The sequence below is a fragment of the Saimiri boliviensis genome, chromosome 13 (genome assembly GCF_048565385.1).
Source record: "Saimiri boliviensis isolate mSaiBol1 chromosome 13, mSaiBol1.pri, whole genome shotgun sequence".
Lineage (NCBI taxonomy): Eukaryota > Metazoa > Chordata > Mammalia > Primates > Cebidae > Saimiri > Saimiri boliviensis.
Window position 1 is genome coordinate 54,477,548 of NC_133461.1, and position 288,358 is coordinate 54,765,905.

The 288,358-nt window shown below is 39.3% G+C and overlaps 2 protein-coding genes, 1 non-coding gene and 2 pseudogenes across 13 annotated transcripts; 4 read left to right on the top strand and 1 right to left on the bottom strand.

Annotated features, from left to right (window-relative positions):
* Nucleotides 1–3,518: 3,518 nt before the first annotated feature.
* Nucleotides 3,519–4,840, top strand: LOC141580940 (large ribosomal subunit protein uL23-like; annotated as a pseudogene).
* Nucleotides 4,841–37,269: 32,429 nt separating this feature from the next.
* On the top strand, nt 37,270–37,578 carry LOC120361673 (small ribosomal subunit protein eS27-like). Its single transcript, XM_039463841.2, has one exon. The coding sequence runs from the start codon at nt 37,292–37,294 to the stop codon at nt 37,544–37,546; it is 255 nt and encodes an 84-aa protein (XP_039319775.1). The 5' UTR covers nt 37,270–37,291; the 3' UTR covers nt 37,547–37,578.
* Nucleotides 37,579–64,454: 26,876 nt separating this feature from the next.
* On the bottom strand, nt 64,455–173,899 carry RBBP8 (RB binding protein 8, endonuclease). 11 transcript variants are annotated; one of them, XM_039463839.2, is made up of 19 exons: nt 173,698–173,899; nt 147,254–147,460; nt 137,698–137,740; nt 132,553–132,648; nt 122,711–122,823; nt 116,043–116,109; nt 109,038–109,213; nt 106,450–106,554; nt 101,791–101,888; nt 100,021–100,133; nt 97,451–98,345; nt 97,243–97,369; nt 94,614–94,702; nt 93,014–93,128; nt 88,849–88,989; nt 84,563–84,632; nt 74,210–74,306; nt 68,730–68,871; nt 64,455–64,802 (listed from the first exon to the last, which is right to left on the bottom strand). In XM_039463839.2, exons 2-19 carry the CDS (start codon nt 147,360–147,362, stop codon nt 64,705–64,707), a joined length of 2,694 nt encoding a protein of 897 aa, XP_039319773.2. In that variant the 5' UTR covers nt 147,363–147,460; nt 173,698–173,899; the 3' UTR covers nt 64,455–64,704. The 11 variants fall into 11 exon arrangements, with proteins under 11 accessions (XP_039319773.2, XP_039319772.2, XP_039319774.2 ...); XM_039463838.2 differs by lacking the exon at nt 173,698–173,899 and adding an exon at nt 150,985–151,221; XM_039463840.2 differs by lacking the exon at nt 173,698–173,899 and adding an exon at nt 150,287–150,861.
* LOC141580812 (ubiquitin-conjugating enzyme E2 C-like) lies at nt 152,096–187,817 on the top strand (annotated as a pseudogene).
* Nucleotides 185,882–185,984, top strand: LOC120361748 (small nucleolar RNA U13). The gene has a single exon (XR_005577879.1). It is a non-coding gene; the product is annotated as a small nucleolar RNA U13 (small nucleolar RNA).
* Nucleotides 187,818–288,358: the final 100,541 nt, after the last annotated feature.

Genomic DNA, 288,358 nt, shown 5'->3' on the forward strand with positions numbered 1-288,358 from the left:
ATGCCGTGAAGCTTCAAATAATGCTACTGCTCTTGAGTAGACGCCTTCTGGGAACAAATTTAATAAAATCCGAACAAAGGGGGACATCTCCCATTGCCATGCTAACCACGATTGGGTAGCAGAGCGCATGTAATTTTTTAAAAACCACTCTGGGATAATTACTAGCTGCCTTTTAAATTTTAAAATTCTTAACTCTGTATTTATTAAGTCAGGACCATAATTTGTGAAATAAAAGAATTATCAGCTGCGTTAGTTTTGTTACCAATAGGGAGTCCAAATGATAGGAGCAGACAGAGAATTGTTAGCAGCTGTTTTCTATAAAGAAAGAAGGCTACTGAGCTCACTGGTGGTTTCTCCCAGCTACTGAAGAAGCTTGAGGGGGAGCCTTACTGGGAAGCTTAGTGGGGAGGCTTGCTTGAAGCCAAGAGTTCAAGGTTATAGTGGGCTATAATTACACCTGTGAATAGCCCCTGCTCTCCAGCCTGGGCAACAAAGGGAGACCCCATCTCTGAAAAAAAAAAAAAAAAAAAAGAGAGCGAGAACAAGCTAGAAGGAAAACAAGATGTGTTTCGTACTGTATAGACAAAACAGTTTTGTTCCATAAATCATGCACACTTCAAATTATTAATGAACAGGAATGAGCAATTCATTCAGCCTGAAATAAATCATCTTCCTTTTTTGCTTTGAGACAGAGTCTCACTCTGTCACCCAGGCTGGGGTATAGAGGTGTTATCTCGGCTCACTACTTCCTTCATCTCTCAGGTTCAAGAAATTCTCCTGGCTAGGGGGAGAAAAAAAAAAAAAGAAATTCTCCCACCTCAGCCTCCCCAGTAGCTGAGACTACAGGCACCTACCACCACGCCTGGCTAATTTTTTTTTTTTTTTTTGAGATGGAGTCTCACTCTGTTGCCCAGGCTGGAGTGCAGTGGTGCGATCTCAGATCACTGCAACCTCTGCTCCCTGAGTTCAATCAATTCTCCTGCCTCAGCCTCCCAAGTAGCTGGAATTACAGGTGCCTGACACTGTACTTGGCTCATTTTTGTGTTTTTAGTAGAGATGGGGTTTCACCATCTTGGCCAGGCTGGTCTTGAACTCCTGGCCTTGTGATCCACCCACCTTGGCCTCTAAAGTGCTGGGATTACAGGTGTGAGCCATGGCTCTCGGCCAATTTTTATATTTTTAATAGAGACAGGGTTTCACTATTTTGGTCAGGCTGATCTTGAACTCCTGACCTCAGGTGATCCACCCAACTCAGCCTCCTGAAGTGCTGAGATTACAGATGTGAGCCACCATGCCTGGAGTAAATCATCTCTTTTAAGCTGGGCTTGGAAAGATGACAAGGCATTGTGTAGGCAAAACAGGATGGGATTTCAGAAAGACCCAAGAGCATACAGTGAAGACAGTGAGGAGCTGCCAGGTGAGGCTACAGCAGGCAGGAAAGGAGGCTGGCTTTGCAGGCCAGATTCAGCAGTTTTGACTTCATTTTTCATTTTGTGGGGGGATGGGACATCAGGAGTAAGTTCTGACTTTTTATCTTGCCCAAATGCCCAGACCTTAGGGGTCTAGGGAGTTATGCCGTACAAACCATAGATTCTCGTGTCATGGTTTTATTTGACTCTGTATATTGTAATTTGGCTTTTCAATCTGACTCTGGTATAACATTATGAGACAAGAAAGAAAATATTTAACCCCAAAAGATTATTTCCTTGCCATGCCTTGGAAATTGCCCTGCAAAGTCTCTTGCGGGAAAAAGTCCACCTTCTTGTTGTTGTTGTTGTTGAGACAGAATCTTGCTCTGTCGTCCAGGCTGGAGTGCAGTGGTGCAATCTCGGCTCACTGCAACCTCTGCCTCCCAGGTTCAAGCCATTCTCCTGTCCCAACCTCCTGAGTAGCTGGGATTACGGGTGCCTGCCACTATGCCCGGCTAATTTTTGTATTTTTAGTAGAGTCGGTGTTTTGCCATGTTAGCCAGGATGGTCTTGAACTCCTGACCTCATGATCCACCCATCTTGGCCTTCCAAAGTGCTGGGATTACAGGCGTGAGCCACCACACCCGGCCACCAAAATGTATTTGATTGATGTCTCATGCCTCCCTAAAATACAAAAAACCAAGGTGTACCTTGACCACCTTGGGTACATGTTCTCAGGACCTCCTGAGAGCTGTGTCATGGGCCATGGTCACTTATATTTGGCTCAAAATAAATCTCTTCAAATACATTTTTTTAATTAAAAAAACTTTTTTTCTCTCTTTTTGAGATGGAGTCTCACTCTGTCACCCAGGCTGGAGTGCAGTGGTACGATCTCAGCTCACTGCAACCTCCGTCTCCCAGGTTCAAGCGATTCTCCTGCCTCAGCCTCCTGAGTAGCTGGGATTACAGGCATAAGCCACCACACCCGGCTAATTTTTCATATTTTTAGTAGAGATAGGGTTTCACCATGTTGGCCAGGGTGGTCTTGAACTCCTAACCTCAGATGATCCGCCCGCCTTGGCCTCCCAAAGTGCTGGGATTACAGTCGTGAGCCACCATGCCTGGTCCTCTTCAAATATTTTGCAGAGTTTAATTCTTCTTGTCAACAGGCAGGAGGGAGGACCCAGAAGGCTTTTAAGCTGAGGAGGGACATAATCAGATCTGTGCTTTGCAAGTTCCTTGCATGAACAAGTTCCATAAATATTTGTCAAACTGAATTTTTAAAAGATGATAATGGAACAGCAGCTAAAAAATCCCTGAATATAATTATAGTGCTTTAGGTTGGGAGCACTTCGTGCTAGGTGTGGTTAAGACCAATTGTTGGTTTCCTAGCAACCATGCATCTTTTCCATGGAGAAATCTGAAGGGTCACTTGAACATCTCCAGTTGGGAATTATGTTAAGCACAGCAGGAGGCATGTATTTATTTGTTCCCTCAACTTCCAGAGACTGCATGTCACATTCAGAAGGGATTCTTGAGGTTTGGGTGGGGGGAGGTGCCGCTGCAGAGGGCTGGGCTACGCAGGAAGGGAGCCTCTGTGAAGCACTCACTTTCCTATCATGCACATTCCTGTCACGGTGAGGTCTTTATAGAAAACTTAAACACAGAGGAATTTGCAGAGAAAGGTTCAGATGGATATCTGAGGCAAGAGATTGGGTGAGACTTGGGTGAGGAAGGACAAAGATGAAAGAAGCTAAGGCTTATCAAGAAACATCAAGGCCAAGGGCGATGGCTCAAGACTAGTCCCAGCACTCTGGGAGGCTGAGGCGGGTGGATCACCTGAGGTCAGGAGTTTGAGACCAGCCTGACTAGCATGATGAAACCCCTTTCTACTAAAATAATACAAAAATTAGCCGGGCATGGTGGTGCATGCCTGTAATCCCAGCTATTCCAGAGGCTGAGGCAGGAGAATGGCTTCAACCCGGGAGGCGGAGGTTGCAGTGAGTAGAGATCGCGCCACTGTACTCCAGCCTGGGCAACAGGAGCAAAACTCCGTCTCAAAAAAAAAAAAAAAAAAAAAAAAAGGAACATCATCAAGAGACTGAGCATCTTTTTTAGTCATTATTACAAAGGGTAGCAGAATATGCCACCCAAAATATGCCCTTTTGGCATAAAGATGATTTCAAATTGAAGACAATTTTAAAGAGACACAGCCGGGCAAAGTGGCTCATGTCTGTAATCCCAGCACTTTGAAGACCAAGTCAGGTGATGGCCTGAGCCCACGAGTACACCACCAGCCTGGGAAGCATGGTGAAACCCCATCTCCACAAAAAGAAATACAAAAATTAGCGGAGTGTGGGGGTACATGCTTATGTCCCAGCTACCTAGGACATTGAGGTGGGAGGATCGACTGAGCCCCAGAGGCAGAGGTTGCATTGAGCTGAGATCACACCATTGTACTCCAGCCTGGGCAACAGAGTGAGACTCTGTCTCATTTTTAAAAAATAAAAAATTAAAAAATGCCCTTTTCACAAGATGGCGCCAAAAGTGAAGAAGGAAGCTCTTGCCCCTCCTAAAGCCAAAGCGAAGGTTTTGAAGGCCAGGAAGGCCAATGTTGAAAGGTGTCCACAGAAACAAAGAAAAGATCCACATAACACCCACCTTCTGGCGACTCCAGAGGCAGCCCAAATATCCTTGCAGAGCGCCCCCAGGAGAACAAGCTTGACCACTATGCTATCATCAAGTTTCTGCTGACCACCGAGTCCACCATGAATAAGATAGGAGACAACAACGCCCTATGTTCGTTGTGGGTTAAAGCCGACAAACACCAGATCAAACAGGCTGTGAAGAAGCTCTGTGATGTTCATGTGGCCAAGGTCAGCGCCCTGATTAGGCCTGATTGAGAGAAGAAGGTGTGTTCTTGGCTGGCTCCTGATTACAAGGCTTTGGATGTTGCCAACAAAACTGGGATCATCTAAACTGTGTCCACTGGCTAATTCTAAATATATATCTTTTCACCATAAAAAAAAAAAAAAAAGAAAGAAAGAAAAAGTAGACCCAAGAAAAGCTCTCTGACCTCCTTCTTTCTCTACCAGGAAAGGCAGAGTGATTCTTCATTCCCCAAGACACAGCACCAGAGGAATCTACACAACAAACTTTGCTGAAACTAGCCCTTATCTTCCATTCCTTTCCCCATATATTTACCTTTTCCCAATTTGTCACCCCTGGAAGCTCAAAGTCCTTTTTCCTTTGTCTTGTTGCTTCTCTAAAGGTTATTGTTCTCTTGCTATGATGCTGTATAAGCTGAGGTTCTAGCTACTCCTTGGAGTGACTCCTCGGGGATCTCCAAGTTTACGTGTGATGCATCTGTGAATAAACTTCAATTTGCTTTTCTCTTTTTCATCTGTCTTTTGTCAGTGTAGCTTGCAGGGTCCCAGCCAATGAACCTAAGATGGGAAGGAGACAAATGGAGGTTTTCCTTCTTTACACAAAGAATTATCTTTTTTTTTTTTTTTGAGACGGAGTTTTGCTCTTGTTACCCAGGCTGGAGTGCAATGGCGCGATCTCAGCTCACCGCAACCTCCGCCTCCTGGGTTCAGGCGATTCTCCTGCCTCAGCCTACTGAGTAGCTGGGATTACAGGCACGTGCAACCATGCCCAGCTAATTTTTTGCACTTTTAGTAGAGACGGGGTTTCACCATGTTGACCAGAATGGTCTCGATCTCTCGACCTCGTGATCCACCCGCCTCGGCCTCCCAAAGTGCTGGGATTACAGGCTTGAGCCACCGCGCCCGGCCTTTTTTTTTTTTTTTTTTAAATAGAGATGGGTTTTCACCATGTTGGTCAGGCTGGTCTAGAGCTCCTGTCCTTAAGCAATCCTCCTGTCTCACCCTCCCAAAGTGCAAAGTGCTGGGATTACAGGCATGAGCCAGTGCACCTGGCCTTAAGAAAGTTGTTATCATCCCAATTTATAGATGGGTAAAAAGACACTCACAGAAGTCAAGTGGCTTGACCAACCTCGCCAGACCAAGGCCTCATCCTTCTAAGGACGCAGGGCACAAGTGCAGAAGGGCCACAGAACTCCCCAGCTCACCCTGGCCTGAGGGGGGCTTGCAGAGTCAGTGCACACTCTTCGCTGATCCTCTGTGACCCCTCAAAATGCTGCACGCCTCCTGCCCCCACTTCCCGGCATGGCCTGCCTACCTCTCCAGCTGCTCTCTGCTGGCATCCTTGTCAGGTGGCTCTTCCTCCAGCCACCTGTTCTTTAAGAAGCATGGTGGCTCAAGGTTGTAATTCCAGCACTTTGGGAGGCCGAAGGAGGTGGATCAAGAAGTCAGAAGTTTGAGACCAGCCTGGCCAATATGGCGAAACACAGTCTCTACTAAAAATACAAAAAAATTAGCCAGGTGTGATGGCGCATGCCTGTAGTTCGAGCTACTCAGGAGGATGAGGCAGAAGAATTGCTTGAACCCAGGAAGTGGAGGTTGCAGTGAGCCAAGATTGTGCCACTGCACTCTAGCCTGGGAGACAGAGCAAGACTCTGTCTCAAAAATAAAATAAAATAAAATAAAATGGTGTTTATCCCGGCCAGGCATGGGTGTGGGCGAGGTCTATAATCCCATCACTGTGGGAGGCCAAGCCAGACAGATCATGATGTCAGGAGATTGAGACCATCCTGGCCAACATGGTGAAAACTTTTCTCTACTAAAGATACAAAAAAATTGGCTGGATGTGGTGGTGCATGCCTGTAGTCCCAGCTACTCGGGAGGCTGAGGCAGGACAATCACTGGACCCTGGGAGGTGGAGGTTGCAGTGAGCCGAGATGGCATTACTGCACTCCAGTCTGTACAACAGAGCGAGATCCTGTCTAAAAAAAAAAAAAAAAAAAAGTGATAATCCCAAGCTTCTCCTTGTCACACAACAAACCGTCTGTGGTGCCTCAGCTGCTGCCCTGGCTTCAACCAGCACTCACACACTGACGATGGTAAGTCCAGCCCTCCACTTCCAGCAGTTCCGCTGCCTGCCAGTCCCTCACTTCTCAGATTTGCTTACGTGAATCCAGTAGCCCCCCTTGCCTGCAGGGAATGCATTTCAGGATCCCCAGTAGATGCCTGAAGCTGTGGATAGTACCCAACCCTATGCATACTATGTTTTTCTATACATACTTACTCAAATGATAGTTAATTGATAAAATAGGCACGATAAGAGATGAACAATACTTAATAATAAAATAGAACCATGGTAACAATATACTGTGATAAAGCTATGTGAATGTGGTATTACTCTCTCTCTCTTTCAAAACAGCTTAATATTTTCAGACCTCGGTTGACTGCAAATAAAGAGGGACTAATCTATACGGACAAAGTGGAGCCTTTGGACCGCCAGCGTAAGCATCACCTGAGAGCTCATTAGGAGCGAAGAAGTCCATGTCCTACCAAGACCAAGACCCATTGCTTCAGAATCTGCATTTTAATAAGACCTCCCAGGCAATTTGTATGCATGTCAAAGTTTGAGGGGCACTGCTCTAGAACAGAGGTTCTCAAAGTATATTCCCCAGACTGGCAGCATCAGCATCACCTGGAAACTTATTGGAAATGCAAACTCTTAAGCCCAGAAGTCTGTGTGTCACGAGCTCTCCGGGTGACTCAGATACATGCTTAATTTTGGAAACCAGTGTCCTGGAGTGATAGCTTTTTGTTTTTGTTATTTGTTTTGTTTTGTTTGAGATGGAGTTTCACTCTTTTTGCCCAGGCTGGAGTGCAATGGCACCGTCTCGGCTCACTGCAACCTCTGCCTCCTGGGTCCAAGCAATTCTCCTGCCTCAGCCTCCCAAGTAGCTGGGATTATAGGCGCCTGCCACCATGTCTGGCTAATTTTGTATTTTTAGTAGAGACGGGCTTTTGACATTTTGGCCAAGCTGGTCTCGAACTCCTGATCTCAGGTGATCCACCCACCTTGACGTCCAAAGTGTTGGGATTATAGGCGTGAGCCATTGAGTCCCCCCACAGTGATAGTGCTTAAATGTGGCTGACCCTGGAATCATCTGGGCAGATTTTTTAAACTAATAAGGGCTCAGCCCATCTTTTATCAGTCTGAGGCTTGGCCTGAGCACTGGAATGTAAAAAAATATTTTAGGTGATTCTAATGTACAATAAAATTTAAGATTCCCTGACTCCTTCTCCTGTGACACTATAAATCCCTGCCTGGATTCAGCTCCTGCCCTGGTCTCAACCACCACGTGCTGATGACTCATAAACCTAGGCATCCAGATAGTTCATCTGCCTCCCAGCCCCATAACTTCCCAGATTTTTATGTGGCTATCCCATAATCATTTCCAATACCAAAGCAGAACCCATCATTCCTACCCTGAAGCATTTATCTAATTCAACATTCTCTTATGATTTCCTCATAAGGGGGCAATTAGTTTCAAAACCATGGCCACTGTATCTCTGGAGTGTTTTTTCTTTTTCTTTTCTTTGCTTTTTTTTTGAGGCTAAATTTTTGCTCTTGTCACCCAGGCTAAAATGCAATGGTGTAATCTCGGCTCACTGCAACCTCTGCCTCCTGGGTTCAAGTGATTCTCATGCCTCAGCCTCTCGAATAGCTGAGATTACAGGCATGTGCCACCACGCCCAGCTAATTTTTTTGTATTATTAGTAGAGATGATGTTTCACCATGTTGGCCAGGCTAGTCTTGAACTCCTGACCTCAGAGGATCCACACGCCTTAGCCTCCCAAGGTGCTGGAATTATAGGTGTGAGCCACCGCATCTACAATCCCAGCCAGGAGTTTTTTTCTATCTCAACAACCCAAGTCTATGATTGCAGAGTGTACCTTATATCACAGTCTGAACTTCACACCAGCATGTGCTCTCTAAAAAGGAAGGTGAATCTCAATCTGTGATGTGTGTTTTGAAAACTAATCGTAGACTGGGCGTGGTGGCTCATGCCTGTAATCCTAGCACTTTGGGAGGCCAAGACGGGTGGATCACAAGATCAAGACTTCAAGACCAGCCTGGCCAACATGGTGAAACCCTGTCTCTACCAAGAATACAAAAATTAGCTGGGCGTAGTAGCAGGCGCCTGTACTCCCAGCTCCTTGGGAGGCTGAGGCAGGAGAATCCCTTGAACCTGGGATTGCAGTGTTGCAGTGAGCCAAGATCATGCCACTGCCCTCCAGCCTGGGTGACAGAGCAAGACTCTTTCTCAGGAAAAAAAAAAAAAAAAAAAAAGAAGAAGAAGAAAACCGAGTCATAGTTTTGCCCCAGCTATGAGATTTGTTCGGTAAACAAATCCCCCTCCACTCCTACCTCCCACTATCCTGGGCGATCTTTTTCTTGGCTCTATCAGATGAGAAGAGGAGAGGAATAAGAATAGGAGAGAGGTAAAGGAGACTTTCTGAAACTGGGGTCAGCAACTACTAGAAATGAAATGGTTGCCTAGCAACAATGCCTTCTCACCTCCTCCCCGGATATCAATTTTTGATATTCCTCTCCTCCCTCCCTTTTTAAAGGGCTACCCTCAGCATTTATTTTAACTAAATTTTACCTATATTAGATTGGGAGGCAAAGATACATATATTATATTCTTATGCTAACATAGTTGAATATGGAATTTGCAGATCATAGAATAGTAGACAATTCTTCAAATGAAAATCCCTTTATTTGGCCATTATTTATTTAACAGATGTTTATTGAATGCAGTGTGCCTGACACTCTGCAAAGGACTGAGTTAGGAAATCTTCCACAAGGAGATTTAAAAACAGAAAGGAGGCCAGACGCAGTGGCTCACGCCTATAATCCCAACACTTTGAGAGTCCTATGCGAGAAGATCACTTGAGGTCAGGAGTTCAAGACTAGCCTGGCCAACATCGTGAAACCATGCTTCTACTAAAAATACAAAATTAGCCGGGTGTAGTGGTGCACACCTGTGGTCCCAGCTACTCAGAAGGCTGAGGCAGGAGAATAGCTCGAACCCGGGAGGCAGAGGTTACAGTGAGCCGAGATCAAGGCACTGTAGTCCAGCCTGGGTGATAAGTAGGAAACTCCATCTAAAAAAAAAGAAAGAAAGAAAGAAAGAAAAACCCAGAAAGGAGTCCCTGGTGTCCCCCCCGCAAAAGAAAGAAAGAAAGAAAGAAAGAAAGACCCAGAAAGGAGTCCCTGGTGTCCAAGAAGGAACTAAGAATTGGTAGAGGATTCACACATTAAAGATCTAACTTTAAGAACACATATGGGGCGGGTGTGGTGGCTCATGCCTGTAATCCCAACACTTTGAGAGGTTGAGATGGGCAGATGACAGGGTCAGGAGATCAAGACCAGCCTGGGCAACATGGTGAAACCCCATCTCTACTGAAAATACAAAAATTACCTAGGCATGGTGGCGGGCGCCTGTAATCCCAGCTACTCAGGAGGCTGAGGCAGGAGAATTGCTTGAACCTGGGAGGCAGAGGTTGCAGTGAGCAGAGATTGCGCCACTGCACTCCAGCCTAGGTGACAGAGTGAACTCTGTCTCAAAAAAAAAAAAAAAAAAAAAAAAGGAAAAGTAGACCCCTGGAACAGAATGGGGCCCCTTGAAACTGACTTATGCATAAAGGAGTCTTGACACATGAAAGAGGTAGAATTACCAATGAAGTGGGAAAGGCGGTAATAAATCATGCTGGGAAAAACCGGCCCTCTATGGGGAAAAAAATTAAATTTCATCCCCATTTCATACCATAAACAAACATCTATTCCACATAACATGAATAATAAAAGTAAAACCTTTTATGACTTTTTTGGAGACAAGAGTCTCATTCTATTGCCCAGGCTATGGTGCAGTGGTGCAAACACAGCTCACTACAGCTTCAATCTCCCCAGGCTCAAATGACCCTCCCGCTTGAGCCTCCCAAGTATAATAGCTGGGACCACAGATGCACGCCCCCACACCCAGCTAATAATTGTATTTTTTTGTAGAGATGGGGTTTTGCCATGTTGTCCAGGCTTGTCTTGAACTCCTGGACTCAAGTGATCCTCCTGCCTCGGCCCCTCAGAGTGTTGGGCTTACAGGCATGAGTCACCTCCCCTGGCTGAAAGTAAAATTTTAAAAGGCTTAGAAAAATAGATATTAAAGTATCTTCACAACCTTCGAGGAGGGAGACAATTTTTTTTTTTTTTTTTTTTTTTTTTGAGATGGAGTCTTGCTGTGTCCGCCAGGCTGTAGTGCAGTGGCATGATCTCAGCTCACTGCAACCTCCGTCTCCTGGGTTCAAGCAATTCTCCTACCTCAGCCTCCCCAGTAACTTCCCAAAAACACATCTGATTACAGGCACGTGCCACCATGCCTGGCTAATTTTTTTATTTTCAGTAGAGATGGGGTTTCACCGTGTTGTCCAGGCTGTTCTCAAACTTCTGAACTCCTGATCCGCCCACCTCCACCTCCCAAAGTGCTGGAATTACAGGCATGAGCCACTGTGCCCGGCAACCATTTAAGACTCAGAAACACGAATAATACAGTAAAAGATTGCTACCTTTGTTAAAGGAAGTTTTCTGAAATGGTAAAACCATGACTCTCACTTAGATATAAAATGAACACATGTATTTACCTCATATGAGGAGGGAACCAGACAGATATTACAATCATTTAAAGAAGAAAGCAAAGAACCACATACTTATATGGAATAAAGAAATGTTGAGGCCAGGTTCAGTGGCTCACTCCTGTAATCCCAGAACACTGGGAGGCCAAGGCGGGTGGATCACTTGAGGTCAGGAGTTTGAGACCAGCCTGGCCAACATGGTGAAACTCCATCTCTACTAAAAATACAAAAATTAGGTTGGGTCCAGGGGCTCACACCTGTAATCCCAGCACGTTGGGAGACCAAGGCAGCTCGAGACCAGCCTGCCCCAACATGGTGAAACCCTGTCTCTACTAAAAATACAAAAAATTACAGAGTATGGTGGCAGGCACTTGCAATCCCAGCTACTTGGGAAGCTGAGGCAGGAGAATTGCTTGAACCCAGGAGACCTAGAGGTTGCAGCTAGCCGAATCACCCCATTGCACTCCAGCCTGGATGACAAGAGCAAAACTCCATCTCTCTCTCTTTATATATATATATATAAATTTTTTTTTTTTTTGTAGTCCCAGCTACTTGGGAGGCTGAGGTGAGAGGATCTACCTGAGTCTGGGAGGTTGAGGCTGCAGTGAGCTGTGTTTGCACCACTGCACTGTAGCCTGAGTGACAGAGCAAGATTCTGTCTGAAAAAGAAATGTTAGGCCAGGTGCAGTGGCTCACGCCTATAATCTCAGCATTTTGGGAGGCTGAGGTGGGCGGATCACAAGGTTAGGAGATTGAGACCATTCTGGCCAACTTGGTGAAACCCTGTCATGCCTGTAATCCCAGCACTTTGGGAAGTCGAGGCGGGCAGATCACTTGAGGTCAGGAATTTGAGACCAGCCTGGCTAACATGGTGAAACTCTGTCTGTACTAAACATATTAAAATTAGCTGGGCATTATGGCAGGCGTCTGTGATCTCAGCTACTCAGGAGGCTGAGGTGGGAGGATTGCTTAAACCTAGGAGGCAGAGGTTGTAGTGAGCTGAGATTTCACCACTGTGCTCCAGCCTGGGCAACAGAGCCAAATCCTGTCTCAAAAGTAAAAAAAAAAAGAAACACCAGTAAAAACCAGTAAAATCATTCGTTACTCATTTATTCCAGTTCAGTTGCAAGGTTGCAAGGGTTGCTGGAGCCTGTCCCGGCAGGTCAGGGCTCAAAGTGGGAACGAGTCCTGGTGGACCGGTCACTCTGTCGCAGGGCTGCTCACACACACCCACACTCACTCACACTGGGACCAGGTACTCTCCATTTCACCTACTATGCACATCTTTGGGAAACCAGGGCACCTGGAGAAACCCACATGGACATGGGGAGAATGTGCACACTCCACACAGACAGGGGCTAAGTTGAGAATCAATTTTTTTTTCATCAACATTATAAAGAAAACAGTGTTGAATGAAATGATGTTATCGGAGGAACTGCTATACTCTGTATGAGCGTATAACGGTAGATACACGCCTTTATACAGTTATCAAGACCCATAGAATATACAACGTCAAGAATAAACCCCAGGCTGGGCACAGTGGCTCACACTTATAATCCTAGCACTTTGGGAGGCCGAGGTGGGCCAGTCACTTGAGGTCAAGAGTTCGAGACCAGCCTGGCCAACATGATGACACCCAATCTGTGCTAAAACTACCAAAAAAATTATCCGGGTTTGGTGACATGTGCCTGTAATCCCAGCTACTTGGGAGGCCAAGGCAAGAGAATCGCTTGAGCCTGGGAGGTGAAGGTTGTAGTGAAGCGAGATCACACCACTAATGCACTCCAACCTGGATAACAGAGTGAGACTCCGTCTTCATAAAAAAATTAAAAATAAGGCCGGGCGCGGTGGCTCATGCCTGTAATCCCACCACTTTGGGAGGCCGAGGCCGGTGGATCACGAGGTCAAGAGATCGAGACCATCCTGGTCAACATGGTGAAACCCTGTCTCTACTAAAAATACAAAAAGTAGCTGGGCATGGTGGTGCATGCCTGTAATCCCAGCTACTTGGGAGGTTGAGTCAGGAGAGTCTCTTGAACCCAGGAGGCAGAGGTCGCAGTGAGCCAAGATCTGCACTCCAGCCTGGGTGATGGAGTTAGACCCTGTCTCACAAAAAAAAAAAATTACCTGGAATGATAATCTGAAATACCAAGAAATTAATGACTTATATATATTTTTGAAGTTGTATGAATTATAAAATTATTTTCTCTTTTGCGAGATGACCAATAGGGGGCAAAAACTAAAATATAAACCAGGCCAGGTGCGGTGGCTCATGCCTGTAATCCCAGCACTTTGGGAGGCTGAGGCAGGGTTGCAGTGAGCCGAGATCACATGGCTGCACTCCAGCCTAGGGGACAGAGAGAGACTCCATCTCCAAAAAAAAAAAAAAAAAAAAACCCAAGAAAGAAAGGAAAAAAAAGAAAAAAGAAAAACGTACCACCTGCTCCTGCAGTTGCCTCCTCCTCCTCCCCATCCCTCATCTTCTTCTTCTGACTTCTTTATGTCCCACCCGACCTCCTCTGTCTCCTCAAGTCTATCAGTATTTGTATGAATACTCTGAGTTCTTTGGAAGAGAGAAACTGTAATGTTGCCAACAAAAATAAATAATTTCTCTGTTTTTCTTTAAGAAGGTGGACTGGGCAATATCACCATTCAAAATAACCCTGTCTTCTTTATAACATCCTTTATCACACTTCAACCAACAGCTTCCATTTTTATGGCCTCAAAGTTCATAGCCTCAGGTTATGTGTGGAGTGGGTTAGCCAGTTGGCTATTTTATTTATATATATATATATATATATATATATTTTTAGAGACTGGGTCTCGCCATGTTGCCCAGGCTGGATTTGAACTCCTGGGCTCGAATGATCCTCCTGCTACTGCCTCCCAAATGGCCAGAACCATAGATGCATTCAACCATATCTAGCTTAGTTGGCTGCTGTAAACAATGCATTCAAACTTCTAACAGCGGCTGTTTTCTATAAACTGTCATATCATTACCCAAATGCCAGGGGTTTGGTCGAGGCCTGCTGCTTGCTGATGAGTATTGCAAGGGAAGAAGGCTTTAATCACATGCTGCAGCCAAGGAGAATGGGAGAGAAAGTCTCAAATCCATCCCCCCAACCAACTAAAATGAGGGGGTCTATATAATGGGGAAGGTGGGAAAACAGGACTTAGGGAGGGGTAAGGAAGCAATCATGATGGATGACGGGCCTGGCGTCTCCTTGTTTGGATGGGGTCATCTGAAGAGTTTCAGAGCTTTCTGCTTCAGGATCACCTGGGTGTCAGTTTCCTAAGGAGGGAAGGCGGATGAGACAAATTTAAGTTTCAGGTTTTAAGACCCAGAGAGGGTCAATTTTTAGATTTATTCAAAAAACTGTGGACCAGGTGCAGTAGCTCATGCCTGTAATCCTAGCACTTTGGGAAGCTGAGGCGGGCGGATCACCTGAGGTCAGGAGTTCGAGACTAACCTGACCAACATGGAGAAACCTTGTCTCTACTAAAAATACAAAATTAGCTAGGTGTGGTGGCACATGCCTGTAATCCCAGCTACTTGGGAGACTGAGGCAGGAGAATCGCTTGAACCTGGGAGGTAGAGATTGCAGTGAGCCAATATCATGCCATTGCACTCCAGCCTGGGCAACAAGAGTGAACTCTGTCTCAAAAAAAAAAAAAAAAAAAAGAAAGAAAGAAAAACCCCTGAAGCTATTAGTTCTATGGGATGACAATTAAGCAGGTTTCAATATCAAATGTCCTCGTGTGTTCATTGAATTCTCTCACTATTGTCGTTTTATTGTTTTTTGCCAAGTAATCTAAGGAAATGTAAATGATAGAGGTTTATATATATATTTTTCTTTTTCTTTTTTTCTTTTTTTTGAGATGGTGTTTTGCTTTTGTTGCGCAGGCTGGAGTTCAGTGGCACAATCTCGGCTCACTGCAACATCTACCTCCCGGTTCAAGCGATTCTCCTGCCTCAGTTAGAATTCATCAAGCAATTCATCATACCTCAGTTCAAGCGATTCATCTACCTCCTGAGTAGCTGGAATTATGGGCGCTCGTCACCATGACAGGCTAATTTTTTGTATTTTTAGTAAAGATGGGGTTTCACCATGTTGGCCAGGCTGGTCTTGAACTCCTGACTTCATATGATCCACCGACTTTGGCCTCCCAAAGTGCTGGAATTGCAGGCATGAGGCATGGTGCCTGGCCTAATGGATGACTGTCAATGCAATACCTCACATATAACAACTCAGTAAGTACCAGATGAATAGGTAAACGATGAATGACAAAACAAAAATTTGAGCTGAAAAATTTCTTTTTTGTCTTCATTCATTCATTTATTATTCACCATTATTATTCATTATTCATCATTGTTCATTGGAACTTGCGGGAAGAACAAAATAAACAACAAAATAAACAGCATTGACAGCAAGGAATAAACCCAGAAGCAGCAAAAAGCTTGGGAATTGTGTATTGACACCAATTTGGTTTCCACGGATACATCTGGGTAAAAGTGAGTCCACTTTGGTTTGCTATGTGGAAGACGAACAGAATTCATTGCTCACCTCACTCTCCTCTGGAGTTGAGAAAAAATAACCATCCCACTTCTCCCTCTCTGTGGAGAAAGACTGAATCACTTGGTGGAGCTTAGCTCAGCTGTTTTAGTGAAGTTAGGACTTGCTTAAGGACAAGGGACTTCCTCTACAAAAGGGCTTTTTTTTTTAATGAAGGAAAACACTGAGGCTCTTCTAAGCTCCAGCTGGCCCCCAGCCTGGCTCTCTGCAGCCCCTGCCCTTCACCCTGTCTGACTTTGCCTCTGCAGGAGCTTTCTTCAACCTTCAAAACCATGAAACATTTTGCCCTGCCTCAGAGTAAAATCAAACACCGGTGAGAACCTCTTGAAGTGAGTTTCCATCGACTCTCAGATGGAAGCCTGGGAGTGTCACGGTGCCCCTAAGGAGACTTCAGCTTCCTAGAAGATGAGGACACTTTGATTTCCTAATGTGATTTTTGTCTCAGTGGAGCACACTTTGACTCTCACTTCCTGTTTTAATTCTGTTTGGAAATAAGAAAATCTGCTGAGATTTAGTTTCAAAAGAGCTTTTTGAGGAGGATTTCTCTGCCACTAGAAAAGGGAATAACCGCCGAGCACCGTGGCTCATGCCTGTAATCCCAACACTTTGGGAGACTGAGGCGGGTGGACCATCTGAGATCGGGAGTTCGAGACCAGCCTGACCAACATGGAGAAATCTCATCTCTACTAAAAATACAAAATTGTCCGGATGTGGTGGTGGGCGCCTGTAATTCCAGCTACTCAGGAGGCTGAGGCAGGAGAATCACTTGAACCTGTGAGGCGGAGGTTGTGGTGAGCCGAGATTGGGCCATTGCACTTCAGCCTGGGCAAGAAGAGCAAAACTCCATCTCAAAAAAAAAGAAGGAAAAGAAAAAGGAATAACACAATTGCAGTCAGTGTGCACTGACCGCCAGGAGCTGCCAGTTAGCATGGGGACCTTGCTTTGTTGAGATGGGACACATCCTACTGGAGAGAGCTATGAATGAGGTCTTGAGGGGTGAGCCATGGTTCCCTGGGTGGCGTGGATTGGAAAACAAGGCAGATAGAGCTGTGCCAGGAAAAGTGAAGAGAACAGGGAGGGAGCTGAGGGATGTGGGGTGCGTGGGGAGCGGTGGAATAGCAAAGGCTTCACTGGGAGTCAGGCTGTGAGGGGCCTTGTGCCAGGAACTTCACTCCAGAGGCCAGAGGCATTGGTGAAAGGTTTTTAGCCTGAGTCAGTTTGGTTTCAAAAGATCACTGTGTGAAAGAAGGAAGTGCTTCTTCTTTCTTAGCCACTCCTGGGTGGCTGCTGCTAACTCAGGGAAAGCATGCTAAGCGCAGGCGCTGAGATGGTGCCTTTAGTGACAGCAGGAGAGCTTCGAGAAGCAGAGGGCACGGAACGTAGGCCTCGGCCATTGCCCGCCCTGCCTCCTGGTCCAGCGATCTTTCTCCCACCCCACAGCACCATCAGCCCTTCCCTGAGAGCCCTCCTTGGCAGAGCAGAGTACACGGTCCCTGCAGAACTGGAGGCCCAGTTAGAAATGAAATACGGCATGCCAGGAAGTTCTTGGAAGTAGTGTATTTTGTCTGAAAAAAAATGCATGCAAACATTTGCATTCTGTTTCAGAAGATTAGTGCTCCAGGAAGCTGGGCCGTATTTTTATCCTGTGACCCTGGTGCCCTCTGCATCCCTCACTGACTCATATGCCAGACCGGGAAGGGTCCCTGCTCCTGGGCAGCCAGTTTGTGGATGTCACCTCCACACATCATAAGAACAAGGATGTCAGGCTCAGTTTTTGGATTAGGAAGCACGTTTGCACAAAGCACACCTTTCTGTGTCCTAGAAACACTGTCTTCCCCTTTCTTAAGTGGCAGGATTTACTGAATTGGATTTATGATATTTAAATGAATTTTATTGCCACTGCCTTCAGATTCCTTTTTCCTCCCCCACTCTGATATATACCCAGTTAATTAGCTTTACAGATCGAGTTAGCTAGTGGCAGGCAAGAGAATGCCAGAGTCTCTCAAGGGAGGCCTATGCTGAATGTCACTGCAGAGTATTTTGTGCTTTATATCTGACTTTTCTAAAATTGGCAGTAATAGTGAGCACTAACTGGGTACTTGCTGGGTGCTGGATATTAGGATACTTTTTTTTTTTTTTTTTTTTTTTTTTAATGAGACAATGTCTCATACTTTAGCCGGGGCTGGAGTGTAATGAATGGCGCGATCTCAGCTCACTGCAACTTCTGCCTCCTGGGTTCATGTGATTCTCCTGCCTCAGCTTCTCAAGTAGCTGGGATTACAGGCACACACCACCACACCCAGCTGATTTTTTGTATTTTTAGTAGAGACAGGGTTTCACTATGTTAGCCAGGCTGGTCTCGACTCCTGACCTCGTGATCTGCCCGCCTCAGCTTCCCAAAGTGCTGGAATTACAGGTGTGAGCCACTGCGCCCAGCTGGGTACATTATTTCATTTCTTTTTTACAGTAAGACTGAGGTAGATGTTATTATTATTCCCATTTTGTAAATGAGGAAACCAGGATTTGGAGATAGTTTAAATTTCTCAGAGTCCCACAGCCAGGAAATGGTACAGCCAGGATATGATTTCAGGTGATCAAATTTCAACACAAGAATTTTTAGCTTTGACACTATAGGAATGAAACGGAATCTCTGGTGAACGACTAGAACATAACACTTAAGATCCTTTGCAACCCCAACATTTGATGATTTTGTGAAATCTTGAAGAAACAGTTTCGGATGAAACTTGATGAAGGACTGTGGAATATCACTATAAAGTTCTGCTTTTGGCCAAGCACCGTGGCTCACACCTGTAATCTCAGCAATTTAGGGGGCCAAGGTGGAAAGATTGCTTGAGACCAGGAGTTTGAGACGCAGCCTGAGCAACGAACTGGAACCCCATCTCTAAAAAAATTGAAAAAAAGTAGCCAGGTATGGTGGTGGCACCTATGGTCCTAGCTACTTGGGGGACTGAGGTAGGCAGATTGCTTGAGCCCAAGAGGTTGAGGCTGCAGTGATCCTGTCTCTGTACTCCAGGCTGGGCCCCAGAGCGAGACTCTGTCTCAAAAAAAAAAAAAAAAAAAAAAAAAAAACCCTACTTTTTCTCCATTCTATCATCCTGAGACAAGAGTACTAGTAAGAATTAGAACTGTGTTTTTCTAATTTTCACTGGGAATATGTATAGAAGTTGCAAAGAAAATTTGACTTCATTTTTCATTTTTGTAAGATTCTGTCTCTAACACGTATGCATGCAAGGAACTCCCCAGCCTGGGGCTGCAGCCCAGAAACTAGCCCCATCGTGTGGGTGGGATGTGCAGAGAAGTTGGCTCCTCCAGGCTGTACATGTCATCTGCTTCACCAGCCTCCAGTTTGTCTGGAAGGCTCGGTGCCCATGCAAAATCCCTACCTAACACTACCTGGCTATATTTTTGTTCCTTTGTTGTTTGCAAAGCTGTCTCCCTTGCCCCAGGTTTAAAAATGCAACAGCTAGTCAGGTGTGTTAGAGTTTGCCTGTAGTCCCAGCTATGGAGGCCGAGGCAGGGGCATCACTTGAGCCTGGAGTTTGATGCTATAGTGTGCTACAACCATGACCCACCTCACTCCAGCCTGGGCAACAGAGAGAAATGCAACAGTCACTTGAAATTCTATCATTTATCATGAATTGTATATTCTTTCTCATGTGTTTTAGTGGAAATTACTGTTGTCCTTGTCATGCTGCTGAAACTGCACTTCATATGTACAGTACATACATACATACAGAATAGCAGCCAGATTCCCAGAGCATTTTATAGTTTTTAAACTGATCTCTTCTATATAACTTCCTCATTTGGTCCCTGGTGATCATCAAGATATTATTAGTTGTCCCATTTTACAGATGGGGAAATAAAAACTCAGAGGAGTTCACTGACCCATACAGAGGCACTTGGAAATCCTTCTACCCTCAAGTGCCTTTTGTCTACAATGTCTCATTTCTCTCCTCCTCCACCACCCTCTGTGAACCCGGATTTCTCAATGACATCTGTTGACTTTCATGAAGGCAGTCTTCCCTGAAATTAGGTTCTGGATTGTGATCATCTTGTGTCAGTTCAGAACAGAGTTCTGGAAGGTTCAGTGGAAGGCTTGTTTTTTCAGTGTTCCTTCGTGTGATGACTGCGTCTGGGTGTCCTGAGCTTCAGGGTCACTCTGCAGCTGCGACGCCACACCGCCTGGCTCACTCCCAGTCTTGTTTTGACTGTCCATCGACGTCGTCTCCTGAACTGTGCTGTGGTGGTTTTGGATGCAGAGTTGCACAGAAGGCATATCAGGCTGTAAATACTCCACCCCCATCCCGTCACAAAAAACAGTCCAAGGAAAACACCAAATGCTAACTGAAACTAAGACAACAGCACAAATATTTATGAGGGCAGAAATTAAACCACACTAGCAAAAACAAAGAACACGTTTCAGATTGGTATTAATTAAACAAAAAGAAACACTATGGTATCTAATGTAAACATTTTGTTATCAGATCTGATACCTTCAAATGATCATTACAACTAGGAGAATAAGATAATATAAATAATTTATTAAATGATAATAATAATTTTAGCCATTTGCCTTCATACTCGTCCATGCTGCCATGGAAAAGGCCTGGGATGGGAGTCAGAATAAATACCAGAAGTAGCTGTGTCATTCTGAGCATGTCACCTAACATTGCCCAGGGCAGCCTTCGGTGTCCTTAACTGAGAAGGAAAGAAGAGATAAGAGGAGACAAGAAAACAAAAAAAAAGGACAGGAAAAAGAGGCAGCTCTGCAAATGTATCGTCCAGAGGGGCTGAACTACGTGATCTCTGATGTACGGGTTTCTGTTGGTTCAGAGTGTGGACTCAAGCCAGGGTGCCCAGGTTCAAATCCCAGCTCCCTCACCTACTGGCCGTGTGTCCTTAGCATATTCCTTTGCTTCTCTGTGCCTCCATTTCCTAATTTGGGAAACCCCACCTCACTGAGTTGTGAGCATTAAATTAGTAAATATATAAATATATATATGAACTTCTAATAGTTCCTACCACATGGTAAGTACTTGGTAAGTGTTAGGTTTTAATTTTTTTTTTTTTTTTTTTTTTTTTTTTTCTGAGACAGAATTTTGCTCTGTTGCCCAGGCTGGAATGCAGTGGTAAGATCTCAGCTCACCGCAAACTTCACTTCCTGGGTTCAGGTGATCCTCCCACCTCAGCCCCAGCCCCACCTCTGCTCAGTAGCTGGGACTACAGGCATGTACCACCACACCCAGCTCAGTTTTCCGTTTTTGTAGAGGTGAGGTTTCGCCATGTTGCCCAGGCTGGTCTCAAACACCTGAGTTCAAGACATCCTCCTGCCTCTGCCTCCCAAAGTGCTGGGATTACAGGAGTGAGCCACTGCATCTGGCCACATCTTAGTATTATTATTAGATAATCTTATTTAGAGGATAAAATAATGCACACTGGAGGAAAGAAAAAGTGTAGAGGGTCGGGGGCAATGGCTCACGCTTGTAATCACAGCACTTTGGGAAGCTGAGGCGCACGGATAACCTGAGTTTGGGAATTCGAGACCAGCCTGACCAACATGGAGAAACTTTGTCTCTACTAAAAATAAAAAAATTAGCTGGGAGTGGTGGCACATTCCTGTAGTCCCAGCTACTCAGGAGACTGAGGCAGGAGAATTGCCTGAACCCAGGAGGTAGAGGTTGCGGTGAGCTGAGATGGTATCATTGCACTCCAGCCTGGGCAACAAGAGTGAAACTCCATTTCAAAAAGAAAAAAAAAGGAAAGAAAAGGTATAGGGGATTTCTCTAATGATTCTGTGCTTTTGCCCAGAGAATAAATAGCAGAAAGGAAGGAAAGCAATATTTATTAAGTACCTATTTTACATATGTGTGTGTATAGTATTTTCTTTTCTTTTCTTTTTTTTTTTTGAGACAAGATTCTGTCTCAAAAAAATCCTGTCTCAACTTCAGTCTGTTGCCCAGGCTGAAGTACAGTGGTCTGATCATAGTTCACTGCAGGATCGAACCCCTGGGCTCAAATGATCCTCCTGCCTTGGCCTCCTGAGTAGCTAGGACTACAGGCATGTGCCATTATGCCTGTCTAATTATTAATTTTTAAAAATTTCCATAGTGACAGAGTCTTGCCATGTTGCCCAAGCTGGTCTCAAACTCCTGGCCTCAAGCAATCCTCCTGCCTTGGCCTCCCCAAAGTACCTATTATATTTGAAGCTACCGTATTCCCATTGGCAGATGAGAGATGGTGCTAATGAGGGCTGAAGAAAATATTTGCTTCAGGAATGAATCCTGTGAAATAAGTATTTTTCTTTCCTTTTCAGGAGAGGAGTCTGAAGATCAGAAAGGCTAAGTAACTTGCTTGAGGTCACACAGATAGCAATGGTTTAGCTGGGACTTGAACCCCAGTCTCCATGGGCTCTGAAACCCATGCTCCTTCCCTTATAAGATGATAGCCCCAGGAGTTGTTGGCCTGGAAGGGCATATTCATAGGTCCTGCCCAGACTGAGATGGGGCTTTGGCTTGGTGATGGTTGCTTCAGCAGAGCACAGCCAGGGAGTAGTGAGTGGTGATTTCACCACATGCTGCCTTCATCTTAGCCACCGTCCTTCCCCCACTGCCAGCTGCTACTGCCATCCAACTACCCACTCTCCCTTCAGCAAACACGGCCAGTGTCAGGCCAGTCTGGGTTTCATATGAGGTTATGTTTCATATGCAAAGTAGTGGACAGATAGCTGATCCTCCGCTGGTAAAAAGAGGGTCTTCAATATGTTTGCTTTCCCTTTCTAGCCAAGAAGACACATCGTTTCTCCTCCCTCTGTGCTCCTGTCCCGTCGCTTTTGCTCCTTTAACCTCTGTATCAGCGATGCCTGCTTTAGGCCAAAACACCCAGGTGACTTGGACATGCATATTCAAGGCACCTTTTTTTGCTAGTCACTGTATTAATTGTTAAGATACACAGGTAGGCTGGGTGTGGTGGCTCACACTTGTAATCCCAACAGTTTGAGAGGCCGAGGTGGGCAGAGCACCTGAGGTTGGGAGTTCAAGACCAGCCTGGCCAACATGGTGAAACCCTTTCTCTACTAAAAATACAAAATTAGCTGTGATGCCAGCTACTCAGGAGGCTGAGGTAGGAGAATCACTTAGACCCAGGAGGTGGAGGTTGCAGTAAGCTGAGATCGCGCCACTGCACTCCAGTCTCGGAGACACAGCAAGACTCCATCTCAAAAAGAAAAAAAAGAAAGAAACTCACTCTGGCAGTACATATGTTTCAAGAATGTTGTGGTGTGGGGATAGATTTATGGAGGGGACAACTGAAGTGCAATGGTTGAGGTGACATCATCAGGATTTGGTGGCTGGTGGGATGTGGAAACTCAGGGAGGGGAAGCATCAGGGGTAACACCTTGAGGAGACTGAGCTGTGGGAACCATTGGATGGAGGCAGGAAAACGGAGTGTCGCCGTTGCTGACCATAAGTTCTAGGGCTCCCACGCAACAGAATTTGACACAGGCCAAGCAAGTTCCCCAGACAAGACTTTATTCCGGATTTGTGCTCGAACACAAGGGACACAGCGCTGGAGGGATAGTTCTTCAGCTGGCTCCCTGGGCTATGTCTGGTGTTTCAAGGAAGGGTGACATGCATCTACATGAGGAATGTGTGTCATGACATTCGGAGGGTGGAGCACAGGGTGCACAGGCCCAGTGAGAAAGCAGGTTAGTACCCACATCACAGGATCAAAAAGTGGCAGAAAAGTCCCTTCCTGGGTAGAGATTTTAGTATGATGAGGCAAGACTCCGTCTCAAAAAAAAAAAAGAAAAGAAAGACAATTGGGAATTAGGTGAATAATGTGGGGAGTTGCTGAGCTGGGAGATGAGGCTTTTCCCAGCAAGGCCTGACAGGCCCAAAGTAGGCAGGCGGTTCAGAAGGAAAAGGCAAACGGGGGAGACGTATCATTACTGTGCCCACTGCTGGGGCCAGCAGCACAGGCCTTTCAGTCTAGAACATACCACAGTTTGTCACCTTGACACTCCCCACCAACCCCTGCTCCCAGCTGCAAAGGCTGAGATGCACAACCTGTGTGCAGCAGGCAGGGCGGGGTCTCAGGCCGAGAGCACGGGGGTGGGGGGCAGGCAGAGGCAGTCCCCCTATATAAAGGAAGGACAGCTCTTAGGGTATTAAGTGTAGCAGACGCTTAACTGAGGACTCTGCAGGAAAGCACCTCATTCATTCATTTGTTCATTCATTCATTGAATGGCTGCTGCAAGCTGGTATGGAGCTATATATGAGGGAAACAGAGGTAAAAGAGCCAGTCCCTGTCCTTCAGAGACTCACAGACTAGCTGTTGTGGAAAAAATAAAATAAAATCTCGGAACCCCAAACTGACTATGCCAAAGGGAAGCTTTAAGCGTTAAACTTGGGGTCGAAGTCATGCAAAAACTGCCTTCCTTTTGTTTGCAAACAGCTAGCTGTAATTTATTTTATTTTATTTTATTTTATTTTATTTTTTTGAGACGGAGTCTCGCTCTGTTGCCCAGGCTGCAGTGCAGTGGCACCGACTCAGCTCACTGCAACCTCCGCCTCCTGGGTTCAAGCAATTCTCCTGCCTCAGCCTCCCAAGTAGTTGGGATTACAGCTGCCCACCACCATGCCCAGCTAATTTTTGTATTTTTAGTAGAATCGGTGTTTCACCATGTTGGCCAGGCTGGTCTCCAACTCCTGACCTCAGGTGATCCACCTGCCTCAGCCTCCCAAAGTCCTGGGATTATAGGCGTGAGCCTCTGTGCCTGGCTGCTAGCTATAATTTCACATGCTTACTTTAACTTATGTAAAATGTAGAGCTACTGAGAAAGAGAGGAATGCATATTTGACATTTACCCCCAGCTCTTCACGTGTAAAATGTAGATTCACTGAGAGCTACGTAGAGCCTCACAAGAATGTGACCACTTGCCTCATTGCCTACCCTCTTTTTCACCCCTCTCCTCCTTTTTAACCCTCTTTTACCCCACTCTTCCTTTCCCTCCTGCTTGCTCTTTCCCCTTTAAATAACGAAATCCTCAAAACCCTCTTTGGAAAAAGCATGGGGCACAGATCATTCTGAGACTTGTGTTTCTTTTTCCCGGGCATGTTATTTTCCTTGGCAAAATAACCTCAAAATTGATTGAGATTCGTCTGTCACTATTTGGGTTATGCTGTGAAGGAAGAGAAGAACATAGCGAAGCATGTTAGACATGATAAACACCATGGTTAAAGGAAGACAGGGCGTGGCATCGGGGCGCAACCCTGGGTTCTCCTGCCCACGGCAGACAAAACCAATTCACTGAGACCACTGCAATAAAGAAAGAGTTAGTTGACATGAGGCCAGCCACACCATGTGTGTTATTCAAATCAATCTTCCCTGAAGATGTCGAGGCCAAGGTTTTTCCCGGGTAGTTTGCTGGGCCAGGGAATCTGATTCTAGGTGGAACCACAGGACCCATTGGCAGGTCTGGGTGGAGCCACTGGACCTGAAAGACATTTCAAAATTTTAAGTTTTGGAAGAGTGATGTTATCTGCAGGAGTGATCGGGGAAGTTGAAAATTTTGTGACCGGCAGAATAATGGCTGGCAATTGTTTATGTCTACACCTTAGCAGGATTCAGGGTCCTCTCCTCCTACTAACCTGGTGGCCTCCCATTAGCTTTACAAAGGTGGTTCAGTGTGGGGGAAAGGCTGTTATCATTTAACTATAAACTAAACGTCTCCCAAAGTTAGTTTGGTGCAAGCCCAGGGATGATTAAGGGCAGTGTGGAGGGTAAAGGCAAGATGGGGGTTGGTTAGAGCCCATCTCTTTCACTGTTATGATTTTCTCACTGTTGTAATTTTTGCAAAGGCGGTTTCAAGGGTAGACTTCCTGGGGAAGTGGTACCTGACTTGGATCTGGAGAGATTTATAGAAGTTGGCCAAAGCATAGGACCTGAGGTTTCCAGCAGAGGAAACAGCCTGATTAAAAGTGTGGGGGTGGGGCTGGGCACAGTGGCTCATGCCCGTAATCCCAGCACTTTGGGAGGCTGAGGTAGGTGGATTGCTTGAGTCCATGATTTCCAGACCAGCTGGGGCAACATGGTAAGACTCAATCTAGACTAAAAAAAAAAAATTTTTTTTAGCCAGGTGTGGTGGTGCACACCTGTGGTCCCAGCTACTGGGAGGTGAGGCAGGCCGATTGCTTGAGCTCAGGCATGGCAAAACCCCATCTCTACAAAAAATAAAAAAAGTAGCCAGGCATGGTGGTATTCACCCGTAGTTCCAGCTACTCAGGAGGCTGAGGTGGGAGGGTACCTTGAGCCCAGGAGGCAGAGGTTGCAATGGACCAAGATCGCACCACTGTACTGCAGCCTGGGTGACAGAGCGAGACTTTGTCTCAAAAAAAAAAAAAAAAAAAGAAAAGAAAAGAAAAGAAATGAGCAGTTTTTTTTTTTTTTTTTAAACAGTGTTAAATTTAGTCTGAAGCTGTTTCCTTGTAAGTCTAGCTTAAAAGTTTCTCCATGCCTACTGAGCTGTAACCTAACTGGATGAGTAGACAGGCTGTAATATTCTCTTGTATCAACCATGGAGTTTCAGCCAATCACAGGCAGCCAACTGTTCAAACGAGGCAAACTCCAAGCTGTAACCAATCCAGCTCTTTCTACACCTCACTTCCATTTTCTGTATGTCACTTTCCTTTTCCTGTTCATAAATTCTTTCCCACCATGCAGCAACATCAAAGTCTCTCTGAACCTATTCTGATCTGGGGGATTACACAATGTACCAGCTGTTCATTGCTCAAATAAACTCTGTTATATTGCATTTATCTGAAGTTTTTTTCTTTTCTTTTCTTTCTTTCTTTTTTTTTTTTTTTTTTGAGATGGTGTCTCACTCTGTTGCCCAGCCTGGAGTGCAGTGGGGCTTTCTTGGCTCACTGCAACCTCAGCCTCCCGGGTTTAAGCAATTCTCCTGCCTCAGCTTCTGAAGTAGCACCCACCATCATGCCAGCTAATTTTTGTATTTTTAGTAGAGATGGGGTTTTGTCATGTTGGCCATGCTGATCTTGAACTCCTGACCTCAGGTGATCCGCCTGCTTCGTCCTCTTAAAGTGCTGGAATTATAGGCATGAGCCACCAAGCCTGGCATGTTTGTTAGGAAAAGAAATGAAGCAATTTCCCAGGTATAGTATTAGCAGAGCCAAGAATATTGTTGAGTTTGAAAATGCCTCCAAATCCAATGAGGTGAGTTTTGGACAAATTTCAGACTGAATTTAAATCCTCTTATGCTTTTGGTAAAGATCAAATCCGGTGTTTGAAGGTTTTTTGCTATTTTTAGAATGCATCAGCTATCTCCCAACCCAATTTTGGGAACTAAAATAAATGTTTGGGGCTTTTTGTGAACTTCCTGTTTCTAAGGAAGAACCTAAGAAAGTCTCATGTGAAGTGTTCCAGAAGCTCTTGGGACATCAAAGAATTCCAAAGAAACAAGGGAATTAGTTCATTGCGGAGGAATCTAAAAGACACCAGATAATTTTATTTAATAAACACACAGAAAACTCTTTCTCAAAGACAATTCAAGGGATTTAATCAATTCGGGCTTCAATGACCCCAAAGTCGTGTCCATGTCAAACATGAAAACAAACTGTGAGAAGACAGGATGCTTACGGAAAGATGAGAAATTCTCGTGTGAACTTGGACAGTTTGGCCTGATAGTCTCATTGCTATTTTTAATTAATTTTAACAATTGGGAGATGGGGAAAAAAAAAGGCTATTTTCAAAGGAGAAGAAGGTAGAAAGGGAATGATGTCTGTGATTTGACTTCTGTGTGCCAGGCCAGCGTTCCCAGGTGGCAGCAAGCAGCCCCTAGGTTGCTTTTGTTCAAAGAATAGTCATGTTTCAAGTTAGAGTAAGCCCCGTTTAGGTTTTCAAAGAGTCACTAACAGGAAGGGTTGCCTGGTCAAAGTGGCTCATTCCTGAACCATTCTTCCATGAAAAGTTGCTTCCTAAACCCAGATGCTTAGGGTTCCAGGGTGTCCCCCCTTCTTCTTGTAGTAGCAGGTTCTCTCAGAAAACACCAATCATTATTTACATTTTAGTGTGAATGAGTTTAAGGCATTGGAAATTTACATTTAGCCAAATATAACTGTGCAATAACAAGTGTTGTTCTTGAGTTCTGGTTCTGGGGAGCAGATGGGAAGAATGTTTCTGGGCAGAAGTCTCCTACGGGATATTGAACATTCGCTTTTATACAGGCTACTAATTCTGCCCAAGACGAAGGTTGATCTAGGAGTGTAAACATTGTTGGCTTTGGAAATGTGGAAGAGAGATTCTTGGAACGACGGGCAGACACCAGAACACTTTACAATATTTTATGATTGTGGAAGATTCATTTAATTCCATCTCTTAGGTGAAAAAGTCATTCATACCAGAAGTGGGAGGAGGGTTATTAGTGATTCATTTTTTTTCTTTTTCTTTCTTTCTTTTTTTTTTTTTGAGATGGAGTCTTGCTCTTATGGTCCATGCTGGAGGGCAATGGTGCAATCTCAGCTCACTGCAAACTCTGCCTCCTGGGTTCCAGCCATTCTCCTGCCTCAGCCTCCTAAGTAGCTGGGATTACAGGCACCTGACACCATGCCTGGCTAAATTTTTTTGTATTTTTAGTAGAGATGGGGTTTCACCATGTTGGCCAGACTGGTCTCGAACTCCTGACCTCATGATCTGCCTGCCTTGGCCTCCCAAAGTGCTGGGATTACAGGTTTGAACCACTGCACCCGGCCGCGATTCATTTTTTTCTATTACGCTTTGCTATATTTTCTGCAATGAGCTGTATTTCTTTAAAAATCAATTAAAAATCAGCCGGGCACGGTGGCTCACGCCTGTAATCCCAGCACTTTGGGAGACCGAGGTGGGTGGATCACGAGGTCAAGAGATCAAGACCATCCCGGTCAACATGGTGAAACCCCGTCTCTACTAAAAATACAAAAATTAGCTGGGCATGGTGGTGCATGCCCGTAGTCCCAGCTACTAGGGAGGCTGAGGCAGAAGAATTGCTTGAACCCAGGAGGCGGAGGTTGCGGTGAGCTGAGATCGCGCCATTGCACTCCAGCCTGGGTAACCAAGAGCGAAACTCTGTCTCAAAAAAAAAAAAAAAAAAAAAAATCAAATAAAAATCTAAAGAATGTAAAATATTTTTTAAAACTCATATTTTTGCCTACAAATTACTTTCACTGGTACATCCAAATTTCCATTCAATTTATCATTGCAACTCTTCTGAAACTGCTGCTTACAATAATCACAAAAATTACAAGAATGACTCTGGATGCAGCTTTTAGTCAGGCTAATCAGTGTTCTCTGTCCACACAACCGTAGAGAGCTCGAAGGATTAGATGTTCCAATCACACTGGGGTGCAGAGGGATCGTTGCGCTTGGTTAGATTGAAAGAGACAGTTGGAATTGTTCTTGGAACTGTGCTGTTCCTGTGTGGAGACACAGTCTTGGAAATAGTTGCCTTTTTGTACCACTCCACACATCTTTCAGCTAAAACACCACAAATACTATCCTGACTGTGTGCAATCTTATCTTTTTCATTTAATTTTGGAGGGATAGGGAAAAGGGGAATTTGTCCTCCTAGGACCATGCTAGTGGTGAATGGATGAATGGATGGGGACCTCAGGATCTTGTATCCACCTAAACTTCAAGAAGACATGGATAAGAAAGAAAAGGATAATTTAAAATATATTTTGGCTGGGCTCAGTGACTCATGGCTGTAATCTCAGCACTTTGGGAGGCTGAGGTGAGGGGATCACTTGAGGAGGGGAGTTCAAGACCAGCCTGACCAACATGGAGAAACTCTGTCTCTACTAAAAATACAAAATTAGCTGGGTGTAGTGGTGCATACCTGTAATCCCAGCCACTCTGGAGGCTGAGGCAGGAGAATTGCTTGAACCCCGGAGGTGGAGGTTGTGGTGAGTTGAGATTGCACCATTTCATTCCAGCCTGGGCAACAAGAGTGAAACGCCATCTCAAAAAAAAAACAACATATACACACACACACACACACACACACACACACACACACACACATGCATATATACATTTTTTGAATATATATACATTTTTGAATGTTTATATACACATTTTTAAAACATATGTATTAAATGACTATAAGTATTCAAAAATATATTTAAACATTCCTTTCCCTTCTTATCCATGCCTCATCGAAGTCTGTGTTCATGCAGCATCCTGGGGTTTCCATTCCTTCATCCATACGTACACATTTGGGTGAATGAATAGAAAGGCTGCCTCACTGTCTTTCAGATCAATATATGAGCAGTTTTGCAAGTTTTCTATGATCTTCAGTACCCATATTTTCTATTTTTCTTACTATAAACTTATACCTCTTATGTCAGTACTGGTGTCTAGAAGAGGGTAGAAATACTTTGCTATCAAAGACACTTGGTGGGCCTGGCTTTACTTCTGTGAGCTATATCATAAAGGGTCCAGTTACTAAACCAGAGCCACTTAGCCTGCACTTTCATCTGGGTGCAGTAACTCCTGCCAGTCCTTTCCTGCCCCTGCTGTTTTGGATTATGTGAGGGCAGAGGAGGGCTGTTTCAGAAGACACAGGGCATGCAGTTGTCTCGGAGTCACTGGCTCAGACTGAGATTAAGCTGAAAGCTGCACAGTGTCAGAATGATTGTGATTCTCTCTTTGTAGATATTTACACTTTATGGGAAAGCTCTTATTATGTCAATGGCTGGAGTTTCAAATCTTCATCAAGATGCCTTTTTTGGGAGGGAAGTTTCCTGTTCTTTCTTGGGCAGCTAGAATCCTTGCCAGTGCATTCCCCACCCCATACCTGCTTTGTCTCCCTACAGGCTGTCTGAGACATGTCACCTGGCTTTGGTGGAATGCATGTTTGTTTCCATATACAGGTTCTTGAAAGTAAAGCTTGTATGATGGAAACCGTTGGAGTTTGCACAGAGACCGGCCCATGTCTCTGTTTGGTTCTGGGTTTTGCATATTTGGAGTCTCGCATCTTGCAATAAATACACGACTTTGATAAGCTGCTTGGGTCACTCAAGGGCTAGAACAGATGATCTCTTGTAATCAAGATGGTTTAAGTGAGTCCAGCCATCTGTTTCAGCTTGGCACTCTCAGGGTAGCTATGTTGGCCGTGTCACCAAATTCCAAACCCTTAGCTTTGCAAGGTCAGCTACTCAGTATCATCATATTCCAGAGCAAATCAGGCTTTGGGGGTCTGAGTCTCAATAATCGAACTCACAAGAGGCTGAGGGATAAATGTGTCTCATAGTGTCCTTGTGAGGATTAAATGAGTAAGTAGATGTAAAACTTAGCTCTGGCCAGGCACACATGGTAAGTGTATTGTAAATGTTGACTTTTCTTTATGCTGGGACCTATCAAATGTGGTAGATGCAGCACAGGATAAACACCAACAAATATTTACTCTCGGTGGCTTCCTCCCCTAGGTTCCAGAATCCACACACAGCACCATCCTTGTATCAGCCAGTCAGTCACAATGTGATAAATAGGTGTTCCTATTTATTCACCATGTGATAAAAAAACGTGTTCCAGTCCTAAGGATGCAACTGGCCCACACTCTTGTGGCAGCTCTCTGGGATCTTTTTTTTTTTTTTTTTTTTTCCAGCAACGGGGTCTTGCTTTGTTGCCCAGGCTGGAGTGCGGTGGCTATTCACAGGCACCATCCCACTACTGATCAGCATGGGAGTTTTGACCTGCTCCGTTTCCGACCCAGGCTGGTTCACCCCTCCTTAGGCAACCTGGTGGTCCCCCACTCCCAGGAGGTCACCATATTGATTCCAAACTTAGTGCGGACACCCAATCAGCATAGCACACTGCAGCCCAGAACTCCTGGGCTCAAGCGATCCTCCCACCTCAGCCTCCCAAGTAGCTGGGACTACAGGCACACACCACTGCAACCGGCCTCTCTGGGCTCTTGATCAGTGCAAGAGGCCCTCTTGTTTGCTGATTTTATTTGGCAGAGAGGCTGGACCATGTTAACAACTATGTTCAAAGTGCTTAGCTTCTGCAGATGGCTGGTCCTAGCCATTTTATGTTGATTTCTTGTTAATGTCAACTGTGATTGATATTGATCATAGAATGTGAGTTTCCCCATGAGCTACATCAGTCAGCTGCCATGGCACAATGCCTACCAATGAACGCTCACCGCCTGGACTGCAGGAAGAGTCATGGTGCTGGGCTTGTCATGTGGGTCCAAAGAATTTGGTGGAATTTGCTCTAGTGCTAATACTTAGCACAAAGCTGTGCCTGTGGCCTGGAGGAATGCTCCACTCCCAATTTTTGTTGTGCATTGAATGGCACCACCCCCTCCCATCCCTGCCTGTTGAGATAACTAACCAAACTCTTGGGAGACAGGGAACAGAGCCCTAATAATCTGAGATATTAGGCTGGTTGCATTTCAGCAAGAATAGGGAGTGAGGAAAAGGTCTGGAACACAAAATGATCAGTCTTCAAGGAGTAGAGGGAGTCTATCCTCCTCTCCTGGGCTGCATGGCAGTCTCATCTAGTGGTCTGCAGCAACATGATAGAGGGATGGGCCATTACTCTCCAATATGATCTCAGGAAACACAGGCCAGGACTGGTGGCTCATGCCTGGAATCCCAGAACTTTGGGAGGCCAAGGTGGGTGGATCACAAGGTCAAGAGATTGAGACCATCCTGGCTAACATGGTGAAACCCCGTCTCTACTAAAAATACAAAAAGTAGCAGGGCATTGTGGCACGTGCCCATAGTGCCAGCTACTCAGGAGGCTGAGGTAGGAGAACTACTTGAACCCAGGAGGCGGAGGTTACAGTGAGCTGAGATCACGCTACTGTACTCCAGCTTGGCAACAGAGTGAGACTCTGTCTCAACAAAAAAGGAAAAATCTTTTCAGATTTGAGCCAGAAAGTCAATCAACTGTACAAACAGGTAAGTCTTCTCTCAGTCTCGGTATAATCAATGTATCTGAGGAGGGGGTTGGGAGGGATGTAAGAAATCTCCAAAGGTGCTCTATTTTTCCTTGTCATAAGATCCACAGAGGCTAACTGGGTGCTTGTCCCAGGGAGCAAGGTCAAATCATCAGTCGGAACGTGCCAGAGCAGGCCAGGGCACTCCTATAATCCCAGAACTTTGGGAGGCTGAGACAGGTGGATCACCTGAGGTCAGGAGTTCGAAACCAGCCTGGCCAACATGGCGAAACCCCATCTTTACTAAAATTACAAAAATTAGCCGGGCATGGTCGTGTGTGTCTGTAATCCCAGCTACTCAGGAGACTGAGGCAGGGGAATCGCTTGAACCTTGGAGGCAGAAGTTACAGAGAGGCAAGATCGCACTGCTACACTCCAGCCTGGGTAACAAAGAGAGACTTGGTCTCAAACAAAACAAAATAGAACAACAACAACAACAACAACAACAAAAACCACATAAAAATTATCCAGGTGTGATATCATGCGCCTGTAGTCCTACCTATTCAGGAGGCTGAGGTGGGATGATCCCTTGAGCCTGGGGAGCAGAGGTTTCAGTGAGCTGAGTCAGGCCACTGCACTCCAGTCTGGATGACAGAGGAAGACACTGTCTCAAATGTGCCAGCGCAGCTGCTCCTGCCTCCTGTAGCTGTAAGACTTCGGGGCGTCTGTGGCCACTCTCATTTTTCCTAGTCCAAGGGGACCCTCTCTGCATCTTCTCTCCAGCATCTGAGTTGTGTCGCTGGAGCCAAGGCCAGTCTGCTCCTCTGCTTGCCCCTACACTGGCTGGGGAATAACATTACTCTCTGGCCATGTACATGGGACTTCCTGCTGGCCGCAGCAATAGAAGTGCCTGCCAGCAAGGACAACGAAGAAGCGCAAGGCTGCTTTTGGAAAGCAGGTAGGGTCGCATAGCAGGGTTCTAAGCACCAAGAACCGTGTGACCCACGTTGCCACACTCCCATGTCCTCCCTAAGGTAATGTAAAAAGGGAGTTCTTCAAAGTGCAGCCCTTAGCATCTGCATCCATAGGCAAACACCTCCTCTGCATTTATTAGATAGCAATGTGGCAGTTTTTAAGCTGTTGGCTCTCAGCAGAATCCCCCCCACTCTGTACTTCACCCTAATGTTGGGACAGGGGTCTGTGCCCTCTATTTCTCTGTCACCACCAGAAGCCCTGGTGGCTTTGCCTATAGAGGACACTAGAGGGACACTGATAGGCTGAAGCGGGGAAGGATTTGCCTTTTCTCATGTTTCTTGCCCTTGCTGTCATTGTCACCACAGCAACAGTACTTCACCTTGGCAGCAACCGGAAGCTGATTCCAGTAGACAGAAGTTCCGGTTTCCAGTTTCTCCCACGCTGGCCAACATCAGAGGCACCAGCCCCAGTCCAGCGACTCCTTCAGCTCCAGATCCTAATAACCCAGCCTCCTCTTCTGTTCCGCCAGTCCCAGCAGGGCGGGGTCGCCGCCTCCTGCAGTCACTCTCCTTTCTGCATGTTCTCGCCTCACCTTTTCAGTACTCCAGAACCTGTTTACCCGATGGCTATTGTATATGTATTTTATACGTATATTGTATATCTCTGTTAAAATTATGTAAAATAGCATGGCTTCTCTCTTTTTTTTGAGACAGAGTTTCACTCTTGTCGCCCACACCGGAGTGCAATGGCACAATCTCGCTCACTGCATCCTCCACTTCCTGGGTTCAAATGATTCTCCTGCCTCAGCCTCCCGAGTAGTTGGGATTACAGGCTCCCACCACTATAGACAGGGTTTCTCCAGGTTGGTCAGGCTGATCTTGAACTCCTGACCTCAGGTGATCCACTCGCCTCGGCCTCCCAAAGTACTGGGATTACAGGCATGAACCACAGTGCTCGGCCTAGTTTGGTTTTTAATAGTGACAAATATGGGAGAATATAAAGAGAGTAATACTTCCTTGTTTCACTCCCTAATGTTTTTGTAGTTGTCAAGAGTTGGTGGGGGGTGGGAAGAACAGAGATGTCATGATTTGCCATCTCCTCCCACCAATGAACAAGACAAGATTTATTTGTTTATTGATTAATCAGTTACTTTTTTCAACAAACCAACTATTTAACCCAATAGCAGTAATGTGCTTTTAAGAACATCATTCATCAAATTAAATTAATGTTCTTCATTAAAATGTTATTGCTTTTCGTGGTTTTGTTTACATTTTATAATTACGCGAAAGTTATAAAATATGGGCTTTATACCTAGTTTATGTTTGTACTGTCTTTTTTTCTTTTTTTTTTTTGAAACAGAGTTTTGCTCTTGTTGCCCAGGCTGGAGTGCAGTAGCGAGATCTTGGCTCATTGCAGCCTCTGCTTCCTGGGTTCAAGCAATTCTCCTGCCTCAGCCTCCCGAGTAACTGGGATTACAGGTGTCTGCCACCACGCCCAGCTATTTTTTTTGTATTTTTAGTAGAGACTGGGTTTCACCATGTTGGCCAGGCTGGTCTTGAACTCCTGACCTGAGGTGAACCACTTGCCAGGCATGGTGGCATGCATCTAGTAGCCCCAGCTACTCAGGAGGCTGAGGCAGGAGAATCACTTGAACCCGGGAGGCAGAGGTTGCAATGAGCAGAGATCGCACCATTGCACTCCAGCAGCCTGTGTGACAGAGTGAGACTCCATCTCTTAAAAACAAAAAAAGGTGGCAAAATACACTGAATATAAAATTTTACCATTTTAGCCTTTTTTTTTTTTTTTTTTGCTGTTGTTGAGATAGGTTCTCACTCTTTCACCCAGGTTGGAGTGCAGCGGCCCCATGTCGGCTCACTGCAACCTCGGCCTCCTGAGTAGCTGCCCACAGGCACACACCATCACACCTGGTTGATTTTTGTGTTTTTGGTAGAGGTGGGTTTTTACCATGTTGTCCAGGCCACTCTTGAACTTCTGAGCTCAGGCCACCCACCCCACTCGGCTTCCCAAAGTGCTGGGATTATAGGCATGAGCCACCGCACTCGACCCATTTTAAACATTCTTAGGTGTACAGTTTCCGTGGCATTAAGTGCCTTCACATCTTTGTGCAACCATCACCACCATCCACCTCCAAAACTTTTCCATCATCTCAGACTGAATCTCTGTACTCTTTAAGCAATAATTCCCTATTCCCCCCATATTAGTACGTTTTCATACTGCCATGAAGAAATTCCTGAGACTTGGTAATTTATAAAAAAAAAAAAAGAGGTTGAATGGACTCACAGTTGTACATGACTGGGGAGGCCTCACAAACATGATGGAAGGCAAAGGAAGAGGAAGAGCATGTCTTACACGGCGGCAGGTAAGAGCCTGTGCAGGAAAACTGCCCTTTAGGAAACCATCAGATCTCGTGAGACTTACTCACTATCACGAGATCAGCAGGGGAAAAATCCACCCCTGTGATTCACTTCCCTCCCACTTGGTCTCTCAGATGACACGTGGGGATTATGGGAGCTACAATTCAAGATGAGACTTGGGTGGGACATAGCCAAACCATATCACCCCATTTCCTTAGTCCCTGGTAACCTCTGTTCTACTTTCTGTCTCTATGAATTTGCCTATTCTAAGTGTCTCATAAAAGTGGAATCATATAACATTTGTCCCTTTGTGTCTGTCTTATTTCACTTAGCATGGTGTCTTCCTCAAGGTTTATCCATGTTGTAGAATGTGTTAGAATTTTCTTCCTTTTTAAAAAATTTTTTTTAGATGCAGTCTTGCTCTGTCGCCAGGCTGGAGTGCAGTGGCAGGATCTGAGCTCACTGCAACCTCCACCTCCTGGGGTGAAGTGATTCTCCTGCCTCAGCTTCTCGAGCAGCTGAGATTACAGGTGTGTACCACCACACCTGGCTAATTTTTGTATTTTTAGTAGAGACGGGGTTTCACCATGCTGGCCAGGCTGGTCTGGAACTCCTGACCTCATGATCCACTCACCTCTGCCTCCCAAAGACCTGGGATTACACGTGTGGTCCACTGCACCCGGCAGAATTTTCTTCCTTTTTAAGGCTGAATAATCTATTGTGTGGAGGCACCCACATTTTTTTTACTCATTCATCTATAGATGGACATTTGGGTTGTTTCTACCTTTTCGATGTTGTGAATAATGCTGCTATAAACATGCGTGTAAATAGGTTTTTTCTCTCTTTCCTTTTCATAAATCCCTTTAATTCTGGAACTCCTAACGGGCAGATGAGAGCTGGATGGATCAAAATGTGGTCCCAGAACTATCCCAAACCTTGCTTTCCCTAAATACTTGATGTCTCTTTCTGCTCCTATTCCTCAAATAAGAGTCTGTGTGTTCTGGGAACAGCACCCAGAGAAGCCAAGTTCAGCGACTGATGCATGTCACTGCCTGACACTTCTGCCAATGGCTGGAGTGAAGTAGAGTGTGAACTAGTGTCACAGCACGACCCACAGGAGCCCCCAGGAACTGGGTGACAGAAATTACAGCAGGTGTCTAGTGAGCAAAAAGTCTTTGATATTTTGAGACACCATGGCCTTAAGGGATGAGGGACGGGGTGAGGGCTTAGCCCTCTTCAGGATCAGAAAACGTGACTGACACTGAGCAGCTAGTGTGATTGGTTCTCAATAAGCTTTTTTAAAAATGCTGGAAATAATCCATCCTGATTTGTACCTAGTTGCTGAAAATGTGATCAGCCTTCCCCAGATGGAGCAAATTATTTGCTATTAAAAATTCATTTGATCCGGCGGTGACGACCTACCCACGAGAACATGCCTCTCGCAAAGGATCTCCTTCATCCCTCTCCAGAAGAGGAGAAGAGGAAACACAAGAAGAAACGCCTGGTGCAGAGCCCCAATTCCTACTTCATGGATGTGAAATGCCCAGGATGCTATAAAATCACCACAGTCTTCAGCCATGCACAAACGGTAGCTTTGTGTGTTGGCTGCTCCACTGTCCTCTGCCAGCCTACAGGAGGAAAAGCAAGGCTTACAGAAGGATGTTCTTTCAGGAGGAAGCAGCACTAAAAGCACTCTGAATCCAGATGAGTGGGAAACCATCTAAATAAACACATTTTGGATTTAAAAAAAATTCATTTGAAAATCACATGCTAATCATCATATCTTCATTATCAGCTTATCATCTACCCCAAAAAGTTGAGAATAAAATGAAACATGGGAAAAATTTTCTGTTTTTTGAAGAAGAAAACAGACCTTTTTGGTTTCTCTGAGTAAATGGTAGAGCTGTGTTCAGCAGGACAAGGTCAGTGTGATGAACATTTTTAGATGAGATCAAAAGATGCACAGACAGTGGAATCAAAGCTTGCGGTAAAGAGCACTTCCAAATGAAGTTTTAAATCTTTTGTCAGGCTTCAAAAGGGTTCCTGGGTTGTAGAGTGCTGGCCTTTGCTGACATTAAGAACCCTGATAAACTTGGAGTAGAGGAATGACATGTTATTTTGACTGCTAAGTCTCAATCATACACAGCAGTCACCTCCACACTGTCTGCCCTCTGTAGTTCCTACAGGCCAAGGTCCCTGTTTATAGGCATTTGCAATTCTGCTCCTTAACTCTTGCCCACATCTGCTGGTCAAGTGACCACTCTGGAAGATTCCAAAGCTGAGTATGTTCCGGGGACAGTTGCTAGCGATTAAGCCAGTAATCAACCCTGAGTAATCCTCTTAGTTTGTGACTAAGTGGTCCCCAAGACCAGCACTGTGAAATGGGGACAGATGCTTTGGACAGAAACAAACCATCTCAGTCCGTGTCTTCACCTGAGGCAGTCCCTACTGCTTGACACTGTAAATGAAATGAGCATGAATCAGCAGAGCTGGGGGTGAACACCAGCCCCAGAAGGAAGGGTAAAGGAAAAATGTTTCTCTACTCACAGCACTTCTAGTACCAAATGTGTGGGTTTTCCACACGACGCAATTTTCCAGGTCTTTTCGGACACCAACCGGGTGTCCTACAAATTTCATTCAATCCTGACATTAACTACTTGGAGTTAGAGCAGATCCCACAGGATAAGGGCTCAGTCCCACAGGACTGCTCAGATGCCAGTTGCGAGTATTGGGTGCCCAGGATACTCACACATCTGTCTGACTTGGCTAAAAATCAGGGGTTCCCATAATCACCTCCTCAAATTTGATGATTTGCTATAATTTCATGGAATTCAAGGGAACACTTTGCTTCCTATTGTTGACTTAAAACCTTTAAATTTGGAAAGGCCTTTATTTCTTGAGAAGGGTTGTTACCTGCAGGGAAGTGGAGCCTCTGGCTGAGACCAGAAACAGGCACTTCAAGGTAGGAAGGGAGGGACAGGAATTTTGTGTCAAATGAGTTGGATAAACATATATATTTGACAGGTCACGGGGGTGGGGGTATGAATATTCATTAAGGCAGTCATGCATTTTTGCAAGGACAAACATACATGTTACATATGTCCCATGTTCACTTTGGAATGGAGACTTAACATTAAAATGCAGTAAAATTAGGCTCTGTATGTCAAAAGATAAAACTTAGGATACAGAGGCACTTTGTGGGCAGCCGCTGTAAACTGGCCAGAACTGGCTGGTGGTCAGTGGTGTTTTTAACCAGGAAGGAGTGCTTTGTGAAAGTGGTCAGCTGTCATGTTGAAACCGCACAAAAAGAGGAGAGTCTAACCATGGCCTGAGGTGGTTGGTTGAAGTCAGTGAAGAAGTGCGTTTTCCATTATTTGTTTCTCCAGGGCTGGTTTCTGCGTAACTCAGGAAAAAAAGGCCTGGCAACAGTTAGTGAGGAGGAGGGTACTGAGGTGTGTCCCACCTCCCATCTCATCATGAAGGGGAAAATTAGTTTTTAAAATTTCTCTGGGCTCTCCTTGGTTAAGAGGAGTCCATTCGGTCAGTCAGGGGACTTAGAATTTTATTTCCATTTCACACTGTTACAAGTTTATTATAAAGGATACAAATGATCAGCTTATGAAGAGGTACCTAGGGCAAGGTCCAGAGGGTCCCTAGTGCCTAAGCTGCTGTCCCCATGGGCTACGGTGCTTGGATGCTTCGCCAGCCTGGAAGCGTTCTGAGCCCTGTTATTCAGGGTCTTTATGGAGGCTCCATTATGCAGGCATGATAGACTAGATCATTAGACATTGATGATTAGCTGAATTTCCAGCCCGTCTTTCCAGAATTGGAGGTGGCAGGGAGGGTTGGAACTTTCAGCCTGACCCTCTAATCCTGCCTTGGTCCTTCTGGTCACCAGTCTCCACCCTGAAGTGATCTAGGGTTCCAGCCACCAGTCATCTCTAACTAGAAAAAGACACTCTTATCACTCCAGAGATTCCAAGGGTCTTAGAAGTCTAGTGTCAGGAACTGGAGAGTAAAACCAAATATTATGACGAAAGATGCTTCTATCATTCCTATCATTTGGGAAATTACAAGGTTTTGGAACACGATCTATCTTATTATATGACAGGGGGATATCCTAAACATCCAGGGAATCAACTTGCTTTATTATTCTTATTTTTTTCTGACCCTGTCTTAAAAACTAGCTCTTACTAGATGGCCATAAACAACCCTTAGCACATCTGAAATTGCTATGGGGTAAAGCTAACTTTCATTTAAAATACAATTTGCAAGAATACAGATGGGCTTTCTATTGACAAAAGTGAGCAGATTTTCTCTCGAATATAATCCATTTTCAATAGTTAAAAAAGAACCCAAACAATCCAGTTAGAAAATGGGCAAAAGACAAGGAGAGACATCTCACTGAAGAAAATATAGAGAGAGCAAATAAACAGATGAGATGATTTCCAACATAATTACCACCAGGAAAATACAAATTAAAACCACAATGAGAAGGAGGGGTAGAGCAAGATGGAGAAATAGAAGCCTCCACTGATCATCTCCTGAGCAGGAACACCAAATGCAGCAACTATCTACCCCACAGAAAACCCACCTATATAAGAACCAAAAATCAGGCTAAGCAACCACAGTTCCTTGGTTTTGTTTGTTTCTTTGAGATGGAGTCTCACCAGGCTGGAGTGCAGTGGTGTGATCTTGGCTTACTGCAAACCCGCCTCGCAGGTTCAAGTGATTCTCGTCCCTCGGCCTGTCAAGTAGCTGGGATTACAGGCATGTACCACCACACCCAGCTAATTTTTGTATTTTTAATAGAGATGGGGTTTTGCCATGTTTGCCAGGCTGGTCTTGGTCTCCTGACCTCATGATCCACCCACCTCTGCCTCCTAAAATGCTGGGATTACAGGTGTGAGCTACCGCACTCAGCCATCAGTTGCTTGTTTTAACTTTATATTGCTGAAAGAGGCACTGAAGAGGGTAGGAAAGACAGTCTTGAATTTCCAGTGCCCCTGTCGACCACCTTCCAGCAGTGGCCACATGGCATAGGGAGAGAATCTGTGTGCTTGGGTGAGGGAGAATGCAGTGATTATGAGATTTTACATTGAACTCAGTGCTGCCCTGTCACAGTGAAAAGCAAAACCAGGCCGAACTCAGCTTATGCCCACCCACAGAGGGAGCATTTAGATGAGCCCAGAAGCTAGAATTTGAGTTCAGTCAAGCCTTGCCACTGCAGGTTAAAGTGGTTTGGGGCTCCAAATAAACTTGAAAGGGAGTCCAAGCTACAAGGACTGGAACCTCTAGGCAAGTCCCAGTGCTGTGCTTTAAGAACAAATAGTAGGTGACTGCAAGTAACAGAGTTTGTAGTCTTCACAGAAAATGCAGAAAGTCGCATTATGGTTAAATCAAGATGCTTAGGGCCTGGTGTGGTGGCTCACGCCTGTGATCCAGCACTTGGAGGCTGAGGCAGACAGATCATCTGAAATCAGGAGTTTGAGAATAGCCTGACCAACATGGCAAAACCCCATCTCTACTAAAAATACAAAAATTAGCTGGGCATGGTGGCACAAGCCTGTAATCCCAGCTACTCAGGAGGCTGATGCAGGAGAATAGCTTGAACCCAGGAGGTGGAGGTTGCAGTGAGCAGAGGTCATGCCACTGTATCTAGCCTGTACAATGAAGCAAGACTCTGTCTCAAAAAAAAAAAAAAAGAAGAAGAATAAGTATTAATTATTGATACATGCAACAGTTTGGATGCATCTCTAGGAATTATGCTGATTGGAAAAGGCCAACCTCAAAAGGTTACATATTGTATAGTTCAATCTATGTAACACTTTGAAAATGACAACATTTTAGCAATGGACAACAGATTGTTGGTTGCCAGGTGACTGTGGTGAATACCTAACATGTGATACAATTAAGTTCAACTAAATACATACAAATAAAATGAGATTTCTGAGTAAGATTGCATCAAGCTGATATCCTGATTGTGACTTTGTGCTATAGTTTTGGAAGATGTTTCCACTGGAGGAAATGGGCAAATGTTTCAAGTAATCTCTTTGTATTATTTCTCACAATTGTATGTGAATTAAAATTAACTCATTAAAATGTTCAGTTAAAAAAAAAAAATTAACCAGGGCCAAGTGTGGTGGCTTATACCTGTAATCCCAGCACTTTGGGAGGCCAAGGCAAACAGATCACTTGAGGTCAGGAGTTCGAGACCAGCCTTGCCAACATGGTGTGAGCCACTGTGCCCTGCCTCCTTTACTTTCTTAAAAAACTTGCTTTCAATTTACTCAGTGGACTCACCCCAAATTCTTTCTTGCACAAGGTTCAAGAACCGTTTCTTGGGGTTTGGGTAGGGGTTTGTTATCCTTTTCTGGTAACTGTGAGTATAGTTTCAGTACTCTCAAAGTTTTTAGTGCTGTTTACTCTTGAAATTTAAAGATTACTGAGGATCCTAAAGAGCTTTGGTTAGTGTGAATTATGTAAATTGGCATTTACCATATTAGATATTAAGGCCGAGCACAGTGGCTCATGCCTAATCCCAGTGCTTTGGGAGGCTGAGGAAGGACAATTGCCTGAGGCCAGGAGTTCGAGACCAGCCTAGGCAACATCGTGAGACTCCCATCTCTAAAAAAAAAAAAAATTGAAAAAAATTAGTTGGGCATGGTGGTATGCACCTGCAGTCCTAGCTACTCCGGAGGCTGTGGTGGGCAGATCACTGGAGCTTGGGCATTTGAGGCTGTGTGGGCTACAGTCGTGCTACTTCACCCCAGGCTGGGCAACAGAGCAAGACTCTGTCTCTAAAAAATTTTAAAAAATAAAAGAAATTAAAAGTGATAAATTTTAGAATATAAATTCATCTAAAAATAACACTAGATTTTAACATAAAATATACAATTTTTATGAAATTAAGTATATATAACCTAGAATAAAAAATATTAGTGAGAAAAGATGTTTGAATCTCTTTAAGGTTAGGCTTAATAGAAGACAGTTGGATTCTCAGGTCTGTGTCTGGGTTCAATCTGTTTTGATATGTTGGTTTTGTTGAAGTATATGAAGAAAATCAGGCCTCTTAAAACCTTTGAACAGATTTTTCAGATGACTTTGAATATTAATCTTTGATGCAGTATCAGTACTCAACAGTGACATTTCCTTAAAGGTTAGTCACAATGTAGAATCTGGAACAATGTCAGTGAATGTTTTTGTACATTTTGAATGTATTAAAAACCCATAGGTCCCTCTCGCGACATGGATCTTTTACCCATGCATGATTTGTAACATCTTGCATTGTTCATTTGGAGAATATTGGTTCATTGAGTTAAGCAAATCGCCAAGATATTGACACATTTCATTATATAAGAATCACATTTATTAATACCATTGCCAATTTCATCAGAAAAGTCTTTAAATATTGGGAAGCTATCAAGTTCACAGTAGCAGGTACAAATTTTATAAAATTCTGATTTTCATTTAAAAGCTCAACTTTATTTTTATTTTATTTTATTTTTTTGAGACAGAGTCTTACTCTGTTGCCCAGGCTAGAGTGCAGTGGTGTAATCTCGGCTCACTGCAACCTCTGCCTCCTGGGTTCAAGCAATTCTCCTGCCTCAGCCTCTGGGCTGAGGGCTACAGGTGCGTGCCACTATGCCCGGCTAATTTTTTGTACTTTAGTAGAGACAGAGTTTCACTGTGTTGCCCACACTGGTCACGAACTCCTGAGCTCAGGCAATCCACCCGCCTTGGCCTCCAAAAGTGCTGAAATTATAGGTGTGAGCCATCACACCCAGCCTATTTTTATTTTTCAGACAGGGTCTTGCTCTGGTCACCCAGGCTGGAGTACAGTGGCATGATCTCAGCTCACTGCAACCTCCGCCTCCCTGGTTCAAGCGATTCTCCTGCCTCAGCCTCCCAAGTAGCTGGGATTACAGGCACATGCCTCTATGCCCAGCTAATTTTTGTATTTTTTAGTAAAGATGGAGTTTTGCCATGTTGTCCAGGCTGGTTTCGAACTCTTGACCTTAGGTGATCTGCCCACCTTGGCCTCCCAAAGTGCTGGAATCACAGGTACGAGCCACTGCGCCTGACCGAAAGCTCAAATTTTATCACTGGCAACAAATACTACCAGTTGTTTTCTTTGAAGTAACAGTCATACATTTTTGAGAAAGTGTCTGCCAAATAAGACTAAATAATCATAACACATCTATTGGTCTTTTCAAAATGAGAAGTTTATCCAAAGTGTGGCTAGTTCAGCTTGAAATTGAATTGTTCAAGTGCTTTTCCTCAAGATGACCATTCCTACATAGAATATTAAAAAGATGCTGAAATTTAATAAAATCTGTTTATGTGTGTGTGAGAGAGAGAGAGAGAGAGAAAGAGAGAGAGAGAGAGAGAGAGAGAGAGAGAGAGAGACAGGGTCTTACTTTGTTGCCCAGGCTGGAGTACAGTGGCACAAACACGACTCATTGCAGCCTCAACCTTGTGGGCTCAAGGGATCCTCCCTCCTCAGTCCTGCAAGTAGCTGAGACTACAGGCATGTGCTGCTATGCTCGGCTAATTTTTGTATTTCTGTATTTATTTATTTATTTTTGTAGAGACGGGGTTTCATGGTATTTTCCAGGCTAGTCTGGAACTCCTGAACTCAAGTGATCCACCAGCCTTGGCCTCCCTAAGTGCTGGGATTGTACAGGTGTGAGCCACTGTACCTGGCCTAAAATCAATATATTTGTGTATGTTTTACTGCTTTGGCAAGAATATTCTTTTTTTTTTTTTTTTTGACATGGAGTCTTGCTCTGTCACCCAGGCTGGAATGCAGTGGCATGATCTTGGCTCACTGCAACCTCGGCCTCTCGGTTCAAGTGATTCTCCTGTCTCAGTCTCCCAAGAGCTAGGACTACAGGCATGTGCCACCACGCCCAGCTAATTTTTTGTATTTTTAATAGAGATGGGTTTTTGCCGTGTTAGCCAGAATGGTCTTTATCTCCTGACCTTGTGATCCGCTCTCCTCGACCTCCCAAAGTGCTGGGATTACAGGCATGAGCCACTGTACCTGGCCAAGGACATTCTTTTTTAAAGCTTTTAAATGTACAACCTTTTTATATTTACAGAAAAGTTACAGAAATAATACAGAGAATCCTCATTTGTTCCAGCTTCTTCTAATGTTAATGACCATAGTGCCTTTATCAAAACCAGGATCTTAACATTGTAAAGTACCATTAGCAAAACTTCAAATTGTAGTCAAATTACAGCAGTTTTCCACTAAGGTCTTTTTCTTGATCCAGGATCCACACCGGATCCCATGTTGCATTTAATTACTGTGTCTCCTTAGCTTTCTCTAAGCTATGAAAATTCTGCCAAGGCATTCTTAGGTAAAATTGGCCTTTTTTCCCTTGCCAGTGTATTGCATTAAAGAATACAATGACCACTGCCTTGAATCGTGTTAAGGCACAAAATTGACCTCTAACTGACTTTTCGTTGTTGTTGTTGTTGTTGTTGAGATGGAGTCTTGCTCTGTCAGTCAGGCTGGCTCAGTCTCGGCTCACTGCAACCTCCGCTTCCCGGACTCAAGAGATTCTCCTGCCTCAGCCTCCCGAGTAAAAGGGATTACAGGTGCCTGCCACAACGCCTGGTTAATTTTTGTATTTTTAGTAGAGATGGGGTTTCACTATGTTGCTCAGGCTGGTCTCAAACTCCTGACCTAAGGTGATCCTCCCGCCTTGGCCTCCCAAAGTGCTGGGGTTACAGGTGAGAGCCACGGTGCCCGGTCAATAATTGCTTTTATGAAATCAGTGAAAATGGACACAATGGAAAAGGCAAATAATGCTTTAGTATGATTATGAAAATGACCTCATGGATCTTCTGAAAGAGCCGAGGGACTCCCACGGGGCTATGACCATAATATACAAACTCCCCATAGAAGTAGAGCTGCTCAGATTCTGCTTTTCAGCATTAATCTGCTAGGCTTGATGCAGCAACTGTAACCTCTGGGGCACGTCTATTCAAAACTCCTTGGGGATGAGCACAAATTCCACCCAGATGAAGTGCCAGAGCCAGGAGCCCATGAGAGCAGCCGTGGCACCTTCCCAGGAACCTCCACTTCAGTACCAGTATCCCAGATGCCCCAGGCTTCCTGCTGCCCAAGGCCACACAAGGGGGACCCCTGATGTGCAGAGCAACTTTGCAGAATGGTGCGGAAGAGCAAACCTGCCTCCATCATTCCTGTGCTCACCACGGGTACAACTACAGGAACCCAAAGAACAAACCCCGGGGGTGCTCCCAGGCTGCTTTCCCCTGGGCAATGCCCTGCCTCCTGCTCTACAGTGAGTATCCTGCGTCTTGGACTTTTCTGTCTTTTCTTCAATATTTCACTTTCCAGAACACAGCAGCAGGTTATCCAAGAGAGGAATTGTGGACAGTGTGAGCATGACCATGAAAATGCTCAGTGTGGTAGGTAGGGGAATCATGGTTTCACAGGAGGCTCCCGGAGGTAGAACACCTTAAAAGCAAGAAATAGTTCTGTCATGGAGAGCATTTCAGGAGAGGGTCAGAGGCTAATGGGGTGAGTCTGGAGCTCCTAAAGTTGCATGAAGAGCCTACTTGGCCTAGACAAAGTCAGAGGAATGGAATGATGAAATAATTGCAGGAGGAAGACACAGTCCGTGCTGCAGTGGTTGATCCTTTGTGAGAAGAAGGCTATACGGTAGGGCTTTCTTTAGTTTCCCATGAATGAAAATATGAAACGTATGCACTGCTTACATTGTCAAGGACAAACACAACATGACATATGTCTCAGTTTACACAGCTGAATTCATAGACCATCACATTTCAAACCTTTCCATGTTGTTCCCTCCTGCAGACATTTGGACATTATTTAGGTAGGTCACGTTTTAATATTTTGAGGGGACCAGCCTTCTTCCTGTACCTCCCCACTAAACAGTCTTCCTGGTTTAGGAGGCTGTCATTTTTTTTTTTTTCTTTTTTGAGACAGAGTCTTGTTCTGTCACCCAGGCTGGAATGTAGCAGCCCAATCTCAGCTCACTGCAACCTCTGCCTCCCGGGTTCAAGCGATTCTCCTGCCTCAGCCTCCTGAGTAGCTGGGACTACAGGTGCCTGGCTAATTTTTTGTATTTTTAGTAGAGACAGGGTTTCCCCATGTTGGCCAGGCTGTTTGTCCCGTTTCTACAGAGAGAGAGGCTAGGGTGTGGCAAGGCACCTGTCTGGATAATTCAGCAGGGGCGTCAGGTTAACCTGACTGGAACAAATGGGGTGCACAGGAAGGTAAATTTGAGGGACAGGTAGTACTGCTGAGCAGATACCCTGTACCTGAAATGCACACCTACAAGCTGAGCTATCAGTGTTCTGTGTGCTACATCTGCAGAAGGTCTAACTGGCTCCTCTTTCAAGCCCTGAATTATGAAACAGGGTTGCACACGTTTTGGAAAATCCCTTTGTGGGTGTTTTTCTAAAAGTACAAATTTGGCCTTTTGGTTTCCATCTGGTCCTGGGAAGACTTTTCAACATTTACCTCTGGTCTCTGCTGACTTCATTATGAACAAATAAGAAGTGGTCAATTAATGCATATAGAATAAACTTCACTCTTCCAACATGACAGCATTTAAATGATTCTATGGCCTAAGGGTGACACCTTCTCTGTATTTCTCCTCCAGAGTTTGAACATTTGGAAAGTCGGGAGGATACAGGGCTAAGAAAGGGGGTTGGTTTGGCCGGGCACAGCGGCTTACACTTGTAATCTCAGCACTTTGGGAGGCCAAGGTGGGTGGATCACGAGGTCAGGAGTTCAAGATCAGCCTGGCCAAGATAGTGAAACCTCATCTCTCCTATATATATATATATATATATATATATATATATATATATATATACCAAAATTAGCAAAGTACGGTGGTAGACGCCTGTAATCCCAGCTGCTCAGGAGGCTGAGGCAGGAGAATTGCTTGAACCTGGGAGGTGGAGGTTACAGTGAGCCATTGCACCACTGTACTCCAGCCTGGGTGACAGAGACTCCATCTCAAAAAAAAAAAAAAAAAAAAAAAAAAATTAGTTGGGCATGGTGGTGCACACCTGTAATCCCAGCTACTTGGGGAGGCTGAGGCAGGAGAATCGCTTGAACCTAGGAGGAGGAGGTTGCAGTGAACTGAAATCATGCCACTGCACTCCAGCCTGGGCAACAAGACTATGTCTCAAAAAAAAAAGTAAAGAAAGGGGGTTGGTTTATGAAGCCCCCTTTGAGCAAATTACTTAGAGATCCCAACTTACCTATCCATGTGTTCCTTAACAGGTTGTGACTTCTACTAGACTCTCCTCTCTAGATTAATTGTCTTCTCCTTAAGTTCCCAACCGCAACCTGCAACACCCCTCCTGTTCTACTGCCTCCAGGCCTTTGCTCATATGACCCCTTTCCCTTATGAAATCTCCCTCTCCCACCTTGCTTCCCCAGCCCCACTAAATCTTGTCTAGTCTTCAAGGTCCACCTCAGGTTCTAACTTTTCTGAGACTTTCTTTGTAATTCATAATCATTATCTCTGCAATACTGACAATAATGATGTTAAATATCAATTATTGAATAGTTACTATGTGCCAGGGACTGTAGTAAACCCCAACATAATCTCATTTAATTATCTTAAGAGCCTTGTACTTGTGGGTGTGGAAAGCTAAGAGGATTTGGGCTCACTGACCATGCCAGACTTTCAGTGACAGAGTTGGAACTGCAGCCTTAGTTTGCCTGGCTCTGAAGACCATGCTATTTACTTATTTATTTATTTATTTATTTATTTATTGAGACAGAGTCTCGGTTGGAATGCAGTGGCACGATCTTGGCTCACTGCAACCTCTGCCTCCTGGGTTCCAGCGATTCTCCTGCTTCAGCCTCCCGAATAGCTGGTACTAGCTAAATTTTGTATTTTTTTAGTAGAGATGGGGTTTTACCATATTGGCCAGGCTGGTCTCGAACTCCTGAACTTGTGATCCACTCATCTCGACCTCCCAAAGTGCTAGGATTACAGGTGTGAGTCATTGCACCTGGCGAAGACCATGCTTTTAACTGCTTTTCAGTTTGCCCTCCTGAAAAGTGCTAGCTATCTAATTGTGAGAAGCTGATGAAACTAGATAGGCTGTCAAAGGTCATGCAGTCAGTGTTGATCTATCTCCACTGCTATTAGGAAGTACCTGAGGCTGGGCCAGGCGCGGTGGCTCACGCCTGTAATCCCAGCACTTTGGGAGGCCGAGGCGGGTGGATCACAAGGTTAAGAGATCGAGACCATCCTGGTCAACATGGCGAAACTTCGTCTCTACTAAAAATACAAAAAATTAGCTGGGCATGGTGGTGCGTGCCTGTAATCCCAGCTACTCAGGAGGCTGAGGCAGGAGAATTGCCTGAACCCAGGAGGCGGAGGTTGCGGTGAGCCGAGATTGCACCTCCAGCCTGGGTAACAAGAGCGAAACTCCGTCTCAAAAAATAAAAAAAAAAAAGAAGTACCTGAGGCTCTTGCCAGACGTAGATGATGGTGCCATGCTTCTTGTACAGCCTGTAGAACCATAAGCCAAATAAACCTCTTCTCTTTATAAATTACTCAGCCCAGCCTGGCATGGTGGCTCATACCTATAATCCCAGCACTTTGGGAAGCCAAGGCGGGTAAATCACCTGAGGTTGGGAGTTCGAGACCAGCCTGACCAATGTGGAGAAACTCCATCTTTACTAAAAATACAAAATTAGCTGGGCATGGTGGTACATGCTCACAGCTACTAGGGAGGCAGGGAGGCGGAGGTTGTGGTGAGCTGAAATCGTGTCACTGCACTCCAGCCTGGCCAACAAGAGTGAAACTCTGTTTCAAAAAATAAAAAAATAGTCTGAGGCATTGCTTTATAGCAATACAAACGAACTAACAGAAAATTGGTCCTAAGGAGTGGGACCTTGTTATAAAGATACTTGAAATTGTGGAAATGTGGACACAGCTTTGGAAATGGATAACAGGCAAAGCCTGGAAGAGTTTGGAGGGCTCAGAGGAAGACAGGAAGACAAGGGAAAGTTTGGAATTTCTTAGAGACTTGCTAAGTGGTTATGACCAAAATGCTGATGGAAATATGGACGTGAAGGTCAAGCTAATAAGAACCTATTGGAAACTGGAGGAAAGGTCACCCTTGTTATGGTAACAAAGAACTTGGCTACGTGGTGTCCATGTGCTAGGGATCTATGGAAGTCTGAAGTTAAGAGTGATGACCTAGGGTATCTGGCAGAAGAAATTTCTAAGCAGCAAAGAATTCAAGACGTGGTGTGGCTGCTTCTAACAGCCTACCATTAGATACAGGAACAAAGAAATGACCTAAATTTGGAACTTGGCATTAAAAGGGAAGTAGAGCCTTCAAAGTTGTTTCAGAAATCTTGGAGGTATCCTCTCCCATCACAGGAAAGAATGGTTTTGTGAGCCAGGCCTGGGGGGACCACTGCCCTGTGCCACTTTGGGAGGATGCTCTGGCTCCAGCCATGACTCAGAGGGCCACAGATACAGCTCAGGCAGCTGCTCCAGAGGGCATAAGCTATAAGCCGTGACAGTTTCCATGTGGTGTTAAGTCTGCCGGTGTGCAGAATGCAAGAGGGAAGGAGGCTTGGCAGCTTCCACCTAGAATTCAGAGGATGTATAGTAAAGCCTGGGTGCCCAGGCAGAAGCCTTGTACAGGGGCAGGTCCTCATTGAGAGCCTCTATTAGGGCAGTGCTGAGGAGAAATGTGGACTGGTGACCCCACTCCTTCTTACCGTTTTTCCATGTTAGTCAGTTTTGCATTGCTATAAAGGAACACCTGAGACTGAGGAATTTATAAAGAAAAGAGGTTTCTTTGGCTCATGGTTCTGCAGACTATACAAGAAGAATGGTGCCAGCATCGTTTCTGGTGAGGGCCTCAGGAAGCAAACAGTCATGGTGGAAGGTGGAGGTGGAGCATGTGTATCATACAGCGAGAGAGGGAACAAGGGAGAGGGAGCGAGAGAGATGCCGTGTTCTTCTTCTTTTTTTGTTTTGAGATGGAGTCTTGCTTTGTCACCAGGCTGGAGTGCAGCGGCGCAATCTCAGCTCACTGCAACCTCTGCCTCCTGGGTTCAAGCAATTCTCCTGCCTCAGCCTCCCAAATAGTTGGGATTACAGGAGTCTGCCACCACACCCAGCTAATTTTTGCATTTTTAGTAGAGATGGGGGTTTCACCGTGTTGGCCAGAATGGTCTCAATCTCCTGACCCTGTGATCCACCCGCCTAGGCCTCCCAAAGTGCTGAGATTACAGGCGTGAGCCACCGTGCCTGGCCATGTTATTTAAAACAATCAGCTCTTGTGTAAACTCATAACCACAGGGACAGCACCAAGCCATTCATGAGAGATCTGCCCCCATGACCCAGAATCCTTCTGCTAGGCCTCACCCTCAACACTGGGAATCACATTTCAACATGAGATTTGGAGAGGACAAACAGCCAAACGATATCACAGTCCAGGCCTCTCATTTTACAGATGAGGAACTTAAAGCCCTAAAAGGCCAGATTTGACCAAGGTTAACACAGCAAATGTGTTGGCAGAGCCTAGACCAGTTTCCCCTGTTCCTGGACTCAGTCATCATTTATTTAATCAGGGAACGTGGATCAAAGCCTACTATGTGTAAGGCACTCTATTGGGCTGCTGCACCTTCTCTGGGTGCTCCTTTTGCAAATTTAATGAATCCACACAGAAAACTGCCTTATTATGCAAGATCAAGTAAACCCCTGCTTCCTATTAGGATAGCTCTGTACAGACACACCATGCACCACTAATGGCACCAACATGATGCCTTTGTCATTCATTGGTGTTTACCCACCATGGCCTGACTCACACTCAGAGCAGGTGCACTTCCACAGGGGAGGGTGTATTGGAGACTGGAGGGGAGGGTGTTTGAATACAGCTATTTATTCCATTATAGAGTAGCATGGGAAGTGAAGGGCCCTGATTGTGATGATGCTTCAACATGGCCCAAGTAACTCTTTCAGGAACAAGCATTAGAAAATAGGAAGCATGACTCTTAGTGTTACCAACTAAGTCTAATCCAGTTCTAAGAGATGTTGTCCCTCTCTTGCTGTAGTGTGTGTATGTATGTAGAAGTCACCAAGCTCATTCTCTTAGGTATCTCCTACTCTGGCACCACTACCCGGTTTTATTACTATTAGTATTTATTGCATGGAAGATTTTGTCTGAGAATCCTTGGAGATTCCCAACAAACCCGGTGAAGTTAGCTGATGGGACATGGGTACCACAAGGAGGTCCTGTTTGAGAGCTTGGAAGGAAAAGAAATGCAGTTGTTCATTGAGAGTTCAACAGTCATATCAACATGTACTAGCTCATAGTAGCTAGACATGCATAGCTATGCGATGGAGAAAGATGGCTACTAGAAGCACTTGACTGCAACTTACCTTGTTACATGCCATCAAGACAGGTGACTGACCAGACAGCACATCAGTACAGCTCTTGAAATGGTTGTTCAGTGGAAACTCACAGGCACAAAAGCAGCAGCTGGGGTGCAGTTCCCCGAGGTGCCTGCATTCTGGTGTGAACTGCGACAATCTACAAAGGCCAAGAAACAGCCTGTAGGAAAGGGGCCCTGGGCCTTGGGCTGTGTGGCTTTTACGCTTCATGGTTAGGAAGTGCCAACCCTTCCTCTGGAGTGTTAGGAGCTGAGATGCATCAGCAGGTGGGACCGAACCTTGGCTACTAGTCCTACTCTGTCATTTCAGCCTTCATTAACTGGAAGAGCACCAGCTCTTCTCGTGGTATTTTTAGAAAGATGGGAGGCCAAGCCTTGTCTTTGCAGCTATAGTTCATGAAGGACCAGAAAGACGAAACTGTCACCTTAGCATTCTACCAGGATTGGCTGACTTAGGTTTCTGTGGATTCTGCAAGTGAGCAACTCCTTCAAAGAACATCTCAGCCATGTCTGAGAAGTGAGGGGACAGCAATTGGCTGCTGGAAATTACATTTTAGAGAGACCTTGAGGTTATCTGAACTTTGAGTATAATCAAGTCTTGGAGTTTGGAGGTTGTTTGGACTGAGTCTGTCAAGCTTCTTGTGAAAGACAGGACTGGTGTCTGCCCCACAGATGTTTCTTGCCAGAAACCAGACAGGCTGTTGTTGTATTTGCCTGCTCTGATGACACATTGAGGCCTAAAACCCTCCCTGCCTTGATTTCCCACAGACCTCCCTCTCCTTACAGGCTGCACTTCCCAAGGCAATTTGCCCTACACTGCTTACCTAAGTGTCTCTGATATGGCATTTTTGCAAGATGGTATTTTCCAGCATCCCAGCTCTACAAGACCGGAAAAGTTACATCTCTCTAACCACCCCATCTTCCCAGGTGAGGACACTCCTGAGAATGGCTGGTAAAGTTTGGTGGTGAGCACAGGAAGACAAAGTGAGCATTGTGTTCCCTGTTGGAGACAGCTGAGGTGTGGAAGCATGCGGGGTACAGGTCTTTAGGAAGTTTGGATGTGTGTGGCAAGGTGGAAAGGGGTGAGAGCTGCTCCTGTAGCACTGCCTGCCCCGTAGCCTTGACCCCACCTGGAGCAGGGGCCACAGGGCTACTTGTGCTCCTCGGGGGGTACCCCTCCCCCGGCCTCAACAGTGGTCCTGGCAGGACCCAAGGGCCCTCCAAGCTCAGTGTACCTCAGGTTGTCGCCCTCAAACTCTCAACAGTCCCCACCTTATCAATACAAACTTCCTGAGAGGTAAGTCTAAGGAGGAGAATATATTTGCAAGTGACTAGCCCCCTGCCCTAAGGGACTGTCAGGAACTGAAGCCCTATAACTCTATACATCTGTTACTAGAAGCCTAAATTGCAGGTGATCCTCCTCACCTTGACTCTTCTATGTCTACAGTTCTATACATCTTTAATCTAACTCAAGCTTCCTAGATCTCTTTTCTATTTATAATCAAACCTTGGTGATCTCGTGCTGGTCCATTGCTTTAAACAGCAGCTAGAAATTGATGACCTCCCCCCTCCATTTGTATCTCCCACTGTGGCCTTGCCCCTGAACTTCAAAGTCCTATGTTCATACCTAACATCTCTACTTGGATTTCTGATAGGATCCCAATCTTAATCTGTCTTAAACAAACAAATTTCTGCCACTTTACCTCAAATCTGCTGCTCCTCCATTCATCTAGCTGCTCAAATAAAACACTTGGGAATCATCCTTGATTCTTTATTTTCCCTTACACCCTTTAAAATTGCCCAGCAGGCTGGGTGTGGTGGCTAGCACTTTGGGAGACCAAGATGGGTGGATCACTTGAGGTCAGAAGCTCCAGACCAGCCTGGACAACACGATAAAACATCGTCTCTACTAAAAATACAAAAATTAGATGGGCGTGGGGCACTTGCCTGTAGTCCCAGCTATTCAGGAGGCTGAGGCACAAGAATCACTTGAACCCTGGAGGCAGAGGCTGCAGTGAGCTGAGACTGCACCACTGCACTCCAGCCTGAGCAACAGAGTGAGACCCTAAAAAAAAAAAAAAAATCACCCAGCAAATCCTACTGATGTTCTACCTTCAGATAACCACATCAACTGCTCCCATTTTACACCATCATCTTCCACAGAACAACTGCAGTAATCTCACTCCCTGCTCCCACCTTCACACTCTGATTTTCTCATTCTCCTTCACGTCACCTTGAATAATCCTTTAAAAATGGGACAGGTGGCCAGGCACAGTGGCTCATGCCTGTAATCCCAGCACTTTGGGAGGCTGAGGTGGGTTGATTACTTGAGGTCAGGAGTTCGAGACCAGCCTGGGCAACACAGTGAAACCCTGTCTCTACTAAAAATACAAAAATTAGCCGGGTCTGAGGGCACTTGCCTGTAGTCCCTGCTACTGGGGAGGCTGAGGCAGGAGAATCGCTTGAACCCAGGAAGCACAGGTTGTAGTAGCCAAGACAGTGCCACTGCACTCCAGCCTGTGCCACAGAGCGAGACTCTGTATCCAAACAAACAAAAAACACATTTAAACCTATTGAGATGATAATTAGAAAAACATGCCATGCAAACATATTATATATAAAATTTTGATAAATTGGATAGCACAGAGTTCATGTATGCTGCTAGATTAACTCAAATTTTGTGTTAACTCAGATTAGAGCTTTCCCTATGATCTCTGTGTATACATTAGAAATCCTTAGAAACGTGAAATCACGCCAGTATGGTGGCTCATAACTGTAAACCCAGCACCTTGGGAGGCCAAGGTGAGGGGGATCACGTTAGGCTAGGAGTTTGAGACCAACCTGGGCAACGTAGTGAGAACCCCGTCCCTACTAAAAAGCAAAACAAACAAAAAAACCTAACGACAACCAAAAAAATGTGGAATCAATCAGAAAGGTTATATCTCTATACAATTATCTTAAAAATTTGTCTTAGTATGTCTACTCACAGAAAATTGCACAACAAATACACTATATACCACAAGTATGCTATATATACTGAAATTGCAAGCAAGGCTCAGTTGTATTTGCTACTATCAGTATAATCCGTGTAAATATATATATATATTTTTTTCCTTTTTTTTTTTGAGGTAGAGTCTCGTTCCATCGTCCAGGCTGGAGTGCAGTGGCGCAATCTCAGCTTACTGCAATCATCACCTCCTGGGTTCAAGTGATTCTCCTGTCTCAGACTCCTGAGTAGTTGGGATTACAGGCACCTGCCACCACACCTGGCTAATTTTTGTATGTTTAGTAGAGATGACATTTCACCATTTTGGCCAGGCTGGTCTTGAACTCCTGACCGTAGGTGATCTGCCCACCTTGGCCTCCCAAAGTGCTGGGATTACAGGTGTGAGCCACTGCCCCTAGCCAATCCATGTGACTATTAATGCACAGAGTCTTTGAAAGTTTTGGCTACTTATATGATGTTATTGTAAATGATTCAGCTTTGTCTTGATCTATTACTCTTCTTCAAGATTCTGGAATAATCGAATAGAAGAGTATCTTGTGATGCAAGATAGATGTTAAAGATCTTTGCCACTGGCAAAACATCATCTGTGAGTCAAGATAATCCTGATGCTGAGCAGTCAAAATACAGAAATAACTTTACTTCTAAAGTTGGCATAACACTACAGCTGTCATTTGTAACTGTTTCAAATTTACCTGTTCATCTGTAAAAAAGAAAGACAAGTAAACTTGTATCCCCAACCAATTTATTTATAATGAGAGGTTGGAATAGATTATTTTAAGCATTCACTTTTTATTCTTTGATTTTTTGAAACTGTCAATCAAATGCATGCTCAGGACATTTTCACACAGCTTGTTACCTGTGATTTTCTTGAGATTAATGCTAAACTTCCTATCAGATCCACTCAAGATATCACCTGGCTCACTGGAAATACCCATCCTTCCAATTTTGAGGCCACTTTCTACTTTTTCTCCCAAATATTTTATCAAGATAGACAGATACATTGATGGTCTAAGGTTCATCTGAGTTTCGTTCTTTATTTGTCCTACCAAACTTTGGCAGAAATGTTAATAAACAATGAAAGGGGCCGGGCACGGTGGCTCAAGCCTGTAATCCCAGCACTTTGGGAGGCCGAGGCGGGTGGATCACAAGGTCGAGAGATCGAGACCATCCTGGTCAACATGGTGAAACCCCGTCTCTACTAAAAATACAAAAAGTTAGCTGGGCATGGTGGTGCGTGCCTGTAATCCCAGCTATTCAGGAGGCTGAGGCAGGAGAATCGCCTGAACCCAGGAGGCGGAGGTTGTGGTGAGCTGAGATCGCGCCATTGCACTCCAGCCTGGGTAACAAGAGCGAAACTCCGTCTCAAAAAAAAAAAAAAAAAAAAAAAAAAAACAGTGAAAGGGCCCGGATTCAGTAAGCACGAATAATGGATAATTACCTTTCTGAGTAAATGGTTAGAAGATAAATAGAAAAAACAAAAGGAGCAAATTTCCTGGAAAAATCTCCAAGGATATAGTGGGCAGTCTCAAATTTGAGTGCAGAATAATGTGTTGGGCAAATATCCGCTACATAATTGTTCCTGAATTCTTAAATATGCAAAAAGAAAGTTCACTGTAGAATTACAGATAGATGAATTTCTCTTTTTAAAAGTGTCACAATTATAAATGACACATAGAACAAGGGTTCCTCCCCATTTCTAGTAGGAGACCTAATGATTCTAACTTTGCAGTGTTCCTTGTGACCACTGAGTTGGCTATATAGGCTCACTGAGGAGAAATTGTTAGGTTCATTCTTGTATGCTGAGCTGCCAGTATTGGTATGTAACAAGCATTAAGTGGTTACTAAATTTCTTCTTTTCCATTCCACTGCCACTTATTAGCCCAGGTACTCCTCATATTTGGAATATTATAATAGATTACTAAATGCGTTTCCTGCACACCTGACTATGCCTGACCATGCCCTCTCCAAATCCATTTATATATATATATATATATATAATGGGCCTGATGATGCCATCTAAATTAATGCATTACTATGCAGCTCAAAATATTTTCCACTTTCTTGATGCTTAACATTTTACTAGTTTTCCTTGTTGTCATAGCAATAGTTCTTAATTTGCCTTATACTGATTTGTGAACTTGTTAAAAATGTAAATGCTCAGATTATACCAGAATCAAAATTCCCATGGGAGGAACCTGATAATCTCTACTTATCAAGCATCTGGCTGATTTTTATTAGATACTTGTGATCCTTATATCAGCACCGTTTGCAACCCAAGTGAAAAATGTAAAAGTTTGGGCCACACCCCAGGCCCATAAAATCAGAAACTGGCATGGAGCCTGGCAATCTGTGATTTAACTAGCCTTCCAGGTGACTTTGTTGTATACCAAAGTTTGAATGCCACTGTACTAGCCTGTAACAGTGACTTACAGCAGTGTTCTCAAACTTGGCTGCACACCAGAATCACATCAGGAGCTTTAAAATAAATATTGATGGGCTGGGTGTGGTGGCTCAAAGGTGGGCGGATCGCTTGAGCCCAGGAGTTCGAGACCAGTCTGCCCAACATGGCGAGACCTCATCTCTACAAACAAACAAAACAAACAGGTGTGGTGGCATGCTTGCAGTCCCAGCTACTCAGGGGGTTAAGGCTGCAGTGAGCTGTGATCATGCCACTGCTCTCTAGCCTGGGTGACAGAGGAAGAGCCTGTATCCCAAAAAAAATACTGATGCCATGCCTGGAACTTACCCTCAGACATAATTGGCCTGAGGTGCAGCAAGCATTTGACTAGGTGGACTTATAAGCAAAGGTGATACAATTGAATGCTTGCAATAAATTAATGTTAATAAAGTATCATTGCTTACTGAAGTTCTGTATAAGATTTAATTTGAAGAAAGGGATCTGCTACTAATGGTCTGATAAACCACAGTACTACAGACTCAAGTCTAAAGTCTTAATTTTGCATTCAGGACCCAGGTTTACTGCCTGTCTTACTAAAACCACGTATCAGCTCTACTTTGTAGTTCTAACATATACACCTGCAAAGGGGAAAGAACATCAAACTGAGGTCCCAGGTGCCATACATTCTGGTTCTAAGCCTTTGGGACCTTGGCAATCACTGACTCTTTGGGCTCCCGTTTCTTTATTACAAAGTGAGGGGCTAGAATCAAATGCTCTCTAAGGCCCCTTCTGACTCAGTATTTAGGCATTTCCAAATTCCAATCAGTTGATTTCCCAGCTTAGATTGCATTGTCTCCTCTTTGCTTCTCGTTTGGGTTCTAATTGTCCTTAACATTTCTTCAGCACTCAGATTCTTTGACCTCTTAGGCATCTTTTTATGGCTCTCTGGTCTCCCTCTGGGTAACAGAATCTCATACATTTGTTTGTATTCTCTCTCTCTCTCTTTCTTTTTTTGAGACAGAGTCTCACTCTGTCACCAGGCTGGAGTGCAGTGGCACGATCTGAGCTCACGGCAACCTCTGCCTCCCGGGTTTAAGCAATTTTCCTGCCACAGCCTCCTGAGTAGCTAGGACTACAGGCACGCGCCACCACGCCCAGCTAATTTATATATTTTTAGTAGAGATGGGATTTCACCACGTTGGCCAGGATGGTCTCCATCTCTTGACTTCATGATCCACCCACCTCAGCCTCCCAAAGTGCTGAGATTACAGGCATGAGCCAATTTCTTTGTATTCCTAAATGCCCAATACATAGGTACACAATGTTTGTTGACTTTTTTTTTCCTCTCAAGACCGTGAATTCTTGCCTCTGCCCTTTGTTATATTTCAACAATAGCTATGTTGAAAGCTCTTTTCGGTCTGATGAGCCATCATTACTCTGCCAAAGGTACCCAATTCATACCCTATATATCCTAGAAATTCTCTTGATTGCTCAGCCCCTAGTTTCCAACTAATTATTTATCCAAAAAATAGCTCTCGGCTGAGTGCAGTGGCTCACGCCTGTAATCCCAGCACTTTGGGAGGCCAAGGTGGGTGGATCACCTGAGGTCAGGAGTTGAAGACCAGCCTCGCCAACATGGTGAAACCCTGTCTCTACTAAACATACAAAAAAATTTAGCCAGGTGTGGTGGCACGTGCCTGTAATCCCAGCTACTTGAGAGGCTGAGGCAAGAGAATCACCTGAACCGGGGAGGAGGGGGTGTGCGCCACTGCACTCCAGCCTGGGCAACAAGGGCGAGACTCTGTCTCCAAAAAAAAAAAAAAAAAAAGAAAAGAAAAGAAAAAAAAATAGCTCTCTTCTGGCCTCTGCTGGTGTGATAACAGACAACTGTTTCATTCTTTGCTTAAGTGCATGCCAAAGAACTCAAATGGAAGGACACTTCAGTTTTTTCTCTCTTCTTTTTCCACCCCCTCTTCTCCTCTTCTTTCTCTTCTGTGAAACAGGGTCTTGTTCTGTCACCCAGACTGGAGTGCAGTGGGCCAATCTCAATTCACTGCAGCCTGGACTTCCTGAGCTCAAGTGATCCTCCCACCTTAGCCTCCTGAGCAGCTGGGATTACAGGCACACACCACCACACCTGGTTATTATTATTTTTTTAAGAGACGAGGTCTCGCTATGTTGCTCAGGCTAGTCTTGAACTCCTGGGTTCAAGTGATCCTTCTGCCGCAGCTTCCCAAAGTCCTGGGATTATAGGTGTGAGCCAACACTTCAGTTTTCTAAGGACTATTGTAACACTTCAACTTGGCAAAGAGAAAGACTGAGATGTCACTTAAACTGCTAGATATGTTGAAAATACACAGCTGGATAGCAAAATCTGAGATATAGTTCAAATGCTTATTTTCAGTGGCATTTTTCAAAATTAAGCTCATGGATGTTATGTTAAGATGCTAGAGATGACAAAGTAAGATTCTTAGGTATGTGTTTCTTTAAAAGTTTGCTCCTTTAAAGAAAATTTGTCAAATTTTGCCTAATTCTGACACTGTATTTAGTATTGTGCCTTGTAAAGTGCTGAATAAATATTTGTTAAATAAATGAACTAGTGTTATTTGGTTTTTGTAACATTACTCTTTTTTTGTAATTGAATTACAAATGAAAGACCATCTTGGAGCCAGGTGCACTGGCTTACACCTGCAATCCTAGCACTTTGGGAGGCCAAGGCAGGAGAATCACTTGAGCTCAGGAGTTCAAGACCAGTTTGGGCAACATAGTGAAAACTCATCTCTATAAAAAGCAAAAAATATATATTTAAAGAAAGGCAACCTTGGGAGAAGTCTTTGCCCTCTTTCAAAGTTCTTTCTTTCAGAGGTTTAAGAATGCCTTACATACATTAAAAAATACATGCTAGATGCAGTTTATTATTTTGTTATTTATTTTTTGAGACAGGGTCTCTGTAATCCAGCTGGGAGTGCACTGGCGCAATCTGGGCTCACTGCTGCCTCAATGTCCCGGGATTCAAGGGAATCCTCCCACCTCAGCCTCCCAAGTAGCTTAGCTCTTGTGCCACCGCGCTTGGCCAGATGCAGTTTAAACAGAGTTACTAACACATTGAGCCTATTGGCAGCAGCCTTCCCAGTTGGACTTTGAGAAAACTTCACTGCATGAAATGTTTTAGGGAATATTCTTCTGCTTTATCTGGCTTTTCTCTCAAGGTAACATTATTATGGCTTCTACACATATTTGAGTACCCATAATTAACTCATTCAAACTGTCCCATTTGACAACCTTAGGTTTCAAATGGTTTAATCAGAATATCTCTTTACTAAAGGTAGAAAAGGTGCCAGTCAAATGTTAAGTGCTGACATACAGGTTCTCCATGTTTCCAAAGTTTAAATCAGAAGTCTCTAACTTTAAAAAGCTTGCTAGCAGCCAGGCGTGCTGGCTTATGCCTGTCATCCTAGTACTTTAGGAGTCTGAGATGGGTGGATCACCTGAGGTCAGGAGTTTGAGACCAGCCTGGCCAACATGGTGAAACCCCGTCTCTACCAAAAATACAAAAATTAGCTGGGCGTGGTGGCACATGCCTGTAATCCCAGCTACTCAGGAGGCTGAGGCAGAACTGCTTGAACTCAGGAGGAGGTTGTAGCAAGCTGAGATTGTGCCACTGCACTCCAGCCTGGGTGACAGAGTGAGAGGCTCTGTCTCCAAAAAAAAAAAAAAAAAAAAAAGCTTGCTGAAATTATATATAACTATATATAACCAGTGAATGACATACATTCTTATGAAAATATTATCTAACATGTCTATTATGCAAATGCTTTACAAATGTATAAAGTCCTTTAATATACACTATCTTTTAAAAGAAAGCTCAAGTGCACTGTCATAAACAGCCATTATGCATTTAAATGTATCTAACTTAAATTCTTAAATTCTTTTCTTTTCTTTCTTTTTTTTTTTTTTTGAGACAGTCTCACTGTGTTGCCCAGGCTGGAGTGCAGTGATGTGATCTTAGCTTACTGCAGCCTCTACCTCCCAGATTCAAGCAATTCTCCTACCTCAGTCTCCCAAGTAGCTGGGATTACAGGAGTGTGCCATGACACCCAACTAATTTTTGCATTTTTAGTAGAGGTGGGGTTTCATCATGTTGGCCAGGCTGGTCTCGAACTTCTGACCTCAAGTGATCTACCTGCCTTGGCCTCCCAAAGTGCTAGGGTTACAGGCATAAGCCACAGTGTCCAGCCACTCAAATGTTTTTAAAATGTGTCTATTTCCTTACTCCACTTAAAGGTAGAGTTGTTCCATAGCAGATAAAAAGGGAGAGAGACCTCAGTTCACTCAACTTCACAGGGCATGAAAATGAAAGAGAAAAATGAAGAGAAAATGAAAACTGCTATAAATGGGATGGATAGTTGTCAAGCTACCATCAGGTGTACAAACCCCACCTGTCTGCTTATAGGCTGCCTCTTCAAAAGCAAAATCTATTGGAAGTATACAGCTCCAATCACACATCCTGTGGTGTCTTGTTGAAATTCACGTGTCTCTCAAACTCCTGGCCTTTAGAAGGGCTATGCTACAATGAAGGGGAGTTAGTCGTCTCCGGAATTAGGCAGTCATGGTTTCTAATTTCATCCCTACTAGCTATTAGAGGTAGCCATGAGATGGGTAATTCTGGCCTCTGAGGAGTGAGGAAAGCTATGAGGTAGGGCTTTCTGGAAACCTTTTTTTAAAGGGGACAAAAACAAATGCCATGTGCTTTTTACTTTTTGTGCAGAACATGACATGATGCTAGAGGTGGCATAGACTACTTTACATATAGCAGGATGAACACCAATACAAAGCATGAAAGAGCAGAAAACCAGGAGAAACCTGGGTCCCTGAGGCCATTATGGAGCTAGCTACACTAGCAGCCTTGAACTGCTGACCTCTAGACTTTTTAAGGTGAGAAAAACCAAGCCAGCAATTTGTTGTTTAATCTGCTATTTTGGATCCATTTTTTTTTTTTTTTGCAGCTTAACATTATTTATTAAGTGACACATAAGTTAACAGGGTTGAGGATTGAAAGCAAAACATCTATGTGAAGGGTATAACACAGTTCTTGACATGTAGTAAGTGACCAATCAATGATTACTTTTGGGAGATAGTTACTACCAACAGAGAACAAAAACCAAACAGAATTAAATAATTTGGTAAGGGAAGAAAAGGGCTGAATAGAAGTGATGACAGGGTGATAAAAAATTCAAAATCGGGCCGGGCGCGGTGGCTCAAGCCTGTAATCCCAGCACTTTGGGAGGCCGAGGCGGGTGGATCACGAGGTCAAGAGATCGAGACCATCCTGGTCAACATGGTGAAACCCCGTCTCTACCAAAAATACAAAAAAATTAGCTGGGCATGGTGGCACGTGCCTATAATCCCAGCTACTCAGGAGGCTGAGGCAGGAGAAATGCCTGAACCCAGGAGGCAGAGGTTGCGGTGAGCCGAGATCATGCCATTGCACTCCAGCCTGGGTAACAAGAGTGAAACTCCGTCTCAAAAAAAAAAAAAAAAAAAAATTCAAAATCATAGTCAAAGCCAAACAATGTAGATAAGTGGTCTGACATATAGTACATAATCAATATGCATAATTTCTTTTCCTATCCTATGGTGAGAACACAAGCTAATGCCATTTATTCACGTAAGAACCTTCATCAACAAGAAGACCAGACTAAGCAAGATTTTAGGACTCTGAAAAGTAACAATTGTATTTATAAGGTTGCTTATATTTGAGTGAAACATTCCATTCAATGTCTCTTTTATTCCTGCTTATGTAATACTGTCAAGATGTGGATCAAAGAAATACACAAAAGAGATACTGATAAACAATGCCACTAGAAAAGATGGCACAGATTGGTCAGTCATCTTAATGACTCATGAACTAGGTCCTAGAGGAATAGAAAGTTGCTAAATAGAGAAATCTATTTTGAAACCAAATTGTTCATAACATTTGTCAGTCCACAGAAACAACGCAATAGAAGTTGAACAAATGGGCAGAGAACTCAACATATTCAACCTCAAAACTGCACCAGAAAAAGCAAGTATGGCTGAGCGCGGTGGCTCATGCCTGTAATCCCAGCACTTTGAGAGGTCAAGGTGGGCGGATCACAAGGTCAAGAGATTGAGACCATCCTGACCAACATGGCGAAACCCTGTCTCTACTAAAAATATAAAAATTAGCTGGGCATGGTGGTACACACCTGTAGTCCCAGTTACGTGGGAGACTGAGGTGGGAGAACTGCTTGAATCCAGGAAGTGGAGGTTGCAGTGAGCTGAAATCATGCTACTGTTCCAGCCTGCTGAGAGTGAGACCATGTCTCAAAAAAAAAAAAAAAAAAGTATAATGAAAAGAAAACAGGTGAAGAGCTGGAAAATTATGATCAGATCAGACAATAATGTTTACAGTATACAGAAAAGGAAAAAAAGTCAGTATTTGTGGACACCTTGAAACGAATTTATGACAGTGTAGTATCTGATTCCAATTCAACAAAAGTTGGAGAGTTTAAATAAACAATTAAGATATACTCTTTCTTTTTTGTTTAAAAAAAGACTTAAATGCTAGACACTGGTATGACCTAGAGAAGAGCAACTGATGAAGAAAATAAAAATCCATAATCCATAATGATTAACATGAAGTCATTGCTCAATGTAAATACCAAGGGCAGATGAAGTAAAAAGAAAAGAACTGAAAGGCAACAAATCACAGACTACAACTATTGTATTTTCAAAATTTTATTAGGTATTACTACATAAAGTGAATAAACAACTCAAGTTAAGAGTGCAAAATGAAAGCACCTTGTTGTTTTAAAGGTGCAAAAGCAAAATACCACAAACATTTTCAACAGAAAACTGATTTATAGATCCATTTACAGAAGATCAAAAACATTAGTGTTTAATACCAACTTTAACTATAAATAACTAAGAAGGAAAAAACTGTCTTCCATCCTTCTATTTCTTTTTCAACATCTATGTCTTTTGCTCCTTGCCTTTTGGAGAAAATATTGCGTTGTAAGGCTGACGTCTTTTTGGACGAGGACAAGGATCAAGATCTTCCTTAATATAACCTTAAAAACAAATCATAAATTTAGAAGACTATATGTGCAACATATATTTCTTTCAGTTTATCTCTAGTAAGCATTTCTCTTATTTGATGCTTTGTAAGTTTACATCATTCTTCTGATTATTAGCTGTGTGATGCTGATGATTAATTTCACTATCATGTTTCCTCATTTATAACTAATAATGATAGCAGCATTTATAACTCACATTCCTTTGAAGTAGTTTCTACTATACCTGTTTCACAGATGAGGTAAGAGACTCAAGGAAGTTAAATTACTTGTTCAGGTTCACAAATCTAAAAAGTAGAAGAGCTGAGACCTGGCCCAAGCTCTTTCTTACTCCAGATTCAGAGCTCTTAAACTTTTCTGTTCTCCCTCCCATAGGTAGCTGTAAAGGGGGACAAAGTGCTAAACATGACCTCTACTATTATAAATCTCAGGTATATAATATTTTAATATATAAATATAAATATCAAAAAGACTTTTTGCAGTAGCTATTTAAGTAGGCCATTCCTGTATACCCTTCAGACTATTTGATCTCCTCAGGTGTCTCTAAGCATGTAATTTTCAGGGAAAGTATGCTCTGCCATACACATAGGGGTACAAGCACAGGCTTTATCCAGACTGTGATTCTATCTGGTGACCAAGCAATGAGATCCCACATCAAAAGTGACTAAATCTGGCTTATTAATGGGGAATGCAGAAATATAGTGAAAGCTGTCAGAGACTTTGCATCTTCTGGAAAAACCATCTTACAATTAAACATCTGGAGCTTCTCCAGAAGTGAAGGTTTATCCCTCCTTGTTGTGCAGCTAAACCATCAGAACTTTTTTTTTTTTCTTTTTTTTGAGACAGAGTCTCACTCTGTCATCCAGGCTGGAGTGTTTTGGGTATGATTTCGGCTCACTGCAACCTCCACCTCCCAGGTTCAAGTGATTCTCCTGCCTCAGCATCCCAAGTAGCTGGGATTACTTGCCATGTGTCACCATGCCTGGCTAATTTTTGTATTTTTAGTAGAGATGGAGTTTCACCATGTTGGCCAGCCTGCTCTAGAACTCCTGACCTCAGGTGGTCCACCCACCTTGGCCTCCCAAAGTGTTGGGACAACAGGTGTGAGCCACCATCAGAACTCTTGAGAATAGTTTCTTTTAAAAGTTCAATTAAATTAAATTAATTGTTTTTTTGAAATAGGGTCTTGCTCTGTTGCCTAGGCTGGAGTGCAATGGTGCAATCATGGCTCACTGCAGCCTCCACCTCCAGGGCTCAAGCCATCCTCTCAGCCTCCTGAGTTACTGCTGGGACTAAAGGCATGGCATGCGCCACCATACCTAGCTAATTTTATTATTTATTTCTTATAGAGTCAGGGTCTCACTCTGTTGCCCAGGCTGGTCTCAAACTCCTGGGCTCAACAAATTCTCCCACCTTGGACTCCCAAAGTGCTGGGATTACAGGTGTGAGACACTGTGTCCAGCCAATAATAGTTTCTATAAGATGGCAAGGCTGAACTGAAATTCTAGGTGGTAATTTTATCATTTGACATTTATTCAATACTATTTTATCTTCTTGTGGGTAAAAATTTTTTTTAAGACAAGTCAAGTACAGTAGCGAGAAGGGAGGGAAAGAGTAGAACAAGGAGTTCCATCTGTATCTGAATGATCAACTGTGATAACTTATTGCCCCTGGACCAGCTAAAACTCAGTATTTTAAACCACGAGGTATGACTTAGTCTGTAACTGGGTGGTCTTTAGACCATGGAGAAAATAGCAAAAAATAATAAATATGTCAGATAAGTCCCTGCTTAGCTAATATATTTCATCTCTTATGGTTTTTTCCTAAACAGCTTCATTCAAGTATAATACTTGGTATGTAATAAATTGTACGTATGCAATGTGAATATTCGACTCTCACGTTTCAGGATGATTCTGAATTAAAATTCTTCATAAAACTAAGAGTAAATTCTCTGATTAAAAAGAATGTCTGTACCAACATTCATTTAATAACAAATGAGTTTTGAACTATATGTGCCACATACACAAAAAGTCTAAGAATACAATAATGTAGAGAGTAAAATCTTCAGTTACAGAGGCTCCTTTAGGCTGGGCTTGGTGGCTCACAGCTATAAACCCAGCACTTTGGGAGGCTAAAGCGGGTAGATCATTTGAGGTCAGGAGTTTGAGACTAGCCTGGCCAATATGGTGAAACCCCATCTCTACTAAAATATACACACACAAAAATAGCTGGGTGTGGTGGTGTATGCCTGAAGTTCCAGCTACTTGGGAAGCTGGGGGAGGAGAATCACTTGAACCCAGGAGGCGGAGGTTGTAGTGAGCTGAGATTGTGCCATTGCACTCCAACCTGGGCCGTGTAGCGAGACTCCATCTCCTAGTTATTAAATGTTTTTATGAGCTCCTCTGGAATGGTATTTTTACAACAACGAGTCTGTGAGATGGACCCTTATTAATTAAATAGCTCCTTTAAGGTTAAAGACTCGAGCATTTAATTTCATTTAAACCAATGATTATAATAAAGTTTAGACTTTAGTGACTATGAATTACTATATGCCTGGAATACTGGTAATGTCTAGATTGATAGTCCTAGCTTGAGCACAGAAATGGGAGTACGTGACCCCAAAGATAGTTATATGACATGAAGACTTCAGAATACAGACCTAACTATCTTAACTCTGGTAGAAAATATAAAACCAGAAAAGTGTGAATCGATATTTTTTTAGCATTATGCTGCTGGTAAGATAGAATAAAAATTACTACTCATGACCTTTTATTAACAGCCTAAAAACTGAATACGTTCTCAAATTATATTAAATATAAGTGTCATATCTAAATAAGCTAGTCAGGTGTCAACAACCTAACAAATAAAACATTTTTAAAATTCAGATACCATTTATAAACATCCAGCATTCTGGGTAAGTGAGGTTTTAAAATCCAAAATTCATAGCAGTAGATTTAAAAAGATGCTCTCTTTTTAAACATAACTTTGCTGGTAGTTTAGTTTTTGTAAGGTTATTTATTTTATTTAAAGTCATTTTAGCTGGGTGCAGTGCCTCTTGGCTGTAATGCCAGCCTTTTGGGAGGTCAGGGCAGGAGGGCCACTTGAGGCCAAGAGTTCAAGAACAGCCTAAGCAGTGAGAGCCTGTCTCTAGGAAAAAAAAAAGTGCTGGGTGCGGTGGCATATGCCTGTAGTCCTAGCTATTTGGAAGGCTGAGGTAGGAGGATAGTTTGAGCCCTTAAGTCTGAGCCTTCAGTGAGCCATGATTATGTATGCCACTATACTCGAGCCTGGGTGACAGAGTGAGGCCCTATCCAAAAAACAAAAAATTTTTTGATGACAGAATAAAAGAGAAACTGCTTTTTAAAATTTGAATGGTAAATCAGAATAATATACACACAATCACATTAAAGTGATATAAACAATGTCTAATTCCAACTAAATTACTGAAGAGTCCTTTTATTTTTAGAAATGTTTTTATGTCACAAAACTACCATCCAATTTGCAGCAAAAGGTAAAGAGAACCATAAAATAAAGGTACATGTTCAGACTTGGGAATATACAGTATTTAATTTTATTATCTTATTTTATTTTTGAGATGGAGTCTTGCTCTGTCACCCAGGCTGGAGTACAATGGCACAATGTCGGCTCATTGCAACCTCTGTTTCCTGGGTTCAAGCAATTCTCTTGCATCAGCCTCCTGAGTAACTGGGACTACAGGCATGTGCCACCATGCCTGGCTAATTTTTTTGTATTTTTAGTAGAGACGGGGCTTCACCATGTTGGCCAGGATGGTCTTAAACTCCTGACCTCAGGTGATCCACCCATTTCGGTCTCCCAAAGTGCTGGGATTACAGGTGTGAGCCACCACGTCCAGCCAAGTATTTTAAAAAATTAATTATAAAATATTACAATCTATATTCTCACCTCTTTCCATACAAGTCTGAGTGGAAGGAAAACCAACTTCCCAAAAATTCTCTGGTGTGTTGGGTGGAATGTAGCGGAATCGGTGTCTTGAGCAGGAAGCCAACTTCTTTTCTCTTTCTTCTGCTGACATATCTGCATAATACTAATAATAAAAACTAGTGAGCTTCTTCACTGAAGAATAGTAAGTGTAGTGTTATGCTTACTGATTATAAACTAGAAGCAAACAAAAGTCATTTACTAAGATATTCAGCATTCTAAGGAAACTTAATACTCACTGATGATACTACTAGTAATTAATTCTTGAGATGGAGTCCTCACACTGTCACCTGGGCTGAAGTGCAAGGGCGCGATCTTGGCTCACTGTAACCTCTACCCCTTAGTTTCATGCGATTCTTCTGCCTCAGCCTCCCAAGTAGCTGGGATTACAGGTGCACACCACCACACCCGGCTAATTTTTTTGTATTTTTAGTAGAGAGGGTTCACTATGTTGGCCAGATTGGTCCTGAACTCCTGGCCTCATGATCTGCCTGCCTCAGCCTCTCAACATGCTGGGATGACAGGTGTGAGCCACTGTGCCCGGCCTAGTAATTAATTCTTACAGATAGTATTAATTACTTACTAATAGTAATCAGTGCTGATGTTGGTCTGTGAAGTGTCTGCTTCACTGATGAGAAAAGAAGCTTGTATCACAATGTAAACCAATAAAATGCTTCTTTCATCAATAAAGTCTTACAATGATTTAAAAAAAGCCTGCTGAACTTGACAGTGTGCTTAGTGATACAGCTGATTTATACACTGGTACAAACTCTTTATCCTTATTAGACCAGTAACAAAAATTCAGACGTCTGTATGTTTCTTAACTGTTATTTGAATGTAACGTGTATTTCAAAGTAATTTTCCTATCTCTACAGTTCTAAAAAATAATTTAGATCTGAATGCAGTAGGCTCCATGACTTCTCTCTTTAAGGCAGGCGTCCCCAAACTATGGCCCGCGGGCTGCATGCGGCCCCCCTAAGGCCATTTATCCAGCCCCCCACCGCACTTCAGGAAGGGGCACCTCTTTCATTTGTGGTCAGTGAGAGGAGCACAGTACGTGGCGGCCCTCCAACCGTCTGAGGGACAGTGAACTGGCCCCCTGTGTAAAAAGTTTGGGGAAGCCTGCTTTAAGGTTTCAGTTAGGATCAAAAGCACAGCATTTTTTCACAACTGTGAAACAAAGAACTTGAACTCCATGCACACAAGGATAAAATTGTATGTAAAAACTGTACAGCTTTTCAAGGCCCAGACCTAATGAAAACAAAGTAGTAGTTTCAGGTTTAATAGAACATAGATGACAGAATCAAATTTTTTTTTGAGAGATGGAGTCTTGCTCTATCACTCAGGCTGGGGTGCAGTGGCACAATTTTGGCTTGCTGCAACCTCTGCCTCCCGTGTTCAATTGATTCTCCTGTCTCAGCTTGCCAAGTAGCTGGTGTGTGCCACCATGCCCAGCTAATTTTTTATTTTTAGCAGAGATGAGGATTCACTGTATGTTGGCCAGGCTGGTCTCGAACACCTGACCTCAAGTGATCGCACCCATCTTGGCCTCCCAAAGTGCTGGGATTATAGGCAAGAGCCACCCAGAATCACATACTTAATCCAACCAATTCCTTCATTTTACACTTGAGAAACTGAAAATGAAAGTGGTAATTTGCCAAAGATATCACCTACTGAAAGTGATAAACTTAAAAACTAGAATTTAAATTTGAAGTAAAAGCTTTTAGTACATTTCTATTTTACGTAGATTAAAGGCTTTAAAGAAGCTGGGTGAAACAACTTTATTCAGGTATCTTTTTCTTCGTTCTCACTGCCCTAAGTATAAGCCTTTGTTACCTTAGTCTGAGCTTTGGGATGAGATGACCTTAGAGAATCAGGGCTTATTGGAAATGCAGCACTTCCACTGAATGAAAACACACTTGAGAAACAGTAGTCAGTCACTGCAGCTGCTGTAACACAGCAAGCAAGTGGGTGAGTGGTAGAACAGGAAATCAGAGAGGAAGTGCGGAAACAGGAAATCAGAGTTTGTTGTCCTGATGAGGACTTTGGATTCTTTTTCTTAGTGGGACGGGAGGACACTGAAAGATTCTGGGAATGACATGATTCCACTTTTATTCTAAAAAGATTATTAGGAAAAAAAAAGACCATTCACTGCTGAGCTGAAAGTGTATTGTGAAGAGACAAGAATGAAAAGTAAAAGAGAAAGGGGACAGGTACATGGAAACTCTCTGTACTTTCTGTAAAACTTTGCTGTGAACCTATAACTGCTCTAAAAAATAAAGTTTTAGAGTTAAAAAAAAAAAATGACCAGCAGAGCACTTAGAAGCTATTACAATAGTCTAGACAAAATAAAACGTTGCTTTGGTCCAGGGCACTAGTGGTGGTGATAGTAAGTGGATGGAAACAGGATATATTTTGAAGGAAGAATCAATGAGATTTGTTGATACATAAGTTATTGAGATATGAAAGAAAAAAGTAGTGAATAAACTACAAGATCTCAGGACTTATAGGAGACTCAGTGGTGAGGTCTGGCATTGAGGGCAGATATTGTATGTTTGGTTTTGGATGTGTGAAATTTATGATCACTATTGCATATCCACTTGAGTATTGTACACTCCACTTGCAGAACAGGCAATGGGATAAATTTAAGAACTGCAAGCATATAGTTAGTATTTAAGTACACGGAACTGGCACTCCTACTTCTGGTCATGATGGAGTAACAGAGCAGATTCACCCTCCTATTTTAAATAACTAGTAAAACTGCAATGTAAAAAATAATGGTTTTCAGAGATTGGATAACAGACAGCATGGGAAGTGATTATTGAGAATGAATGCAACTTAACAGTGTTTCTAGCAGAAGAGCTTTTTTCTAAAGAGTAGAATTAGTTCTAAATCATCGAGTTATGGCTATAACTAAAAATCTGAGATTTATTCAATGCAGACCATATTCTTTAAGAAATCATGATATATTCAATTTGTCTAATGAAAACTCACGAACTCACATTATAGGCTTTTGCTTGTATTGGCAAACTGCTTTTAAAAATAGTGATCCCAACTTATATTCCCACTGTTAGTAAATTAGAGCATATTTTCAGCCAGTGCTTACCTGCATTACAATCTAGTCATACTGTTACATATAATTTTAATGTGCATGCTTATCAAATTTTCTAGCCCATATGTTAAAAAGGAATTTTAAAATGGGAAGTAAATTGCTGAAGGCAGGCATCTGAGAGCTGATGGACAACAAGGGAAGAAATAAAAACACCATGTTCCAGGACAAAACAGAACCTGCCTGGGACTATTTAGTAAAAGGACAATCAATACAGTTGGCCCTTCATATTCTTGGGTTCTGCATTCATGAATATAACCAGATATGGATCAAAAATATCCAGAAAAAAACCTGCATCTGTATTGAACATTTACAGACTATTTTTCTTGTCATTCCCTAACCAACACAGTGTAACAACTATTTACATAACATTTACATTGTAATAGGGATTAGAAGTAATCTAGAGGTAATTTAAAGTATATGAAAGAATGCGCATAGGTTATAGGCAAATATCATGTCATTTTGTATCAGAAACTTGCACATCTGTGAATTTTAGTATCCACAGTAGGTCCAGAAGCCAGTTCCCCAAAGATACAAAGGGAGGTCTGTAACACTTACTTCAACATCCAAGACATCCAATGTATAAAAAGAAAAATGAAAGTGTTTAAGTGTTTATTTATTACATCTTGTTAAGGAAGAAAAATGTTTGGTGCAGTGGCTCATGCCCGTAATCTCAGCACTTCAGGAGGCCAAGGCGGGCAGATCACCTGAGGTTGGGAGTCTGAGACCGGCCTGACCAACATGGAGAAAATCCATCTCCTCTATTGAAAATATAAAAATAGCCGAGCATGGTGGCGCATGCCTATAATCCCAGCTACTTGGGAGGCTGAGGCAGGACAATCACCTGAACCCAGGCAGCAGAGATTGTGGTGAGCTGAGATCGCACCACTGTACTCCAGCCTGGGCAACAACAGTGAAACTTGGTCTCAAAAAAAAAAAAAAAAAGAGAACTTGGCCGGAAGCAGTGGCTCATGCCTGTAATCCCAGCACTTTGAGAGGCCTAGGTGGGTGGAACTCCACTTGAGGTCAGGAGTTCGAGACCAGCCTGGCCAAATAATGAAACCCTGTCTCTGCTAAAAACACAAAAATTAGCCATGTGTGGTGGTGGACGCCTGTAATTCCAACTACTCAGAAGGCTGAGGTAGGAGAATTGCTTGAACCCAGGAGGTGGAGTCTGCAGTGGGCTAAGATCACGCCACTGCACTCCAGCCTGGGCAACAGAGTGAGATTCTGTCTCAAAAAAAAAAAAAAAACAGAACTTATAGTGGTACCAATTACTTTAAAAAAATTATGAGTATACTTCATTTCCTGAGAGTGCTGGTGAAAATCATAAATGTTACAGTAAAGTTTCCTACTAAAATATCAAAGGTTTCTACAAATAGTGTATGTATAGCAGCCTTTGCTATAACATAACACAAGAGGGAACAACTAATGCAAATACAGAAAAGATAAATGGCATGAATGTCTTAAGCTGGTCATAAGAACTAGGGCTTATGCCCCAGACTCACGTAATCTAAGAGAAACTGAGGGCTTTTCATCTGTTTATATCTTGCAGGTCACAGCCAGAATACTTTTTTTTTTTTTTTTAAAAGACAGCCTCAGCCGGGCGCGGTGGCTCAAGCCTGTAATCCCAGCACTTTGGGAGGCTGAGGCGGGTGGATTACGAGGTCAAGAGATCGAGACCATCCTGGTCAACATGGTGAAACCCCATCTCTACTAAAAATACAAAAAATTAGCTGGGCTTGGTGGCACATGCCTGTAATCCCAGCTACTCAGGAGGCTGAGGCAGGAGAATTTCCTGAACCCAGGAGGCGGAGGTTGCGGTGAGCCGAGATCGCGCCATTGCACTCCAGCCTGGGTAACAAGAGCGAAACTCCGTCTCAAATAAAAAAATAAAAAAATAAATAAATAAAAAAGACAGCCTCGCTTTGTCACCCAGGCTGAAGTGCAGTGTCGAAATCTCAGCTCACTGCAACCTCTGCCTCTTGGGTTTAAGTGATTCTCATGCCTCAGCCTCCTGAATAGCTGGAATTACAGGTATGAGCCACCATACCCAGCTAATTTTTGTATTTTTAGTAGGGACAGGATTTCACATGTTGGCCAGACTGGTCTTGAACTTCTAGCCTCAAGTGACCTACCCTCCTCAGCCCCCCAAAGTGCTGGGATTACAGACATGAGCCACTGTACCCGACCCAGAATATTTTTTATTCCTTCTGTTATGCCTGGCTCAAATAAGAGGTTTCTAAAACAAATATGGTTTGTATATGTGATTTTAAAGTCATGCATTTATTATCTATAAAGCGATACTTAAAATTAGTATCACATTAGTACTTACAATGTCGCATTCCTTACACGTGTGCCCAAGCAGTTTTCTTCTCTCCTCTTTTTTCCGAACCACCTCAATATGAGGAAAATTTTGCAAGCTAGTCTCTCTGGGGGAAAAATGAATTAAATTACAAAGCTTAGAGTTCAGAGGAGAAATAATCCCCAAAACATTCATTCATTTTATTTGAAATGCTTATTCAGTATGTTAGGAAACTACTGCTTCAACAAATACTTATTAAGTGCTTACTATACACCAAGTATTTTTATGGGTATTTTTTTCTAACTAAAAAATAAAACTATTTACTATCCAAAGTGATCTACAAATTCAGGGTAATCCCCATCAAAATACCAATCAAAACACCAATAATGTTCTTCACAGAAATATCTATTTATTTAGAGACAGGCTGGAGTACAATGGCGCGATCTTGGCTCACTGCAACCTCTGTCTCCCGGGTTCAAGCGATTCTTGTGTCTCAGCCTTCGGAGTAGCTAGGATTACAGGTCTGTGCCACCACACCTGGCTAATTTTTGTATTTTTAGTACAGACAGGGTTTCACCGTGTTGGTCAGGTTGGTATTGAACTCCTGACCTCAGGTGATCTGCCCACCTCAGCCTCCCAAAGTGCTAATATTACAGGCATGAGCCACCACGCCCAGCCTTTCACAGATATATAAAAAACAATCCTAAAATTAGTATGAAACCATTAAAGACATAGCAACAGCAAAAGTAATCCTGAGCAAAGAGAACAAAGCTGGATGGGCACAGTGGCTCACTTGAGGTTAAGAGTTCGAGACCAGGCTGGACAACATGGCAAAACCCTGTCTCTACTAAAAATACGAAAAATAGCCATGTATGGTAGCACAGGCCTGTAATCCCAGCTACTCAGGAGGCTGAGGACTCAAAATTGCTTGAACCTGGAAGGCAAAGGTTGCAGTGAGCCAAGACTGCGCCACTGCGCTCTAGCCAAAATGAAACAGTGAGACTCTGTCTCAAATTAAAAAAAAAAAAAAAAAAAGGCAGCAACCAACTGGTAGCAAAATATTATCAGACTTCAAACTATACAAAGCTATAGTTACCCAAACAGCATGGTACTGGCATGAAAACAGATATATAGAGCAATGTAACACAGGATCAGAAATTAATTAATGCATCTATAGTCAACTGATTTTTTTTGAGACAGAGTCTCGCACTGTCACCCAGGCTAGAGTTCAGTGGCGCTATCTCGGCTCACTGCAACCTCTGCCTCCCAGGTTCAAGTGACTCTCCTTCCTCAGCCTCCTGGAGTAGCTGGGATTACAGGCACACATCACCACACCTGGCTAATTTTTGTATTTTTAGTAGAGATGGGGTTCCACTATTTTGGCCAGGCTGGTCTCGAATTCCTGTCTCCGCCTCCCAAAGTGCTGGGATTACAGGCACAAGCCACCATGCCTAGCCGATTTTATTTTAGTTTTTGAGACAGAGTTTTGCTCTTGTTGCTCAGGCTCGAGTGCCACGGTGCTGTCTCTGCTCGCTGCAACCTCTGCAGTGAGCAGGGGGTTCAAGCAATTCTCCTGCCTCAGTCTCCCGAGTAGCTCAGATTACAGCCATGTGCCACCATGCCCGGCTAATTTGTTATTTTTAGTAGAGACAGGGTTTCTCCATGTAGGTCAGGCTGGTCTTGAACTCCTGACCTCTGGTGATCCGCCTGCCTTGGCCTCCCAAAGCGTTGGGATTACAGGTGTGAGCCACTGCACCTGGCTAGTCAACTGATTTTTTACATAGGAGCCAAGAACATTCATTGGGGAGAGGATAGCCTCTTTAATAAATGGTGCTGGTAAAACAGGATATCCACTTGCAGAAGAATGAAAATAGGCTCCTATTTCTCATCTAATATAAAAATAAACTCAAAATGAGTCAAAGACCTAAATGTAAGACCAAAACTATAAAACTAGAAAAAAAAAAAAAAAAAAAAAACACAGGGGAAATGTTTCAGGACATTGGTCTGGGAAAAGACTTTATGAGTAAGACCTCAAAATAGCAGACAATAAAAGCAAAAGTAAACAAATGGGATTATACTGAATGGCAGTTACTATTACTTCCTTCTTCTGACTTTCACTGGCTGAAAATAATAATTAGGTTAGGAGACAAAATATAATAACCTATTTAAAAATGAACATTGTATTATGAAACTCATAAACTGGCACTGTATTACATTAAAAACAAACAAACAAACAAACAAACAAAACTGCCTGTTTCCAGTACTTTTAGTACTGGAAACTCAGATTTCAGGACTAACTTCTTCTTCCCAGAGAAGAGAGTCACCTGTTTGTATGCCACTTGCCATTTTGTTTACGAGAAACATTACTGGCCAGGTGTGGTGGCTCATGCCTGTAATCCCAGGGCTTAGGGAGACAGAGGCAAAAGGATTTTTTGAGACCAAGACCAGGGTTTGAGACCAGCCTGGGCAACATAGCAAGACCCCTGTCTCTACAAAAAATAAAAATAAAAAATTAGCTGCGTGTGGTGACACCACCTATAGTCCCAGGTACTCAGGAGGCTGAGGTTGGAAGACTACCTGAGCCCAGGAGTTTGAGGCTGCAGTGAACAATGATTGTGCCATTGCACTCTAGCCTAGGTGACAAAGTGAGATCCTGTTCCCCCTCCAAAAGCAAGCAAGCAAGCAAGCTAGATAGATAGATTACCTTATGCTGCCTCCACCTACCATAAGTTCTTAAAAATATTAGGCATAATTATAATTTGTGATTGTCTTTAAATGAGTTAAGAACCTACCGTGAATCACGGAAACTAAAGCCACTAGGTATGGTTTAATATGCTATGGAGTACTTTGGGAATAAAGAGCAATCAGGAAGCACAAAATTTTATTTTATTTATTATTATTTCTTTATTTAGTTTTAAGACAGCTTCTTGCTTTGTGAAGTGGCATGAGCATAGCTTACTGCAGCCTTGAACTCCTGGGCTCAAGCGATCCTCCTGCTTCAGCCTCCTGAGTTAGCCAGGACTACAGGTCCAAGCCACAAGGCCCAGCTAAATTTTGCTTTCTAGTAGAGACAAAGTCTTACTATATTGCCCAGGTTGATCTTGAAGTCCTGGCCTCACGAATGTCTTTAATATCATCTCTAATGGTGAATCCTTTCCAGAGGTTTTCAGTTTACTCTGCCCATCACAGGAATCACCATCAATGGCAGCTATAGCCTTACAACATTTCTTAAGTAATAGAACTTGAAAGTCAAACTACTACTTGATCCAGTCTGCATAATGATGCTGCATTGTTAGCAGGCATGAAAACAACATTCATCCACCCTGGCCAATATGGTAAAATCCCGTCTCTATTAAAAATTAAAAAAAAAAAAAAATTAGCCAGGTGTGGATGTACACACCTGTAATCCCAGCTACTTGGGAGGCTGAGGCACGAGAATTACTTGAACCTGTAAGGCGGAGGCTGCAATGAGCCAAGATAGCACCACTGTACTCCAGCCTGGGGGTCAGAGTGAGACTGCCTCAAAAATAAACAAACAAACAAAAATTTAAAAAAAATTTCATCTCCTTGTATATCTGGATCAGAGCTCTTGGGTGACAATGTGCTTTGTCAATGAATAGTAGTATTGAAATCACCTTTGCAAAAATTATGACAGTTGAAAAAAATCTGACCTAGCTGACTTTATCTTGCTTTTAACCTTTGAGCTGCCTTTATTTTTGGGCATATGCCAAGTTAACCATGAGAAAAATTTAGTTTAACTTTAAGACAAAGATGCTAACAACAACTTCTGGGAATTAGCCCTGTCCTTGCTCAGGGACTGAAACCACCTTTGTAAAACTAACAAAATTAGACATGTGGTCAAAGACGTTATCAGTTCCTTCCCAAAACTAACTCCTCCTTCTTGCTCAGGGACTTAAACTACCTATGTAAAACTAACAAATTAGTCAAGAGATTAAAATTATGGCTCAGGAGTGGAGTCATGTAGACAGAGGTCAGCGGATTTCTAACCTCAATTGCTCCTACAAATGACGTCACTATTATAAAACATAAGGGTGTGAGGTATTTTTCAGAGCCTACATTTTGACAGACCAGCTGGGCTCACCTGCGCTGGTAGCCCATACCAAAAAACCGGTTCAATTGGTCTTGTGATCCCACCCAAAAACAGACTCAGCGCAAAAAGACAGCTTTGACCCCCCTATAATTTCATCCCTAACTCAACCAATCTCCATTTCCCTGTTCCCAGCTCCCTCCCTGCCAAACTACCCTTAAAAAAACCATAGCTTCCAATTTTTGGGGGAAGTTGATTTAAATAATAACAACTCTAATCCTCCCACTTGACTAGCTCTGCAATTACTACATTCTTTCTCTACTATACTATCACTGTCTCAGTTAATCAGCTCTATTTGTATGGTGGGAAAAGAAAGAGAAAAAACAACTGTTGGATCATGACAGTATTTTGAAAGGATTTTTTTTTCCTGATCAATAGGCTTAAAATATTTAGTAAACCATGCCATAAACAGATGTGTTATCACCCAGGCTTTGTTATTCTATTTCTAAAACACAGGCATGGTAGATTTAGCATAATTCTTCAGGGTCCTAGGATTTTCAGAATTGTAAATGAACATTGGCTTCAACTTAAAGTCACCAGCTACATTAATCCAAACAAGTCAACCTGTCCTTTGAAGCTCTGAAGCCAGGCACTGGTTTCTCCTTTCTAGCTATCAGTCATAGATGGCATCATCTTCCAATAGAAGGCTGTTTCATCTACACTGAAAATCTGTTGTTTAGTTCAGCCACCTTCATCATTGATCTCAGCCAAATATTCTTGATAATCTGCTGCTACAGCTTCTACATCAGTACTTGCTGTTTGCTTTGCACTTTTATGTTATGGACATGGTTTCTTTCCTTAAACCTCATGAACCAATCTCTGCTAGTTTCAAACTTTTCTTCTACAGCTTCCTCACACTAAAGAGAGTTAGAGCCTTGCTATGGATTAGGCACTGGCTTAAAGGAACATGGTGGCTGGTTTGATTTTCAATCCAGACCATTGCAATTTCCTCCCTGTTTCTCTTTCATTTCCTCCCTCCTTCCCCTTCCTTTTCTTTCTTTCTTTCTTTCTTTTTTTTTTTTTTTTTTGAGATGGAGTCTTGCTATCCTTGTCAAGGCTAGAGTGCAATGCCGAGATTTTGGCTCACTGCAACCTCCGCCTCCCAGGTTCAAGCAATTCTTTTGCTTCACTCTCCCGAGTAGCTGGGATTATAGGCGCCCGCCACCATGCCTAGCTAATTTTTGTTATTTTTAGTAGAGATGGGGTTTCACCATGTTGGTCAGGCTGATCTTGAACTCCTAGCCCCGTGATCCGCCTGTCTCGGCCTCCCAAAGTGCGGGATTACAGGTGTGAGTCACCGCACCCAGCCAGTCTGTTTCACTTTCTTATCATTGATGTTTTCACTGGAGTAGCACTTGTGATTTTCTTGAAGAACTTTCCTTTGCAGCACAACTTGGCTGACTGGTGTAAAAGGCCTAGCTTTTTACCTATCTTAGCTTTTGAAATGTCTTCCTCATTAAGCTTAATCATTTCTAGCATTTGAAGTGATGTGTGACTCTTCCTTACACTTGTATACTTAGACGCCATCATAGTTTTATTTTTTTTAAGACAGAATCTCACTTTGTCTCCCAGGTTGGAGCACAGTGGCGCAATCACAGCTCACTGTAGTCTCTACCTCCTGGGCTCAAGCAATCCTCCTACTTCAGCCTCCCCAGTATAATAGCCGGAACTATAGGTGGGTGCCACCACACTCAGCTAATTTTTTTGTATTTTTTGTAGAGACTTTTCCATGTTGCCCAGGCTGGTCTCGATCCGCTCACTGTAGTTCTGGGATTACAGGCATGAGCCATTGTGCCTGGCGCCCCATTGCAGGGTTCTTTAATTGGCCTAATTTCGCTGTTGTTGTGTCTCAGGAAATAGGGAGGCCCAAAGAGAGGAGGAGAGATGGGAAAATGGTTGGTTGGTGGAGCAGCCAGAACACACAGGATATTCACAGATTGAGTCCGCTGTCTTTTATCGGCATGGTTCGTGGTGCCCCAAAACAATTATAATAATAGCATCAAAATCACTGATCACAGAACACTGTAACAGATATAATAATAATGAAGGAAGTTTGAAATACTGTGAGAATTACCAAAATGTGACAAAGAAACATGAAGTAAGCACATGCTATTGGAAAAATGCTGCCGACAGATTTGTTCAAAGCAAGGTTGCCACAGACCTTCAATTTGTAAAAAACACAGTATCTGCAAAGCCCAGTAAAGCAGCACGAAAAAGAAAGCATGGCTTAAAAGGAAGTGCAATGAAAAGATCACATACATGCCCCTCTAGCTGGCAAACGCTTTCCCTCAAAAAGAGAAGTTTTAGTCACTCTGAGTATATTATGTTATAGGTCCTTTTTCGTTTCAACTCAAGAACCCTCAACTCTGGTTTGATCTGTGAATTTAAAAAGGCAAACCAAGAAAGTACACACAAAAATATTGCCACAACCATATTTTCTTTCAAAGAGCTTATGGAATCCTAAGATTATGCAGATCACATTTTGGCCATATCCTTTCCTCTGAATATTATCTACTCTACTTCTGTAATGTCTTACAATGAAGCAGGGAAGAATCTCCTAGTAGAATGGCATCTGCAGTAGACCTCAAAGCATCACTTAAACAAGCTTCTTGTCCCTGATACTACACAATCCATCTTCCCAGGCTTTGCAGTATTAGTATTCTCAGTGGGGAAAGAGTTAGTGTTAACTCTTGAGAATTTTAGCATCCTCATACCTCTGTCCCCATACCTCTCTATCCACCTCTTGTTCTCCAGCTACCTAACTGCTTCAGAATAAATAAAATGACTCATATACATTTTCTAAAAAAACTAGTGAACCTCTAATATGAAACATTTAAAATGACAGGTTTTTCTTTTTTTTTTTTGGAGACAGGGTCTCACTCTGTTGTCCAGAATGGAGTGCAGTGGTGTGATCATAGCTCACGGCAGCCTTGGCTTCCTGGGCTCAAGTGATCCTTCCAACCTAAGATTCCTGAGTAGCTGGGACTATAGGCACACACCATCACACCTAGCTAATTTTAAATTTTTTATAGAGACGGGGTCTCACTATGTTGCCCAGGCTGGTCTCAAACTCCTGGGCTCAAGCGATCCTTCTGCCAAAACCTCCCAAAGTGCTTGGGAATACAGGCAGAAGCCGCCTGGAAAATCACAGTTCTTACTCTGCAGTCCTACTTCTAGGAATCTATCCCAATGATCTCCAGGCAAAAATATGAAAAGAGAACGTACAAGGTTATTCACTGCAGCATTGTGTGCACTAGGCATAACTGTCAACAACCCAAGTGTCCATTGCTAGGAAATAAACTATGGTAGAGTCACATAATAAAGTACTATGGAGCTAAAAAGAAACAAGAAATATCACTATATACAGCTTGAGTGATTTCCAGGATCTATAGTTAAATAAAAAAGCGAAGTATATATAATATTCTATATAAGTCATAGAGAGCATGACTATATACATGTATTTGCTTCATTTTTTTAGGATGGAAGAAAAATCATAAACTTTAAACAAATGATTACCTACAAGGATAGGGAGCTATAAGATATAGAGGCCAAGGATAGAAATGAGATTTATCTGAATATACTTGTATTATAGTCTGGTACAATATCATACTTTGTGTCCATTATATATATTATATATATAATACATTATATTTTATATACGTTTAAAATAATTAAATATGAAAAGAAAACCCAAGTCCTAAAAAACCAAAAACAAATTAAAATAAACTTGTGTACTGAATTGGTGACCTAACTACATAGAAAAGAATTATTCCAAATGCCTTTAAAACACAGTGATTTGACTGTACATTTCCAAAAGGATGTATGTTAAGGACAAAAAAAGCATACAAAAAATTTTCAAACTATTTTCATTATATTACTGGTGGTATTACTCTGAAACTGCTTTATGTGTATTGTGGAATAAAATAGATTAAAGAATTATGTTGGTGGCACTGAGAAGGGGGATTTTTGGTAGGTGGGAAAGTAAATACAGACATAAGACAGAAGAGGTTACATAAATATCCTGTGGTCCTGAATTTCAGTTACAGCGATCAGTATGAAGGAGTATAGTTTACCTTAAAACATCAAAATGATACAAAAAACCTTCCTAATTCTGTCCACCTAAAAGGCCTATAAACAATGGCTAATGCAAAACCCTAGCAGACTGTGGCCTAAATACCATTTCTCACTAAAAAGAACTAGGAAAAATGGCAGATTCCAGATACCACAAGCAAGAAAACTATGAAAGATGACTTAGGGTAGTGGCCATTCGAAGAAGCTTCCTTTAGACAAAGATGGAACAATTTGACTATCTCTAAGGATAATGACTGCAATGGATTACAACGTATCAAATATACTCAAATTCATTAGTATATAATGACATCTGAACAAAAAACAACCTAGTCACATTTGGGATGCTAGAGTAGCATTTGTTTGGAAAACTGGTAACTAAAGAAAAGGAATTAAGCATTTAACAAAATGACAGCTCTTTCAGAGTCTCACAGGAATTAAAAAAATATATCTTGGCCTATTAGATTTCTAAAATTCTCAACAGAAATAAAAATAAAAGGAGTAACTTTACTTATTGAGTAACTCAATTTACCAACATCATAACTTCAAGAAACAAACAATTTTTTTTGAATGAATTACTATGTCTTCAATTTGTTTTAAGAACAAATAGTAGGTGACTATAAGTAACAGAATTTGCAATCTTTGCAGAAAAGACAGAAAGTCACATTATGGTTAAATCAAGATGCTTAGGGCCAGGTGTAGTGGCTCACGCCTGTAATCCCAGCACTTTGGGAGGCCAAGGTGGGTGGATCACCCAAGGTCATGAGTTTGACACCAGCCGGACCAACATGGTGAAACCCTGTATCTACTAAAAATACAAAAAAATTAGCTGGGCGTGGTGGCAGGTGCCTGTAGTCTATCCCAGCTACTCGGGAGGATGAGGCAGGAGAATCACTTGAACCCAGGAGGTTTGAGGTTGCAGTGAGCCGAGATTGCATCATTGCACTCCAGCCTGGGCAACAAGGGCACAATTGCATCTCAAAATCAACAACAACAAAAATGCTTAAGCGTTTTTTGTTTTGTTTTTTGAAGATTCAAAAATCCTTATAAAGTAATTCTGAAGCATAATAAACATAAGTCTTTACCTAAAGTCTTATACTACTTTAATAAATACCCCAAGTTGAGAATGAGATAGAATAAAAAGACAATTTAAAAAAAAATAGTAAAGCAGAGAGACTGGGCGTGGTGGCTCATGCTTGTAATGCCTGCACTTCGGGAGCCTGGGGTGGGCAGATCACCTGAGGTCAGGAGTTTGAGACCAGTGTGGCCAACACGGTGAAACCCCGTTGCTAACAAAAATACAAAAATTATCCCAGCCTGGTGGTGGGCACCTGTAATCTCAGCCACCTCGGGAGGTTGAGGTGGGAGAATCACCTGAACTCAGGAGACAGAGGTTGCAGTTAGCCGAGATCGTACTCCAGTCTGGGCAACAGAGCAAAACTCCACCTTAAAAAAGAAAAAATACACAAACACACACACACACACACACACACACACACACACACACACACACACAGACACACACACGCGCGCGCGCGCGCGCACGAGAGAGAGAGAGAGAGAGAGAGAGAGAGAGAGAGAGAGATAGAGATAGAGAGAGAGAGAGAGAGAGAGAGAGAGAGATAGAGAGAGAGAGAGAGAGAGAGAGAGAGAGAGAGAGAATCACTATTACCACTGCCAAGAAAAAGGTGATGGTGGTAAAAATTTTCTTCTTCGTAAAATTTGTCGTTTTTATGCTTGAGTCTCTTTTTTATGGCCATAAAGTAAATAATTTTAACTTAACCAAAGTAGCAATTTATCAGTTTAGAGATATTCTGACAAAGATAGGTCTATTGGCCTGCTGTGGTGGTTCATGGCTGTAATCCCAGCACTTTGGGAGGCTGAGGCAGATGGATGACTTGAGCCCAGGAGTTCAAGATCAGACTGGGCAACATGGTGAAACCCTGTCTCTACAAAAAAGAAAAAAAATTAGCCGGGTGTGGTAGTATATGTCTGTAGTCCCAGCTACTAGGGAGGCTGAGGTGGGAGTATTGCAGGAGTCCGGGAGTCAGAGGTTGCAGTGAGCTGAGATTAAGCTATTGCACTCTAGCCCGGGAGATAGAGTGAGACCCTGTCTTAAAAAAAAAAAAAAAGGAGAGAGAGAGAAATAAAAGACAGCTCTACTGTCCTTCCAGTCACATTGCTGGTGTAAATCAAAACCAACTTACCTTTTATCATCTTTAAAATATGGCTCCACAAATGCTTTCTGCTTGACTTTGTCCTGTTTATCACCATGAGCTATAAACAAAGCATGCACATTACAAACTAAATGTAGAACTTAATGGGAAATAATTAGCTAGCTTGGAAGAAAATGACATATTCAAACTTCCATTTTTATTGGATTTCATGCTCTAGGCCTCTGAGCAACTCATTTAAATTTTCTATAACTACTTTTTTCATTCTTTTGCATATGCATAATAAGGAGGGTGCTGATTGTCTCATTTATCTCAAAATTACTCCACAGCTAAAAGTCATTATCTCAGAAATATTTTAGTGTAAAAGAAATACTCAGATGCCCATAATTATCATTTGACAAGAAACAACAACAAAAGACAGCTTTCAATATTAATTTTGGCTGGGCGTGGTGGCTCACACCTGTCATCTCAGCACTTTGGGAGGCTGAGGTGGGTGGATCACCTGAGGTCAGGAGTTCGAGACCACCCTGGCAAACATAGTGAAACCCCGTCTCTGCTAAAATACAAAATTAGCCAGGCACGGTGGCACATGCCTGTAATCCCAGCTACACAGGAGGCTGAGGCAGGAGAATCGCCTGAACCCAGGAGGCAGAGGTTGCAGTAAACAAAGATCGAGCCATTGCACTCCAGCCTGGCAAGAAAAGCAAAACTCCGTCTCTCAAAAAAAAAATTATATATATATTTTAGTTCTATTCATTAAGAATTTTTTGCTTGTAATATTTTAAATTTACATGTAATTATACATCTTTATGAAGTGTGATATCCTGCTATATGTACACAATGTGTAATGGTCAAATTAGGATAAGTAGCATATCTGTCACCTCAAACATTTGTCATTTCTTCGTGTTGGGAACATTCAAAATCTGTGCTTTTAGTTATTTGAAAACATACAATAAGTTGCTGTTAATTATAGTCACCATATAGTGCTATAGAACACTACAAATTAGTTCTATTTAGCTTTTTGTTTCCTTATTTTTTTTTTTAAGACAGAGTCTCGCTCTGTCGCCCAGGCTGGAGTGTAGTGGCATGATCTCGGCTCACTGCAACCTCTGCTTTCTGGGTTCAGGCAATTCTCCTGCCTCAGCCTCCAAGTAGCTGGGACTACAGGCACGCGCCATCAGGCCCAGCTAATTTTTTGTATTTTTAGTAGAGACTGAGTTTTCACAATGTTAGCCAGGATGGTCTCAATCTCCTGACCTCGTGATCTGCCCATCTTGGCCTCCCAAAGTGCTGGAATTACAGGCATGAGCCACCAGGCCCAGCCCTCTTATTTTTCTTAGAGATGGGGTCTTGCTATGTTGCCCAGGCTAAAGTGCAGGGGCAATTCATAGGTACTGTACCACTACTGATCAGCATGAACGTTTTGACCTGCTCCATTTCTAAACTGGGCCAGTTCACCCCTCCTTAAGCAACTTGGTGGTCTCCTGCTTCTAAGAGGCTGCCGTATTGATGCTAAACTTAATATGGACCATACCCCAGAACTCCAATACAGCACTACACCAAGAACTCCAGGGATATAGCTATCCTCCTGCCTTAGCCTCTTGAGTAGTTGGGACTATGGGTGCCTGCCACCTTGCTTGGCTAGCTATATTTTTATATCCATTAACCAACCTTTGGCTACCCCCGCCTTCCCTACCTATAGTAACCACTATTTTACTCTCTACTTCTTTGAGACTAACTTTTTTAGCTTCCACATACAAATAAGAACATGTGGTATTTATCTTTCTGTGCCTGGCTTATTTCACTTAATATAATGTTCTCCAAGCCCATCCATGTTTGCACAAATGACAGAATTTTGTTCTTTTTAACGGCCACATTTTCTTTATTCAACTCTAAATAGCCACTTAGGTTGATTTCATATCTTGGCTATTGTGAACAGTGCTGCAGTAAACATGAGTGCAGGTATCTCTTTGACATACTGATTTCCTTTCCTTTGGATACACACCCAGTAGTGGGACTGCTGGATCTATGCTAGCTCCATATTTTTTTGAGGACTATTTTCCATAATGGCTGTACTAATTTACATTCTCACCAATCCTGTTGATTTTTATTATGCATCTTTAAGGTAAGTTATAACTAGGGAATAAGCAGATTAAAGATTTTATCAGAAAATTGGTGACAAAGATTAAGAACTTGAGCTCAGAACTTGGGACCTGACTCCTAAGATGTCTAGACTCAAATAGCTAACTGCTAGCATTTACTCAAAGAATAAAAATTTACTGAGCATTGTGCTAAGTTCTGGACATAGAATGTATAACAAGAGAGATGAGGTCTCCTGTCTTCATGGGGTTTATATTACAGTGAGGAAAACAGACATTAAGCAAGCAGAGAGTTAAACATTAAGCAGGTAGACAGGTTAAGGCTTATGTGAGAAAGCACATGTAAGGTAGTACATGTGCTTTATTTTCTCTGGGTTGAGAAAATAAATATACAATAAATCCTAAATTATATGCCTGGGTGACTAGGAAAAATTAAAAAGTTTGAAAATTATTTGTCAGGAAGTAATGGAAATTGGCCTAGACATATTACATTTAAGCTGCAGAGACACAAAAGTATCTCACAGTACTCAGAAATGCAAGACTGAGATTCATCAGTCAAAACTAAAGATGTAGATTTGGAATTATTTTCAGAGGTGGAGCTAATAAAAGCTGTGAGAGAAAACAAGATGCGAGGGAGAAAGAGTCTTGGGGATATTCTAGGAAATAGAAGTTGCGATCAATAAAAAGAACAGTGCGGCACTGTCAGAAAAGCTAATTGAGAAGAAATTCTGGGATAGTCAATGTCAAATGTAACTTAAAACAAGGAACAAAAATTATTAAGTACATCTTTGCAAGAAAATATTCTTTTTCTTTGAAGTGAAATCTATTTGCGAAAAGGTCCTTCTTGGGGGAAAAAGTATACTGAACAGCTGTAATTTTTCTTAAAATATTTACTCAATGGAGTTCTTGCCATGGACTAAGCAAGGAAAAGCCTACTGTCCTCTATCTTTGGTTTGGGTCTTATTCACTTTTGAGTTAAGGGCTGTTGTTTTAAAAACCTAATGGAAACATGAGCATAATCAAGATTGTGCCAGAGCAGAAGGTATGTTCACTTAAACTAGCATAAAACAATCTTTGCACCAGATTAAAATTTCAGACCAATTTAATCACAATGAGAAGAGAGTTAGCAAAAATTACTATTTTCAATCCAGATTATCCACTTAGCTTTTCAGTTAGATAGAGTATTCTTTTTCTGATTGCTATCCTACATTACAAAATTACTGCTTCTAATGCGAGAGATTTTAAGACTAATACACATAGTTATATTAGGTATTTTGTCTGGTAAGATGAAGCATTCACAGCAGAAAATAGATCTGAATTTATCTTTTATGAATTTTTTAATTTTTATTTTTTGAGACAGGGTCTCTGTTGCCCAGGCTGGAGTACAGTGGGTGGTTCGCTCAAGCAGCCACACCTCCTGGGTGTTCAAGTGATCCTCCCGCCCCAGCCCCACAAGTAGCTGGGCCCACTGGTATGTGTCACCACGCTGAACTAATTTTTGTAGAAATAAGGTTTTGTCATATTGCTCAGGCTGGTCTTGAACTCTTGAGCTCAAGCAATCCGTCTGCCTTGGCCTCCTAAAGTGCTGGGATTACAGCTATGAATCACTGTGCCTGGTGAGATCTGAATGTTCTACAAAATTTTTTCTTTCTACCGCTATTACAATTAATTTAATAATTAACAGAAGTTTCTCAAAATTTTTTTTATCAACTTCATGTATATTTAGGAAGAAATTTCTAATACCAAACTAAGATTAATTTCTTAGTTCTAATATTCTATAGCTATATAGCAAGCGTCCCCAAACTTTTTACACAGGGGGCCAGTTCACTGTCCCTCAGACCGTTGGAGGGCCACCACATACTGTGCTCCTCTCACTGACCACCAATGAAAGAGGTGCCCCTTCCTGAAGTGCGGCGGGGGGCCGGATAAATGGCCTCACGGGGCCGCATGCGGCCCGTGGGCCGTAGTTTGGGGACGCCTGCTATATAACATGCTAACATAAGGAGAGGTTGAGTCAAAGGTACATGAGAATGCCAAACAATTTTCTGGAACTCTTATTAATGTGAAATTATCTCAAAATTTTAAAAAAACTGAAAAAAATTTATATGCGAAAGATAAAACTTTAATTGTTGATATGTCATCAAGCTTTTGTTAATTAGCTTGATAACTTAACTGAATTCTGCAACTGAGAAGCCATAATTATAGAGAAAATAATCTTACTGTGTGGTTTCTTTGTGGTAGCAGACATTTCCTCCTCTTCTGCTGCTTGGGAGAAACTATCTGCCAAACAGGATTCATATTCTTCATGTGTTGTCTGATCAAACAGATCTTCGAAGCTATCATTCATTTTTCTTTCTTCATCTATGTAAAAGAGCATTGGCTTAGGGCAACAAGCAAGCTTTTGCTTCCTATGTAGACCAACATGAAACTGCATTAACTGCCACACAATAATGGAATGCAGTCCTTAAAGACACTTCTTAAACCATGGTTGTTAAAATGTGGATTATATATTGGGTACTGAGCTTAATACTTGTGTGATGTCATAATATATAAAACAAATTCCCATAACACATGTTTATCTATGTAACAAGTCTTTCCATGTACCCACAAACCTAAAATAAAAGTTTAATAATTTAAAATTCTTTTAAAAAAAGAAAAAAAATGTGGAATTACAGGCCTTACTCTGAAGACAGTATTCTTTAATACTCTTATAATAGATGTAACAGTGAATAGATGTAATATTGGTAGTGAAATGCTTGTAGACACATATGTAAAGGATAATTCTAAGAATGTTGGTTGTAAGCTGCCTTGTTAAGAGTGTTAAATTTAGTGAATGTAAGGGAGTAACAAACTATAATGTATGTAATGAAGTGTTTAAAGGCATTTCTTTAAACCATGATTATTACAATGAGGGTTGCAGGCCTAGCTGCAAAAAGTAATCTTTTTGTGTATAGATGTAATGCATGTAGTGAAGTGTTTGTGGACACATGCTAAACACGATTCTAGGAATGTTAGTTGTAAGCCGTAATGCTGAGTATTAATTCAGTTACTCTGAGTAACAAACTGTAATGTATGTAATGAAGTATTTAAAAAGACACTTCTTAAATCATGATTCTTATAATAAGGTTTAATTTTTGTAATTTGTGCATGAGGTAAGAATAAACTCCCAACTCCGGGAGTTTACAAAGGCTTTATGTTATGGCTTTACATGTCCTTTACTCATGTCTTTTTTTTTTTTTTTTTTGAGACAGAGTCATGCTCTGTCACCTGGACTGGAATGCAGTGATATGATACTGGCTCACTGCAACCTCCGCCTCCCAGGTTCAAGAAATCCTCTGTGCAGCCTCTGGAGTAGCTGGGATTACAGGTGCCCGCCGCCATGCCCAGCTAATTTTTGTATTTTTAGTAGAGATGAGGTTCCACCATGTTGGCCAGGCTGGTCTCAAACTCCTGACCTCAAATGACCCGCCTGCCTTGGCTTCCCAAAGTGCTGGGATAATAGGTGTGAGTCACCGTGCCTGGCCTCTCAAGCTTAGTTTTGCAATGATGTAGCAAAAAAAATATTTTCTTTCATCATCATTAGCATCTGGTAGTTTAGTATTACTAGAAAAAATTCAATGCCATATTTGAAATGGAGAGTGATAAATTCATCATCATAGATCTAACTACATTTCCCATTATATAATCACATTTTAAAAACACCAGAGTTTAAATCCAGTTGGCTAACAAATATGACAGAAAAGAGGTCTGCTGAGATTATTCTGTATAATTATTACCTTTCCCAACCTGTAGCACTCTCTCATTCTTACCTTGCTTTACCTTTCTCCTGCACTTACCATCATCTATCATATATATAATTGCTTATTTCTCTCATTAGAATGTCAGTTCCCTGAGGTAAGTACTTTTGTTCTGTTTATTCATTATCTTTAGTTCCTAAAATACTTTCTATTACAGAATTTTTGCTTGATATGTATTAATGATTAAACATTTATGCTGCATGCTGAACGTCAGATTTGTAAATAAAATACAACTTCTATGCACCAGGCACTGTGCTAGGCATCCTCAGAGCATTCCATGTTTGTAAAACGACATGTTGTTTGATTCGTGATTGAGAAATACCTGAAGACGGAGAATATATCCTTGCTGATCTTTCTATCAGAGCACCTAGTAAGTCTAACACAGAGTAGGCGCATGAAAATTTTCTGAACTGAAATACTGGCAGTAATATGAAATTTTTATTGGTATATTTCATTTTATTTTTTATTTTTTTAAAGATTGGGTTTCACCATGATGGCCAGGCTGGTCTTGAACTCCTGACCTCAGGTGATCCAACCACCTCGGCCTCCTAAAGTGCTAGGATTACAGGCATGAGCCACTGTACCCGGCTGGTATATTTCATTTTAAACCAATTCTAAATGTTGGAAAAGTTTCACCTTATGGGTTAATTTTTTTTTTTCAAATATGACCTCACTAATGTCTCTTATTTCATGTGCTGTTCTTACAACATGATGTCAACACTCCTCCCACTGAGTGTCACTGAAGGCCTGTTCATTTTGCTTTATGCCTGTGCAGACCTTTGTGACACTATGTTACCTCTGAGATCATAAAAATGCCACCTACTTCTGTTTTGTTCTCTTGGGGTGCTGACTCTGGGAACTTAGCCTCCATGTGAAAAGGAAGCTCAAAGGAGCCTATATGAGTAAGCCCTGAGAATGAAAGAGGAGATGCCAAGCCACTTTCCAGCTGCCCAGCCCTTTGCTGTTTCAGTTCCAGCCACCATCTGCCTACAATTGCATGAGACCCTGAAACAGAACTGATCAGCCAAGGCTTTCCCGAATTCCTGAGCCACAGACACTATGAAGATAAGAAACTGATGCTGTTTGAATCCTCTGAGTTATTCGAGTGATTCATTCATTATGTAGCAATAGTATATATAGGACTTTATTAGCCTAAATTATCTCTATCATAACTTCCCCTCATTAGTCCAAGTGCTAATTTGTCTTTCACATGATACTTGCTTCAAATGAATTTGAGAAACTATTGTCTTCTGAATAGATTTAAAGCCTAAGTGGTCCTACTTTAGATTTTCTCTTTTCTACAAAAGTGAGAAAAACATGATCAGAGGCTGGTACCAGGAACAAAATAATTTTAAAAGCAAAGTATCCTCTTAAGACAAGTTATATAGTGTCATACAAACCATAAAATGACAATAAATGACAGTGAGGGTTTTTTCTTTTAATAGGTATTGGCTTCTCTACCTAGGCAACCATCTGCTTCATCATATGGTTTGTTATTTATCATTAAAGAACAAATAATTAAGGCAAAGACTACTAAAATTTTCTTTCATTTACTGCATTTAAGGCAGCAACAGATAAGCTGATTCAAAAAGCCAGGGCAAGACTACTTTATTTTTTGCTTTGAGTAGGTAGTCTACAGAAAATTCACCAGAAGATAAGGAATGCACACCCAGCCTCAATGTACTTGGCTTCTAACAGATGATCACTGGGAAATGTCTCTGCTTTTGGTATTGCTTCCCCATGTGGCAGACCCTCGCCCTTGAATACATACGGGTAATAAATAACAACTGTTTCTAGTCTAGCTGTTCTCATGTCATGTGCCTCTACAGTTAGGAATGCTGCTAAGGTAGTGCTAACCAAAATCCTCCTATTGTTCTCATTTCTTCTGGAAAAATCAAGACTTTAGGTGAAGAATTAATAGTTTCTTACTGCAAAGGGCTGTAGATCACTAATTTGGTCAAATTACCTTATCAGGAGAGGTGGAATATGGCAGATTAAGTCAGCATATACACTATGATTCTGAATGTTGATCTGTAAATCTATACTAACACCTCTCAGTAGAATTCTCCTTTCTTTCCTCATCAAATTGCTTTAGAAAATGTTAATTCTAACACAGGACTCAAGACTTCCTGTTACACCATTTATTAAAAATTGTCTAAACCAGGGATCAGCAAACTTTTTCTTAAAGGGTCAGAAAATATTTCAGGCTTGTGGGGCTATGAGGTCTCTGCACCAACTACTCAACTACAGCTGTATGGAATAAGCAAACATGGGCAATATATAAAGAAATGATTAAGGCTGTGCTCTGATAGAACTTTATTTACATAACTGGTAGCTGGTTGCCATTTGCAAACCCCTGAAAGCCATATGAATCTTTTCTGAAATGAAATTATTTTGGTTAAATATATATCTTTTTTCTGACATAGTGAAACTGAGCTTTCCTAAGAGAAACACAAAATTAACAGAGTAGGAAAAAACCTGGTTTATGATGAAGAGGTCACCTGAGCTCATCAGTGCAATGGGTACAACTACAAACTTCACTCAGTGTTTTTATTAAAATAAAAGACAAAAACAAAAACAAATCTTACTTGAACTTTTTTCTCCCTTCTGCTCTTGCTTCTTCATTTTTAAAAGAACGGTTTCACTAACCAACGTACAGTCCGTATCCACTGTCTCTCCTCCTAATTTTGACTGACTGTCATCCTGAATAAATATTTTAAAAATAAAAAAATTTTAACAATTATTCCTTTATGGCCTTATATTTAATTTTTACAAAACATTTTGGTAAACTATAGATAACATATATTTTACCACTTTTAAGCATTAAGTTATATTTACTTTTATACTTTATGAAAAGATAAGGATTTAGATTTTACTGCTTATAAAACATTTTAGGTTCAATATAATCAAGCACAGAAAAAGAAAGATTGCTGCTAAGGAAAGAGAGAATTATTTACCACTGAATACCCTGAACTTTTCCTGCCTTACTTTTCCAATCTTCCTCATAGTAATGAATATCAATGTACACTGAGAATAATTTCAAAAATTAAATTTAATTTCTTTTTTTTTTTTGAGACAGAGTTTCGCTCTCGTTACCCAGGCTGGAGTGCAATGGCACCATCTCGGCTCACCACGACCTCCGCCTCCTGGGTTCAGGCAATTCTCCCGCCTCAGCCTCCCGAGTAGCTGGGATTACAGGCACTCACCACCATGCCCAGCTAATTTTTTGTATTTTTTTTAGTAGAGACGGGGTTTCACCATGTTGACCAGGATGGTTTCGATCTCTTGACCTCGTGATTCACCTGCCTCGCCCTCCCAAAGTGCTGGGATTACAGGCTTGAGCCACTGCGCCTGGCAAATTTAATTTCTTGATAGGCATATATTACTCAATGAATGTTAAATACTTTGTTATTATATGCTGACAAGTGAAAAGGAACTTCTGAAACTATACAGAACCTAAATACAAGGCAAAAAACTATTTCCACGATGAATTTTAATTTAAAAAAAATACAGTATTTTAAAAAATAGTCAACTTGAAAAATATATTTTATGGTACATGATTTTAAAGCTAATGAAGACATGATGAATTATTTTAATGCAAAATAAAATTATTTAAGATATATAGCATTTTGCATTATTCTTATTTATGAGACAAGGTCTTGCTCTGGTTGCCTAGGCTGGATGTGCTGTGGTGTGATCACAGCTCACTGCAGCCTCGAATTCCTGGATTCAAGGGATCCTCCCAACCTCAGCCTCCCAAGTAGTTAGGACTACAGGTATGCACCACCACATCCAGCTAATTTAAAAATTTTCTGTAGAGATAAGTCCTTGCTATGTTGCCCAGGCTGGTCTTGAATTCCTGGCTTCAAGTGATTCTCTCTCTTCAAACTCCCAGAGCATTGGGATTATATCCGTGAGCCACCACGCCTGGCCATTGTATTCTTTTAAAAACTATATTAATGTTTTTCAACAAAGGCCTTTAAACTCAGAAAGTATTATTACCCTTTAAAAAATACCATAAAGTTAGAAGAATAAGCATTTTTATTTCTTAATTTTCTGCATTAATAAATGTAGATTTTAAGAGGTATCTGATTATCTTAAGGTGATAGAGTAAGTCAGGGGAGGAGGCTGACTACCAACTCATTAGAATAAGAGTCAAATGAGTTTTGGTTTTACTTTTTTACTTACCTTTGTATCTATTACAGTAACATCCATTTTATACTGAGAAAGGTCTGCTCCCGGATCTATACTCCACTGGATATTTTCAAAGGATACGTCTTAGGTAAGGGGAAAGAATATGCAATTAAAAAACTGATTTCAAAAATTCTCATCACTTTAAAATATTATGGGACTTAAAGAATAGAAAATTTTTGCAAATCATATGTCTGGTAAAGGACTTATATCTAAGATGTATAAAGAACTCTCACAGCTCAATAATAAAAAGACAAATATCCCAATTAAAAATGGGCAAAGGATCTAAATAAGACAGTTGTCCAAGGAAGATATACAAATGGCCACTAAACATGAAAAGATGCTCAACATCATTAGCCATCAAGGAAATACAAACCAAAACCACAATGAGAAGGCAAAAATCAAAAAGATATAACAAGTGTTAGTGAGGATGTGGAGATACTGGAACCCCCACATACTGCTGAGAATGTGAAACAGTGTAGCTGCTTTGGAATATAGGCAGTCTTTCAAAAGGCAAAATGTAGAGTTGGCATATGGTCCCACAATTCCACTCCTACATATAATCCAAGAAGAATGAAAACATACATCCACACAAAAACCTGTATGTTCATAGCAGCATTATTCATAATAGCAAAAAGTGACAACAACTTAAATGTCAACTAATAAATGCCTAAAATACGGTATACTTATACAATAAAAATGTTAACTAATAAAAAGAAATAAAATATTGTTATATGCTGTAACACAGATGATAACTGAAAACATTATGCCAAGTGAAAGAAGTAACAAAAGAGCATATATTAAATGACTCAATTTATATGAAAACTCCAGAATAGGCAAATCTAGAGAGAGAGAAAGTAGATTCATGGTGCCTAGGACTGTGGAGGGGATATGGGAAGGAAAGTGATGAAAATGTTCTAAGCCTAGACTATAGTGATGGTTGTACAACTCTGTGGGTATACCAAAACCACTGAACTGAACATTTTAATGGGTGATTTTTATGGTATGTGATTTATATTTCAATTAAAATTTTTTAAATTAAAAACTAAAACATTGTTTGTTGGGGTTTTCAATGTATGTGGATATAATACACGGCAACACATGAAGTGTGGTTATAGAACATGAAGTGGTACAACATTAACTCCAAGCAGATTGTTTAAGGCTAAGTAGGTATACTGTAATCCCTAGGGCAACCATGAAAAAAATATTTAAAAAGCTAAAAAAAAATTATGAATGAGTGAAAAATGTTTTCATTTTTTAAAAAACATTTTCATTTTTTAAAACACTTTCTGGAAAAACAACTAATGACTGTGCTTCAGGAAAAAGGGAAAATAAACCCAGAATAAAAGAATAACTTCCCAATGAAGAATATAAGAAAAAATACTGCACTTGAATTATAGAAATGTTTGGTGGCTGAAAAAAAAAAAGAATTCTTTTTTTAAAAATAGTAGGCTGGGCATGGGTGGTTCATGCCTGTAATCCCAGCACTTGAGGAAGACAAGGCAGGCAGATCGCTTGAGTCCAGTAGTTTGAGAGCAACCTGCACAACAGAGTGAAACCCTCTCCCTTCAAAAAATAAAAAAAAAATTAGCTGGGTGTGGTGGTGCGCACTTTATAGTCCCAGCTAACCAGGAGGCTGAGATGGGAGGATCCACCTGAGCCTGGGAGATAAAGGCTGCAGTGAGCCATGATTATGCTACTGCACTCCAGCCTGGGTGACAGCATGAGACCCTGTCTCAAATAATAATAATATTAATAAAATATAGCAAAATTATGAAAAGATGCATATATATATATGTATTAGGGCAAACAATGTTTTTAAAGCAGTTTAAAAACCTGTATAAATGTATACATGCATATATTTACAGATATACATGTATATGCAAAGAAAAATGACAAATGTCCTATGGGGTGAAAAACAGTTTAGATAATGACCGTTCTAATTTTTATTTTTAAAAATTCTGTATAGTTTAAATTTGTTAAAGCTTTTATAAAAATAAAAAAAAAAAAAAAAAACAAAAAAAAAAACAAGAAATTGGGCTGGATGCAGTAGTACACGCCTGTAATCCCAGCACTATGGGAGGCTGAGGTGGGCAGATCATGAGGTCAGGAGTTCAAGACCAGCTTGCTAACATGGTGAAAGCCCGTCTGTACTAAAATACAAAAATAAGCCAGGTGTGGGGTACTGAAATACAAAAATTACAGGTGGCGGCCTGTAATCCCAGCTACTCAGGAGGCTGAGGCAGGAGAATTGCTTGAAACCAGAAGGCGGAGGTTGCAGTGGCCCGAGATCCCATCACTGCACTCCAGCCTGGGTAACAAGAGTGAAACTCTGTCTTAAAAAAAAAAAAAATCCACACAAGAAATAACTATATAAAGTAAGTAAATCTACAAAATCATATATAAAAGTAGGTATCAAAAGATCTCAATTCATTTTTTCAAAAAGCACAAGAACAGAAAAATCATAGGTAAAATGAAGTCAGAGAGAATCATCTTGTAAATACAGACACATGCAGGAAGAAATAAGATTTTTTTCCAAAAAAATTCAATCTATTTAAAAAAGTAAATAATGACATTCAATTTGAAGTCATTAAAAAAGTGGAGATCCTGTTTATGGTGTACACACCTTGGTTGTTTTGTAGAGATTTTATTTTACCAATTCTACATGGATTTAACTGAAGAACTGATGCAAGTTCACATCCTCCATGGACTGACCTGGTCTTAATTTTTATTGGCTCATGAGAACCAGCACCCTAAAACAGAAATAATTGTTAGTGCTAAATGAAATCACAAGCAACCATCTTAATCAAAATCCTTGAACGTTCAACACAAACCTTCATGTCATCTAAAACATTCTCTGTCTCCAAACTTTCATGTGGACGTAGAGGAATTTTGAAGACAGTATTTTCTTCTTTTATCTGTAATGTTGGTTTATTGTCTGGAGAGAATTTACTCAAAGGCTGAAGGATGACGCATTCCTGTAAACAGGGCTCATCTGGGGAATCTCTGGGCAATGTGCAGTTGCCACCTGAGGCCTTACGGCTTGAGGAAAAACCCTTTGGAATAGGCTTCAAAGCCTCATAAAGAGTCACTTGCCTAAATCTGGTTTTAGAGTTCTCACTTCCTTGGCTTTTCTCTTGACGCTGAATAGCTGAAAATCGATCAGACAGATCTAGAGGTTTATCCATCACACAGTCTCCATTCACGGAAAACTGATTATCCATTGGAAAAGGGAAAGCATTTTCTTTATCAAAAGAAGCTTGGGGGCAGTTTACTTCACGTTCACTTTCTTCCTCACTTTTCTTCCTTTTGGATGTTCGGCCTCCCAGTGATTTCAGGGGCTCCAAATGTTTATCAGTGTTAGACTCTTTAAAGTGATCAGTCCTATCCTGTTCACCTGTGGATTCACTTACATTTTTATTTATAAGTATCTGTTTATTAGAAGATGACTGGCTAATGATCTTGTTTACTTCAGACCCAAGACTATGATGGGTGAAAAGGGCACTATCTTCAGATTTTGATCTGTTTTTTTCTAATCTAGAAATGCAAGTGTTGCTAAAAGGAAGTGTTTTCACATGATTTTTTCCCCCAGTTTCTAAAAGAGAAGGGGACAAACTTGTATTCAAATCTAAACTACTTTTCATACTAGAGATAGCTCCAAATACAGGAGATGATACTCGAGTAGGCAATTCTTCTTGAGGAGGAGTCTTTGAAGTAGAATCTGAAAATCTAAATAAAAAGTAATAAAAACTCTTTAATACAGAATGAATACTAAGGTCTTATCTACCTATTAGAGGTAAATGATTAACCAAAATTTAAGACAAGGTACAGCTTTTGGCTTCTCTTTATTTAGATGATGAAAGAGAAGAGGAAAAGCAGAGGAACATGACATAGGAAGAATTTCTTAATATCATAATATGCACATTTTAAAAACTTTTCCTAAGTGCTTTAAATAACTTCATCATACAAAAAAAAAAAAAAAAAAAAAAAAGTCTTTTGCCAGGTTCAGTGGTTCATGCATGTAATCCCAGAACTTTGGGAGGCCAAGGTGTGCAGATCACTTGAGGCCAGAAGTTTGAGACCAGCCTGGCTAACATGATGAACACCATCTCTACTAAAAATACAAAAATTAGCTGGGTGTGGTGGCGCACACCAGTAATTCTAGCTACTTGGGTGGCTAAGCCATAAGAATCACTTGAACCTGGGAGGCAGAGGTTGCAGTGAGCTGAGCCTGGGTGACTGAGACTCTGTCTCAACAACAAAAAAATCGTATTTGAAGAAATTCCACTGAGAACCTAAGTACTTTGGTTTCGACATTTTATCATGAGTAACTTCAAGAAACAAAATTCTTACACTACAGAACTGAACATAAATTAAGACTCACCCTGTCTCTAGCAGAGAAAACCCTGTAGAAAGAGCAGTAACTTTAAGTTTGAAGATGTGGGCTGGTTAAGATCTCTGGCTCTGCCACTTAATAGCTATGTGGCCTTAAACAAGACATTTAAGAATTGCATTTCTGTCATCTTTAAGATAAACCAAAAAATGGGGGTAACAAAATCTACTTTTATGAGTTACTAAGATGACAGATTAACTGTGATGTATATATATCTAAAAACCAAAAGCTCTTTTAAAAAGCAAAATGCTACATAAATACAGGTACGGTGGCCTTCCTTATCTGTGAGTTCTGCCATCTATAGATTGAACCATACGGTTAGAAAATAATTTGGGTAAAAAAAAAAAAAAATTTCACAGCATTCCAAAAGGCAAAACTTGAGTTTGCCATGTACCAAATACTATGGTGAATCTTGCAAATGGACTAATATGTTGGCACTGTATTAGGTGTTATAAATAATCTGGAAGTTACATAAAATATACAGGAGGATGTGCATGGGTTACATGCAATAATGATGGCCATTTTATGTAAGGACTTGAGCGTTTTCAGATTTTGGTGCCCACATGGGAGGGGGTCCTATAACCATCCCCTACTGATATGGAATAGCTGTATTATTAGTTAACGGATATTCTGAAATTAGTAAAAGTGAGATGCAACACATCTTGGAAGCGCATCCAAGCTTCTAGATGCATTTGTACAACAGCTAGCTTTTGGAAATATAAACCCCGAAGGAATGACTGGGTCTTTAAAGGAACAGAGTGACAGGCTGGGAACAAGTACTACTTGACAGAAACATGGAAAGTAGCTAAAAATGATATCCACCTTTCTACTGTAACACAAAAAAGCTCTCAATCGGTCATAAACTAGGGAGAAAATTTTTTAAAGTAAAAATTTATATAACAGAATAACAAACTATATGCTGAAGGACAGAAATGGTTTAATTATATGGAATTCATTGTAATGGGATCTCACCAACAGCATGTAAGTTTTTACCAACATGCCCCTAATTACCTTAAACTATCTTCAGTATTTCTTGTAGACTCCTCAAAAGGCTGTTTCTTGTGATCTCCTTCCAGACAGTGGTAGAGCTCATCACCAAGGGGACTCATGGGACCTTGAGTTTCCTTCAAGAGTAAAATATGAAGCATACCAACGTAATGGAATTTGTTCTTTCTTAAAAGGGATGAAGTACTGATATATGTTGCAATGTAGATAAATCTCAAAAATATACTAAGTAAAAGAAGCCAGACAAAGGCCACATAATGTATGATTCCACTTACATGAAATATTCAGAATAGGTAAATCTATGGGAATAGAAAGCAGACAAGTAGTTGCCAGAGGATGTCAAGTGAGAGGTGGGAGGATGAAGGGAGGAGAATGGGGATACATGATTAATGGGTATAAAGTTTTCTTTGAAGGTGATAAAAATGCTCTGGAACTGCATACAAGTGATAGTTGCATAATAATGTTAATGCAAAATGCTCTGGAACTGGATACAAGTGATAGTTGCATAATAATGTTAATGCACTAAATGTTATTGTATACTTCAAAATGATTAATTTATGTTAATTTCACCACAATGAAAAATATGAAGCACACTTTAAGTTTAAAGAGAAAAGCATCAATATTACATATGTATATTCTACTACTTGCATATAAAACTCCAATTCTAAAAAATAACATTAAGATGCAGAGAAGGGAATAGAGATATTATTCATACTAATAGGAGACAAATTTAAAATAATCTTTTAGAAAACAGTTTCTCAATCTTTAACATGCACACAAGTCAACTGGAGATCTTGTTAAAATGCCAAGTTCAGTAGGTCTGAGATCCTGCATCTCTAACAAACTTCAAAAGTGATGCAGATGTTGTTGGCCCATGGATCACATGCTGAGCAGCAAGTCGTTAGATTTCAGCTCCCTTGATCTATTTGGTGTCTAAGCTATGACTTGCCGAGTTTATGGGTAAAAGGGAATTAGAAACTATAAAATACATTCAAACTTGAAAGGTTAAAAACTACTCACTATCATTTAAGAATGAATTTAAAACTAGTAAGGACAAAAAAAAAAATCCAAATGTAATGAAAAACAAATTCAATTTTTAGAAATTCAATAGCAAGACAATTTAGTAAGAGTACAGCTGGGTGTGGTTACTCACATCTGCAATCTAAACACTTCGAGAGGCTGAAGCAGGAGAATCTTTTGAGGCCAGGTGTTTGAGACCAGTACGGGCAATATAGTAAGACCCCTACCTCTACAAAAAAAATATTAGCTGGGCATGACAGTATACATCTGTAGTCCCAGTTATTTGAGAGGCTGAGGAGGGAGGATCACTTGAGACCAGGAGTTTGAGGCTATAGTGCCCTGTGAATAGCCACTGCACTCCAGCCTGGGCAACACAGTGAGACCCTATCTCTAAAAAATAAAACAAACAAAACAACAATTCTGAAATCAATCTAAAGGTGTAGGTCTTCTCTTAGATGGAATGAGGGCAGGGATGGGGCATGAGAGATGGGGAAGGGAAGAAAGTTGACAATATCTCTTTGCCATAATTACTCCCTTAAATTTTGACTCAACCCATATCCCAAGAATTCTAGATTCTAGATTTCTGAGACTACTGGGCTGGATAACAGAAACAGGTCTTTCTAACAACATGAGTTTTGTTTTAGGCCTTTACCCAAGATCCTTAGATAAAATAATTATCTTGCTTAATTCTCTTAGAACTGACCTAAAAAGACATAAAATTAATTCATGTTATTGCCAAACTAAACAATTACTTACAGATTCTTCCTGAACACGAAGTCCAAGTGTTTCAGCAACAACTGTAGCTAAATTAAAAGATGACTTATCAGGGGTATAGCTGCTTGTTCCATGTGTTTCTAAGAATAAATAATAAACCATTTAAAAAATAATAAAACCAATTATACAAAACTGTAGAAGCTAGATATATTAAAATGACAAAAGAGGAAGGAAAAGGCTCAAGAACCACTTTATCAGATGGCACTAGACACTTTTTAAAATTCTGTGCAAAAGATCCAAAATACCTGACATAAATGGCAGTAAGTTGTAGGTCTATGCTTGCTAAAATTTTTCAAGTTTTCTGTTTTTCCTAAATGAACTGAATGCAGTAGGTAGATAATTTTTCTTATTGCCACTGGGAAATAAATCATAAAATAGATTTACAGTGGAATTATTGTGACTTATCTTATAAAATGAATATCAAACTATACCGTATCTTTCATAAAAGCTTTGTAGGAGAGACTGTCAACACTGCATATTTTTCAGGTCTCAAGCTAACACATATTCATAAATCACCTATGTTCCAGTATTTTATAAAGGTTTAACTCAAATATTTATGGAGCACTTATGTTCCAGGTATTGTGCTAAGCACTAGATGAAAAGAAAAAGTTCTTGTTCTCAAGGAGCTTATGGGCTATAGTTGAAAGGTAAAAAGAGAATTGCAATAGAATGTGATAAACATTATAATAATGGTACAAAAAAAGGGGTGATTTAAAGATAGAGCAAGGACTCTTAAATCTGTCTTGGGAAATCAAGGAAAGTTGTAAGTGATGCCTAAGCTGATTCCTGAGAGAAGGAAGAATATGGCAAGTTAACTGGACTGGAAATAGAAAGTAGAATTCTAGGTATAATTAAGGGTCTATATAAGTGAAACAAAATTGTTCAGGGAACTATTCGTGGTTTGACTGCTAGAAGTCAAACTGCATAAAATGGGAGTAGGACACAAACCCAGTTAGGTTGGTTAGGTTATGGTTAGGGGTCAGATTATGCAAAGGAGTTTCAAATTTATCCTGTAGACAATGAAGAGATATCCAGGAGTTTTAAATAAAACAAATGCAATGTGTGGGTTGAAAAGGTACTTGCGGCTGTGACATACTCATAAGGCAACAAGTAATCACTAATAGGCAAGAGGACTAATTAGATTACTAGAATATGTTGTCTTGATGAGAGATACTAGTAGCCTATATGAGTGCAGAAGAATATGTAAAACAGGTATTTAGGAGGCAGAATCAATAAGACGTAGATGCTGTTTATAGAAAACAGATGAAGCAGAAATCTAGGACGACCCAAAGAGGCATGTATAGTGTCATTCACTGAGACTGCAAATACAAAGATGAAGAGTTGGTTTGACAGGTTAAGTGTCAACTGCAGACATGCTGAAGTTGAAAGATGTCCCTTTCAACTTCAATGTATTTACAGCAGGTAAATACATTGGTTGGGAATCCAGAAGAAAAGTCTTGATCAGAGATACAGTTTTGGGATTTATTAGCCTATGAGTTAGAGCAGACTACTGGCTTTCCTCCAGAAAGAGATAGAAAGTGAGGCCAGGTGGAGTGGCTCATGCCTGTAATCCCAACACTTTGGGAGGCTGAAGCAGGTTGATCATTTGAGCCTAGGAGAGTGAGACCAGCCTCAGCAACATGGTGAAACCCTGTTTCTACGAAAATACAAATACTAGCCAGACGTGGTGGTGCGTGCTTGTAGTCTCAGCTACTTGAGGGGCTGAGATCGGTGGATCACTTGAGCCTGGGAGGTTGAGGCTGCAAAGTGAGCTGTTTGTGCCACTGCACTCCAGCCTGGGTGACAGAGAGAGACCCTATCTCAAAAAAAAAAAAAAAAAAGAGAGAGACAGAAATAGAACAGCCATAGTACCATATATTTTGGAGAACAGCAACACTGATGACATTTGCAGTCAGAGGCAGTTCAAGTGTAAGAAGTAAGAAAGGGTATGTGAATTCTCAGCAAACTGACACAAGAACAGAAAAACAAACATTCTCACTCATAAGTGGGTGTTGAACAATGAGAACACATGGACACAGGGAGGAGAACATCACACACTGGGGCCTGTTGGGGGGTAGGGAGGTTAGGGGAGGGATAGCAGAGGGTGGAGGGATTGGGGAGGGAAAACATTAGTAGAAATACCTAATGTAGGTGATGGATGTGTATACCTATGTAACAATCCTGCACAATCTGCACATGTACCCCAGAACTTAAAGTACAATAATAATAATAATAATAAAGTATAATAATAATAATAAAAGAAAGGGTATGTGAATGTATTCTCCTCTCTTCAATCCCTGTAAGTCTCCCTCCCTCCCTTCCCCTGTACCTGCCTCCTCTAGCACTTTTCTCTCTCCTCCCTTCCTCCTTCCCTCTCTCTTGTTCTCTCTCTTTCTCTTACAGGTAGGGGTGGGGGAGTAGAATCCATACTACAGTGAGTTGGAGTGAATGGGAATTAAGAAAGTAAAGATATTGAGTATAGACTATTAATACTTCTTCAACTCTGAAAAGAAGCTGTAGCTAAAGGTGGAGATGACTAAAAGGGGGGTTATTTCTTAAAGATGGAAGATAACATATATGTGTATATGGGGAAGAATAAGCCAGCAGAGACACTGCAGATACTGTATAAAGAAGACAGAACAAATGATGAAGCAAAGACCTGGCAGCAGCAGAAGAGAATTGGCTCTAGAGAGCTGAGAAACAACGATCTGCCATACTCAGTGTAATATGCCCAGCACCCTTTGCTGGACCCTGAGCCTCCATGCACATGCACACATACTCATGGACAGATAAACAGACACACGTGTTAATATAAAATGATATGTATCTTTCAGAATGTAACTTTTACATTTACTATTATAAAATGAATAAAAATGATTAACCTTGGCTAATCCTTCCAACTGAGCTCTGGATCTCATTTCCTCTGACCTTTCTAAGGATGCTGCAATTGTTCCGTCTTTCTCTAGAATTATTAATTTCCCCTCTTTACTTCATCATCCTATCAGCATAAGTATATGCTGATCATGCTCTAATATTTCATCTTGAAAAGCTCCTCCCTTGACCCATGTTCTTCTTTAGCCACTGTCCTATTCTCTCCTCCTCTTTACTGTAAAATATCTTGGAGGACTTGTTTGTATGTGCTCTTTCCACTTTCCCTGCCTTAGTCTCCTCTGAACATGACACAGATCTCAGATGATCACCATGACACCTTAACGGCTTTTATCACATTACTAGTTTAACACTCAATGATCTCCACACAACCAGATCCCACGGTCAATTCTAAGAAGTCTTCATCTTACTTGACCTGTTAGCATTGTTAAACACAGTTGACCACTCTTTCATCCTCTCTCCACTTGGCTGAAAAGACACCGCTTTTAGTCTTCCTAGCTCCTTCTCTGTTTTGTTGGTTCCTACTCATTTTCACAACCTCAACAGCTACAGTATTTCTCTTAAGGGAGTGAAAAATGAAAAATGGTTCAGGGCAAGGAGGAGCGAACAAACAAACAAAGGAACAAAACAAAACAAAAAAAACTCCTTACTCTTTTATGTATAAAGCACAGACATATATGCATACACATATCACCTAAACAGATATACAGTATATCTGCAGTAATAAAATTCCAGGGGGGAAGGGATTGGGAGGAAAAATGTCTAAAAACGCTAGGGTGGGGGTTCTTCAACAAATGAAAAGTTGAAAATCATGGCTTTACATAATGAAGTTCCCCAAGGCTCAGTACTTGGACTTCTTCTCATCCCCACCTATACTCACTTGCTTGTAATCTCATCTTCTACATGCTGACAACTTCCATCTGTGTCTCCATCCTAAACTTCTACTCTGAACTCTAACTCACATCTACTCACAAATCCAAACTCTACCTAAATGTCGATTTTGCATTTCAAATAGAATATTCCCAAAACCAAACTTCTAATTTCTACCCATCGCCGCCCCAAGCTATACACCTGTGGCTCCTAGTTCTTCCATCTCAGTAAGTGGTAACTCTATTTTTCCTGTTGTCCAAACCAATCTCCCCTTCACTCACTCTGCTTCAGCCACACAGGGTTCCTTAATATTCCTCAAACAAACCAAATGGCATCTTCACTGCAAGGCCTCTGGGCTTGCTAATCTCTCTGCCTGGGTGCCCTTCTCACAGACTGACATGTGACTCACTTCCCTCCCTCAGTCCCTAAGCAAATATCACTTTACAAGTGAGGCTTTCTAATATCCCTTCTCACCCTGCTTCACTTGTCTTCAGAGCACTTGCTTTTGTCTGACAAATGTATATCAGACAATGTATTTCTCCGTCAACTTGATCATAAGCTCCATGAAGACAAGCGCTTTGTTTTATTCAGTGCCTGGGATACAATAGTCACTTAAACATTTGTTGAACAAATGAGTAAATCACAGTAAAGTCTTCTTTACTTAAAATTATTAGTAATTTATGTTAATAATTCGGGATATTTATATGAACTAATAATAGGATAGCATTACTTTCTAATATGAGAAAGACATTAAACTAGTAATATAAACAAAAATATATGAATAATACCTTTAAAATATTGTCTAAGTTAGACTGTGGGTCACTCTTACCCACCAATAACCACAATTTTAAACTTGTAAAGTAATCTCAGTATCTTGCTTACTGGCCATTGAAGATTGACTTTGATCATAAGTGTCAGCTACTAGAATTTCATTTTCATTAGGATTATGTTGTGGATGAGCTGAAGACTTGGAAACTTTTCTCAATTCTAAGCGGAGAAAAAAAGAAGAGAGATTACATAATAAACAATGATGATGGAAAGTATTATCAAATTATTTTATTTATTCATATTAAAAATTTTTATGTATTTATCTGTATTTAAATCTATTATAAATACTACTTTATTGACATATTTATCATATTCTAAGAATTAAGGGCCTTTAATTTCACTAAGAAACAAAGCTGTTTAAGTTAAGACATTGGGAGAGCAGGGACTAGAACAGAGAGCTTCTTCTGATCTAAATTGCCTAGAATAGTAACATTTTAATGTTACTTTTCTTTTTGTATTTGTTAGATATCAGCAGGTTAATTTAAAAGGTATACCGGGGTGGGCACAGTCGCTCATGCCTGTAATCCTAGCACCTTGGCAGGCTGAGGCAGGAAAATCTCTTGAGCCTGTAAGTTACAGGTTGCAGTAAGCTACAGATCACACCACTGTACTCCACCCTGGATGACAGGGTTAGAACCAACTCACTCAATCAATAAACAAATGATCAATCAATCTAATGTATACTATATCACTTATCTCCATGATCTTTGTTTTAGAGTTTTTATTTTTGGGAAGGAAACTATGAACCATGCTTTATCAGAAATCACTCCACTATTTAAAGATTTAGTTCAAAGAAAATCAAAATAAGGACAAAGTACAGTGAAACGGTTTTACAATTTATAACTTGGGAATAACATTAAAAAGTATTATAAACCTTAAAATAAGCAAGCAAGGGAAGTTAAAGAACAGGACTAATTAGTCATTAAAGCATTTAACATTATTTTAAAATCATTTGTATGGCTCAAAGTTATCGTATATCTTAAAACCAAATTTTGCATTCCAAGTAAAAAATGATGAGAACAAGTTAAAGCAAGTGAATTATATTTCTAAATAGTTATATGCTGCTTTCATACAAAGAAGAAATAAACCAGAAGCATTTGTAGTAGTTATGAAAGACTTTCCTAATACAAAATTGTTTTCTAGATATTCTTATATGTGGATTTAAATTTGATCTAAATTATACAGTGATTATCTTTAATGATTCATGTCCTGTCTGACAGCAAACTAAAAGGTCAATGGATATTCATTTTAGATCTATGATTTTACATTTTAACTTAGCTCCTAATTAAGTGTAGGATTTTTAACAGTTCTTTTGTTTTCCACTAGATGGTGATACAAATGCTTATAAAATGGGGGAAAACTGCCAATGTTCCAACATCTAAGAATAAGAGCTGCTTATTTGTTTAAAGGCATATTTACTGTCAACAATTTATTTGTATTAAACAAATATATCTAGAACTATGTATATATTCCCTACCCCCATGCTTTCCTTGCTGCAAATAGTTTAGGTTAAAAATTAAAGTCTTAACTGTTTGCTTTAGATTAATACTAAAAGGAATACTCGTATCACAGCACATAATAAATTTTGGGACTATGTGAAAGGCAGTTTTAAAGCATTTAGCGGAAATGATAAACTAGGCTGGAATTAGAAACATGCCACTGAAAAGCCACAAAGTAGACACATTATAACACTATTTCTTGCCAGGCCTGGTGGCTCACCCCTGTAATCCTAGCACTTTGGGAGGCCGAGGTGGGCGGATCATGAGGTTAGGAGATGGAGACCAGCATGACCAACATGGTGAAACCCCATCTCTACAAAAAAAAATACAAAAATTAGCAGAGCATGGTGGCATGTGCCTGTGATCCCAGCTACTCAGGAGGCTGAAGCAGGAGAATCCCTTGAACCAGGGGGCGGAGGTTGCAGTCAGCCGACATCACACCATTGCACTTTAGGCTAGGCAACAGAGTGAAACTCTGTCCCCTTCAAAAACAAAAAACAAAAACCCACCAGTTCTTGATTACTATTAACTCCCACAAATTATAACAAATAAAAACAGCCAGTTATAGAAAGCTCCAATGGCAGGAGTACCCACGGGCAAAGACTTGGAGAGTAGGAAAGTTCAGACCTACGAAGATCTATATTTGAATTCTGACTCATCTACAAGTTGACCTCCAGTGAGTTATTTAACCTTTCTAAACATATCTTTTCTCATCTATAAAACAAAGGAGGTGATAGTTATCTCAAGCTGTTATGAGAATTAAAACACAGCAATAATATATGCAAATCACTCAGCATAATACCAGATACATAGCAGGTAAAATTAATGTTAAGTTCTTTTCCTTTTTCCTTCTATCCCACTTGGATGTATACCCATAGGAGTATTTTTAAAAGAAAAAGAAATTATTTACTATGTTTATAAAATATGGCATATTCACATGTCATATAGACAACACATATCTATACATAACAGGGACAGAAATGCCTTCTCAGTCATTTTGCTAATAGTAGTTGAACTCATAGTTGTACCACGTGATACCAGAATAGTGACTATTTTCTTTCCACTAGATTGAATAACATAAAAACCTGTAGATGAGCAATGGTTTACAAAACCAGAGAACTAAAATACAACTCCAACTCTTACCATTTGCACACACAGAGTGCTCCAATTTAGTATGTGTTTGTTCTATGTATCGGACATGGGGGTTCTCCTTTCTTCGCAGCCGGTTAACGCCAGAAAATGAGAAGGCTGTTATCGGTGAATCTGGAATAATGTCTTCCTCACATTCAAGCTCAGCTGCTTGATGCTGTTGATCATTTCTAGAGAAGAATGACAATGGAAAGCAAATCAATTAAATAAATATTAAAATATTTACTACATGGCACCGGGTTACAACAGAACACAACCATGAAGCTCTAAGGGATGTAATTCCTTGCATCTAATGTTCCAAACCTAAGGATTAGAGAAGTACACAAATGATTACAGCACCCAGTGGGGAATACTACTGTGAAAAGTGAAGTAAAAAGTATAGTCAGTGGCACTTCAGGTGAAAATAAAAGTATTTCAAATTGCAGACAAGATCAGCAGAGGATCCAGTTTGAGGAAAGGCATATAGTGCAGTGTACTTATATTGGAGAAGGGAAAGCTGGAATTACATGAAGGAGAGCCATGAGCTCAGTGTGTACATAATGTAGAAAGCAAGAGGAAAGAAATTAAGGTTTTAAATCGTGGATATAATGTGACAATCTAACGGCATTATGCCACATTAGGACAGAAGGACAGGAGGCCAGGAAACCACTTAGACAGTGGCTATAATAGTCCAGGCAAGATGTTCTGTCTGTGGTCTGAACTAGAATATTTTAAGTCCATATGGAAAGGAAAGAACCAATGTTAAACATGGTGGTAGTAGAATTAGCATGCTTGACAAATATAGGATGAGAACACTAACACCGATAACAATCAACATCTGCTGTATGTTTACATTGCCCGGCACTATTTAAATGATTGGTTTAATTATCACAACTCTATGAGGTATTACTACTTTCATTTTACAAATGAGGAAATGAAGATATAGAAGTCATTTACTAAAATGGTAAGTAACAGTCAGGATTTAAATCTCAGCAGTCAGACCCTAGAGGCCCTACTGTTAACCAGATGTGTTACCTACAGTCTATAAGAAGGCTTCAAAATTTGAGTTTCTGTTACTACTTTTATCTAGGTCCCTGTATAGTCTACTCTCAATAGCAGTCACAAGAGTACTACTAAGATATAAATCAGCTGGGCCCCGTGGCTCACACCTGCAATTCCAGCACTTTGGGAGGCCCAGGCAAAACCCTATTGCTACCAAAAAAAAAAAAAAAAATTTTGGGGGGGTGTGGTGGCACACGCCTGTAGTCTCAGCTACTTGGGAGGCTGAGGTGGGATTATGGGCATGTGACAACACGCCTGGCTAATTTTTGTATTTTTAGTAGAGACAGGATTTCACTATGTTGGCCAGGCTGGTCTCAAACTCCTGACCTCAAGTGATTTGCCTACCTCGGCCTCCTAAAGTGCTGGGATTACAGGTGTGAACCATGACGCCCAGCTACAATTTATTATATCTATTGCTCACCTGTTAGAAGGTAAGTTCTAAGAGGATAGGATCTTTGGTTCACTGATAAATCACAAGAGCCTACCACAGTAGACATATAGTAGGTATGGCAAAAACATTTGTTGAGTGAATATGAGACAGTCCCAGATTCCACTAGAGAATCAATTTGTCTGGATCTAGGCATATGTTCTTGCCTAACTCAATTCAGGACCAATGGTACTGAAAGATTTGGTTTGAAGTGAATTGTGAATATTGAGTAAAAATAAGGTTAATCGACTTTCCCATGTCAAACCATAACTGACCTTATTTGCAAACCAATTGTTACCAGTCTATCAGACATCTAGGCTTTACATGATCAGATCAGTCTGTCCTATTAGACTTACATTAACTTGCAATAGTATTTCCAAATAAAAAGTTATATAGTAAGAACTATACAAACTATGACCAACAGAGACTTTTAAGAAGCATTAATTGGAAGACAAAGATTAATTTTTCCCAACAAAGATTTATACTTTAATTTCCTGAATGATATCAATATTATTTGTGGCCTTTAATCCTACATTTTATACCAAGAAACAATCTTTAGAGCAAATACCTAATTATCTAAAATTTTATTATGTTTTTGAGTCTTGTTCTGTGGTCTAGGCTGGAGTGCAGTGGTACGATCTCGGCTCACTGCAACCTCTGCCTCCCGGGTTCAAGCGATTTCTGTGCCTCAGCCTCCTTGAGTAGCTGGGACTACAGGTTCTCGTGCCACCACACCCGGCTAGTTTTTGTATTTTTAATGGAGATGGGACTTTACCATGTTGCCCAGGCTGGTCTCAAACTCCTGACCTTCAGTGATCTGCCTATCTTGGCCTCCCAAAGTGCTGGGATTACCAGCACTTTGTGTGAGCCACTGTACCCAGTCAAATTTTGTTTCTAATTGACAAATAATTGTAACTACTTACTGGGTTCAACAACATTTTTTTGATACATCTTTACACTGTAGAATGATTAAATCAAGCTAGTTAACATCTATCACTTCACATATCTTTTTTTTTTAATAGTAAAAACATTAAAAATCTACTTGGCAATTTTGAAATATACAATCATTATTTATTAAGTCACCATTCTGTGCAATAGATCTAACATCTAATTTTTAATCTCTTCCTATAATTCTACTCTTATTCTGGAAAAACAGTAAGTTAAAGTCATATGAGAAAGGCTTGTAAATTAATGGAGTGTGAAATCTATCTGACCTAGCTTTAACTAATCACGTCACAGCCTGCTTGCCTATTAGTCATAAAAATTCAACCTGAAACATGAATAAGTCACGAGAAGAAATTGATTTCCTGGCAGAGTCAATGTAGAAGTAGCTGGGATCATAGAAGGAAAAAACAAAAACACAAAACTAGCTCTAAGTAGAGGTTCCTAAACTAAGTAAAGGAGTGCCAGCTTTGTCTTCCTTTGTCATAAGAGGAAAAACAAAAGTCCATACATTGACCAAGTTCATTCTTTAAAATATTAGTCTCACTGATTTTCTGGAAAAAAAAAAAAAAAAGGAAGAGTTGACATCACAGCTTTTGGTTAAAATAATTACACACACTTGTCCTCCTTTCACTTCTGATGGCTTAAGCTGCTTGATTTGTGGACCCCTGCTCCCTCTTAAATTCCTGTCAAAATTGTTTTAGTTGGTTTCTTCCCCAAAGACCTATAATTGTGGATCTGGGGTTTCCCTTCATGAGTCTGTAAAAAAGTTTTAAATATTCAGCTTTTTTCTTTTTCTTCTCTGAAGAACTTTTATTTCCAGTTAAAAACATAATTTAAACTTAAAGTAATGTTATAGCCATCGTAGGGGAGGTGGCAGTACTGCTCCACTGATCATGCTATCTCTAGAATATTGAATTCTCAATTCGGATATTGACAAACTAAAACATTTTTTAAAATTCGCAGTTTGAAGAGTTGAAGTAATGCCACATAAATGAACAGAGGATATTTACTCTAGAGAAAACAAGATTCAGGAGGGCCATGATAGCTGTCTTCATGTATCAAAAGAGTTGTCAAGCAGCAAAGGAGAATAGACTTATGGTCCAGGAAGGCAAAGTCAGAATCAAGAAATGTAACTCATAAGCAGTGTAATTTCTATACAAACTTAGAAAGAATTTTCTAATAATTTTGTTTCACTAAATTTAAATAGGCTTGGGAAACAGTAAACTTCTACTAGACATGATTAAACAACAGCTATTTGTTAAAGTTGTATAAGGAATTCAATTTAGAAGAGGGTTGAATGAAACCAATTCTACAGCCCTTTGAACTCTTATGTGTATAGACTCCTTTGACTTTCACTGACCCATCACATCTATTTCCTAAAACAAAGAGAGTGATGACCTCAATACCTAGCTTATTTATATATATACTTAACTTTATAATGGCAAAATTTTACTGAATAATTTTGTTGTCACTAATAACCATTCTACCATATAAGCTATCTGTAACATCAAAACTAGCTCAGAAGAGTTAGGGTTACTGCATTTAACAAGCAGAAGTATAAGTCAAGTAATATTTTTTCTGAAGTTCAGGGGAATTTCAGGCACAAATAGCATAATATGATAGTGGTTTAGGTCGTCAGAGAAAACTAGGTTGCCTTTACAAGACGATATTTGCTTAAAAAAAAAAACTACCAAGCAAATGCAGTTTGTTTGAGACCAAGCTACAAAAGAAGTTGGTTCATGAGAATCACAACTATCTGAAATTTTAGAAGAGAATAAAGACACAATCAGATCATCTCCTATATTCTTTTGACTAAGCATGTCCTAAATAAAATATATGTCTTGAGCTCATCTATATGATTACTCTTTCCTGTAATTTCAAACTTTAGACTTTCCTTCTTTTCTAAAACATCAATGAGCTTTAACAGGAAAATGTGTATGTTTGAGAACACTAAAAATTAATTCTGAACTAATTAGAATTCATGTTTCTACCAAGACATGATATAGTTTCAAGATAATTTATACACGTTGGTTTCTACTTCTACACACTTGGTATTTCATCATTTTGGTACTCATAAAGATCAAAGCTGATGTGTTCAAAATACCATAAGCTATGTATATACATAATCACTTCATATAAATTAATGTAGGTCAACAATCACTTATCTGAAATCCTTGGAACCAGATGGGATTCTAAATTCTAAATTTTTTTTTTTTTAAATGAAAGATAATACAGAACATACATACATAATTACCTACTAGCTCCAGTGGAATATGAAGCATCGTCCTGTAATCAAACACATTGATTTTTCACAGCAAAACATGAATACTCACATGAAGTGGGATAAAATCTATAAATAGCATTCTACCATTGCAGTGAGGTTAGGTTGTGAATAACATTTCAAAAATAACCTTTTGGGTTTTGGAATTATACCTAAGAGATTGTGGATCTGTGTCCCATGTTCTCTCTTTATTATATAGCATTATTAAAATTAGAAAGTGTTGACATTTTCTTATAAACATTTTATAACTTCAGTCTGATTCCATAGGTTGGTTCCTTTCCTTATCTATTATCTCTCCTCAAAAAGTAGACTGATCACATGGGAGGAGGAATATCAGAATTCTACTGGATATCCAAAATACTAAAAGTATACTGGTAAGAATGATAATTCCACTTGTGAGATGTGTTTATACATAAATAACTATTCTAAGCCAAATAGTATGTTTCATCTACATAGTTTTACCGAAGTTTTTGTAATGTCTACTCAAATGCAACACAATCTTTAGGAACTCTATAATGCCATTAGGACTATCCTGAATCCTGAGTTTTCAAAAATAGCACATAAGCTTTATATAAATGGGAACTGAAAGCTAGTCATATATCTGTTCTGCATTAGTCAGATCATATCTAGAAAAATACTCTGGCCAGGCGCAGTGGCTCCCACCTGTAATCCCATCACTTTGGAAGCTGAGGTGTGTGGACTGTCTGAGGTCAGGAGTTTAAGACCAGCCTGGCCAACATGGCGAAACCCTGCCTCTACTCAAAATACAAAAGTTAGCAGGGAACGCTGGTTCACATGTGTAATCTCAGCTACTCAGAGGCTGAGGCAGGAGAATTGCTCAAACCCAGGAGGCAGAGGTTGAGGTTGCAGTGAGCCAAGATTGCACCACTACACTCCAGCCTGAGCGACAGTGTGAGATTCTGTCTCAAAAAAGAAAAAAAGAAAAAAGAAAAAAGAAAAGGAAAAACATCCAGTGTTGGATAATGGAAAACAAACAAACAAAAAAAGAGGCTTTTCAGAAAAAATATGGGCCGGGCGCGGTGGCTCAAGCCTGTAATCCCAGCACTTCGGGAGGCCGAGGCGGGTGGATCACGAGGTCAAGAGATTGAGACCATCCTGGTCAACACGGTGAAACCCCGTCTCTACTAAAAATACAAAAAAATTAGCTGGGCATGGTGGCGCGTGCCTGTAATCCCAGCTACTCAGGAGGCTGAGGCAGGAGAATTGCCTGAACCCAGGAGGCGGAGGTTGCGGTGAGCTGAGATCGTGTCATTGCACTCCAGCCGGGGTAACAAGAGTGAAACTCCATCTCAAAAAAACAAACAAAAAAAACAACCAGAAAAAATATGGGTCTGAGTGATAGTCCTGTTACCTACTAGCTGTAAGATGATAGGCAAGTTATTTGACTTTGTGACCTTTGATTTCCCCATTTGTACAGTAAGGATAAGAAAACTACTTTGCAGAGCCACAGTGAGAATTAGAAATAATAAACACAGCCAGGCACGGTGGCTCAAGCCTGTAATCCCAGCACTTTGGGAGGCCGAGGCGGGTGGATCACGAGGTCAAGAGATTGAGACCATCCTGGTCAACATGGTGAAACTCCGTCTCTACTAAAAATACAAAAAATTAGCTGGGCATGGTGGTGCGTGCCTGTAATCCCAGCTACTCAGGAGGCTGAGGCAGGAGAATTGCCTGAACCCAGGGGGCGGAGGGTGCGGTGAGCCAAGATCGCGCCGTTGCACTCCAGCCTGGGTAACAAGAATGAAACACCATCTCAAAAAAAAAAAAAAAAAAAAAAAAAAAAAAAAAAAAAAAGAAATAATAAACATAAAACACACATAAGAGGAAGTGGCACACAACATCAAGAGATAAAAGATAAAAGTTACTGTTTTTATTCTTTAAGAGAAAGGGAAGAAGAACAGAGGAAGGAAGAAGTTCTATAGGCCTGAGTACTATATAAGAGAAAACATTCAGTTAGCTCTTATGAAGTTTCTGGGACAGGGCTGGAAGGGAGCTAACAAAACTCGAACATCTGTTTGAAATATAAGTATTTTAATAATGTATTATTTATAATAAATCATTATAAAAATTAAAATGTTTTAGCTGCAATATTGACAGCTGACACTTTATTCAAGCATTAATCTAAGAAATGCATTCGCACTATACTCTCAAAACACAAAAATGTAGTGATTTTTGTATTTTTTAACTGCAGAACACTTCATAATTTTAAAAATGAAACCTGCAACTCTTACCATATCATCATAGTTTGTAAAATAAAGTAACAAGGTTGAGGAAAAATACTTACTCAGTTTTCTGCTGCAGTTGTTCAGAAAGCTTTTTATTTTCTTCCTGTAGAGTATTCCTTTCATTCACTGAAAACAATGTGAAAAAGAAGGCAAATAATATATTTATATTAACATCTATGTCAGTCTTTCAAATAAATTATGTCAGCATTTATGAAGACATTAGGACTTCTAATAATCCTAAACCATAATGTTTATTCAGGGTTAACACTAGTGTGCAAAACTAATTTGTTATTAGGTAGGGAGTATTACATCTCACACTGTGCCAGTTCCATGTAACTGATTAACTGATAATTTTATGTAATGCTTGCAGGCAAAAGAGAGACAGTACTTTATGTACTAGGGAGTACAATTATTCATACTGAAGACAAGAAAAAATTCCATCTGGTTACTCAGTCCCACTAATTTCAAATAGCATTTTAGCAAAAGTCACTTATCTTGAAATTAATTTGATCATAAAAATAAAATAGGCCAGGCGCAGTGACTCGCACCTGTAATCCCAGCACTTTGGGAGGCTGAGGCGGGTGGATCACTTGAGGTGAGGAGTTCGAGACCAGCCTAGCCATCATGGTGACACCCTGTCACTACCAAAGCTACAAAAATTAGCCAGGCGTGACGGTGCGTGCCTGTAATCTCACTTACTCAAGGTGGAGGCAAGAGAATCACTTGGACCCAGGAGGTGGAGGTTGTAGTGAGCCAAGATCACGCCACTGCACTCCAGTCTAGGTGACAGAGTGACAGTCTCCCAGGGGGGAAAAAAAAAAAGCTGAATATCAGTGTAATTTTTATAACAAACACACTTATCAAGTCAAATTTTCATCTGAGTCATACTCTGTGTTTCATGAATAATTATGGTATCAGTTAAATATATCCACTGAAGCAGTATCTGTTTGAATCTCCACCAAATTTTTCTATCTATATTTATTTAATTTATAAAGCAGAAATCCAGTTGTGGGCTGAAATCAAGTCACAGTAAATACAATGAACTTTTACCAAAGAAGGTTAATTATATTCTAAAAATCTGTTAATAATTTAGTGATTTATAAGTCTAAACATATTTTCTTACACTGAGTACATTTTTTGGACTATGTACAACACGTGAGGTTATTAAACTACTTTTGTGGAGGACCCAAAAAAATTAAGATATAGACAGTAACCTAAAGCAATGTGTAGTCTAATAAAGGAGGCAAGATATTACATAAACATGTTTCATAGGTTTAAAAGTAACAAGGACATTAGAGAAGTACAAATAAAGTCCTAAGGAAATTTCCAAAGAGAAGGAGGTTACTTTGTGCCTTTGAGAAGATAAGGAAGGCATGCATCAAAGAAAGGGCAACTGAGCTAGACAGGAGACTATTCTACAGAGTGGAACAGAGAAAGACTGGGTATAATAAATGGTAGAAAGCTTTCAATAGCAGGCTAAGAAATTAAAACTTTATCTTACAGATTACCAGGAATCATTTTTCATAGATGAATAATGGGAAGATTGATTTGTTAGTACATATAGCATATACCAATGTGAGAAGAAAGTAGTGACAGCCAGGTGCAGTGGCTTGTGCCTGCAATCACGGCAGTTTGGGAGATGGAGGCGGGTGGATCACGAGGTCAGGAGATCGAGACTAGTCTGATCAACATGGTGAAACCCTGTTTCTACCAAAAATACAAAATTTAGCCAGGTGTGGTGGTAGGCACCTGTAATCCCAACTACTCTTGCTTCAACTCTGGAGGCAGAGGTTGCAGTGAACCGAGACTGCGCCACTGTACTCCAGCCTGGGCGACAGAGTGAGACTTCATCTCAAAAAAAAGTATTGACAAGACAAAAAGTCAGGTGGTCATTAAAAGAAATGAGTATCTGAACCTATATAGAGGTGTATAAATAGGAAGTAAAGAGCAGTAAAATCAGTAGTATTTGGCAACTTATCCTTTGTAGGGCAGACAGAAGTCAAAGATGACCTTAGATTTCTGATTAAGATGGTTTACTTGATTTTCCCTCTCCAAATCTAAATAAAATAACAACACTCTAAAATCACTCTAATGCAATATTAAAAAGCCAGAAAGGGTGTCACTAACAGATCAGAACTATAAACAATTTCTGAAATATTTAAAAACAGGCTCATATTGATGGTAAGATCCAAAGAAAAAGGGCCTTTAAAAAAGGGAGTTTTCCAAGCAGAATCTCACATCAATTCTAGTATCAGAGGCAGTACAGCCCATAGATTGCTAAATGGGTAAATAAAGGGTGCCTAATAGTTGCCCTTAGGTTGTAAGTCATGAGGATAGATGTCTAGAAGTTTTGACATTAGAGTTATTAATAAATACTGAGACAAGGAAATCAGAGCAGTGCTCCCAAGTAACAGAGTAGACACAAGAGAAGGCACCTTCACATTCAGAAAGATGAACTATCCAAACAGAAAAGCTCTCTAACTAGGTGTGCTTCCCTCCCATTTTCAGTCATTAAAGTAGGGTCCCAGTAAGATTTACTATCAGCAAAGTAAGGATTCTCCCTTGGGCTAATTAAAAGGCATTTTTACTTAAAAGTAATTTTTAAAAAGTATCTAGCTTGTTGGGCTAAAAAAAAAAAAAATTATACAGAAATGAAATACTGGGCAAAAGCAGCATGTAAGAGGAGAAGATCAAAGTTAAGTGCTTTAAAATACTTGTATTATTCAGAAGAGAATTAAGTTATTAACTTTAAAAATGCATAATAAGGTGGATCAACTGAGGTTAGGAGTTCGAGACTAGTCAACATGGTGAAACCCCATCTCTACTAAAAATGCAAAATTTAGCTGGGTGTGGTCACATGTGCCTATAATCCCAGCTACTCAGGAGGCTGAGGCAAGAGAATCACCTGAACCCAGGAGACAGAGGTTGTAGTGAGCAGAGATAGCATCACTGCACTCCAGCCTGAGGGACAGAGTGAGATTCCACCTCAAAAGAAAAAAAAAAAAGCATTTTAAAAGTTCAAGGTTGATCAAAAAGAATAGAAAAAAATTTTCAAATGAAGAAGGTAAATACCCTCAAAATTCAGTAACTGGAAAAAGTAAAACCAAAAAAGCAAGAAAAATGACAAGAAGAAAAAAGTAGCATATGAAAAAAGAGATTCTGGGAAGGTAGCAGCAGTGATAGTATTCTTTCAGTCTCTCCAAATCACAACAGATAGAAACACCAACAATTCATAATCCTAAAGCCCTTAGTGCCATTTATTCTTAAAACAACTTTGTTTGGGATTTCACCTTCATAACTTTCCTGTTACTCAAATTGTGCAAATTTGAAATTTTAACATATGCTTATGAAATATTTTATCTATCTTCCTGACTATACATTTCCTAGTTCCGGCCAGGCGTGGTGGTTCATGCCTGTAATCTCAGCACTTTGGGAGGCTGAGGTGGGTGGATCACAAGGTCAGGAGTTTAAGACCAGTCGGGCCAAGATGGTGAACCCCCGTCTCTACTAAAAATACAAAAAAATTAGCTGGTGTGGTGGCAGGCACCTGTAATCCCAGCTACTTGGGAGGCTGAGACAGAGAATCTTTTGAACCAGGAGGCAAAGGTTACAGTGAGAAGAGATTGTGCCACTGCACTCCAGCCTGGGCAACAGTGCGAGACTACAACTCAAAAAAAAAGAGAGAAATTAAACATTGGTTCAGCCTAGAAAAGCTATCAGTAAAACTCACATGAACAGATGCTAAGAATTTTATAAATTCACAATTAAGCAAAACTTAGCAAAGGAGGCATAGAAGGAAATGTCCATACTTAATTTCATGTATCTACTAGAAGGCCACAGCACACTTAAAGGTAATATATTCTAGTCTTCCCTTATGTAACAACTGCTATTCTGGGCAGCATCCTAAAGCCCCTTAGGCCAATGAAATATGTAAAGGAAAACAATCACCAAAAGAAACTATAAAAATTATTAAAGAAAACATAAAATTTTCACCATTTGCAAATGATATTTTTACCTAGACAATCCGTAACAAAGTTAATAAAAGAGGTCAGAAAGGTCGCCTGACACAAGGCTTCAAATCCTTAGTCATCTTCCAATGATGGGGATGAGCTGGAATGTGCTGGTGGTTCCTAGCTAGTGAGACTGAAGCAAAAGTTATTGGGTGGCTGTTTTTTTAAGACTCTCCTGGCAGGCCCATTTCAGTCTTTTGCTGCTGCTTTTTCCTTCTGGTATGAAGGCAATCACGAGGCCTAAAAAAGTACCTGCCATATTTTGACCATGAGACAGTAAGCTTGAGGATGAATGGCTGTATACTCTAAAGATGGTAAATTTCTACTTCACACTCCATGTTAAAAATTCCAGATGCATTCAATATGCAAATTTACTTGTGTATGTATAGCTATTCTCCAAAAATTGGAGAATATTTTTATATTCTTGGGGGTAGAGAAAGCCTTTCTAAACAAGACAATATACAAAACTTCCACATGTCAAGTAGTTATAAAATGAAGTTGGGCGTGGTGGCTCATGCCTGTAATCCTAGTACTTTGGGAGGCCCAGGCAGGTGGATCGACTGAGGTTGGGAGTTCGAGATCAGCCTGACCAATATGATGAAACCCTGTCTCTTACTAAAAATACAAAAGTTAGCTGGGCATGGTAGTGTGCACCTGTAGTCCCAGGTACTAGGGAGGCTGAGGCAGGAGAATTGCTTGAATCCGGGAGGTGGAGGCTGCAGTGAGCCGAGACTGCACCACTGCACTACAGCCTGGGCAAAAAGTAACAGTGTCTCAAAGGAAAAAAAAAAATGAAGTCAACAGGTAACAGAGACCAAGGTAGAAAATATATGCACAGTATGTCTACCAAAGTGTAATAATCCTACCCTAATATGTAAATAACTCTTAGTTAATTAAAAAATATGAACAGCAAATAGGGCAACTTAAGACTGGGCAAAGAATAAATAAGCCATTCACCCAAGAAGGTGATCATATAAAATAATACTTGATCAGAACAGTAACAGAGAATGCCAGTTTTAAAAAGGTATCACTCTTCACCCACCAGATTATTATTAATTTTGCCCAAATATGAAGAGGATATAAGGTAATAAAAATTCTCAAACATTCAAACAAAAAGTTGAGTAGTCCATTAATGTGACAATAGCTTAAAAACTGACACCTAACTATAGCATACAATGCATCCCTTTAAAAAAATGTTGTCTCATACTTTAACACCTAGACAAACTTTTTTGCCTGCTTGGAGTTTTTGGCTCTATTTTAGATAAAGTTGCTGGAAATATATTAAATATGTAGACATTACTGGAGATGATTTCCAGTAGTACTAACGATAATATGACTGTGGATCTCAACTACAGTTGGCCTTCTGTATCTGTGGGTTCTGAATCTGTGGATAGAAAATATTTGGGAAAAAAAATTCCACAGAGTTCCAAAAAGCAAAACTTGAATTTGTCACACACCGAATACATTTAATTCACACAAATGAAGTGACGTGTAAAGACTGCATTTGTATTATAAGTAATCTAAAGACGATTTAAAATGTGCAGGAGAATGTGGGTAGGTTATAAGCAAATAGTATGCAACTTTACATAAGGTACTTGAGCATCCAAGGATTTTGGTATGGGTCTGGGTCCTGGAACCAATACCTGACAGATGATAAGAAACAACTATATATTTATTGAGATGTAACAATTTTCTACTCATTGATAATATTCTTACATTCCTAAATATATTCACACGTTCACCTTTATGCACCACAGAATCTATAGATACATTGACATGTAAAGACTTCCAAGACATAGTCTAAAGTGAAATAACACATTAGAACACAAAGTATAATATGATCCCACTAAAATTCAAAAGAGAAGGGAGGGAAGCAGGGTCTAATAAGGAACAGAGACAGACAAACCTGGACCTAGACAGACACATATCAGACTATTACAGTAGTTACTTCTGGGAGCAGAATAAAGCTGTATTCTTTCTTACCTCTTTTTAAAACAATGAGCATATATTCATATATTCTTGTTTGAATAACCAGAGGATAACAATATAATTAACAGAAAAAAAATAAAAGACAGAATTAGTTTAGAAAAGAAGGTAATTAATTAGATTTTAAATATATCGATCGTGAGTAGCTTATGGGAAATCCAGGTAATGGTCACCAAAAGGACAAATGGTTAAAAGAGAATTAAGGTTAACGTAAATATTAAAAGTTAAAAGAAGGCAGCTAAGAATGTAGAAAAGCTCTACACTCAATAGGTAAGGAGTTATTATAAACTTTTCAGTTATAAATTTTCAGTTACAATAAACTGAAAATAGTATACTTACGAAAACAGTATGTCATGAATACCAAGAGAGAAACCAAGTATAGAACACTAAATTGTCTGCTTTGTTTTTTTTACTAAGTACTAAAGTTACATGAAATAAGATAAAACTAAAGAAGCAAATATGGACATGTCCAACAAAAACCTGCTTCTTATCTTAGAACTGATGACTTTAAGACCCATGTGGACGGTATTTGCACAACCTTTTTGTATCCTATTTCTTAATAAAATAAGCATGAGATTAAATCTACAAAAAGTACAAAAAAGGACAACTGAACTTCTACTAAATAAGGAAAAATACATGTAAACAATCCATTTGATTATAACCAATTTACTAACAGGCCTTAACAACAATACATTATACTTTAAATAATTAATAAATGAAAGGAAACTCACTAAGTTCTGTAATAAGTTTAAGATTCTGCTGCCGGATATTTTCAAACTCTTGCTGTTTTTTCCGCATATGTTCTTCAGTTACTGCACAGCGATCACATAATCCTGCTCTTAACCTATGAAACAAAACAAAGCATTTTTCATCCCTTAAAAGAAATTTCCCTGTATTTGAATTCCAAGACTTTCATGAAGATTTAAGGAACTGACTTGACAAATACTGTGAAAATAAGCAAGATTAATGAGGTTATTATACCTTTAACATGCTCTTACATAGTCTGAAATCATGTTATACCACCATTTTCTTCAGATTGCAGTTCTAATTGCAATTCTATAAAAATCTGCCAATTTAAAACTCAATAAAAAAAAACGTATTTATTAAAGAAGCTGATCTTGTTTTAATTTATTATGGTCAAAATATGAACCCTGGTCCAATTACAAGGGGCAGAATTATACCTGAAACAACTTTGCAGCTGCTATGCTCAGCACAGCATATCACACATAGTGAGTATTCAATAATATTTTTGATGAAAAATTAAATTCATCAAAATTTATTTGTTAATATTGGCTGGGCGAGGTGGCTCATGCCTGTAATACTAGCACTTTGGGAGGCTGAGGTGGGCGGATCATGAGGTCAGGAGTTCAACACCAGCCTAGCCAACATGGTAAAACCCCATCTCTACTAAAAAATACAAAAATTAGCCGGACATAGTGGTGGTTGTTCCAGCTACTCAGGAGGCTGAGGCAGAAGAAGCTCTTTAACCCAGGAGGAGAAGGTTGCAGTGAGCTGAGATCATGTCACTGCACTCTATCTAGCCTGGGTGTCAGAGAGAGACTCCATCTCAAAAAAAGAAAAAAAAAATTATTTGTCAATATTGTTGAATAAATAAAGGTCAAGAGATACAACGGGGAAAAAGTCACCTCGTATTTTCCTTTTGTCATTAAAAAAATTACTATTAAAAATTCACAATGGATTATGTAAAAAAAAAATATGAAATAGCTTTTACTAATTACTTGTGACTGTTGAAGAGAGAAAAACATATATTGCATAAGCAGGTGAGGGAGAGGTATATTCCAAAATGTTAATAATAGTTATCTTGTAGGTAACAGTATTATGGTAGATTTTCTCTTAATTTTACATATTTTTCAAACATTTTCCAATTTTATCACTTATCTAATCAGAAAAAAACATGGTTAAAAAAGAGACACATACCCCACATTAAGAATTCAGGAAATAAGCCGGGCGCGGTGGCTCAAGCCTGTAATCCCAGCACTTTGGGAGGCGGAGGCGGGTGGATCACGAGGTCAAGAGATCGAGACCATCCTGGTCAACATGGTGAAACCCCGTCTCTACTAAAAATACAAAAAAATTAGCTGGGCATGGTGGCACATGCCTGTAATCCCAGCTACTCAGGAGGCTGGGGCAGGAGAATTGCCTGAACCCAGGAGGCGGAGGTTGCGGTGAGCCGAGATCGCGCCATTGCACTCCAGCCTGGGTAACGAGCAAAACTCCGTCTCGAAAAAAAAAAAAAAGAATTCAGGAAATATATTCTAAGATAGTAATTTCAACTTAATAACTAAGTCAATAAGATAATAAGTATTTAAGTGTTAGCTGAGTGTGGTGACTCATGCCTGTAATCCCAGCGCTTTGGGAGGTGGGTAGATCACCTGAGGTCAGAAGTTCAAGACCAGCCTGGCCAATGTGGCAAAACCTCATCTCTACTAAAAAAATACAAGAATTAGCCGGGTGTGCTGGCTCATGCTTGTAATCCCAGCTACTCGGGAGGCTGAGGCAGGAGAATTGCTTGAACCTGGGAGGCAGAGAGTGTAGTAAGCCAAAATCATGCTGTTGCACTCCAGTCTGGGTGACAGAGTGAGACTCTTTTTCAAAAAAAAAGAAAAAAAAAAAAGGTAAGTATTTAAGTGTCGTTGGAAGTCACAGCATGGTAGTATATGCCACAAATTTTAAAATAAATTACAGAGATAAAACATGAAAAGTATAGAACGAAATCAAAGCTAAATAAAAGAACACAGCCTTTTTTTTTTTAAATGAGAAAGGGTCTGACTATGTTGCCCAGACTGGTCTCAAACTCCGGAGCTCAAGTGATCCTCTCACCTTGGCCTCCCAAAGTACTGGGATTACAGGCATAAGTTACTGTGCCTGGCCAGAACCCAAATGTTTTTATACAAAAGTAAAACTCACATGAAACAATGTTGATATAGATGTAAAAATAAAAGATAGGCAGTCAAATGTAGCATTAATAGAATTAGAATTTCTAGAATGAATAAACCAATAGCTAGGCATCATGATTTAAGTGAAATACAGTTTAAAGACAGGAATTAGATTAGGAGCCTTAAAATTGCACTGTATAAAGAACACCATTTAAGATGGCAAAGTCAACACTTGCATCTATTTTAACTCCTTTCCGAAATCTCATAAAATTACAGTAAAGATATATCTGTATTTTAAAGTCACAAACACATAAGGACAAGAACTGAAGAGAAAACAAAACAAAAAAACTAAGGCAAAGCAGCTGCTGGACAAATAGAAAGTGACCTGAGAATGCTAAATCCTAAGCTAATGATGGGAAAAGCATTGGACAATTGCACTGTCCAGGTATAGTAGACACGACCACATGTGGCTATTTCAATTTAAATAAATAAAAATAAAAATTGAGCTTATCAGTTAAAGTCAGTGCTCAGCAGCCACATGTCTACTTGCTACCATATTGAACAGGGCAGATTTACAACATTTTCATGATCACAGCAAATTCTATTAAACAGCACTCTCCTAGAACCAACTTGATTTATGCTGCAAAATTCTCAAAAGGCTAAAAAATTCATCCTAGGAGTGACTGATCAAAAGTATGTTTTCAGAAATTATTATACAAATATTCTCTCCTATATTCTGAGCAGTCAAGTGATTACCCCTTCGACGTTCCAGCAGCAGACTGGAGTTTTAATCTTTAGACAGTCTAAAACAGAGTGTGTCTGATCTGGGAGCCATGAGGTTCAGGTAGGAGTAGGAGTACAATAATGAAATGAATACATACACACACACACACACACACACACTCTCTCTCTCTCTCTCTCTCTCTCTCTCTCTCTCTCTCTCTCTCCAACCCTCCAAATTCTCAAGATTCTAGTCTAGACCCTCATCATCTACTTGGCTCCAAGAACACTGGGAGTCAGCCCTATTATACATTCTAGAAAATAGAATTAAGGAGTCTTCTCTAGGAAATCTGACCAACCTGACAGGAAAGACCTAAAAATACTGACATTAGGGTATCTTCAATGAAACAGACCAGCCAGATCACTCTAACAGTGAATCTCACAGTCTACAGTTCTACCCATGCCCTCAGAGCTTCCAATTACTTTATTCCCATCTCTTAAATATAACATAACCAAGTATCAAAAGGCATCTGAGAAAAGCTTGTAAATTATAAGAAACCAAAGCACACAAGACATTAAAAAAAAAAATCAAGAAGAAATAATAAGCTATACAGAAAGAAAAAGAAAAAACACACCATCACTATCACAACCATCAAATTATAAAGAATACAGTAAGCCCTTAACAGCACTGATAGGTTCTTGGAAACTGTGACTTTAAGTGATATGATGTATAACCAAGCTAATTTTTTCCCTCACTGTTAAAATGAAACTATGTCAAAGTAAAGGATGTTATTTGAAGACTGCTGTAGGTCATTTCTTTTAAAGTCACAGTTTCCAAGAACCTATCTACCATGTTAAGCGAGGATGTACTATATTCTAGAGGTAAGAAAAGATATAAAAACTATAAAATGAGAATGGGATTGCCATAAAAGGAAATATTCTGAGAACAAAAAAGAGACTTTAAAAATTAAAAATAGTATTCAGGTGTGGCAATTCTTGCCTGTAATCCCAGCATTTTGGGAGGTTGAAGCAAGAGAATTAATTGTTTGAAGCCAGGAGTTCAAGACCCGTATGGGCAACACAGTGAGATCTTATCCATATTTAAACAAACCTCCTGAAAAAAAATTAAAAATTAAAAATATTAAGATTTTTTCATTAAAAACTAAAAAATAGAAGGTAAGAAAGTAAAGCTAAGAAAATCTACCCAAAAAGTAATGTAAAAATACAAAAAGAAAATAGAAAAGATAAAACTGGAGAATTATTCTGGGTCTATCATATAAACAAAAGGAGTTCCTGAAAGAGGAAGGAAGGATAGGAGAAGATTTGAGGCAGTGTGGGGAACAGTGAAGAAAATCAAGAACATTGCCCACTCCTTAAAGGACTGAAGAAAAATCAAAAAACAAAACCCAAGTCTCCAGCACAATGGGTGTTAACAGATTCAAACAAAATAACTCATCATTATGAAATTTCTGGATGCTGCAGGCAAAGATAAGAGCCCATAAGCTTTCAGAAGAAAAACAAATTTTAAAAAAGGGTACACAGAAAAGATAAATAATCAGAATAGAGACGCGAGGATTGCTTGAGGCCAGGACAAGCCTGGTTAACATAAGAGATCCCATCTCAAAAACAAAGAAAGACTAACAGCACTGTTTTGGTGGGGGACTGTGGGTGAAAAAAGAACTCAGAATAGTGTGGGATTTCAATAGCAGCATTAGAAGCTAAAAGAAGTGACTGGGAATTCTGAAAGAAAATTATTTCCAACCTAAACCTGTACTCTCCAACTATTAATTCAACCAAAATTTTCAGACATATAAAAATCTCAAAAATGTTGCCTCCTATCATTATTTAATTTTTAAGCATGACAATGGTACTTTCCGGTTTTTGGGGGTTTTTTGAGGCAAGGTCTCAAAATGGTAGTAAGAGAGACTAGTGGGAGTAAAGACAAAATGAGAATCGCCACAGTTAGTAACTGTTGAAGCCAAGTGATGGGTACATTGGAGTTGGTTCTACTATTAGGTCTACTTTTATATATGTGTGATTTTCTAAAATAAACTTTTTTTTATGTCCCATACACTCTGTCTCAGAAATCTACTGAAGGAGGCATTCTACCAAAATAAGGAAAAAAAGAAAATAATAAGTCCTAAATATATGAAAAAGGAAAGCAGTAAAAGGAACCTCTGATGACCACTATATAGCAGGTAAAGAGGACAGTGTCCAAACTGAAGCAGATCAGAGCCTCCAAAACAGATCTGTTCAAAAACGTGAAATGACAGAAGACACAACCCCTCTAAACACCTTGATACACTTATATAAATGATAGAACGTTGTGGTTGGACTAGTGGTTGGTAAGAAGAACACTAAGCATATGAAAAAAGGTCCATCATAAACACTATGGACAATAAAAATTTGCACAGGAAGAAAAAATTAAACACAGTTTACAGTATGTCTCAGCTTTGAACTGCATTTACATAATCATAATAAAATAAAAACTGAAGAGTGATCTAACCAAAATTACTATACACTATATAGGAGGAAGAGGGAACTGGGAATGGCATCTATGTAGAAAGCAGAAAAAAAACTTAAGAAAAATTTGTAAACAGCAACATAAACATTTTTAAAAAGATTTTTGAGGTAAACAGTACAAAAATATGAAGAACTGAAAACAACTTCTTCTGAAGAAGGAAAACTGGAAAGAAGGTGAACAGCAGATTTCTTTTTATTAACCTTGAAAAACACTATTTCAACCTTTAAATTATGAGCTTGATGATAGACTGGACAGGGAAAATGTGGCACATTATGGAATACTATGCAGCCATGAAAAATGAGAAGTTCATGTCCTTTGTAGGGACATGGATAAACCTGGAAACCATCATTCTCAGCAAACTGACACAAGAACAGAAAATCAAACACCGAATGTTTTTACTCATAGGTGGGTGTTGAACAATGAGAACACATAGACACAGGGAGGGGAGCATCACACACTGGAGTCTGTTGAGGTGGCTAGGGGAGGGACAACAGAGGGTAGGGAGAGATAACATGGGGAGAAATGTCAGATATAGGTGACAGGGGGATGGAGGCAGCAAACCTGTATGTACTTATACAACAATCCTGCATCATCTGCACATGTACCCCAGAACCTAAAGTACAAAAAAAAAAAAAAAACCCGGCCAGGCGCGGTGGCTCAAGCCTATAATCCCAGCACTTTGGGAGGCCGAGGCGGGTGGATCGCGAGGTCAAGAGATCGAGACCAGCCTGGTCAACATGGTGAAACCCCGTCTCTACTAAAAATACAAAAAATTAGCTGGGCATGGTGGCGCGTGCCTGTAATCCCAGCTACTCAGGAGGCTGAGGCAGGAGAATTGCCTGAACCCAGGAGGCGGAGGTTGCGGTGAGCCGAGATTGTGCCATTGCACTCCAGCCTGGGTAACAAGAGCAAAACTCCCGTCTCAAAAAAAAAAACCAAAAAAACAAAAAAACAAAAATGATTGAAGGAAACAAGGATAATAGAAAAGATAACTGGGGGCACTTGGCAGCTATCTTTTTTTTTTTTTTTTTTAGGCTGGAATGATGCAGTGGCGTGATCTTGGTTCACTGCAACGTCTGCCTCCCAGGTTCAAGCGATTTCCCTGCCTCAGCCTCCCGAGTAGCTAGAACTACAGGTGCCCGCCACCATGCCTGACTGACTTTTTTTTTTTTTGTATTTTAGTAGAGACAGGTTTTCACCATGGCCAGGATGGTCTTGATCTCCTGACCTCGTGATCCACCCTCCTTGGCCTCTCAAACTGCTGGGATAATAGGCATGACCCACCGTGCCCGGCCTATTTTTTTTCATATTCAAGTAACTTTTACTACAGTATACTATTACAACTGTTCTATTTTATGATTATTGTTTTAATCTGTGTTTAATTTATAAATTGGGTACTGTAAATATGTACACACACAAAAAAATAGTATACATAGGGTTTAGTAGTATTTGTGGTTTCAGGCATCCTCTTGGGGGGTCTTGGAATGTATCCCCTATGGACATGGGGGAACTATTGTACATAAAAAAGTAGATTAAATTACAAATAGAAAAAAGGAGGTTATTTTTACATATGCTAAAGAAGTGTATACATGGATTGAATCCATCCTTCATTCACAGGATTTAAGTCCACAATGTTTTTTATTATTTTAGCTCTTTCTTCACTGTGTAGCCAAATGTTGACTTTTTTCTTCCTCCTTGGTCTCTCTCTCTCTTTTTTTTTGTTTTTTTTTTTTTTTGAGACAGTCTTGCTCTGTAGCCCAGGCTAAAGTGCAGTGGCATGATCTCAGCTCACTGCAACTTCCACCTCCTGGGTTCAAGCAATTCTCTTGCCTCAAGCTCCTGAGTAGCTGGGACTACAGGAGGAGCACACTGCCATGCCCAGCTAATTTTTTTTTTTTTTTTTTTTTTTAATGTAGAGACAGGGTTTTACCGTGTTGCCCAGGCTAGTTGTGAACTCCTGAGCTCAGGCAATCTGCCCGCCTCAGCCTCAGCTGAGACTACAGGTGTGAGCCACCATGCCCAACCTTATATTTTTACTTCTACAGCCAATCCCCAATTCTGGGTTTCTGCAAGTCTGACCATGTTTTTTTCTCTGATGTGCAATGGTCTATTTCCTCTTTGTAACATACTGTCTCTCTAATCTAGAATACTTCACTCATCTCTCTATTCCTTTCAGGCGACTTCATTATGCTTGCTGATTTCCTACCCTGAATGAAGGCCTGTTCTTTTGGCTGAAATTAGAAAGATGAGAAAGATCAGTACAATTGTTTGACTTGGAATTTGGTAGAAGAGACATAATAAAAAGTAGACAAAAAAAAAAAAAAAAGGAGAGGAAGTAAAATAAGTAGTATAGTGTATTAGAAGGGGGTATGTACTTTGGAGCCGGGCACGATGGCTCACACCTATAATTCCAGCACTTTGGGAGGCTGAGGCACATGGATCACTTGAGATCAGGAGATCAAGACTAGCCTGGCCAACATGGTAAAACCCTGTCTATAAGAAAAATATAAGAAAAATTAGCTGGACACAGTGGCACACACCTGTAGTCACAGCTACTAGGGAGGCTGAGGTGGGGGATGGGGAGGAGGGTGTCTCTGTATGTGAGCCGGGGGAACTGCTTGAACCCGAGAGGCAGAGGTTGCAGTAAGCCTAGATCGCGCCACTGCACTCCAGCCTGGGTAACAGAGTGAGACTCTGTCTCAAAAACAAAACAAACAAACAAACAAAAAAAGAAGGTGATACGTGCTTTGGGAGGAAACAAATCACAGAGGGAGACAGGAGGTCTAGCTAGGTTAGAAAACTTGGTGAAATTTTAAATAGGCTATTGAGGAAAAACTTCACTGTGAAGTTAACATTTGAGAAGAGATGTAAATGATGAGAGGGTTTTTCTTTTTTTTTCCAGCTGTTGTTGCCCAGGCTGCAGTACAATGGCGTGATCTCGGCTCACTACAACCTCCACCTCCCGGGTTCAAGTGATTCTCCTACCTCACTCTCCCAAGTAGCTGGGATTACAGGCATGCGCCACCATGCCTAGCTAATTTTGTATTTTCAGTAGAGACAGGATTTCTCCATGTTGGTCAGGCTGGTCTTGAACTCTTGACCTCAGGTGATCTGCCTGCCTAGGCCTCCCAAAATGCTGGGATTATAGGCATGAGCCAACGAGCCTGGCTGGGAGTGAGTTTTAAGAATACCTGCAAGAGACTGTGGCAGATTAAAGAGTACAGAATATAAAATTCCTACAGCTGAAACATGCCTGGACTGTTAAAGAAATGTCAAGGAGGCCAGTATAACTTCAGTAATGTAAGCAAAGAGGAAAATCAGTAGGAGAAAAAAAAAAAAAAAAAAAGCCAGGAAGGTACTGAGGGATGACAGCTGTCTAAATATCTGAAAAATTAATCATATGAAAGAGATTTATGATCTAAGGGAATAAAACTAGGACCAATGGACAGCAATTCTACGGATATCTACCTACTATAAAGAAAACTTTCCAATTACAGTATTTAAGGAAGGAATGTGTTACCTAAGAAGGGAGTGATTTCATTTGTCACTGGACATGTTTAAGCACAGAAAAGATGTTCACCCAGAAACTGGGAAGGTAATTTAAACACATGTTGAATAGATCATTAGATCAGTGGTCCCAAAAGCTGGCTATTTCTCAAAACCACCTCAGCAGCTTTAAAAGGGAGGGAAGGAAAAAGAGAGAAAAAATATTTGCAAGTCCACTGAATTAGAATCTGCAGGGATGGGGCCCAGGAATCTGCTCAGAAGCTACTCTCCACAGATCCTTAAAGCTTTAGATAAGGATGTCCAATCTTTTGGCTTCCCTGGAAGAACTGTCTTGGGCCACACATAAAATACACTAACACTAACGATAGCTGATGAGCTTAAAAAAAAAATCGCAAACAAATCTCATAATGTTTTAAGAAAGTTTACAAATTTGTATTGGGCTGGATTCAAAGCTGTCCTGCGCTGCATACAGCCCGCAGGCCATGGGCTGGACAAGCTTGCTTTAGAACAAGGCACTCTCATCTTCTCCTTCTTGTGTTCTTTTCATGTCTTATCCTTACACTGAGCCATTTTGTTAACAGAGGAAATCTACTGAGACGGATTACACTTCCCTCCACTAGCTTCAGTTTAATCGCTTCAAGTATTATAGAAAACGCCTGAGTACTTAAAATATATACACTTGCCCTGCCACTCACTCTGGAGTATAAGAAGTATGCCTTGAACCTAAGGAACCATCCATGGCTTGTGATAAGTTTCATCATCAGCACTCATTACATGCTTAGTTCTCCTACCCTATAGCTGAGCCCCCAGCTCTTCCACTCATGCTTGGCTTTTAAGTCTGGCTTAAACTCACAGCTAAGAGAAGAGTTAAATAAGGCTAACAGGCATCTGATATTGATGCTGAAGACCTAAGTGCCAGACTCACCGATCTTCTAAAACTTTAATCGTTTCATGGAGGACTTTCTGCTGCTCCCTTAGCTGCTGATTTTTGGTGAAGAATTCTTCTAGTCTTTGTGCATCTCTAAAGGTAAATAAATAAATAAATAAATAAATAAATAAGCTTTTCAGAGAAAAATACTCTTAACAGGCTAATTCTAAGAAGTTCACCATGTCTATATAACAAATTTCTTACATAAGAACTTCACCGTGTCTATACAATGCATTTCTATATAACGAATTTACAGGATATTCCAACCTCACCTTTTCAGTTGTTTTGTTTTACCACAAAAACAAATTCAAATTCTGTTGAACAGTTTATATTGATTGAAAAACCAATACATGTAAGAGCAACACATTCTTGCTATACAACAAATATAGTTATGGTAGCATGTAGAGACATCTGAGAACTTGAAAATAACAGACAGTAATACATTGTTGAAGCTTGTTAACTTGGCCATTTCTCATTTAACAAAAATAAATAAATAAAGTATTTCCTAATACTTGTAGAAAATGTATTTAAATTAGAAGGCACACCAGGTTTTCACTGATCTATTCAACAACTATAACCAGATAACTTGTCTAAGCCTGGGGGCATGATTAAAGTCATGTTCTAACACAGACTATTAACTGCCAACATCTATTCAAATTTAACATTTAACTTAAATAATCTATATCATAAATACAGTAAATATTAAATTGAAGATTTACAGACACGCTGTGTCTGTAAATATAGACACATATACACTGTCACTCTTAAGGAGTGAAAAATTAATAGCAAAGGGTTTTTTTCTTAAATGATGAACAGAACTCTGTAATAGTAATGAGTTATCTGATTTCCCCATATTCATATATTCCATTACTGTTCTATTTAGAATGATTCAGAACATGACAGTATTTGTTTTAAAGCCCAACTGTTACGTAGATGAATAACCTAAGTTAAAGTTAAAATTAACTTCAATTACTTCATAAAATATTCAGGTCAAGAAAGTGGTAACATAATAAGCTTTTACTAATTGCAGAAATAATTTAACAAGGTCTTTAAGAAAGCAAATTGATGAATTCCAAACAGTGCAAAAAGTCATGCAATTTCAAAAACAGGGAAGTATCTAACATATTAAAGACAGGTCTGCTCTGGACCTCATCCAAAAGAAGAGTTATTACTATACCAATCACTAACTTCATTTCTAAGGCAAGCTCAATGCCATTAGCAGCATTTTACTAAAAACCCAGTATCATTTTCCTAATTGGTAGCCTCTGTCTTTCTAAGGTAATGGACATTTTAAATATAACTGGCATAGGAAGCTGTATTTGAAAATGTAACTGTAATAAGATGGATAACCCTCCTGTCTCTTTTACATACCTATGCACCACATTCAACAATTTTCTCAATACTTTGAAATGAGGGGGGAGAACTATAAGGAGAGACAGGAACTAACATGAATAAAATGAGCAAAACATTATGTTTGAGTTATACTCTCTATTAAGAAACTTTGTGATAAGAAATCAAAAGTATGAAAACAGTCCTGCACAATTGGAATTTTTTTTGTCTTTACAATCCTTTAAATTTCTTAATTAAAAAAATGTAAAAGAAAACAAGGGTTTATCTGAACGTGAGTACTCTATATTCTAGAATTTCTAAATTTCTCAGCAGCTAAAGAAAATTTTCTTAGTAAGTGTTATAAAGCTGGCTAAATATCGCAGATGTCATCTTTATTATTTCCTCAGCAGAAAAGTAATTGTTTTTAAGTAACGGCTGGTAATTAGGATGCTCACATTTGCTAGCTAATAAGACAGTCAATCAGTTACTCATTAGTTGGTATACACTGGAGAAAACAGACATAGTCAATGTACATAAGCAGTCTAAAAGAATCAGGCTGATCAAGCTCAAGGGTAACTTTTCCAACAACTTCACAAGATCCAACAGTAAACAGTGTCACATGTTCCACTTTGTGAATGCGCTTGTGTAAAAAAAAAAAAAAGCTTTAACCGTGTGTAGAGGTACCTTTATCATCAAAACATAGGTCTGAAACAATTAATCGAAGAACAAATATTAACAGTATCCTTTTTCTAACTGCTTTTTCCAGGAATCCTTAAGGGCTGAGATACCTTTCAAATCCAACTATTCTAACAATACGGAGATAAGACTGTATATTGTACACTGGGAATCAGGGATTACAGCAATATAGATAAACCCAAATTCCTGGTCCCACAATACAAACACCTAATTTACTCTAGGGTTGGTAAATAAAGGATCCCTTTAATTATCTGATTACTCAGGGAATTTAGCTACTTACCTATGCTTCCAAAATGTATAACCCGAGGCTACCTGAGGTTTACAGGTACAGAGTAATTACAATATATTTTAAAAGGTTGCTACGAGAATCAAATACCTCTGTAAACCATACAATAAAGTAAGGCATTATTATCAGCTACTGAATAACCAGTTGTATTTCCATTATTTAAAAAGGAATTTTGACACATTATATTTGTACATATTTAGGAGGTACATGTGAAGTTTTTGCTACATACACAGAATGTGTAATGATTAAGTCAGGGTATTTAGGGTAATCATCACCCAAGTATTTATCATTTCTACGTGTTGCATACATTTCAGGTTTCCTATTTTCAATATAAAATACATTGTTGTTAACTATAGTCACACTATTCTTCTACCAAACATTATTCCTTCCATCTCCTTATGAGTTGGCACCCATCAACTGACTCTTCACCTCCCTCCCACCCATACACCCTTCCCAGTCTCAGGTATCTATTATTCCATCCTCTACCTCCATAAGATCTACTTTTTTACTTCCTACATATGAGTAACAATATGTCTTTCTGTGCATGATTTAACATCATGACCTCCAGTTGCTGCAAATGACAAGATTTTCTTTATTTTTATGGCTGAGTAGTATTCTACTGTGTATATATAACACATTTATTTTATCCAATTCATCTGTTGATGGACACTCAGGTTGATTCTGTATCTTTGCTATTGTGAATGGTGCTGCAATAAACACATTAAGTGCATGCATCCATTTGATATATTAATTTCTTTTCCTTTGTGCAAATGCCCAGTAGTGGAATTCCTGGATCACATCTAAGTCTTTGAGTCACCTACTAACCAGTTCTAGAATGTCCCTTCTTTGGGCCTTCTATGTAAAGAAGAAATTTTCCTTACTGTAAAAGTCACTTCTGATCATTTTTATTTTTCACAGTAAGAAAATATCCTGGCTGGGCGCAGTGGCTCAAGCCTGTAATCCCAGCACTTTGGGAGGCCGAGGCGGGTGGATCACGAGGTCAGAGATCGAGACCATCCTGGTCAACATGGTGAAACCCCGTCTCTACTAAAGGTGCAAAAAATTAGCTGGGCATGGTGGCGTGTGCCTGTAATCCCAGCTACTCCAGAGGCTGAGGCAGGAGAATTGCCTGAACCCAGGAGGCAGAGGTTGCAGTGAGCCGAGATCGTGCCCTTGCACTCCAGCCTGGGTAACAAGAGCGAAACTCCGTCTCGAAAAAAAAAAAAAAAAGAAAAAGAAAATATCCTACCTAATAAGATGCACATCCTAAATTCACTACTCAAAAAATGCTAATTTGATCTTCTGTTTAAGTTAACAAACAGCTCATCTAGGGGAACTAAACACAGCTCTGCCACAGAAACAGAGAGAAAAGGAGTATTCTATGGTTAAGGAGGTTTTTAGTAATATCTTTAAGGCAGGAACATGTACAATTACAACAAGCCACTTTAAAATGCTAAGAACCTGAAATTTTCATTTTTAACAAAACTTAAAAAATATGTATGATTTTATATTCCCGAATCAACTAAGTTCACTTCCAAATGTGACTTTCTAGGTGTAACAGAAAATTTATCAATTTTCATTTTCAGAGTATAATGGAGAAAACAACTGGTTTTCTGTTTTGATTTTTGGAGACAGGGTCTCACTCTGCCACCCAGGCTGGAGTACAGTAGCACAATCTCGGGTCACTGCAACCTGTCTCCTGGGCTCAAGCAATCCTCCCACCTCAGCCTCCAAAGTAGCTGGGACCACAGGTGCATGCCACCACATCTGGCTAATTTTTTGTATTAAAAGAAATGGGGTTTCACCATATTTCCCAGGTGAGTCTCAAACTCCTGGGCTCAATCAATTTGCCTACTTTGGCCTCTCAAAGTGTTAAGATTACAGGCATGAGCCACCATGCCTGGCCACATATGGGTATGTTCTGATGGGTGGTAAGTAATCCAGCTTTCAATTACAGTCTTGGAAGATTTTAGAATGTGAAGTAACTGAAGCCCACAGACACAGACTGTAAAGCAAATGTATTATTATTAAGTTACATGACAACTAATTTTTGTTATGTGTGCTGATATTCTACTCTGCCATCTGTTTCAGATTCCTGAATGTGGAAGCTCTAGAGCAGGCGTCCCCAAACTTTTTACACAGGGGGCCAGTTCACTGTCCCTCAGACCATTGGAGGGCCGCCACATACTGTGATCCTCTCACTGACCACCAGTGAAAGAGGTGCCCCTTCCTGAAGTGCAGCAGGGGGGCCGGATAAATGGCCTCAGGGGACTGCATGCGGCCCGCGGGCCATAGTTTGGGGACGCCTGCTCTAGAGAATCATGAGTAAAATCTGTTCCTAAACTTAAAAAAATCAGATCTGATTTAGAACTTTATAAGCAAGACAATTCAAAGACTCTTCCAGTATTTTCAAACTACCTAAAAGGAGTCTTAAAATACCCATTTAGTTTCTATTCATATGAATTTAGAAATCCCAGAATTATTCTGCTCCCTGTCTTGTAGCATGTTGAAATCCAGGTGTTAATTATGGCTGAAAAAAGAATTCTGCTGACAAATCAAAAAAAGACTACAGATCAATTGTCATGTTAATACTTTATGGGAAAAGATTACACATGTAAGTTGTATTAAATGTAAACATACATAAGTAACTAAGGCTATACTTAAATTACAAAATTATTTTTACTTTAGAGTTTGAAAAAAAAATTGCTGCTGACTATCCAAGGCCCATACTAAGTAGGGCTAATTTCTTTATAAATAAGACATTAAGGTCAAATACGACATTAGTATCAACTACTCTATAAATAACACGAGTGTTACATACTGATACTTACAAAACTCGCTCCTTTTTTAGCTTGGTTACTTTTACTTGTAATCCTGAAAAGTAAAAAGAAAAGGTGTTATTTCTACAACAGTTATCTACGTTCCTTTATGAGTCAAATGCTACACTATTAAGTCATATCAGTCTGGCTTAATATCTAAAAATGAAACAGGTCTCATTAGTTTACAGTATATTCCCCTTAACTATACCCTGCAGTCACAAAAGCATATCTGCAACATTATTCCTTTTAGTCTATCATATGACAGTCAAATGGAACAAAATTTTCCCCATCTAAAGTAAGTTATTTTCTTTCTAACAGCAGGATAAGCATATAATTAGAAGTTCACTATAAATGAAAGTCTAAGTTCACTATAAACGAAGGTCTATGAATAGCCTGTGTATTTGCTAACAGCAATGGTGTTTATATAGGCACAAATCTTCTGGGATTAAACTAGATTGTGGCAGGAAGTCCTGGACTACGAAGAAAAATTCCTTATGGAAAAGTACTAACAAAAGGCATGAATGTTTTTGTCTCAAGATATCTATTACATGAATTTTTAATTTTAATTAAATCTGACATAAAACATAAGAGAAGACCACTGCCTATGGTAGTTATTGAGAAGAAAACAGACTGACAGGCACTGAAACTGCAAGGAAGGATATGGACACCACAGGGTGACAGTTCTAATTTTCATGAACAGTAATTAACAAAACAAAAAAAAGTCATTGAACAAATAGGAAAATGCATACATCATTAGCAACTAAATATAAGTTAAATCAAAACAATTACTTAGCAAAACTGCAAAAATTATAATACCCAACATTCCTTTAAAAGTGTTAATCAAAGATTAAAACAGTAAAAATAAAAATAAAAAAATTCTAGTCGAATATTGCTTTGCCCTCTATTTTCTCTATGCTCCCTATTTTCTGCAATGTGATTAACATAAAGGGGAAAAAAGCCCTCAATATTTGCTCTTTCTCAATTAGTGCTTTTACTACAATTTACCCCATTATAGATCTACTCAGGAATTTGGTGGCAGTTAGTTACCAATAAATAGTTATTAATTGACTGATTCCTGACAAATCAAAGAATATTTACTATGTGCCTTTGGGAGTTCACAGATTCTATCAAGTTATAAATTTAGAAAAGTTTTTCATACAATGTGTATAGGAACATTAATATATTTATCATTTCTAAGAACATAATTTTTCTCTATCTGTTTAACTTAGTACAATCTTTTGGACAACGTAATTTAGACAAATACAAATTTTAAAAACAAACCTATACATTTCCCAACTATGGTCACATAGACACTGATGAAGAAGTCATCTCCTCTTATTGCCCTCCATGGTAATGATTTAATGCCAGGAAATCTGGATATTGTGGAAAAATAAAGGCCCTGAAGAATTCTTTGGATGTTACATTTTTTCCCTATGCTTCAATTTCACCTTTAGGAAATGTCCAACTGATATGACACATTTTACCTTCGAGTCTATGCCCTATAAATTGAATAAAATGTGATAAATAAGATGGTGAAAAAATGTTACAGATCAACCTGTACTTGAATGTTCACAGCAGGCTTATTCATGATAGTCAAATATTAGAAACAACCCAAACATTCTTCAATGAGTTGTTAAAAAACCAAAACCTGTGGTGTATCCATGTATTTTTTCCCTTCTCAAAAATGTGTGAAATTTTACTTGACAGATCTTTGTTTTTAGTTTTGGCTGAGTTCTAAAAATCAGTTCTTTAGAATTGAAAAGTGCAGCCAAAGATGAAATGGATTCTTGCTGTAAACCATTTTAAGAAAAGAACAATGAGATAGAAAATCCACATAAACTTCAAAGGAAAATTCTTGGGAAACAGGGGAAGAACTACTCTTTTATCTTGTAAGCATTCAACACCTGTGAGGCATTTGTTCTGTCATGCAGATCACCCTGAAACAGGTTTATGTGTGTGTGTGTGTGTGTGTGTGTGTGTGTATGTGTGTGTGTGTTAAATTTTAGCATTTGCTATTCACCAAGTCAATTAGGAATCTACAATTAGAACCCCTATAAAGTGTGTTTTAATCCTGCTCCACACCCATCGGAAGGAATGAGGCTGTACAACAATGTAGCTCCTGTATGAACAGGTAATCTGTTCAACAAAGTATCTGGAATTGTAACACTGGCAACCTAAGATGCCTATTGAAGAAACAGTGCTCACAAGACCAAGCACTGTGCTACAATTAACCCTACACCCGCTCATACATGAATTTTGGAGGAAATGAAACAATAAGGGCCTGTATATTATAATACACAAAACAAATTTAAGAGTCAGAAATGAAGCAAAAATTCAATTTGTTATGCATAAACAAAAATCACTGCTATGCTAATACTTATTTTACTTCTCTACCCAGAACAAACCATATATAGTGTATGTACTGCCACTTTAAACAAGTTATTTACGGTTCTGAATTAAAAACGATAAACCTAATATTACCTTTCTTGACAAACAGTGGGGCTTTGTATACAAATGAAATAATTAAACTTCTACCAAAACTAATACTGCTAGCATTTCTATAATTGCCTAACAAATTATTTCAATTCCAAAGCCATATTTAAGGTATGCTCACTGTGCTTAAGATTTAATTATCTCAAAATGGGTAAATTAACTTTTGTAGATTTTATTGTTTACAGATGTGAATGCAAATAAAAAATAAAAGGTATGAGAGTTACTGATAATAGTCTTTTTTTTTTGAGACAGGATCTGTCACCCAGGCTGGAGTGCAGTGGCGCAATCACGGAATACAGTAGCCTTGACTTCCCAGGCTCAAGCGATCCTCCTGACTCAACCTCTCAAGTAGCTGGGACCACAGGCACACACCACCATGCCTGGCTAATTAAAAAAAATTTTTTTTGTAGAGACAGGGTGTTGTATTGTTGCCCAGGCTGGTCTCAGACTCCTGGACTCAAGTAATCTTCCTGCCTTGGCCTCCTGAAGTGTTGGGATTATAAGCATGAGCCACTGTGCCCAGCCTGACAGCATTCTTAATGAGTGGGACAATTCCTTTCATTGTTAATTTGTATAGTCTTAATGTAATGTTCTCTTCTTAGAATTTTTGATTCTATTTATAGAAAATAAATGGAACAATTCAAAAATGAATCAAGAAATATTAATCCTGTCCAATTAGAGCGTCTAAACTTTCCCATTTCTTCAAGGTATTCCAACTTTGCCTCACAAAACCTGCCTAATTTTCTTTGAAACTGAGTACCATATTTACTAGACACAGAAAATATATTAGCTACATGTTAACAGCAGAAATTTGCATAGGCAAAATACATTTATTAAAAAAGTGGTATTCTGAAAATAAATCTTTTAAATTCTATTTTATTACTTGTGCTTTTAATAATAAACCTGGTAACGAAAAATATTTTTAAAGGCAATACAATTTTGTACCCAAATAAATATACTTTATTTAAGACTTTTGAAATTTAAAGAACTCTGAAATTTCCATTAAATTCTGTGAGTTCTGAATTTAAAGCATAAAGATTGTATATTATCAGTAACAATCTGTGTTTGTCACAAAAGGAACATAAGACACTGGAATGAACAATCACGAAAAGATACAATTATCTTAAAGGATATAAAAATTTGATCACAAGTGTCTCCAGAATTTTTCAGCAAAAATGGTCTGGTTTTCATATTGCTAGTCTCCAACAGAAATTAGGACATTTTGCTTATTCTTTCCTAGTTTTAAAAGACATGCATGGCTGGGCACGGTGGCTCATGCCTGTAATCCCAGCACTTTGAGAGGCTGAGGCAGGAGGATCATGAGGTCAGGAGATCTAGACCATCCTGGCTAACATGGTGAAACCCTGTCTCTACCAAAAACACAAAAAATTAGCCAAGTGTGGTGGCAAGCACCCGTAATCCCAGCTACTCCGGAGGCTGAGGCAGGAGAATCACTTGAACCTGCGAGGTGGAGGTTGCAGTGAGCTGAGATCATGCCACTGCACAAGGGCCTGTGTAACAGAATGAGACTCTGTCTAAAAAACAAAACAAAACAAAAAACAAAAAACATGCATGCAGTTTATTATATTGTTGTGATCAGTGCACATACTGTCATATTTTGCTATTATTTTATTATGTTTTGGCAAAACAGGCAAAAAAATTCTAAACATGTAGCAGAGTGTGGGTAGATTTCTGCAGCTAAGTAAAAACTACATATTTGAAATATTACCATTCATGACATTTCTCTTTTATTTTTTACAAACATGAAGCTTTAAAAGCAATGAGTCAATTTTGATTTCTATATATACCTTAAAACCTGCAAAGTCCAGACAAGTCCATGTTTGATGTCTTTCAAACAGCTTCTTATACTGGTTTCTACAAATGGATTCTCCACCTCCTTAAAAAAATTAAGTTCCCTTCAGGCAAGTCTTTGATGTTATCATACAGAGAATCTAATTTTATACGGAACTATGTGGAACACATTGACACAGGCATGGCCCAAACCAAAATGTTTTTAAATGACATATTAACTTAAAAAATAGTACTTCCTCATTTAATACCTTTACAAATCCATAAGTGATTTGAAATTGGGCAAGTGGTATGATCAGTACAATGTACCAAAGATTATCTTCTCTTACGAGCTCATATATCCAAACTAACATTCATAAAACACATGGATTTTACCATATACACCAACAATTACTGTATTCCTCCCTTAAAATTTTTCAGAGCATACAAACTAACTTTTCTGGGAATGTGATTAGAACATAACCATGAGGAGTACACACTTTTTTTTTTTTTTTTTTTTCAGATAGAGTCTCTCGCCAGGCTGGAATGCAGTGGCGCAATCTCGGCTCACTGCAACCTCTGCCTCCCCAGTTCAAGTGATTCCCCTGCCTTAGCCTCCCAAGTAGCTGGGACTATAGGCATGCACCACCATGCCCAACGAACTTTTTGTATTTTAGTAGAGATGGGGTTTCACCATGTTGGCCAGGATGGTCTCGATCTCGACCTTGTGATCCATCCCCCTCGGCCTCCCAAAGTGCTGGGATTACAGGCGCAAGCCACCTAGGAGTATACACTTTTAAAAGAAGTATCTACTACATAATATTTGCAAGCTTCATGTATTCTATAATTTGATAAATATGGCATATTGTTCCTATTAAAGAGTATATTATCTGTTTTCTTGATGCTTCCTCATTGTAAAATAGGGATCTCATGAAGATCCTGTAACACCAAAGAACAAGAAGAAATCTGTCAAATATTTTATTTCTATTAAATTAATAGCCTATAAAAAGCCAAGTGCAGTGGCTCACATGTTATCCCAGCATTCTGTTTCAAGACATAAAAAACAAAAATAGAAATGAAGAGTTTCAACAAAGTTGTAGAACATAAAATCAACTCTCAAAAACCAGTTGTATTTCTATACACTGGCAATAAACAATCTGAAAAGCAAATTAGGAAAACAATTCTGTTTACAGTAGCATCAAAAGAACAAAATATTTAAGAATACATTTCACCAAGGAGACAAAAAACTTGTACACTGACAATTACAAAATGTTGCTGAAAGAAATTATAGAATGACCAGGGCTCATACCTTAATCCTAGCACTTTGGGGGGCCAAGGAGGTCAGAGGACTGCTTGAGCCTAGGAGTTGAGACTAGCCTGGGCAACAAAGTGAGACCCCTCCCATCTCTATAAAAAATAAATTAGCCAGGTACGGTGGTGCATGCTTGAAGCCCTACCTACTCCGAAGGCAGAAGTGGAAAGATCACTTGCACCCAGGAGTTTGAGGCTACTGTGAACCATGATTGTGCCACTGCACTCAGCCTGGGTAATGGGGCAAGACCTCATCTCTAAAAAGGAGTAATTAAAAATTTAAAAATCTTAAAAAGCAGGGCAGGTGCAGTGACTCAAACCTGTAATCCCAGCACACTGGGAGGCTGAGGTGGGTGGATCATGAGGTCAGGAGTTTGAGACCTGCCTGACCAACATGGTGAAACCCCGTCTCTACTAAAGACACAAAAATTAGCTGGGTGTCGTGGTGCAAACCTGTAATCCCAGCTACTCAGGAGGCCGAGGCAGGAGAATTACTTGAACCTGAGAGGTGGAGGTTGCAGTGAGCCAAGATCGCGCCACTGCACAACAGCCTGGAAGACAGACTGAGACTCCACCTCAAAAAAAAAAAAATCTTAAAAAGAAAAATAGAAGACACCAATAAATAGAAAGGCATCCCATTGTGCATGGACTAGAAGACAATATTGTTAAGATGCCAATATCATCCAAAGCAATCTAGAGATTCAATGAATTACATATCAAAATCCTAAAGACATTTTTTGCAGAAATAGAGAAATCATAGAGAAATCTGCCCTAAAGTCAAGGCAAGATGACAATCTCTTCAGCAAGGCACATACCATTTTACATAATCTGGATCTATCTACATTTCTAGCATTATATCTTATCCACCTCCCCAAAAAACTCCCATCTCCCATTCCATTTCCTCCTAGGACTAAACCAAACCATCCACAATTCCTTGAATATAATCAAACTCTTATCTGCAAACTTTTTTTTTTTTTTCCTCGAGACAGAGTTTCGCTCTTGTTACCCAGGCTGGAGTGCAATGGCATGATCTCGGCTCACCGCAACCTCCGCCTCCTGGGTTCAAGCAATTCTCCTGCCTCAGCCTCCTGAGTAGCTGGGATTACAGGCACATGCCACCATGCCCAGCTAATTTTTTGCATCTTTAGTAGAGACGGGGTTTCACCATGTTGACCAGGACGGTCTCGATCTCTTGACCTCGTGATCCACCCGCCTCAGCCTCCCAAAGTGCTGGGATTACAGGCTTGAGCCACTGCGCCTGGCCATCTGCAAACTTTTGCATGTGCTGTTCTCTCTATTCAGAAAATTCCCTCCCCTCCCACCATCTTCTTTGCCTGGCTAATTAGACTTACTCAGTTATCAAGCCTGGTCCGACATACATAACACAAACACACTTCCCCCATGCAACCACACACACCTTCGGTTCTTCCTTTATGTTCTTGGATAGTAACATAGTACACTGTATTAAAATTCTAGACTAGAAATTCCCTTAACACTAGCACTATATATGATTTATTCTTATTCGTGTTAAGTGCCCAAAAAACATTTCTTGAACATTTCTTTGTGTCTCCATGAACACTGGGGCTTGAAAGAGTATTTCTGGGGTTGTTCATACTTCAAAACTCATTAATTAATGATAAAGGTATTACCAGTAGTTTTGCCAGAAACTAAATTAACCATGGAAAAGTTATAATACAGACTCACATACTACACTTTAGAATCAGGTGGATTATGTTTTAATAGTACTCCAGTGTAATATTACAGCTATAAAGCACTGCAGTATTAAACTTATAATAGGTAATCAAGAAAAAAATGTAATATGAAGCATTTCTCATACATATGGAAAGTATGTTAAAGTTACAGAATTAAAATATATTAAAACTTAGTATCAAACCTTGAGCTTAGCTTCATAGAGTATTTTTTAACACAAATATTTACTCATCTCAACCACAATTGCTTAATCCTCTATATACTCCCTGCAATTTATAAAAACCTTTTAGCTTTTATTTCACTGTACTGTAATTATCTGTTTACATGACTCTGCCTCTATTAAGAGTGCAGGCTTTCTGAAGGTAAGCTGCCATTCACTTTTGTATTTCAGTGCTTAGCAGCAAATAGATTCCCATAGGTTTATCAAACGACTTACATAGTATTTTCATGTCTATATCCTGCAAATAATTTTATAGAAGAAAATTAAATTTAGAGGTTGGTAATTAGGCTAAGATCACAGAGCAAGTGGGTAAATGAAATCAGAATTCAAATCCAGGTCTTCAGTCAACAAATTCTATACCTTTTCCACTATCTCCTACATATTACCACAAGTAAATAATAGCAAGTTGTATACAAATTATGTCCTGTGGGAGTTGTCTGTGGTTAAAAAGTACCAATTTGACCATAAAAATGAATCATTAAAAACTAAAATTGTAAATTCTCTCTAAAAATGAGATCTGGCTGGGCGCAGTAATCCCAGTACTTTGGGAGTCTGAGGCAGGAAGATCACCTGAGCTCAGTTTGAGACCAGCCTGGGCAACATAACGAAACCCTGTTTCCACAAAAAATACAAAAACTAGCTAGGTTTCAAAGGTGAAGGATAAGTTTGAAACAAACAAACAACAACAAAAAGAAAAAACAAAAAAACTAGCCAGGCATGGGTGTACACCTGAAGTCCCAATGACTTGAGGAGATGAGGTGGGAGAATCACTTAGGCTGGCGAGTTTGAGGCTCCAGTAAGCCGTGTTTGCACAACTGCACTCCAGTGTGGGTGACAAAGTAAGACCCTGTCTCAAAAAGAAAAAGAAAAGAAGATCAGCTGGGCACAGTGGCTCAAGAGTGTAATCCTAGCATTTTGGGAGGCTGAGGCCAGTGGACTGCTTGAGCCCAGAAGTTCAAGACCAACCTGGGCAACATGGCAAAACCCTGCCTATACAAAAAAAATACATAAAATTAGCTGGACATGGTAGTGCACACCTGTAGTCCCAGGTACCCAGGAGGCTACGGTGGAAGGAACACCTGAGCCTGAGAGGTCAAGGCTGTAGAGAGCTGTGATCATACTACTGTACTCCAGACTGGGTAACAAAGTGAGATCCTGTCTCAAAATAAATAAATAAGTAAATACATAAATATATAAATAAATAGATATGAGATCTTTGGGCCAGGCACAGTGGCTAACATCTATAACCCCAGCACTTTGGGAGGCAGAGACAAAAGGATCACTTGAGGCCAGGAGTTCAAGACCAGCCTAGGCAACATAGTGAGACCCTAACTCTACAAAATATAAAAAGTTAGCCAGGTATAGCAGTATGTGCCTATGGTCCCAACTACAGGAGGGAGGCTCACTTGAAAATGGGAGGTTGAAGCTGCAGTGAGCCATGATTACACCATTACACCTCAGCCTGGTGACACAGTGAGACCTTGTCTCAAAAAAAAAAAAAAAAAAGAAAGATAACTTGGAACTTTTACTTAAAGTTGGTCATTAAATGTATAAAACTCATCAGTGGACTGAATAAAGAAAACTTAGTACATATACATCAGGGAATATTATGTATCCATAAAGAAAAAAACAAAATGATTTCCTCTGCAGCATCATGGATGCAGCCAAAGCCATTATCCTAAGCAAATTAAAGCAGCAACAGAAACATTGCATGTTCTCATTTATAAATGGTAGCTAAACATTTAGTACATATGGATACAAAGAGGAGAAAAACAGATACAGAGACCTACATGAGGGTGGAGGGTCAGGGGGTGGGAGGAGGGTGAGGATTGAAAAACTACCTATGGGGTACCATGCTCACTACCTGGGTTGAAATCATTTGTACACTAAACCCCAGCAACATGCAATCTATCCATGTACCAAACCTGCACAGGTACCCCTGAACCTAAAAGTTGAAAAAGAAAAAATAAACGAAACTGTTATAAAAAGGTAGTTATTGCCACTACAGTCTCCACAAAATACTGCTGTAAGTATTTAAGACTTTACCTTGTACTTCTCTCTCATGACACTCTTTCAGTTTTGTCCAAAGGTCCTTAAAGTCACTAGATATATCTGCAGAGTTAGGGCTTCCACAGCTGCTTCCCGAGATGTTCATCTTGCTTAATATGCTCCACGCTGCTACTTGCTTAATATTTTATGATCTTTTCTGTTACATTATAGAGGTATCAAGTTGTCTTTGGACAGGTCAAATACCTGAAATAACAGATTGCAGTATAAATGAATTTTGCTTTTACCTTTGAGTACTTTGAAGTCAGGATGAAACACAAGTCCAGGTATCTTCAAGTTTTCCTTATTTACCTATAATCGATCATTTTTAGAATTTGGGAAGGGAAGGAAAGAAGATGATAATGGTGAGAAAAGCCCTGACCTCAGTTATTTGGCTATATGAGGTAAAATTTCAGGCAAATTTTCTTATTCCTTTTAGAGAAAGAAATTATCTACCATTACATTAAACAGAAAGGATCCAAATATTGAGACTTTTTATTATTCATGGTCAATATTAATGTACCAGTATAAAAGTATTTTATTGTTTCAGTTGGGCGAGATGGCTCTTGCCTGTAATCCCAGCACTTTGGGAGGCTGAGGTGGGTGGATCACTTGAGGCAAGGAGTTTGACACCAGTGTGGCCACCATGGTGAAACCCCATCTTTACTAAAAATACAAAAATTAGCTGGGTGCGGTGGTACACGCCTGTGGTCCCAGCTACTTGAGAGGTTGAGGCAGGAGAACTGCCTGAAACTGAGAGACAGAAGTTGCAGTGAGTGGAGATTGTGCCACTGCACTCCAGCCTGGGCAACAGAGACCCTGTCTTGATTTAAAAAAAAAAAAAAAAAAAAAAAGTTTTTTTTTTTAACTTTGAATTGACGTGGAGTGGAGTGCAACAACATACTGAACCCAAAACTGAAAAACTTTGTAAGATATTCTTAACAAGCATCCACATATATACACACATCTATATGTATTCTATAAAAGAGTCAGACAGATGACAGATTTATTAACATAGATGAGGATCTGTATCATTTTCCAAAAGCAAGAGAAGTCAGTAAGATACAAACAGAGCAAAGATCTATGAATACAGAAACATCTTAGAGTTATGAGACCATCAGGGTAAAGTTCTTCATACCTCTCTTAGAATAAAGGTGAATGATTAAGTTTATTACATAGTCCTTGAAGAAACCAACAGGTTAAGAAGTTCGAGTGGATTAGTAAATATTTTAATATGTGTTCTTAAAATGAAACCACTAATTAGCTACAACTTAAAAAGTTTAGGGCAGGGCGTAGTGGCTCACGCCTGTAATCCCAGCACTTTGGGAGGTTTAGGCGGGTGGATCCCCTGAGGTCATGAGTTCAAGACCAGCCTGACCAACATGGAGAAACCCTGTCTCTATTAAAAAATACAAAATTAGCTGGGTGTGGGGCACATGCCTGTAATCCCAGCTATTCGGGAGGCTGCGGCAGGAGAATCGCTTAAACCCAGGAGGCAGAGGTTGCGGTGAGTTGAGATCGTGCCACTGTAATCCAGCCTGGGCAATGAGAGCAAAACTCCATCTCAAAAAAAAAAAAAAAAGTTTAATATTAGCAAGTCTACTACACCTCCTCAGCCAATGCAGTACCATTTCTAACAAGTGCACAAACTGACTGTTCCTTGCTAAGCATTTCTTGAGGTCTCTGATGAAGGGGCTGAAACAGTAATTCTGAAGGGAGCAAGATTGTATGTGAATCCATTTGGTGAACTGTAAAGTACTACAAAAATAAACTATCAAGCTTTGCAAAAATTGTGATTAGACTTTTAAACATAATCAGCAGAGACTAAATATGAACTGGATTTTTGATTATTAGGGAATTGTTAATTTTCTTGGGTATGATGATGCGGCCATTTTTTAAAAGAAAGGTCTTATTTGTTAAAGGGATATTTACTGAGATATTTACAGGTAAAGGGATATATTTTCTGAGATTTGCTTGAAAAAAAGTCAAGTTTAAAACAAACAAAAATGGATGTTGGATGAAGAGCTGAAACAACGGTTGAACTTCGACAATTACTGAAGCTGGGTAATGGATGGGTATACAATGGGTTTCATAATTCCACTATCTCTCTCAGGTATGTTTATCTCTGTAAGAAAGTTTTTGAAAGTAAAATTAGGTGCACTGCATTAGTACAGTTTTGTTTCCAAAGAGGTTTTCATTCCATATATATATATATATATATATATATATATAAATTTTTTTTTTTTTTTTTTTTTTTTGAGATGGAGTTTCGCTTTGTCGCCCAGGCTGGGGTGCAGTGGCGCGATCTCGGCTTAGCTCAACCTCCGCCTCCCAGGTTCAAGCGATTCTCCTGCCTCAGCCTCCGAGTAGCCTGGTTTCCAGGCAGATGTCACCATACTCGGTTTATTTTTGTATTTTTAGTAGAGGCAGAGTTTCCCCATGTTGGCCAGGCTGATCTCGAACTCCTGACCTCCCTGCCTCAGCCTCCGAAAGTGCTGGGATTACAGGTGTGAGCCACCTCGCCCGACTCATTCTATTTTTAACTCTAACAGCTAAACAAATGGGCCTATATTATAACTGTGAATAAAAGCCACCATTTATTGTTTCCCACATACCAGAAACTGTGCTGTTTTATATTCGACTTAATCTGCAGAAAAACTCTGTAAAACAGGTACTATAATTTCATTTTAGAGTTGGGGGAAGAGGCTTAAGGAAGTAAATGACTTGCACAAGGTCACACAGCTGGGACATGCCTACTCAGGGCTGAAATGAAGTCATGTGAGACCAATAACTAAAATATCTCTCTGTAGCAAAAAAAAAAAAAAAAAAAAAAAAGATGGGGACATAAACTGTTTCTATTAAGTCAACAGTTTAAAATAAAGGGTTAATTACTTTAATGATCCAAAAAATATTAATACACTCATTTAAAACCAAGAGTGTAAGTGAAGTACAGTGCTTTAAAAACAAAACATAAAAACACTTTATCAACATTAAACTTACAAAATTCTGGCTAGCAAAACCCTTTCCACCTACCCAGCATGCCCAGCACTTTTTGCTGGCATCTCTCTCGGCACTGAACCGTTATTCGAGCCACCTCGACGATGTCCATTTCCCAGTCTCTCAGAACGGTGCCTCTCACCTCCCAAGTTGCATTCGGGGCTCAAAGGCCTGTAATCGCTTAAGACACTTCTGTGTATTCCCTACTATAAACCACCACACCGCAGGTGCTCACCAAAATACCGACTGCCGCATCGCACGTATTATCTCAAGAGTAAGGCGAGAGGCAGATCTCGAGTCACACGGGGCACTTGAACAAACTCCACGCGACATCTGAGCGGTGCTCTTAGGCGTGGAGAAGGGCAGAGCTGCAAAAGCTTTCCAGCCAGGCCCCTTCTCCGTCCGCCTCTCCCCAGGGACAGCGCACGTTCCGCGTGAGGGTCTGGCCAGAAAACGCTCCCAAGCGCGCGAGCCGGAGTCAGCGCATGCGCGGGGCAAGCTTGGCGCTGAAAGGCGCTTCCACAGCCCGCGCGGGAGACGCAGAAACTGTACTCAGTGAGCGCTGGTCCTCCCGCCGGTCCAACTCCAATGACTGCAGCCCGAGCCCGGCCTGCTCCCTCAGACACTGCCGCAGAGCTGCACCCCGACCCCGGAAGCCCTTGGCGCGGCTCCAGACCAGAAGTGGCCGCTCCGACACAGAGCCCGGGTGGGGCAAAGAGATTCCTTTTACTCACCGCCTCCAAGATTGCCTCCCGATTGGCGGAAGCTCCCGAAGGGAAGCGGGCACCTTCGGAGGCTGTGAAGGGACGGCTGCTCGCTTTTCTCTTTCGCCCTTTTCCCTCATCAGAGTGCCAAGTCCTCGGTGGGAAAGCCAACCCCTCCGGGCAGCCCGCGCTTTAAGGCCGGGGGCTGCCGGCCGGGCTAGAAGGCGGCCGGACCCGCCCCGCCCGGGAGCCTGCGCGACGTCACGTGGGAGTTCCCGGTACGTCACGCCCCTTCCTCGAGCTGGCTACCCCAGCTGTGTCCTTCCTGCCTCGGCTGAGGAGCCGACTCCGCGCAGCGGCCCAGGCCGGAGGTCGATGGCTGGGGAGGGGAGCACCACCTCCGAGCTTCCGGGAGCGACCCGGAGAGCCTGGTGGCCGCCCCAGCGTTTCTGAGAAGCGTTGAGGGAAACTCCAGCCGTTCTGTCGCGGGAGCGTCAAGCCCTTGGGGTTCTGTGAAAGTTATCTGTACAGTGTGTCTGACTTAAGGATTTTGCAGGGAAAGTATGTATAAGTGACCTGTACCGGATGGAGAGTTAAAATTAACTGATGGGCCGGGCGCGGTGGCTCAAGCCTGTAATCCCAGCACTTAGGGAGGCCGAGGCGGGCGATCACGAGGCCAGAAGTTCGAGACCAGCTTGGCCAATGTGGTGAAACCCCGTCTCTACTGAAAATACAAAAATTAGGCCGGGTGCGGTGACTCATGCCTGTAATTCCAGCACTTTGGGCGACCGAGACGGGCAGATCACGAGGTCAAGAGTTCAAGACCAGCCTGGCCAATGTGGTGAAATCCCGTCTCTAAAATTAGCTGAGCATGGTGGTGCTTGCCTGTAGCCCCAGCTACTTGGGAGGCTGAGGCAGGAGAATCGCTTGAACCAGGACCCGGGAGGCGGAGGTTACAGTAAGCCGAGATCGTGCCACTGCACTCCAGCCTGAGCTACAGCGAGACTCCGTCCCCACCCCACCCCACCCCACCCCAAAAAAAAGTTAGCCATAGTGGCGCGCACCTGTAATCTCAGCTAATTGGGAGGCTGAGGCAGGAGAATCGTTTGAACCTAGGAGGCGCAGGTTGCAGTGAGCCGAAGTCTCGCCATTGCACTCCAGCCTGGGCAACAGTGTGAGACTGTGTCTCCATGCATACATACATACACAAAATAAATTAACCGATGGTGGTGGCGGGGAATGGACGTGGATTACTCTAACAGTTTTCAGCCTTGTCGGTGTTACCCGCAGTTTAGTAATGTGACCTGACAGGATTGGGCGGTAACCGCCCTAGATCAAAACGCACTGTATTTTGCTGAGGTTAAACGGGAAGTTTCTGTCAAATTTGAAACGAGAAGGAATCTGAAGCGATCAGCATTATTGGGACAACATGCTGTTAGGTAATTTTTTTTTTAAGTCAATTTTTCTTGAGGCTGTTCGTTTGAGATTCAAACCAATAGTAGGTATTCCTATTGCTCCTGATTTCTCAAAGAATTGTTTTTAGACCAGTAGAAATTCTACAAATGAACGAAGTAGACTAGAATCACTATCTTTTAAACCAGTCCAGTACTTTTGTGTAATCATTCTAAGACGAGGGAAGAGGACAAGGGATATTAACAGGCTTCAAAAGTTTAGTCCTTAGAAAATCATAAATACAAAGTAGAAAGGTAATTTTTCCACCTGTCCCATATCTTAAGGGATGAATAAATATCATAACTTTAAAAGTTAGTGTAAAGAAGAGGGGTGCTGAACCTTCTATTAGCCTGTTACAGCAACTGTCATTCACTTCCCCATTTTATAAGACAACTCCACATTTTGAAAAGAAATTTTGACTATGCCATTTGTAACACAGCATAGGAAACATAACTGACAGAGTGAAGCTTTTATGTTTATGATGGAAGTAACCTGTAATAAGTTTGTCACTAAACAAGAGTATTGAAAGAGCAGTGTAGTGTGGTCCAAAGAAAAACTATCTGAGCAGAATGACCTAACCTGTTCCTGTGGCCTCTGCCAGTGCCTCACTACCTAATCCGTTTATGTAAGTCAGAATCCAAAGAGTCATCTTTGACACTTTATTCGTCCTTAACCTCCATATCCAAGCCATCACCCAGTCCGATGTTACCAAACATCCAAATCCATCCCCTTTTCTCCATCACTACCTCCATAATCCAACATACTGTTACCTCTTACCTAGTCTACTGCTAGTCTCCTTTCTGTATCCCTGCAACCAACCACCCCTCCTAAACCTTTGTATTTACTGGTGTTCAGAACAAAATCTGAGCATCTATTCTCCATATATATTTAATTTTAAATTACATGCATGTACTGTTGAAAAATGGTACATAATCTAATGAGGAAGTTACAGGCTCTGAAGTCAGACATCTGGGTTTGAATCCTGCTCTAATACTTCCTTACTGAGTGACCTTGAACTGACTGCTTAACCTCGCTGTCCCATTTTACCTACCTGTAAAGATAATAATAGTACCAACCTCACAGGGTATGAAGATTAAATGAATATATGTAAACTGCTTAGTATTCAGATATATGTGTCCAAAAGCTAGCCATAATTAGTATTTCTTAGCTAATATTATGATTATAATCCATTTTTAAAAGCATTTTTAAAGGATGAAAAAAATAGAATAAAAATATAGTATCTTCTTCCCTTCCCCATCTTAAATTGTGTTTACTTTGAGAGCACTTCTTTATACTGCATCTGCTGTGATCTTCTTGAAAAGTAAATCTAATAATGTCACTGTGCTGTTTAAATCCCTTCAGTGGCTTCCAGTTACTCTTTGAAGGAAGCCCCTTTGAACTGCCTCTGCTCCCTCTTTGGCTTTATTTCCAAACATTTTCTGTCCTCTGGTCTCACTGGCCTTCTGATGTTTCCTAGGCCTTGCTGCTGCCTCTGCCTGGAGTTCTCCACCAAATCTACCCCCACTCTTTACCCTAGCTATCTACTAATCACGATCTTATCTTATTTCACTAGTCTCTTCTACTAGATCATCTTATAGTAACATGTAACCTTCCCATCTTACAGTTTTTATTGTTTTAGTTATTTAATTAATTCTGTCTCCCCACTAGACTGTAAATTTCTTCAGATCAAAAAACATTTCTTGCTGGACACTGTAGCTCATACCTGTAATCCCAGCACTTTGGGAGGCCAAGGTGGGTGGATCACCTGAGGTCAGGAGTTTGAGACCAGCCTGACCAACATGGAGACACTCCATCTCTACTAAAAATACAAAATTGGCCACGCGTGGAGGCACATGCCTGTAGTCCCAGCGACTTGGGAGGCTGAGGCAGGAGAATGGCTTGAACCTGGGAAGCAGAGGTTGCAGTGAGCTGAGATCTAACCATTGCACTACAGCCTGGGCAGCAAGAGTGAAACTCCCATCTCGAAAACAAAACGACAACAACAAAAAAACATGTCTTGGGCTAGACTTTGGGTGGCTGAGGCAAGAGGATCATTTCAGGCCAGGAGTTCAAGATGAGCTTGGGCAGCATAGTGAAATCTTGTCTCCTATTTTAAAAAAACAAACCAAAAAAGCTGGACACAGTGGTGCATGCCTCTAGCTCTAGTAACTGTGGAGGCTGAGGTGAGAGGATCACTTGAGCACGGAAGTTCAAGGCTGCAGTGGGCTATGATTGTGCCACTATACTCCAGCCTAGGTGACAGAGTGAGAGACCCTGTCTCTAAAATTAAAAAAAAAAAAAAAAAAAAAAAAAAAAAAAAAAAAAAAAAAAAAAATTTGTTCATGCTTTTATCTCCAGGAACTAGCCCAGTGCCTGCTATTGAATCAGTATTCTATGAGTAAATGAATGAAATGGACATTCCCTGATGGATCCTATTTCTGTGTAAGAGGGAACCTTTGGGTGCTTTCAAAATTCTTAGGGTTTGTGTTTTTTTTGGCTTTTTTTTTTTTTTTTTTTGAGATGAAGTCTTGCTCTGTTGCCCAGGCTGGAGTGCAGTGGTATGATCTCCATTCACTGCAACCTCTGCCTCCTGGGTTCAAGCAATTCCCTGCCTCAGCCTCCTGAGTAGCTGGGATTACAGGTGCCTGCCACCATGCCCGGCTAATTTTTTTTGTATTTTTAGTAGAGATGGGGTTTCACCGTCTTGGCTAGGCTGGTCTTGAACTTCTGACCTCGTGATCCCCCCACCGCAGCCTCCCAAAGTGCTGGGATTATAGGTGTGAGCCACCGCACCAGGCCAAAATTCTCAGATATTTAAATGAGATTGTATAGGGCCACTTTAACAATGGAAATGGCCCCATACAATGTCATTTAAAAATCTAAGAATTTTTTTTTTTTTTTTTGAGACGGAGTTTTGCTCTTGTTACCCAGGCTGGAGTGCAATGGCGCCATCTCGGCTCACCGCAACCTCCGCCTCCCGGGTTCAGGCAATTCTCCTGCCTCAGCCTCCTGAGTAGCTGGGATTACAGGCACGAGCCACCATGCCCAGCTAATTTTTTGTATTTTTAGTAGAGATGGGGTTTCACCGTGTTGACCAGGATGGTCTCGATCTCTTAACCTCGTGATCCACCCGCCTCGGCCTCCCAAAGTACTGGGATTACAGGCTTGAGCCACTGCGCCCGGCCCATATCTAAGAATTTTTAAATGAGAAAAGCTTAGGCATCCTCATAGATAGGTTCTAAAGAAGCTTTAAGAACCACATGGAATAAATTTTGAAGTTCCAAAGATGTGCTGAAAAAACATCTTTAACAGAGAAGCAGTTATTTTGAACTCTTCATAATACTGAGTTTCTCATATTTTGTGGCTTAGAACAGTATTTCCCAAACTTTTTCAATTTCAGCATACTTAGAAAATGAACATTTGGGTTATATACTGTGATGAAAAGATGAGATTACTTCCATTCAGCAGCAACCGAAGTTGAGACTACATTCACCTCAGGCCCAGTGCTGCCACCTTCAGGGCTAGGTTTTTAATGTCCCAGCACTCCTATTGGAGGTCCCTGGCTGGAATGCTGAATTTAAAAACTGTAGTGAAATAGTTAAAATGGTAAATTTACGTTATGTATATCTAGGCACCAATTTTTTTAAAAAAATTGTGTGATAGCAGTACAGCTCTAGGATTCTTAAAAGTGAAATTTTGGAACTCATGTAGATTTAAGAGTCATCTAATCAAGCCATTTTACAAATGAAATCCGTGTAAATTCTATCTTTGCTTAACTACTGCAGCTGGGTAGTTGAGTGTTGTGAAGGGAAAATGACATATCAGGTTAGACTGATGTCACTAAAATCATATAGTTTCAAACTTCATGCAGGGCATCAGTTAATCCTTAAAATAGCCTTCGTTCAGCTCCTTTTATTTTCTCTGCTGTTTTCCAAACTTTTGCTATTTTCAGTCCTCAAGCCTCTGAAAGTATTTTCACTCTAGGCAGACCTAACCTCCGGACTAAACAAGACAATTGAGCTCAACAAGTGTGATCTTCCTAAACTTGTTTTTTTCTTTCTCAACCCCATGAATTGGGCAATACCATTTGCAGTTAAAAATACAACCTGAGGCCAGGCAGGGTGGCTCATATCTGTATTCCCAGCGCTGTGGGAGGCCCTTGGGAGGCCCTCACTTGACATTTGAGAAACTGAAGTACAGGCTGGATGACAGAGCCAGAACCTGTCTCTTAAAACACACATACACAACACACACGCACACATGCACGCACGTACACACAAACACATGCACACACAATCTGGTTGCTTCTTACCTTCCTGTCCACCCCAGTTCAAGCTACCATCAACCTCTTCTATGGCAATATCCTCCTTTTAAAAAAATAATAAATAATCTTTCTGTCATCTGCTCTTTTCTCCATTGCAGTATATTCTCCAGCAGCAGAGAGACCCTTTAAAGTCTGTCAGAAAATCACACTCCCTTCTCAAAGCATATCAGGATCTTCCCATCACCCTAGAATAAAATCCAAACTCATTTTCATGGTGTCAGGACAAGTCAGGCACTGTATTCTGCTGATGATACCTCTTCAAATATGATTTTGAATTAGTGTTTTCCTTTCCAACCTCACATATTGCTCTAGTTTAGGCCCTGGTATTTCTTACCTAGACAACAGCCTCCCAGCTTCCAGTCGTGTTTACCTTAATTCAGTCCTCACACAGCTGCCCAACATCTAAACCATTATTTCTGATCCTGGCATTCCTTTGCTTAAAACTCTTCAAAAGCCTATTACCAGACTGGTGCAGTGGCTGACACCTATAATCCCTGCACTTTGGGAGGCTGAGGCAGATGGATCGCTTGGGGTCAGGAGTTCAAGACCAGCCTGGCCAACATGGTGAAACCCCATCTCTACTAAAAATACAAAAATTAGCTGGGTGTGGTGGGGGGACACCTGTAATCCCAGCTACTCAGGAGGCTGAGGGAGGTGAATCGCCTGAGCCCAGGGGGTGGAGGTTGTAGTGAGCCGAGATCGCACCACAGCACTCCAGCCTGGGCAACAGAGCAAAACTATGTCTAAAAAAAAAAGTCTACTGCCTAAAGATTAAAATTCAGTTTCTTTAAAATGTCACACAAGCTATTATCCTTACATAGTTTCTGCTGCACCCCTTGCTCTTTCCCTCTTTCAGCAGGAAGCTGCTTTTATTCCTTTCTCCTTCCCTTTGCTGTTTCTTAGTCTTGGCTCATACAATGTTTTTTCTCTTGGAATTACTTTCACCCCCATTTTTTACACCTCACCTTTTCTTATTCTTTAGGACTCAGCTCAGGCACTACCTCTTTCAGGAGACTAACCTAAGTTTTCTCTTCATCCTTCTTTCTTATACCCTTTCACAAATGGCCTTCCTCATTCTCCCACACCCTCATTATGTATCTTTATCATTGCACTTAGCACCATTATATTGTAATTATTTTTGTTTTTAATCTGCAGCTACACTGTGGGCTCCTTGGTGTCAGACTGTGCTGTCTTTATTCTTCTGTTTTCCTATTTTTTTTTTTTTTTTTTTTGAGACGGCGTCTTGCTCTGTCCCCCAGGCTGGAGTGCAGTGGTGCAATCTCAGCTTACTGCAGCCTCCACATACCAGATTCAAGCAATTCTCATGCGTGAGCCTCCTGAGTAGCTGGGATTACAGGCACCTGCCACCACACCTGGCTAATTTTTGTATTTTTAGTAGAGACAGAGTTTTTCCATGTTGGCCAGGCTGGTCTCGAACTTTTGACCTCAAGTGATCCACCTACCTCGACCTCCCAAAGTGCTGGGATTACAGGTGTGAGCCACCCTGCCCAACTCTGTTTTCCTACCTTTTCTTTTCTTTTTTTTTTTTTTTTTTTTGAGACTTGATCTGTTGCCAGGGCTAGAGTGCAGTATCATTATCTTGACTCAACTCACTGCAACCTCCACCTCCCAGGTTCTTTCCTACTTTTTACTAGAGTCTTAGCACAGAACTATCGGACAGAGCCACATATACAATATTAAACTTTTTAAAAACTACATTTTAAGTAAAAATCAGGTGAAATTAACAATATATTTTATTTAACCCAGTCTATCTAAAATATTATTTAAACATATGATCAATATAAAAATTAATTAGACTTCTTACATTCTTTTTCTTCATACTGTCTCTGAAATCTGATGTGTCTTTTACCTTTACAGCACATCTCAGTTTAGACTAGCCACATTACAAGTGCTCAAGTCTGCATGTGGCTAGTGGCTACTTTATTGTACAGTGCAGCCTCAGCATATATAATGTAATCAATGAGGGGACAAATGAGGTTGTGTGATTTACTTAAAGAAGCAGGATGGAACTGGGACATGGATATCTCATTCTTAGCTTGACTATTTCTGCTATTTGTGCTGGGCATTTCCCATCTCTCTCCCACTCCCCACATCATCCCAACTCCCCACCCAGCATTGAGTGTCTGTGTCTCCAGACATAAAATTAAAAGGAAAGTTATTAAATCCTTTATGATTATTTACAGAAAACTTTCCAATATCTCTGACATGAAAACACAATACTGGTAAACTGGAGTGAGTCCTTATACCTGCAGTCACAACTATTTTAAGAACACAACAAAAGTCTGTTTGAGATAAAAGAGGGAAGAGAAACTTTAGGACAAAAGAAAAGTATCTTAACTGGCAACATTTGTGTCAACTTGAACCTTTGATTCAATTTTCAAAAAGTTGTTTATAGTAATTAGTAAGTGTTGTTTGTGAGTGGGAGTAACATTGATCAGTGATCTCAAGTGTCAAAATGTTTTGTCTATGACTTGAGTCGATGGTGCCAAGATTCCAGGTTAGGAAGTTTTATAATTATTTTAAAATGTATATTTAACATTGGTGGAGGGTGTCAGCATCACAATTTTTATTTTGGTAATATCCTAGGTGTTCATTTAAGATTTTTAAGTGCTCATAACCGAGAGATCATACCTTGCTTTCCAATTAGAAAGATTAGCCTCGTATCTTCACTACAGCGACACTGGACTTCATACCTTCTTTGTTTCCCTTTTAAAGCTGTTAAAGTTGTTTGTTTTTAAACATCATTCATCGAGCTGCTTCATTTCACATCAGTAATGGGCAAAGTTTTACTGGCATACAATTTTCCCAGTTTAAGAATGATCTCCATGCTTGATAAAGAAGGTTAAATAGTGTATTCATAGTTGCCTTGGGCTTAAATTATAGTGGGGTGATGAAGAATGTTGTTGATCTGTTATTTGCAAAACGGTTTCTTTTCTTTACTTTTTTTTTTTTTTGTGATACATTTCTTTACTTTTTTTTTTTTTTTTTTTTGATACAGAGTGTTGCTCTGTTGCTCATGCTGGGATGCAGTGGCGCAATCTCATCTCACTGTAACCTCAGCCTCCTGGGTTCAAGCGATTCTCCTGCCTCAGCCTCCTGAGTAGCTGGGATTACAGGCATGTGCCACCATGCCTGGCTAATATTTGTATTTTTAGTAGAGATGGGGTTTCACCATGTTGGCCAGTCTGGTCTCGAATTCTGACCTCAAGGAATCCACCTGCCTCTGTCTCCCAAAGTGCTGGGATTACAGGCATGAGCCACTGTGCCTGACCACAAAATGATTTCTTTTTCTTTCTGTCTCTTTTTTTTTTTTTTTTTTTTTTTTGATATGGAGTCTCACTCTGTCACCCAGGCTGGAGTGCAGTGGCGTGATCTTGGCTCACTGCAACCTCCACCTCTTGGATTCAAGTGATTCTTCTGCCTCAGCCTCCTGAGTAGCTGGGATTAAAGGCGCATGCCACCACACCCGGCTAATTTTTGTATTTTTAGTAGAGACGGGGTTTCACCATGTTGGTCAGGCTGGTCTCGAACTCCTGACCTTGTGATCTGCCTGCCTTGGCCTCCAAAAGTGCTGGGATTACAGGCATGAGCCACTGTGCCTGGCCCAAAATGATTTCTCATCAGTGGAAAGGGACACCTGTTTCTTCCATGTCATCTATTTATAATGCAGTGGCTGTCTGGACAATATTTCATATATATTCATATAAGCTTATGAAGCCCAGGAATTTTGTTAGGTGGTTAGCCCATAGGCTTTTCTCTAATCCTGGCACTTAAAAGAATCTCAGAACTTAACTGCTGAAGAAATAAGATAATTTAAGAGTGGTAACTAAGACTATACAGTAGAAAAGTTTATTTTGAGACTCTTGAACAACAAATCTTTACCATTGTATCTAGTAAAGTATTATACTGCATTGTATAATGTATATCATTATCCTATGTATAATGCTACCATGATATAAGCTGTAGGAATAATATTTATTTATAGTAATGGAAAATATTAAGAAGAGCTAACTGTAGGAACAAGTCATTGACATTTGGATTCTATTAGAGAATTCTTTAATAGGTTCACATGAACAAATATGTTTAATATTCATTGCTTTTTCCATTTAAAAATATTGCATCTTAAATGCTGATTTTTCACCTGTGAATTGATGAATTTATTCACTGCTGGCAAATAGATCTTTAATGTAATTATGTGCTTCAAAAATTACAGATATAACTTTAAACACACTGTCTTTTTTGGTCTTTCTTATAGTTATGCTTAAGAAAAATAGACTTAGTTTAAAATATTGGCTTTTTCCTTTTCCTAATCCATGTTAGTCTAGGATTAAGGAAGCTTTGATAGTTACTTTTCCAAAGGTAAAATAAAAAATTTAAAAATGTTTTATGTTCAAAGTTTAGTTCTTAGAGGAGATCCTGAGTTTTAGCTAGTACTGTTTTCAGTTTTACTTAAGTTATAATCAGAAATAGTAAACATGTACAGTGAAATTGTGTTTTAATTCAATTCATACTTATGGTGACAGTTTGTTTTTGTGGACTATTTAGGATACCAAAGTTGAAATAGATAGGCTTCTGGCCAAGTGCAGCAGGCATGCCCACAATTCTAGCACTTTGGGAAGACTAGATGGGAGGATTGCTTGAGACCAGCCTGGGCAACGTAACAAGACCCTGTCTCTATAAGAAAATAAAAATAGAATTAAATCTAGCTGGGTTCAGTGATGTGTGTAATTTCAGCTACTTGGGAGGCTGAGATGGGAGGATTGCTTGAGCCAGGATGTCTAAGTTGCAGTGAGCCTTGATCACACTCTAGCCTGGGTGACAGAATAAGACCCTGCCTCAAAAAAAAAAAAAAAAAAAAAAAAAAGTTCCTTTCCTTTTCTCTAATCTAGTAGATCTCTTATGTGAGGTGATCATATGTCCTAGTTTACCAGTGACAGTCCTGGTTAATTCTTATTGCTCTAGCTTAATTATTAATAGAGCTACCTTTTACTTTGAAATATGTCATGGTTTGGATGACTGTAACCCATATGGTCAGAGCCTGGTACAGTGGCTCATACTTGTAATTCCAGCATTTTGGGAGGCTGAGATGGGAGGATCACTTAAGCCCAGAAGTTTGAGACCAGCCTGGACAACACAGTGAGACTTTGTCTCTACAAAAAATAAAAACAAATTAGCCAGGTATGGTGTGATCCCAAATTAGCCAGGTATGGTGCGATTAGCCTGTGATCCCAGCTACTCAGGAGGCTGAAGCAGTATCTCTTGAGCCTGGGAAGATGAGGCTACAGTGAGCCATGATTGCACCACTGCTCTCTGGCCTGGGTGACAGAGCAAGTACCTTTTTCTTTTTACTTCAAAAAGCTTTACACTTTTTAAAAGTACTTTAAAATTTGATTATAATTTTATTAGCCTCATTGTTGAAAATAAACTGGGCTCTCTCAGTCAGGATTGGAGTGAAACACCTATTATAATCATCTCACTTTATTTTTTAGACTTTTAAATTTATTTCTTAGCATTTTGGCACACATGCTTTTTTACTTGCCTTACACTAGATATGTACATTTGAAAAATGAATATAAATTAACTTCTAATAGAATTAGAAAAATGGTTATACTAGCTCTCCCAGCCCTGGTTGTGAGTTGTTTCATGTGCTAAATTTAAAATCAAGTAGATTGAAGAGTTTTGAATTATGTTGTAATCTCAGAAGGGACAATGTAGGAAGTGCTTCAAAAAATTGTGATCATGTTCTACCGTCAATGATGGCATATAGCCATATTCCTAGCCTTTTTTTTTTTTTTTTTTTTCATTATGGAAAGAGTCCTGAGCTGGGAGATAGGATGAGAGATTAAATTCTGACCCTATCTCTGATTATCTGTATGTTTCCTAGACAAGTCTTATTTCCCTCACTGAAAGATAATATTAATACTCACTGTGCCCAAAGGGTTGTTGTAAAAATAAAATAATATATTTGAAATTTCTTTCTTTTTTTTTTTTTTTTAGACGGAGTTTTGCTCTTGTTACCCAGGCTGGAGTGCAATGGCGTGATCTCAGCTCACTGCAACCTCTGCCTCCTGGATTCAGGCAATTCTCCTGCCTCAGCCTCCTGAGTAGCTGGGATTACAGGCACGCGCCACCATGCCCAGCTAATTTTTTGTATTTTTGGTAGAGACGGGGTTTCACCATGTTGACCAGGATGGTCTCGATCTCTTGACCCCGTGATCCACCCACGTCGGCCTCCCAAAGTGCTGGGATTACAGGCTTGAGCCACCGTGCCTGGCCTTGAAATTTCTTAAAGAAGAATTAAGAGAAGTTTGAAGCAGCTTGCCTATTGGGAGAATGGCAGAAGGCTTTCCAGGCAGAAAGCATGTGTGAAGACTATATTGTGGGGAATCATTGTTGAGTTCTATAACTGCAAGGATATGGCAATGTATTTGTATAAGTTGATATTGGGAAGGCATCAGCTGCACCATCTAATTTGCTGAATGAATTGTAATTTTTAATTCTAATCCTGTTGAGCAAATAATTTCTCCGTACTTTGGTTGTTGATCAATGAAATGAAAATAATAATATATACCTTGAATATTTTACAGGATTGTTGATAGGATTAAATTATATATATATGTAAAAAACTATAGCAATGTAAGAAACTGTTGTTAACAGCAGATATATAGATAGATAGATAGATAGATAGATTTTTTTTTTTTTTTTGAGACGGAGTTTCACTCTTGTTACTGTGCAATGGCGCGATCTCAGCTCACCGCAACTTCCGCTTCCTGGGTTCAGGCAATTCTCCAGCCTCAGCCTCCTGAGTAGCTGGGATTACAGGCACGCACCACCATGCCCAGCCAATGTTTTTTGTAGTTTTACTAGAGACCGGGTTTCACCATGTTGACCAAGATGGTCTCGGTCTCTTGACCTCGTGATCCACCCGCCTCGGCCTCCCAAAATGCTGGGATTACAGGCGTGAGCCACCGTGCCCGGCCAACTGTAGATATACTTAAGAGCTACAGCTAATCAGAGAGATCTTCTAATGGCTAAAGTTATATAATTATAGTGAAACTGTTGAATTGCTAGGCAAATTGTGAAAGATTTATAATTATAGAAAGGATTACACTATATTGTTAAATGCTTTTACATATCTTATCTTGATTTACATAATTTAGGTAAGTTAGGTATTATTATTATATGGTTGTTATTAGTTTTATTATATTCTAAAGGGTTTAAAAAATAATCTAACCCAATGACAAAATTATATCGAAAGAAAAAACTAATCTATTCATTTATTTCATGAATTAGTGGTTACAATAAATCATTCATTGGCCAAGCGTGGTGGCTCATGACTGTAATTCCAGAACTGTGGGAGGTCAAGGCAGATGGATTGCTTGAGTCCAGGAGTTTGAGACCAAACTGGACAACATGAGGAAACCCCATCACTATAGAAAATACATAAAATTAGCTGGGCATGCTGATGCGAGCCTGTAGTCCAGGCTATTCCATAGGCTGAGATGGAGGATTGTTTCAGCCTGGGAGGTGGAGGTCGCAGTGAGCTGAGATCTTGCCACTGCACTACAACATGGGTGACTGAGACCCTCTCTCAAAAAAATTGATAATAATAATTAATGTCCGTTATTATTGGGCTTTTTCCAGCAGTGAGTGTCTCCACTTTCTTGTATTTGCTGTGCACTATTCAGTTTTCCTGTTTCATCTTTATTCATTAGCTACTTTACCTAACTTCTAAGGAGACAGTGTTTTCGTATTTTTTTTTCAGTATTTTTTTTAAACTCACATTTAATTATTATAACAGAATTCAAGTTAAATGAAAAGATGATGTGCTTTTAGTCAGATTTCTTTTCTCTTTGCACCTATTTCTCCTTCACTTTCTCTGAACTAAGTTTACATATTATGCAGACAAATATGGTATTTACTTAATTAAAGTACATGATTAACTGTTCTGTTTTTAAATTTTTAATTTGCTTGACTAGAGCATTCACATAATGTGTTTTTCAGAGCCAAGCCTCAGGATCACATTATGGTTTATAATGAATTACTTCTTGTAACTAGACCCTCTTGGACACAGTCCAAGACAAACTTGTACTGTTCAAAATTGTGTGTTTCACTGTAATGAAAAGTGTTACTTGAGGGTCCAGTGTAGTCAATCTGTTTTTACTATAACTTTACCAATGTAAAAATTTAAACAATGAAGTCTTTGCATCAATGCTGGACATAAAAGTATTTACAGAGTACATACCGATTGTCCATTTTGCTGCTGTTTGGCCCTTTAAAAATTGGCCACCAAATTCAGGAAATAAATTGAAGTTTATTAGAAAATACCTTTCTCACAGAAGATCGAGTTTCAGTGCATCTCGGGTTTTGTGGGAATGGATCAAATACATCAGATGAAAATAGGCTAAAGTTCCTTCTTCTCCATTTGAAATTGCTGTACTCATTTCTGAGAACATCTATTTTAATTGTATTTTGCATTAGAATTACATTGGTAAAACTAAAGAAGAAGCAGTTTGACCATACTTCTCCTATAACATGATGTATTGGACACGTCTTGGGCCCTGCTTGCTCCAGGTATTTCAGTGGCAACCAGATTCATGCAGGTGAAACTTGACAGTCTCTCACCTGACTTTTTGTCCTGGGAGCTTCTCTGAAGCCAGCAGAAACAAGTATGCAACTTGAAAGCATAAGAAATTAGCAACCTGAGAGGCAGCTAGCTCTTAACTGATGGAAGTCAGAACTTGTGGATAAGTACCCTTCTCTTGTGTTTTCTGACAGGCTATTCTGGGGGAGTTTCATGGCCCCTAAGAAGACACTGGGCTTGAGCCCTGTTTGCCCATAGTGGTGGATGAACTCAAGAATGAACTTTTGTATTGGCCTTCCTTCCTTTCACCTAATCTCTTACTCCTGTTTCTGGGTGCTTTCCCAAGTAAAGAACTTGCACATAAGCCAGAGGGCTCAGGCTCTTACTCTCCATGGAGAACCTAGATTAAAAGATAAAGGGGAAACTTGAGATTTCTATTTCATTATTTTTGAATTATTAATGGAAATTTTAACTTATAAAAATTTGCATGCATGGATGGGACAGTCACATTAATTGTATCAGTCATTTGTAAGAATGTTAATGACCCAAGATTGGTTGAACATGTGCATTTGACGTTATTTTTCTGATAGTGTTAATGGGTTAGATTTGAAGACACTCACACATTTCCTCATTTTTTCTTATAGGCAGGAGAATCTTGCTGCTCTCCTGTGATTTACCAACCGGAGATTCTAATGTGATATGTTTGGAGTGAAGTTATCAATCTGCATTTTTAATAGGCATCCTCCAGGTGAGTCAGATAGTCATAGACTGTGCTTTGAGAAACATTGCTAGGTTATCGCAGTAGTAATAATGCTGGGTATTATTAGCTGCATAAAGTTATAATCAATCTTGTATTTTTTAATGTTTCAAAAGTCACTGAGAAATTCATTAGATTTGAAATATTTTCATGTTGGAAGGAAGTGTTTCTCACTTCTAATCTAAATCTTTGTAAATATGATAGGCAAAGAACTTGCAAGCGAATAGGTTTAAGATATAACTTTGAAACTAAGAATTTGTCACTCAGGTTACATTTTCACTTTGTCAGGGGTACGCAACTTCAAAGATAATAGTTTCTGGTTGTTTTTAAGGCTGTATGTTTTTAATACATGAACTATTATGTTCTCTATTTCCCAGTAAGTTTTGGATTTATAGACAGTTTAGTTGTTAGTCCTGAGTTATCCAAATTAGCTATTTGTATAAAAACATTTTATTTATTTACTTATTTATTGAGACAGGGTTTCACTCAGTTGCCCAGGCTGCAGTGTAGTAGTGTGAACACAGCTCACCACATCTTTGATCTCTTGGAATCAAGTGATCTTTCTGCTTCAGTGTACTGTTGTAGCTGGGGCCACAGGCCTGTACCACTATGCCCAGCTAATTTTTTATTTTTTGTAGATACAGGGGTCTTACTTTGTTTCCCAGGCTGGTCTTGAACTCCTGGGCTCAAACAATTCTCCTACCTTGGCTTCCCAAAGTGCTGGGATTATAGGTGTGAGCCACCATTCCCCATAAGAACATTTTAAAAACATATTTAAATTTTTTGTTTTTTTCCTGCCTTCTTTGCAATTGTTTGTAGTAATCTCTACTGTAAACATTTAAAAGTAAATTCCAATTAAATGCTAATTTAATGACTAGTCACATAGACTAAATTGCTTACATATCTAATAAAATCATTTTAAGAATATATAATTATAGGCCGGGCGCGGTGGCTCAAGCCTGTAATCCCAGCACTTTGAGAGGCCGAGGCGGGTGGATCACAAGGTTGAGAGATCGAGACCAACCTGGTCAACAGGGTGAAACCCCGTCTCTACTAAAAATACAAAAAATTAGCTGGGCATGGTGGTGCGTGCCTATAATCCCAGCTACTCAGGAGGCTGAGGCAGGAGAATTGCCTGAACCCAGGAGGCGGAGGTTGTGGTGAGCCGAGATCGCGCCATTGCACTCCAGCCTGGGTAACAAGAGCGAAACTCCGTCTCAAAAAAAAAAAAAAAAGAATATATAATTAATTAGGCTGGGTGTGGTGGCTCACACCTATAATCCCAGCATTTTGGGAGACTGAGGAGGGTGGATCACCTGAGTTTAGAAGTTCGAGATCAGCCTGGCCAACATGGTGAAACCTCATCTCTACTAAAAATACAAAAATTAGCCCAGTGTGGTGGCATGCATCTATAATCCCAGCTACTTGGAGACTGAGGCAGGAGAATCGCTTCAACCTGGTAAACAGAGGTTGCAGTGAGCCAAGATTGTACCACTACACTCCAGTCTGGGTGACAGAGCAAGACTCTGTCAAAAAAAAAAAAAAAAAAAAGAATATGTAATTAATTAGTGGGCTAAATTGGTGAAATGATTCTTTTGTCTTTCTGCACATCATCTACATATGGTGTCTACAATTTAAGTGAAAACAAGATTCTTTTAGCATGGATTTAAATTGGAATTATAGCATCAGCAGAAAGCTTTTTGTAAAGCAATTAAATATATTTCAGGAAATTAAAGTTGATTACAAGAGATCAATAAGATCAGTTTGTGTTATAAATGGGTTATTAGTTGGTTCTAATATTAACTCTTAACCAGTTTTTTGGTCTTTATTCATTCAATGGAAAATGTGTCAATTGACTTATTTTTAGTTTGTTGTGGTATTCTGAACTCCCTTCTGGCCAATACATTTCACAAAAAGCTCCTCCTTTGTGATCTTTGCTCATTGGCTCCATTCCCTAATCAATTAATCAGTCTGAGGCAAATTTAATGTTATCTTTAGAAAATGTCAAATCCTCTTCTATCTTCTTATGCTCCGTACATTTTGGAGTCACTCTCTTCATCATTATTTGCTATCAAAATAATGCAATATAATTTAATATTAACCTATAATAAATTTAATTCAGAAGGGATTTTTTTTTTAAATAGGAGGAAACACATTCTAGAGCCCTGAAAAAATAATTCAGTTGGTAGTAGAAAAAGCACAATCCTTAGAGCATGTAGAAATTCTTTGGCTGAGGTAGGAAGATTTAAGACTAGCCTGGGGAACATAAGGAGACCACATCTCTACAAAAATTAAAAAAAAAAAAAATTACCAAGGTTTAGTGGCATGTGGCTGTGGTCCCAGCTACATGGGAAGCTGAAGTAGGAGGATCACTTGAGCCCAGGAAGTCAAGACTGCAGTGAGTTGTGTTTGTGCCACTGCATTCCAGCCTGGGTTACAGAGCAAGACCCTGTCGAGAGAGAAAGAAAGAAAGAAAGAAAAATAAAGAAAGAAAGAAAAAGAGGGCCGGGCGCGGTGGCTCAAGCCTGTAATCCCAGCACTTTGGGAGGCCGAGGTGGGTGGATCACGAGACCGAGAGATCGAGACCAACCTGGTCAACATGGTGAAACCCCGTCTCTACTAAAAATACAAAAAATTAGCTGGGCATGGTGGCGCGTGCCTGTAATCCCAGCTACTCAGGAGGCTGAGGCAGGAGAATTGCCTGAACCCAGGAGGCGGAGGTTGCAGTGAGCTGAGATCGCGCCATTGCACTCCAGCCTGGGTAACGAGAGCGAAACTCCATCTCAAAAAAAAAAAAGAAAAGAAAAAGAAAGAAAGAAGGAAAGAAGGAAAGAAAGAGAAAAAAAGAAAGGAAGAAAAGAAAGGAGGGAGGGAGGGAAGGAAGGAAGGGAAAGAAAGAGAGAAACAGAGAGAAAGAAAAGAGAAAGAGGAGAGAAGGAGAGAGAGAAAGAGAAAGAAAAGAAAGAAAGAGAGAGAAAGAAAGAGAAAAGAAAAGAAATTCTTGGCCAGTTAATTTGTTGTCATGTTAGATAATAGATAAAAACAGCTATTGGAAACAGTACCAGTTAGAAGGCACAAGTAAGAAGGCACAGTAAGATAACGGTCATGCACTGAATAGCAATGTTTTGATCAGCAATGGAACACAAATGCTACAGTGGTCCCATAAGATTATAGTACCGCATATTTTTACCGTACGTTTTCTATGACAGTATATGTTTAGATACACAAATACTTATCACTGAATTATAGTTGTTTACAGTATTCAGCACAGTATCATGCTGTACAAGTTTATAACCTGGAAGCAATAAGACATACCATATAGCCTAGGTGTGTAGTAGGCTCTGCCATTGAGGTTTGTGTAAGTAGACTCTATAATGTTCACACAACAATGAACTCTAATTTCTAATTTCTAAAATAATTTCTAATTTCTCAGAATGTATCCCTGTTACTTGATGTATGACTGCATTATAATTTGAATTATCTATGTCACACTTGCTTCCATTAGTACAGATGATTGAAATTGAATTTTTAAAAAGTATTTAAGGCTTTTAATCATATTGATGTACTGCTCTCACAACACCTTTAATAAAGACTTCTTTGAAGTGAATCTTTAATTGGATTGGATTACATGGGTTTCTGATTTTTTTTTCTTTGATTTAAGAAGGTTAAAGTATTTTCCAACATTATATCTGTTTTAATTTTTTTTTCACTTTTTTGGTTTTTGGTTTTTTTTTTTTTTTGAGACAGAGTCTCACTCTGTTGCCCAGGCTGGTGTGCAATGGCATGATCTTAGCTCACTGCAATATTTCCTTGGTAGCTGGGACTACAGGTGCACACCACCATGCCTGGCTAATTTTTGTATTTTTAGTAGAGATGGGGTTTCACTGTGTTGGCCAGGCTGGTCTTGAATTCCTGACCTCATGGTTCACCCACCTAGGCTTCCCAAAGTGCTGGGATTACAGGCATGAACTACTGCACTCGGCTCCAACATTATCTTAATGCCTTCCAAGATTGCTGATTTAATTTTTATTTTTCTGACAAAAATTACGTACATATTCTAAGTTAAAGTTGACTTATCTTACTGAAAGAAAATACTGAAATACTTCAGCAAATACTGAAGCTATTTGTTGAAATGTGTTATATAGTCTATAAAAGGAATGCGAAGGATACTGACATTTGCTGAGCACCTGATATGTTCTACGAGCTATGTGAAGTGTTTTACATATCTCATTTAATTCTTCCAACAACTCTGAAAGAATGGTATTAGTTTCCTTAACTAACAGATAGAGGAAAGAGAACTAAGAAAGTTTAGTAATTTCCAAGGGGAAAGTAATTTGTAGCAGAGTTATTCAAACCCATGCCAATTTGGCTCAAAAGCTCACATGCTTTTTAGTATACTGCCTTTTTTCTTATAAAGTTAAGAAACAAATGAAAGTGATTATTTTTCAGAGTCAACTTGGACTGAACTAAAATGACCAAATTTAGAAGCATTTCCCAGGTAAGATTTTACCTGTGAAAAGATAAGACGATTAGGAGAATTAACATTTACTACCAAGAATCACAATTGAAATGTTTGGGCCTTTGGTTCTCAAACTTTCTATAATCACATTTCCTAGGAATTTTTCAAACTAAAAATGTTTAAAACATGTTTTGAGCACTTGTGTGCAAAGCTCACCCCTTAAATAACAGCTTCTATTACCTCTAAGATGGATTTTTAAGTCCTGTGATTTCTGTCTTCATAACATAATTTTCCTGTCAGTTCTAACCAAATTTTAGGAATGCTGTATTAACTTAGGTAAATCCTAAATTATGAGTGTATAAGAATGACTAAAACAATACAAAAATACATACAAACATATTAAAAAAATAGACAGTTGAGACAACTTAAAGCAGTATTAGGTCAGAAAATGAGAGCAGGATCTACAAGTTGGGCAAATATGAAAGAATGTGAGGCCTTTAAGAGATGAGCTTTTGAAGTAGTAATCACCTTCATTATCAGTGGTAATCCCATATATTCAGCCACCATCCCAAAAATGCTTGGGGCAATAATGACATAGATTAAAATATAAAAACAAATGATTTCTTAGTTCACCAAAGAGTCATTAACACAACTATACAACACAATTTTACCTTTTTAGATTAGATTTCATGTATTCAGAGGAGTCAGTGTAGGGTAGTGAAAAAATGATTGGTCTTGGTAGTATTCAGGAAACCTGGATGTTTTGGCCCCAGATCCACCCTTAGATTATATAGTAATGATTTATCTATATTTTGGGACTTTTCATTCCTTAACTCAAAAATAAGGTGTTGAATTCATTGGTTATCCTTTAAGTGTCCTTCTTACGTAAAAAATGTTTCAATTCTAAGTACTTTTAGTGGAAAACACATAGAAGTTGCAGTTGTTAAGAAAGCTAGCATTGTTGACACAAAGAATTATGTGAAATTGTGTGGCCAGGAATAAAAAGAAATGCATCCTCTATTAAAAGAGTAGAAAGATTTTAAATGAGTGGAACATTTTTTGACTAGGTGTTGAGGTATGTTGGTCTGTATTAAATACATACACTCTTGGGAAGCCGAGGTGGGTGGACCACCTGAGGTTAGAAGTTCGAGATCAGTCTGCCCAACATGGCGAAACCCTGTCTCTACTAAAAATAGAAAAAAATTAGCCAGGCGTGGTGCCTGGCGCCTGTAATCCCAGCTACTTGGGAGGCTGAGGCAAGAGAATCTCTTGAACCCAGGAGGTGGAGGTTGCAGTGAGCTGCGATTGCGCCACTGCACTCCAGCCTGGGCAACAAGAACAAAACTCCTCTCAAAAAAAAAAAAAAAAAAATGCACACTCCTATTTGATTGACAAATTTATATCCTCAGTTTTAAAAAAATCACAATGTATCAAAATTTTAAAGGACTCAATTTATAGAAAATACATAAAAGTAATATTTAATAGGACTCACACATATTTGAAAATGAAAATTTCATTAAATGAAAACTGTAGAATCCTCTCCCAAAATATAGAGTTAAGCTTGAAATTTTACCCATGTATTTTATGTAAAAAGTATATGTAGTTCCTAAATAGCTTTCTTCAAAACCATAAACATAAAAAATGCTCAGTAAATAAATTAGAATCCCAAATTAATCTTTAAACAGTAAGTCCTGTGTTTTAAACACAGTATGGTTTAAATTTTTAAAATTACTGTGTACAATATATTCCCCAGAAACACTAACAATGTGCTCTATTGCTATACATATTACCTGAAAACTAGGTTTCATGTAGTAAATTCAGAAATATTCAGCCAAATGAAAAGTTTGATCCGTATTACCAAAAACTTGTCAAAACACAATTTACACTGAATAAAATAAACATTGGTTTGCTGAATCAGCACATTCCTTTTGCAGATAAAACATTACATAGCTTTTCAGCAGTTTACCTAGATTACCAGAAATTCTGTGCAGAACTGCCTAAGAAGTAGGACTACGAAGCATCCAAGGGTTTCCCTGCAAAATATGAAATCTCATCCAAACATTTATTTACACTTTTAAGTGTATTCTTTGTCAACATCATAAAGAAACTAATATTATTGCCTTTGTGTTAGAAAATAAATTACAGCCTTTGAGTTTGAACATAATGACAAATTGGGAACCCTAGGAACAATGAAAAGGATGCATCGGCCTTGCTCAGTTCAAGGCAAAGTCCTATTAAGATGACAAGAAAGCATTCAGTGTAAATATGTTAAAATTTAAAAAAAATTCCCAGATAAAATCGTATGTTAGCTGTTATGTTAAATTCAATGTCCCAGAAGACATGAGCTTCTATTCAACCTAATATCAGTAAATAAAGGGGTAGGATGGTATGCCAAAATAAATCTAAAGGGATTGGTAACATTCATTTTACGTGATACAAACTACTAAAATAAATCAATTGGATTAAGTAAAGAGAGAGCAAAAAGGAAGATTTTTAATATAAATGAAAGGAAGATCCAAGTATTCTTTCACCTAAAAAGTTTTTCAAACCTAATAGGCATGACAAAACCTGTCTTCATTCCTTTCTATTCAGCTCAGCAAGTGCTTCTGAGCTCCAATAGTTAATCAGTTACCAGATTCCACAATCTTTGTTTTTCACACTCCTCAATTTTTGCTGTGAATTGTTCCTCTAATGTACTTAGGATCACCAGCAGGCCACTACTTTTTGTTTTTGGCCTTAAAAAGACAATTACTATTTATCCACAATTAGGTTTTCCATATAAAATTGTTACCATATAGTAACAGCCTGTAAAACTTAATAATTATATTATGAAGAAGTAGATGGCTTAATATAAATCATTAACATGTGAAATTTATTTGGCAAAATTATTCAGTGCAGATTTTAAGATGACTATAGCCATGCACAACTTAGAAAAAAGTATAGTAAGAGAATACTATATACCAAATAACCTTTATGCAGACAAATCAATGAATATAATACAAGTGTTATAAAACAATACCTAGCTTTACAGAAAAGGTATAATGCAGGCATTACTATGTTAAAAATTGATTATCTTTTTAAACATCTTTCTTAATTTAACTTTCCCAAATGCATAGAAAACTGAGAAATTTAAAATATATACTTACCCTTCAATTTATTTAGAACACCTCTGCTCTTGGTGAAAAGCAGAAATTGTTTCACTGCTCACTTTCCCTGAAGCTATGAACTTAAACATTAAATCAGTGGACACCACCTCTCTGGACCACACTAGTTTGCTAGACACTACTGCTATGTGGAAGAGTTCTGCTGCATCTAAGCTATATACTGTGTACAATGGATAACCTAATATGCCTTTCATTTAACTGGCTGGGCAGGTTTCTACCGTCTGTGGAACATGGAATCAAACCAGAATATGTTGGCACAACAGGCCAGTAAAACCGGTTCTTCTGTAGATCCAGAACCTGTCCAACCAGTCTGTATCAAAGGCTAGCCCAACATGCTGCAGCGGCTCAGCTCTGCTAAGCTTGTACTGGGTGAGTTATCCCCACCTCCGTCAACTCCCAACAAACTACTCAGAATATTGTAGCCTCCAGCAAAATAATTCAGCGTTCTAGTGGGAGGGGTAGATCTGTGTCAGGTATAGCAAGAGTCCATTGTTATAAGCCTCTCATGGTAGACATATATAAGCAAGTTGTCTATTATCTTCAAAGGTAGGTAATCCGTTTAAAAATGTATTCTAGGGCACTCTGCTGACTACAATTTCTAGAAACAGATTACCTACAATGAAGATGAATCCTATAATGTCTGACCTTTTCCATTAGTCTGCGTGGCTTTGCTTGATCTAGCTTAGCCTTGAGGAGAGAGATTGATATTCCCCACAAGGGTAGTGGCCTTGAGAGCTAGAAGGAAAAATTTCTAGAAGGAGAGAAATAAGGTGTAGGTTGAACAAACATTTGCTTGAGTGTGTTATCTTCCTTGTTCTCAAATGATCCTCATGCCATTCTAGTCTAAAATGGAAAAACTCCTACATACTAGGGAAACGTAAAGAGGTTTTGCTTTGGATATTCAACAGTTCACCACAAAGTATTGATCAACTATGTTTCAAGAACTGTGCGGGGTACAGGGTTCACAATGTAAGTAAAATTAGTAAAGAGGGCAGCGTCAAAGTTCTCAATTAAGCATGTCTAGTAAGCTTTTGGAAAGAAGAAATGAGCAGCAAAACATTACATTTTGACAGAAATTAGTTTGTATTAAGAGAGATCATGTGAGATTTGTTCTTACTCTCTCATATACTTTGACATTTAGAAGTAGTCTTTCCTGTCTACTGATGTAGTGATTCTGAAACTTTTGTGCTTAAGAATCATCTGAAGTGTTGATTAAGAACAGAGATTCCTGGGCCTAACTTCCAAAGATTCTGCTTCAACATTCAAAAGGCATGTTGCCCAAGCACTTCTAGTGATTCTGATGTTGCAGGGACCACAGGCACATATTCCATGCTCAGTTTCTCTTCTATTTTTATATCTAATTAAAAAGAATACATATGGGCCAGGCGTGGTGGCACACGCCTGTAATCCCAGCACTTTGGGAGGCCAAGGCGGGCAAATCACGAGGTCAGGAGATCGAGACCATCCTGCCAGCATGATGAAATCCTGTCTCTACTAAAAATACAAAAATTAGCTGGGCATGGTGGCGCACTTCTGTAATACCAGCTACTAGGGAGGTTGAGGCAGGAGAACTGCTTGAACCAGGGAGGCGGAGGTTGCAGTGAGCCAAGATTGCGCCACTGCGCTCCAGCCTGGAGACAGAGCAAGACTCTGTGTCAAAAAGAAAAAGAAAAAAAAGAAGGATACATATGAACCCAAAGTTGTCATTTTTATTTTTGTATCTCTAGTGTCTAGAACATTGACTGGCACTTAGAAGGTACTTAATAAATGCTTATCAGAGTCAGCACTTGCTAGATCTCAGGGGAATCACAACTAGTAGCGACTATGTGAATCAAACTCTATTAAATACTAGAATTATAATAATTGAGATGGGAGCTCAGAAATGGGAGTGAGTATGACTGTAAGTATGGGGAAGACTTCATGTGGGAAATTGGTTTAGAGACTTTTCTTTTTAAACCATGGTCAAAGATTTCTAACAAAAGGTTAAAGGAACAATAAAAATAATGCCATTGATTTGATAACAGTAACAAAAGTGTTAAGTATGTGAGGAAACCATGAACTCAAAACTTGGTAATAGGGTTATTTTCTACAACAGGTATCAGCAGATTTTTCCTTAAAGGATCAGAGACTAATAAAGTTTGTGGGCCAGATTGTCTCTGTCTCAACTATTCTGTTGTAACAGTATAGCACAAAAACAGACATAGACAATAGTCATTTAAATGGGTGCGATATTGTGAAATATGTGTTTGGTCTTTGACTCTTTCCTGGTGTACGTAGACTCTTCAAAGTGATGTCTTTGGATGTTAATGAGTTGACTGACAGCTGGCAACCCCTGGGTAGATTCAGGATGGGGGCTGGTCACCAGAAAGACCCAAGGAAGGACTAGAGGCTTAGGATTTTCAGCCCCTCCCCACAACCTGCAGGTTAAATTGATCACTAATGGCCAGTGGTTTAATCAGTCATGCCTCTGTAATGAAGTCCCATGAAAACCCAAAGGACACAGTAGTTTTCAGATAGCTGAACACATGGAGCTTCCTGGAGGGTGGTGCACTGGTGAGGTCATGGAAGCGCTACACCCCTTCTCACATGCCTTCCTCATTACTCTCTTCAATCTGTACCTATGGCAATATCCTTTACTGTAAACTGGTAAACATAAATGGTTCCCTTTAGTTCTGTGAGCTGCTCTAGCAAATTAATCAAACTCAAGGCAGGGGTCTTGGGATTCCCCAGTTCATAACCAATCAGATAAAAGCACAGATAAAAATATCCCAGGACTTGCAATTGGCATCATAAGTAGGGGGCAGTCTTTTGGTATTGTGCCCTCAACTTGTGGAATTTGATTTCTAGGTAGATAGTGTCAGAACTAAATTGGAGGATACCTACCTGGTATCTGCTGCAGAATTCATTGCTTGCTTGTTAGTAGGGGAAAGTCTCCACACAGTTGGTTGCAGAAGTCTTCTATGTTGATTGTTGTTGAGTGAGAGAATAGAAAAAGTACTTTGAGTGTCAGTGTGCTTTTCTCCACGCTATGGGTGTGGATGTCCTCTAATAAAACTTTACAAAACAAGTAGCAGGGCAGATTTGGCTAGTAAGCTGACCCCTAATCTAGAGTAAAACCTGTGAATTGTTAATTGAAAAATTAACAAGATTGCATAATTGACTAGGCAAATGGACTTTTGAGTCATAAAGACTTAGTTTCTATCCAGGTTTGATGGTCACCTGAATCAAACATCAGTTTTATTTATAAAATTGGAAGCAAAATAATAGTACCTACCCCCTAGAGTTATTACAAGATTCAAATAATCATTTGTGTAAAGGTTTATCTGAAAATCTAGTACACAGGAAGGGCTTGATAAAATGTCAACTGAAAATAAAACAAGTTAAACATAGCAGTTGAATGTGTTTATTTCTGTTCTTGAAACCCTAATAAAATGACAGTACAGAACCAAAACTGCATGAAACTTTAAAGATCAAAAAGTGCAAACCAACAGGAAGTTGGAAACGATTTTTAAAAATTAAAAAAAAAAAAGATCAAAAAGATTGAGAGAGGTAGCAGACAAGAGACATCCATGTATTTTTGCAAGGAGGAATGAGAATGGTGACTTAGCAGAATAGGGAGGAAGTTTAACTACTTCGCATAATAAAAGCAAGTCTGTCTCTACTGCAGAATGCTGGAAAAATTCAGGATTTGGAGGTACAAGGCACCCTTAAATAGCCTCAGGGAGTAGAGTGGGTTGAAATGGAAAGATTAGTTGAAAATCTGCTTAAGGAACACTTTACTCCATAGGTCCCATCTCAACCCAGAAGCCTGGATTCTTTGACCTTGACAAAAATAGGTAGTACTTGTTGATTTATGGTAGAAGAGTTTATCTCAGATTTGTTCTAGATTTGGGAATACTAAGCAGAGCTGAGAGTGGATAGTAAAGCACCATACTGAAATCAAAGTGATTATATTATTTTCCTATCGCTTCTGTAACAAATTACCCCAAACACAGTGGTTAAAAAAACCACAATTTATTGTCTTACAGTTCCAGAAGTCAGAAATCCAAAGTGGGTCTCAGTTGGTTAAAATTAAGGTGTCAGCAGAGTTGCCTTTCTTTATGGAGGCTCTAGAAAGAAATTTTGTTTTCTTGCCTTTTCCAGTTCCTTTCAGCCACCTGCATTACTTGGTTCATGGCTCCCTTACTTCTTCAAAGCCAGCAATGGCTTTTTCTTTTTTTTTTTTTTGAGATGGAGTTTTGCTCTTGTTACCCAGGCTGGAGTGCAATGGCGCGATCTCGGCTCACTGCAACCTCTGCCTCCTGGGTTCAGGCAATTCTCCTGCCTCAGCCTCCTGAGTAGCTGGGATTACAGGCACACGCCACCATGCCCAGCTAATTTTTTGTATTTTTTAGTAGAGATGGGGTTTCACCACGTTGACCAGGATGGTCTCGATCTCTTGACCTCGTGATCCACCCGCCTTGGCCTCCCAAAGTGCTGGGATTACAGGCTTGAGCCACCGTGCCCGGCCAGCAGTGACTTTTTCACATCATATCATTTTGTCCCTGATTCTCCTGCCCTCCTCTTCCATGTTTAAATCCAACTGAATAATCCAAGATAACCTCCCTTTTTAAGGTCAATTGATTAGCAACTTTGATTCTACCTGCTATCTAAATTCTCTTTTGCCATGTAACGTAGTATTTTCATAGGTTCCTGGGATTAGGATGTGTTGACATCTTTGAGAGGCCATTTTTCTGCCTACCAGAGAGATTAAGTCAAAGTCTATGTATTGATTGGTGAGATACCCATGTTTGTTCATCTGCTTGGCTTCCAAATGCTAGTAACTAGGTTTATATTCTTCACTCACAAAGTAGGAAACTGGAAAATTTATCTGAGAAACTCTCAAGACCCTCATCTCCCTAATGCAGTGTAAACTAGGACTGATCCCCCCACCCCCAGACATTTGGTAATATTTGGAGAGATATTTGATTATAATAACTAAGGATATGGGCAATGTACTTTTGGCATCTAGTGTATAGGGGCCAAGGATGCTGCTAAATATCTTGCAATACACAGAGAAGCTCATCTTCCTGTCCCCCAAAATAATTATTCAGCTCAAAATGTCAATAGGGCCAAGGCTGAGAAATCCTACCCTAATGTTAAGTCTACCAATTAACATCACCCTAACATAAATCAGTGACTGATTAGAGAGCATGTAAAATGAAAAAGAGAAGAAAAGAAACCAACAGATAAAAACTTAGAAAAAACAGTCAATGCAGGGAATAGAACACTATTTTAAATTGACTATATTAATATGTTCAGAGAAATAAGACAAGTTACTGATTATTTAAAACAAGAATAGAAAGGCTTTCCAAAAGTGGAACTTTTTGAGAACACAAAGGAGACATTGGAAAGTAAAAATATGATAGTAGAAAGGAAGTCAGAGGTATAACCCAGGTAAAGTTTAGTGATTTCACAAAGATTGCCGGATTGGACAAAAATGTAAGACCCAACAGTATGCTGCCTGCAATAAACATATTTTGGACGTAAAAAACCTAATAGGTTAATTAAAAGTAAAAGGACCAAAAGGACTTATGATGTCAACACTAATCAAAAGATACTTATATTGCTATCAGACAAAATAGGTTTTAGATCAGAGTATATCACTAAGAAATAAGGATCATTTCAAAATGATAAAGGGGTGAATTCATCAAAAGCACCTAACCTAATTGTATATATTCCGTGTCTAATGATATAAATGGAAAACACAGGAATCAAAAGCTGATAGAACTGAAAGAAGTACAGGAAAAATTTATAACTAGATCCCATTATTATATCTGGAGATTCCAATACCCCTCTTTCAATAATTGATAGGGTAAGTAGAAAGAAAATCAGTAAAATTGAAGAAGGCTTAATACTATCAACCTACTAGATATAATTGACATTCGTAGATCACTTTAAGATGACAAAACACACATTCTTTTCAAGCGTGCAAGGGACATTGACCAAGTTAGGCTATATTTTAGGTCATAAAACAATTCTCAAATTTAAACGGACTCAAGTAATACAAAGTATGTTTTCTGATGACAGTGGGATTAAGTTAGAAATAAATAACACAATGATGTTTGGGAAATTCCCCAAATATTTGTAAACTAAACAATACACTCCTAAATAACTCATAGGTTAGTGATGAAATCAAACAGGAAACTATTTTGAGCTAGATGGTAATTAAAATTCAACATACTAAAATTGTGGGATATTGCTACAGCAGTACTTAGAAGGAAATTTATGACACTAAATGCATTTTAAATAAAATGTAGACATTAAATGTCTATGTTGGAAAAAGAAAGATCTCAAATCAGTGACCTCAACTTTTATCTTAAGAAACCGAAAAAAGAAGAGAAAGAAAATAATAAAAATTAGAGTAGAAATCAATGAACTTGAAGACAGAGATAGAGAAAATCAGTACAACTGAAAGCTGCCTCTTCGACTGAATCAGTACAACTGATAAACCTCTAGCTACATTGATACAGAAAAAAAAAGCAGGGGATAGGATTAGGGCTAGTGAGAGAAAACACAAATTATCAACATTAGGAATGAAAGAAGTAATAGTAATACAGATGCAACAGATTAAAAGTGTAAGAAGGGCATATTATGAACTTTATGGAAGTGTAGTGAACTTAGATGAAATAGACACATTTACTTGAGATACACAAACTATCAAAACTAACCCAAGAAGAAATAGCTTTTTATTTATTAAATAAATTTAATTTGTAGTTAACCTAACCATAAAGAATTCCAAGCCAAGAGTTTCACTGGCAAATGGTTTCACTGGAATTCTTACAAACATTTCAGGAAGAAATAATACCAATTTAATACAAACTTTTCCAGAAAATCAAAGAGGAAGAAATAACTCAATTCATTTTATGAGGCCAGCATTACTCTGACACCAAATTAAACAAAGACATTGTAAGAAAATAATTTTTTATATTTATATTTCTTATGAAATAATTATAAAATTCTGAAAATTTTAGCAATTTGAAACCAATGATCATTTCAATAGATGAAAAAAATTTTGAACAATATTTGAGAGCCTTTTCTGATAAAAAGTATTTGTAAACTAGGAATGGAAGAGAATTCACTCATTATGACAAGTAACATCTAAGAAAAACCTGCAGTTGACATCATAGTTAATGGGGATAGTGAAAGACTGAAACAAATAAGGCAAGAAAAAACAAAAGGCCATATAGACTGGAAAGGAAGAAGAAAAAGTATCTTTGCAGATAAAATGAGTGTCTATTAGAAAATTCTGTAGCATCTACAAAAAATATTCTAAAACTAATAATTGCATTTTGCAAGCTCATGGTAAACAATATCAATACACAAAAACAATAGTAAATAGCAATGAATAACCTGAAATTAAAATCTGAAAAACAATGTTATTTACAATAGTATGGTAGTAGTACCAAAAATTATGAAATATTTTGGTATACATTTTACAAAAGATGTGGGAGAACTATAACTAAAAACTACAAAATACTGCTTATGGACATTAAAGAATACTCAAATAGAGAGATACAGGGTTCATGGTTAGGAAGACTCTTTATTCTTTTTTTTTTTTTTTTTTTTTTTTTTTTTGAGACAGTTTCGCTCTTGTTACCCAGGCTGGAGTGCAATGGCGCAATCTCGGCTCACCGCAACCTTCGCCTCCTGGGTTCAGGCAATTCTCCTGCCTCAGCCTCCTGACTGGCTGGGATTACAGGCACACGCCACCATGCCCAGCTAATTTTTTATATTTTTAGTAGAGACGGGGTTTCACCATGTTGACCAGGATGGTCTCGATCTCTTGACCTCGTGATTCACCCACCTTGGCCTCCCAAAGTGCTGTGATTACAGGCTTGAGCCACCGCGCCCGGCGACTCTTTATTCTTAAGATGTAATTTCTTGGCTGGGCATGATAGCTCCTGCTTATAATTCTAGCACTTTGGGAAGCTGAGGTGGGGGGATCGCTTGAGCTCAGGAGGTCAATGCTGCAGTGAGCTGTGTTCAAGCCACTGTACTTCAGCCTGGGCAACAGAGGGAGACCCTGTAAAAAAAAGATGTAGGCCAGGCGTGGTGGCTTACACCTGTAATCCCAGCACTTTGAGAGGCCAAGGCAAGTGGATCACCTGAGGTTAGGAGTTTGAGACCAGCCTGGCCAACATAGCGAAACCCCATCTCTACTAAAAATACAAAATTAGTGGGGTGCAATGACGTATGCTTATAATCAAACTACTCTGGAGGCTGAGGCAGGAGAATTGCTTAGACTCAGGAGGCGGAGATTGCCATAAGCCAAGATGGCACCACTGCACTCTAACTCGGGGGTGACAGAGCGAGACTGTCTCAAAAAAAAAAAAAAGTATTTTTTTCCTAAATTGATCTATAAATTTAAATTTTATGCAATCCTAGTAAACATTCTAGCATTTTTATATAAATTGACAGGTTGACTCTAAAATTTATGTTGAAATGCCAAGTTAGAACAACTTTGAATAAATTAGAGAATTTATGCTTAGTGCTGTGCTGATACTTGTTTAACAACTAGCTCTCTGGAAATATTTTTGTGGTGTAAATATGCCATGGCCGATTTCAAGCTACTAATGTGATATCACTGAACACAGGGTACAGAAGAGATGTACAAGATCAGCTCTTTTAAATGGGTACACCCAGTTTCAGCACACCTCTTATTACTCTACATGATTTTAAGATTTATCATAAAGCTAAAGTAATCAAAATGGTATGTTATTGGTATGGACAATAAAAATTCAGTAAGAATGTATAACGAGTTCAGAAATAGACTGACACATATATGACCAATTCATTTTTGACAAAGGTGAAAAGATAATTCAGGAAAAAGAGTTTTTTCAACAATAGTACTGGAAGAGTTGGATATTTACATAAAAAAAGAACTTTCCATGTCTTATACAAATGTTAACTTAGATCATGGTTTTTAAATATAAAACAGAAAACTTCTGAAGTTTTAGTAGAAAAACTTTGTAACCTTGAGTTATACAAATACTATATATGACACTTAAGGAATGATTCAAAAGAGAACAAAATTCATAGATTTGACTTTGTCAAATTAAGAACTTCTGATCTTCAAGTCATAGTTAAGAAATGAAAGGATAAGCTATAGACTGGGAGAAAATATTTGCAAATGATATATCGGATAAAGGGCTCATATTAAGAATACATAAAGAAGCTGGGAGCAGTTGTCTGTGCCTGTGGTCCCAGCTACTTGGGAGGCTGAAGCAAGAGAATTGCTTGAGCCTAGAAGGGCAAGGCTGCAGTGAGCTGTGTTGTACCACTGTATTCCAGCCTGGGCAACAGAGTGAGATGCTGTCTAAAAAACAAACAAACAAACAAAAACATGTTTGTATTATGATTTGTATAGGCAATTTTTCTAATGAAAAAAAAAAAAAAAATCAGCCAGGCATGGTGGCTCAGACCTGTAATTCCAGCACTTTGGGAGGCCAAGGCAGGCAGATCACCTGAGGTCAGGAGTTCAAGACCAGCCTGATCAACATGGTGAAACCCTGTCTCTTATTAAAAATACAAAATTAGCCAGGTGTGGTGGTGCATCCCTGTAATCCCAGCTACTAGGGAGGCTGAGGCAGGAGAATTGCTTGAACCCCAGAAGTGGAGGTTGCAGTGAGCCGAGCACTCACCATTGCACTCCAGCCTGGGCAACAAGAGTGAAACTTCATCTTTAAAAAAAAAAAATCTAACCTAGATAAAACCATTAATCCAATGCAGAAGAACCTTCTAAAGAGCTTTGGAGCTAGAGGTCTGTATTATGGTTCTATTCTATCACTTTGGGTATCGTTACTGTGATTTTCAGTTTGCTCAAAATGAGGGAGTTGAAATGGTTGGCTTATAAGGTCATATATAGCTGAAGAATTCTGTGTAAAATAGGAAGAGTTCTCAAGAAACTTGCATGTAGAACATAGTGCTCTCCATTCACATTTGTAAGTGTTTTAAATACTTTTTATAAGATTGGAATGACTGATGGAGACTTACATATCTCAGTATTGTAATTAATTTTGGGAGGGAGGTAACAAAATCCTTATTCTCAAGGAAAATTGTAAGCAAATGTAACATGACAACTATAACTTTTATGGTTTTAGATAAACTCAATTTTTATAAAATAGTTATATTTTGAAGTAGAATTTCTATTCACAATAATTTTGTTCCATATTTTTGAAATATCTAAAATATTCTACCAATTATTTTGAGTTTTATTTTGGCTGTTTAAAATGACAAAGAAAAGCCCAGTTGGCTATCTTTCTGTTATAATTACATCATTTTTGAGATTTGAGAGGATTTATTTTTGTTAATACTAGTTTACAATACCTCCAAGAGTAAAGATCTATTTGAGATAATTCTGATAAGCATTATTAGTTTAAGAAATTACATGATACAATATATCAGTCTAGCAAAATCATACTTATATTCCATGAATATATAAAAATAAAAATAAATAGGGCCGGGTGCGGTGGCTCACGCCTGTAATCCCAGCACTTTGGGAGGCCGAGGTGGGCTGATCACGAGGTCAAGAGATCAAGATCATCCTGGCCAATATGGTGAAACTCCGTCTCTACTAAAAAATACAAAAATTAGCTGGGTGTGGTGGCGCGCACCTGTAGTCCCAGCTACTTGGGAGGCTGAGGTAGGAGTATTGCTTCAACCAGGAGGCAGAGGTTGCAGTGAGCTGAGCTCATGCCACTGCACTCCAGCCTGGCATCTGGCGACAGAGCGAGACTCTGTCTCAAAAAAAAAAAGAAAAAAGAAATAAACGTCTTCCCCAACTGCTCAGAAGTCATTTATTCTGTGTTAGTATTTTCCAAATGTATTTGACCTCAGAACATATATGGCATACTTATTAACCCCTACCTACTATTAAATGAGGTATTCTATGTGACACTAGTTTGGAAAAATGAGACAGTACTTTTATTCACTGTATTGTTGTGGTATCAAATGTCCCTCCTGAAATAGCAGCAGCCAGTGTGATTAAGACTTCCAGTAGCTGTCTGGTTTTTCTATTTATTTATGATATCCTTTCATGTATGTTATATAAATTTTAGTTAAAATTATTTTAATCACAAATGAAACTAACATGAGCTACTTTAAGCAACAATAAAAAAGGGAGGTTTATTTTGAGGCTATAAAGTTATCCCAAGAGGAATATAGGGATGTAGATATCTCAAAAGCAGGGAGTCAGTCTGGCCAAATGAGGAATTAGAACCAGGAAATAGCCTGATGACTCCCACTCTCTTTCTCTAGGGTCACTTGGTCTTTCATTTCTGCATCTATCTGCAAGTCTATTACATCTTTCTTTACAGATCCAAGTGTCAGCCAAAATATTCCAGTGCTTTGAGATTTAGATAATATTGACATGAACCATATTTCATACCCAGTGGGGCTCTGGTGGCTCCTGTGAGATTTCTACAAATTTCTGAATGAGAAGGCAGTGAGATAAGGGGGTGGGGGAATGCCAAGTTGATGTTCTCATGGTCACCTCTGGCTGTGGGTTTCTGTTTCCATATGTAATCGATTTTATTGAAGGTTTAGGGGTTGATATAATAGGAATATAATCAGGATTGCCTGTTGGGGATACTTTCAGGTACTCCTGAGAAAATTCTTTTGGTCCTCATCCAAAAAGTCCTTACACTTCAAACTTTCTTACTGACTTCTTTCTCCTTTCCTGGAGACAAAAGACAGATTTTTATTTTGTTTTGTTTTTGTTTTCGTTTTTGTTTTTTTCTGGTGTCATCCAGAGTAGTTTTACCATCTGCTTTGTTTCTGTGACTTCTTGGTCTTAAGGTCTTACATTCTATCCCAAGCCTCTCAAACAAGGATGTGTCCCTTTGCTAGGGTTAATTAGCACATTTATTTTCACACAGTTCTTGAGGGTTAAAAGTCTGAGATTAGGTTATCAGCAGGGTTGTCTTCTTCTGAGAGCTGTGAAGGAAGGATCCATTCCAGGCTTCTTCTTGTTTTGTAGATGGAAATGATCTCACTGCACCTTCACATTGTCTTCCCTCTTTATTTGTCTGTTTCCAAATTTCCACATCTTAGTAAGGATACTGGTCATGTTGGATTAGGGCCCATCATAATGACTTCACTTTAATTACTTCTTTAAAGACCCTAGATCCTTTTGTGTTTCATAAACTAATGATTGTGTTTTTATGCTATTGTGTGAAGTATGCCTCCCTCAGACCTTGTTACCAGTCTGCACATGAAAAAGTTTAAAAAAGGATCCTATCTCTAAATTTGCTTACATTCTGAGGTACTAATGGCTAGGACTTCAACAGAAGAATTTTTGGAGCAGGGACATAATTCAGCCTATAGTGCCGGTAGTTGTTAAGATAATACATTTTTGCCCTTGCTACTTTTGCTTCACAGTGTTTATGGTGGGGGGAGGTTCTCCCTTAAGCAAATTAGTTTAAGCAAGCAGCCTTAGCTGATTAGAATTGGGTCTCAATTCCACATCTCCAGAAGGGAGAATTAGATTAACAGTGGTTCGATTTTTGTGTCCACCTCAGAATACTCACTTTTGGCCTGGGATCAGGTTTTTTCATACAATAAGGCTGATGGGGTTCATCCTTGTTGATTAGAAACAGTTTTCAGTGAAATGAGACAATTAGGAGCTGGTTAGTCCACTTAAGCATTTTCTTCTACCATTTAAAAAGATAAATTTTTAAAAAGATAAATAAATTTTTAAAAAGTGGGCAGTTGTAATCACGTTCTCTGAGTTCCTGTCTCCCTGCCAGTGCTGCCTGAATGGCCTCCCAAAACTGCAACACAGCTGCCACCAGCATTGCTGCCCATAAAAGAGATGAGCACAGCAGGGGTATGGCACGATACAGCAGGAGCTGAAGACTCTGGTGATGTCTGGCAGCAAAGAAATTTCTGCCTTACCTGCATCAGACAGCCTTTTGAAATCAGTAGGACCATCCCTGAAGCACAGATCTGAGATATAAGGTTTTCCTGGAGTTCCCCAGTGGCTACCTATACAACATGCCCATGGTTAAGTTCCTCACACCCTGCTACTATCTCAACGTGGATGCCCAGTGTAACACCTGTCTGGACATCCCGAAGGACAAGTGTTCCGCCTTGTATGATGTCAAAAACATCCTGCTCTACATCCACAGCCTGCTAGTAGAACTCAACATCAATAGTCTTTTGAACACACATGCTGCTAAGCTCTGGAAAAACTCCCCAGCTTTTAAGATATACCTGCAAGAAATGTACTGAAAGCAGGTCTCCAGTCAGGAGCCCTGACTTGGGCTGCCCAACCTCTCCTTGTGTTGTCTTTTCATTTTCCCTTAGATAGTCTCTCTTTTTCTTGATTTCTGTATAGGACTCTGTATCTGGAGCTGTGGTGTTATTTTTGTTTTGTTTCTGTTTATTTATTTATTTAATATATTTTATTGCACTTTAGGTTCTGGGGTACATGTGCAAAACATGCAGGATTGTTGCATAGGTACATACATGGCAATGTGGTTTGCTACCTCCATCCCCCCGTCACCTATATCTGGCATTTCTCCCCATGTTATCCCTCCCTAACCTCCTTACCCCCCACTGTTCCTCCTCTATTCCCCCCCAATAGACCCCAGTGTGTGATGCTCCCCTCCCTGTGTCCATGTGTTCTCATTGTTCAACACCTGCCTATGATTTTCTGTTCTTGCGTCAGTTTGCTGAGAATGATGGTTTCCAGATTCATCCATGTCCCTACAAAGGACACAAACTCATCTTTTTTTATGGCTGCATAGTATTCCATGGTGTATATATGCCACATTTTCCTTGTCCAGTCTATCATCAGTGGGCATTTGGGTTGGTTCCAGGTCTTTGTTATTGTAAACAGTGCCACAAGGAACATACGTGTGCATGTGTCTTTATAATAGAATGATTTATAATCCTTTGGATATCTACCCAGTAATGGGATTGCTGGGTCAAATGGAATTTCTATTCCTAGGTCCTTGAGAATTACCACACTGTCTTCCACAATGGTTGAACTAATTTACACTCCCACCAACAGTGTAAAAGTGTTCCTGTTTCTCCACATCCTCTCCAGTATCTGTTGTATCCAGAATTTTTTTTTTTTTTTTTTTTTTGAGACGGAGTTTCGCTCTTGTTACCCAGGCTGGAGTGCAATGGCACGATCTCGGCTCATTGCAACCTCTGCCTCCTGGGCTCAGGCAATTCTCCTGCCTCAGCCTCCTGAGTAGCTGGGATTACAGGCATGCGCCACAATGCCCAGCTAATTTTTTGTATTTTTAGTAGAGACGGGGTTTCACCATGTTGACCAGGATGGTCTCAATCTCTTGACCTCGTGATCCACCCGCCTCGGCCTCCCAAAGTGCTGGGATTACAGGCTTGAGCCACCGCGCCCGGCTTGTATCCAGAATTTTTAATGATCGCCATTCTAACTGGTGTGAGATGGTATCTCAATGTGATGTTGATTTGCATTTCTCTAATGACCAGTCATGATAAGCATTTTTTTTCATATGTTTGTTGGCCTCATAAATGTCTTCTTTTGAAAAGTGTTTGTTCATATCCTTTGCCCACTTTTGAATGGGTTTGTTTCTGTTTATTTTTTATTTCATTTTTGAGACAGGGTCTTGCTCTAACAGGCTATAGTGCATTGGCATGATCATGGCTCACTGTAGCCTTGACCTCCTGGCTCATTTAATCCTGCCATCTCAGCCTCCTGTGCATCTGGAATCACAGGTGTGAGCCACAGTGCCAGGCTAATTTTTATTTTTATTTTGTAGAGATGGGGTCTGTCTGTGTTATCCAGGCTGTTCTGGAACTCCATGGATCAAAAGATCCTCCTACCTTGTCCTTCCGAAGTGCTGGGATTATAGGCATGAGCTACAACATTTGGCCCATTTCTGTTTTTAAAATTAAGTCACTGATTGAGCTCTTGTGATGTATATTAAATATATTTTGATTATAAAAAAACAACAAAAATTGTAAATTAAAATTTATTTAGAATCAAAAAGAAAAGAGTACTATGGTATATTTTCTAATTTCAGTGGCTAAAACCAACTTCAATAGTAGAATATACTCTTTTAAGAATTTGTTACTCAGAAAAAAATGCTATGATTGATCAAAACTTAAAAGGAAAAGAACCTGAAATGGTTATTTTATATCTGTATTTAAAGATTAAGTAATTGATATACTTAAACTTATAGTATGAAGCCATAGACCTACAAAGCAAGATGAACTAATACAACTTGCATTGTCTGAAATTACCTAAGTACTATACAGGTGCTAATGAATTCTCCAACTTGAGGAGACATGCAGTGGAAATTGCATCACTCTGGTTCTGTGTGCTGCTGTAAGCAGTGATTTTTTTTTTTTTTGCCCACCTATAGTTTTTTTTTTTTCCCTTTAAGTTACTACCTTGTGCCAAATTAAGAGATACGAATTTGCAAATAGCTTCACTTTATATGCCAGCAATAATTAGACTCACAGGGAAAAGTAACCTCATCTACATTTACAGAAGAAGTTAGTATTTTATATTTCACTCACTGGATATGTGTGTCACTAAAACTTATTTTTTTCTGTGATATATTTTAGAAATTTCCTATGTCTGAGAGTGTCATGATCAGTGTCTTTAATGCCAGAGAAGTCATAATTAGCTAGAAACATGGCTGGAGGTCACATTTTCTAAGTAGGAACATGCTATTACTTCTGGCTTGGAAAGCAGTGGCACACTTTTATGTATCTCCCTAATGGGCTTCCCCTTCTCAGCACTATGGTAGTCTTGTTAAGAGTTTGAATTTCAAAATGAGAAAGACCTGAGTTAAAATCCCAGTTCAACCATGTACTAACTGTAACATCTTAGGTAAGTTACTGGGCTTCTGAGTGTAGTTTCTTCATCTGTAAAAAGGAATAATAAGATTATTACAAGGATTAAATGGGATAATATTCGCAATATGCTTAGCAAGAGCCTAACACATAGTAAAGGTTTTGAATGTAGTAGCAATAACTAAGATGATATTAATCATAGTTTTCAATGCCAGGTTGAAAACTGGGGAAACAAAGTTGCATGGGCCATGGTCCCTATTTATAAGAAGCTCATAGACCAACAGAGTATGTGACTCAAAAAGTGTCACTGTAGAGGGGTGGGAGGATTGGGGAGATGTTGTCTAAAGGGCCCAAAATTTCAGTTAGACAAGAGGAATATTGCAAAAGATCTATTGTACCTCATGGTGATTATAATGAATAACACTAGATGGTATACTTGAAAATTGCTGAGTGTAGATTTTAAGTGTTCTCATGACCAAAAAATGGTATGTGAAATAATGCAGATGTTAAATGGCTTCATTTAGCCATTATACAATATGCACATATATCAAAACATCGTGTTATACACCAAAAATACATACAATGTTTATCAATTTAAAAAAGTATCACTGTAAATGTATCATTATATTGGGAATGCACTTGGTACTGGTATTTCCATTCAATGCTATGTTATTCTTTTTTTTTTTTTTTTTTTTTTTTTTGAGGCAGAGTCTTTCATGCTCTGTCATTCAGGCTGGAGTGCAGTGGCATGATCTTGGCTCACTGCAACTTCCACCTCCTGGGTTCAAGTGATTCTTCTGTCTCAGCCTCCTGAGGAGCTGGGATGACAGGTGGGCACCACCATGCCCAGCTAATTTTTTGAATTTTTAGTAGAGATGGAGTTTCACCATGTTGGCCAGGCTGGTCTTGAGCTCTTGACCTCAGGTGATCCACCTGCCTCGGCCTCCAAAAGTGCTAGGATTATGGGCATGAGCCACTGTGCCTGACCCTATGTTACTCTTTTTTTAAAATTACCTATAAATGCCAGGCACAGTGTCTCATACCAGTAATCCCAGCACTTTGGGATGCTGAGGTAGGTAGATCACCTGAGGTTAGGAGTTTGAGACCATCCTGGCTAACATGGTGAAACCTTGTCTCTACTAAAAATACAAAAGATTAGCCAGGCGTGGTGGCACAAGCCTGTAGTCCTAGCTACTTGGGAGGCTGAGACAGGAGAATCGCCTGAATCCAGGAGGCAGAGGTTGCAGTGAGCCAAGATCTTACGACTGCACTCCAGCCTGGGCAGCAGAGTGGGACTCTGTATCTCAAGGAAAAAAAAAAAATCCCTATAAATAAGGCCAGGTGTGGTGGCTCATGCCTGTAATCCCAGCACTTTGGGAGGCCAAGGTGGGTGGATCATGAGGTCAAGAGATGGAGATAATTCTGGCCAACACGGTGAAACCCTGTCTCTACTAAAAATACAAAAATTAGCTGGGCATGGTGTGTGCCTGTAGTCCCAGCTACTTGGGAGGCTGAGGCAGGAGAATCGCTTGAACTTGGGAGGCAGAGGTTGCAGTGAGCTGAGATCACACTGTCCATACACTACAATCTGGCAACAGAGTGAAACTTCTTCTCAAAAACAAAAAACATTACCTATAAATAAACTTTTTTCTTAAATTTGGATTTTAAGAACTTTATGCCTAAAACAAAGTTTTGTAAATGACTCATTAGAACTGTAGGTATTGGCATTCTCTGTCCCACTCTTAGTTCCGTTCCAGCCCCACAGCTGTTGGGCTCTTTCTTAGGTACCAAGAAGACAGCCGAGTGGGCATGATATCCAATTGATGGGCCATATTCACCCTAGAAGATGAGTTTTGGTCAAGATGGGCGGTTGAGAGGAAGGATAAGAACATGAGATGCAAACTCAGGAAATGTATCCAGAATTGAGGCAAAAAAAAAAAAAAAAAAAAAAAAAAAAAAAAAAAAAGAAAGAAAAAAAAAAAAAAGAAAAAGAAAAAGAAAAAAGAAACAGGATCAAGTCATTCAGTTGGTACCCAAGGCCAAGTATTCCTCCAGGCACCTGTACCTTGGAAAAGAGGGATCAGAGAAACCAGGAACTCAGGAGATCTGGGAGATCTGGGAAGGAGCTCAAGTGAGGAGCCTGACTTTTCTAAGGGCAGTCTAACCAAGGAGTAGCGTAGACTGAGAGAGGTGGAGAGAACAGCACTTTCAGTGTTCTAAGTGGGCTGTAAACCTTTTTGACTGTTGATCTTTATTTATTTACTTATTTATGTATATATTATACACACACTATTATTAACATCTTAGTTCAATGACTAATAAAGTTCACTGTTACTGATAATTACAATTTTTTCAAAGAGTTTAAAAATAATTTTAAATCACTTTGGCTAGCTTCTTTCCAGACTTGATTATATTGTTACTGTTTTTAAATAAAGATGGAGCTGATAGAGATTCTGCTGTTTTCTTCTTTTGTATTGTGTGTGCATTGTTAGTATTACCTTCAATTTGCCTTTTCTTTGCCATTGTGTGAGAGTTAATTTAGTAATCCATAAGTGCACTTAATTGGGCACACATAGGTGGAAATACATTACCATATACTGAAACTCAGTGAAAATCTAAGAGATCTTATTTACTCTTCCTATTTGAAAACATCTGCTCTTCCCTCTGGTTTCTTTGAATATCATGTGGAACATATATCTTTTCCTAGCATTCATAGGATAAACAGTCACAATATAATCCTTTTGTATTTTTCTGAACTGATAATGGAAGAGGTTGGGAGAAGTTAACAATGTACTACTTTGTTTCTTATAATAAAGAAAAGAGACAGATTGATGCATAGAGCTGCAGAGAAGAGGATAAAGTGGAGGTTAAAGAGATGTGGGCAACTACTAGCAGGGCAAGTTTTGGGATAAATACATGAATACAGGATCTTTTGAGGAAGTTTTGGGATAAAGCTATGAATACAGAATCTTTTGAGGAAGTTTTACTGTTTGAAATTGGAGTAGCCTATTCTCCATATCTTTTATTCTGATTATGTATTTTTTGACTAAATAAAAATGCTGCATTCTTTTAAATTCTCAATGACAGAGTGCAACAGTATACACTAAAAATGTCTTTTCTTGCTTCCTCCTCATCTAAATCCTGCCATGCTTAAGATCTGCTTTTTCTAAGTAACTTATACCAGACTTCACACTGTATTTTCTATAAATGCCAGAAACAATATCATCCATCTTAAATGCTTCCCCCTACTTCTTGAATGCTTTTTTATACAGTGACCTTGGCACTCTTTCCTTCACTTAATAGGCTATACAGATGCAGATAAGTACATGATAGGATCACTAGCCATTAGCAAAGTGCAAATGAAAAATACAATGAGGTATTCTTACGATAGTCATTGTAACAGCTAAAATTTAAAAATTACGATACCACCAAATACTGGTGAGAATGCATGGAAATTGGATCTCTCAGACATTGCTGATGGGAACATAAAATGGTACCGCTACTGTGGAAAATGGTTTGGCAGTTTCTTAAACTACTAAACACACTTTGGAGTTTGAGACCAGCCTGGCCAAATGGTGAAACCCCATCTCTACTAAAAATACAAAAATTACCCATGTGTGGTGGTGCAAACCTGTAATCCCAGCTACTTAGGAGGCAGGATAATTCCTTGAGCCTGGGTGACAGAGAAAAACTCCGTTTTGGAAAAACAAAACAAAACTAAACTAAAGATAATATATAATCCAGCAATTGTACTCCTTGTTATTTGGTCAAAGGAGTTGAAAACTTGTGTTCGTGCAAAAATCTTTACACAGCTGTTCATGGTAGCCTGATTTCTAATAGCTCCGAACCAGAAACATTAAAGTGTTCTACAGTAAGTCAATAATTATGTGAGCAGTGAATACTACAGGGAATACTACTTAATAAAAAGGAATGGACTGTTGATACACACAATTATTAAGGTGGCTTTCATTATGCTAAGTGAAAAACAATCTCAAAAGGTCACGTATTATATAATTTTGTTTATATAATGTTCTGGAAATTACAATATTATAGAGGGGGAAAACAAATTAGTGTTTGTCAGAGGTTTGAGATGGGAGGTAGTGTGATTGTAAAGGGGTAGCATGAGGGAGATCTTTGTGGTGATAGTTTTGTATCTTAATTTCGGTGGTAGTGTGTGATAAAATGGCACAGAAAAATGACAATGTCAAATTCCTGGTTTTAAGTAACTATAAGTACTGGGAAGTATCTATTGGGAAAGCTAGCAGTACATGAAACCTTCCTGCACTATCTTTGCAACTTTGTGTGAATCTATAATTATTTCCACATAAAAAGTTAAGAAAAAATAAGAGATTAAATTTAGATTAGACCGTCATCAGCTTTTGTCTCCACTCCTTCTCTGCTCCTGGAAAAAGCAGCACAGGGGCATGGGCAGGGCACACCAAGAATATATTATAATTTCTCTTGTGAGTTTTTTCTTGGACCCCAGTATTAAGTAGAATTGTGTTATTTAATTTCCAGGTATTTATAGATTTTCTAGATATCTTATTATGATTAATTTCTAATTTAATTTCATTGTATAACATCTTAAACTTTTTAACTTTATTGATAATGTATAGCTTATATACATGTCTAGCATACATGTATAGCTTTTATATATATGAGTATTCTACCTTAGTGAATTTACTATGTACGTTTGAGTAGAAGGCACATTCTGCAGTTGTTGGCTGTTTTATAAATATAAATCAGGTAAAGACTATTAATCATTTATTTCCTTGTTGACTTTTTTTTTGCCTAATTATCCGTTAATGAGAGAGAGCTATTACAATCTCTAACATTATTTGTATATTTGCATATTAATATTTCTTCCTTTATTTCTATTAATATTTGCCTAATGAATTTTGAAGTTCTTCTTAAGTACATACATATTTATTTTATTTTTTGAGACAAGGCATCTTCATGAGGATATGTGTTAAAAAATAAAATAAAATAAAATAAAATAAAAAGAAAGGAAACAAGACATCACTCTGTTGCCCAAGCTGGAGTGCAGTAACATTATCATAGCTCACTGTAACCTCAAATTCCTGGGCGTTAGTGATCCTCCTGAGTAGCTATGACTACAGGTATTTGCCACCATGCCTGGCTAATTATTAAATTTTTGTAGAGATGTGGTCTCACTGTGTTGCCCAGGCTGCTCTTGAACACGTTGGCTCAAGTAATTCTCTCATCTTAGCCTACCAAAGTGCTGGTATCACAGGCATGAGCTACCATGCCCAGTCTACATAGATATTTAGATTGTTAGGTCTTCCTGATGCATTGTTCTTTTTATCATTATGAAATTTCCTGGTTTATTCTTTGTAATGTTCTTTATCTTGAGTCCTACTTTGTTTGATATTAATATAGTCATACCACTTCCCATTTTCGTGATGTGTTTATTTCCAATCTTTTGCTTTCAGTCACTTTGTGTCATTATATTTTATATCTCTAGTCTTCAGGGTGTGTAATTTCTATTGATCTGTCTTCACATTCACTGATTCTTTCAGTTGCCATCTCCAATATGCTATTACACTCATTTACTGCATTTTTCATTTCAGTTATTGTATAGTTTTCAGTTTAGGGCGTCCATGTAATTCATTTTTTAAAAATAATAGCCTTACAGGAAATATATAAAATATAATAGAATTGACTTATTTACCATGTACAATTCAATGACTTTTAGTATATTTACAGAAATGTATAAGCACTACGACATTCATTTTTAGAACATTTCCATACCTCAGAAAGGAAGCTTTAGTTGTTACCCCTAGTCCTTTTCCCCAATCCCTAAGCAACACTAATCTACTTTCCATCTCTGTAGATTTACCTATTCTGGATACTTCATACAAATTGAATCATATAATATGTAATCTTTTGTGTCTGACTTTTTTTCATTTAGCAAAATGTTTTCAAGTTTCATTGATGTAGTATGCATCTGAACTTCATTCTTTTATATTGTCAAATAATATTTAATTAGATAGATATGCCACATTTCTTTATTCATTTGTCTGTTGATGGACATTGGGTTGTTTCCATCCTTAACTATAATAAATAATGCTGCTATAAACATTTGCATTCAAGTTTTTGTGTGGACATGTATTTTTATTTCTCCAAGATAGATACCTAGGAGTGAAATTATTAGGTTATATGGTAACTCTATTAGGTTTAACTGATTGAGTAACTGCTAGATGTTTTCCAAAGTGGCTACACCATTTTACATTTACACCAGTAGTGTATATGAATTCCAATTTCTCCAGTTGTTATTATCTGACATTTTTACTTTAGCCATCCTAGTGAGCATGAAGAAGTATCTCATTGTGGTTTTGATTTGCGTTTCCCTGATGGCTAATGATGTGGAGTAACTTTTCATGTATATATTGACCATTTGATTTAGATGTGCTATTTTAAATACTTTGCTTTTTTGACTATAGGCCACATTTTCTTACTTGTTCCTTGACTCGGGGTCTTAAAAGACAAAAATTAAGGTATTGGCTGATCTGTGTTGTCATCTAGAACTCTGGGTCCTCTTCCAAGTTCATGTGGCTGTGACAGAATTCAGTTCCCTGTGGTTGTATGACTAAGATCCCTATTTCCTTGCTGCCTGTCAATTAGTGGCCACTCTCAGCTCCCAGAGGCCACCTGCATTTCTTGCCACATAGCTCTCTCCATTGAAGCTAGAATGGGGAACATTTTATGCATTAGATCTCCCTCATGCTTTTACTCTCTGGCTGCTTCTGGCCCACCTGAATAGCCTCCTTATCAACTGATTTAGTATATCTACAAAATTCCTTTCCAGGAGTAGCTAGATTTGTGTTTGACTGAATAACTGGACAAAGGTATATGTATCCTAGGAAATGGAAATGATAGAGTCATCTTCAAATTCTGCTTATGACAATCAGTGTTGCTCTACCAGCTTTCAATTTTGTTAGTGTATTTTTTTCTATAATGTATGTTTTCTGTACTCTCAGGTTTAAATGTCTTCTTAACAACAGATTAACAGCTGGATTTAAGAAAGTAACAATTTTAGAGTCTCCAGTGTGTATCTGGAGAATTTACCTCACTTAGTGATTACTGACATATTTAGAATTTTTTTTTTTTTTTATCATCTTTTGTGCTTCCATTTACTCTTTTTTTTTCTCTCTTTACCACTTCTCTCCCCTTCTACTGATTTGGTAGTTATATATTCTGTCAGTGGCTTTCTTAAAATTAATGATTTTATTAACAAGTCTAAAGTTAATCAGTATATTTGTCCTCCAGACAAATAAGACAGGAATGTTAAAATTATGTTAATTCTAATTATCTCACTTTATTCTTAGAGAAAAAAATGGATTGCTTATACATTAATTATAGTCTGCTGACAGATTTCTCATCAGCATTAGCAGAATACAGCAAAGAAGTATCATGTAAGAGTTGAGGTAAATGAACTGTTGATTAAAAGTCAATAACCAACGAAAATATCATTTAAGGGCAAAACTCACAGATTCTTCCCAAGAGAACACTAATGATATACTTCAGTCATAGGAAAACAATATGGAAGAGTGGGATGTAAGTAACGATGTTTATCAAAGAGACTGGTAAATATACTGATACATTTTTATAAACATGAACTAAAAAAGTAATACTAAGAATAATTCTTTGGGATAGTTAGTTTCACATTTGTTTTACAGATGGAGTAAAGAAGAGTGGAGAAGCTAAGTATCAAACTTGTATGAGACACATAGCTAAAGACTACAGCTAGGAGAATGTCCCCTTGCTCAGAAATGGCATGGGACTCAAAAAGCAATTCTAACTATCTGCATTTATTCTTTTAGCTCATTGGTGACTGAGAGAGTGCTAAAGTCTATGAGTTCTAGAATGTATAAGAAAAATTTACTCAGGCACTATCCTTCAAATTAAAGAGAACATGGAGCAACAAGATCCTATGAATTGTAATAATTTATCTTATTTGAAATCCCAGTTATGCAGCGTGATTTTTAGTTACTAGCATAATTACAGAAACTTTAAGAAATTTTGAATAACTGGTGGTGATATGACCATGTTCAGAAACCAAAAGTCAAAAGAGAAGCCAAACTGAATAAACAAAATTGTTTTAGTAAATAGCAAAATGTAGAGTTCCTCTGTATTTGGAGGTAAATTCTAAACAATAAAACACATGTGATGTTTTGTTTTTTAAAAAGATGTTTTGTTCTTAAACCAGCTTACAAGCTACAATATAATCTTTTTAAATTATAGGCAATTACAAAAAGGCACATTAAACTTCAGTTAATCACAGTTGTTTCAAAAATATGTCCCTTCTCTTAACAAAGCAGTAACCCAGCCAAAACTTGGATAAACTGGCATTTCCTTAGATCACATGTTTCATTCCTAAACACAATGCCCCTTGTGTTTCTTTCAGGTGTCCATACTTTCTCTGAAAAATAGATCTCCCCTTCCAAAGCTTGAGCATTATCTGCTCTTTGTTTGAAAATAAATGCATTGTTCATGTGTGGACAAGTAACGCAGGTGTTTTACCTCTTTTTTCCCAGTCAGGCTGATTCTTAAGCCTTTTATGAAATCAGTTCAATTTAGTCAAATCTCTGACATCCACTTTTTATTGCCATTTCCCTTTATGGCTAAAATACAAGCCCTAAATACAACAAGATCATCTTTTATTCCATTATGTTTACCTTTTTCTTCTACAGCAGTTATCTTAGAAGATGTTTACATTTTTAGTTAATATCTCAAGTGTTGCCAACATTCTGCTTTCTTCTCACTTCTTGAAGACTAACTCTGGGGCAAGGCCAAAGTTCAGATCAAGTATTAATAGTTCAAGTTGCTTTCATTTTTCCTAAACTCCTTAAGGTACCCAGATTTGCTCCTGTCACTGGAAAGCACTATCTAAAAGCTTTGCATGAAATTAAACTCTCTGGGTGTAACCAAACTGAATAAAGCCATAGAAGCATGTATTGAAGCAACTCTTCCTGAGTGAGGCATGAGAAACACTGACATTCTTAACACAGCAAGCATTGGTTTTGGGTGTCAGGTAACTGATTCTGTCTTCTGAAATACAGAGTTTCAACCCCTCATTTTATTTTCAAACAATCACTTTTATGTACTCTCTAGAGAATGAAGAGGTTCTGATCTCGGAGCATGAGGCATGCTATAGCTGAGAAGGGAAAAAGGGGAGCAGAATTACTTAAAGACTTCATCTCTTCAATGCAGAGGATAGTAATTGATATTACTTACCAAAGTATCTCTTTTCTAGCTATGTAACATGAAGTTTCAAGCAGTTTATTATTGTCCTTCATGTCTTAATTGCATATATAATCCCCTTTTCCTGTCATTTACTAAAGTATACTTCAGTAAAATACAGTACGTATTTTAGGTTTTTATCATTTTTTTCATGGCTAAGAGGTTTAACAATTTCATCTTTTATTATAAATGTTAGAAGGTTTATATGAAAATGTTAAATAATCATTAAATAGTCTAGCTTCTTTTTCTAATTACAGTGGTTTTTCTTAATATCAATGTATTGAATGCTTTGTTGATTAAAAGGGGGAATGTAACACATTCATAGCATATATTATTGCTTCTTTGTCAAATTTGCCAAATTTAACTAATGTGAGCTTATTCATAAAACACACTATGCTGTTATGAGTGGCTGCAGAGTTCCTTTACAATGTTGCAGCTTCATTTTAAAAACAAGTGCACATTTCTTCAGTTTTCTGAAAAGCATTTTGTAGGAATTAGAAATCAATTTTGAAATGAATTTTACTTTATATTTTAAGGTTGATAATTCAGAACGATTTAAACCAAAGTTGGCTGTTTATATTTTACACTGGCAATAGTCTGTAACACTGGGTGCTGTAGTTCATGTGGACAATAAGATGGAACTCAGCATTATGTGAAGATATTAAGGAGATTTTACTTACAAGGAGGTACATGACCCTGGCATCGAGGAAAGCGTTAATCAAGACATTTGAGTGTTTAGAGATTTTGATATCAATGGCTGAAGTGAATTTGTAAAGCATAAGTATAATATGGAACCTCCACTCAAGCATAATCTCAGCTTTCTTCAGTTATTCTTAAGCACAGGCCACTTACGTATTTATGCTTGAGTCAGCTGATTTCAAAACTCTTATTTCATATCCCCTTGGGACAGCTAAAGAAAGCTTTTTTCACTACATGTGTGGGAAACAGCACTCTGAAATCCCTTGCTTCAAATGGAGAAAGGAAACAAAAACCCTCTATATTTCCAGCATTTTGAAGTTCAAATTTGTAAACACAAAATTTAGAAATTTGTATCCAAAGTTTCTAAACTTTTACTGAAGTGGTAAATTCACTAGGTAAATTGATTTAACAATTTTTTTTTTCGATTTTAACTTTATTGAAGAATAATGTATCTATAATAAACTGCATGTATTTGAAGTGTGCAATTTGATGAGTTCTGACAAATTGTATGCACTTGTCCACAATCAGAATATAGAACACAGCCATCACCCCACAAAGATTCCTTGTGCTCCTTTGCAGTTCCTCCCTCTTTCTATACTCTGTCCTCAACTTCCGTGAATCTACTTTTTAAATTTTTATTTTGTTTTATTTTAAGAGACAGAGTCTTGCCCTATCACCCAGGCTGGAGTGCAGTGGCATTGGAGTGTAATGGCATGATCATAGCTCACTATAATCTCAAACTCTTGAGCTTAAGTGATTCCTGCCTCAGCCTCTGGAGTAGCTAGGACTACAGGCACATGCCACCATGCCTTGCTAATTTAAAAATTTTTTAAGAGACAGGGTCTTGCTATGTTGTTCAGCTAGTCTGAAACTTCTGGCTTCTGAGGGGATCCTCCCACTTCAGCCTGATCTCAATTTTATTTGTGCTTTATAATAATGGAATTATATAATATTTACCGTTTTGTGCCTGGTTCCTTAATTTCGCATAGTGATTTTAAGACTCATCCATATATTGTTGCACATATCAATATTTCTTTCCTTTATGTTGCTGAGTAGTATTCCGTTGTATAGATATACCTACATTCACCCATTGATGGGCATTTGGGTCATTTCCAATTTGAGGTTCATTCAACACATACTTATTGACAACTATTACTGTACAGGAAAATGTTCTAAAGAAAAATGCGGCTGGGCGCGGTGGCTCAAGCCTGTAATCCCAGCACTTTGGGAGGCCGAGGCGGGTGGATCACGAGGTCAAGAGATCGAGACCATCCTGGTCAACATGGTGAAACCCCGTCTCTACCAAAAATACAAAAAATTAGCTGGGCATGGTGGCGCGTGCCTGTAATCCCAGCTACTCAGGAGGCTGAGGCAGGAGAATTGCCTGAACCCAGGAGGCGGAGGTTGCAGTGAGCCGAGATCGCGCCATTGCACTCCAGCCTGGGTAACAAGAGCGAAACTCCCTCTCATAAAAAAAAAAAAAGAAAAATGGGAGACTATGGTGAGTAAAATAGTCAAAATAATGGCCAAAATGGAGATTACTGGAGGGGATGGATATTATATAAACAAATATAAAGTATGCCTGATGAGAAAAATAAAGCAGCATAAGAGAGAAAGGAAGTCCAGGATTGGGGCAGATTCTGTTTTCTAGAGGATAATCAGGGAAGGCCTCTGATGAGATAACTTTTGTGCAAAGACCTGAAAGAAGAAAATGAGTGATCCATGTAGATATCTGGGTGAAGAGAACTGAGACTTAAGTGTCTAAAAGTCAAGCTTAAAGAAAAATCTGTTTGCCTCACTTTAGCATTCATGTTTCTAATAGTTATTTTTGGTTCAATGGTAGGTATTTTTACAACTGCTTTTGACATCAGTTTTAGCCTATTGGGGAAGACAGTGGTCTGCTGCCTGCTGCTGCTGCCACCACACCCAGGATCTCCTCTGCAGTGGAAGAGCCCTGAACTCTTGCAAAGTTCCTTTGAGGAGATTGAATGATTCAAATGCTTATATAGTGTTTATCTTAAAGATTTTAGGAATCTTTCAGCTTCCCAGAGGATACTATCAGACTCTGACTTTGTCAAGTGGGACAGCTGACACTTTGCCTTAATAACCTCATTTGTTATAGTGTCTATTGCTGGACTTACACTAAAAAGGTAAAGATAACTATCCCCCGGGGTGTTAGAGGGTTCCCTGGGGACAGAAGGAAATGCCCTTGGAAAACTATCTAAGTTACGTTCCTCTTTCTAAACTGGTACCTGACCCAGTATGTGTATAGTGGAAATATTAGACTATTGAGAGATTCTTAAGAGCTACCTTTAGAAAATAATTTTTTTAAAGCATTATCTGTTCCAGCTCTGCCCAATACTGCAGGTATTGAAAGACTTTCAGTATGCCCAATCTCTTCATCTTTGAAAGCAAACTCTGACAGCATATAACCTAAATCTGGAATAGATCCTAGTGTACCTATGAATCTCTTTGGGTTGTAACCTTTTCCATAACACTTAACCATCTTTTACCGTGGCTTCCTGAATGTTATCAGCCTCATCAAGAGTAGATCCCAGCATTAACCCAATGCTAGTACTTCTTACTTTTTATTTGATCTTTTATATATATCATTATGGATTCATGTATTTTTTTAAATAATTTGGGATTATAATCCAATGCTGTGTTGTTTATTTTGTTGCTCAGATTTTTCCAGTTTTGGTTATTAGTTCTTTCAGGTTGGCTCTTGTGATTCTTTGACATGCTTCCATCATTTTATTTTTTGAGTAGTTTCTTACTTTCTGGTATTACAAGATATTTCAGACTTATTTTTATTTTCCCTGCCCCAGTCCTAGAATCAGCCAGTTTCCCAAGAATCTCTGGTTCCTTTGATTGGAAAATGGTATTTAGAAGCCAAGATGTGAGTACTGGGTTTGTGCCTTGCTGCTGGGGTGTGATTGCTTCCAGGCTGTCTGAGTCAACAGGGCTAGGTAATATATGTATATATATTAACTCATGTATACACACATATCTATAAGTAGTATCTGTCTATCTATTAAACTAACCATGAGTTCATACTGGTGTCTCCAACTCTAGTCCAGCACCACAGGGTGCATTTTATCTTCTCTTCTTATTTGCAACTTTAATCTCTTACAGTGAGAAACCTGGCTCCCACAACCTTTCGTTTGTTTACTTAATTGTTCAATGTTATTATTCATGTAAAACGATTACTACAATTTTTTTTTTTTTTTTTTTTTAAGACGGAGTTTCGCTCTTGTTACCCAGGCTGGAGTGCAATGGCACGATCTCGGCTCACCGCAACCTCCGCCTCCTGGGTTCAGGCAATTCTCCTGCCTCAGCCTCCTGAGTAGCTTGGATTACAGGCATGTGCCACCATGCCCAGCTACTTTTTTTTTGTATTTTTAGTAGAGACGGGGTTTCACCATGTTGACCAGAATGGTCTCGATCTCTTGACCTCGTGAACCACCTGCCTCGGCCTCCCAAAGTTCTGGGATTACAGGTGTGAGCCACTGCGCCCGGCCATCTCTTGAATTTCTTTTACCTGGGTCAGGCGTGGTGGCTCACTCCTATAATCCCAGCACTTTGAGAGACCAAGGCGGGCGGATCACCTGAAGTCGGGAGTTCAAAACCAGCCTTACCAACATGGAGAAACCCCGTCTTTACTAAAAATACAGTATCAGCCAGGCATGGTGGCACATGCCTGCAATCCCAGCTACTCGAGATAGCTGAGGCAGGAGAATCGCTTGAACCCAAGAGGCAGAGGTTGCAATGAGCTGAGATTGCACCATTGCACTCCAGCCTGGGCAACAAGAGTGAAACTCTGTCTCAAAAAAAAAAAAATTTTTTTTAACTGATTATAGCGCTGTCTCTTTTTATTTTCTGATTTGTTGAAGAAACTGGGTCATTTATCCATATAATGTTCTGTATTCTGGATTAACTCATTTTACCTCCTGGTATCATTTAACTTGTTCTATGTCCCGTATTTCCTAAAAATTAATATTAAATTATAAAGGCTTATTTATAATCAGGTTCAATTTTGTGGGGAGGCAGTATACTTCATACATGGTGCCTTGTACTTCCTATTACATCACACCAGGAGACAATTAACAGTTGTCCTGTGGTTAGTGCTGCTAACCTGTTCTGGCCACCCAAAAGCTTCCATCAATCTTTTCCTTAGGGTTTTTTTGTTTTTGTTTTTGTTTTTGTTTTTTTTTGAGATGGAGTTTCACCCTTGTTACCCAAGCTGGAGTGCAATGGCGTGATCTCAGCTCACCGCAAACTCCGCCTCCTGGGTTCAGGCAATTCTCCTGCCTCAGCCTCCTGGGTAGCTGGGATTACAGGCATTCGCCACCATGCCCAGCTACTTTTTTGTATTTTTAGTAGAGACGGGGTTTCACCATGTTGACCAGGATGATCTCGATCTCTTGACCTTGTGATCCACCTGCCTTGGCCTCCCAAAGTGCTGGGATTATAGGCGTGAGCCACCGCGCCCGGCCTTTCCTTAGGGTTTTAATGGCTATTGATGATTAATACTTATATACATTACTTCACTAAGGGTTCCAGAATGGTGCTGAATTAGTTCTTCTGTAAGGATGAATTTTCTGTGATAAGAGTGACTGTTTACTCTGAAATACATTTTGTATGTGAAAACAGAATATATGCTTGATTTCCTTAATTCATGGATTTTTTTAGAATAGTAAGTTTATGTATCCTAAGAAACCTTAACAAATGAAGTTTTTAAAATTAGTTTAATTATGAATTCATGGATTTACATATTTGTTGTGTTTTAATCAGTTGGAATCAGTATTATTTTTCATGCTCCAGTTGTCCTTCTTTGTCAAGCAAAAACCCTTCAAGCTGACTTTCTGGTTTTTTGATGCTAACTTTTGTTCCCATGTCTGTTCTCTCACTCTATTTTCTTTCCTGCTCTACAATATCATTTGCATGGTTTTAATTTAGCTTCTCATTAATTCACTTTGAAAATAAAAGGAAATGTGTGTATATTTTAGTTTCTTTTTTTTTTAATCACAAAAGTGAACATATTATATACTCTGATCTGTACCTTGCTTTCTTCATTTAATGATACATTCTGGAGATTCTCATCATATACATATAAAGAGAAACACCGTGGCCGGGCGCGTTGCCTCAAGCCTGTAATCCCAGCACTTTGGGAGGCCGAGGCGGGTGGATCACGAGGTCAAGGGATTGAGACCATCCTGGTCAACATGGTGAAACTCCGTCTCTACTAAAAATACAAAAAAGTAGCTGGGCATGGTGGCACATGCCTGTAATCCGAGCTACTCAGGAGGCTAAGGCAGGAGAATTGCCTGAACCCAGGAGGTGGAGGTTGCGGTGAGCTGAGATCGCGCCATTGCACTCCAGCCTGGGTAACAAGAGCGAAACTCCGTCTCAAAAAAAAAAAAAAAAAAAAAAAAGAAGAAGAAAGAGAAACACCTCATTCCTTTTTACAGCTGCACAGTATTCTGTGTTTGGATGTACACACACACACATACACACCCAAATTGATGAATATTTGTTTTTTTTCTAGTCTTTGGGAAAGAATAGATATAGTCCTATATATACCTGTTATGATGTTATAAGGTACTTTCTCCTTGGGGCCCTGGCTTTTGATTTAGTCAGTGAGTTCTGGGACTGAGAATTGGCTCGGGTCTTGAAACCAAACAAGGGATTTCATTTTTTTTTGTTGGCGGTAGTTACCATCAGCCACTTGTTTCATCCATCTTTGATTTGTTTTGATCACTTAGATTGAGCAAGACCCTTATTGGCTGCCCATCTCTCTGGCATCATGGATACTGTGCTCTATTTAAAAATCTGTATCTTTCTGTGGTTTAGGGAACTTTCACAGTGATCTGCTGTTGCTTGTGATAACTGTGCTTGCTTTGCCTCTAATGGCTTATGGGTTTAGCAAGCAGATGGTATTTTCACTTCACTTAGTATAGGCCATTTTGGTTTTGTTTTTTGGTTTTGTTTGGTTTTAAGAGTCATCCTTCTGCATGGTAGCAGTGTCTCTTGAGGGTCTTGCCAGGTGACTAAATCTTATATCCTAGGAGAGTGCTATAAACTCACTGGAGGAGAACCTGCTTTCTAAAGTGATAAGGAATGAGATAGTAAAAGGAGTACAATAATCACTGTGAAGCTCAGTGTTGATTATCCTCTGTAGGCCATAGCTGACAGTAAGAGAGAGAATGTCACAGAACTAGTCTTACTGATAGCAATGGGGATACCAGGCTCCCCAAATTATAGAAGCCAGGTAACAAAGCTAAGCTGTTTTAACAGGAAAAAAATCTAGAAACAAACTTAATGTTCATCAATATGGGACTGGTTAATTAAATTATAGTAACCATAATCTATGTGGTAATACATCCTGTGAGGTAGATCTGTATGTACAGTAAGTCCTCACTTAACATCGTCACTAGGTTTTTGGAAACCATGACTTAAAGGGAAATGATGTATAACCACATAAATTTTACCATAGGCTAATTGATAAAACAAGAGCTAAGTTTCTATAACATAGTTTTGGTCATGAAAACATCACCAAATTTCTCAATAAAGACCAAAACACTTCTAATATTAAACATTGAAATAAATGTGAACTACACATGTGTTTAAGAAAGAGTAATAAAAACAAGTAAGATAATGATTTACCTAGTTGTTTCAGTTCAAAGTCACAGGAGGCCAGAAACTATCTCTGCAGCTCAGGGTATACGGTGGGAACCAACCCTGGACAGAGTGCCATCTCATTGCAGAGCATACTCATACATGTCCCTAAACTAACTCATCCTGGAACCATTTAGACACATCAGTTCACCTAATGTGCATATCTTTGGGATTGGGAGAAAACTCACAAAGGTAGGAGAAGATGCAAATTTCACAGATTGTGGTTCTGGCTGGGAATCAATTTTTTTCTCATCAAGGTTATCATGAAATGCTGTTGAATGAAATGATGTTATTTGAGGACCTGCTGTACCACTATAGAAAAATCTTCAAGATACAGTACATGAAAAAAAATTGTAGATTAGGCTGGGCAGAGTGGTTCATGCATGTAATCTGAGTACTTTGGGAGTCGGATTGCTTGAGTCCAGAGTTCAAGACCAGCCTGGGCAACAGAGCAAAAACACATCTTTACTAAAAATACAAAAAATTACCCAGGCATCGTGTTCAGCATGCCTGTAGTCCCAGCTACTTGGGAGGCTGAGCCTGGGAGGTCAAGGCTTCAGTGAACTGAGATGACGCCATTCTAGCCTGGGCATCTGGAATGAGACTCTGTCTCAAAAAAACAAAAAACAAAAAACCTGCGGATTATTAATATATAGAGTGTGATCTCAGTTGTATATAAACAGAGGATATTTTATGTTTACATTTTTGAATTTGCATAGAAAATGCATGGAAGACTAAAAAAAAAAACTTTCTGGGAAATATGATTAGAAGCAGAAGAGGGATAAAAGGAATTTTTTACTTTTACTTTTATGCCCTTCTCTACTGTTTGAAATTTTTATGGCATTTTTATGTGGATTTTATATTATTTTTAAAATGATATTGCTATTGAACCAACTGGTGATTATTTTTCCTTGGAGTTTTGCTCTCGTTACATACCTTATCCACTTGGTCAACCCTCCGGGAAAAAGATAAAAGCCCAGAGTTTGCTCCTAAAACCCAGGCACTGTGATTTATGTTGTTTACCAGTATGACAATATCCATTGAGCTTCAGTTCTCTCTGGGCTTCTGTCACATTGTGGAGACCCCAGTGTGCCTAGGAGTCATGAAATAATGGCTAGGGTCTTGCTGTTTCTGTGCAATTAGACCAAAGTTTTCTGGTGGAATACACAAATGAAAATGTGGGGAGAACAGCTTATAATTGTGCATCTTTGGACTGATTTTATTTCTGTTATTTGGCCAAAAATCCAGTTTAGTGTGTTTTTACATGAATATTGGTATATTTCTTCTTTTTCCATTTTATACAGCATTATTTAGATCATAATTCAACATTTCTTTTTTTTTAGATAGAATCTTGTTCTTTTCCCCAGGCTGGAGTGTAATGGCGCAGTCTCAGCTTACTGCAACCTCCAGCTGCTGGGTTCAAGCGATTCTCCCCCACCTCAGCCTCCCAAGTACCTGGAACTACAGGTACATGCTACCATACCTGGCTAATTATTGTATCTTTTGGTAGAGATGGGTTTTCAGCATGTTGGGCAAGCTGTTCTTGAACTCCTGACCTCAAGTGATCTGCCCACCTTGGCCTTTCAAAGTGTTGGGATTACAGGCGTGAGCCACCATGCTGGGCCAGATCATAATTCAGCTTTTAAAGAACAGTGTTAAATTCAATTTCATGGATGAAACTATGAACAGTAAAAAGACTAATAGAACTTAATGACATTCTCGGTGGAATAATTATTTGGTTTAATTCTTAAACTGGTATTTGGAATTAAAATGGTAAGGTGATTATAGCCTTAGAAATTTGCTTTAAGGCCGGGCGCGGTGGCTGAAGCCTGTAATCCCAGCACTTTGGGAGGCCGAGGCGGGTGGATCACAAGGTCAAGAGATTGAGACCATCCTGGTCAACATGGTGAAACCACGTCTCTACTAAAAATACAAAAAATTAGCTGGGCATGGTGGTGCATGCCTGTAATCCCAGCTACTCAGGAGGCTGAGGCAGGAGAATTGCCTGAACCCAGGAGGTGGAGGTTGCTGTGAGCCGAGATCACACCATTGTACTCCAGCCTGGGTAACAAGAGCAAAGCTCTGTCTCAAAAAAGAAAACAAAAATTTGCTTATAAATAGTAAATACATGGAGAATATGCAAGTTAACATCTATCACCTCTTTTCTTCCTAGTATTGTAGCAAGTAAAATTCTAATTTAAAAAACTAATTTAGGCAGCTCACACCTGTAGTCCCAGCACTTTTGGAGCCCAAGGTGGGTGGCTCACTTGAAGTCAGGAGTTCAAGACCAGCCTGGCCAACACAGTGAAACCCCATCTCTACTAAAAATACAAAAATTAGCCAGGTGTGGTGGTGGGCACCTGTAATTCCAGCTACTTGGTAGGCTGAGGCAGAATTGCTTGAACCCAGGAGGCAGAGGCTGCAGTAAGCTGAGATCGCGCCACTACACTCTGGCCTGGGGACAGAGGGAGACTGTTTCTAAATAAATAAATAAATAAATAAATAAAAAATAAATGAAACTAATTTAAACTTGATCTATTTCTGACATCTCATCAACTTTTCTCCCAGATAAGGCAGGAAATAAAAATGTGCACATCTTTCAAATATTGCACACAATCCTACAAAACAAACAAAAATACTATGTATATTGAACAAACAACTAAAAGCTAATGTTAAACCCCTGGGGGAATAAATAGGCTAATTATGCCTTGGTATGTTTCTTCGGAACTTTTTATTTTTTTCACATAAATTAGATATTCTGAGATCTCTGACAGGAAACAGATACAACTTTCCACTATCAAACACAGATGAAATCCTTGTCTGCATGTTTTCCCAACTAGGTCATTCATTAACCTGACATGCTCTACTTTGTTTACACAGAGCCGGGTAATATTTTAGCTTTTAGTTTTACATTCAATTTTTGCCTTGCTAAGAAGGATTCAGTTGTTTTCAGTATAATTTCATTGTCTTTAATGAAAATGCATCAAGGACCATGATATGGTTTGGCTCTGTGTCTCCACCCAAATCTTATGTTGAATTGTAATCCTTAGTGTTGCGGGAGGGACCTGGTGGGAGGTGATTGGATCATGGTGGGAATTCCCTACTTGCTGTTCTCATGATAGTGGATTATCACGAGATCAGGTTGTTTAAAAGTAGCACTTCCCCTTGCTCTCTGTCTCTCCTGCTGCCATGTGAAAAAGGTCTTTGCTTTCCCCTTTGCCTTCTGCCATAATTGTAAGTTTCCTGAGGTCTTCCATTCATGCTTCCTGTTAAGCCTGCAGAACTGAGTCAATTAAATCTCTTTTTCATAAATTACCCAGTCGTTCTTTATAGTAGTGTGAGAATGGACTAATACAAACTAGTAATAGCAAACTGCATTATAACTGATAGACCATCCAGTTCAACCTTATATTTCAACTACTGCGTCCTGACTGATGATCCCCACAACCTAATGTTTTTTTATAGTCAGGACGCTCATAAACACCTGCAATAGATTAAGCATCAAAACTGCCAATTTTCTAGATTTTCCTTTCAGAAGCATCCTAGGCTCTTAAAAAAAAGTAGTAAAAGGAAAAGTAATGGCTCTTTCCTGCTGTGTGTGTCAAACCCTCCTTGCTGGCACCAATTCTGGTTGGTGAGAGGCAGTCTAGACTACACATTGTCTTAAGTTGGGAGTTGTTAAAGGGGCTGTTTGGGAGGTATTTTGAAAATACTTCATGCTTCTCTCTGCTTACACCAAGGCAAAGAAATAAACCTTTTAGAATTCACAAACGGAGGAAAAAAGAACAAAAGGAATCAGAGGCAGTGGTTTGGATGATAAGCAAGTTTGTTGTCTTCACATCACTTCTGTTTTTCGTATGCTGGATGTCTTACAATTGTACACTCCTCCCTTCTCTACCCTGCTTCTGCCCAGAGAGGCTGACCTGCTTTAGATTAAATCAATGGTTTTCCAAATGTGGCCCCTGGATAATCAGCATCACCTGGGGACTTACTGGAAGTGCACATTTTCTGGCCCCACCCCAGACCTCCTGAATCATAAACTCTGGGGGCTGGGACCCAGGAATCTGTGCTTTAACAAACTGGCCAAGTGACTCTGAAGCATGCTAACCTTTGAGAATCACTGGATTATAAAATTAAGCTTCTTTGTGGCCTCTAGTTGGGTTTGATCAGTGGGGGACACCAATAGGAAATCTGAGGGCGGGAGGAGAATATGGTCTGGGCATTTATTTTCTCAGCTCTCTCCCTGTGAGGTCACTGGCATGTGACAACATTCCTCTTCATATATATATATATATGTATTTTATTTTTTTATTGCATTTTAGGTTTTGGGGTACATGTGAAGAACATGCAAGATTGTTCCATAGGTACACACATGGCATTGTGATTTGCTGCTTTCCTCTCCATCACCTATATCTGGCATTTCTCCCCATGCTCTCTCTCCCCAACTCCCCATCCCCCACTGTCCCTCCCGTTTCCCCCGACACACCCCAGTGTGTGATGCTTTCCTCCCTGTGTCCATGTGTTCTCATTGTTCAACATGTGCCTATGAGAGAACATGTGGTGTTTGATTTTCTGTTCTTGTGTCAGTTTGCTGAGAATTATGGTTTCCAGGTTCATCCATGTCCCTACAAAGGACATGAACTCATCATTTTTGATGGCTGCATAATATTCCATTGTGTATATGTGCCACATTTTCCTTATCCAGTCTATTATCAATGGGCATTTGGGTTGGTTTCAGGTCTTTGCTATTGTAAACAGTGCTGTAATGAACATACATGTGCATGTGTCTTTATAATAGAACGATTTATAATGGGATTGCTGGGTCAAGTGGAATTTCTATTTCTAGGTTCTTGAGGGATTGCCACACTGTCTTCCACAATGGTTGAACTAATTTACACTCCCACCAACAGTGTAAAAGTGTTCCTATTTCTCTACATCCTCTCTAGCATCTATTGCCTCCAGATTTTTTAATGATCGCTATTCTAACTGGTGAGAGATGGTATCTCAATGTAGTTTTGATTTACATTTCTCTAATGACCAGTGATGATGAGCATTTTTTCATGTTTGTTGGCCTCATGTGTTCTTCTTTTGTAAAGTATCTGTTCATATCCTTTGCCCACTTTTGAATGGGCTTGTTTGTTTTTTTCTTGTAAATCTGTTTTACTTCTTTGTAGGTTCTAGATATCAGCCCTTTGTCAGATGGGTAGACTGCAAAAATTTTTTCCCGTTCTTTTGGTTGCCAATTCACTCTAATGACTGTTTCTTTTGCCGTGCAGAAGCTGTGGAGTTTGATTAGGTCCCATTCGTCTATTTTGGCTTTGTTGCCAATGCTTTTGGTGTTTTGGTCATGAAGTCCTTGCCTACACCTATGTCCTGAATGATTTTGCCTAGATTTTCTTTCAGGGTTTTTATGGTGTTAGGTCTTACGTTTAAGTCTTAACGTTAATTTTGGTGTAAGGTGTCAGGAAGGGGTCCAGATTCTGCTCTCTCCACATGGCTCGCCAGTTTTCCCAACATCATTTATTAAACAGGGAATCCTTTCCCCATTGCTTGTTTTTGTCATGTTTGTCAAAGATCAGATGGTTGTAGATGTGTGCTGTTGCCTCCGAGGCCTCTGCTCTATTCCATTGGTCTATGTCTCTGTTTTGATACCAGTACCATGCTGTTGTGATTACTGTAGTCTTGTAGTATAGTTTGAAGTCCGGTAGTGTGATGCCTCCCGCTTTGTAATTTTTGCTTAGAATTGACTTGGCTATGTGGGCTCTCTTTTGGTTCCATATGAAGTTTAAGATGTTTTTTTCCAGTTCTGTGAAGAAGGTCATTGGTAGCTTGATGGGGATAGCATTGAATCTGTAAATTACTTTGGGCAGTATGACCATTTTCACGATATTGATTCTTCCTAACCATGAACATGGAATGTTTCTCCATCTGTTTGTGTCCTCTCTTATTTTGTTAAGCAGTGGTTTGTAGTTCTCCTTGAAGAGGTCCTTTACGTTCCTTGTTAGTTGTATTCCTAGGTATTTTATTCTCTTTGTAGCAATTGTGAAGGCAGTTTGTTCTTGATTTGGCTCTCTTTAAGTCTGTTATTGGTGTATAGGAATGCTTGTGATTTTTGCACATTGATTTTGTATCCTGAGACTTTGCTGAAGTTGCTTCTCAGTTTCAGGAGATTTTGGGCTGAGACAATGGGGTCTTCTAGATATCCAATCATGTTGTCTGCAAATAGAGACAATTTGACTTCCTCCTTTCCTAACTGAATACCCTTTATTTCTTTTTCTTGCCTGATTGCTCTGGCTAGAACTTCCAGTACTATATTGAATAGTGGTGAGAGAGGGCATCCTTGTCTAGTGCCAGATTTCAAAGGGAATGCTTCCAGTTTTTGCCCATTCATTATGATATCGGCTGTTGGTTTGTCATAAATAGCTTTTATTATTTTGAGATACATTCCGTCAGTACCTAGTTTATTGAGGGTTTTTAGGATAAAGGGCTGTTGAATTTTGTCAAAGGCCTTCTCTGCATCAATTGAGATAATCATGTGGTTTTTGTCTTTGGTTCTGTTTATGTGGTGAATTATGTTTATAGACTTCCATATGTTGAACCAGCCTTGCATCCCAGGATGAATCCTACTTGATCATGGTGGATAAGCTTTTTGATGTGCTGTTGCAATCAGTTTGCCAGCATGTTATTGAAGATTTTTGCATCTATGTTCATCATGGATATTGGCCTGAAGTTTTCTTTTCTTGCCAGGTTTTGGTATCAGTATGATGTTGGTCTCATAAAATGATTTGGGAAGGATTCTCTCTTTTTGGGTTGTTTGGAATAGTTTCAGAAAGAATGGTACCAGCTCCTCTTTGTATGTCTGGTAGAATTTGGCTGTGAACCCATCTGGACTTGGGCTTTTTTTGGGTGGTGGGCTCTTAATTGCTGCCTCAACTTCAGACCTTGTTATTGGTCTATTCAGGGATTCGACTTCTTCCTGGTTTAGGCTTGGGAAGATGCAAGTGTCCAGGAATTTATTCATTTCTTCCAGGTTTACTAGTTTATGTGCATAGAGTTGTTTGTAATAATCTCTGATGATGGTTTGAATTTCTGTGGAGTCTGTGGTGGTATCCTCTTTATCATTTTTTATTGCATCAATTTGGTTATTCTTTCTTTTCTTTTTTATTAATCTGGCTAGTGGTCTATTTTGTTGATCTTTTCAAAAAACCAGCTCCTGTATTTATTGATTTTTTGAAGGGTTTTTTGTGTCTCTATCTCCTTCAGTTCTGCTCTGATCTTTGTTATTTCTTGTCTTCTGCTAGGTTTTGAGTTTTTTTTTATCTTGCTCCTCTAGCTCCATCAATTTTGATGATAGGATGTCGATTTTAGATCTCTCCTTGCTTCTCATGTGGCCATTTATTGCTATATATTTTCCTCTAGAGACTGCTTTAAATGTGTCCCAGAGACTCTGGTATGTTGTTTCTTCATTCTTGTTGGTTTTGAAGAATATCTTTATTTCTGCCTTCATTTCATTGTTTATCCAGTCAACATTCAAGAGCCGTTGTTCAGTTTCCATGAAGCTGTGTGGTTCGGAGTTAGTTTCTGAATTCTGAGTTCTAACTTGATTACACTGTGGTCTGAGAGACTGTTATGATTTCCATTCTTTTGCATTTGCTGAGGAGTGATTTATTTCCAATTATGTGGTCAATTTTAGAGTAGGTGTGATGAGGTGCTGAGAAAAATGTATACTGTCTGGATTTGGGGTGGAGAGTTCTATAAATGTCTATTAGGTTTGCTTGGTCCAAGTCTAGTTCAAGTCCTGGATATCCTTGTTAATTTTCTGTCTGGTTGATCTGTCTAATATTGACAATGGGGTGTTAAAGTCTCCCACTATTATTGTGTGGGAGTCTAAGTCTCTTTGTAAGTCATTAAGAACTTCCTTATGTATTTGGGTGCTCCTGTATTGGGTGCGTATATATTTAGGATCATTAGCTCTTCTTGTTGCATTGATCCTTTTACCATTATGTAATGTCCTTCTTTGTCTCTTTTGATGTTTGTTGGTTTCACGTCTATTTTATCAGAGATGAGAATTGCAACTCCTGCTTTTTTTTTGCTCTCCATTTGCTTGGTAAATCTTGCTCCATCCCTTTATTTTAAGCCTTTGTATTTCCTTGCACATGAGATGGGTTTCCTGGATACAGCACATTGATGAGTTTTGGCTTTTTATCCAATTTGCCAGTCTGTGTCTTTTGATTGGGGCATTTCGCCCATTTACATTTAAGGTTAATATTGTTATGTGTGAATTTGATTCTGCCATTTTGATGCTAGCTGGCTGTTTTGCCCATTAGTTGATGCAGTTTCTTCGTTGTGTTGATGCGATGCTGTTTACCATTTGGTATGTTTTTGGAGTGGCTGGTACTGGTTGTTCCTTTCTATGTTTAGTGCCTCTTTCAGGAGCTCTTGTAAAGCAGGCCTGGTGATGATGAAATCTCTGAGTACTTACTTGTTCGCAAAGGATTTTATTTTTCCTTCACTTATGAAGTTTAGTTTGGCTGCATATGAAATTTTGGGTTGAAAGTTCTTTTCTTTAAGGATGTTGAATATTGGCCCCTACTCTCTTCTGGCTTGCAGGGTTTCTACTGAGAGATCTGCTGTGAGTCTGATGGGCTTCCCTTTGTGGGTAACCTGACCTTTCTCTCTGGTTGCCCTTAGCATTTTCTCCTTCATTTCAACCCTGGTGAATCTGACAGTTATGTGCCTTGGGGCTGCTCTTCTTGAGGAATATCTTTGTGGTGTTCTCTGTATTTCCTGGACTTGAATATTGGCCTGCCTTCTTAGGTTGGGGAAGTTTTCCTGAATAATATCCTGAAGAGTATTTTCCAGCTTGGATTCATTCTCTTCGTCACATTCAGGTACACCTATCAAACATAGATTAGGTCTTTTCACACAGTTCCATATTTCTTATTGGAGACTTTGTTCATTCCTTTTTACGCTTTTTTCTCTAATCTTGCCTTCTCGTTGTATTTCATTGAGTTGATCTTCGACCTCTGATATCCTTTCTTCTTCTTGGTCAGTTGAGTTGTTGAAACTTTTGTATGCTTCACGAAGTTCTCGTGTTATGTTTTTCAGCTCCATCCATTCATTTATGTTCCTCTCTAAGTTGTTTATTCTGATTAGCATTTCGTCAAATCTTTACTCAAGGTTCTTAGTTTCTTTTTTTTTTTTCTTTCTTTCTTTTTTTAAAGTCAACTTAACTTTTATTTTCTGCATGTGCTTTGTGGTGACAAATGTGTAGAAAAAAAAGTTTAATACTAATACCTTATTCTTTTTTTTATTGCATTTTAGGTTTTGGGGTACATGTGAAGAACATGCAAGATTGTTGCATAGGTACACACATGGCAGTGTGTTTTTCTGCTTTCCGTCCCCTCGCCTGTATCTGTCATTTCTCCCCATGCTGTCTCTTCCCACCTCCCCGCCCCCCCGTCCCATCCCCATTTCCCCCCAACGGACCCCAGTGTGTAGTGCTCCCCTCCCTGTGTCCATGTGTTCTCATTGTTCAACACCTGCCTATGAGTGAGAATATGCGGTGTTTGATTTTCTGCTCTTGTGTCAGTTTGCTGAGAATGATGGTTTCCAGGTTCATCCATGTCCCTACAAAGGACGTGAACTCATCGTTTTTGATGGCTGTGTAATATTCCCTGGTGTATATGTACCACATTTTCCCTATCCAGTCTATCATCATTGGGCATTTGGGTTGGTTCCAGGTCTTTGCTATTGTAAACAGTGGTGCAATGAACAGTCGTGTGCATGTGTCCTTATAGTAGAATGATTTATAATCCTTTGGATATATACCCAGTAATAGGATTGCTGGGTCAAATGGGATTTCTATTTTTAGGTCATTGAGGAATCGCCACACTGTCTTCCACAATGGTTGAGGATGGCCATACTGCCCAAAGTAATTTACAAATTCAACGCTATTCCCATCAAGCTACCGATGACCTTCTTCACAGAACTGGAAAAAAACACCTTAAACTTCATATGCAACCAAAAGAGAGCCCGCATAGCCAAGTCAATTCTAAGCAAAAAGAACAAAGCAGGAGGCATCACACTACCGGACTTCAAACTATACTACAAGGCTACAGTAATCAAAACAGCATGGTACTGGTACCCAAACAGAGATATAGACCAATGGAACAGAACAGAGGCCTCAGAGGAAATACAACATACCCACAACCATCTGACCTTTGACAAACCTGACAAAAACAAGCAATGGGGAAAGGATTCCCTGTTTAATAAATGGTGTTGAGAAAACTGGCTAGCCATGTGCAGAAAGCAGAAACTAGACCCCTTCCTGACACCTTACACCAAAATTAACTCCAGATGGATTAAAGACTTAAACATCAGACCTAACACCATAAAAACCCTAGAAGAAAATCTAGGCAAAACCATTCAGGACATAGGCGTAGGCAAGGACTTCATGACCAAAACGCCAAAAGCAATGGCAACAAAAGCCAAAATAGACAAACAGGACCTAATCAAACTCCACAGCTTCTGCACAGCAAAAGAAACAGTCAGTAGAGTGAATCGGCAGCCAACAGAATGGGAAAAAATTTTTGCAGTCTACCCATCTGACAAGGGGCTGATATCCAGAATTTACAAAGAACTAAAACAGATCTACAAGAAAAAAACAAACAAGCCCATTCAAAAATGGGCGAATGATATGAACAGATACTTTACAAAAGAAGACATACAGGAGGCCAACAAACATGAAAAAATTCTCATCATCACTGGTCATTAGAGAAATGCAAATCAAAACCACATTGAGATACCATCTCACACCAGTTAGAATGGCGATCATTAAAAAATCTGGAAACAACAGATGCTGGAGATGATGTGGAGAAATAGGAACACTTTTACACTGTTGGTGGGAATGTAAATTAATTCTAAGTTCTTAGTTTCTTTGCATTGGGTTAGAACATGTTTTTTTTAGCTCACAGAAGTTTCTTATTACCCACTTTCTGAAGCCTGATTCTGTCAATTCATCACACTCATTCTCCATCCAGCTTTGTTCCCTTGCTGGTGAGGAGTTGTGATCCCTTGTAGGAGGAGAGGCATTCTGGTTTAGGGTGTTTTCATCCTTTTTACACTGGTTTCTTTCCATCTTTGTGGATTTATCCACCTGTCGTCTTTGTAGTTTTTGACTTTCAGATTGGGTCTCTGTGGATGTCCAGTTTGTTGATCATGAAGTTATTTCTGTTTCTTAGTTTTCCTTATAAGAGCCTGGCCCCTCTGCTGTAGGACTGCTGGAGGTCCACTCCAGGCTGTGCTTGCCTGAGGATCACCTGCAGTGGCTGCAGAACCATAAAGGCTCCACCCATCTGCTGTGTGAACTTCCCTGCCATCCTGTTTATAAGGGTGTAGTTAGAACTGCCTTGGCAATGGAGGCCCACCTTTGTAATGGTGGGCTGCCTTGGCAATGGCAGGCTGCCTCAGCAATGGCAAACTACCTTCGTAGTGGTGGACTGTCTCAATAATAGTGGATGCCTCTCCCCCACGGAGCTGGACCATCCCAGATTCAGCTGTGCTTGTTGTGAAACTCTCAATCCAGTGCATTTCCGATTGCTGTTTTTTTGTGAGGAAGCAGCCGGGCTTGATCACCTGGCTCCGTGCCTCATAGCCTTTTTTTTTTTTTTTTTTTAAGTTGAATGGTTGACTGTCTCCCAGGTGTTCCAGTCACCTGTTGAAAATGCGCCAGGATATATGTGATTTCCTGTGTGGCGACCCACTGTGCCAGCTGAAACGGGTGCTGAGATTCATGGCGCTTTTTTGCCTGGGAATCTCCTGGCCTAGCTCCCTGTTTCAGTCCCCTTTTTAATCAGATGAATGGGCGACTCTGCCTTCCTGGAGCTCCAATTGCCAGCTAAAACGGCGCTTGGACCCATGTATTTTGTATGGAGACCCGCTGGTGCTGGGGTGCTGGCAAAACAGCTGCGCTGGCCAAAACAGCAATTCTGGCCAAACCAGCCACGCTAGGGACCCATGGGGCTCCTCCACCTGGGAATCTCCTGGTCTGTGTGCAATAAAAATCCATCTGGAAATGTGGCTCACCCTCTGCACTTTCACTGGGAGCTGCAATCCTGAGCTGCTCCTAATCGGCCATCTTGGATCCCTCTTGGCCACATTCCTCTAATGGAGGCCACATCTCCTGTCAGGAGGCTTTTGCAGGTCATAGTAACTTCTTCTCTTGGGGTCTTGCTGTGGCTAGTCTCATGGGTACTACATTCTTCCTTAATAGCCTCTCTAAAATCTGCCCACACTTGTAAATAGTCAATTTAATGAACTCTTCTTGATTACCCTATTTGAGTATAGTTGATATAGTTCCCAGTGCAATTTTCGTAGTGTCTATTTAAGTGGCTCTTTACTTTTGTGAATACCCTCTTTCTCCTTACTTCATAGCATTGTTTGGACTAAATTAATATGCTTATCATAGTGTCTGGTTCATAGGCAGACAATATATGGTAGTTATTTGTAGAGATGTTACAGTGTTTTTGCTGTATGCATCCATGTGATATAAAAATTTAAATGTCTTTAGTGTCTTTCCATTATTGCACCCCTGCCCCTTGTCCATCCGGATTAATTAATGCTGAGTTCCACATTAACTGATTTCAGGTGGAGGAATCACCAGAACCAGGAAAAAGTTCAACAGTTTGGAGGTTAAACATTAAAACCAGTTTAAAATCATCAGAACCAAAGTGCCATTAAATTAGATAATTAAGTGATTATTTTCTAATTTATAAAACATGTGGAATGGTTTGCAGTGCCTTATAAAGAGCTGTTATTTCTTCTCTTTAGTGGATTCTTAAGTTTACTGGCACTACTGTGAACTTCTCACTAGTAATAAGACATCGTGAAATGACTTGTGTGATCATCCAAATAGGTGAAAAATTAAATGATGAGTATGAGGGGGTCTTACCAGTGACTTTATCTCAATATGTCTGCTTTGTCCAGGGCAAGCTTCGAGGGTCTGTGAACCATAAAGTCACAGAGGACCCTGCATGCAAAAGGACTGTGGTTTGATTTAATGATTTATTTAGAATTTTTAACTATTTTTGAACAGTGGGCCCTTCATTTTCACTTTGCATTGCCTTATAGATTATGCCGTTGGTTCTTGCTCTGCCATATTCGTATTTGTTAAAGATGACCCGGTTAAGTATGATTACTATCAAAAATAAAGTGTGACTGTTAGTATTATCATGCCTATTAATAATTACTTTATTCATTTTGGTTTCCAGATGAAAGTTTCTAAACTCCAGCTTTCACAGTATTAAACAAATGTGTTCATATCAAAAGTTGAAAAATAGTATCACCTGTATCACTATTTCTAATTAAATATAACGTATAAGGAAACAGATAAGATTCAGTACACAAAATCAACAAGATTATGTTGAAAATACTGAGAGATTAACTTAAGGTGCTAACAGGAACTGCTATTCTATTTAATCAGGCAACCATGCTATAAAGGTTCTGACTCAAAGCTACAGACACAAATGAAAAATGCTTTGCTTTGGATAGATTTCCTTTGAGAGTAAAATAAGGAGTAGTAGATATCCTTTATAGCTCAGCAACAGGTAAGTTTCACCTAAACAATAACAAAAAGTTGGAGGCTATAGTTCCTGAATAACCTGAAATTATTTTTTCTTTTTCTTTTAAGTTCTGAGTTACATGTACAGGATGTACAGGTTTGTTACATAGGCAAACATGTGCCATGGTGGTTTGCTGCACCTGTCAACCCACCAACCCATCACCTGGGTATTATCTTGATGGCTCTCTTTCCTCCAACACTGCCTCTCACAGGCCCTAGTGTGTGTTGTTCTCCTCCCTGTGTCCATGTGTTCTCATTGTTCAGCTCTCACTTAAAAGTGAGAACATGGGGTGTTTGTTTTCTGTTCTGCATTAGCTTGCTGAAGATAATGGCTTCAAGCACCATCCATATACCTGCAAAGGACAAGATCTGGTTCCTTTTTATGGCTGCATAGTATTCCATGGTATATATGTATCAGATTTTCTTTATCCAGTCTATTATTGATGGGTATTTGGGTTGATTCCATGTTTTTGCTATTGTGAAAGTGCTGCAGTGAACATATGCATGCATGTATCTTTATAATAGAATATAAAGATAAAGATAAAACAGATGCACATGTTGGCCTATGTAACAAACCTGAACATCCTGCACATGTATCCCAGAACTTAAAAGAAAACGAAAAAATAATAATTTTAGGTTATTCAGGGATGATAGCCTCTGACTTTTTGTTATTGTTTTCTGTTCCTGCATTAAAGATAAAGATATATCTTTATCTTTATATTCCTATGGGTCTGTACTTAGTACTGGGATTGCTGGGTCAAATGGTATTTCTGGCTCTAGGTTTTAAGGAATCACCACACCATCTTCCACAATGGTTGAACTAATTTACATTCCCACCAACAGTGTAAAAGCATTTCTATTTCTCCACAGCCTCATCAGCATCTGTTTCTTGACTTTTTAATAATCACCATTCTGACTGGCATGAGATGGTATATCTCACTGTGGTTTTGATTTGCATTTCTCTAATGCTTAGTGATACTGAGCTTTTTTCATGTTATTTGGCCACATAAATGTCTTCTTTTGAGAAGTGTCTGTTCATGTCCTTTGCCTAACCTAAAATTATTAATGAAAATAGAAAAATTTTGGGTTTAAGAATAAACTTTTTCTACAGGGTTGGGACTTGGTTATGAAAATGGAAGTAATTACTGGTTAAAAATTTATTTCCTGAAGGAATAAATATCTAATCCCTGACATAAGGGTGACTCAGAATGTCACTGTTTCTTTTTGGAATCCAGTGAACAAATTTTAGAAAAGGTTACATGAGCCAGTCAACAGCCTTTTCCCAACATGGTGAATAAACACTTTATTCAATTATGGTTTGCACTGCAGGCTCTCTCACTGTCTTTACTCTGACCAGTCCTTGTGGGACATGGCACTAGTATACAACTGGATCCACTGAAATAATTCATTCCATTATATATCATAATACAAAGAACCTTGCCATGGCAAGTCAAGAAATCTCACTACGCAAAGCAGCTGTGGGCTAAAAGAATGTCAAGGCTTGCAGGGACAGATATATTGGATGCTTACAATGTGTGGGTAGAATTGTGAGGCCTTATCCTGGTGCTTGGATACATCATCTAGAATTAAATGCTAAAGTCTTTGCTTTTCAGTAGTTTCTTAGCATTTATAGCTTTTCTCCTGTACCCTTGACTGGACTTCACTAAAGGAAATTTACAACACTCAAACTTAATATCAGTTTTCTCACAGAGCAAACCACCTAGCAAGTGTTTTAAAGGAAAAAAAAATCAAGTAATTGAAATATCATTCCTTCCTCATGAATCACGAATGTGGACCCATTGAGCACCCCACAAACTGATGAAAATGCGCTTTGGAAGGCTAAGGCAGGAGGATGGCTTGAAGCCAGGAGTTCAAGACTAGCCTGGACAACATAGTTAGACTTGTCTCTACCATTTTTTTTTTAATTAAAAAAATTAGCCAGGTGTGGTGGTATGTATCTGTAGTTTTAGCAACTCAGGATGCTGAAGTGATAGAATTGCTTGAGCCCCAGGAGTTTGAGGCTGCAGTAAGCTATGTTTGCATCATTACACTCCAGCCTGGGTGATAAAGTGAGATCCTGTCTCAAAAAAGAACAATGAGCAGAAGAATGGAAAGAAGGAAGGAAGAAAAAAGATATGCCATACTAACACTAATCTAAAGTAAGATGTAGTGATTATAATTATATCAAACAAAATAGATTGCAGAGCAAAGAATAATAGTGGGGATAAAGAGAGTCATTTCTATAAAGGGGTCAGTTTGTCAAGGGGACATAACATTTCTAAATGTTTATTTGCCTAATAGACTTCAAAGCTCATAAAACAAAAACTGATAGAACTGAAAGAAAAAAAATAGACAAATCCACAATTTTAACCAGAATTTTCAACCCTGTCTCCATATTGATAGAACAAGTAGAAAAACATCAGTAAGGATATAGAAGACTTGACCAACACTATCAAATAATGACAGTATTTATATAATATTAGACTCAGCAACAGCAGGATACAGATTTTCTTCAAGCACACACAGAACATTTGCCTACATTGATCATATTATGGGCTGTTAAATAAGTCTCGATAAATTTAGAAAGATTCAAATCATAAAGCATATATTTTTAGTCAACAATGGAATTATAATTCAGTAAAAGCTATCAGGAAAATTCCAAGTATTTGGAAATTAAATTACTTCTAAATGACCTGTGGGCCAAAAAAAAAAAAAAAAAGAGACAAAAAAGGAAATAAAGTACTTTAACTGAATAAAAATGAATACACAACATATTAAAATTTGTGAGATGCAGTAAAAGCAGTACTTAGAGGGAAATTTGTAGCACTAACATGCCTATATTAGTAGAGAAGATTTTTTTTTTTTTTTTTTTTTTTTGAGACGGGGTTTCGCTCTTGTTACCCAGGCTGGAGTGCAATGGCGTGATCTCGGCTCACCGCATCCTCCACCTCTTGGGTTCAGGCAATTCTCCTGCCTCAGCCTCCTGAGTAGCTGGGATTACAGGCACGCGCCACCATACCCAGCTAATTTTTTGTATTTTCCGTAGAGATGGGGTTTCACCATGTTGACCAGAATGGTCTCGATCTCTTGAGCTCGTGATCCACCCGCCTCGGCCTCCCAAAGTGCTGGGATTACAGGCTTGAGCCACCACGCCCGGCCAGTAGAGAAGATCTTAAATGAGTGACCTCAGCTTCTATTTTATAAAAATGGAAAACAAATTAAAACTAATCAGAAGAAGGAAAAAATGATAAGAGCAAAATCAATTAAATAGAAAATAAAAAGATAAATAAATGAAACCACAACCAATTCTTAGAGAAAACCAATAAAATGGATAAATCTCTATTCAAACTCATCAGGAAAAAGAAAGAAAACATGAATTGCCAATACCAATAATGACAGAGAAGACAACTACAGATTCTGAAGATATTAAGAATAGGTAGACAGATAGATAGATATAATATGGGAATATGACAAACTTTATGGTAATAAATTTGAAAAAAGAGATGAGATGGATAAATTCTTTGAAAGACAACTCAATCAAGAAGAAATAGATAACCTGAATACCCCTGTAGACTTTGATGAATTTTATGAAACATTTGAGGAAGAAATAATACTAAGGAATTGAAGCAGAGAATATATATTTCAATTAATTCTATGAGAGCAACATTATTCTGATACTAAAGCCATACAAAAACATTATAAGAAAACTATAGACCAATATCTGTCATAGACATAGATTAAAAAATTCTTAATATTTTAGCAAGTCAATTCCAACAATACATAAAAAGGGTAATATCTAGTGACCAAGTATCCCAGGAATGCAAAGTTGCTTTGAAATTTGAAGATTAATGGAGATACTATTCATTTTCCTATCTACTCTGATACAGCACATGGCAATTTTCCTAGATTATTTTCTCTGGAATTAATCTTAAAATTCTGACTCTTAAAAATCTGACATAATCTAAAAAATTATTCTTCCCAGGATGGACTAGAAATCTTTTTAAAAGACATTTTGACTTTACCGAGGCAAAGTCTTCCAGCTTTGCTTTTTAAACAAAGATATAGCACTATTTCAGAATTCAGTAGAACTCTTATATATTAGGACTTAAACATTTCTGTTTTATTACTTTTCTATTGCCCTGTAACAGATTACCACAAATGCATTGACTTAACACACATTTATTATCTCACAGTTTCTGTGTATCAGGAATCTGGGAATGGCTTAGCTGGATCCTCTGCTTAGGGTTTCACAAGGTTATAATCGAAGTGTTGGCTGGGTTGCAATCTTATCTGGAGGTTTGACTGGGGAATAATCTGTTTCTGAGATCACTCAAGTTGTTGACTGCATGAATTTCTTTGTAACTGTAGGGCTGAGGACCCTGGCTCCTTGTGTGATGTTAATTGGAAGTCACCCTCAGCTCTTAGTAGCTGCCTGTAGGTACTCAGGCTGTCCACATTCCTTATTGTGCAGGCGTTCCCAGCATGGCTGTTTAATTCATAAAGCCAATCAGAAGAGTCTGTGGAGTAAGTCTGCTTGCAAGATAGAGTGGAATGTAACATAACATAATCACAGGAATGACCAGAAATTTCATTATCATTGTTATATTTTATTGGCTAGAAGCCCACACTCAAGTGGAGGAGATTATACAAGCATAAAAAGTAGGAGGCAGGGATCACATGGGGTCAGTTCACAATCTGCTTGTAATATATCCTTAAAGGACTTTAGGCAGCAATAGATTATAAAATAAAATTGATTAAATCCAATAATGTATAAAAAGAATTATACAACATGACCAAGTGGGATTTATCTTAGGTATAAAAGGCTGGTACAACATTCAAAAATCCCTCACAATAGTCTCTCCTCCCACTCTCCTGCCATTCACAGTTTCACTTTCCTCAATTTTAGTTACCTATGGTCAGCCCTGGTCAGAAAATATTACATGGGAAATTCCAGAAATAACTCATAAATTTTAAACTGCATGCTATTCTGAGTAGTGGGATAACGGGAAGAAATCTCACACTGTTCTGTTGTATCCCGGAACATGAATCATCCCTTTGTTCAATGTATTCATGCTGTATATGCTACCCGCCCATTATCCACTCAGCAACCATCTCAGTTATCAGATTGACTGTGCTGACATCATAGTGTTTTTGTTTGATTAATCCTTATTTTACTTTATAACGTCCAAAGTACAAGAGTAGTGTTGCTGGTAATTTGGATATGCCAAAGAGTAGCTATAGAGTGCTTTGTTGAAGTGAAGAGGTAAATGTTCTTGTCTTGATAAGGAAAGAAAAAAAAAGTATGCTGAGGTTGCTGAAAGATTCTTACAATGAATCTTTTAACCAGGAAATTGTGAAGAAGGAAAAATAAACGTGCTAGTTTTGCTGTCATACCTCAAACTGCAAAAGTTACTGCCACAGTGTATGATAAACACTTAGATAAGATGACATTAAGTATGTGAGTGGAAGACATGTACAGAAATGTGTTCCAATTGACAGCAAGAAGGTGGCTACTATCCAAAATTTCAAGCATCTACTGGAGGGTTTTGGAACGTGTGCCCCTTGGATAAGGCAAGGGGACTATTGCTGTAATATCATTCATCACATCAATAGCTAAAGAAGAAAAATCATATGATTATCTTGATAGATGCAGAAAAAGTATATGATAAAATGCAAGAATCATGATAAAACTTGTCAGTAAACTACAAATAGAGGGGAACTACTTCAACTTTATGCAAGAGTATCTGCAAAAAGCCTACAGCTAACATTATACTTAATAGTGATAAACTAGAAGCTTTTCCACTAAGACTTAGAACAAGATAAGGCTGTTCCCCCTTAACCACTGCTTTTCAGCGTCATTCTGGAAGTCATAGGTAATACAATAAGACAAGAAAAGGAAGGAAAAGATGTAGTGATTGAAAAGGAGGAAATAAAACTGTCACGTTTGCTTATGACATAAATGACTATGTAGATAATTCAAAACAATTGATAAAAAATCCTGGAACTAATAAGAGATTACAGAAAGGTTGCAGGACACAAGGCTAATATACAAAAGTTAATCACTTTTCAGCAATGAACAAATGTAATTTGAAATTAAAAACATAATACTATTTATATTTGCACATCCAAAACAAAATACTTAGGTATAAATCTAAAAATATGTATAAGATATGAGGAAAACTATAAAACTCTATTGAAAAAAGATTAAAGAACTAAACAAATGGAAAGATATTACATACTCATGTATAGAAGATTCAGTGTTGTAAGATGTCAGTTCTTCTCATTTTGATATTCAGATTCAATTCAATCCCAATCAAAATCCCAGAGAATTATTTTGTGGATGTTATCAAACTGATTCTAAGTTTATGTGGAGAGACAAAAGAGTCATTGTAATAGCCATCATAAAATTGAAGGAGAAGATCAAATTTGGAGGACTGACACTACCTGACCAAACCTTGCTATGAAGTTATATTAATGAGGACAGTATGGTATTAGCAAAAGAACAGACAAATACAGCAATGGAACAGAATAGAGAAACCAGAAATCAACCCACATAAATATAGTTGACTGAGCTTTGACAAAGGAGTAACGGTAGTTTAATGGGGAAAAGGTAGTCTTTTTAGCAAATGGTGTTGGAACAACTTGACATCTACATGAAAAAAAAAAAAGAGAAAGAGAGGGAGAATACAGACACAATCTTATACCCCTTACAAAAATTAACTGGAAATGGATCATAGACAATGGGAAACTATAAAGGTCCTAAAAGATAGTCTATATGACCTGGGTTTGGTGATGACTTTTTAGATATGACACTAATGGCACCAACAGGATGATCCATGAAATAAATAATTAACTAGACTTTATTAAAATAAAAAATTTCTGCTACGAGAAAGATACCATCAAAAGAATAAAATGACAGGCCACAGATTGGAGAAAAATTTTCACAAAAGACATATCTGATAAAGGACTCTTGCCAAATACATGCACAGAACTTTTAAAACTGAACAATAAGAAAAGAAACTGATTAAAAAATGACCCAAAGACCTTAACAGATACCTCACCAAATATGCATATGACATAGGAAAAGATTACCCACCTTTTATCATGAGGGAAATGCAAATTAAAACAACAGTAAAACACCATTACACAAATCTTATAATGGCCCACTTCTAGAACATTAACAACACCAAATGCTGGTAAGGATATGCTGGAAAAAGAATTTTTTTTTTTTTTTTGGACACAGAATCTCATTCTGTCACCCATGCTGGAGTGCAGTGGCACGATCTCAGCTCACTGCAACCTCTGCCTCCCAGGTTCAAGCAATTCTCCTGCCTCAGCTTCCTGAATAGCTGGTATTACAGGCTCATGCCACCATGCTTGGCTAATTTTTTTGTTTTTTTAGTAGAGACGGGGTTTCACCATGTTGGTCAGGCTGGTCTTGAACTCTTGACCTCATGATCCGCCCACTTCAGCCTCCCAAAGTGCTGGGATTACAGGCATGAGCCACCGTGTTAGGCCAGGAATAAGATTTTTTATTCATTGCTTGTGGGAATGCAAAAGGGTTACGGTTACTTTGGAAGACAGTTTGGCAGTTTCTTACACAAGTAAACATACTCTTACCATACAGTTCAACAATCATGCTCCTTTGTATTTACCCAAGTGAGTTGAAAACATGCCACACAAAAACTGACATGTAGATGTTTATTATAATAGCTTTATTCATAATTGCCAAAACTTGAAGGCAACTATGTGTCCTTCAATAGGTAAATGGATCAATTACCTATGGTACATCTAAACAATGGAATATTACTCAGTGTAAAAGAAATGAACTATCAAGCCATGAATGGGATGGACGAACCTAAAGTGTGTATAGCTAAGTGAAAGAAGCCTATCTGAAAAGGGTACATACTCTATGATTTTTCACTGTAAGACATACTGGAAAAAGACTAAACTATGGAGATGGTAAAAAGATTGATGGTTGCCAGGGATTGGGGATAGGGAGAGATGAATAGGTAGAACACAGAAGATTTATACAGGAAAGTGAAACTACTCTATATTATACTATAATGGTGGATACACATCATTATACCTTTTTTCAAACCTGTAGAATGCACAACACCAAGAGTGAACCCAAATGTAAATTACAGACTTTGGATGATAAGGATGTGTCACTGTAGGCTCATCAATTGTAACAAATGTGCCACTCTGGTGGGAGAAATGGTATATAGCAAATCTGTGCTCCTTCTGCTCAATTTTGCTGTGAACAAAAATTGTGCTAAAAAATAAAGTCTAACAAATTGAAAAGCAGTAATACAAAATAATTATAAACTAAGGAAATAGATTTGGTAATTTTGGACTGAATGATAAATTGGGTTTAGTTTTGTTTAGATTTTTAAAAACAAACTGTGGTTGAAATAACTGTATATATTAATTTATCAAATGTTAAAACTTTCTTCATGCTGTATTTCGTATATGAATCTAGTTTTTCAAATCTGGCTGTAAATTCTTGAAGGCAGAAACCATATTATACCTTTCTGGTATGCACAATATATTTTAGCATGTTAATGGAAGCATGTAGAAATTTTGTAAATACCATTCAAATGTTTACAAAAAGAATGAGTGAATTTATTGCACATTTGAAAACAAAAGTGCTAAAAAGAAAACCCCAAAAAGTGCTTTGGCTTCATGTATTGGTCAATAAAACATTATTAATTGGGTTCAGCTCAACTTGAAGTTTAGAAAAATAATGAGATTTGTTTGATTTAGGAGTTATTTTTGTTTCATTTATTTATGTTTGATTTGTACAAGTTTATGGGTACATGTGAATTTTGTTACAAGTATTTAATGTGTAGTGATCAAGTCAGGATATTTAGGGTGTCCATCACTTGAATACAATATGTTTCTGTTAAGTATAGTCACCCTGCCCTGCTATCAAACATTGAATATATTTCTTCTATCTTACTGCAAGGCTGTATCCTTTAACCCACTTCTTTTCATCTCCCTTATCCCCCTAACTCACCCTTCCCAGTCTCTTGTCTATCTTTCTGCTCTCTGTCTCCATGTAATAAAACTTTTTAGCTCCCACGTGTGTGAGAACGTGCAATATTTGTCTTTTTGTGCCTTGTTTCATTTAACATAATGACCTCCAGTTCCATCCATGTTGCTGTAAATGGCATGATTTAATTACCTTTCCTACTGTGGGTTGATGGTTCCATTGGTCTATGCATCTATTTTTATAATCAGACCATGCTGTTTGGTTACTCTAGTCTTATAATATATTTTGAAGTCAGGTAGTATGATGCCTTCAGCTTTGTTCTATTTGCTCAGGATTGATTTGGCTAATTTTTTTTGTTTCTAATTCTGTAAGGAATAATGTTGGTATTTTGACAGGGACTGCACTTGAATTTTTAGATTGCTTTGGTCAATATGGTCATTTTAACACTGTTGATTCTTTTGATCTATGAGCATGGAATGCTTTTTCATTTATTTATGTCTTCTTCAACTTCCTTCATCTATGTTTTGTAGTTTTCCTTGTAGATATCTTTTTACCTCCTTGGTTAAATTTATTCCTAGGTATTTCATTTTTTTGTAGCTATTGTAAATAGGATTTCCTTCTTGATTTCTTTTTCTGCTAGGTCATTATTAGTGTATAGAAATGCTACTGATTTTCGGATGTTGATTTTGTATCCTGCAACTTGAATGAACTCATTGATCAAATCTAAGAGTTTTTTGGTGGAGTCTTTAGTTTTTTCTAGGTATAAGACCACATTATCAGAAAAGAGAAACAATTTGGCTTCCTCTTTTACAATGTGGATGCCTTCTATTTCTTTCTCTTATATTATTGCTCTGGCTAGGACTTTCAGTACTATGTTGAATAGGAGTAGTAAAAATGGGTATAGGATATCTTTTTTAAAGTTATTTTAATGGAAAAATTTAAACAAAAAATAAACAATTGTATAAGGATTAATGTTTTAGAATGTTGTTTTAGAAAGTTTACTTATTTTATGAAATAGTGGAAATTCAAAATTATTGCTATAAAATATCACTGTCATTTATTTGCATTCTTACTTGCTTTCATTTTTTAAAAGAGAGAAAATCGTGTTAACATAAATTGCACTTCATCTATGATCTATTTCACCTATGTCACAATATATGGAAAATAGTATAGTGAACTCCCAAGTACCCATCACTGGGCTTCAGTCATTATCAACACATGAACATCTACCCACTAACTTGTCCCTATCTTTTTCATAGTGAAGCTAATCCTAGGCATTATATAATTTTACTTACAAATACTTCAGTATGCATATCTTTATAATTGTTGCAATTATACTTAAAAAAATAGAAAATTTAAAATATATCAAGTATTCAATCTGTGTTCAATTCTTCAGTTATAGGTTTCAAATGCAGTCCCCATGTTGTACTTAGTCATTACATCTTTTAAATCTATAGACCACTCTCTTTTTTGTTTATTTTTTTTTGGTTAGGTCCCTTAATAGAATTCCTAACTTGAAGGTGGCAAGAGACCTTGAAAAGTTACCTAATTCATACTTTCACAAAAGCACAATTACACCTAAATGATCTTGAGCAGAGAGGTGTTGTCTGAGAAAGTTTCCATTCTGATGAAATTGGCTCTGTTGAAGTATCTTCTACGTTGAGATATGTGAGGTTGTGGAGATACTTTGCAGAAGGGAGATATCCAATGTGAACAGTAGCTAGTAGTGCTAGAAAGACCTCTTATTTGCTTCCACTCTATTAATTAGAATTCACTCTTATTACTAACCTGACAACAAGAGGTTTTCTTTGTTAGAGGCAAGGGGTTACTATGGAAGTATAAAGAACCTTTCTCAATGGAAGAATTTGTTCAGGAATGTTGTGTCCCTTCTGTGAGTCTCTGGAATTCTTAGTCAGAAATTCAGTTAAACAGTGTTTATATGCTATTTTATATTATCAAAGGGTAATTGGTGTTTTCTTTAGAATCCTGGCCAAATTCCAACTGTGATAAATACATTCTACTTCCCTAAATTTCCCCTGTAATTTCAAATGGATTTGGTATTGTTAATTACTTGCCCCAACCTGTTGCTTGGTGTTGAAGTTCACCTATTAAGCAGCTGCTACTTTTGGTCCCAGAGGGACCCAGGTAAATTTGGCAAACAAGTGGGTGTGTATGTGTCTATGAATGACTTGGTGGGCTCTAGAACTTAAACTTACTTTCTAATATGAAAAAAATTTAAAACAGAGGGACAGAGAGAGAAAGAAATATATATAATATATAGTCACTCCAACATTTGCTCAATAGACTTTTTTTTTTTTTTTTTCTTTTAAAAAGAGACAGGTACTTGCTCTGTTACTCAGGCTAGCTCAGTGTAACTTCAAACTCTGGAGTCAATCTCCTGACCTCAAGTGACCTTCCTGACTTGGCCTCCCAAAGTGCTGGGATTATAGACATGAGCCACCATACTGGCCTGCTTAGTAAATTTTTATTAGGAAGTTTATATGCCTGTAATCCCAGCACTTTGGGAGGCTGAGGTGGGCAGATTGTGAGGTCACGAGATCAAGACCATCCTGGCCAACATGGTGAAAACCTATATTTACTAAAAATACAAAAAATTAGCTGGCTGTGGTGGCATGCACCTGTAGTCCCAGCTACTTGGGAGGCTGAGGCAGGGGAATCGCTCGAACCAAGGCGGAGGCTGCAGTGAGCTGAGATAGTGCCACTGCACTCCAGCCTGGGCAACAGAGTGAGACTCCATCTCAACAACAACAACAACAACAAAAGTTTACCTGTGTGAGGTTTTGCCCTAGATATCGTGGGGAATACAAAGAGGAAATAGGTAATTAGTTCTTGCCTTAGGAGAATGTAGAGTCTAGTAGGATAGATGTTTTTATAATATTAAGTAGTACTAATTAACCTTTTTTTCTGAGGCAGAGTCTTGCTCTGTCACCCAGGCTGGAGTGCAGTGGCACTATCTTGGCTCACTGTAACTTCCACCTCCTGGGTTCAAGCAATTCTCCTGCCTCAGTCTCCTGAGTAGCTGGGATTACAGGCTTGTGCCACCATGCCTGGCTAATTTTTGTATTTTTAGTAGAGACGGGATTTCACCATGTTTGTCAGGCTGGTCTTGAACTCCTGACCTTGCGATCTGCCCGCCTTGGCCTCCAAAAGTGCTGGGGTTTACAGGTGTGAGCCACCACCTCCAGCCCTAATTAATCTTTTTAAAAAGTCTCCTTTAAGGCCAGGCACGGTGGCTCACGCCTATAATCCCAGCACTTTGGGAGGCCAAGACAGGTGAATCACAAGGTCAAGAGATCGAGACCATCCTGGTCAACATGGTGAAACTCTGTCTCTACCAAAAATACAAAAATTAGCTGGGCATGGTGGTGCACGCCTGTAGCCCAGCCACTTGGGAGGCTGAGGCAGGAGAATTGCTTGAACCCAGGAGGCAGAGGTTGTGGTGAGCCAAGATTGAGCCATTGCACTCCAAGAGCGAAACTCTGTCTCAAAAAAAAAAAAAAAAAAAAAGTCTCCTTTATTGTGAATAAAACTTGAGCAGGTGACTTACCTCTTTAATTGTAGGTTTTCTTAACTGTAAAATGGAGATAAATATTTGTCTCAGAGTGTTTGTGAGCATTTTAAGATTTGAAGTGCTTTTGATACTGTGTGACACATAGTAAGTAGATGCTTAGTGACCACTAGTTATTGTGCATTTAAAAATGTATCACTTGGGTCAGTTGCTAGGAAAATGTTAATGCCATGGAAGACTATACTAGGTTGAGCATTCAGATTCAGATATCTCAACTCTCTAGATTACAGAACCATGGATGGACAGCTCACTTATCTCATAAATGCCAGGATTACAGGAGAATTCCACACCCAACTTTCTAGCAGGCTCTAAATCTTTCATTTACTAGATCTCAGGTAAAGATCGTAAAGTCAGGAAAAGAAATTGGTATTCTTTTGCTCCCACCCCATTATCTATTTTAAAATTTTGAGTGGTGTTAGGGACTGAGATTTGGAAATTCAGAACTTTAAAGCTGTTATAACAGGAGAAGATAAAAACTTTACTGTTTGACATTGGCACATATTCCAGAGTTCCTCCCTATTTAATGAGCTTTAAGCTTTCATATGAAACATAAGACACTTAAGGGAAAAAGTATTGCCACAAGGCTAATGATGACAACAGCTGCCAGCACACCTTCCATCAAAAGCATGTGAAGACTTGAAACAAACCTGAGCTCTGGTTTGTTTTAGAAGTATCACTGTGACATGCCTGTGCCGGCAGAGGTTTAGAATAAATTCCTTAACACTAGGACTCCAAGACATACTGGATGCCAGAAGCCCAGTGGTAATGAGAGAGCAATTGTGAAGCTTCATTCAGATGATGTTCTTTCAATGTGGGTATGCTAGCTCAGAATGTTTGGTGTAGGGAGCCAAAATAAAGAATGGGCCAATCCTTTTCCTTCATCAGGGGTTATAGTCTGGCAAATTTATGTATTCATACCCTTATCCTCCAGACATTTATTGACTGCTCACTATATTCAAAGGCAGTGTGTTGGTGATTAAAGCAAGTAAAATAGTATATTTGGGACTGCCAGTAGATTATAAACTTCATATCCTATTCTTTGTGTTTTTAGAGAAAATCCACTGGGATACCTCCTTACATTGAATCAAATCAATACATATGTATATGCACATATACATAATATGATTACAAAAAGTTAAGAATTTGATTCTCTTATATGATAATTTACTATACGTAGAACACCATTCTAGGTTCTTAGGAAATCCTAAAAAGAATATAGAGTCTAATAAGTAGGTTAGAGCGAGAACAGACTACTTCATCAGCTTCACAGGAAATCTATGTATTTTTTTCCCCCCGGGAAACATGCTCTACTTATAAACATATGGTCTATTTACTAAGTCTTATCTTCCTACCTATATATCAGATATCTAGGTCATTCTAAAAACCCTAAATTGGCAAGTTGTGATCTTAATCTTAATAGTTACTGTGGCTTTCCATATACATTCTCATTGTGATCACTTCTCTCACTTTAATTTGAGTCAGCAGTGGAAATTCACCTTCTCTCTTTCAGCATTTTTAAAGATAATAGTTTCACAAGTATCCATTGGGATAAACAGTATATATAAACAGTGTATATTTGGTGTCTCCATTTCAAACCATATTTGTCTTTCACAAGTAGAGTAAGAGGGAACCTTGGGAAAAATTTGTACAAATCTAATAAAATCTGTGCTATCTAATCAAAGTTTTATTGGATAAGGAATGCTTTCTAACTTCTAAAAGCCTATGAACAAAAAGGGGTTTTATTAAACTATTAACAACAGATTGATATGCTAAGACAGAATGATAAATTTTGTTCTTTCTTATCTGAAAAGCCAGTTATATTCATTTGCACCCACTCTTTTTTACCTATCGTATTTTTTTTTTTTTTTTGAGACAGAGTTTTGCTCTTGTTACCCAGGCTGGAGTGCAATGGCACGATCTCGGCTCACCGCAACCCCCACCTCCTGTGTTCAGGCAATTCTCCTGCCTCAGCCTCCTGAGTAGCTGGGATTACAGGCACACGCCACCATGCCCAGCTGATTTTTTGTATTTTTAGTAGAGACGGGGTTTCACCATGTCGACCAGGATGGTCTCGAACTCTCGACCTCGTGATCCACCCGCCTCGGCCTCCCAAAGTGCTGGGATTACAGGCTTGAGCCACCGCGCCCGGCTACCTATCATATTCTTAATAGTTAAATTTCATTCTACTCCTCCTCTGCACTTCTAGCCAATTCCATCACGCCTTGAAATACACAAAATTTATCAGCTCTTTCTATGTGGTCTGGCTTTTTCTGTCTTCTTTAGTGCCCGGGCATATTACCCAGATTCTTTTTAGCTTTGGCAGTTTCAGTTTCCAGGCATTTGTAGCCTTATTAGCATATATTAACAAAGATGAGATTTCTGGTCTCAAAGAGTGTTCAACACTCTAGATAGATAAGACATATGCCTTTTAGGAAAAGTAGCTCCTACCTATACTTTTTCATGGGATTTTAATTTTATAAAAGTTCATGAAGATCTTATAATTTAATAAGTAAGTAGCATTGGAATACCAGGCACATAAAAATAAAAATATTTTTTCTTTAAATGATTTCAGCATTGTGGAGTGATTCAAAATATTAAACAGCAGCATAGACTTCTAAAAATGATTCTTTCTTTATATCACTGGCTATTCAATTGGTTAGCTTTTGGTGTGTTGGGACTTTTTACAGTATTTTCGTTGCTTTAAATGGCATAATCAAATGGTCCAGCCATGCAGGGATTCAAATTATTATCAAATCAAGCAACATTAGTACTATATTAATTTTTCTTCTAAATACAAATTATATCTTGATGTACTTGTATTTACCGTAGTCTTTTAGCCTAGTAAAAGAGAAAAAAGTAGAAGGAAGTAGAGACAACATTGGCTAAATAATTGGTTTTTGAAATTATTATTATTATTGTTATTATTATTATTTTTTGAGACGGAGTTTCGCTCTCGTTACCCAGGCTGGAGTGCAATGGCACGATCTCGGCCCACTGCAACCTCAGCCTACTGGCTTCAAGCAATTCTCCTGCCTCAGCCTCCTGAGTAGCTGGGATTACAGGCATGTGCCACCATGCCCAACTAATTTTTTGTATTTTTAGTAGAGACGGGATTTCACCATGTTGACCAGGATGGTCTCGATCTCTCGACCTCGTGATCCACCTGCCTCAGCCTCCCAAAGTGCTGGGATTATAGGCGTGAGCCACCGCGCCCGGCCTGATTTTTGAAATTATTAATAAGAATGCTTCTGATTTCTGAAGACACAGCAGTACCTCTGGTGGATCAAAGGATAACAAACTTCACATGTAGTAGAACCAGGTTATTTATAGATAGGCAAATGAAGAAAACAAGTATTAGCTTAATGGAAGCCATACTGTAATTTAAATTATTTGAAAATGCAAACATAGTTTATATAAATGTTTATTATGTTTCTGGTTCCAGATAAGATATGGTTCTGATTCAATTAGAATGTGCTTCTTGAAAAGTTTTCAAACTTCTATTTGAAAAGTAACTAATAGAAAGCAGAAAGTAGTACCTAATTCAAAGTACCACCAAATAGGTGGTATGATAACCCTTTCTTGTTTTTAAGTATTCCCTAACCTGAACTTAAGGCAACCCCAAACTAAAAAGGGAACATAGACACAGAGAGCTCCAGGAGGAGACCTCTAATTCTTCCAGGAAAAGATCAACTAACATTTAGAGAAAGAGTTGGAAATCCCTTTCCTTCCCCCTCCTTTCCCCCAGCTCCTCTTCTTCCTTTTTCTCCTCTTCTTTTTCTCCTACTCTTTCTCCTTTAAGTCTCTATTCCATTCTCTTATGCCAGTGTTTAGACAATTGTGCTGTGATAGGGGCAGTGACAGCAAAAACAGCAGCTGCTGGATTCCTCCTAAAACTGAGACAGGGGAACATTTCTCTTTGATGGGAGGAGCTATGATTTCAAAAAGGTGGAGTGAAACCCTGTTGCTCTCCCTCCACCTGTTATCTTGCTGTTGGCTCCAGAGAGGGGCCACTAGAAAATGTGGAGGAGAGGGTGGGGGGTGGTGGCTCACACCTATAATCCCAGCATTTTGGGAGACTGAGGTGGCCAATATGGTGAAGCCCTGTCTCTACTAAAAATTTTAAAAAGTTAGCTGGGCATGGTGGCGCATATCTGTAATCCCAGCTACTAGGGAGGCTGAGGCAGGAGAATCTCTTGAACCCGGGAGGCGGAGGTTGCAGTGAGCTGTGATCACACCATTGCACTCCAGTATGGGAGACAGAGTGAGACGCCATCTCAAAAGAAAAGAAAAAAGAAAATGTGGAAGGACAGAAGTTCAGTGTCCTAATCAGAACATTGAAAAGGGAGCCCCAGGTAACCAGAAGTACCAGAGAGATCATGGAGAACAGGGAGCCTGGGAAGAAAACTCATAAAGTTGAATATGAACTTTTGACCTGGATTTGTCCATGCATGGATCCTAAACAGCGTACCAATACTTTGAGAACTGAACTAAGGGATAGATCACAGTTTGGGTCCCACACTGGTCCCAACAGATTGATATGCTAAGACACAGTGATGTCATCACTGGATGACACACATGGAACAGAGCTGAACACTAGGAAAATCTCAACCTGAATAAGAATCAACAGATGCCCCTGCTAATGTATCACAAATGTTGAAATTATCTGATAAAATATGTACAAATAAGTAAGGGCATATACTCTTGAAAAGAATAAAGAGATAAAAAGTCCTATAGGCAATATAAAGCAGAACCAAATGGAAAATTTAGAACTGAGAAATACAATAACTAAAATTAAAAATTAGAGAATGGGTGTAATAGCAGAATAGAGATGACAGAGGAGTCAGTGAATGTGAAGATACAATAATAGAAATTACTCAATCAGAAAGACAGAAAAATGATTTTAAAAATGAAGAAAGATGTGTGGGATAATACCCAAAAGTCTAATGTTCATGTGATTAGAGACTCAGAATGAGAAGAGAAAGAACATGGGGGAAGAAACACAATTTCAATAAATAATGGCTAAAAAACTTCTCAAATTTGGCAAAAGACATATATCTATAGACTCAAGAAGTCTAGCGAATCCTAAATGTGACAAAACCAAATAAATCCATGTCTATACCTATCACAGTTAAATCACTATGAGCTAAAGACAAAATATTATGAAAGCAACAAGAGAAAAATGGTGTGCTGTTGAACTGGCTATAGTTTTCTTATCAGAAACTGTTCATGCAAAAGATAGTGGAATAGCATTTTTAAGTGCTGAAAGCAAAGAATTTTTAAACTTGATTTTTATACTCAGTGAAAATATCCTTCAGGAATGAAGGTTAAATAAAGACATTCTCGAATAAAAGAAAACTAATAGAGTTCACTATAATAACAGTCTTGATCTAAAAGAATTATGAAATGAAATTTTCAGACAGGAAATGACACCAGAAGGAAATTTGGAGCATGAGGAACGAAGGAAGAGCAATATAAATGGCAAATATTTGTGTCAGTATAATAGACTATTCTTCTCCTTTTAAGGTGTTTGAGGTATATTTGATAGTTGAAAGTCAAAATGATATTATCTGATGGGTTGTAAGTGTATGTAGATGGAATATATAAGACAACTATCACATTAAGAATGAAAGATGAAGAGATCTTGGAAAAATTTTGACATCGAATTTGGAGTGGCAAATATTGATTCAAAGCATGCTGAGGAAATTTAAGTGTGTTTATGGTAACAATCCATCACCACACACACACATACACACACACACACACACACACACACACAACAAAGTGAAATAATAAAAAACTAAAATAGAGTACTAACAAATGCTCAAGTAACTCAAAAGAACAAAAAGGGTAACAGAGGAAGGAAAAACATAAGGAATAGTTAGTAAACAAATAATTAAATAGTAGCCCTAAACCCAAACACATCAATATTAACATTAAATGTAAATAGTCTACGCACACTGGTTAAAATAGAGATAATCAGAATTAGTAAAAAGGTATCACTCAACTATATGCTATCTACTGGAAACATACTTCAAGTATAAAGATATAGGAAGGTTAAATGAAAAAGAATGGAAAAAGATATATTTTAAACATGAAGCAAAAGGAAGTTGATATAAATATAGTAATTATCAAAGTAGACTTCAGAGCAAAGAAAAGCACCAGGGATAAATTGAGATATCATGTTAATAATATAAAAGTAAATTCACCAAGAAGACCTGTGAATCTAAATGTGTTTGCACCTAACAGACTTTAAAAATACACGTAGCAAAAATGGACAAAATTGAAAGAAGAAATAGACACATTCTCAATATATGTATAATAATTCTAAAATATATATGGGAAGACAAAGAAAACCCCCAGAATAGCGAAACAATTTTGAAAATGACTTATGCTGATGTTAAGATTTACTACAAAGTTATGGTAATCAGTATAGTGTGGCATTGGTGAAGGGATAGACATGTAGATCAGTGGTACAAAATTGAGTCCAGAAATTGGCTTCACTCAAATTTGGCCAATTGACTTTTTATGAAATTGCAAAGGCAAATCAATGGAGAAAGGATCATCTTTTCAACAAATGGTGTTGGGACAACTAGATATAGACATGAAAAAAAAATTAATCTCCACCTAAACCTCATGCCTTTTATAAAAAATAAATAAAAATGGATCATAGTTCTAAGTGTAAAATCTAAAACCATAAAACATTTAGATGAAAACGTAAGAAGGAATATTCATGATCTGGGGTAGGCAAATAATTCTTAGATATAATACTGAAAGCATGATTTAGAAAATAAGCAATTGATCAATTGGACTTCAAAATTCAAAAGACACTGTTAAATCTGCAAAAGACACTGTTAACATAGAAAAGATAAGATTTTTTTTTTTTTTTTTTTTGAGACAGAGTCTCACTCTGTCACCAAGCTGGAGTGCAGTGACATGATCTTGGCTCACTGCAACCTCCCTCTCCTGGGCTCAAGCCATTCTCTGCCTCAGCCTCCCAAGTAGCTGGGATTACAGGCAGGCACCACCACACCCAGATAATTTTTGTATTTTTAGAAGAGATGAGGTTTTACCATGTTGTCCAGGATGGTCTCCATCTCCTGACTTCATGATCCACCCACCTCAGCCTCCCAAATTGCTGGAATTATAGGAGTGAGACAGTGCACCTGGCCTGAAAAGATAAGATCTTATCACTCTCCCAAATCTGCTGATCCTCTTATGTAGGTACTCCTTTTTTTTCTTTTTATTTCCTTTTAATTATTTATTCCTTTATTTTTCCTTTTATTTCATTTTTTTTTCTTTTATCTTTTTATTTTTATTTTTCTATTCCACTGTGCTGGAATTTAGTCCTGTGACTTTAGGATCTGTCTTTGCTCAACTCCGGGGTATCCATGTCTTACACTTTCTTGGCACTCTCTATCCCCCGTGTTTCCTTCTCAATGAAGCCTGCCTTGGGCCATGAGAAACATGTTTCTTTCATCCACAGTTGGTAAGAGTGCAACTAATTACTGTGTTCATTTGACCACTCCAGTTCTTCCAATCGTAAATAGTTTTCTAATAACTAGAATGGACTACCACCATCTAGTTATCTAATATCTAGAAATTGAGAATAAAATTTTATTTTTATCATGTGTGTAATGCATATGTGATTTATCTGTCACAAATGCTGACTCTCAGATTTGCTATATCCTAGTTTGCATGCTCCTTGCTTCCTACAGATGTGTTGTGTTCTTAAAAGTAAGCAAAATGTAGGAAGACAGCACTGCTGCTGCAAAAATTTACCCAAAAGGTTTCAAATAAACTCACAGTTTTTGCTTCTTTACTGTTGAATTATCCCTGCAAACAGTTTTCTCTCTACATAAAAAATTAAGTTATCATATTGCATTAATGTGATAAATAGGAGAACTTAATTTCAGTTTGAGATTATTTTCTCATTTGGAACAAGTACCATTTGGGCATCCATTTTGTCATAAAAACCCTTCTATAAGTTAAAAAGTTGCTTTTCGTCTCCCCAGCTTAGAATTATTTTTATGGCAGTTAAGGAACAGATAAGTATCTCTATGCTGTGGCACAAAACTGGACGATTTTTTGCAAAAAAAAGGTAAAACTTGCTGTTTTGGCATTATATAGTTTGAGATTGATCAATTCGTGAATAGACGGAACTCAAGATTTAATGACATACATGAATGCTTTTAAGTTTCTGGGTGTTAGTCATAATGTCATGTTTTACTCTATTAAATTTAGTCCTTCCTCATCTTTTTTCTGTATTATCCAGAATGGCCATTTAGCTGATCTTGACTACTTCAACTTACCCACTTTCAAACTATCCTGACCTTTCAAACTATTCAATGACCTTTCAGATTGGATCAGGCTGCTCAAAGGCACCCCAGTGGTTTAAGTACAAAATGAAGTTTATGTTCTTTAGCTGGCCTCTGGGTCTTTAAAAGCTAGTCCCAATCTGTTTTATCCATTTTATTTTCTTTAATATCTTTTCCTCACACTCTATAGGTGTTCTCACCTTTCTCTGAATATAGAACATTCTTTCAGGTCTTCATATTTTGCACAACCTGTTCAATTAACCTGTAGTACTCATCCCATGTCCCATTGCCCCTCTGCCACCCATGGTGATTACTTCCTATATCTTTACATTCCAATTCAGATGTCACCTTCTTTGTGCAGTAGGCCCTCTAATGCCCCTACCCTGCCAGCTCGTGACATGATAGTGCTTTTTACATACTAATAATAAGGTAGTGCAAGTATTTGTTTACTTTTCTATTTTGTTCAATAGATTGTGAACTTCTTGAAGGGAGAGTCTGTTTATTCCCAGATCTTGAGTCCTAGCCTAGTGCTTGAGATAATAAACACCCAGGCAATATTTGTGGAATGAATGATTTATTGACTAAAAGAGTTAATGCACTTTTAGTAGCTTATCACTTACTTATAAAGGGAACACCTACCCTGGGAGAATCTGGCACATGTATATTTCATAAATTTCCCTTTATAATGAAGTGAGTGCCTGAAAGAAGTTGTGAAACTCTTATGGGGCAGCTTGTTCCCTTCTTATTCATGGACTCAGGCCAGGGCAATAGAAGAAAAGTATGATGGTACTTCTTAAGCAATACTCTTAGAATTCCTAAGCATAAGTATTTGACAAATGCAAAATTAAATTTGGCTTAAACCTCAAGGAATTCAAGCCTCCCAAATATTTTAGAGTTCTTTCTCCATAAAAAGCCCTATCATTTTTGTATCATAGAATTACTTCTTTAATAGGGCCTTGTCCTAAGAAGATGCTCCATAACCACTTGTTTAGTGAATTTTTCCCTTTCTAGTGAAATTATAATACCAAATATCACTAATACATATGTTCCCCTGTATATCCTTGTATGAACACGATCCTGTAACTCTTAGAATCATAGAATATCATACCTAGGACTTTTGAGTTCATCTTACAGAATGTCCCAAGTTTAAGATGAAGGAACAGGTCTAGAGATGAGTTCTTTCCTAAGTAGAACCATGTGAAACTGCAGTTTCTATCCATCAAAAATGGTACAAAATTTGCAATTTTTTTGGTTGCATCCAAAAAACACCATAGTGTACATTGCATATAAGGTTATAGGACTCTTCTTGAGGGTAATAAGAACAAAAGAAATATCACATAAAGTAAAAATTAAACACCAAATGAATTAGCTTCTGAGTTGTAGGAGAGGGATCACGTCCCTGTGGCTTTACCCATTCCATATGGTAGAGGATACATTTGGATCACAGAATAGAAATAATGATTTGCATGGATGTTGGGTTGGGAAACTTGTAAGGAAATAATTGATTTTTTAAAAATATCTTGAGCTATAAAAACTTCATTGAGTTTAACAATACAATTTTAAGACATTTTGCCAAGTTTAACTATGTGGCTATATTTCAAAGAGCTAGAATTTCCCAAAGAATTCCTGTTCCCTGAACATTCTAGATCCTACCTAAAGTAAATAAATGGAACTGAAAGTGAGGATTATTTTGTTTACTCTGTCCTGCCTTTGTGGAAAGCTAGGCTTACCATTAGGGACGGCATTTCATTTTCAGAATGAGCTCTCAGCAGGAAGCAGTCTGCTCATGCATGCATGATGGGAGAGGAATGTGCCCTGAAATGATATTTTTACTTAAGAAAGGGTTTTGGCTCAAGGATTTCTTTGAGAAATTCCTTATGATATTTTCCCCCTTGACGCATGTGTTCTAGCTGACATTTTTCTTCATAAACACATATACTTCAAGCCATTCTGTGGATCTTTCTTTTTTTGTTTTCTCTTGTTTCTGTAGCCTTTCTGTCAGAAGAAATGTGACATGAGGTTTGGGGCCAGGAAAGTCATTATGGCCTTAGAGTATTCAGAGATTTTGGTCTTAGAATTTGCTCCCTGGAAGACCTATCCATAGGTGAAATAGAACACAGGTGCAATTTCCTGGTCAATCATGGTAAATGTAATTTTTTTGTTGTTTTACTTTTGGATGAGATAATTACTTTGGCTCTTAACTTTGCCTCACGTGCTCAGGTAATTATTTTTGCTCTCTGTTTTGCTTTAAGGCTTTTATTTATTTATTTATTTTCGAGACGGAGTTTCACTCTTGCTACCCAGGCAGGAGTGCAATGGTGCGATCTCCGCTCACTGCAACCTCCGCCTCCTGGATTCAAGCAATTCTCCTGCCTCAGCCTCCTGAGAAGCTGGGACTACAGGCCTGCGCCACCATGCCCAGCTAATTTTTTGGTATTTGTAGTAGACATGGGGTTTTACCATGTTGACCAGGATGGTCTCGATATCTTGACTTCGTGATCCTTTTTTTTTTTTGAGACGGAGTCTCTCTCTGTTGCCCGGGCTGGAGCACAATAGCATAATCTCGGCTCACTGCAACCTCGGCTTCCCAGGTTCAGGCAATTCTCTTGCCTCAGCCTCTCGAGTAGCTGGGACTACAGGTGCGTGCCACCGTGTCTGGCTAATTTTTTGTATTTTTAGTAGAGACGTGGTTTCACTGTGTTAGCCAGGATGATCTCAATCTCCTGACCTTGTGATCCACCCACTTCGGCCTTCTAGTGCTGGGATTATAGGCGTGAGCCACTGTGCCCAGCCATGTTTTGCTTTATGTTAACTGAAAAAAATCAACGGTGAGAAGTAGTTTAAAAACATGCCTCATGTTTCTGATTTCCTAAATGAACGTATTCTGATTTACTGGACAGCCTATCCAATTAATTCCATAGAGAGTTAAAATAAATGCTTTATGGCTGCCTTCAAATGTACCTTAACATTGATAAGCACAATCTGTAAATGCTGTAAGGGCAGGAATTGTTGATTTTGCTCAGTATCAGATTCCCAGCATTTAGTATTCTGCCTGGTACATAGTAGGGACTCAGAAAATATCTGATGAATAAGTTAATGGAAATAGAAATACTGACCTTGAGCTCTGAAAGGGATACTTACCTAGACTTGCGAAAATTAACTTAATGAAATATTCAATTATAGAGGATGGAGAAGACATAAAAAAATGTTATTCTGATAAAAACCAGTCTATGGAAGCAAGTGCTTGAGGGAGGATTTAATCCTAACTCTTCCCTTTCAAATCTGGGTGTTTGTGAGTTTTTGCATTGGAAGGAAACTTTAGAGGTCATCAGGTCCAACTACTTATTGAGAAAAGGTCATCCAGCTTTCAGTTGCTCACCATTTATAATACAGTGACAGGGCTTTTCTGATTAATAGGGAATATACCTTTTTTATGGGAAAATTCTAATTGCTAGAAAGTTTTGTCCTTCTATTGAGCCAGAATTTACTCATCTGTTATTTCCAAATGCTGGGACTAGTTCTGCTTTCTAGTACTGTATGTGATAAGTCTGACGGGAGACCAAGGAAGACCTGAATTAACATCTGAAATCCTTTATATCAGCACTAGTCTAGATTTATTTTGGGATAAGGCCCAAACTAGATAAGCCTCCCTAGTTCTTACCACATAATAAATATAAATGAGCATGCTTAGCACCACCTAGTGTTCTCCTCTCATACATTGTTTATGGGAATGTACATTGATAACACTTCTTTCCAGAGCAGTTTGCCCCTACACAGGGAATTACATGGTTTCATCAAGAAATTCCATTATAGGAATTTACCTTAAAGAAGTACTTCCAAAGTTGTACAAAAATAGATAAGCAAAGATGCCTTCAAGTGATCCAGGATACTCACTACAAAAATTTTAAAACCACTTAAATGTTCATTAGCAGGTAAATAAACTGGATATGTCTATATGTCTACTGAATGGAACAGAGTCATGAAAAATAATGAGATAGAGCTAAATATATCCAGTTGGCAGAGGTTCATGATATTAAGTAAAAAAATCATAAAATAATAAAATCATAATAAAAATACATAGTATAACTTCATTTTTGTAAATAATCGTATAGTAATACATCTATGTTACTATGTCAAAGAAAATTTTGAAAGATTATATAATAAGCTGTTAACACAGTCTCTAAGGGATAGCATTACGATGGACTCTAATTTTTACTTAATATATTTCTGTGTTCTTTGAATATTTTTAAGTGAGCAGGTATTACCTTTGTAATTAGAAAAACAACCCAGACCCTTAAAAGTGTTATCTGGATCGGTTATAGGATATTAGGACTGGTATAGACCTTGGATTAAGTAGGAAGAGTCTTGAGAATTAATCTAACACCCTAAGTTTACAGATAAGAAAACCGAGTCTTTAGTTTTTAGAAAACTGAAAATGTGAAATGAGTTACCAAAAGTCCCAAAAATAGTTAGTAGCAAATCCATTTTTAGAAGCCAGGTTTAGTACTCTTTGAATTATACCACAGTGCCTTTAAAAAACAGCACAAATTTTGAGGAAAATAAAATATGAAAGTATTTACTTATAAATGTTTTTATATTTCTTCTTTTTTAAAAATATCTCATCATTAGAGCACTATAAAAGAGTAATAACTTCACAAATTATGAGAGATTTTTTAAAAGCCTGAATGTTACTTTAGAGATGCTTAATACCGACGATATTCTGCATCTCAGAAGAGAGAATTAAAGCCAAGTGATTTGTGGAAGTTTGTATAATGCACTAGCAGCAGAGCTGGGACTAGAACCCTGGTATCTGGATTCTCAGTCAATGACTCTGTTAAATTGTTCACACTTCTTCTTGCAAGTTGATGTGCATTTATTAAATATCTGTCACTGTACTAGGCTAAACCCTTGAAAAATAAAATGTGCCAATGAGACGTGCATTCAACAGACTTCAGTATAATAAATAAGTTGAAAAAGCCTGAGTTAAGCCTCAAGATTTTATTGAATTCTTTGGCTTTAAATTAAAAATGGTACGTATGAAAACTTTTTTTCTTCTCTCATTAAGGATTTCAAGGCATTCCATACAATTATATAAAACATTACAACCTCTCAAAGGGAGGGATTATTATATCCATTAGGAAATGAAGGTACAGAGACAATAAATGGTTTGTACATTAGTCATCAAGAATAAGAATAACCCTAGGATCCCTTAGTTCTGGGTGATTTCCAGAAAACCACACCTTTCATGGATTCAAATTTAACTTTGGACCACTCCTAGAATCCTGGACGTGTCTGGAAAGTGAATAGGTCATTGCACTTTATTTTAGGTTAAGTCAGCCACAAATCTGGCTGAATCTGACTAATCTGAGCAGAGTCCACCAAACTATGGCTTCTAACCTAGGTTAACTCCAACCAAACTAGGGAACCGTTTATTATTCTGTGGGTGAGGCTGCATGCATCAACAGCCAAGTCAACAGCAGATGAATGAAAACCACAAAATTAAAGGTGTTACTGGCACCAAGACCCAAACTAAAAGTGCTGATCCAGGAATGACAATCTCTAAACATTTTCAGACAAGTTAGGAACACAAGTAAGACTAGCTCTCGGCAGATCCCATTTGTGTGACTGGCACCAACACAGAAAACACTGTACAGTGTGTGCCTCATTTACCTTGGCACTGAGGCTGCATCAGCCCCTTTGTGCCCTGACTATGCCTTATGCAAATTTTAAGATACAAAGCCATTTTTGTTCCAGGTTTATTTTAATCATCTTTAAATTCTCCTTCCCTTAGCAGGTTACCTTCATTGTGGTAAAAATAAAGAAATAAGTAAGTCTCTAATCCCTTGTAGTTTAAAAACATTCTAATTGCCAAGGGAAATGCAAATGCAGGTCCTTTCTTCCATAGTCTTTCAGGTTTGGGGGGTACATTAGTTCAAGCCCACCAAGAAGTAGGAGTTTTATTGGGGGAAGGAGGAGAAGGTTGGAAGAGAACTTCAGATTGTGTAGAAGAGAGGGAAGAAAGAAAGATTGGGTATGAGGAGTCTCAGACTGCAGTGCGGTACCAAGCAAGGAAGTGGCCAGGTTGACAAGGAGTCCTCGAATCAAAGTTACTGAGGAGTCCTGCATATTGCCGAAATGGACCTACCTTAGTATCTCTGCTGTGCTCCAGAATTGGCTGGGAAACCTCCCCTCAGCCCCCGACCCCCAGCAAAGTATGTCCTTGGGGCAAATGCAGTGCTAGATCCAGAGGGATATCAGGCTGTTGGTCAGGCTGTTGGTCAATTTTGCTTTTCACACCAGGAGGTCTGACAGGAGCATTTTCATGCCTGCTCCTGTCTAACCCATGTGCCACACAGGTCTACTTCACGTAGCTTTGGGAAGAAACTCCTCCATGGTTCCCTAGGCGTCTCTTTCTAAGGGGTAATTCAGAAGAGGGATAGTAGAACCATGTCTGGCACAATAGCTATCATCAGGATTACTCCTTTTTTGAGCTTGTGATAGTCTACAGATGGCTTTTGCAGTGGCCAGATTAGTGAAATTAGTGAATTAAATAAAGATATGATGAGAACCACCATCTCTGCCTTCTTTAGATCCTTAATGACAGCACCAATCCCATTCATCATCTCTAGGATATACTTTTTTGCCTGACTATGTTGGCTGTGAGGAAGAACAATTTTGAAGATTTCCACTTGGGTTTTTCAACTGTGATAGCTCTTATTGCATAGGCCAAGGGTCTTAATCTGGGGGTTACTCCAACTGCCAAATTGTTGCAGTGGGTATCATAGGAATGATTATAGTATATACTTTTTGCGGTATTTAGTCAATGGATTTTGGTTCTAAAAATATGCTAAAGTCTGGGAAGATAGCAGAGGATTGTGACTTTTTCATAGGTATGACTGTCCTCTGCCTTTTGCTCACCCATTCGTGCCTTTTTTTTTGGAAAAAAAAAAAAAAAAAAAGATGTTAAGTAGCACCCTTTCTGGCTGCACTTTTTTTTGGTCCTAGGAAAACCATGCTTTATCAGCCATCTCCACAACTCCCTGTGGGTCAAACCCATTGGCTGCTGTGTTCTTGCAGGCCATTATGGTAATTGCAGCCTCCTGACTTTTGATAGTTAAGTGCTGTCACCTGGCCTCTATTCATCTGGGGACTCTATCATGACTATAAATATTAATGAGCCCAGCTCTATGACGGCCTCTCCTACAGTCAGCCCTGGCCTGCAGAGGAGCCGCTACCAAACTTCTTACTGATACTGTTGTTCCTCTCAGCACATTTCTGGTGGCCTTGGGAAGATGTGCCTTCCCGGCTTTCTTGTGAACACAATCCTGTATGGGAATCTTCTGGCCGTACATAATAGACACATTCTAGCATACCCATGTCCAGGCCCAGGACTAGGATGAGGCAAAGACCCTAATATTTCAAGACCATGAGAGTGAATGGCTTCTTGAATTGTGCCCCTTAGACACTGCTCTTGCCTCACCCTAATCTTGGCCTTGCCTACTTTCCTTAGCCTCTTTATCTCTTTATTCTTTCCTCTAGCATTTGTGAGAGCAACTCAGGTATTTACACTTTGCTAAGTGTTGGTCATCACTTTTTTCAGCCTTCTCAGAGCCATTCTAGCAGTGAATTTTCCTTATACTCTGGGATCCTTGCCAGACATTAAATCCTGTGTCCCAAGAAAGTGCCTTCAAGTTAATGAATTTTTGCTTACCCAATCTAATCTTAGATTCTGGCCCTTTAAGCATGCTTAAAATCTAATCCTAGGCTCCTGGCTCCTGCTGGTACATGCTAGCTCACTCTTGCAAGCTCTTCTTTGGTATAGAGTCTCTTTCTTATCAGGCCCATCATGTGCTTAGCTGGGTAACCAAGGGGAGGGAACTGCAGCTTCTGAGAGGGCATTTACTTCCTTCTAGAGGGGATAGGACTCTAGCATTTTCTAGCACAAAGGGAGGTGCTTCCTCTTGCTAGGGATGTGTAGCCACCTTTGCAAGCTCTGAAGGTTCAGGGGATCCACACAGCCAGTATCTTCAGGAGGCATCCATCTGGAAGTTCTCATCTCATTTTTCTGGATCCTAGTTTTTCCCAACTAGGGCCCTTACCTTACCATAGTAGACCTACCTTGGTGGATCATTCAGATGTCTTTGGAGCTCTGCAGCTTTAACTACTGGGGATGCTCCCCTGTTTCTTTTCCACTGCAAGAGATAAAAGCCTCTTTGTAAAAGCAACTGAAGTGGCCCTTTTAACTGCTTGTTAATAGCTCTCAGTTCTTCTCTGCAGGGCATCAGTACAACTTAGCAGTAACCAGCCAAGTTGTCTGTCTTTGTAGTCACTTTGTTGTTTTCTTGGTTTTTTTTTTTTTTTTTTGGAGGAGTCTTGCTCTGTCACCCAGGCTGGACTTTGTAGTCATTTTGTTGTCTTCCTTTTCTTTTTTTTTTAAGAGGGAGTGTCATTCTGTCGTCCAGCCTGGAGTGCAGTGGCACGATCTTGGCTCACTGCAACCTCCACCCCCCGGGTTCAAGCAATTCTCCTGTCTCAGCCTCCTGAGTAGCTGAGATTACAGGTATGCACCACCACTCCCAGCTAATTTTGTATTTTTAGTAGGGATGGGGTTTCACCATGTTGATCAGGCTTGTCTAGAACACCAGACCTTAAGTGATCCATCTGCCTTGGCCTCCCAAAGTGCTGGGATTACAGGTGTGAGCCACCACGCATGGCCTGTTGTTTTTTCAAATGCCTGAATGACTGGACCTGAATGATTGTTCCCTTCCACTGGGACATTTTCTCAGGTCAGGGCTGGTGAAATTGGGCCAGGGACTATTTGTGCCCTACCGACCACAAGAGATGGTCCCCACTTAATCTACTGTTTGGTGAGTGAGCCAATTCCAAATCCCCATCTTCTTGCCTGTTTTCTCACACCACTCAGTGTACCACCTGTGTTGATTTGGACCTATCCCAAATAAATCTCAAGTTAGGATTAGATATGAAAGAAATTACTGAGGGAGGGAGCAGAAGGAGGCGGACAGAAACTTCAGACACATGGTGTAGAAGAGAAGAAGGAAAGTAGGAAGATTGGGTAGATGGGTCTCAGACTGCCATGCAGTGCTAAGAAAGTTCGGCCAGGTTGATGGTGAGTCCTAAAATTGAAGTTACTCAGGAGTCCTGTACATTGCCAGGATGGTCCTACATTAGTATCTGCTGTGCCCTATCACTGGCTGGGAGCAGCCCCTAGGAAGTATGGTCTTTGGGTAAATGCAGTGCTGCATCCGGAGGGACAGGATCTGAGGCTATTGGTCAATTAAGTTCTCTACAACAGGAGGTCTGAGAGGAACATTTTCATGACTACCACACACAGCAACCCAGCTGCTAATGATTTATAGTCTTCATGGGTTAGACATATTTGTGTTTTACAGCTGAAAACAGTGGAGAGGAAATAGGCTCAGTAGGTACTTCTGGAATACAGGTATTGATCGACTTACGACCTATGCAACTTACGACCATTCGACTTTAGGACTGCTCCGCGTCTGGCAGCGCAAACGTTACACAGCTGGGCACACGACAGTGCTGACCAGCTTCTGGCAGCACTACCATCTCCGCGTGCACCATTTCAACTGTACATATAGCCTACTTAACTTACGACCAAATCGTGTTATGACTGTTGGCAGTCCCGACCGTGGTCGTAAGTTGAGCACTAGCTGTATAGTGTTTTAACTTCACTTAAATAAATACTTTTCATTTTTAATTTTAAAGAATAAGGAACACTAAATACATCTACGCAGTTTACATCATAGTGAAGTAGAATAACAAATCTAGTATGGGTTAGGTAATTCAGACCACAAATTCCCATTGTCTCTGGCTCCATAGCGGCTTTTTGGATCTGAAATATAGAGGTGTCATTCTGCGGACTGGTGTGCCTTGGCATAGCAATGCTTTAGCTCACACAGATGATCACACACTACCAATATCATGGAGGAATTATGGGTTGAGTGGTTGGTTGGAGGCAGCGTCATGCTCCCTGGTCTGTAGTGCTGTGTGATTGCTTCATGACACCTGCATTATACAAGCATTTTTAATCTTCTAAGTAGCTATTTGCCTTGCATTTCTTCTTGCCTATATTTATTTCTCTCTTGTTACATCTCAGAGGTGTCAGAATGTAAATTCCCAGACACCAAATAAAAACCTGATAATTATCAATGAGATTGATAATAATGATGCTATTCAACATTTGGCAACGTGTGGGGGGTTTTCTTGGCTCACGTTAGGTATCTTGAACCTGTGCCCTGTTAGGTAACTGGAGTATATGCTTTTTTCTCTGTTATCTCAATGAATCATTATCTTTCTAATGTCTTTTCAAGTTGATTTCCTATGTTTGTATCTCTCTTTTGTCCCTCATTTGGCATTTTGGGAGTAATGATAAATGTTTGGTGGAAAAAATAAGAAAGGTGAAGCATAGCTTTGCATATGCTCATTGCAGTTTTGGAACCCCTTTGCTCTCATTGTATTATCAGGAAAAAGTCCTAAGATGCTTGTATGGCTAAGGTAAGTCAGGTAACTTGGTACCTATTCATCTCCGAAGGTACCTTCGATTTACAGTGGAGATAGGCAGAGAAAGGAAAGATTACAATGTTAGTGACCCCTGTTCAGGGCTGTGGGAGTTCCCTGAGTCTAATGAATAAACACTGTATCATCTTAAGATCAAAATAGAAACTGTAGGCTAAGGTCAGTAGTCAGGATATGCAGGAGTCTGTAAACTGGTAAGCACTATTAAGCTTGAGTTTTCAAGCTGTACTCAATAGGGATACATAATATTTGTAGTTTTTGAGGCATATTTATCTTTTGTGATATACTTTAAGACCTTCCTGTGATCTGACAGTATATCGTAAAGCATTTTAATGCATTTTCTTCTCAAGTTCTTTTTATTGCTAAACTGTGTAAGCAAGGAGATATACTGAAAAAACAAAACAAAACAAAACCGAGTTCTAAAGAGATTGAGAAGACTGCCTTAAAGATTTAACCACCTTCGTTTTCTAGGAGGATTCTGGCTGTCAGTTTCATCTCATGAGCTTCTCTGCCTACAATTCCTTTTCCCCTCTGTAACTGAAATGCAGGTTCAGTCAGTCTCTGCTTTCAGAGTCTGATTAACAAAAGTGAGATCTGGTACAAGGAAAGTGAGTTTTTATTCTGAAACTGGCTTAGGGGAAAAACTACAGGCTTTCTGCCTTAAGGTGGTCCACATACTCACTTCAGTGCCTTATCTGCAAGGCAGTTGGTATTTTGATAGGCAGAAATAAGTTGTAAAAGTGGCTGAAAACTCTCCAGGTGGGAGGGAATTTTGTAGCAGGGGTACAAGAATGCCTTGTTATGTCTCAAGGCACTCTTCTGGTGGGAGGGAGTTTTGTAGTGGGCATATTTTGGGGTGTAAATCGACTTACTTTGTGAGACAGTCTCCTGGTGGGCGAAAGTTCCTTTCTGGAGCTTCTAAGCACATAGTTAAATAAATTTATCCCGGAGGAAAACTTACCCTCTGTGAAGAGGAGGTAGAAGGTTATAATTGCATTTCCAGAGGGTTAAGTAGGAAGTGGGAAAGAGGGGCAAATGGAGAAAAAATAAGAGAAAATACTCAAAAAAGTAACTCACTCTCTTTCACTTAGAAAAATAGGGGTACTCAGTTATACTTCCACCCCCTCTCCGGTAGAAATACAACTTAGTCTAAACAAAAAATAATCATAATCACATATATAGCAAATAAATTTCGTGTGGAGGTCTTCATGCTTTATTCATGCTTTTAGAATGGGAAGAGCAATTGTAACATTTTTCATGTTATAGGAAAGAAATGCTAGTAGGGATAAAAGATATGGAAAGAGGTTGGATGATCAGGAGTTAAGAAAAGGAGACAGAGAGCTGTGATGCTGTTGGCAAGGGGACTTTGATTTAGAATCTACATGCCTTTTATATTCAAAGAGTTATTTTGATCTTCATTGTTCCAAGTAGACCCATTTATATTTTTCTTTTTCTCTTCTCTTCCCCTCCCTTCCCACCTTTGTGTCAAAGCAACTTTGTTTAAGAAATATTTACGTTTTAGCCAATGTGACTGCCTTAAAAAAAAAAATAAAAAAAGAAATATTTACTTTTCCAAAAGGAGTTCTCATAGAACAAGTCTAGTAATTACCTTCTAAGTATTAGCATTTAGAATATTTTTAAAAAATAAAATAATTATAATCCAGAGGAAGGAAGGCCACTCAGCAGGAGAAGATACTCAATTTCAGCAGCTGAGGGAACATAAAGTCATCGGTATATTCTCTTATGTCAGGAAGGGGCTAGTAATTAGTCTTTCTTGAGATATTATAGTATTACATATAGAAAGTCATTTAATTCTAACAGTAGACTATGAGATAGGTGCAGTATTATTTGTCTTGTACACACAAGAAGCTGAGAGAAGTTAAGAAATTTTCCCAAGGGGCCGAGAGAACTGGGGCCAAGAGAAGTTAAGAAGGAATTTTCCCAAAGTCATACAGCTAGTATGGAAATGGTAGAGCTAGGACTGGCTCCACCGTCTGTGATTTGCCCATTCTGTTTCTATCAGGCTATAATTACACACACACACACACACACACACACACACACACACACACCCCACATAATTAGAACCATGAGTAACCCATTGTGATTGCTTCTTGTATACAAACCCCTACGTTGAATAACAAACCACCATCTGAGGAGAAAACCTCAATTGTGAGGTGAAAGAATGTCCTACACCAGACCTGAGAGGAAAAGACAGAGAAGCCTTTAATAGAATTGATACGTTTTCCTTAAAACACTTTAATCATTTGCCTTTCCTAATTTTCCTACCTCATGAGCCACTATTTCTGTTTCCTGAACTGATTCTTACTCTTGTTCCCAAACTGTTAATATTGAAATGACCCAGAAATCAGATTTTGGACCTTGTCTTTTAGACACTCTCTCCTTAGATTTCATTTATCCCTAGCATTTTAAATAGCAAATATATGATGGTGATTATAAGTATTTATCTCCAGGTTGGACCTTTCCCCTGAACTTCAAACTCATATATTTAACCTCTTCAGTATCTTCACTGAAATGTCCGATAGACATATCAAACCTAATCCTTCTCAGGCCTCACATACCCACATATAGTCTTCCCATAAATGGCTAGTATTTGCTTCCAGTTCAGGACAAAAACTTTCTCTTGTATCTAAAGTGAGTCTCTTTTAGGCAGTGTATAGCTGAATTATTGTTTTCAATCTATTCTGCCAGTCTCTGTCTTTTAATTGGTGAATTTAATCCATTCATATTTAAAATGATTACTGATAAGAAAGGACTACTTCTGACATTTTTCTGTTTTCTATATGCTATTTATTTATTTATTTATGAGATGGAGTTTTAATCTTCTTGTCCAGGCTGGAGTGCAATGGCACGATCTTGGCTCACTGCAACCTCGGCCTTCCTGGTTTAAGTGATTCTCCTGCCTCAGCCTCCAAAGTAGCTGGGACCACAGGCACCCACAACCACACCTGGGTAATTTTTGTATTTTTAGTAGAGACAGGATTTTACCATGATGGCCAGGATGGCCTTGATCTCTTGACCTTGAGATCTGCCCTCCTCAGGCTCCCCAAGTGCTGGATTTACAGATGTGCACCACTGTGCCTGGCCAACATTTTTTTATATTCCTCATTTCCTTCAATACTACTTTGTTTTGTGTTCAGTTGATTTTTTTTTCTAGTGTATCATTTTGACCCTCTTCACATTTTCTTTTTTGTGTATATTTTCAGTTATGTTCATAGTGGTTACCATGAAGATTATAATTAAAAACATATGTTCATAACCTCATTTGAGTTGATACCAGCCTAGCTTGAATATTATATGAAAACTTTGCCTCTTTACAGCTCCATCTTCTTTGTATCGTTATTGTCATGAAATTATTGTGTACCCGTTAACATAGAATTATAATGATTATTCATGCACTAGGCTTTTAAATTATAAAGAAAATTAAAAAGAATTTATCAAGCAAAAATAAAATGATATTGCCTTTTACATTTATATAGTTACTTTCACTGGAGTTCTTTATTTCTTTATTTTTTTCATGTGACTTTGGGTTACTATCTGACCTGTGACTTCCATTTTAGTTTGAAGGAATCCTTTTAGCATTTCTTGTAGGGAATGTCTAAGTGATGAACTCTCTAATAGGAACAGCTCTGGTTGACATTTTTTTCTCAGCACTATAAATAAGTCCTCTCAATGCCTTCTGGCCTCCATTGTTTCAATGAGAAATTAGAGGTTGATCTTTATTGAGGATCCTTTGTTTGTAACAAATTACCTCTCTCTTGTTGCTTTAAAGATTCTTTCTGTGTCTTTGGCTTTCAGCAGTTTGATTGCAGTTTGTCTCTGTCAATCTTTCATGCTACTTGGAGTTTATTGAACTGCTTAAATGTGTGGATTCACAGTCAAGATTCTCATTGAGCCTCTTGGATATGTGTCTTTCATCAAAATTGGGATGTTTTCAGCCATTATTTCTTCATATATTCTTTCTGCCCTTTTCCTCTTTTCTCATCATGCATATGTTAGTATTCTTGCCTGTGTCCCACCAGTCTCTGAAACTCTGTGTCCCTCCATATTGCTATTTGTTTTCTATTTGTTCTGTATGTTCCAGGTTCTTTGTACCATTTTTCCTCTTTCCCTGACTTATTTTGAACTAAGTGAATATTTTTAAAAATTCTGCTTTATCTTTATTTTGCTGCATTCTGTTTTATTTTTTAGTGGTTGCTTTAGTGTTTCCTATGCATCTCTAAGTTGTGGCAGTCTAGCTTCACATTATTTTATCTCATATATAATGTAAGATCTTTTTAAAAGTATAATTATATTTCTTTCCTATTGGCCTTTGTGCAGTTGTCATACATTTTACTTTTACGTATATTACATTCCCCAAATATATAGTTTTTTTGTTTTTTTTTTTTGCTTTAGTTCAATTATCTTTTGAAGAAATTAATAAAGAATGAGGTACAGTGGCATACATCTGTAATCCCAGCACTTTGGGGGACTGAGGCAGGAAGATTGCTTGAGCCCATGAGTTTGAGACCAGCCTGGGCAACATAGTGAGACCATATCTCTACTAAGAAATAAAGTAATAGAAGGGATCCAAGATGACCAAATGGGAAAAGCTCTGGAGTATAGTCCCCAGTGAGAACAACACAGAGGCTGAGTGATCACCGCATTTCCAAACAAGTTATTATTGCCCACAGACCAGGACATTTCCAGGCTGAAATGCACCGTGAGTTTGCAGCATGGCTGTTTCAGCTGGCACAATGGGTCTCCACACAAAAAGTCACACAAATCTGGGCGGCTGTTACAACTGGAAAGCCTAAGAGACAGAGCCGCCCATTCAACTGCAAAAAAGGGGGCTGAAACAGGGAGCAAGGTGATCTGGCTCAGTGGGTCCCACCCCCACAAAGTCCAGCAATCTGAAATGCTCTGGATTGAGAGTTTCACAGCAAACTCAGCTGGACCCAGGATGGTACAGCTCTGTGGGAGGAAGGGCATCTGCCAATACTGAGGCAGTCCACCACTACTGAGGCAGTCCACCACTACTGAGGCAGTCTGCCATTACAGAGGCAATCTGCCATTACTGAGGCAGACCATCAATACCAAGGCAGTTCTAACTATATATCTATAAACAAAACCACAAGGAAGTTCACACAGCAGCTGGGCAGAGCCCATGGCAGCTCAGCAACACCTCTGCTGGCAGACTGTGACTAAGCTCCCTCCTTGCTGGGCAGGGCATCTCTGAAAAAAGGCAGCAGCATGTCAGGAATTTATTTATTTATTTATTTATTTTGAGATGGAGTTTCGCTCTTGTTACCCAGGCTGGAGTGCAATGGCACGATCTCGGCTCACCGCAACCTCCGCTTCCTGGATTCAAGCAATTCTCCTGCCTCAGCCTCCTGAGTAGCTGGGATTACAGGCACGTGCCACCATGCCCAGCTAATTTTTTGTATTTTTAGTAGAGACGGGGTTTCACCATGTTGACCAGGATGGTCTCGATCTCTCGACCTCGTGATCCACCCACCTCAGCCTCCCAAAGTGCTGGGATTACAGGCTTGAGCCAACGCACCCGGCCCCCATGTCAGGAATTTATAAAGAAAGCCCCACCTTCCCAGGACAGAGCACCTGGGAAAAAAGGCGGTTATGAGTTCTGCTGCAGCAGATTTAAACGTATCTGCCCAGCAGCTCTGAACAGAACAACAGAGCTCACAGCTCAGCACTTGATCTCCTATAAGGGACAGACTGTCTCCTCAAGCACCTCCCCGACCTCTGTATATGCAAAGAGACACATAAAGGAGAGCCCAGGCTGACATCTGGTGGATATCCTTCTCGGACAAAGACAACAGAAGAAGAAACTGGCAGAAATCCTCACTGTTCTGCAGCCACCGCAGGTGATCCCCAGGCAACCAGAGTCTGGAGTGGACCTCCAGCAGTCCTATAGCAGAGGAGACTGACTGTTAGAAGGAACACTAAAAAACAGAAAGAAATAACTACATCATCAACAAAAAGGATGTCTGCTCAGAGACCCCATCTGAAAGTCACCAACTACAAAGACTACAGGTAGATAAATCCACAAAGATGAGAAGAAACCAGCACAAAAAGGATGAAAACACCCAAAACCAGAATGCCTCTCCTCCTCCAAGGGATCACAACTCTGCACAAGTAAGGGAGCAAAGTTGCATTGAGAATGAGTCTGATGAATTGACAGAAACAGGCTTCAGAAGGTGGGTAATAACAAACTTATCTGAGCTAAAAGAACAAGGTCTAACCTAAAGCAAAGAAACTAAGGTTTCTTTGAAAAAAAACAAAAAAACAAAAAAACAAAAAAACTAAGGTTTCTTGAAAAAAGGTTTGATGAAACACTAACGAGAATAAACAGCTTAGAGAGAATATAAATGACCTGATGGAGCTGAAAAACACAACAAGAGAACTTCGCGAACCATACACAAGTTTCAGTAGCTGAATTGACCAAGCAGAAGAAGGGATATCAGAGATTGAAGATCAATTCAATGAAATAAAATGAGAAGGCAAGATTAGAGAAAAAAGAGTAAAAAGAAATGAACAAAGCCTCCAAGAAATATGGGATTATGTGAAAAGACCTAATCTACGTTTGATAGGTGTACCTGAATGTGATGGAGAGAATGAATCCAAGCTGGAAAACACTCTTTAGGATACTATCCAGGAGAACTTCCCCAACCTAACAAGGCAGGCCAATATTCAAGTCCAGGAAATACAGAGAACACCACAGTGATAGTCCTCAAGAAGAGCAACCCCAAGGCACATAATTGTCAGATTCACCAGGGTTGACATAAAGGAAACAATGTTAAGGGCATCCAGAGAGAAAGGTTGGGTTATCCACAAAGGGAAGCCCATTAGACTCACAGTGGATTTCTCAGCAGAAACCCTACAAGCCAGAAGAGAGTAGGGGCCAATATTCAACATCCTTAAAGAACTTTCAACCTAGAATTTCATATCCAGCCGAACTAAGCTTCACAAGTGAAGGAGCAATAAAGTCCTTTATGAACAAGCAATTGCTGAGAGATTTTGTCACCACCAGACCTGCCTTACAAGAGCTCCTGAAAGAAGCACTAAACATAGAGAAGAACAACCAGTATCATCCAATCCAAAAATGTACCAAATGGTAAAGAGCATCAACACAATGAAGAATCTGCATCAACTAATGGGCAAAACAGCCAACTAGCATCAAAATGGCAGGATCAAATTCACACATAACAATATTAACCTTAAATGTAAATGGGCTAAATGCCCCAATCAAAAGACACAGACTGGCAGATTGGATAAAAAGTCGAAACCCATTAGTATGCCATATCCAGGAAACTCATCTCACATGCAAGGACACACATAGGCTCAAAATAAAAGGATGGAGGAAGATTTACCAAGCAAATGGAGAGCAAAAGAAAGCAGGAGTTGCAATCCTAGTCTCTGATAAAATAGACTTTAAACCAATAAAGATCAACAGAGACAAAGAGGGACATTATATAATGGTAGAAGGATCAATGCAACAAGAAGAGCTAACCATCCTAAATATATACACACCCAAAACAGGAGCACCCAGATACATAAAGCAAGTTCTTAACGACCTACAAAGAGACTTAGACTCCCATACCATAACAGTGGGGGACTTTAACACTCCACTGTCAATATTAGACAGATCATTGAGACAAAAAAATTAACAAGGATATTTAGGACTTGAGCTCAGATCTGGACCAAGCAAACCTAATAGACATTTATAGAACTCTCCACCCCAAATCCACAGAATATACATTCTTTTCAGCACCTCATCACACCTACTCTAAAATTGACCACATAATTGGAAGTAAATCACTCCTCAGCAAATGCAAAAGAATGGAAATCATAACAGTTTCTCAGACCACAGTGATATCAAATTAGAACTCAGGATTAAGAAACTAACTCAGAACTGCAAAACTTCATGGAAACTGAACAACTGGCTCTTAAATGTTGACTGGATAAGCAATGAAATGAAGGCAGAAATAAAGATGTTCTTCGAAATCAACAAGAATGAAGACACAACATACCAGAATCTCTGGGACACATTTAAAGCAATGTCTAGAGGAAAATTTATAGCAATAAATGCCCACATCAGAAGCTAGGAAAGATCTAAAATCAACACCCTATCATCATAATTGAAAGAGCTAGAGGGGCAAGATCAAAAAAACTCAAAAGCTAACAGAAGAGAAGAAATAAATAAGATCAGAGCAGAACTGAAGGATATAGAGACACAAAAAGCCCTTCCAAAAAAATCAATAAATCCAGGAGCTGGCTTTTTGAAAATATCAATAAAATGGACAGACTGCTTACCAGATTAATAAAAAAGAAAAGAGGGAAGAATCAAATAGATGCAGTAAAAAACAATAAAGGGGATATCACCACTGATTCCACAAAAATATAAACTACCATCAGAGATTACTACAAACAACTCTATGCACATAAACCAGCAAACCTGGAAGAAATGGGTAAGTTCCTGAACATTTGCAGCCTCCCAAGCCTAAACCAGGAAGAAGTCGAAACCCTGAATAGACCAATAACAAGGTCTGAAGTTGAGGCAGAAATTAATAGCCTACCAACCAAAAAAAGCCTAGGACCAGATGGGTTCACAGCCGAATTCTACCAGACATAAAAAGAGGAGCTGGTACCACTCCTTCTTAAACTATTCCAAACAATCCAAAAAGAGGGAATCCTTCCCAGATAGTTTTATGAGACCAACATCATCCTGATACCAAAACCTGGCAGAGACTCAGCAAAAAAAGAAAACTTCAGGCCAATATCCATGATGAACATAGATGCAGAAATGTTCAATAAAATACTGGCAAACCAATTCCAACAGCACATCAAAAAGCTTATCCATCACGATCAAGTAGGCTTCATTTTGGGGATGCAAGTCTGGTTGAACATATGCAAGTCTGTAAACGTAATCCACCACATAAACAGAACAAAAGTCAAAAACCACATGACTATCTCAGTAGATGCAGAGAAGGCCTTCAACAAAATTCAACAGCCCTTTATGCTAAAAACTCTCAATAAACCAGGTATTGATGAAACATATCTCAAAATAATAAAAGCTATTTATGACAAACCCACAGCAAATATCATACTGAATGGGCAAAAAATGGAAACATTCCATTGAAATCTGACACTAGAAAAGGATGCCCTCTCTCACCACTCCTGTTCAACATAGTATTGGAAGTTATAGCCAGAGTAATCAGGCAAGAAAAAGAAATAAAGGGTATTCAATTAGGAAAGGAGGAAGTCAAATTGTCTCTATTTGCGGACAACATGATTGGATAGTTAGAAGATTCCATCATCTCAGCCCCAAATCTCCTTAAACTGATAAGCAACTTCGGCAAAGTCTCAGGGTACAAAATCAATGTGCAGATATCACAGGCATTCCTATACACAACAACAGACTTAAGGAATGAACTGCCATTCACAATTGCTACAAAGAGAATAAAATACCTAGGAATACAACTAAAAAAAGATGTAAACGACCACTTCAAGGAGAACTACAAACCACTGCTCAAGGAAATAAGAGAGGACACAAACAGGTGGAAAAACATTCCATGCCCATGGTTAGGAAGAATCAATATTGGGAAAATGGCCATACTGCCCAAAGTAATTTATAGATTCAGCACTATCCCCATCAAGTTACCTATGAACCTCTTTACAGAACTGGAAAAAACCACCTTAAACTTCATATGGATCCAAAAGAGAACCCACATAGCCAAGACAATCCTAAGCAAAAAGAACAAAGCTGGAGGCATCATGCTACGTGACTTCAAGCTGTACTACAAATCTACAGTAATCAAGACAGCATAGTACTGGTACCAAAACAGAGAGATAGACCAATGGAACAGAACAGAGTCGTCAGAGGCAACGCCACACATCTACAACTATCTGATCTTTGACAAACATGGCAAAAACAAGCAATGGGCAAAGGATCCCCTGTTTAATAAATGGTGTTGGGAAAACTGGCTAGCCATGTGCAGAAAGCAGAAACTAGACCCCTTCCTGACACCTTACACTAAACTTAACTCCGGATGGATTAAAGACTTAAACATAAGACCGAAAACCATAAAAACCCTAGAAGAAAACCTAGGCAAAACCATGCAGGACATAGGCATAGGCAAGGGCTTCATGACTAAAACAACAAAAGCAATGGCTACAAAAGCCAAAATAGACAAATGGGATCTAATTAAATTCTAGAGTTTCTGTACAGCAAAAGAAACAATCATTAGAATGAACTGGCAACCAACAGCATGGGAAAAAAATTTTTGCAATCTACCCATCTGACAAAGGGCTAATAACCAGAATCTACAAGAACTAAAACAGATTTACAAGAAAAGAACAAGCAGACCCATTCAAATGTGGGCAAAGGATATGAACAGATACTTTTCATAAGAAGGACTTTTATGAGGCCAATAAACATATGAAAAAATGCTCATTATCACTGGTCATTAGAGAAATGCAAATCAAAACTACATGAGATACCATCTCGTGCCAATTAGAATCAAGATCATTAAAAAATCTGGAGACAACAGATGCTGGAGAGGATGTGGAGAAATAGCACTTTTACACTGTTGGTGGGAGTGTAAATTAGTTCAACCATTGTGGAAGACAGTGTGGCAATTCCTCAAGGACCCAGAAATAGAAATTCCATTTGACCCAGCAATCCAATTACTGGATATATATCCAAAGGATTATAAATCATTATATTATAAAGACACATGCACACATATGTTCATTGTGGCACTGTTTACAATAGCAAAGACCTGGAACCAACCCAAATGCCCATCAATGATAGACTGGACGAGGAAAATGTGGCACATATACACCATGGACTACTATACAGACATACAAAGCAATGAGTTTGTGTCCTTTGTAGGGACATGGATGACTCTGGAAACCATCATTCTCAGCAAACTGACACAAGAACAGAAAATCAAACACTGTGTGTTATCACTTATAGGTGGGTGTTGAACAATGAGAGCACATGGACACAGGGAGGGGAGCATCACACACTGGGGTCTGTTGGAGGGTAATAGGGGAGGGACAACAGGGGCTAGGGAGGTTGGGGAGGGATAACATGGGGAGAAATGCCAGATATAGGTGATGGGGGGGATGGAGGTAGCAAACCACATTGCCATGTATCTATCTACCTATGCAACAATCCTGCATATTCTTCACATGTACCCCAGAACCTAAAGTGCAATAAAATATATATTTAAAAAATTAATAAAAGAGAAAGTATACTTTATATTTAATCATTTATTTACCCTTTTTGACAATCTTTATTCCTTTGTATAGATTCAAGTTTCCATCAGATATTATTTTCTTTCAGTGTGAGAAACTTTCTTTAGCGTAGATCTACTGGATATCATCTCAGTTTTTGTCTGTCTTTTGAACTCTTTATTTTGTCCTCGTTTTTGAAGGACATTTTTTGCTGTAAATAGAAGACATGGTTAATAGTTTTCTTTCATTGTATTAAAGTTTAAAAATGCCATTTGTTATATTCTGGTTTGCATAGTTTCTGTCAAGACATCTGCTTCCAAAATCTTTATTCATTTGTATGTACTATGTCTTTTTTTTCCCGGTGGCTTTTAGTACTTTCTATTAGTCACTTTTTTTTTTTTTAGCTATTTGATTATGATATATCTTGGAATAGTTTTCTTTGTTTATTCTCTTTGGTGTTCATTGAGCTTTCTGCATCTGTATGTTTAGAGTTTTCATAACATTTTACAAAATTTTGGCCATGATTTCATCACATTTTTCACATCCTTAAACCCTTATTCTAAGAATTCAATTACCCAGGCTAGCCCATTCAATATTGTCACAAAGATGCTTGAGGCTTTGTTTTGTTTTGTTTTGTTTTGTCTGTCTTTTTTTTGTACTTCAGTTTGGATAGTTTCTATTGCTGTACTTCAAGTTTTTGATGTTTTATTCTGCAGGGTCTATTCTGCTCTTCATCCCACCTAGGGAATTTTTCATATTGAAGACTTTCTCTTCTTTAGGAGTTTTAATTTAATTTAATTTATTTATTTTATCTTCTTGTTAGGTTCCTGCTTTTCCTTAAATTCTTTCATATATACATAACAGCTATTTTAAATTTCTTGTCTTATAATTCTGTCATTTTTAGGTCTGTTTCAACTGATCAATTTTTCCTCTGAAATGGGTCACATTTTCTTCCTTCTTGACGTGTTTAGTAATTTTTGACTAATGTTGGACATTGTGATTTTTACATTGTAGCATACTGGTTTTTTGTTTGTTTGTTTGTTTTGCTTTTGAGACAGGGTCTTGCTTTCCCCCAGGCTGGAGTGCAGTGGTGTGAGCTCGACCCATTGCAAACTCCACCTCCCAGGCTCAAGCTATCCTCCCACCTCAGCCTCTTGAGTAGCTGGGACTACAGGTATGCACCACCACACCTGGCTAATTTTTGCACTTTCTGAAGAGATAGGGTTTAGCCATGTTGCCCAGAATGGTTTGGAACTTCAGGACTCAAGCAATCTGCCTGCCTTAACCTCCCAGAGTGCTGGCATTACAGGTGTGAGCTACCATGTCCAGCCCTTTACCGTATTTTTTTATATTCCTTAAAGAGTGTTGGGATTTGTTCAGCAGCCATTTAAATTATTTGCATATATCTGGATTATTTTTTAGAATTCTTTATATGCTTTGTTAGAATGTTTTTAGAATAGCCTTATTCTAAGCCTAGTTTAGTTCTGTCATTAATGTATCACCTTTCTGGATGTCTACTGAATGCCCACATATTTAACAAGAACTCCCCATTCTGATGGTTAGAACGCAAACATTTCCCAGCCCTTTTGCAATCAGACATTTTCAGCTTATTGTTCTCTAGTCACTCTTTGCCATGCTTTATGAAATTTAACTTTAGGCAAGTGTGACTTGATATTCAGAAATGACTCAAGAGAACCCCTGTGCATATTTCTGGAAGTCTTTCTATACATAGACCTTGTCCAAAAACTTCTTTTTGGTACTTTGTTCTTCAGTGTTTCTGAATTCTGATTCTGTCTCAATTCATAGACTGCTATCCTCAGCTTGGTATCCTACTCTCCAAATCATGGTAAAAATAATTGTCTTCAGACAGAAATCCAGGATGATTATAGGACTCTCCTCATTTGTTTCCCTTTTCTTGCTGACCACAGTATTGTGCTGTCTGATGCCCAATAACTGAAAACAGTCATTTCATGTTTTCTTTAGGTTGTGCTAGGGTTAACCTGGTGTTGGTTAGTTCATCATATCTTGAAGAAAAAGACAACTATGGGACTCTTGGATACTATCCTCTGTACAAAATGGATCAAACAATATTTTTAAGAAGAAAATATAGCATGATAGTTAAGAATATGCACTTGAAAATCTGACAGTCAGAGTCTTCACTCTAATAGTTACTAATGAGTGGCTGGGCAAGTGAGAAAATTCTTGTTTTCCTCAACCATAACAGGAGAATAATAACATTATCTGCCCTTAGAATTTTTCCAAGGACTTAATGAGGAAATGGACACCATGAGTATAGCATAATGCCTGCCACACATAAAATGCTAAATAAACCATTATTATTGTTGTTTTATATTAAATTTATTTCTGAAACCATATTTCTTACTACTGCTGTGACAAATTACCACAAACATGTTGGCTTAAAACAATACAAATTTACTCTCTTACAATTCTGGAGTCAGAAGTCCAGAAGTGAGTTCATTGGGTTAAAATAAAGATATTGTCAGGATTTCATTCCTTCTAGAAAGACATGGAGAATACATTTCCTTGCCTTTTCAGTTTATAGTGGCTGTGCCACAGTTCTTGTCTTGTGCTTTCATCTTTAAAGCCAATGATGGGGGATTTGAGTCCTCATATCCCATCACTCCAATATTGTTTCTGCTGTCACATCTCGTTCTCTGATTCTGACTCTCTTGCCTGCCTCTTTCACTTGTAAGGTCCTTTATTATTACATGGGCTCCTTCATATACTCCAGGATAATCTCCCACCTCCGAATTCTTAACTTAATTAGATATGCAAAATTTATTTTGCTCTGTAGGAGAACATATTAACAGGTTCTATGTGCTTGGTGTGTTAGAAGCAAAGAAAAAGAAAAAGGAAAAAACCATTTCTGTGGAATAGGATATGGACATCTTTGTCTACCACATAATTGTATAAAGTCTTATTGGATATTTCCATTCTTCCTTCCCTGTCATTAAATTACCCACTAAGTAACTATGCTAAGACAATCTTTTACAGAAAGGTTACACATACATGGTCAAAAAAGGAAAAAGTCTAGAAGAAAATTCAGATTAGTAAAGAAGAAAGTATCCTGAATTTGGGTTCTAGTCCCAGATTTGTTTGTCAATAGCTGTTAATCTCTGAGAAAATAACTTCCCTTTCTGAATTTCTGCTTTCTTACAGGGGAAAATAACTAAGAAGTCTCTTAGATACCTCTGTCTCTACGGTTTGATAAATCTAATATATCTTGCAGTTCGATTAAAGTAGGATATGAAATGTGCTCATAGAATATCCTGAGCCTCCTGTAGGTCTCTAAGGAAGCACAGGTTTTTGGATAAAGGAGACCTACCCTTGCTCTTGCTGCCAGAAAAGAACTATGCAAATATAACTACACATGAAGTAGTAAAACCCAAACGTAACAAAAGAGACTATTGGAGGAAGGCCTAGGACTCAGAGAGCAAAGATGAGAAAAGAGACAAAAGGCTGCTACCGGCTCGGTGCTCAGGAGGGGTATCTTTTAGCAATGTTCCAAAGGGATGAAACCAAGGTGAGGGTAAAAGCCCCACCATCAAACACTTGCAAAGCCCTCCTCTGAGGTTATGCAATGGAAAAACAGACAGACAATGACTCAGAGCCTTAGCTGTGTGTGGGAGCCACTGAAATAAACTGTCGAATGGGAAAGGGGGATTGCAACAGTGTCCACCAATGATACTATGCGATATACAAATGAGGTATAGGGTAGAGGCAGTGGTTATAGTCAAAGGTATTGTCAGTGATCAAGGAAGTGCTTGCAGGTTACTAAATAGCATATGGGTCAGTGTGCATAAAAGAATGTGCAAGAAAATTATTCCTCTGCTGGGACTTTGTTGGCTGTCCCAGCAGAGGAATCATTTTCTTGCACACCCTTTTAGATGCTGAACTGAGAAACAGATTTTGTTGTGGCAAAAGGGCCTAAAAAGTCTTCATTCTTGATCTGACACATTACCTGAGGATTTTCAGCATGTTTCTGGCTTAAAGTTGATAGTGGGTAACAGGTTGCATGTTGAAAGAAGCAGGAAGCATGCCAGTCACATGCCATAGTAGTGAGCTTAATGAGGAGGTCAAACTCACTTTTTTCAGAATGTTAAGACTATGAGGAAATATAGACAAATAATGATGCAAGGCAACGGATCATCAAAAATGGGACCAATTATTTGGCTGGAATTATTTGAATAGCATTGCTGAGGACAAATGTTCCTGTGAAAGGAGAGGAAAATTTTTTACTCTTATATTAAAGAGACAACAGGTTATAGAAACAGGATTTCATGTTTAATTTTACCATAAAATTCTAAAAACTTTTCCTTATCAGCTTTTCAGTAAGTATGCCATATATTATGTCAAAGTTCTAGGAGGACGTGTGAGGATAATAATTTCTTTTCAGTTTGTTCTAACCTTTAGCACATGGGAATTGGATAACTAGGGTATATAGGTTACATTGGATCACTAGGTTATATAGCAGGGTAGCAGAGGTAGTAATGCTAGAGGAAGTGGTGGTTTCCCCAAGATTAAGCTCTTTGGGGCAGTTGTACAAGCCATAATGTTTGGTGCTTTTTGGTAGCACCTATTACTGCTTCACAGGATGAGTTTGACATCATGATTTTTGGGCTTTGTTCTTGGCTGTGTAGCTGCAAGCCTGCCTTTCCATACCTGTACACCTCCTTAATACTTCTTTGATTTTATAAGCTGCCTAATGTCCTTTTTTTTCTCTTTCTAATGTCTTTTTAATTATTTTTATTTTGGCTCTGCTAGACTTTTATTTCTGCTGCTCATAACCCAGAACCTAAAAGCTTCTGTTGGGGATCTTGTTAAAATATAGATTTCAAGGCCTAGACATAATCATTCAGGATATCTGACATTGGGATGCAGGAATCTAGTTTTTTAAAGATCTAGAATAAGTCAAGTGTTTTTTTTTCTGTAGCAGGTGACAAAATCCACAAGTTCAAACTGGCTTAAGCAAAAAACAATGTTACTGACTTACATAATTAAAAAGTCTAGGGAGTAGACTAAATTAAGGCAATACTTAATCCAGAGCTCAAGCAGTGCCTTCAAGATTTGGTTTCTCTATTTCCTGGTTCTATCTTGTGTAGTGTTTTCTTCAGTCTCAGATATCATATGGTAGTCAGATGATGGCAGGGACTCCAGACATCCTCTAAGCTTGTGTTCCAGGAGACAAAGACACACTTGTCTTTGTCCTAGAAGATGTGGCTCTGTTGGAGGTCCATATTTTATTTCTGTTGCTCATAACCCAGAACCTAAAAGCTTCTGTTGGGAATCATCGCTCTGGCCAAGGGAATCCAAAGACTCAGACTTCAAAGGTCTGAGTCTCCTATCATCTCTAGAGCCCAGTTTATTTCAAGAGAGTTTTTCTCTTTTCACTTCAATGACAGTCTCAACTTGTTATTAACCATCTTTCCTGAGGGCTACTGAACATTCTTATGCTTGCTGTTAAGTTGTATACTCATTTATACACTTATTCATAACCAGCATACTTACTAGACATTGTGCTAGGCAAAGGGGTTTCAAAATGGAATAAAATGTGGTCCTTATTTTAAAAGAACTTAGATTCTAGTGAGAGAGACATATAAGCAAACCAGTATTTAAATCCATTTGATTTATTATTGAACATCTATTGAATGCTTGGCACTATTCTAGTGCTGGGGATATACCAATGAATAAAATAAAGTACTTGTCCTGATATTGCTTACATTATAAGGGAATAAGAGAAAATAAATAAATAAACAGATAAATAATATGGGAGAACGTGATAAGTATAATAGAAAACAGTCAAATAAGGCCTGTCTGAGAAAGTGGCAGAGATGTGGAAGAAGTGAGGAAGTAAACATGGATATCCTCAGGAAAAAACATTCAAGGAAGAAGAAGCGTCAGGAGTAAAGGGATTGAGGCAGGACCACACTTGGCCAGTGCAGCTGAAGTGGAGTATTGTGGATAATTTTTATTGATAAGTTTAGGAAGGTATAGGGGAGTAGACTATGTAGGGCCTTGTAATGACACTGATATGGGAATAATTTGGGAATTCTGTACAGAGAAGGGGCATGATATAAGTTGTTTTCTTTTCTTTTCTTTTTATTTTTTTTTTGAGACAGAGTCTTGCTTTGTCACCAGGTGCCAGGCTGGAGTACAGTGGCGCGATCTTGGCTCACTGCAACCTCCACCTCCTGGGTTCAAGCAGTTGTCCTGCCTCAGCCTCCTGAGTAGCTGGGACTATAGGTGTGTACCACCATGCCCAGCTAATTTTTGTACTTTTTTTAGTAGAGATGGGGTTTCACCATGTTGGCCAGGATGGTCTCGATCTCTTGGTCTAGTGATCTGCCCACTTGGGCCTCCCAGAGTATTGGGATTACAGGCATGAGCTACCACGCCTGGCCGATAGATGTTGTTTTCAAGGAATCCCATTGTTTGGAGAGAAACAAGGATGGAAGCTGAGAGGTTTTGGGAAGAGTCTTATTAAAAATCTAGGTGAGTGAGAATGGAGCTGAACAAGGTGATATGAAGAAGTGGTTGGATTCTGGATGTATTTTGAAGGTATATCTTATAAGATTTGCTGATGAGTTGAATCTGAGGTGTAAAAGAGAGGAGATAAGTGTAACTCCAAGCTTTTTGGCTTGAGCCACTGGAAGAATGAAATTTCCATCTGCTGAAATGGGAAAGATTGCTGAAGGAATTAGGTAAACTGATTATTAGACATCATAGTGCATATGTTTATTAGGCAGTTGGGTATTCTAGTCTAGAATGCAGGTTAGATGTTTAGGCCAGGATACTTCCTTGGGCATGGCTATTCTTGTGGGTGGTATCTAAAGCTATAAAATTGATGAGTTCACTTAGAAAGTGAGTAGGGGAGCACAGAAAAGAGCACTCCAGGTTTTAGAGGTCAGGCTGATAAGCAGAACCAGCAAAGGTGATGGAACAGTAGCTGCTGTCAACATAGTAGAACCAAGAAAAAGTGCCATCTAGAAGCCAAGAGAAGAAAATGTTTTAAGAAGGAAGGAGTTGGCCGGATGCAGTGGCTCACACCTGTAATCCCTGCACTTTTAGAGGCCAAGGTGGGCGCATCACCTAAGGTCAGAAGTTCGAGACTAACCTGGCCAACGTGGCAAAACCCCATTTCTACTAAAAATACAGAAATTAGCTGGGCGTGATAGCCACATACCTGTAATCCCAGCTACTTGGTAGGCTGAGGCAGGGGAATCACTTGAACTTGGGAGGTGGAGGTTGCAGTGAGCCAAGGCACACCACTGCACTCTAGCCTGGGCAACAGAGAATCCATCTAAAAAAAAAAAGAAGAAAGGAGCTGTATATCGAGCTGCACAGTCTTAGGTCAGTAAGATGAGGACTAAGGATGGACCATTGTTTATGGCCATATTGAAGATGTCTGTGATTTTATTGAGAGTTATTTTGCTATTATAGCCAAGGTGAAAAGACGAATTTAAATATGTTCCAAATATGAAGGGATAGAGGAAAGGGTGCCAGTGACTGTTGACAACTTTTTGATGGGTTAGATAAACATAGAGGTAGCTGTAAGAGATGTGGGATCAAATGAGGTGAGTGTGATAAATGAGTATAAGTATATATAGGGTACTTTGGGAGTTTATGAGAAGGGTATCTAAAAATGTATGGAGGATCTGGACCATTCGCTTGTAGTAGATGTTAAAATGGAGTTTCAGAGGCAGGTCCAGGAGTAATAGTAGATGGGAAGATAATTTTTCAAATGAAGGATGTGATGACAGTATATAAGTATGATGCAACACGAGGTATGGAAAACTGTAAGTAATTTGGGATGGCTAAAAGGCCAGTGAGGCAGACTGACAGGATATTAGGCCACAGGATAGTTAATATCACATCTTGAAGCATTCTTTTTTCTCTCTTTCTTTTTTTAAGATGGAGTCTTGCTCTGTTACCCAGGCTGGAGTACAGTGGCATGATCTCAGCTGGGAGGCTTGAACCTCCACCTCCCTGGTTCAAGTGCACAGCCTCCCGAGTAACTGAGATTACAGGCGTGCACCACCAAGTCTGGCTAATTTTTTTTGTATTTTTAGTAGAGACAAGGTTTCACCATGTTGGTCATGCTGGTCTCAAACTCCTGACCTCAAGTGATCTGCCCACCTTGGCCTCCCAAAGTGCTGGGGTTACAGGCATGAACCACCGTGCCTAGCCACCTTGAAGGATTCTATGTAAATTTTACTTTTTGAGCTAAAGGTAACTTTTGAAATATTTACATAAGGGTGTAAGGTGATGAAATTTGCATTTTTCCAAAGAAAAGCCTAGATGCAGCGTGAAGATGTATTGAAGTAGGGATAAACTGGCATCAAAGAGACAGGGGATTATTGCAGGAATTCAGATGAAAAGTGATGAAGGACTGAATTTATGCCAATGATGGTGAAACTGGAGAGCACAGATGTGCAAGATGCCATGAAAGTAGGATCTATTAGATTCTCTGACAGTTTGGAGGTGAAGGAGTATAGTGTGCAATGAAGAAATATAGGAGGATTTCCATTTCCTTTAGGTATCTCAAGAGCATGGTGTCATTAGCAGAGCTTTAAAGGTGATTTTAAAATATTTTAGCTTTAGATACATTGTGTTTCAGGGCCATGTGGGAAATTTTAAGTTGAGAAATCTTGTAGATAGGAGTTTGGAGATTCAACAACAACAATAACAACAAGGTTTAGGCTGGAGATACAGATTTGGGAATCATGAGACATAAATGTTGGCTAAGTTATAGATGTGGATGAAATCACTCAGAGAGAGGGTGTGGAGCAAAAGTTCTTAATCCGAGGTTCCGCTAAATGTAGCTGGAAGAAAACATCCAACCAGGCTGACTGGTTCCCCTTTAAATCTATGACCACACATTTTAAATGAAATTTCCATGACAGCACAGCAATCTTATTTCTTCCACTTCTCCTCTTCTCAAACCCCTAACAATCCTTCTTATCACACACTCCGCAAATGTGATGACTTTGCACTTCATTAACTGAGAAAACAGAAACAATCATAAGAGAAGGAACTCACCTCACTGTCAAAGCTACCAGGTACTCTGCATCTCTACCCACATGCTCTGCTTTTATTCCTGTCACAACAGGTAAATTGTTTCAGTCCCTATCCAACTATATTTGTGCACCAGATCGTTTCCTTTCTTCTACTTAAGGACTTTGCTCCTGAAATAATCCACTTTCTCTTTTTGTATCATCAGTTTTCTCTTTACTCATCATACTGTGCTGTAATATGTCCCACCTGAAAAAGGCCTCTCTTGACTCCACAATCCCATCTGACCACTTCCTCCCCAATTTCCTTGTTCCCTACCTGACAGTAATTCTCTTAAGGGTTTTCCATAATCTCTCTCTTTATGCTTTCATCTCCCATTATTTGTGGAACACACTCTTTTCAAACTTCTGTACCCTGATTCCACTGAAACTAATCTTTTCATTGGTAAAGCTCTCCTTCTTGCCAAATTCAAGAAACAGTTTTTAATTTTCATCTTATTCATCCTCTCAGCAGCATGAGACATAGTTGATTACTTCATTTTATTGAATCATTTATTTTTGGGTTATTATTGGCTTCCACAACATACATTTTCCTGTTTTATTTCTTATCTCACCAGTCACCTTCTTCTCATTCTTATTCACTGGGTGTTTCTATTCTTATTCCATTGGTGTGCAGTGGAAAAGGTGAAATACCCAAGAGCTGAGTCCTCAGATTTCTCTGCTTTATTCGCTTTCCTCCCTAGGTGATCTCATCTAGAGTCATGGCTTTAAATAACATCTGGTCAATTATCACATCTCAGAGAAGTCTTTCTTCCTCATCAGTCTCTTACCCTGTTTTGTTTTTCTTCATGGTAATTATCACTATTTGAAATTATATATGTGTATATTTAAACTTATTTATTGTCTTCCCCAAGAGAACAGGGATCTTGCTTGTTTTGTTCTCTGGCACGTCCTCAGAAACTAGGACAGTATGTGGCACATAACAGGCTCTTAAAAATATTTAATAAATGGATGCTATGAAGAGGGTTTTATGGTTTTTTTTTTTTAATTCTTACCTCCAAAAAGGGAAGAATGATTGGTTTCTGGAGTGAAAAGATGTAAGAGCTAAGGAAGAATGCCTGGAGAATACCAAAATTTAAGAGGCAAGGGAGAAAAGGGAGTATGAAAAAGAGATCAAGAATCAATAGAGATCAATGCAGAAAAAGCAGTTGATAATATTCAACATCCCTTCACGGTAAAAACTTTCATCAAACTAGGAACAGAAAGAACATACCTCAATATAATAAAGACCATATATGACAAACTCACAGCTAACATATACTGAATAGGAAAAAGCTGAAAGCCTTTCATCTAAGAACTGGAACAAGACAAGGATGCCCACTTTCACCACTGTTGTTCAACATAGTACTGGAAGTCCTAGCCAGAGCAGTCTGGCAAGAGAAAGAAATAAAGGCATCCAAACTGGAAAAAGGGAAGTCAAGTTGTCCCTCTTTGCAGACGTAATCTTATACTTAGAAAAATCAAAAACTCTTAGAACTGATAAATGAATTCGGTAAATTGTAGGACACAAAATCAACATACAAAAATCAGTAGCATTTCTTTCTTTCTTTGATTTTTTTTTTTTTTTTTTGAGACAGAGTTTCACTCTTGTTGCCCAGGCTGGAGTGCAATGGTATGATCTCGGTTCACTGCAACCTCTGCCTCCTGGGTTCAAGCGATCTCCTGCCTTAGCCTTCTGAGTAGCTGGGATTACAGGCATATGCACCATGCCCAACTAATTTTGTATTTTTAGTAGAAACGAGGTTTCCCATGTTGGTCAGGCTGGTCTTGAACTCCCAACCTCAGGAAATCTGAGATTACAGGTATGAGTCACTGCACCCAGCCCAATCAGTAGCATTTCTATATACCAATAATAAATTAGATAAGAAAGAAGTCAAGAAAGCAATCCAATTTTCAATAGCTATAAAAAATTAAATACCCAGGAATAAATTTAACCAAGGAGATGAAAGACCTTTACAAGGAAAAGTATAAAAATGCAGATGAAAAAACTTGAGGAGGACACAAAAAAGTGGAAAGACATCCCTTGTTCATGGATTGGAAGAATATTGTTAAAATGACCATACTACCCAAAGCATCCTACAGATTTAATGTCACCTCTATTAAAATAGCAATGACATTCTTCACAGAAATAGAAAAAAATCCTAAAATTTATGTGGAACCACAGAAGACTCTGAATAGCCAAAGTAATCCAAGTAAGTAGAACAAAGCTGGCAGCTTTACACTACCCAGCTTCAAAATATACTACAAAAGAATAGTAACCAAATCAGCATGATATTGGTATAAAAGCAGATATATAGATCAATGGAATAGAAAAGAGAACTCAGAAATAAACCCACATATTTGCAACCATTTATTCTTAGGCAGAGGCACCAAGACCATACACTGGGGAAAGGACAGTCTCCTCAATAAATGGTGTTGAAAAACTGGATATCCTTGTGCAGAAGAATAAAACTATACCCCTGTTTCTCACGATACACAAAAATCAACTCAAGAGGGATTAAATATTTAAACATAAAACCCAAAACTATAAAACTACCAGAAGAAAACTTAGGAAAACACTTTAGAAAATTGGTCTGGGCAACAATTTTATGGCTAAGACTTCAAAAGCACAGGCAGTAACAAAAACAATAGACAAATGAGACTACATTAAACTAAAAAGCTTCTGGACACCAAAATAAACTATCAACAGAGTAAACACACAACCTACGAATGAGAAAATTTGCAAACTATTCATCTGACAAGGGATTAATATCCAGAATGTAAAAGGAATTTAAAAAGTCAACAGCAAAAAACCCAAATAATCCCATTAAAAAGTAGCCAAAGAACATGAAAAGGCATTTCTCAAATGCAAACGGCCAACAGGTATCTGAAAAAAATTTCAACATCACTGATCATCAGAGAAATGCAAATCAAAACTACAATGAGATATCATCTCACCCCAGTTGGAATGACTCTTTTAAAAAGACATAAAATAACAAATGCTAGCAAGGATATGAAGTAAAGAAGGGGACTCTTCTACACTGTTGGTGGGAATGTAAATGTACAGCCATTGTGGAAAACAGTATGGAAGTTTCTCAAAAAACTGAAAAGAGAGCTACCATGCCATCCAGCAATCTCACTACTTGGTATCTACTCAAAGAAAAGAAAATTAGTATATTAAAGGGATACTTCACCCCCAAGTTTATTGCAGCACTATTCACAGTAGCCAAGATACGGAATCCACCTATGTTTCCATCAGTGGATGAATGGATAAAGAATATTTAGTACATATACACAATGGAGTACATAATCAAGGAGATGAAAAACCTTTACAAGGAAAAGTACAAAAATGCAGATGAAAAAAATTGAGGCCATAAAAATGAATAAAATCATACTATTTATTTATTTATTTATTTTTGAGGTGGAGTCTCACACTGTCGCCCGGGCTGGAGTGCAGTGGCACGATCTCAGCTTACTGCAACCTCCACCTCCTGGGCTGAAGCCATTCTCCTGCCTCCGCCTCCCAAGTAGCTGGGTCTGCAGGTGCACACCACCATGCCTGGCTACTTTTTTTTGTTCTGTATGCTTAGTAGAGATGAGGTTTCGACATGTTAGCCAGGATGGTCTTGATCTCTTGACCTTGTGATCTGCCCGCCTTGACCTCCCAAGGTGCTGGGATTACAGGCATAAGCCACCATACCCGGCCAAAATCTTACCATTTTTAGCAGCATAGATGCAACTGGAGATCATTATGTTAAGTGAAGTAAGCCAGGCACAGAAAGACAAATATTGCATGTTCTCACTCATATGTGAGAACTAAAAAAATTGAATTGAAGAAGTGTAATTCAACTTTTTGTTGAGTGAAGAAACGAAGAGTAGAATGCTGGTTACCAGAGGTTGGGAAGGGTAGGGGGAGGGATGAAGAAAGGTTGGTTCATGAGTGTAAACGTACAGTTTGATAAAAAAAAATAATAAGTTCTAGTGTTCAATAGCACAGTAGAGATACTATAGTTAACAATAATTTATTGTATACTACCAAATATCTAGAAGAGAGGATTTTAAATGTTACCAACACAAAAAAATGATAAATGTTTGAGGTAATAGTATCCTAAATACCTTGATTTGATCATTACATATTGTATGCATGTATTAAACTATCACATGTACCTTAAAAATATGTACATTGATTACATATCAATAAAAATGATAAAAAGGCTAACTCTAAGTGCATTTTATTTTTATAATCTTTTCTATCTATATGGTGTATAAGTGTGTGGACTTCGTTTAGATGCTGACTCAAATGAACCAACTGTAAAAGGATATTTATAAGGAAATTCAAACATGAACTAGATATTAAAGCATTATTGTTAATTTTTCAAGTATAAGAAAAAAGAATTCATGGAGAGAAAGGAAGTTGAAAGCTGAGAACAATATGGGCAAAGTTTCAAGCTAAAGAGTTAAAGGCAGAAAAGTATTTAGGTTGGATAGGAAAGGACAAGTGTGACTGCATGTGGTAAATGAGCAACTTTTGTTATTTTGGAGCTGTGAAAAGAGGAACAAAGAAAAGTGAAATCCCAACCTGTCTGATGGGACTTTGCTTGGAAGAAGAGATGGTGTTTGGAGGGGAAATGAGAGGATGCTCCTGCAACAGATATTTATTTATTTATTTATTTTTTGAGACAGAGTTTCGCTCTTGTTACCCAGGCTGGAGTGCAATGGCACGATGTCGGCTCACTGCAACCTCCGCCTCCTGGGTTCAGGCAATTCTCCTGCCTCAGCCTCCTGAGTAGCTGGGATTACAGGCACGCGCCACCATGCCCAGCTAATTTTTTGTATTTTTAGTAGAGATGGGGTTTCACCACGTTGACCAGGATGGTCTCGATCTCTTGACCTCGTGATCCACCCGCCTCGGCCTCCCAAAGTGCTGGGATTGCAGGCTTGAGCCACCATGCCCGGCTGCAACAGATATTTAAACATGAGGAAGCAACTTTGGAATTGGGCAATAGGTAGACACTGGAAGAGTTTCGAGGTGCACATTAAAGGCGATTCTGGTAAGGGCTCAGAAAGAAAATAAGAAACCTGGGAGAGAAAGCTTCTGTTTTCTTAGAGGATATATAAATAATCATAAACTGTTGATAGAAATGTGGACATTAAAGGTCATTCTGGTGAGATCTCAGGTAGAAGTGAGGAACATGTTGTTGGAAACTAGAGGAAAAATGATCCTTGTTATAATGTGGCAAAAAACTTCCATTAATTGTGTTTATGTGCTAGTGTTTTGTGGAAGGTAGAACTTATAAGCAGTGAGATTGGATATTTAGCTGAAGAGATTTCTAAGCAAAGTGTTGAAAAAGTGGCTTGATTACTCCTGGCTACTGATAGTAAAGTATGAGGAGAGACAGACAAATTAAAGAAGGAATTATTAAGCAATTCCAGAACTAGAACTTGAAGACTGGGAAAGTTCTCAAAGTATCCATTGCAAGAAATGACAAACAAGTATGTGTTGTGTAAGCCAGCTAGTCTGTGGCATTTTGTGATAGCAACCTGAGCGTACCAAGACATATTGGTAGCTAGCAGCACTTGGAGAAGTGCAGCTGCAGCACGACATACTGGCTTTTCTCGCTCTGGATTCAGTTCAGGGTTTTGCTCCAAATCAAAATGATCCAGGAACTGGTTCTTCAAAAGATTGAGTCTCTCACTTGGCCTTCTCTAGGTAATTAATTGTCAAGATAGTTTATTCTCATTTCCAGAGGGGAGTAAGTTCTTCTGGGACAAAGAGGATATAGCCTGAGTGAAAGTCTCCTTGGCCTGGAAGTGACCACCATCTCCATCTGACTCAGAAAGGAGAATGTGGTGTATCTTGCATTCCTACTTGAAGGGAGGTTTTTTAAAAGCATGGAGATATGGAAATAGGCAAGTAATTCAAGGGCCTTGGGGTAAGGCAGAAGTGCCAAGGCTACTCAGAGGTAGGAGTTTACAGGAGGCGGAAAGACATCCCAAAGACAAGTTTATACAAGAACTGCTCAGGGAAGGACATAAAAGGAAGTGAGGCAAGAAGCCTCAAGATTAACTTGGCATCTTGCAAGTCTTTTTGAAAAAATCCCCAACGGGGTTGTCAAAAAGCCTTCCTGTGTTTTCCTCAGATGCTTGTACTTGCCCCAAGCCTGCTTCCTTGCTGGATGTGCAACTTGAACCAGTCCTTAGATTCTCAACCTTAGCAATATTTAAAGTAAATTTCTTGCTTAGCACTTTTCTCTACTGTTGGGTAGGAGAAAGGAGCCTTATGAGCAGGTGCTGGCATGATTAATGCAAAGCCGTGTTCTTCATGTAATATTTTGAGAAGAAAAGCAGAATGATGTCTTTCCTGCAGGCATGTCCCCCTTAGTGCACGCGCGTGCACACACACACACACACATACACACACACACACCCCCCTACACACACATTGGAGGTTCTGTTGAACAACTGATAGACTAAATGGTTATTTTGCTTTTCTGTTGAAATATATCAGGCTTCAAAAGAAAGTGATACTTTTCAGAGAAAGCTGTGGGTTAGTAAATCTACTAACTGATTGTTCTTTAATTACTTTTTAAGCTTCCCACTAGAGCAGCTATAGATCCTAACTCTGTTTAACACATCTTTTGTTAAAAAAAGCATTAATAGATTCATGCTTCCAAAATCTGCAAGAGGTTGTGCCTTTGTTAAAAGATGAGTATTTTTTTAGCCTTTGTAAGTATCTGTAAAATCTTTAACAAAGATAGGGATGTCTCAATGGCTATACTCCAAAGGTGAAGCTAGAAATAGTATTACTATAAATGTAGTTTTTGCCAGTGTGCCAACATTTCATCAAATATAGGTTGTTGTTATTTGGAGGTATTTACTATTAATATGCCTGGCATACATACCTCAGTTTGATGAAGAGCAACAAAGTTTGTTAATGCTTTCTTTGACAAATGTTATCTAGATTGTCTTATAGTATGAAGGGCATCTAAACCTAGTATAAGAAATAATGCCTAGCAAAGCAAATTTAAAACTAGAAATTTTTGGATAATATTATAGTATCAAGAAGAATGATGAAGTTGCAGAGTTGCTTCTTGCTATCAAATTGACAGGTTCTACTTGAACTGATAAGATACTGTTGGATGTCATTGAAGTTAATACACAGTAAATTGCAGAAAACTGATAAGGTTTTGTTACTTGTGCAAGAAATCTACTACTTGTAGACATGATTTTTGTGGAAAATGTATTATCTACAAAATAAAGACTATTCTTAATAAGTGCTCTGATTTTCTTAATTCATGGTTCTCAAAATGTAGTCTCTGGACCAGAAGCATTAGATTCACTTAGTAATTTGCCAAAAATGCAGATTCTCAGGTCCCTATTGAACAGAAACTCTAGGCCTGGGGCTCAACCATCTGTATGTTAGCTAGTTCTTAACTAGCATGATGCATGCTAAGTTTGAAAGCCACTGACTAGAACCCAAATCTATGTTGGGAGATAAATAGAATGACACATAGAATGTGATTGATTGGTCAGATTTTCTATAGACAAAATGTTTTGTCTGGATAGGCTAGGCAACTGATGATAATAATTTTCATTAACTCATTCAGTGACTATTATCTGAATGCTTACAAAGTAGTCACTAGGCAAACGAAAGTGAATAAAAGAGAAAAGAGTCCTTTGTAAGCTACTATTCTGAGCTGAATGTATAATGTGATGTTAATTTAACACAGTGGCTCAAATTGTCTAGTATTAAACAATAGGGGAAAAGGTCTCTATAATAATACTCTATGCTTATGGATGAATTGTCCACTTTTTAGAGCAAATGAATTCTTTCTAGGCTTGACCTGATCATATGACAATGTTGTATCACACTGAGTTAACACAGCCAGGTGAAATGTTAACAGTTCAATTAATTGTTTCATTAATCCCAAATTACTGAATTTTACTCTACTAAATTGACAAAACCAACTAGCAATGTTGGAATTATGTCAATTTAGCATGAAGCTGTACTTATGTGGAAGATTATGTCTGGAGAAAAAACACTGGTGGATGAAAAGGAACATTTGGAGCATAAATGATCCAACTTGGCTGTTGCCTGATTTCACTAGTTTTTTTCATTGCTCCAGTTTTTTTTTGGTAATATACATAGCCTCCCATTTGAGAAGAGATTAACCATGTTAACAATAAAAGACAATATAAAGAAAATTTAGGACCAATGTCTAGCTTTATAAAATTTATTTGGTTGCTAGGGAATAAATGACAATTCTAGTTTTCATCCAATTCAGTGGTTTTATTAGAGGTGAATCTGAAATAGAGCATATCTTAAGTTCTCTCTACCTTTCTTGAATTTATTAGTATACATGGTAGGGGAATGACAATCCTAAAAAGAAGCCACTTTATTAAAGCAAACTTTAATAAAGAATCTGAACATTTTAATTCAAATAAAGGCACTAAATCTTTCCATTTCTGTCACCATGAATATTTTTTAAATAAGTTATTAAGCACCAGTTGGCATATGAGGTTTTAATGAATACATTGTATGTTAACCAGTCACTATACCTGCTTCTTTATTTATTTATTTATTTTTTTGAGACGGAGTTTCGCTCTTGTTACCCAGGCTGGAGTGCAATGGCGCGATCTCGGCTCACCGCAACCTCCGCCTCCTGGGTTCAAGCAATTCTCCTGCCTCAGCCTCCTGAGTAGCTGGGACTACAGGCACGCGCCACCATACCCAGCTAATTTTTTGTATTTTTAGTAGAGACGGGGTTTCACCATGTACCTTGTGATCCACCCGCCTCAGCCTCCCAAAGTGCTGGGATTACAGGCTTGAGCCACCGTGCCCGGCCTATACCTGCTTCTAAAGAGGCTTCCTTTCTCAGGAACTAGTCAAAAGATGAATGACTGTCTTTTAGAGAAAAATATCAGGCTTAATCTCTGGCTATGCATAGGGAAATCAGAAACATTTGTCTCAGAATTTAGGCCACCCGGTTCAGTGCGTTTCTTGTCTAAAAGTGGTTCAGCTTCAAATGTTTCAGTCCTATCTAATGCATGTATGTTTATACTTCATTCATTTCTCAAAATTTGCTGATTGAAGGTCATAGAAAGGGGTTAAAGATTAGTGGTCTGGTTCTAGCCTTTGATCTTTGGTATCAGGACTGGGTTTCTCCAGGTTTAATAGTTTGTATGTCAAACTATCAAGATGTATTAAGTTGAGCTGTATGAAATTGTCATTTTTGTAGCTAAAAAATGGCCAAGTATTGGGGCTATGCCATTTGATTAAGCCTAATATTTTCTATCAAGAACTAACAAAAGCAAGGCATATACTCTTTTATCCTTTCATTCATTCTCTAAGGAAGAGATATTTTTAGTTTATATGTTAGTTTGCTTCTCTTTCTCTGTAAAGCTAAGTTCTCCCATTGATTCAATCATTTGAAAATCATTCTTTTTTAGAGGTTGGGGATGCAATTGTGAAAAAGTATCATCTGCCTCGTGATACTTACAGTCTAGCTTCTAGAGAAATAAAAAGGCAATTTTGTTATGGCAAAATGTGTTAACGAAGTTCAGGATCCTGTGAGAGAACTTAGGAGGGGGATACTTGAAACTGGGAATCTGAGAAAGTTTCCTGGAAGAAGGAACTTCTAAATAGACAGTGGAAGGAGGGTTAAGACTTAGCCAGGCCAATGGGAGGAGCAAGAGTGTTTAAAGTAGATGGAATAACATGCAAAGCTGAAAGAGAACCTATTTTTAGTGAACTGTAAGTAGTTTATCTTGACCGGAACATCTATATGAAACACAAAATGAATTTGGACAAGTATCAAGAGACTTTAATCATGAAGGATCATTTACACCAGGTTAAGGTATTTGGAGGCTATCTCATGGGCAGTGGCCAGTTATTGAAAGATTTGAAGGGGTATTGGGTGTGGCGTGATCAGATTTGAATTTCAGTAGAACCACTTTAGAAAGTTCGAGACTATTGCAGTAAAACTGGAAATAGACGATAGTTACTTGAAATAGGCAATGGCAGTGGTGATAGAGAGTAGCTAAGATAATTTTATTAGGAGGTAAAATCAGTAGGCCTGATGGTTAGCTATGAGGAGAAAAACACAGAGTTAAAGAAAACCCCCAAGTTGGGTAGTTTCTTTTTAGAGAAGCAGAGAACTGAAGAGGAGCAGGTTGGGAATAGAAGATTATCAGTTCACTTTAGAACCTGATGAGTTTGAGTTGGTTATGGAAAATCCAAACCAAAGTGTCCAGTAAATAATTAGATATGCTAGGGAGATATTTGGTAATGGGGCTATAAATTAGAAGCTATGTATAGATATAATTTAAGCCACATGAGTAGATAGATTCAAACACTGAGAGTTTGTAGAATGAGGCAAGATTCTAGCATAATCCTTATAGAACAGAAAATTTAAGGGAAAAGCAGAGGAAGAAAACTCGACAAAAGATGCTGAGAAGTAATTAGAGAGCTAGAAGGAAAACCAGAGGGCGTGTCATAATGGAAGCCAAGGAAAGAGTGTTTAGCGGAAGGAGTGATTAGCCACAACAGATGTTGCCAAGGGTACAAATAAGACTGAAGTTCATTGTATTTAACAATAAGGAAGTCATTAGTGACCTGCTGAGAGCAGTTTTTGCTGGAATAGCTGGGTCAGAAACAAATTGAAATGGTTTAGGAATGAGTCAGAATTAAGCAAATGGAGATCTTTAAGAAGTCTAGCTTTGTAGGAGAAAAAGAAATATGACAATGAAGGACTAGAAAGAAACTTCTCTAGAAAAAAGTATAATCAAAATGAAAACACATTCTTGAATGTTTTGTGTATAGAAGGATTTAGTAAGAACATGACAGATATAACAAGCTCTCAAATAGCAGAATGAAATGAAAGGGAATTCACAGAGTTGAAAAAAACAGAAGACCAACACCATTATGAACTGACTTACATGGTAATGAATAGGTTAGACATGGCTTAAAACTGGATTATTGATGTGGAAGAAAGGCTTAAGAGAATTAGTACATAAAATACATTTAAATAATTAGATAAGGGATAATATAGAAGAGTAAAAGCTGATATGTCAGAAAGATATTTGGTATCACTAAAATAGAAAACAGCATAGAAAATGTAATAAAACATATGATATAGAAATGTATTACATGCGTATATATTATTTATAGAATATATATATTCCATATAGCTGAATCAATAAAGGGAAGAAAACATAACCAAAGAATGTAATACCCAGCCAAATTGTAATTTGTATAGAATGGTAACAGAAAGTTATTCCTAAACATTCAATAACTCAGTGAATATGACACATATGAAAGCTTATAGGAGAAAAAATGCTATTTGATAAAATTCTGATAGCCAAAGAATAAATTGGCCGGGTACCCTGGCTCACGCCTATAATCCCAGCACTTTGGGAAACCAAGGCAGGGGATCATCTGAGGTCAGGAGTTCAAGACCAGCCTGGCCAACATGGTAAAACCCCCTCTCTACAAAAATACAAAAATTAGATGGGCATGATGGCAGGTGCCTGTAATCCCAGCTACTTGGGAGGCCAAAGTGGGAGAATTGCTTGAACCCGGGAGGTGGAATGGAGGTTGTAGTGAGCTGAGATCGCATCATTGCACTCCAGCCTGGGCAACAGAGTGAGATTCCATCTCAAAAAAAAAAGAAAGAAAGAAAGAAAGAAAGAAAGAAAGAAAGAAAGAAAGAAAGAAAGAAAAAAATATATCTATAAAACTGTGGAATGGAGAAGACAAAAGACTAGGTGGGGTTGATTGGCTTCATTTAGATATTGATCTAAGACTTAACAATTGTAGGAATTATGGCTGTAGAAGCAAATGTAAATGTTATAAAACCTGCAAGTATAAAAATAAAAACCAACCAAAATGAGTATGTGGGAGGAAGTGAAATCTTGCTAATTTTCTTAACTTGTTTAAGAAGGAGTCAATTGATAATGTCTATATTTAACATATAGTTTAATTATTTAATAATTTAAACTTTTTGTTTTATAGTTTTTTTCTGTAATCTTAGATATTTTAGAAAACAAAATATTCTACGGTGATAAAAATTTTAGTTGAATCTGAACAATTCTTTTAGTGAACTTCAGTTTCTTTTTTTATTTTAAAGTCAATAATACTTAGATTTAGTGCTTTCTATGACAATGTAGCATTCACGTGATTCTAGTTTATTAAACTTTAATTTGCCTATATAGTGATCACTTATCTTGCTAATTCACATGTCTAGGTATATTTATGTGTATAGAGATACCTGAGATGATTGCCATCTTTTCAGACTAATGATCACCTAATAAAAAAATGATTATTTTTAGAAGGCAAGATTTGGGAATGAGTTTTTTCTTTCTTTATACTTTTTGTATCATACAAATTTCTTCAATAACTTTATTTTTTAAATTACCATGTGTTCATGTAAAAAATTAGGAATTTATAGAAAAGTACAAAAAAGAAAAAATCACCTGTGAGTCTAGCACTCAGAAATAGTTATTGTTTTGTTACATCTCCTTACAGACTATTTTCTGAATATATGTATACATGGTTACACATACATATCTTTTAAACATTATTTTAAAACAAATTGAGATATTATTATTTTTAAATTTGCTTATTTAGCATATTGTAGACATCTTTCAATGTTAGTAAATGTAGATCTGCACCATTGTTTTAAGTAGAATTTTATTAGATGGCATTCCCATAATTTGTTTTACCATTCTCTAAATGAGAGACATTTACAATGTTCAACATTTTTTATATTTATAAAAGTAATTATAGGTGAACAGCTGTTATCATTTGTTTTGCATTCTGATTTATAAGAGTTATTTATTATGGCAAGTTTCTAAAAGTAGAATTTCTAGGTTTAAATATATGTTTTCTGGTGTGGAGGGGGAGGCAAATTCTCTCTCTCTCTGTGTGTGTGTGTGTGTGTGTGTATGGTCAGGCCTCAAGCAGTCTGCTGCAGAGTTTTCCACTAACGAGAAAAAGTGACAGTGCATCACCTAGGGTCTGAAGGTATGTCTTGAGATACTCAGCTATAAATGTGAATTGTCTTTGATGTTTCATATTTTATTTAACAAATTCATTTAGATGTTTGCATTGTACTTTTTTAAAAATAAAAAAAGTAATGTCTTATGTCAAATCTTTGAGTGAATTTGATGTTTTAAGAAAATGTGTGAAGTATATCCTGTTGCTCATATAACTACCATTATGCCTTATTCTTTGCTTGAAAAACACATAAAAGGGATAAATCAACAAAAGCTAATTGTTAATTGAGGAATAACTGTCAACCAAGCATTATACTAGTTTACTGTGGGGAGTTACAAAGAAGTTGAGAACATAGCCCCTGACTTTGAATAGCCTCCAATTTATTTATTTTCTTTTAACAAGCTCATCAAAGAATTATGCTTAACCTGATAACTGACTGGGCTAAGGTCTATGATGAATTTGCTTGACAGGATGGAAAGTCCCTACTGGCTTTCATTGCACACTTCAGGAGCTTGCTAATGTGTTTGTTTTGGACTCCAAGACATTATTATTAGCATCTGTAGCATTCTAGAGTCTTGGGAAGGGGATCGGGTGCCCCGCTGGCAAGAAGACAGTGTAATGAAAATGGAGTTTTTAGGCTTTTACATTTGGGACAAGTACAGTACAGGAAATGTAATACATCCTAAATTAACCAGGACTGCCAAATCAGTAGACATTTGTTGTTGTTGTTAGAGTCAGAATCTCACTTGTTGCCCAGGCTGATCTCAAACTCCTGGCTTCAAGCAATCCTCCTGCCTTGGCGTCTCACACTGCTGAGATCACAAGCTGGAGCCACATGTTACCACATGTCTGGCCCGACATTTTAATATGCATTATCTTAAACACTTAAAATTGTTACTAGGAATATGTCAGTAGGAAAGGCTCTTATCAGAGATATTAAAGTTACATTTGGAGCCTGTTTGGAAGGTAACAAATTCAGTCCAATGTTGTTTGGAGATACAACTTCTATGTCTTCCTTGTATTTTCCTTACAGTGACACTGATGCGTAACACAGTCCCAAGAACATTATAGGTAAATGTTTGCTGAATAAATAGATGAATGCTCCCAATAATGAATCAAAGGTATTACATTGTATTCATCATGCTGTACTTACTGAAAGAACTAAATATGCTCTTTTGTTTTAAGAAGACCTTTATCATCAAGGATTGATAAAGAAGATGTTTGCTTGTGAACCTTGAGCAAAGCTAGAGAATGCTTTTTTTCTCATCTTCTGAGCCATGTCTCTCTCTAACTTACCCTTAGTCCCAAGTTTCTGCGATTACACTCCTAGGTTCTGACTGTAGAGGGTCTCTTGCAGGAAGGATGCCTTATGTCTGTTTTTTGCTCTCCTGACCTCACATTGGAATTACTGATCTTTGTGTAACCCTCCTGCTTAAGGTGCTGCTTTAGAAGCTCCAGACTTTGGACTTGGCATTCTTCCAGTGATGACAGTGGCTGCACACTCCACGGAGCCAGTGGGAGCCCCACCCCTTCTGAGTTGGAGTGGGAGCTCCTGGCGGGCCGCTGTCCCTGCCCAAATTGTGGCTGTAGACCCAGGCCTCCTGCTCTACGGAGCAGGCAGAAAGAAGCCCTGCCCTCCTGGGTGGGGCCACAGCTACCCAAACTGCAGTTGTAGATTGGAGCCTCCCAGTGCTCTTGGGTGGGGGCTGGCAACAGGCAGGATCTGACCTCCTAGGTGCAGCTGTAGTGGCCAGGCCCAAGGCTACAGACTTGGGCCTCCTGTTTCATGGAACAGGAACCGGGGACAAACAGGATCCCTGCCTGCTTCCAAGTTGATGGGGAGGGAGCTCCCGCTTTCCCAGGTGCAGGACCCTGGCGTCCCTGCAGCCCGTATCCTGGGCACCCCCAGGAAAACCCTTCCCCTCTCCTCTCCCAGTGTCTGCTGGGATCTCTGAGTGGGGCTGGGGCCAAGCCCTGGGGCCTGAATGGCAGCAAGAGGTAAGGTCCTGGGTGGAAGGGGTGGCCCCAGTAAGGCCCTACCTTCAGGCAGGGAAGAGCCTGAAGGCTGTAGGCTGGGCTGCCAGTCCTGTGTATGGGAGTGAGTAGTTGTGGTGCCTCTTTTGGGCCACTCATGGCCCATGGACCAATAGACACAAAAAGCCCTGGGCTTAGCCAAAGCAGGGCAGAGGATGGCCAGGGAAACAAGGAGTGGAGAGAAAGAGAGGATGGGATGACCAGCTGCAGAGAGGAGCTATTCTCTCTGCTGATAACTGGAGATGATGGGATGACCAGTTGCAGAGAGGAGCTAACCTCTCTGCTGAGAGCTGCAGAGACAACTTGCTGGCAGAGAGGAGCCATTCTCTCCAGGGCCTCCTTTCTGTGGGGAGCTGAAGAGCTGCAGACATCAGGATGACCAGGAGCTATCCTCTCCAGGGCCACCTATCTGCTGAGGACTGAACACCCCACAGATGACCTGCCTACAGAGAGGAGCTACTCACTGTAGGTCTCCTCTGAGCTGTTATGACACCCAGTAAAGCTTATTTTTATCTTGTTCACCCTTCACTTGTCTGCATACCTCATTCTTCCTGGACTCAGGACAAGAACTTGGGCAAAGGTGCTGCAGCTACAGAGGTTTCTGGACAGAATATCTACACCCCAAAGATCCTGTAACAACAGGACACTTCTAATGTTTCTTCTGATCCTTGCAAAACTTCTTTCTTCAGGAAGGAGGCACCTATCCCCTTACTCTGACCTGAAGCCTTGTAAGATTATCAGCATGACTCTTCCTCACTCAAGTTCCCACCAATGTGAAAGAACCAGACATCCTGATTCTGAAATATTTGCCCACATTATTTCCCATGACTGAACTGAGTAGTTAATAGAGCAGATATCTAGGCATAGGATCACACTGATCTGGAATAGTATGCTACCTTTGACTTATTCTAGTTATTTAAGTACATAGAATTGGATAAATTATAGTCCTTGCTTCATAAAATATTATTGTCATTGTTTCATGATTGGCCTTTTTATTTTATTTGCTTATTTATGTTTTTAGAATATAATGGATGCTACTCATTCAAGAACTAATATATTACCAATAATTTTTATCTATCTATCTATCATCTATCTATCTATATATTTTTAACTTCTCCTTTCACTGAAAACAATTAGTCCCTTGCAGCCATGGGGTGGATATCTTTACTTAAATGTAATCCAGTTTACATAAAGAAAAACCCTTTAGGCATTAAACTTCCAGGTGCAGCCATTCACAAAGACAGTTTCATGACTTATGTAATGGAGAATGAAAGACCTGGTTTGGGAATTCCACTAGACAGAGGTGTCATTAAGAATTGGAACAGTTGCTGGGTGTGGTGGCTTATGCTTATAATCCCAGCACTTTGGGAGGCTGAGGTGAGAGGATTACTTGAGCCCAGGAGTTGGAAACCAGCCTGGGCAACCTGGTGAGACCTCTATCTCTATAGAAAAATAACAAAAAGAATTGGAACAGTTATTATTTTGACCTTACATTGTAGGGGCACATTGGTGTGGCATTGCAAGAATGCTACTTAATGCATCAGCACTCATAAGAGACAAGGACAGTAAAAGCTGGCTTGTGTGTTTACTTTTATAAATCAGAGTTATTTAAGGGCGAGAGATGCTTTGAACATTTGCAAATTAGAACTATATTTCTCCTGTAATACAATGCAGAGGAAGTATGATTCATATATATCTTTCTTTATGTTTCATATTAGCCCTGGATT

What these genes read in the sequence shown, in the direction of transcription:
- LOC120361673 (XM_039463841.2), top strand. Translation starts at nt 37,292, where the DNA reads ATGCCTCTCGCAAAGGATCTCCTTCATCCCTCTCCAGAAGAGGAGAAG.
- RBBP8 (XM_074383685.1), bottom strand. An exon ending in TCAAGTCATTGGGACTTCAG is followed by an intron (nt 137,741 to 145,936) that starts GTGTACACCCAT and finishes TTTACTTTTCAG; the next exon opens with GATTACAAGTAAAAGTAACC. An exon ending in TCAGACTTGTATGGAAAGAG is followed by an intron (nt 64,803 to 68,729) that starts GTGAGAATATAG and finishes TTTGTTTTTAAG; the next exon opens with GTTATATTAAGGAAGATCTT.